Source organism: Balearica regulorum, chromosome 8, assembly GCF_011004875.1.
Source record: "Balearica regulorum gibbericeps isolate bBalReg1 chromosome 8, bBalReg1.pri, whole genome shotgun sequence".
NCBI lineage: Eukaryota > Metazoa > Chordata > Aves > Gruiformes > Gruidae > Balearica > Balearica regulorum.
Genome location: NC_046191.1, coordinates 27663057 through 27943259, shown reverse-complemented (window position 1 = coordinate 27943259; position 280203 = coordinate 27663057). Strand labels below are relative to the sequence as shown.

Here is a 280203-nt window from a genome sequence, read left to right as displayed (position 1 = left end):
AGAAAAACACAAATGAGGGTAAAGATGAGTCCCGATTTGAGAGATTAGTTTCAGCAAGCAAGGATTTATGAAGTACCCCAAACTATTTTTGCATCCAGATATGCCTTTGGACTGTAGAATGTAAACCTCATTGTTTCTCTTGGATGCATTGAGACTGAAATCAGACCTGCTCATTCAGAACTGATTGATGCTGTTGTACACTTTTGAGAAAGAGCTGTTTGTCTTAGAGAGGTGGCTTGCTGGGAACAGCCATGGTGAGGTTAATATTGTCTTGGTCTAATCACAACAAATTTAGTGTAACTTACATCTGCTGCCCATGCAAGTTCTGGAAAGACTCTGGATGCTGAACATTATATGTAAATGTCAGGTGGAAAGGAAAATTCTGGCACAAATAGGAGGTATTGTCAGTACAATAGAAAGTTGGTTAAGACAGCATACAGAAGCATCTGGCTGACCTTGAAACTGAAGAGATGGTATCTGAGTGTGGAGATGGGGCATAGGATTTCAGCCAAAAACGTGAAGTTTGAGCTTCATTTCCCTGAAATAAAAAATTACCATAATCTCCTCAAGCTGAGCAAACAGCCGCAGCAAGGCTAAGTCTAGAAGCTACATGGAATGCAAAGATAGCATGAATATCTAAAGAGCCCATGTCCCAGAGCCTCGTCATAGGTAAAATTTGAAATGAAACATGGAAAGGAAATAAGTAATGGAGGGAAAAAAATCCAGTTCCTAAACAGGAGGAGAACAGCTGTAGAGGAAGTAGAGATGCTATACTTGAAGGAAGTTGCATAGGTTGAAGTATGGCCCAAATACTGCATTAATGCCTTAACTCAGTTTTCAGTAAGGATGGTATTATAAGGTTAATATCAGAGTCTGTTGTAAAAATGTGAATATGGTAAGGGAAATTCAGCATCTGGGGTGGAAGGAAAATTTAGGCTAATCAGTATGAAAGTACTGTGGTCTCTGAGTAAGCTTTTTCCTTGGCTATTAAAAGAATTGGCGCATGAAATTGCAGATGGGTTTGTGGAGATTTTTTATTAATCAGTAAATTTGGGGACAGAGAAGTGGCAGATACAGTGCCTGTCTTCAAAAACGGGGGGAAAAAATCCCAGAAATCTATATGTTTCCTAATTTTCTGCCCAAAGTATCAAGTCTTGACATTGAAGAGGAGGGATGGCTGAGAGTGGAAGGGGATAAAGATAAAATCCTCACACACACAAACACCAAGGTCAAACTTTTCAGAAGTAATTTAATATATTTTGTTAGAAGATAACTAGCTTCTTTAAAAGGGTAATGCCATGGACATAATTGAGTCAAGTAAAACACTGATCTATAACCACATAAGGATCTTCTGTTTCATGTTGGAAATGATAATGGAAATTATAAGATGAACTAAGCAAAAGAGAGGCACCAGGAGCATTGAAGCTAGGACTGATCCTATTTAATGTATTCCTTGGTTATATAGATATTTGGCCATGAAGTTTGCGGATGACACAGCTGGGATTAATATCATTACTGTGGAGGACTGTTTTTTTTTTTTCTTACAGGAAAATAATTAGATGAGCTTTTGAACTGAGGATGGAAAGCAGTAGCATGAAGTGCATAGTTGCTTTTTAAGAGAAAAGGAGCAAGAACTTTTGCAATATCCTGGAAAGTTGTTCCTGAGAGAGGGTGGAGTAGGAGGGAGAAGGATGTCAATGTGACTCAGCTGTAAGAAAGCCTTGTAAGGCTGGAAGATGCATCAGACTTCAAATGCCTAGTGGAGACAAAGAGTGTAATTGTAGAAGCTGTTTTTAACACCCTATTTTGAGTATTGGGTGCAGTTTTGATTCTGGATGTTTAAAAGAAAATCAATAAACTGGAGAGGAGCAAAAGGATTCCTAGGTCAGCCTTCAGAGATTAATTCCCATGAAAAAAAAGAGTGGAGAGTTTGTTGTTTAGCATAGCAGACAGTAGATTTACAGAATATGCTCAGTTTCTCTGGGCATATTCTGTAAACATATATATATATATGTTTACATATATATATAAACATATAAAGGAGACTACTTTGGTTTATGGTTAATTCTGAGTCCAAAACTAATTCATTATGAATAGGTGAAGCTGAAAATTTCCAAAAGCCTTGTAACCATTCTGAACAGCTTTCTGGGTAACTTGTGGGATTGCTTCTATATGGAGTTAGAAGAGGAGATTATCTGAGAGTAATCTTAGAATAAGGGGTGGTAGATTTAATGGTACAAATCCTTGGATTGCCAGTAGTGTTAGTCATGGTAAGAAAGGGATGGATTTAACAGCTGTTAATCTTTGATAATATTAATATTCTTTTACTGTTCTGGGATTCTGCTTGTCATCTATTGAGGTCAGGAAGTTTTTGTTTTCTCCCTGGTGCAAGCTGAATTCTGCATCCGAGGTTTTTGCCTTTCTGTAAGTATCAGATCTGTGTGACAAGCAGAGAGAGAGAGGTGTGCTGGCTCTTTTGCTGGTATCAGATGCTCTGGTGCTCAGTGGTTTGCCTTACTCTTGCATTTCTGTCTTAGCAGATGGCCACATTTCTGAAGAGAAAGGAATTTTTTCTCTCAGACTGGCAGTGACTGCAGTGTGGAGCATAGCCTTCTTCCAGCCACCAGCGGGGTGTTTCACCTGATAAATTTCCTTCTATTGCCAAGCAAATAGAAAACATTTTTTTTGTTTCTAAACATCTCTTCCCTGGTGACTTACAACAAACTTCAAAGTAACACAGAGTATGAGGCCACTCTTTTGGCTGATAGTAGGAATGGCTGCTCTTTCTTAGAAACTCATTGTCTGGAAATGGTGGAAAACAGGAGGATGTCAGTCTGTTAAAGATGTAATGCATAAGAAGCACGTTCAGCTCCTGGCTTCATCACATGCAGTCTTTCCATTTGAAAGATTTCTTATTTTTTCCCTTTCTTACTGTCTGCTTTCTGATAAAGATAGAACATCAGTAGCAATGCTGAAATGTACTGTGCATTCCTACTTCATCATTGTTTTATCAGCCCCTGTGCAAATAACTTATTTTACACAGTTAAAAAGAAGAAATTAAATTATCACCTGAGGAACTTTGTCACTATTCTGGAGATTTTTAGTTTGTACCCAGAGTGCTTCCTCAAATGCAGCAACTTGCTAACCCATCGAATACAGACTTCAAGAGAAAAACAGCCCTTCAAGAAGGGCTCCTCAGCCTCACTTATTTAAGCAGATGCTTAAGAGTAGGATTAAATTAATGTCCTCATCTCTTATTCTACATACTTATGCAGTCTATTTCCATGTGCCTTTCTATGACTAATGGCCTTATTACAGTATGTGAAATAGTTGGCACAAATTAAAAATAATCATAACAAATTGCGCAGGACTGTTGTGCAATAATGCAGACAGACATGAACAGACACAGAAAATTCCACCCCTTCTCTAGGCGCCTAATGAGATGTTGCTAAAACTTTTAAATATATATTTCTTCATTGCCTCATCCCCATTGGATCTGACCTTTCCATACCCTTAAGTGTAAAAGAAGTCTCTCATAGATACAAAAAGGAAACCAAAAATGGAAAGAGCGTCATTTCCCTGTGATTTGAATTATCTTATTGTTCACACAACGGAAAATACTGCTGTTCTGATTAAGGATTTGTGTGCATTTTGCAGACTCCGGTGGGTTAACCTTGGCTGTCTGCCAGGTGCCCACCAGTCCGTGCTCTTGGTCCCCCTCCTCAGCAGGACAAGGGGAGAAAATAAGATGAAAGACTTCATGGGTCAAGATAAGGACAGGGAGATCACTCACCAATTACTGTCACATGCAAAACAGACTTGACCTGGGGAAGATTCATTTAATTAATTGCCAGTTAAATAACAGAGTAAGATAGTGAGAAATAAAACCAAAATTTAAAAAATGTTCCTCCCGCCCCCCTTTTTCCCAGGCTCAACTTCACTCATGATTCTTCTATGTTCTCCCCCCAAAGCACACAGTGGAATGGGGGTTGTGGTCAGTTCACAACACTTTTGTCTCTCCTCACACTGTTCCCTTCCCCCAGTGTGGGGTCTGTCCCATTGGCTGCACTGCTTCCTGTACTTCTCCAGTGTGGGTCCTTCCCGTGGGCTGCAGCTCTTCAAGAACTTCTCGAGCATGTGTCCTTTCCACAGGGTATAGTCCTTCGGGAAGAGACTGCTCCAGCGTGTCCCCCACAGGTCACTGTTCCTGCCAGCAAACCTGCTCCTGCGTGGGCTCCTTTCCACAGGCTGCAGGTCCAGCCAGAAGCTTGATCTGGCATAGGCTCTCCATGGGCTGCAGTTTCCTTTGGGGCACATCTACCTGCTCTGGCCTGGTGTCCTCCACAGGCTGCAGGCAGACAACCTGCTTCGCTATGAGCTTCCACCATGGGCTGCAGGGGAATCTCTCCTCGGGCACCTGGAGCACCTCCTCCCCTCTTTCACTGACCTTGGTGTCTTCAGGGCTCTTTCCCTCACATTTTTCTCATTCCTGTCTCTCTCAGCTGCTGCACAGCATTTTTTCCCTTTCTTAAATATGTTATCATGGAGACACCACTGGCATCACTGATGGGCTCAGCTTTGGCCAGTGTTGGGTCTGTTTTAGAGATGGCTGGAACTGGCTCTGTCCAACATGGTGACGGCTCCTGACCTAACAGAAGCCACCCCTGAAGCCCACCCTGCTACCATGAGGAGCCTCTAAGGCTTATGATAGTGCTTACACCAAGAAGACATTAAGTTTAGACTCTCTTAGGCAATGAAAAAGTACAAATGTGGGCTGCTCTTACAGTTTTGAACTACACAAATGTTTCTTGGATCTCTGGTATAGAATATGCTGCAGCTGTAAAAGACTACTAACCACTCTGAAAGACATGCACTTTTTTAAACTCTTATTTCTAAAGTCTGGCATACTAATGAGCTGAGTGTCCTTAGGAAGGTCCTTACAAAGCCTGTTGCAACTGCCCTAACTTTCCCTTCTCTAATGGGGGAGAAACAGTCTCTTCTCTGTTCCCATTCTGAGGATATACCCAAGCCTGGTACCTGGTCTCTCCTACAAGCTATTCCCGCTGCTCTCTTTTCCTGCATCTCTTCCTCCTGTCCTAGGGTACTCAGAATCACATGCAGAAATGCTTACTGGTTTCTGCTCCAGCATCAGATGCTCCTAATGAGCAAAGCAAGCTGGAAACCTCGGAGGACTCCAGCAATAAGGCAGGTGTGAGAGAGCTTGATGAACGTATGATGACAGTGAAAGAAATGAGTCTGGCTCCCAGGCACATTAGCTCTGCTGGATAGGTGACTGGCGGCATGCCTATGTGAGTGTCACACATTTGCTCCATGCAGATCTCCAGCTGACCAACACGCTGTGCTCTGCTTTGCAAGGAAGGCCAGGGGTGGTGCTGGGCTGGAAATGGGGCAGAAATACAAATGTCTGCAACCAAATGCAGAGACATAACCACTATATCCCTCAGCAACCTTCATCTGCAGGGGAGGACATTTCCCTACATTCCTCTGAAAGCTTTCTAAATGAAGCAGATCTCAGCCTGTATAAGTTATTGCAGCTCTGCTGAGGCTGTTGGGTGAGGACCTGGTCCTATGCATTAAAAGCATTGGGGTTTTTAAAATCTAAACCTTCTATCTTGAAAAGAGTTGTCTCACCAGCTATAAAGAGGACTTTTCACACCATCTAGCTGATGGTCCATACATAGTCAAGTATTCTCTCTGTGGTCAGCAGTACGGGAAAGAAAGCTTTGAGCCACATGCAGATGCACTAAACTTCTCCTGGGGCAAGTTTCCTTGCCGATTCAGAAACCGGCTTTTGGTCTGTGGGAATCTCATGTAGGGATGGATAAAACTATTATTGTGTCATCAGGATCTGCCACATTTCCTTGAGGATATTTTTGTTACTAGCCAAAATGACATTTTAGGATAACACATTGTCACTATTTCAAATATCTGATGCCTAAAACTAATTAAAATCTTATCTAAGTACATTTAAACTTTAACATTGGTAATTTGTATTTGATGGATTTGAACCATAAAAGGCAAGGAGAAACATTTGGTCATGTCTGCTTGATGTCGTTTCAGAACCACCAGCATTTTTAAAATAAACCAAAACCAAACAAATGCTCTGAATAGGCTTAAAAGTACAAGGTGATTTCCAATAAGCTTCAGTTTTGTTCACAGGTATTGGTTTTTTTTATTCTATCCCTTTTGTGTGCTGTCCTGCAATCATAGTCTTAGTCATTACATTACAGGGTGTGAAATATTTGAGACATTTTCACGTTGAATAAACCTAAGATCCGAGTTTTAAACATAGAAAGCTTTCTATGTTTGAAGTGCAGTATGTTTTTCTCTTTCAGTCCTGTTTGTGTGTCTCACTGTCACTCGTTACGCTGTTTTGATGCAGTTATCTATTTTGGTCATAGACTTTCATAAGCCAAAGGAGCTGGTTGTTTGTGAAGTTTTGGTGGTCACTGATTCTCATGTGTAGTTTCAGAGAAGCTATATGATAGTGAAAGGAGAAACGTAATGAATCCTATCTCAACAGGATCTGAAAGGGGATCCACACAGGGTATCTTGCTGAAGTTGCTCATTTTTTTCTGTGTGCTCTAAGCAGTAAATCTCTTCTCAGAACAGGAACTCAGATGTAAATGAAATGTAGCCAACCTGTGCTAACTTTCATGCAAATGGTAGGGGGCAAGCAAAGAGCCTCCCTGCAGGAGTAAGTCTTCCTGGCTTGCACACCCTTTCCACTCTAGATGAGAACCTGCAGAGATCAAAAATCCAGTCCCTGTTGGCATTGGCAGTCGTGCTCCAAAAGTTATCCCTTTTGGCACTGCGGTACTGTGTTAGTGGTTCATAGTCATTGTGTGTTTGAGTAGCGTAACCACACTTGGTTGTTTCAAATTGCTGTGGTCTTTGTTTGTTAAGGAAAAAGAACATTAAACCCTAGCTTGTTCTAGTGTAAGGAATTATCGGTGGATTTTTTTTCCCAAGTTTCTTCATCTGTGGCAGTGTTCTTTGAAATGATCCCTGTGGGGCTGGTCCAGGGAAGAAGGCAGGTGAAATTTGGACATCTGTCAAAGCAAATCATTTGAGGAGGAAGGATTCTGCTTGACCAGGGACTGGGGGTATTTTTGGATTAGAGGAAGCCTATGTCAAAAGGACAAACTCCATTTATTTAAACTACAAGTGAAACAGGCAGCTGCCACTTCAAATCCAGAAAAGTGTCATCAGCGAGCCTTTCAAACCAAAGAGCAGGGGAAAATCCCCAGGGAGCAAAGTGCACAAGTTTCAAGATGATGCAACCACTACCGATGAAGTCACAGAAGTTCTGTGTCCATGAGGAAAGGACAGAGGACGGCAACAGTCGAACGGGAAAAGGAAAAACAGATGGGACCAAAAAAGTTCTGTTTAAATCAGGCACTTAAAAGAAAATCAAAACAGTGGTGCAACCATTTCTAGGCTAGATGTGGTCATACTATGCATATCAGAAACTTGATGGACAAAAGATAGCCAGTGGTATTTCTGTTAACACCAGGACAAAAATTAGAGAGGAGAGATAGAGTGAGATCATCTGCTGAGGAAGAAGTGAGGTAGATATACATATATTATATAACAAAAAATACATACTTTATATTTCTTTTAAATACATATAGAAGTCAATTTAGAGTCAAATCAGGTGAATGAGCTAGCAATTTCAGCAGTACCACAGAATCCCATGGATTAAAATTCCAGGCCCAGATAGGAATAGTATAGTTTAGAGTCTGTGTCAAAAACATCTGAGGAACAATCATCTCCTTTTTAAATGTTTCTAGAGCCTGTCAGGTGGGTACGGGCTGCTCAGTACCAGAGAAGCACCCATAGGAGGTAATGTCACAGCAGAAAAGCTAAACAAATCATGTGGCTTTGCGTTTGATGCGGGAGGAAGAGGCACGTTTCCTCAGCTAGTGTGCGTCACAGCATCTGCATAGCAGAAAGGTGTAGGAAAGGTGATAGGATGAAGCTGAAGTAGCTGTTGTTGGTCACTGGTTGCTACGCAGAGCTTTTCTGTCCCAGTACTGGTCTGAGAGTCAGAAAAACATGTAGCACAACCACTTTGTAACCTTAGACAAATCATTTATGCCCTACTGGGCCTCCTTTGCTTCCTATAAAACTGGTATAACAGCTTTCTCTTAAAAGTCCTCGATCAGTTATGTGGGACGCCAGTACTGCAGCAGTCATGCTTGTGCAATGCACTGTATAGACAGGACTGGTTACTTGCTTGAGTAACTCCCTGTCCTTACCTTCACACCATCACCTGCTTGCAAAGAGAGCAATGCTGAATGAGGAACCTCCGTGAGCTAATATCTAAAGGTGATATCGAGGGCTCATGCATCTGTTTCTTTGAGTAGCTTATTTTTCTGAATATCTGAGATGCTTTGAGCCTGATTTCTCAGGGGTTGTGATCATACATGTCCATTTGATGCTGGGAAATCAGCTGAAAATTGAAGAGAAGCCAGGGCAGGGGTCAAGGTTTGGTTGGGGGGGAGGGGGGGGGGGCATTAGTGCATGTGGAGATTAAGCATTTTGACTTAAAATTTAGTCTAATTTTAGATGCCCAAATACCAGGAGTTTAGCAGGTAGGCTTTAGACTGGGTCTTTGCTTTGTATCTGAATGTGTGTATTTAAAGCTAAACAGGAAGAGCACCAGCATGGTTTTTTAGATAGAGACCTTCCTGAACACAGCTAATAGTACAGACCCCGTAGCTGGAAGCACTGGACAGCATGTGGGGCTACACAGGAACTGTGCTGGTGAAACGGCATTCCTTAGCAGACTTAGGGTAGCTCACAGCAGATAACAGATGTGTAGTCAAAGAGAAATATGCATAGAGGGGAGTTCTTGGACATGATAATTAAATTGTAACCTATTCATTTTCTCTGAAAAAGAAAATAGTCTTCCTTTTCAGTATGGGAGATAATCTGTTACTTGTTTCTTCTCGTTTATAAATGCTGAGTAAGCAGGTCTTTTGTGCACGCGAAGAGCCTTTGTAAAATATGCCATGTTAATATTAATACTAGGTATGCTGCAAAAGAAATTAAGGTTAGCAGTGGCCACTGTCCTTATATCAAAAGCAAAGATCTCTGTTAAATACCTCAGATTGCACCTGTGTAAAGACTGATAGGTTGAGCATTCACGAAGCAGCAAACACAGCCTTAGAGCTGCCTCTGCAGCTTTGGCTTGGTTCCCTGTGTACAGAAATCAGGGCAAGACTTTTTTCATGACCGTATTCTTGATCCATTTTTCCACGATCCAGGACCTTGCCTTCTTCAGGGCAAGGATCATGATGTTACTTAATTTTGGTTTTGGAGGTTTTGTTTTGGTTTGGTTTTTTGATTCTTTTGATCTAACCTGCAGCTGTGAATCCTTGTAGCTCTAAAAATCAGAGTCCAGCATCTCAAGTCAGAGAATGAGGAATACATGATTAGAAGCCACTCTTAAAAGTTTTGGGTTTTGTTATTTACTTAACATCACACAAATATGCTGTTGGCAAAAGGAGGAACAAAAGTAAAATGATTAAGTCATCCTTAAGTCATCTATCTGTGAGGCTGCTGTCTGTCAGCCTGCAGTCCTCCGTTGTGTGCCTCATGTACGTCCAAATTTCTGTAGCACATACAACAGAGCTTAGACAGGCTAGAGCTTCCTTTCTTATAGGATCAGACCCACCCCTAATGGATGTATTTGCTGTGCAGAAAATGAGACCTGGTGCTGTGAGAATGTGCCATGGCATATCTTGGTGCGCATGCACACAAATAGCTAGAATTATAATTAGCATTTGCAAAGTGGTTTACGTTCTGATATTTCCTAAACTTTGAATACTTAAGCTGGTGATATGAAAATATTGTCTTTAAAATAGGTTTTTTTGTGCCCGTCTGTTAACAGTGAAGGAAGAAAGGCAAAACAGGACTTGGGTCCTGAAGCGTTAATTAAATAGAAATAAGGTGTCAAAATCCCAGAATGAACCCCTGAAACTCTGTTTGTGCAGTCTCCTGCGGTGCCAGGAGGGAGAGTTTGCCTGAGCCAGTCTCCAGACTGGAGGTGCCCCAAGATCTGCTTGGGTTTGTGCCCAGGGTGTCCAGTCTGGACAGGACTCAGCACAAAACCGCATTGCTCCCTGGCAGCCCCAGGGCAGAGGAGGACCTGCCTTCTGGGTGCCAGTTTCTCCAGTGGGCTTCATCCAGTAAACATTTTCAGGATCTTAGCAGAAGAAAATTTTGGCCAAGTGAAGAGACAGCAGCTAACTCTCCCTGCGGTCAAAGACAGCAGTAGTCTTGTTTTGCTATCGCCTCCGCTTTGGGAAGGGCACGCAGTCACCACCATAGCCCATGGCAAAAGGTGTACAGGAAAGCCGCAAGAAGGCACATCTCCAGTTCGGTGCCTTTTCCTCCTCTGTGGGTGTTTTTGTTGCCACTGTGGAACAGCCACAGGCATTCAGAAGAAATGATTGTCTGCTTTAAATTATTTTCCTAGGAAAAGTATGAGGTAGACTTACAGAATGCCCTGTTTATATGCTTTGCTCCCTCCAGGCACATCAGGAACTGTCCCACCAGTGCCATAAGTAGCCAAGTGAGCAGGTAGACCTAACTGAATGAGACCTCAACTGCCTGCTTACCCACCAGGCAGAGCTAAGATGAAGTATGCAGGTGAATTCCAGTAATGGAATCACAGTTTTCTGAGCACTCTTTGAAGAAATGTCTCCTGGGTCTCAGTTCTGAGCTTATGCTAATAGCTCTGTCTGAGTTCATAGGAGCAGAGCCAGGACAGCTTTGTTGTCCTGTGTTTTGATGTATGGAGGGCTGCAGGGCTCCAATAGGATTCCAGGAAATAACATCAAAGTATCTAAACATCTAAACCATATTTTTATTGCTGGTCTAATTAACAGTACCAATTATTTAATAGTTAATAGTAAATAATTAGTCAAGCCTTTGTCCCTAGAGGAATACTTAAATCCCTGCTCATATTAAAGTTATCCAAATCAACTCTCAACACAAAGCTTAGGCTGATTATTGGTAAGGACAGGATAGTGTCCTCAGCCACCATGTATTAAAAGGCCAGATGATTAAGCAGGAGATGTTACTGTATTGGATTTATGTCCTCAGTCTCCCCCACTTACGGAAGAGTTACTATAAACCATTAAAGATAAACTGTTTATATGGATTTCCCCACTAGATAATATTAGTGTATAACTAGGGTTGTGTTTTTAAAGCCACGGCTGTTGTGCAACCATCTGAATTTCAGCACATAACAAAAAATAATATTTAAAAAGCATCCATACAAGCGTATTGACAGCCAGGAAAACATTTCCTCATATCTTTTCATCAACAGTGAAAACAAATTCTTTCAGTTATACTGAGGATAAGTGATTTTATAAGCAAGCCTACAGTATATGCATATACATGTTCTGATTCCTTGATATCCTCCCTTTTCTTCTCAGTAGCCCAGCTGTGTGTCAGGGTTGAGGTCTGCACCTGGCTAGGGTACCCCCCAGCAGGGTTTGGATGTCCTCCCTATGATTGGAGCCCCAAAGTCTTGAAAAAGCCTGTGGCACCTGGTAGCATTTTTGTTTACAAATAAACAAAATCCATAGTGATTTGGATCAAATCACTATGATGGTGATGAAGGGTCTAGAGAACAGGTCTTATGAGGAGCGCCTGAGGGAACTGGGTTTGTTTAGCCTGGAGAAAAGGAGGCGGAGGGGAGACCTTATCGCTCTCTACAACTACCTGAAAGGAGTTTGTAGCCAGGTGGGTGTCGGTCTCTTCTCCCAAGTAAAAAGTGATAGGACAAGAGGAAATGGCCTCAAGTTGCGCCAGGGGGAGGTTTAGATTGGATATTAGGAAAAAATCCTCCACTGAAAGGGTTATCAAGCACTGGAACAGGCTGCCCTGGGAAGTGGTTGAGTCACCGTCCCTGGACGTACTTAAAAGATGTGTAGATGTGGCACTGAGGGACGTGGTTGGACTCAATGACCTTAAAGGTCTTTTCCAACCAAAATAATTTTGTGAGTCTATGAAATTCTGCTAGGGTGGTCTTTTTTCAGTGCTTTGTCAAAATGGTTTTGCTGTCTCTGCTGATCTTATGCAGGTATTGGTCCATTTTGGAGGTAGAGGCTCTGTGCCCAAAGAGGAAAGGATTCAGCCATCTCTAGTTCCTCAGCATGCACTGTGAGATTTTCCATCTTTTTCTTGTAAAGAGTTGTGTCAAACAAGACTTACGGTTACAGATTCATCCCTGGTTTCTATCCCCACTAGTTTTCCCAGTCCTTTTTCAGTGCCTTTTACCTGAAAGGGTAAATACCTAAATTTCAGCTCTACTGTTTAGGCACATGCTTAAATGAACGGCTAGTTCATCAGGTGCTGTGAGCTGCGTTTCTGCTTACAGCCCTGATCTGGCTAACGAAGGAGGAAAGAAAAGCTGCAGAGAGACCTGCAGAAAGGCAGAGTTTGAAGAGCTGCCCTGCACCCACTCTGACACTTTCTTAGATTAAACACTCAAAGAAAGCTGCCTAGCTTTATAAACAGGGGCTGCAGAGGCCTGTGAGGGCTCACTGGTGTGTGGTTTGCTTTCTTGTCCATTCAAAGGCCTTTTCTTGACTTACAGCTCAGAGGCTGCTCAGGTGTTTGGTCTCCCTCATGTCAGAGAATACCTGTCCCTGCTTCACTTCACTTATCATGGGTGTAGACTTGATGTATGTGAAGGGAACATCTAGGAGGATTCCTCCCTTACCTATGGGAAGATATATTTGATACTCCTGATATTGGAGGGAAATTTTGCCTTTAAAGTTTACAATGACCCTTCAAGAGAAGGGCTTTACATACAATTAACTTGATCTGAAAACATTTTTAAAATTTGAACTTGATGGTCATCAAAAGCCAATGGTATTAATCATCCTGACTTTGAGCTGCAAGTTCAGAGCTTTAGTTGTGGAATTTGAAAGCTATTCCCAGTGTTCAGCTCCAGCTGTACAGTTTTGACTCACATTTGAAGGAATTTGAGACAAATGTCAGTCATGAAAAAGAAACAAGCCCTTCTCTTCATGAACTTATGATATGAGCACAAAAATGTCCAAAATTGGAACCTGCTGTCATATTTCTTCCCCCCAAGACATGCAACACTTCTTCCCTGCATCTCAGAAGTTTGTATAGGTTTTCCAACATTATCTCTAACATGGTCCACAGCATGTAACACTTAAGCTGTGGCTTATTGACAATGCCATAATGGTTTCCATACAAATCTGTTAATATTTTTAATATGGTTTACTCGATCTTCTATTATTGCTAGTCTCAAATATTGAAAAAATTTGACTGAGACCTCAAATATTGTGAAACCAGCTATAAAATCTGAAGATTAACAGAAGCAAAATGTTTCTGTTATCTTGTAACTTTTTGATACCTTTGGTTTCTTTTTATTTTTTTTTTTTCACTTTTCCTCCAAAACTTCTCAGAAGACCAAACCCTTTAACTGAAACTTGCATTTCTGGTATCTGGTGCTGTGGTAAAGCCACTGACAAGGCTTGTGATGAAAGTTTTGTGGCATCGTTTGAGGAGAGGTGGCAGCGAGCTGTCAGTATTGCAGGAGAGTTAAGATGAGGGAGTAAAAGAAGCACTTGGGAGCAAAAGCCTTGTACATAGAGGAGTTAGCATCAATTGGCCAGACCTTGTTTCAGGTTGGAAATGTTTGAAGGGCTTTAGATGACCCAAAGCCTTTCAGTAGGAAAGATAAGTGCCAGGGAACCTGCAAAGGTGGAGCTCGGTGAAGGTTTTGCTTGGGATAGTAAGAAGTGAGTTTGGGATTGCAGGATGAAACAGCACCCAGCTCTCACCTCTTACACTATCATGTAACAAAATATTTTGTGATTTTTGCATCAGGAGTGAGTCATACCCCTGTGACTTCCCTTCAGTGGCTCTTCTGTGAATTGTTTACTTTCAAAGACAGGACATGTTGCTTCCAAGTTCTTCCTACTTCTTCAGAGGTTTGCCGGAGGGGCAGGCGGGGTCCTGGCCTGTATCAACAAACGTCTTCTGCAGCAGCATGGCCATACCATGAGGCAATTTCTCCAGCATTTCTCACTGGCTGAGCCCTTATGCTGTTTATCAAAAGGTCCGAAAGCAAATGTGTTTTCTGCATTGTGCGTAAAGCCCATGCTAGCAGTATCCAGTGACTACTCTGTGGGCACTGGGAGCTGAGGTGCTATGGGATCTTTCTGTGTAGAGATGGCATGAAATCAGAATTTCTTTTCCACGGATTAATGATGTATGTCAAAAGAAAAAATGCTGCTGTGTTCTTTCATCTCAAATGAGATGAAAGGTGGGATTTGCCAAATTTATGCTGGGAAAGCCATTCAATACAAAATCCTGTTTCAAAAGACCTGAAGCATAAATAGGTTTCTGCTTCCCAGCTTGCCAAAGCCCGGGGATCCATAGCACAGGCAGGTGTCCGACGAGGCCAAAGGAAGTGGTGGGTGAGCACCATGCTGGCCAGCCTGCTAACACCACCAGACTCTGCACCACAGTCACATTTCTGGCATTTGGAAGCTTTTTTTGTTCACTTCTGGGATATTGTGAATGTATTGTGTTGTTTTCTTCAAAAGAGGAAAAAAATAATTGTTAATTGAATCCAGATGTGGCACTTTCTGGGTTTTTTTCCTGAATGTTCTTACCACTGCTTTTACTGTCCACAGTGAGGATGTTTAGTTAATGCCTTCCCCTGAGATCCATGATTAATTCTCATGTCTACTTGTCTGGACTTGTGGTGACCCTAAGGAAATCACATCATCTTGCTGTGCCTTTCTTCCCTATCTTCAAAATGATGATAATACTTTCTTCCCCTTTAAGATATATTTTGCTTATTAGGCTAAAATCTGTGATGACACGGGCTGTCTTTTGCTATATGTGAAAGTGAAGTGCTGTCATGGTTTAGTCCCAGTTGGCAGCTGAGCACCATGCGGCCGCTCGCTCATACCCCCCTCCCCTGGTGGGATGGGGAAGAGAATGGGAAAGGCAAAGCCTTATGGGTTGGGGTAAGGACAGTTTACTGGGACAGCAAAGAGAGAGGGAAGTAACAACAACAGTACTGACAATGGAATATACAAAACTGGTGATACACAATGCAGTTTCTCACCCAATGACCATACAACTCAGACCACGCACTCAGACCCGTCCCAAAGCAGGACCATCCCAGAGCCACACGCCCTTGAGCCACGCCACCCCTCTCCAACTAGCCGCCCTTTTATGCTGAGCATGACATCACATGGTATGGAATACTCCCTTTGCTAGTTTGGGTCACCTGTCCTGGTTGTGTCCCATCCCAGATTCTGGTGAAAATTAACTCTATCCTAGCCCAACCCAGGACCAGTGCCCAGCGCAGCGGACCCTGAAATCAGGAGGTACCAGAGCACACAGAAACATGGATGAGGATGGGGGGGTGATTCCTCCCAAAGCATCTGTTAGTGCCACCCCACATGGTGGGGCAGCCTTTGGTGTGCCTGGGAGGTGAAGAGGCTGGGTATGATGCAAACCCTTCTCTGACTTGGGAGAAGAGAGCAGGAAACCAGAGCACGGCACCTCAGCTGGGGTGTGTGACTTGTCACCAGAAGCCGGTGCCTAAGGCCTTTGGGTTGCACCATTATCTCTCCACCCACTTGAGAAACAAGAGGAATAAGACCACCACAAGACCCGGTCTCAGGTCACATGGGAAATATAACTGTAAAAGCAGTTGTCACTCTGCAAGGATAGTAATAAGAAAAATACTTCTCTGCTGTTGCTCTGGGCAGGCTGTTTTCAGCAGGTTTGAACTTCCCATGCACTTTTAGAGCTGAAATTGCCAGTGCAGGGTTTTTGTGCCAGGCTGAATTTTTTCCCTGGAAAATTTCCATTGTGACAGTTCATTTTTGCCCAGGAAGCATAGGTTATGTTGTCCAGAGGAAAGGCTTTTCAGAGCACCCTGCTTAGGTAGCCATCCTCCTGCCAGGACCAAAGCTTAGCTTCAATGTCATCATGGGACTGTTTTGCAGAAGTCTTGAGCGCTGGAATTTGCAACCAAAATTAATGATAGTTCTGCTTATACAATAGAAGGTACTCTGAAAAATCAGGTCTTTAGGTAGTTTGCTTCAAGCAACCCAAGTTAAAGATTGTCATTTACCTTTCCTCCATGATTGGGCTCCCTGTTTGTGAAGAGAGGACAGCATCATCCACTTATTTCACCGATCAGAAAGTTATCTTGTTTTTGAGACACATGCATATGTCCTATGCAGTGTGTACTTCATCTTCAGAACAGGGTTCTGCGTGACAGAAATGGGGACAGAAAAACTCTTGATGCACCGTACGTTTATTAACCAGTATGAGCAGAGAGCATGTGGGAGCTCTGCTGGGGCAGGGTTTCAGGCACTACTACTGCATGTTGTATTACCCGCCTGTCCTCAGAGAGCCGATGATGGCTCTGGACGCAGGATGCTCTCAGCACATCAGCAGCTTAGGTAGAAACCATCGCGTCTTTAGGCAGTTCAAAACTGGGACTGCTTTGCCCCAATGTCTGCTGGCTACTCCATCTTACTGGCCAGGCTCAGTAGTGACTTTCAGAGCAGCCTGAAAGTCTGCTGTAAGAAGAAGCCCCTGTAATGGTGGTGTTCTAAACAACGTGTGTCTGTGCCTACTTAGAGGAAAGGCCGTGCTGGTTTTGATGTGCTTTGTGGCACTTTTTGCCTGAAAGTCTGAATTAAATTTTCAGATCGTGCTAGTACAAAAAATAGGCAACTTCTATTGATTATGGAGAGCATAGTGTACCGAGGTGTGGTGATGATAGGTGGCATGTGGCTGTTTGAACAAAAAAAAAAATGCTGAATATGTTGTTGTTATGTGTATTCAAGTATTTATTTATTTTTTAAAATCTGATTATTCCTTTTATTGGACCACATTTTGGCTAATTTTTGAAGACACAGAACTCTGTACTTCAAGGGCTATTTGCATCTCTGATCCTGTGTAGGGCTGTGCAGTGTACCAAGCTTCTGGGAAAGCAGAAACTCCTCAAGTCCTGTAAAAAAAAGAAAAAAAAAATTTTCCTGGTTGAAGTCACATGACTAGCTATTTACACAGTCTCATGATGCATTCACTGTTCTTTAAATCATACTTCCTGTAGATTAGAAAGTACGTAAAATTAAATGGCATCATGGCACAGAGAAATATACTATTTTTTCGTAACCTCACGTCTCAGTGAAAATGCTCTCCAAGTGGCAAGTGATCAATTCAAAATATCAAAAAAAGTTTTTTATATAAATGACTTTTTGATACTGCATTGATTTGATAATTCTGCGTAACAATTTTCAGAGAGGCAGGATTTCCAACTTGAGGCATTTGGGGAACCTTGTCTTTTAGGTCTGCTGTGCATTCCCAGATGCTAGGGGCAAGGCAAGGAGGCACATTTAAATTTTCAAGGAATTTGAGCAGTTTGGTCACTGGCAGGTTTGGGAGGAAGGGCTGGAGTGCTCTATTACTTCCTGACATTCATGATGCTGGCCCCATTGAATGTGAGTACAATTGTGTGAGGAGCTTTATAAGCGTGTCATGGGCAAAGCCTGACTCAGAGAGAGAAACAGATTTCCCTATTTATTTCTGAAGTGCGGGGCAGGGATGGGAGGTCCAACAGCTTGCGTAGAGAAGCCATGGGAAGCACCGTTGTGACCATCTGTCATCTCTGCTCTGAGTGACCTTCTGATGGGCATGTTGAAAACATCCCACAGACCAAGGAGGCCTCCAAGCAGTTTCACTGTGGTGGCATTCACCTCTGTCTTCTGCTTTCATCCCTGCTTTGGGTGCCCAGGTCTTGGAACCGGATCTTCAGGCCGGGGTCTGCCCTGGGACTGTGCAGCTCGAACTAATCTTACTCCGTGCTGATACTGCCAGCCTCTCAGAGCAGAAGAGGCAGTTTAGTGAAAGTAGACGAAGGGTAGAGAAATGCATCAGTTATCTTCTCAGTCCGTATCAAAGAAGTGAGATACACTTGTGGTTTGTAAGATTTTTTTATTATTATTATTTTAAACTAAGAGAAATCAACAAAGTGAAGTAAGAACAAGAGTAACGTTTTAATCGGTAACAGCTTGTATGAAACAAAATAGGATACCATAGACGTCTCTGCAAAAAGTTGACTCTTGGTCCTTTAGAGTTACAATACATAGAATATAAAATTATAAGAGTAAATAGCACCCCTAACTGCCCCAACCCATGCCAAATCACTATTTATTTCCAGGCAGTTTCTCAGTTGCTTTGCTTTCCCATGAAAATCCATCCACAAGACTGTGACATGCTCTGAGGAGTTGTAGGGGAGTTTTCACATGTGCAAGTCCAGGTGGCAGGAAAGCAAAGCACTGAGCCCCTGGGAGAGCCTGCCCAGGCAAGGGAGAGGAACCATGCCATGGGGCAGCTGCGGGCTCTTGCACAGCCACAGCAGCCTGCTTTTCCAAGGGCACTTTGCTGAGGTCTTGAGACCTTCCTGTGATGTGCAGGTGATTTGATGCTCATCCCAGGAAGCGCTGCAGACAGCCAAGGCCTCGAAGCGAGCAGCGTCTCAGTACCTGTTGGTTCCCCAAGCAGGTGAAGGGTGTGCTGCTCCCCTGCTAGCTCATGTTTCCCACCTCCCTGTTGTGGTACTGGCACGGCTTGTGCTTTGTGGTGGATATTGAAGCTGTGCCTGTGGTGGGGAGGTGGTAGGGAGGGGTGCTCAGCCCTCCTCCATTTCATGTCGGGACTGTGCTCTGCTCTGCCCTGCTTGCAACACCTGCTACACAGCATGGTAAACAATGGTGGGAACAGTTCTCCAGCCCTCCATCCTCTGCTCTCCACTCCATGCTCACTCTCCTCAGGTACACCTTTCTATCATTATCTCTTCTCCACAATCTCTACTTACATACAGCAACTTTCATTGTGTTCCTGTGCTATTCAGCCAGCGGTGATACATCCTTTATGGCAGCTGGATGCAAAGCAGCTGCACTGGCTGGATCCGCAGGCTCACTGTGGTGTGCATACCTGGACCACAGCAGAGAGCTGACATGAATTCACAGAGGTGCAGCACTGCTTGTGCTTGACTGGAAAGGTCCTTGTGATCTGAACTACATGGTGTTTCCCTTGCTAGTGGCAAGGTGCAGGATGGGGCTGAGAAGCTTGCTTTCTATCACAGTTTCTGAATTATTTTGTCCCTCTGCTGTAGACGCGTTGCTTCACGGGCAGGTTGTACAGGAAGGATATAGAATACTTTAGCTTTACATAGCACCTTTTGTTAGAAGGGACCCATGTACCCAGCTCTGAAATGCAACCCGCTGCAGAGCTCAGCTCCTCCCCAGCTCAGAACAGACTAAATATAGCGGTTTGTTTTCCCAAAATCTTGGAGTCAACGCCATAATGCATCAAGAATTTTTCCTTCCAGAAGGGTCTTTCTCTCATAGTTTGTGACAATCAGGTGCCATCTGTTATTACCAAAGTTTGCTATTCACTTTGTTTTGTACCTTACTCTGTCACTGCAGGATACCAGCCTACTATGGCATGTACTCCAGCAAGTTGAATTTCATACAAAGAGAAATTGCAGGCTCTTCATCTGCAAATAAGAAAATAAGGGAGGAGCTGACTCAGAGCAGAATCCTGCTATATTTTATACAGGCCCCAATAAGTCTGATTCCCTGCCAGAAGAAAGCCAAGATCAAAATTTCCCTGACAGTACAGCTTATCTCCCTTCTGCAGGAAAAAAGGTCTCCCAAAATTTACTGTGCCCTTTTCATCTCCCATCTTTGGTCCCACAACCTTGTTGAGGAGGATGGCTGGCTCTTTGTACAGCACCAACGTGAAAGACTCTTCCATGTCTCTTTTGCGGTAGACCTGAGCGTAGATGAAGTAGTTGCCGCTCTGCTCAATTATGAGGTGCTTGTCACAGTCGTTCTGCACAAATCCATCACAGTGCTCTAAGTTCCACTCCCAGCTCATGATACTTTGGTCGTTTTGTGTGGAAGACTCTTTTACTGAGGAAAACACAGACAAAATGGGTATGGTGATGAATTATGTTTAAGGACAACCAGTACATGAGTATGTTTTGTTACTATTTTCCATTAGTACATCTCACTCCCTACTCCCTTCCTGACTTTATTATTGTTGTTGTTGTTGTTATTGATTGTTTTTAGTTTACTAACTCCTCAGAAGTGCTAGGAAGGGGTCCCAGTCTGCCAGGAGAGGCAGTGAAGGACCCCCATGGTCATGGGTGGCTTGGAGGGGCTCCCTGCCAGGACAGGTTAGGTGCCAAAAGCACCCTGGAGGCAGGGAACCTTCAAGGCTGAGGGTTGGGTCTGAGCTGGTCTCTTATAAGTAAAAATTTGTGGGCAGAACATCAGCCATCTCTGAGGATGATGAGGGTGGTAATCTGCTCACTGGCTGCTGTGGCTATAGTCCTTCACGAGAGCTGAGCCTACGGGATCTTCCCAGATTTCCCCCCCCTCTCTGCACTGGATGAACACACGCTGTCAGCGTTAAAGCTAACGATAGGTGGCAGCTGTCACACCCCTTGCTGCGTGGACCGACGACCTGGGTAAGAAGACAGCAGTACATGGCAATGTTAGACTGTGCATGCTGTCAGGGCATGTGTATCTGCGCGATGTAATGCGGCGTGGTCGCGATGCAGAATGGATCAAATACCACATAATGGGGACACCCAGCTCACGCCGCAGTGCTGGTTGGTACCTTCAGGCATTGCGTCTGCTGGGGGCACTCTTGGCTGGTTACGGTCTTGCACAGTTAACAATCATTAGCTGAAGTTTTATGCATGCAGATGTTTTTCATTGATTTATTTAAATCTCTCTGAGAGTCTGAGCTGGTATATGGGGTGTTACTTTTGGACTGCTCTAGGTTGAGCTTAGGGAACCGATGACTAACATTTAGCAGCAATAAATCTGACCCTTGTGACGCTGATTTTACTGGCAATTTTCAGAGAGGTGCACGTGGCTGATTCTGGCAGAAAGAGGCTGTTGCTGGCTGACAGCCCTGGGTGCAGAGCTGGGGAGCTCTATTTGTTGTGGCCACAGTATTTCTGCAGTCAGAACTTGCACCTGTCCTTGGAGCAGTTGTAACCAGCCATGAGAACTGTGAGATGGTCATCCTTGTCAGCACGAGTCTGACAAAACCAGAAAGCGGATCTAGCATCTCCATACTTACAAAATCCGTGTGCCCAGCATGTCCTCGGTACCTGGGGAAAGAAGCAGCTCTTGATCAGTGTTTTCTGCTGCAAATTTTTCTTCTATCAGTAAGCTCAACAGAGGAGCATTATCATTACAAAAGCATTCTCCCAGGAAGGGAAATAACCTCTTTATCCGTAATTATAAACACACACAAGCAATGATTTGTTATGAAAAAACAGTCGTTTTCCAACAAAGTTTGAAATGTTTAAAACAGATCAGCATTTTTCATATCCATTTTGGTGGTATTTTCACAAAATAAAAAAGACAACCATCAGCAGTGCCTAGAGAAGGTCTATGCTCCTCTCATGTGACAGGACTTTCATTTCATCCCCGGACTTGGCTCTCGCAGACTGTCACAAGTGACATCTCTGTGGAGAAGGACTCAACTTAAAGCCAGTGCATACACATGGGGAGCTGCGCGGTGTTGTGCTGATTTGCCCTCATTAAAACCATGAACCTTCCCTTCTGTGTATCACAGTTTGAAATCATTTAGCACTGATACGGCGTGCGGCAGAGCTGTGTGGTGGCTGTGCACTGCAACGCTCGCCCATGCCGCTTTTCTGTGGCACTTTGCGCTCTGAGAGCAGCAAAGGCATGCTGAGAGTGGTCGCTGCTGCTTTGGAGTCGCTCTCGGCCTTTGTAGCCTCAGTGCAAGGAGGAAGAAGGAAACATGGAGGGCTGAAGGGGTGCCCTCAAGCTCACACCTGATAAGCAGAACAGGGAGGACAGCTTCTGACTTTTAAGCTTACTTCTCTTTAACTGCTACACTGTGCTTAGCTCAGGGTGACAGACATCGTGCTTTCTAATCCACTAGTCAGAGCAGTTTCCAGTGCCCTTCCAGCCAAGGGAAGGAGGTGGCTCTCTGGGTGCCCAGGTGGTAAACTGTCGGTGGCAAGAAATTTCAGTGTATTCCTGTGACTTCTGGCTCGGTGTTTGCTTATGGAGGTCATACTTTTCCTACACAGTAGCTGTGTTCTCTCTCTGGCCAGAGCCCATAAAAAGCAGACTTGGGATCAACTTACAGACACAGGGACCCAATTCTGTCTCACCTTAATGGCTGTAAGCTCTGAAATACTTAAAATCCCTATTGAAGCACAAGCTCATCTGTTCCTTAGGAAGTTGCTGTCCTGAGTGCTGGGGAGGCTGTCAGCTCCCTTGCGGGGAAATGCTTTCATTACCCAGTCCCACTTTCGCTGTTTAATGTGAATCAACAGGAATAAAGGCAGTTCTTTCACTTACTAAAACAACTTCCTACAATATGAAAAGAAGAAGGAGAGGAGTGGAATATGTGTGAAATGCTGGTTATACCCATGTGCTCGTTGCCATCAGAGGAATGCAATTGTGACTGCAGGTCACAGAGCGGCTGCTTCACAGCTCCCAAATAGATGAGAAAGACTGTGGAAGCAGGGTTAAAAGTACCAAAGCAATTAAAAAAATTTTTTTTTTTTTTACATTATCTGTTAAATGATAGTGCTGTAAGGTGCAGAGCAGGCTCCTCATCTGTGGGAATTTAGCAGTTTTCACATTCTATAAAAACAATCAGTGCCTTGTAGGATCAGTCCTCAGAGGTGTTCCTGGTATCGTTACGCCACAAGAAGCTGGCAGACCACCAGTACAAGCCATCCTGCCTCTTAACAGAAGGCAGAATTTTTCCTTGTCCCCTTCTTCCCCAGAACTGGAACTGGAGGGAGCTACATCAGAGCGGGATATGTAAACTAGCATCCCAAGCTAGCACTTGGATCCTCCAGAAGACTGACTCACAGTTTGGAAACCAGAAAATAAAAACCTCATTTAGCAAATGAGTCACTTGGCTCGCCCCTGTACTACTTTCTGTTCATTACCATGCATACAGATAAATAAGAAAAGGTCCATTGAAATCAGCTAATGAAATGTAGAAGACAACTTGACTCAGTAACCGCTATTTGGGCTAGATTGTATTAGCACTTGGTAAAATCCAGAGTGAAAAGGCTTCATGCCTGGTGAAATACCAGGACTCCTCAGCCTCTCCTGTCCTTACAGAGCATCATCAGTTGATACCACATTAGGAGACCGTACATCATTGGTGCAGGAGAGGAAACAAGAGAGTAATAAATTTTTGAAACTTATGAAAATGAAAGCGAAATTCTGAAGATATTTATGCAAGGAATTGATGGAAATGTTATCAGCTGAAATCTTGGAAAGTAAAAGCATTAGCTGTCGCCAAAAGAGAAAGAATGACTAAGTTGCAGTTAGTTGATAGCATCAACACAGCGATGTTCATCTTTAGGAATAATACATGTGCTCCAGATTAGGAATTTTGTTTTGTCCTTACCTGGTTATGATGGAGGAGACAGAAGACTACAGAAATCAGGACTGAAATCATCAGAACAAATACTGAAGTATAAAAAAACACTTGACAACACGGTAATTTTCTTTCCTGTGGAATATTTCCATCCCCCAGCAAGTGTGGTGCTTCCATGATGGTTATCCTTGAGACAGCTTGAGGTGAGGATGCAAACAGCACCACTGTTGAGAAAGGCACTGTCAGAATTCCTGAGGTCCTTATTGCCACAGCGTAGCATGGACACGATTATATGCTAATAAAGCCAAGAGGAGGAGCCACGGTGTGTTTCATCACTAGCCTGGGCTAAGACGCAATGAGTTAGCATTTCCTCATGAAACTGAGGCAAAGAACTTTCATTTGGCTCCTGGCCCAGAATGACCGAAATGAAATGCCGGCAACGGGGTTGCAAAGGCTCTGAAAAGCACCTCAGGCTTTCACGCAAGGAATCAAGTTTACAAAGTCTCCAGCAAACACAAAGTGAAGAGATGAGTTTCCAAGCACAGGAACCTCCCAATGGCTGCGTGTGATCTGCTTCTATCTCTGGAGGTACCAGTGGTTTTTATAGTGGAGAAGTTGGCATCAGATTAAATCTGTTTCTCATTTTGACAGCACAGATCTGAGCACTGATGATGGAAGTGCATTTTTGCCGTTCCCTGAGGACATGATTCATGCAGTAAAAGTGAAACTACACACACTTAAAAAAATATGACTGCAAGCAGGCACTGCTGTAGAGCCACAAGTATAGCCATATCGGCAAATGGAAACAGTTGCATCAACCAGCAGTGATGACTTCCACACAGAGCCATACGAGTAGGAAAAGAATTGGGATTTTGTAAATGGCTTTCAGTTTGCAGTTTGAAATCAGCTGGCTGATTTTCAAAGTTGTCTTAAAATAATTTTTAGTTTTGCCTTTTTTACTTTTTCTTACCTACTTTTTGAATTCCTTATTGTGCGAACAAAATTGTGAGTTAGGAGTTGTGTGGAGGCAGCAAAAAAAAAAAAAAAGAAAAAGGAAAGAAAAAGCAGATAAGCGTGAGAAGTAAAAAACAAAGGAAAACTAAACAACACCTAAAGAAATATAACTTTAACTGTCAATCTTGAAAGTAGTTTTTATTTTTATATTCTGCACATTCTTTTGAATTTTCTTTCAATATCAAAAAGTGTTCTTTGTTGGTGTTTATTTAAAAAAAGAAATTCTGACACACAAAGATGTCATTTAGAGATCTCTGCCAGCTCTGCTGCACTCCCTTGCTGGGGATGTGATGCATGGAAAGTGTCCTTTATATGGTTTAGTCTTACTTCTGCTCTTCCCCCTTCTCTTTCCAGCTTGCGGAAGAAGTCTCAACTCTTCCAGCCGTACCGAACCAAAATTAAACATCTGTATGTTGCAGAGGAATGGAATGGAAACAGAAAGTTGGAAGGGGCACAAGAACAAAACTAAAAAACCTGAACTGCTGTGTTAATACTTCAGTTCGTCTTTCGAATTCTCACTTAGCGGTACAGCGGGTCCTTAGTATGCGTTTAATTCAGGGTGAGACAGAGGGAAACCTGCTTGTGCTACCTCCAGAAAACTGCTGAGCTGAGCTGCTGGGGAGCTCCTAGCTGTGCTGCTGCAGGTTCAGGAGGACACAGAATCACCAGCCCAAAGCCACCCACCACTCCTGGCTTTTTGCAGTGAAATCTGAAGCTTCTCAGAGGGAAGGTGAGAGGGAGTTACTCAGAGTCCAGCCAAATATGGGAGGGCAGTGATGGAGGCAGCAGCAAGCTGCCCGGTCAGGGCTGGCCCCTGGCAGGGTGGTTTGCCCCTCGGAGCATGCTTTGAGACAGGTTCAGTGCAGGCTGTGGTAAAGGAAAGCCCCGGACAGCCTCCATGCAACTTTCCTGTGCCCTACCCCCAGCCCACATAGGTTTTCTGCCTGCCTTAGTAGTGACTCCGCATGACTAATGTCAAGGAGATAGGGTACTTTCCACAAACTCCTTCCTAAAAAAAGCAATTAAGGCACTTGATCTGTGTGGGGAGACCTATTAACCTCTATGACATATGCCTTCCTCTGCGCCCTGTCCTGGAGCGACACCAGGGAAGAGCAAATGTCTGTCCCTGCACCAGCCCCCTTCCTCTCCCCTGAAATAATTGGTTCATTTCAGCCATGCGTGCAAGAGCCCTTGATGATCCAGCTGTTCCTTTGAGCTGAACCAAACCCTGAAGTCACCCTGAAATGCAGCGCCAGCGACAAAATGACGAACACATAGCGCCGGCTGCAAGCAGGGATTGTTTATAGTAGGACAGAGAGCCTGCTTTTTCCTGGGCGCTCCCACAGGCTGGTCTAAAAGCCCCGTTTTGACCCCAAACCAGCATTGGCCTGCAGCTCCAACGCCGCAGCCCCAGACGCAAAGCTTGCAACTTGTTAAACTCCTGGCTTTAACTACAAAAAAAGACCTAAGCAATCTTCTTTTTAAAGCATGCAAATGAGATTTCCTGTGACATCCCTTATAGCACAGAGGCAGAAAAGGGTCTAAAAAGTATATTAAAAATAAATCAAAACACAAACCAAAACAAGAAGATATTGCAAGAAGAAGATCTGTCAATAGCGATTTCAGCAACTTTTTTTTTAACCTGCAAAACAACCACTTTTTTTTAATTCCCAAACAACTACCGTTGCTCCCACCAATATAGTTCTGGGGCAGAAAACGTCAGTCCTGGTACCCAAAATTGCCAGTTACTTAGGTGAATACAAGGTTAAAATGGGAAGGGTCATACAGAAGAGGGATCATACAGGATCAATAAGAGGCTGCAGTTGAATACTTTTAGGCATCAAACAGGCATTTCACTTGGTGGAGGTGGAGTCCAGCTAGTATTTTATTTATTTTATATTAATTATATCATATTATGTTATGCACAAATACAGTAGCTTGTGTGACTCACTGTTAAGTGACAGCACTGGAGGACTGTTGCCAGGGTCTGTAAATCTGCCTTGCAGGAGTCGGCAAGCAGCATTTCTTTCTGCGGTTCCCACCAGCCTCAGCCAGGCTTGGGAGCAGCAAAAGCACTGTTTAAATTAAAATTTCTTTTTATTTGCAATCTTATCTGCATCTCAACTGTATTTTCCTTACAGACCCCAGTAGTTTTTGTTCAGCCAGTGTTTAACCACGTTTACCCCCCATTAAAAAACAGACTCAGACTAAGCCCAGCAGAACAGAGGATGCGATCACCACAGCGTTTGGGCTCATTTTCTTCCTCATTTCTCAGCACTTCTCAAAAGTAGCCTCAGCTCTCGGAATACGATTTTGCAACGAATGTGTTTATCGACAGGGCACCCACCATATGCTGGTCTTGTCCTTCCTTTTCTTTCCTTTCTCTCTCCTAACAGCCTGTTAGGAAGGGATGGAAACAAATCCAGTGTAGAAGCAGCCACACTCCCTACAAAGGAGCAGGATGTGATTCTTGCCTGCCTTTTCTCCCTCACTTCCGTTCCCTGGTTTCTTTAAAAGACAAGTGTTTGACAGGCTTCACACTAACAGTGTCACAGCTCGAAATATGCAAAGTTTATCTCTAGCCTTTGAATTCCTATTGTGTTAGAGTGCATGGGTGCAGGCATTTGACTCTGCCTTTTAAATATGAAATGTATGTTAAGATGGTTAAAGCAGAATGGGAAATTCATGTGCTCAACTGCTGTGCAGTTCTAACCTCGTTTCTTCTGCCTGGCCCTGGGGACTTGCAGTAATTTCACGGGTCAAGCACGCACTGGAACTCGCAGATTTACTACCTGCGTATTCAGACAGGAGGTTTCCGTTAGCCTGCTTTGACACTACATGACAACCTTTGTTAGTGTGTTTGGCCCAGGCCCTCTTGCTCAGGCACTGGACTGTGCTTTGTAGCCTGTCCCTGAGGAGCTGCTTTTCAAAGCCTCAGCAATCACAAAATCCCGTGTGGTTTTCATTGTCAAATACTGGCACCACCCAGTATAAGTATGAAGTTTGCTGTAACCCTGAGGTAAGTTTTCTGAGTCCTGACCAGCTTGTTTTCAGTGACAACAAAGGTTGCCCCATCTTTACTTTGTGGTGCCGCCTTTTTTTATACATGCTTGTGGGAAGGCTGGCATGTTGACAGTTGCCACAGCTTTCCAAGGATGTGAGAGAGGCTTAAGAAGTACAGAAAAGCTCTAGTGGAGTTTCAACCCCAGTCTGCAGGAGTGGAGAAAAAGAAAGATTGATTTGAGAGATGATCCTGAATTTCACATCTATCTGTTGCACTGAGCATGCAAGCATTACTGCTGTCCTTGTTGGGGGCAACAAAAGCAATGGGTAAAACTAGAAAAATTGGCTGCCTTTGGGAAAATGAACCTTGACAAGATGGCCTTGTCAGAGCAACCCATGGGCGCCGGGCAGTCCCATGCCTCGGGGCTGCAGACTCCAGGGTTGGCACAGAGTTGGAGCGGGGACCACGGCAGTGAGCCCCTCAGCAGGAGTCCCTGGCAACAGGCGCGAAGGAAACGATCAGTCCGCGCTGACACCCTGTCCTGGCAGCTGGTGCAGGCAGCTGCTGGTGCTGTTCCTGCTGAAGCAGGCTGAAATGCCTGTGTGGCTTTGGTGTGCATTGCCTTCTGGTACCTGCAACCACTACGTGCCAAAATGTGGGCAAGCTGCAGTGAAATCCCTAATGTTGGGTAGCTGCTGCAAACGTGCCTCTCTGAGTCAGGCTTCATTTGCTCTAAGGCCTAAACGTTGCTAGAGCTGTGTGACTCCATGCCTGATAGTGAAAATATCGTGTTTGATTAGGCTGCGCTGAGGGTGCACACCAGGACCCACAGAGGCTCCGTGGGAAGCTTACTGCTCCAGATATGTGCTTCAGACCCCGCCACGGGACCAACAGCCACTGGGTGGTCCGCCCAAGCTAGCGCTGAGTCGGGCTCTCAAACAGGGATGCAGAGCGGGGAGGTGGGGGTGATAGTCTGACAAGAAGCGCTTTTTGCACCAGTATTGGCCAAAGGCCCCAGCTGGTGTTAGGAAGACAGCAGTAGTTATCAGAAAAGCCCCGAGAGTTTCCTACTGCAGGATTTTTCTAAGATGCAGGTCTTTACCTGAGCACAACAGACAAATTCTCAGCTTAGTAAACTCTCCCTCCTTGAGCCCTGCAAGAAGGACCATCACATCTGAGCGGTGCAGCTGTGTATAGCATAGGGGGAGATTCCTCCAGGACCTTTGAGGGAGTCCAGGCACATGAGCTTCCCCCAGAGCACAGCTGTTGGAGGGATGCCTGTGCTTGAGCTGAGGGCTACAGGCTATGCCAAATTTATGACGTTCCTACCTATTTTTTTTTTCTCTTGGCAAAGCACTCTCAGCATTAAAGACTTTGTGGTCCTGTGCATTGTCTGCCTTCAGTTTCTATCCACTATATTTCATTTGGCCGCTGGCTGCCAGGTTAGTGAGTGGTATGATCTGAAGAGTGGCTGATTTTGGGTGTGGGTGAAGCAATGGCTGCACAATAAATAGGATCTTAGAGAGAAAGTTGTTCTCTGTGTAGTTGGTGTTGTGACCGGTGATTGGAGCCTTAATCCAGCAAAGCCAGCAGGTCCTGGAAGAAGGCTGGAGGCAGCTCCAGGCCATGAGGCAATGGCCAGCATGCCGTCTTCCTTGGACAGCTGTGCAAATGGGAGGGGTGGGAAAAGAGGCCAAGTCCAATTCTCACCTGACATCTACAGCAGGCTCTCACAACGCCAGGGGACCCACTGATACTGATGGATGTTTTGTGTTTGCAATGTTCCATTGCACAACAGATGCTTCTGGTTTGAGTTTTCCGAAAGCTGTGATTCCGTATTCCTGTTTAGAGCTTTTGATTTGAGATCAAAGAACATGTCTTCTGATGCACAATATCAGCACTGCTCCTACCTCTTCCCACAGAGCCGGGGCAGGTTTAGGACTGGAGGCACCTCCCCACCAGCAGCAGAGCTGGCCCAGGGGTTTTCCTGGCTCCTCAGCCACGCTGAGCTCATCTCCTTGTTGTGTTGCTAGGTGTGAGAAGGGCTAAGGCAGAGGCTGGCTGCCAGTTTAGGCTGTGTGTTGACTGCAAGATGCAAAGTCATCCTGTGTTTGTGGTAAGCTCCCGAGGATGCTGGAGAACAGGACTTTTTTCTGCCTTTTTGCATCAAGCGAAGTGTCTCCCTGCTGCAACATGAGTGAGGTGGGCACGCCCTGCCTGGCCCACCTTCCACCTGCTGGTACTTGAATCACAAAATTTGCAAGGTGCAGTATATGCGGATGGTAGAAAAGGGAGAGGGGAGAGCATTATGCTGGCCTTTGACAAACTGCGTTTATTTTTAACTGGGAACAAGCTGTTGCAGGTCTCCCAGCTTCACGCAGTTCACCCGTTCCCTGTGTTTTCTCTCTCCACATCATTTCTTTTTACTGGTGCCAGGTGTGAGTGTCAGGCGGGTCACCCCACAAAGCAGGGCTGCACTTCTGCTCCTGCACTCATCATCTCTCCCAGTAGCCTCCTTCGCTTTCCATCTCTGTACTGTTATCTCAGAGTTAATGTTCACTTCCTCTTGGTCTCCCTTAACCAGCAGCCATGTAGGATGGTGTTGTCATATGTAAACACCACAGATGACGTGTCCTCTACCCTCCTCTTCCTTTCCTTGTGCCAACTTTCCTCTACTTTCCCTCCCAAACATTTTTTCCATTTTCCATTTGTGAGCATTTTAGTGTCATAAAAGCCAGATCTGCTAATGGTGCTCCACTGAAGGTAACCACTCTTCTCTGATGCAGCTGATAGAGCTACCATGATGAACTCGTGTGACACATAGGTGGTCCCATACTACAGCAAGTGGTAGGAAATTCCATGTTCTCTATTACACATGCTGGTGCGGTGAGGTTCTCTCTGATGTGCACATAGGTGGTCCCATACTACAGCAAGTGGTAGGAAATTCCATGTTCTCTATTACACATGCTGGTGCGGTGAGGTTCTCTCTGATGTGCACCAGTGGTTTGTTTCTTTGGGAGGGTGTTTGTACTGGGTTGGTTTCTCCTGTTTCTCCCAAACTATTATGCAGCGTGCATTTTGCCAGGTTACACGCTCACCTTGGGCAGTGTGTCCAGGTTGCTGTGATTTCTAGGTAGAAGTGAAGGTGCAACAAAAGGCAAGAAGAAAGGTTTTCTGCAGTAATATGTTCAGGACAAGCAGCAGGGGGTGCAGGCTCTGCCTCCTCCATGCTGCTCTAGGCTTTACTCCTCTAAATAGTGGAGAGAAGCAAGCCTTGCTTGGTACCTGCTTCTAAGTCTGCACTGAGCATGTAGGATCCCTGAGATACAGTGGTGTCACCCAAAGCAAACTGCAAGAACCACAGCCCTGCATCTCCTCTCCATAGGAGACCAGATCATTACCACTTAATGCAATGACTGGTGTAAAGACTAGGTCTGTCCCTCCTGGGTCACCCCTCTCAGAGCCACTGGGCCAGGCTCTCTACAAAATCATCTCCATTCACTAGGGTTTCATTTTCTTCCCTGCAAGTCCAAAGATAAAAGAGAGAGATGCTTAAGAGGATCCTGTCTCATCTCAAGCATCCTCACCAGTTTTCCTCCAGGCTTAAACCAAGAAAGTGTCCTAGTGGGTCTCTGGGTGTCCTAATAGCTCCTTCAGTTTGCTCCCCTCGCAGCAATCATAAACGTGGCCTGAATGCTGGAAGCTGACTCTCCTCTTACACCATTTGAGAAGAGATTTCCGGAAGTGCTTCTTGTTGGTCCTTGTAGGTGCTGGCTGAGAGCTGAAGTGTGGTGTTAAACATGCTTGCTGGTCTGGAGCTGAAAAGCAGCAAGCTGTGCTTGGCTGCTCTGGAGCTGAACTATTTCAGGACTGAATAAGCCTTTTAGAACCCTGGGGCTTTTCACCAGAATTTATTCAGGAAAATTTTTCAAAAACTTCTGGACTCCTGTGGTATATGAATTACTCCAGAATCACATTGTACACAGTCAGTTGGATTTCTGTGCAAGAGGCTTCCTTGTATAGTTCTTGGCTGGTCTGTGCATGTTTTGGATAGTGTGATTAATAATTAGTGATTGCATCTTGGGAACTTATCTGAAAATTAGACTTCTTTATGATATCCTTGAAAAATCTGAAGAACACTAGAAAATCTTGGCTATAGCGTCTTCTCTATAATTGTTTTTTTCCCATGTGGGTTTAGAACCACATTTTTCCTGGTGTGTGATGAAATTAGGCATTGCGTGTTGTGACACGTTGGTTACCCTCCAGCTGTGATGCTTTTACCAGCAGCCTCTAGTCTGTAAAGCCTTCCTCCGGAGTGACAGCATTTTGCTGTCATCTTTCCTTCCCCTGACAGCTTTAGTCTGCTTCTCCCAGCTCTGCTTCCTGCTGAGCACAGCAGTCACAGCAGCTAAAATTGGAGCTTTTGGAGGGACTTAGTCATAGATCTGAGTATGAAGGGGCTTGGGTTAGTCTGTCTTAGGCTGAGCCCATGAAATGATGCTGGCTTTCCCCAAGAGCTGCCTCCTTCCCCCCCTACTTATTTCCCCCTCAACAGCCCATGTGAGAGGGGTATGCTAACTTGGAGCTGGGCAGTATCCACAATTACCCTCTAGCAGCAAGATAAAATACCTGTCTGAGGAAGAGGAGGACCCTGTAACTCTGACCAGTTTCCATTCAGTATGAAGAACGAAAAGCAATTGCCTTGTTTTATGCTCACTCTGTTCTCCTAGTTCTGTCCTGTGAAGATGTACCTGTCAGACACAATCTGATGGTGGAGTTATATTTAGCCACTTTCTTTTCCTTGTTCTCTGATTAACTCTTCTATTTCCTTCAGTAGTAATGCCTGTAAACACTAACTGTTAAAGTAGCCAATTTGCAAGCTATTAGAAACCATAACAGGAAGAAATCTCACCAAAGGAAACAGCACAAAGGCAGTGGCAGCACCATGTGGTTTGGATACTACTATATTGCGACAAGGCTTGAGTGTCTTCATCAGCCTAATGAAAAAGAGTGAAAAAACCACAGAGAAGCCATAGAGCAATATTAATTATCTTCAAATGTGTTCTCAGCGCGTGCCAGTGGTTAGAGGTTGCTCTTTGGGCCAGGGATGCAGGTCCAAGCTTGGTGATGTGCCTCATTAGGGAGACCTGCTCCAGGCCCTTGGAAGTGCTTGCTCAGAGCTAAAGGTGTCAGGGCCATCTGAGCTGTCAATGCTCTTTGAGGAGGGCTGCAGGGATAACAGTTTGAGTCTCAGTTTGCAAATGCTACTTTATGAAGGGATTGAGAGTCTCCATTACAGAGCCCACTCATTCCCCTTGCCCAAGTCCTGCATTCAAACCAAAACACGAACAGGGGACTCCAGATAGGGAGATACTTCTCTGTGTGAAACCCTGGAGTTAAATGGTGATTTGTCTAGTTGAAAAGGCTACAGAGGCCTTTCCGATTCCTCAGCCATTGTCATTTGGGTTGGACAAGGCAGTGGAACCTCACTCTGTTTCCTCTTGCTGCAGAAGCTGGGGAGCTGTAGCGTGAGACTGCAAGCATTAGCTGGAACAGGGTGAATGGAACAGGGTGAAAAAGTTCTAGTTATGGCACAAGGCCTTCTAAAGAGGACAAATAGAGAAGTGATTGGTCTCATGTTTGCACTCTTCTCACCCAGTGAATACCAGTGATCTTGGTTTAGCTAGAAAATCACAGTGGTTCTGTACCGGCTTTGGAAAGTCTGTTTGACTCAATTCTTCTGCAGACAGATGGGTGAGTTAGTTTTCAAAGTCTCAGTAAAGCTGTCCCAGACAGCTGGTGCTTGTTCTGTCCTTCAGCTGTAAGCATCAGACATCCCAGGGAGGTCCCCTGCCCCCTCACCTCATCCCATGGCAGGAGCATTGGTACTTGCAGGTACAAAAAGGAATTTGTCTAAACTGCTCTTAAAGATCCTAAAGAGGCCCTTTGTTCTGGGGCTCCACTCTCCTTAAAAATGTGGAGTTTCTCCTCAGTCTCCCATGGGCTCCCAGATTAAACCTGTGGCCTCTTTCTTACCCATCATGGGCACAGAGAACAGGTTTATTACTTTCTCCTTGCATCAGTCACAGACCTGAAATCTGTCCAGAAGACAAGACGACTCATAGGAGATGTTTTCTACACCTCCAAATATCTCAGTTTTCCTTTGGATTATGTGTGACTGATTCATGCCCTTTCTGAAAGGGAGATATTTGGAACTAGAGACAGCCCTCCCACACGTGTCTTCAAGCTTTCATGTACAGCGTGATGTCTGCCTTTTCCAGTGAGTGTCATCTTCAGCCTGGCCCCAGCACACTGTAGCCCCCAGATGCTTTTCTCCCAAACTGCTTGTTCCTTATTGCATTTCCATTGCAGATCATTCCTTCTTAGGCAGAGTATAAACTTGCATGTTCTTCTTTCCGAATTGTGTCTTATTTTTTCAGATCCTCTCTCCAGATGTCCGGATCACTTGAACTTCACCCTGCCTTTCCATAACACTCCTGGTTTTGTGTCTAGACTTGAAAGCCTATACTTGTTCTCCTATACCCAGACCCTCACATAGTAATCTGGATCAATTGTGGGGTCTTACTGCAGGAAAGTGTTCACCTTGGCTCCAGCAAGACTTAAGCTAGGCCCATGTGTACCTCATGAGGTTCAACAAGGCCAAGTGCAAGGTCCTGCACCTGGGTCGGGGCAACCCCTGGTATCAATACAGGCTCGGGGGGGGGGGGTATAGGGATTGAGAGCAACCCTGCACAGAAGGACTTGGGGGTACTGGTGGACAAAAAGCTGGAGATGACCTGGCAATGTGCACTTGCAGCCCAGAAAGCCAACTGTATCCTGGCCTGCATCAAAAGAAGCATGGCCAGCAGGTTGAGGGAGGGGATTCTCCCCCTTTGCTCTGGTGAGACGCCACCTGGACTACTGCATCCAGCTCTGCGGTCCTCAGTTCAGGAAGGACGTGGAGCTGTTGGAGTGGGTCTAGAGGAAGCTATGAAGATGATCAGGGGGATGGAGTACTTCTCCTGTGAAGACAGGCTGAGACAGTTGGGGTTGTTCAGCCTGGAGAAGAGAAGGCTCTGGGGAGACCTTATTGAAGCCTTTCAATATTTAAAGGAGGCTTCTAAGAAATATGGGGACAAACATTTTAGTAGGGCTTGTTGCGATAGGACAAAGGGTAATGGTTTTAGACTAAAAGGGGGCAGATTTAGACTAGATATAAGGAAAAAAATATTATGATGAAGGTGGTGAAACACTGGAATGGTTTACCCAGAGAGGTGGTAGATCCCTCATGCCGGGGAACATTCAAGGTCAGGCTGGACAGGGCTCTGAGCAACCTGGTCTATTTGAAGATGTCCTTGCTCATTGCAGGGTGGTTGGACTAGACGACCTTTAAAGGTCCCTTCCAAAGGTCCCAAACCATTCTATGATTCTGTGGTTCTACATTATCAGCTTAGCCCGTATTCATTACAGGAACCGTGCGGATTTCTGTTAGCCAAGTGGTCAGGTTTAGATGGATTTACTTCAGTTACAGACTTGAGCCATCTTTTTTTTTCTTCTCTTTTTTTTCCTTTTCTTTCACATGCTGTCTGTGTAACAGCAGAACTTGGCTCCTCTGTGCAAAATCCAGATGCTCCTGGCATGGAACAAGTATGGAGCAATGTCCCTTTTAGAGATGTGGGAGGTTGTGTAGAGAAGGATGAGATCTGGTTTTCATGTGAAATCACCGAGCCCTTGGATATGCCATGTAGTGTGTGGAGCAGTCCCTGAGCATACCGGTATACCCAGAGCATGTTGCAGCAAGTAGCCAAGAGAGAGGAGTGGAGGAAAAAGACCAGTTTTTATCTTATTCAGCTCTTTCACTTTCCTTCCAAATTGCTTTAAGAAAGTGAAGTGCTGTTTGTTTACTCATCCATCCTACTCCTCGTCTGGCAGAGATCCCAGCTTACTAAGATGTGAAAGAAGAAATCCTCCTGGAAGCTGTGAAACATCACATGTGGTTCTTCCCCAGCCCAGGGTTGGGAGGCTTGCGTCACCCACCCCCAGACACTGAAAATCTCCTTCTTCTAATCCTTTAGAAAGCCTTACAAATCAGTCTCTCATTGCATCAGCATCTGGCAGCCTGCCTCTCTGATGCTGCCCTCACTGGTAAAATGAAACTATGGCCCTGCTGTTGCATGTTGCCCAGCTTGGAGCAACATGTCTGTTCTGGGCCAGCCTGCCGAGACACCCAGCTCCAAAAACCTTGGCAGCACTGGACTGCCTGTTAGCTCAGAAACATCTGTGTGCTATGCAGCGTGAGCCATGCAGGGCGAATGGCCCTGTGAGAGAGGCTGCTCCTGCCTTTACCCCTGCAGCAGAGTCTAGCTGTGGCGTAAAGCCCCTCAGCCCCTGCATTGCCCACTCCTGCCCTGGTCTGTCCCTGCTCCCTGTGGCATTGCTCAAGGGTGGCTGTGCTAACTGTGTTCTCATAGCTTCATGCATGGATGTTTTTTTTTTAAAGTTTCCCCCTCCTGACTTCCTTCACATTGCATTGTCAGGCGCTAATTTTATTTCCTCCGTGCATTTGCCTTACTAGCAAAGCCAGCATTAGGAAACGATGGAGCCGGGGCTGTGCAGTAGCCTCTCCTGCCCTGCCTTGCACAACTCCCTGCCCTTGATCACATGTGCCTTCTAAGAGGGGATTTCCTCCTCTGGCAGGGCGGTGGGAGGTGTTGGTGCCGCCGCAGGGGCAGCAAGCCCTGGCATGCTGCAGCGAGCCTGCCTGCATGGGGTATGGAAGGGGAGGCAGCCTGGCCTGGCAGTGCTGTGGTTTGGGTACTCAGCTCTGGGGACCCGTTTTTCCGAATTATTGACCTTTCCATTCAACCTTGTACAACAGTGGACAAGCTGAGCAGGCTCAGAGGCCCATTCAGCGTGGTATCCTGCCTTTCACGTCGGGACTCTGGTGTATTCTGTTTCTTTGTGTTCGGTAGTTTGTGAGGGATTTCTTTTGTCTGAAACTGCCTAACCTACCTTTTAGCTTCCTCTCATGGCAATGACTTCCACAGGTTATTTACCTATTGCATGAAAAAACCCCTAGAAGTCCTTGTTCTCCATTTAAACCTCCTGGCTGTCCATTTAATGAGATGCTCACCTCTACCTGAGCTTGCTTTGTAGGGAACATCGGTCCCAGCTTGCCCTCCGGCTGCTCAAGGCTCTGAGGGTCCATGTGGGGCCCTGCAGCTGCAGGGCCCTCTTTGGTCTTCCCAGAGTGGTGCAGCTCATGGTGTCCCCTTTCTTCTCTGACCATCCGTGATCCCAGGACAGAGGCAAGGATGTGGTGGAGAAGAATCTTTGGAGAAAGGAGTTACCAAACCCCTATGCCACTTCCAAGGATATCCCAGCGCAGGGTGTTTAAATTTTAGAGTTCGTAGCATTGCATCACTCAGAAAAGCAAAAAGCATCTCTTGTGCAGTTTGTGGTGAGCAAGCCAAATTGTAAATGCCTGCTGCAACAGCAGCCACGCTGTGCTGCGACCCACACATCCACAAACACGCTCCAAGAAGACCACAGGCTCGAGCAGGCACGTGTGAGGCGCCCATCCTTGGACCTGCCTCTGCTCCCCAGGGTCAGGATGCACACACGCGTGGCCAGTGCCTGAGGCACCATGACCTGCCCCTGGCTGGCTCCGCTAACTGGCAGTTTGCGAACCCACTGTGCTGCTAGAAACCCCATGGCTCTGTGTCAAGCTGCTCTGCAGGAGTTTCCTTCCCATGTTTACTTAGCAGATAGTTTCTGTGCTCTGTCCAGAGGAAAGCAAGTAGGGTGGAAATGCCGTGAAGAAAAGCAGGCTGGGAATCCCCATCATGCACCTAAGACAGCCCCTGCTCTTTTCATGCTGGGCTTGCCAAGAAACCGAGGGAGCAACGGCCAAGTGCTGGCCACGGGCTCTGCCAGAGGCCGGTTCTGCCATCCAATACCCTGCAGCCTCTGCACTGAGCTGTGTTACTGCCTGCCATCTCCACTTGTTTGCTTTTTGCCTTTCCAGAGCTGAGCTGCTTTTACTGCTATCTCCAGCAAGGTTTAGGAAAACATGAGTCATCCTCAGCCAGGACCAGAATAGAGGACAAAATCCAGCCCTCCAACCCCTTTGTGCATTATCACTGCGAAGCTCCTCAGGCTTGTGTTTCCTTGCACAGACTTCCCAACACCTGGGATGTGTCCTGGACAGGCCTCGTAGCTTGTTTGAAAACACAGTGGAAGGTTCCCTGGAACTGTGTGAATATCTGGTTTATGAATTAACTGAAAATTTGTAAAGATCAAGAAGGAAAAACATCTTCCCCTGCTCCTCTTTGGAGACAAAAGTATCAGAAGTTCAGTCATCCCCATATGAAATGTTTTGTTTTGCTCTTACAGTCTTTATTTGTTTGGCTTTAAAACAACCGCTGTTAGTTTTGAAATGAAGCCTTATTTTGACGTGAAACATGGAAACATTTAATCTTGAAAGGGATTAACAGAAACTTACTGCCTATGGGAATGTGCCTGCTTTAATTTGAATCCAAATTATTTTAAAATGACTCAGTCCAACCTCTCAAGTGATTTTATTGAACTACTGAATTGCATTTGGAGGAAAGACATTGGTGGTTTTGGCAGAAATTAAGGGATTTTCACCCAAACCAAGTATGTTTGCTCAAATTAAGAACAGTCACAAACCTTTTCCTAAAACCTAACCAATGAGCGGACCTGTCAAAGGCATGATGTTTCAGAGACTGCATCAAGAGCCGCCCCTTTCTGTATGCTCCAACCCCAGCTCCCAGCCCAGCACACCAACCCTGTCCCTGCCACTGGGGTCATCTCCCTCCTCTTGCTGAGTCCCAGGCCCCTCTCCCCATCGCCTCTCTTGATCTGTCGCCGTATTCACCCTTATCGTCCCATCTGAGCTGCTCCTCAGCTCTGCAGCTCGGTTTGTCAGTACTGTAGTGGAGATTTAAACGTTTGAGTTGTGCTGGGAGCTGCCGTGCAGAACACAGCCATGTGAAGACTGTGGCATTTTGGCAGTGTTAGCGTTGCCGAGCTCCACCGTGAGTGGGCGGGAAGCAGCAGTAATAGCTTTCTCCTGAAGTTCACCCCCTGGAAAGGCACGCTGTACTTTCCCGCAGGCTTTTATTTGACAGGTTTTGGCTTGCAGCGTGTTGGTGGTGGGAGAGAAGGGCATAGAGATTATGTGTTGGGAGTGTCAAATGGATGATCACTTGAACTTTTGTTAATCATCTTTTTCCCCTATGACAGCAGTCACAGCAGCCTGTGCTCGGTTTCTGCATGCACCTACTGCGATACAGGCATGAGTGAGTTCATTTCAGTAGACAGCTGGGAAAACAAGGCAATTCCCCCAAGCGCAGCACATGAGGGAATACAGCCAGCAGTTGGAGTGCAGCTTACCTGATGTTTCACACCCCACTGGCGTGCAGAGGGTTGAAAGTGAAAGCTGACCCCTCTCTATTTACTCATCTGCCTTCTCTATTTACTTTCAGAACAGAAAAGCTGATTGAGACTTAGCCAGAAGAAAAATTTTACTTCAGTCAGCTTTGTAGCCGTAGTGAGGTTTTCTGCCCAGCCCAGACCTCCCTCAGGAGTCTCTGCCATCAATCTCCCCTGGCAAAAGGCAAAAACCTCTTTTCCTGCTCCTCTTGGCTAAGGGAGGTGTCATTTATGAGCTTGAAGAAGTGGGCAGGTTGCTGACAGATCCCAGCTGCCCACCTGACACCTGGCAGGATGATCTCATGTGGCAAGGAGAAGAGGAGTATGCAGGGAAGGTGCAGCCGGAAAGGGGGCATGTTTTTGTTTGCAAATGTTCTGACTTCAGGGCATCCCAGGAAAATGATGCGAGACAAGTCTTGTGATGACAGGGCGGCCTTGCAGGGCTGTGAGATGCCCCCTCACTCCTGCTGTAATGCAATCCCTTTGGGAGCTCCCACCTCCACATCCACGTAGGGCTTATTTTGCTTACGAAGATCCAGATGTTTCACACGCACATATGAGCTGCCACTCAACCACCTGCTAGCACATCAGGCAATATCTAGTCCTCATATATGTAGGGACATCACATGCATCTTTTTACTGCCCAAGCTCATTGGGATCTATTATAGTTAGGAACCTCGGTATTCAGCCTGAAGCTCCCCTGGGAAGCTAATTTTTTCATCCTGACATGACTCGGTGTGCCTGTTCTCATAAAATGCCTGTTTGTTCTTACCCTGCTCAAGTTCTGTTGCAATGCAGATGGAGGCAGGAAATCACTTAAACCTCCATCCCCAGGGAAGCTTGAAAAATCAGGTGAAGACTTCACCTGATTGAAGACAATTCAGCTAGTGACGTTGGCCTGCTTTTACGTGGTGTTTTACACCAATGTGGAAGACAAGCAGCAGGCATCATTCAGCCTGAGAGGAAACTTGCACCCTGAATGAGGCCTCTCTTATGGCTGTATGACAGCCAGCTGCAACTTTTCTGTTGAGCTTGTGTTACCATGCAAAAGTGATGGGACAGGGAGAAGAATAAGCCAGAGGGATTCCACCTCCAGCTGAAAGGCTGTGATGGGTGGGACATCCTTCATGAATTTTGCTTTAGGTCCTTTTTCGGATAAGCACCAAAATCAGGTCCAGGAACGGAGACTATATCTCCAGTCCTAACTTCTTACTCATACCTCTTGGCTTAGGGCCACAACAGCATACCAACTAGGCTTCATACAGAAAGGCTTCAACATGGCTTTGCCTGCGGTATCCCGTGGCCTGCTGCTTGGAGATGACTGGTCTCCAAATCACTAGGACCTGAACACAGGTCTCCAATGGTGTTGGCACGCAAAGGACAGGCACCCTGAAGCCCATGTGGCCAGTGGGGATCTTAGGGACTGTCTGGGGAGGGGAAGAAAAGATGATGGTTTCCTGCTGGTCCTCTCCAGCCTCCTAGAGGAGAAGGAGTTGTGGAAGCAAGGCAGCCTGGATTGCCCTCTGCAGGGCTTCGTAGGCACCTACCTCTCCATCACTAGCAGAGAGGGAGGTTGCCTTCTTGGGGCCAGGGGCCTGGTGTTTGGGGCAGAGAGTGCCCAAGGTGGGCACTGAGAAGAGCCTGGGCTCTGTGGCCACTGGCTCTGTTGGGAGAGCCCAAATTAGGCAGAAGTCCAACATATCCTGCCATGGTGGGTGGTTACATTAACAGCAGATGACTGATGACTTAGAGGAGGCATACCCTATTCTGCATACACAGCAAGGCAGTGGGTTGCATAGGAAGTAACTTTTTCAGGCAGAATCATGTTTTGGGGGGACATCTGTGCTGTCACAAAGCTCAGCCGCATGGGGCTGGCCAGGAGTGGGCTTGGCAGGGAGGGGACAAAAGCTGTCCTGAAACACAAGTGCCCCGTGGACCACCATGGCTCTCTCGACATGCTGCTCAGGAGCAGTGGTGCTAATATGGACTTTTAAAGCTCTAACTACCTGCCTCAAGCACTGCTCTGCCATTAACAGGTTAATCAGTGCTGGAGACCTGACTCCAACTGTGGGCACAGCTGGAGACTGTATTTACAAAGTGGCCGTGGTTGCACCGGCTGCTGTCTGTGCTGTACAGTTGATGGAGACCTGCTTTAACCGCCTGCCCGAGGGTGACTTCTGCTTTTTGTGTTACCTCTTCCTGCATTCATCACTTGGCTGGATGCAACCGGAGCAGAAGCAAGCGAAGCTCTCCACCAGTTGAACCATGTCAGAGTGTTTCCTGCAACCCCCCCAGTGGCCGGTCTGGTATTTCAGGCTGTTGAAAACCACCTGAAATGGCAATTCATGTACGTTTCAAACAAAACTGGGAGATTGGGCCTGAGGTTCATTTTTCCACCACATTCCTGAATTCATACACCCTGTCATTTGCTGAAGTCGGTATTAAAGGAGCTGTGAGGAACAAGTGATACTCCTGGCATATCTGCGCGTGTGTTTGAGGATGGAGCAGGGTGCGCAAGCATTGCAAAACAGACTTAGAAATAGCTAAGCTGAGATGGACAATCCTAAGTACCAAAAGTGCTTAAATATTTGAAACACACTATCTGTAACCACAGACCCTGCTTAATCTGTTTTAATTAGTTGTTGTAGTTTCCTGGGTTTGGAGAAAATACAAGTGTAAAAGTATTGTAAGAATGATACTGAATGTACATGCATTTGAAGTATTTTAATGTACTCATCAACATGTATTGGAAGTAATTTAACATACTCATGCTGTTGATGAACGTGGTCAGGAGGAGAAGAAAAAGTTTCAGACCCTGACTCACTGTGCTCTGACTGGGAGGGAGGGTGTGAAACAGGGCAAAGAAGAAAACTACATTGCGCTCACATGCCGCTGGAGCACCATCGACCAGAGAGTCCTGGTCTCTCGAGGAGAGAACTGGCATAGGCAAAGCCACTCATTCAGAGTTACACCACAGAATTATAAAGCCAGAAAATGTTTCCTTCAAACTGGGATTACAGGACAGCCTTAGGCCCAAGGAAAAGGTATGCAAGAAGCAGACACCTGATATGCATCACTGCTGAGCAAAGCATGTCAAACAATATGCTTATGCACATGACCCTCAACAGATTATTATCTGGGCATCTTTAATTACTTAAGAAAGAACTGTATTCTTTCCTTGTGACTTGTATGACTTATCACTATCCTCTGAGCGATCTAACTTGTTGGGGTTTTGTCAAAATAATTCTTATTTAAAACTATGTGATTGTACAGCCTCTTGATATGATATGTAGTAATTAGTAATACAGTCACTCCTGACACTGTACGAGTTAGCACCTGGCCTCAATGTATTGATAAGCCAAGATACTGTCCCAGCCCGCAGGACTCTGAGCACTCATGGGACGTTCATCCCCGAAGCCTTCCAAGGCAGAGTCCCCGAGATGCCTGTTGGCTCTTCACTCTCCTTCCAGCTCCATTTGTAGACCTCACAAGCTGGAAAGCTGTCTGCTGCTTCCTGCTGCATGCTTACCTTGTGAGCAACCAGTATCTCTAACAGCATTTTTTTTGAGGCTAGGAAGGTACGACCTGCTAATTACAATGCTCACTGGTCTTATTGCAGATGGTCTGTGTTTGTGGCTTTCCTGGCTTCCAAAACACACTGTCCTAGGGAGTTTGTGTGCAGGAGCAGTGGCCAGCCAGCAGTGAGCAGGCTGCTCCCAGCCACAAAGGGGAACGCTCATTCGCAGGACACACCCAGAGGAGCTGTTTGTCTCTCAGCAAAGCCATCTTCGCAAAACCCTTCAGACCTTTCCCCACTACGCACCCTTTGCCTGTATTACGGCTGGCGAGGTACCTCTTTGAGCTATTTGTGAATGATTTTAGCCAGAGGCAGCTGTCCTGCCTTCTGTCACTGTATGAATGCTTTGCCTCCCTCTGCACCTGACTGTGTCTGCAGAGATGGTTTTTGGTGATTTTGTCTCTCTCTGCTCTTTTGATCAGCTGTGTTTACAATGTGAAGCATGGCAGGTGTTAATTATGCAGAAGAGGTTGTTTCCACTAAGCTCAGGTTTTAGCTGATTTTACTGATTCAGCCTCGTCTCTGGTTCTGACACAGCTTTCTTTATGCAGCAGTGTTGTGACAACCTAAAATCTTGGGAGTATTTATGGCATGCTTCTCGGGACCAGTGACTCTGGTGTTCAGCTCAGACCATCCCCTCCTGTAGCGCAGTCCTTGCTGATGGCCACAGCTTGTATGGTCTGAACTGCATGCAGATACCTGGGAAAGTCTGAAAGTCAGTGGAGGGTTATGTCTTTCTGTCTGTTATTACTTTTTTTGCTATTATTCTTACAAACCCAGGCAAGAGGCCTGGGTCTGTGTGACTGTACCCACAACAGCAAGGAAGAAAATCCTGGCTGCTTTCTGGTACGGGGTAGCTGAGGTCTCTGGCTGCATCTGTGACAGCACAGTCAGCACAACCGTCAGGATTCAGTGCGTGGGCTGTGAAGCATTGGTATGGAAAGGCAGAGCCTGCGCCTGCTTCTAGAAAGGACACTTCTTGTAAAAAGAATTAAGCATAACTCAAGGCGTCCCTGGGAGATGAGTTGTGTTATTGCAGCCAACTGGGATGCAGTGAGATTTTTCTCATGCAAGCTGGAGCAAATCTTTTCTTGTAAAGTGTGGATACTGCTGAAGACAATGTATAAGCTGGTCTGGAGACTTTTCAGAGCTGGTGAGCAGCCACCAGAATTAGTCCTTCACATTGTCAAGAGTGGAACATATGAAACATTAAAGAAGTTTCTTGTTGGCAGGTGTATTAATGTACTCTGGGTCTTATGGGAAGTGATGGAGGGAGAAGATCAACTGATGTTTCAAAATGCTGCACATAACCCCCAAAAAAGTCTGAAACCAAATCTCATCTGTTTGTCCCCATTGAATGTATGCATCCTGCTAACTTTCTGTGCTGGTGACAGTAAGCCCAATAAACAAATATTGGCAGTAATAGAAACCTTAAATTAACAAAACGAGACAAAGGAAGGGTAGTCCTTTGAACTCCATGAGGTAACATCGGTGATATCTTCTCACAGGGATCTACTTGGTGATGAAATTATAGGGTTGCGGTATACTTTATGAGCCGGATCCTGTGCTGGGTTAAATGTTTGTTTATACTTGGACATGTGTTCAATACCAAATTTTCTTTATAAATAAACCAAACAGGTCCCTGGATTGCCAGTAAATAGGTGTGAATTTTTCCTTAAAGCAAACAATGAAAGCAATTATTAGGAAGGTACATTTGTGCCCACATCAAGTTTTGTCTTGCCCCAAACCTTGTCCTATTTACTCTCTGACCACTGATGGACTACCCAAGCACCTTGGCCAGAGGCCCAGCTCCACACCCTGGTACCTTGGCTGGCCACCAAAGAGCACCATGGGCTACTAACCCCAGCAAACCACAGAGGCAGGAGAAAGTGCAAGTGCAGAAATGGGAGCACATTTGTGCTTGTGAGCAGCTCTAGCTTGTGATCCCTTTGGGACAACCTTACCTTGTTAAGAGGTGAGCAATATTACAGAACAGTTGGTGCCAGCTGTCATATTTAAAAGGTAATTGTGCAAGGCTTTACATTAAGAGGAGGAAATGGGTGTTCGAGGAGGAAGCAGTTGTGTTTAGGTGCTTGCAGAGGTCTGGTTCACTGAGTGTGGGCTCACAGGAGAAACGCTCCTTTAGTCCCATCTTCTGTCTGTCCTGCCCTGTGGTCCCAAAGTCCATGGACCTGCTACCACTATCGCGTCTCTCCTGAGCAATCCTCCCCTGTGCTTGCCGGGGCTTTCTGCCCTGGGTCCTTGCCCGTGCTCAGCTCCCCTGGGACAGGTCAGCCAGCCCCACAAGCCTCTGCCTTGGCCTGCGGGTTTTCTAGTCCTCAGGCTACTGCTTGCTGGTGCGGTGAGCGCAGTGAGCCTCTGCCAGCACAGTACCTGGGGTGCTGCCAGGGTATGTTTTGCTCTGGGATGCTGAGCAGCTGCCAGCGAGTGAACTCACTGCTTGGCACTTTATTAATAGGGAGACATGCCTTTAGCCTCCAATCTGCGTGCCCAAGTTGCTAGCCCTTTACAGCCTTCCTTGTTGGCTTACAGAACTGAGCAAATAAACCCTCCAATCCTCCCTGGCCTTAGGGCGTACAAGGCTTCAAATGGCAAATGATAAATCCTTCTGCAACTCTCTTGCCACTGTCGCTTTCTGGCCTGGTACCAACTCCCCTTCTCCTAGTCCTCAGTGAGCATTACTCAATTTGCTTTACTTGGTGGACTACCACATAGCTGGAAGCAAACATCCCTGGGGCTGGTCCAGATCCCTTGGAAAACAATAACCATCATCTCAGAGAACAGCTCTACTGGCTGAAGTTATGGATGTTGCTGAGAAAAATCTAGTAAGTCAAACCTTCCCAACCAGTTACTGCAGGAGACTGCTGGATTTCATATTATACTTTCCCATTTTGATACTTGAATATGGAAACTAAATTCCTGTGCTTTCTGCTGTCTGAGCTGGACAGTGCTAGCTTTACAGCAGCAGGATGGATTGCACTTTGCCAAGCACACTCCAGCTTCCTTGTTCTCTCTCCCTAGCAAAGCGGACAGGCAATAGCTGTGACTCATGCCAGCTGATGAAATAAAAGTGATGTATAAAAACCACAGGTTCATTATCCACCATTACTGGTAACCCATTGTGGTAGAAAAGGAGATGACTTTTGAAGGGACGTGAATGGAATTTAAATGTTTCCCATCGTTTGTTCTTGTAGCTGTGAAAAGAGTAGGAGTCCCCATCCCATTCTGCTCTGCACTGCCTTCGGTAGTTTCTTCTCAGCTGGAAAGTGAAAGCCCCATGGCTCTGATGAGTGCAGTGAGGCCAGCTCCTTCCCCAGGGATGACCGTAGGTCTTGTATCAGCTTTGTCACCCTGTCTCTTGCTTTACATGAGTGGGGAGATAGGAAAGAGGAGAGAGAAGGGAAGGAAGCTTATGCAGTAGCATGTGTTAAACACAAGACACAGCAGTGGCAGAGAATGCTTTAAAATTGTGGAGGAGTCAGTAATCCCTGGCTGATGACTATATTCTGTGAAATGGGTCTCATGATAAACCCCATGAGGGACAGACCACATTTCAGCGGCGGTAAGCATGGGAAGGGGTATGTGCAGTCCCTCCAGAGCTAGGGATTGTCTCCAGAAACTGCTTAGTCCAGTTGCACTTCAAGACCTCCAGCTATAATGACCTTTGAGGGGTGACCTAAAACCTCAGTGCACTGATCTGGTTGAACAGGGCTGTAAGATGTACTTTAGCATCATCTACAAGCTCCTAGGAGGCCTTAACAACCCCAATAACAAAAATTAACGTTTCTCCTATCAAAGAGACTTTTAACCCTGTGAGGAAGGGGTCACCAGATAGAAGCTGATGGTATGGAAACTTACTGGTGAGGATAGTCAGTCCCTCAAGTAATAATTCGCAGGAATTGAATTGCTTCAACCTTTATTTCAAGACAAGTGCATGTACATGTATATACATAGGTCAGTATGTTCAGCCTGAAAGTGCAGAGGAATCAGTGTGTGAAATGCCCTCTCCTGCTCTAAACAAGAAGAAAGGGTGCACCCATCTGAGGTACAAATCCATTTGTGTTTAGGCTTAATCTTTCTTGCTGTCCTTTGCACCACTGACACAGCCTGCCTTGTCTGTGTTAGCCCTGCGTACCCTTGGGGAGAGCTGAAAGTGAAGCCAAGCGGTAAAAAAAAAAAAGTAAGTACGTGAAAATTTCATGTAGTTTTCATACCGGTGCAAATGTCTGCTCAGAGTGAATGTACAATTCACCAGCACCCCGTCCCCAAGGGACACTGCAAGGCCAAAGGTTAGAAAGGGAAGTTTTATTAGCTTTTAGGAAGGGAAATATGTTCTTACTTCAGCCAGGGAGCGTGACAAACCCCAGCTTGGGGGCAGGGCACAGCTGCCATCAGTCCCAGTGGTGGGCAGAGCAGCCAGAGGTAAGAGCCAAAAATGCCCCTTGCAGCCGGGGAGGAGCATCCTGCGGGTGCAAGACAACCCACAGCTTCTCAGTCCTGAGATGAGAAAAAGCTGCTTCTCGGCACTGCATGAATCACTGCTTCAGCCACAGAGGTTTCTCCTGGGGCTGTGGCCTGGCCCCAGATAACAAAGTTCATAAAACCTGCCAACAACAGCGTAAAGCATATGGAAGAGTTCACCAAGGCCTGGAAGATTTCCTTAGCTGCCTTTGGCACCTGAGCCCACAGGAGTGCCCAGCCAGGAGTGGGTCAGCTGGGGAGCGGAGGTGGGCAGCAGCACGGTGCCTGTGTAAGCAGGAACGCTCTGGGGCATCTGCAAAGAGGAGCTTAGTGCTGACAACCCAAAGTCAGAACCCTTCCCAGTGTTTCTAAGAAATCTGAAGTAATATTCTTATGCCTACAGTATAAATACATAAATACTTTTAACAAAAGACTTTGGAGTGTACAGCCAGCAGTGAGATGCTGAAATGGTGCTGGAGTTCATTGGAGTTGACTTGCCCTTGAAATCTGCCCCACTTCAACCAAAAATACAACAGTCGCTGCCTGTGCTCAGGTCATGTGCTGCCTGCAGTGCGGGCAGGGCAGGACTTGTCCTCAGCAGCCACAAGCTGTAATGAGAAGAGGGATGCATAGCCCGGGATCACCGAGAGCAGTCTGACTTCAGCAGGAGCCAGGCGGGGTGCGCGTGGGTGCACAGGTGCATCGCCGAGTGTGGCTGTGAATCTCTCTGTGGTACATACCTGTATGACAAGGTCTACTGCGAGGCTCACAGGAACCATCTGAATCCTCCCAGGGGAGAGGATGCGCAGACCTGCAGACTTTACTTGCTCCATTAGAAAGAACCCACCAAATCCAGAGTCTTCATATTTTTCCAAATTTTTATGTGCATTTTTGGGTCAAGCCAGTCTGTGTGTGTGTGTGTGTGCATGCTTGAAGGAGATTCTCCTTCAACTTAAGACCTCCAAGAGCTGGTGTTGAGATGTAAATGTCCCACCAGGTATTCACTCAGCTCAGGAGTAGTCTGCAGACAGCTGGAAAAAGCCAGTGGGCCTCCACTTTTGAAAGCTGCTCCTAAAACCCTCATAGTCATTGTAGGGCCTGCATTTCTGCTGTCCAGTGCAGTCCTGTTAGCTCACTTCAAAATACCACCTTTCTTTCATGGCCTTTACCTGTCAGAGAGCATGTGTCTGGATCACTGCAAAGGAAGTCCCTTGCTGTCTCTTCCCTGTCTCCTGCTTTGCCAGGCAGAGGGCTGTTGAGCAGATCTGTTCTCCTCCTTCTCCAAATGGCTTCAAGACACTTGAGGTATCTTCCTGATTTACGAGACTTTTATTTTAGCAAATATACAGCGCATTTGTACTATATACAGATACTGTCAAGTAAATAGAGAAACCCAGGGTTTCTCTGAGTATGAGCTAAGCTTGGATGACTTTCTTTGGCTTTCATTTCTGTTCTCCTCAAGGGCTCCATGCATCCCTTTCTCCAGTGGTAGAAAGATCCATCCTAGGTAGCAAAATAGCTGCGCAGAGCTCCAAAAAGATGAACACGGTATGCATTATATAAAGCCCACCTGCACTGTGATTTATCTGTGCTCCAGCTGAGGCTTTCCGTGGCCCCAAGGAGGGAGGCTAGAGTAGTCTGCCTGTACAAGTACAGCCTGTGAGAACGAGCCTCCCACAGGCAAATGGATTGGTAGGAAAGGCTGTACTTTACATCTTACATCTCATACCTCATTTTCTACAGCAAGCAAACGAAGGGACTTAGTAACACAAGGCTAAATGACAAATCCGCGACGGTGGCATTGCAGCTGGTCAACAGGGTGATGTTATCTTGACCAAATAAGTAGAGCACTGTGGTTAGATCTACCTTGTCGCTGTCCTGGACAGTTTGCTCGCACAGGGCCCTGCTGGTCATCTTGTCTGTCTTCCACAGCGTCAGCTTCAGCAAGTCCTCCTCTTCCAGGTCGGGGAAATGGATAACACCCTTTATGGACACTAGGTAGAGGCCATCACAGGTGATCATGATGGAACCATTTCTGATCTGAATAGAGCCTACTTCTGCTGTGAGATTCATGGCTACGCCTTCGATGGCTTTACCTGGAATGGAAGAAAGAAAAGACGATCCCATGATGATAAATGTCTTCTTGGAAGTGGGTTGTTTTATACAGACTGACTGCAGGAAAAGTGGAAAACTATAGGAAAGGAAGAGAGTGAACTAGAGAATAGGGCAGACCAGAGCTAGAATATCATCTACTCTAGACAGGCATCATCTACAGTGGAATTTCCAGGTTCCCACTTCTGAGCAAGCTGTGCCTTTTGGACTACAACTCCAGTTTATATGAATTATTCCGCCAAGTTTCTATTTATGCGCTATTTATTTTCTGTCTGTCTTAAAATACAGACATTTAAGTAAAGCATCTCTCCGAGTTTAGGCAGCACAGGTTCCTAAAAAGAACAGAAAATAAAGACAGTAAATAAGAAGAGGGAAAAGTGTTCAGAGCTGGAAGGAAGAGAAAAGGTGCTTTCTGTGGAGATGCTGGTAACAGAAGTCCTTGTCTTTGGGTTTTGGGTTAGGTTTTTCTTAACAGAAGACAGAATAAAAAAGCAGCGTAGAGACAGAAATGGAAAAAACCAAATGAATACGGAGCAGAGTCAGGAGAAATTAAACCAGAACTTAGCATGTGAAAGGTTTTCTCTCGGAAAAAGCAGTAACAGTTCCCAGGGCTATGCTGGAAATGTTTCCCTGCTGCGCTTCTGGGTTTTCAGCACACCAGCTGATGCCCCTGGGCCCAAGGGGGGACCCACAACGTCTCCTGGCAGGCAGCACAGCCCCTCTGGGCAGAGGCCAAGTTTCTCAAGCTTTTTCTCTAAGATCACAGGTTTCTATTAGGTTAGACTCATTGCTACCTTACAATATTAACTGAAAGTAAAACCCTCAATGATAATTTTTTGTACAATTTGAAAATTTTAGTATTTGCTTTTATCATTGAGGTACGTCATCGGTCAAAACGTCCTGTGTAGTTGGCACACAGAGCACTGCTATTTCTGCTACCGTGTGTATGCTCGCTCGCTCTTCCTCAGGAAATCATTTACATTTTTCATAAATCAGGAAATCATTGACTTGTTTCAGAAATACCCCAAGAGCATGCCATGTGTACTCAGGAAATTCTCAAAAATACTTTTCTTGTTCTTTCGCAGAGTGAAAGCTTGTTTTAGTAGGGAGGTAAGGATCCCGGCAGAAATCCACGCAGATTTTTTTTTCTTCCCCCCCCCCCTTCTCTTCCACTCCGGGAAAACCCTTTTGTTTGGTTTTGGCACCTTGCAGCACTGGATCAGATTTGTCCTCTCTACCCCTAGACAGCTCTCCTGGCACCTTCCTCCATCAGAAGAAATAGCCGTTGCTGTGACACGCAGAGCTTAAGAGCCTCTGGCATTTCAGGGGCCACCGGCTGCCACGGCGGTCCCCGGGGACCGCGGGTCGGTGCGAGGCAGAGCGGGGAGCCGGGAGCCCTCCCGTGTACCGACCGGGGAGCCCCCCACAGGAAACGCTCCGGAGAGCCGTCCGGGAACCGGGGCAGCGTTCCGGCGGAGCCGGGAGCCTTCCCACGGTGCCGGGGCAGCGCTGCGCCGTAGCGGCTGCTGTGCGGGGGCAGCGCGCCGGGGGTACTGGCGCTCGTCGAGGGGCCGGGGGCGCTCCCGGGATGCCCCCCCTGCCCCGACGCCCACCCACCTGTGTACCGGATGTGAGTCCACGGCACTTTGTTGTTCGGAGGCTGAAAAGAAAAAGAGAAATCCTTGTTAACACACTGGACAGGCCCCTCACTGCCGCCGCTGTCGCTTTCGTTTTCTTACCGGGACCGTGCCTCCAAAAGCGCCGCAGCCAGCCTCAGCTGGCACGGTTGTTGCTAGCCAGCTATGCTCTTTACTTGCTTGTATATTGTTACTATAAAATATTATTTTAGAGTGGTTCTTAGCCAGCCCGGTGCTGAGCCCTCCAGAGCACACCAGGTAGTGTTGGTCCTGTTTAAAAAAACATCCTGGCGAACGTAAACGAGTCAGACTAAACAGTAAGGAAGGACCTTGGGGTGCAGAGCATCTTCTGCATGACCCCCTCGAGTCTGACTTACAGCCGGGGGTGCCTGTGTGCGGAGCTGGGACCCAGCCGTACCCCCGCTGTCTCACCCTCCTGCAGGGCACTAACAGGTTGGTCTGGCTTCATGGCTCATTGCGCTTTGGGTCAGGCTGTTACTGGATGCACGTCTCTCAGTGGCTCTCTTAGAAGTGCATTCACACACATTTTAAATTGATTTGCATTTTATGAGCATAACAGAAAAAGTGAATGCAAGTACAGAAACGTGTATCTTACTGATCAGATACGCAAAACACCAAGCTTCTGTATTAGATTTTTAAATCTGAACTTTGCATCTCAAACCCATCTCTCATCTTAACCACAGGAGGCCCAAATCTGCAGTCTCTTCACAACCACAAGTGTTCAGCGTTTTGCCTGATTAAAGAGTGAAAGGTTAGGCTCGCCGCTCTGTGTTCTTTTTACTTATGCCATAGCTTTCCTAAGGGAGAAGGTGGGCTGATGAGATGTGTGTTGGGCTGACTTTCATGTATTTGGCCTCATGTGTTACAGTAACAGAGCAGCCCCTTCACTCTGAGCACAGGGAAAGTGTTGGAACAGAGTAAAGAGTCAGCACAGACATGCAAATCTGCAGGTTCAGTGCTGCACCCTGAAAAAGGCAAGCGGCAGGGGAAGGAGGTTGGAGCCGGGCTGCCCTGTGCGGTCTGTGCCGGAGGATGAAGAGGGTGCTGGTGGTGGGAAAGGTCTGCTCTGGCACCCTCTAGTGCTGCCACAGCTGATGCTCTGCCGCTTGCTCCACTGGCAAGGCCGAATTAAGTACCAAATACAAACTTTTATTGCACGCTGGCTCTGGTGGAACTATTGCTCCTGGCATTACTAATCCAATCCACTGCCTCAGCAGCTTAAGTCTTATGCTTACTCTTTTTCTAGGCACCTAAGTGCACGAGCATTTCACTCTTTGGCTCAGGCAGCTGGGATTTCCAGGTAGTTTCCCAGCAAGACAATAGCTAAGCCCAGGACCCTTGATCTTCTGAGGTCAAACAACATCTACTGCAATCTGTCCCATCTGGCTGCTGGTGGACAAGGTGTATTAAACACAGAAAGGTTGGTGGACAAACTTGTAGTGATTGTAAGAATATCAGCCCCGTTGTCACTAATGCACGTTACCTGTTTTACATAGCACTTTGCAATTATCTACTAGTAAATTCTGCTGAGGAGAGAACTTATCTGTAGGACTGGAAGGACGTCTGTGAGCTAGTAACAAAGTTAGTCACCCCTCTTTCTCTGTTCTGCAGGAAAGGATGCCAGGAGGGCTAAGGGCACAGAATTGCTCCTTACCGACTGCTTCATATTTCCCCATATCATTTACACACAGTTTCCACATCATTTTTGCCTGTTCTGGATGCCCAAACATGAGACTTCCTCCTATCATTGTGCCTAGAGCCGTGCCACGTGGCAGAAGTTTCAGGAATAGGTTTGTACTGCACAAAGCACAAATCTCAGGGGACTGTAGCAACACGCGCCGACTGCGAGGACCGTTGCAATCATGTGCCTGGCTCCCTGTGTCATACAGATTGCAGATAACTGTGCATGGGAAGTGGATTGTACCTTCTCCACACCAGGAGATACTAGGATTATGGCTATATCTTCCTTATCTACATTAAACCTCTGCACAATTACTCCTCCTGCACTTTTTCCTGCCCTGTTCAGGCAAAACCGTCCTGCAACAGATCATTAGAAGCCTTTGAATTCCTAACAGCTGCTCAAGGCTTTTAGTGCCCATGCATTTGCCATCGGGGAGTTTCACATCCCCTGGTCACACCTGGGAGTGGCTTGTCCATGGCCTGATACTAGCTGGTCTGGCAAGAGGAGGTAATTCCAGCAGAGATGGGAACTCACAAGCCTTGCAGATGTGAAAGCCGACTATCACTACCTTTTTCTTAAACTTGTTCATTTGGAAATCACAGCTGAGGCTTGCTCTCCAGGCAGCATCGTGGCAGAAACCAGATCACTGTCCCTTTTTGTTAAGCACGGTCTGGGCTGCCGATGCTGATTTTCCTGAGCATGTGCCATGAGCATTTGTGCTGTGTTTTCACAGAACAGTCCAGGGTTGTTTTTTTTAGTAGCTGTGAGGACAATGGACAGTAATCAAATATGGTCTTGCCATGAAAAAACACAGCTACTGTCTTGCTATTAAAGTAAGTTAGTGTGGCACTCTCCAGCCCTGGAGAGCAGAAGGAGACTCTTCCCAAGAACAGGGACAGCCTTTTGGTTGCTCCCACAGACCAGCGCTCCCAGCCTGCCACTCTGGTGCTGCTGTGCCCCTACTTCCATCAAGTCCATCTCCCTAAACTGCCCTGAGAGCCAAGTCAGATTAGTACTGCTGCCTGCTGCCTCTTCTCTAGACATTTATATGGTTGGTTCATGGTTGTGCCACTGAGCCCTGTAATTCCAGTGCAATGAAATCCCCGTGTACAGCCCGCAAGACCGCTTCCGTGCAGCATGATGCAGTGAAAATGGGACACAAAGGTTATCTGCTTAAAATAATAGAAACTGGTTCTGAGCCTGCAGTTAGCAAGTGTTTAAATCTGAAAAGGTTCTCTGGTGACTCCCAGGGCCTGGACTTTTCATCTGCTGCAGTCGCTGCTCCTCGTGCACTCTGTTTCAGTCGTTTCTGTTGAGGAAGGGAAACTCCAGGCATGTACTGTGTCCCCTCCTCAGCTGCTGCTCTTTTGGGTTTGTAAGGCTCGCAGGCACCAATGTCAGCCCCTGCCATCTTCCTCTGGAGGAGGAGGGTTTGAGTTAAGATTTTTACAGGAGAGAGAGATACTGAGACATGAGGAGTCACAGCCAGAGTGTGACCCAGGAGAGGTTTCTGCATCTTGAGCTGTGTAATAGCTTGCCCTTCTCCACTGGCTTCCACTGCAACTTCCCTCTCCCAAAGTAGTGGAAGAAGAGGACTGAACTGAATGAAAAGTGTTATCTTTCAGTGTTATCAGGGTCATCATTCTGTAGTTTAATAACCACCCTGAGACTCAGGTCAGTGAACCTTGTGCAGAGGACCCAGAGTACAAGGCCATCCCTCCCTTGCATGGTTACATGCCCGGCTTGCTTCTCTGCCAAGTGTAAGTGGGAGGAAAGAACGAACTCTGGTAAAATGAAGCACGACAAGCTTTAAAGTGGTACATAGCTCCTGGAGAAGATGTGGGAGGAGAAGTAGCTAGTGCATAAGCGGCACTGAAATAGCAGTGAAAGGTTGTTGACAATCCACCAGCCTGCAAACATATGAGAGAGGCAAATGTATTTGCTGCAATTTTTGCTATTCTGAGTTTCAGGCATCTCATTTATATTGTTTGCAGTGGTGTTACATGTACGCAAAACTCTCTCTGCCCACATCACTCTCTGTCTCTCATGTACACACACAGACAGGTGTCTGCAGATAGAGATGACTACTCCTAAGGCCACAGTGTATGTGCAGGCTGAGCGCGCTGAAATGTTTCAGGGATCCTCTAGAGTTGTCACAAGCTACCTTGCTTTCTCACATATCTGCATGCACATATAGTACATTTTAAAAGTTCAGGAGACGTTTATGAGGAACTTGGGATCTGATTCTTGCACTTGCTGAGAGCAAGCATCCACCCAGATGATCCCATTTAATTAACTGGAAATACACAAGTCACTGCAAGTAGGGGAGGGAGCAGGAGGGAGGCAGATCTCCCTCCCCCAGTGGCCAGTGCAAAGAGCATTCTTGGAACGATCCCCTTCCAGACCCCTGCACTGGGCAATACTGGATGTTGTTTTGAGGACAGGCAATGTAAAAAAAAAAGAATGACAGTCATTAAGGAAAGGATTAAAAACTTGTGGTTTGAACAGGGATAAACGTAACGGCTTTTTTTCTTTTCTTAAAAAAATAAAAATAAAGCCCATACAAAGCTTTACAGGCCAGCAGACAATGGGTTGAACATGAGTTCTTACCGTTGAAGGTTGCAGAGAATCTATACCAAGGTAAATCAAGCAGGCAAGCAGTAATATCCACTGAGCGGCCGCAGACACAAGGTGCAGCGTGTTCCTAACCTGTCCTCTTTGCCAGCTCTTCCACTCATCCTCTGCAGGTTCCCTTTCGCAATCCATCTGGTCTTGATTTCTTGGCTCTGTATCTGGCTGTCCTGCCATCTCACCCGAGCTGCAAGGAACTGCTGGGGAAGGGGCCAGGAGCACAGCAGGAGCCTGGAGGAGCAGGGGGCAGATGAGCTATAGGTGCTCCTGTCCCAGGAGCAGAGATGAAGTGAAGACAGTGCCTTCAGGAGACTGCTTTATGCACACAGAGAAGCAGGCGGGGGAACTTCTTTGTGACTAATCTGAATTTCCCCTTCCTTCCTTTCTTTCTTTCTTTCTTTTCTTTTTTTCTTTTTTTTTTTTGGTGTGAATGTGGGGGCTGATTTATTGCATCCCAGTTCAGTTTTGAGTAAGGGCCTTTGAAAGTAGATATGTTTATGTCTTTCATAGCTTCAGCTGTGGATGTCTTGATATGTGATGTTTCCAACAATAGCTAAGAGTTGGGTGGACAGTGCTTGTTGTCACTCAGTCTTTTGTCAGTAAAAGCTCTCATCTTTCTGTTCAGCCTCAGGTCGGGGGTTTACAGGGCTGCCTCCCTCCCTTGTTAGCAACATATAATGCTGCTGAAATCTCTTTTCTGTGATGAAGCAATGAATAGGAAGGCATATGGGACACGTGGACAGCATAAAGAATTGGAGAGAAAATACACACTTTCCATTTCTTTCCATTTCTTTGTCTTCTGGCTTTAAAGCCATGAAGCCTAAGAGGGAGAAGATGGAGAATGGCTCAGGGAATATCCCTTTTTGCACACACTGAAGCCTGCAGTCCAGGGAATGCACTCAGAGGGGCACCCTCGGACCATCCAGGCTTCCCTCCTGGAAGAGGACTGCCTGTCCCTTGGAACACCAGCGCCTCCCCTTCGCTTGGTCTCCTTGTGACATTTGCTTGTGATCTACAGGGCTGCTAAATGTCAGTTGTCTGGGACCATCTCCTGTGCTTATTTTGGGTGACAGGCTTTGCACCCTTTTTTGGGGGCAGTCCAGCACCACTCTTACCACCGGTCTTTTAGCCAGAATTTTTTATGTTGTAAATTAGCATGTCATGACTGAAGTCAGGCGCTGTCTCCTCCTGGTGAGAGTCGAGCCCATTGGGAGTGTTATCGTCGGTCTGTCTTTCAGGGATGAGTTGTCAGAAAGTTTCCCTTCCCCAAAATGTGCTCTCTCAACCTGTCACAAGGCACATGTCCTGACAAACATATAGTCTGCATGCAGAGGAAGCAAGAGTAATGTTCTTTCATGTGTTTTTCCATCTAGGCAAGGATATTTCCTATAAACATAAAACAAATGAAGGGGGGAGTACAGCAGCTGGGTAAGCAACCTGCCGTGAGGACACCTCACGTTTGCCACTCTTGTTCTTGAAAAATAACCTCAAGTTGCTGGTAGCTGGTGGATTGAGTCAGGAATACACGCTGGTATTTGTCTCGAGAGCAAACTCAGTAAGAGAAACATACTGAAGAAGGTTCAGCTTTCATATTTTCCATTGGCTCTAGAGCGCATGGAAATTCTCATCCCGCTTTCACCGGTGGCCACTCATCAGGGTGTGCTGGAGACCTTGGCTGAGCCCCAGCCTGATGAGAGGCCCTGGGAAGAACCCGAACCCTCCTTCCTCATTCAGAAATATGACTGGAGCCGCGGCGAGGACAGTTTGTGCTGCCTCTGAGCAGTTCCCTGTGATTTAGAGCCTGAGTTTGGAGGCAGGACTTTGACACCTAGCGGTCACACAGTGCCTGGGAGCCTGGGCGGCCCCGCACCCAGCTCACCATTGGCCGTGGCTGGGCTCGGGCTTGGCCAAGCCCTGCAGAGGAGTGAAGCGATACCTTGGGGTGCTGTGGAGGCCTGCTGAGGCTGGGGGGATGCGGACAAGGAGATTGCTCCCGTGGATCTGCGACATCCTGCCACATCTAGGTGCTCGCTTAAAAGGTCCCCAGTAATACATTCACCCTACTTGCAGCCCTGGTGTCCATCTATAAGTGGCTTGGTGGTGTGGGGGAACCCAGGGAGACTCTGGAGATGAGGAAATCTCAAATGTGGCTTCAGAGCCGCTTCCTGGTGGGGAACAAATCCAGCACTGGGTCCTTTCCCCATGGGCAGGGGTCTCTGCTGCCTGCAATGCAGATGGACGGCAGCAGTGGCTGGGAAGCCGGGACTCAGCTGTCCCAGTCCCACAGGAAAGGCAAAACAGGCTTGTGGGGGGGGCTGTCTGGGCTGTGCAACACCTGAGCAAGTGCCTCCTCAAGTCCGAAGGTACCTGCCGTGGGGATGTCTCAAGGGACTTGTCCCCAGACCCCTATAGCTTGCAGTCCTCATGGCTGAAGCTGCAGCCAAAGCAGGCAGGCACGGAGGAAGGCTGTGGGGCCAGGCTTGCTCTGTACCTGCATTCCTACCTATAGGAAGAGCCGCCAGCGAGTGACTGCAGAGGCAGCCAGCTGCGGGTCTTGCACAGCCTAACAACAAACTTGTCAGGGTTTCAGTGGGGAATCGCAGAACAAGAGTACATGATCATCACACCACGGCTGCCTTCCTGGAAGAGCAGGCATCGCTGTGTATCAAAGCAGCTCTGCTGAGCACAGACAGCCTGGGCTGTTATGCCCTGTGCACTCCCTCTCTGCTCCCTCCAGGAAGGGAAACTTGGTTTTGCCGTTTGCTGCTTAGTTTCTGCAAAAATGTCAGGATGCTGAGGTAAGATGTTCCAAACTCATGTGATCCCTTAATTCTCACATTTTCGGTACATGCCTTTGAACCAGACACGAGCTCTCACCCATCTCTGTCTCCTCCCTCCCCGACTCTGGATCTTGCACTGGTTTTGTTTCTAAAACCCTAAAAAAAAAAAAAGTGGGTGGAGGTTGTACATAAGTATTTCTGAAATTGCCTCGTCATTTCTGTACTCCCCCAGTGCAAGTGTCGCTCAGCCTGGGTTAACAACACTGGTAGCGCTGAGGAGCGAAAGCTACATTTCAAGTAATGTATCTGGCATTGTGTCCGAAACAGGAAAGAGGACAGCTCATTCAGAGGCATTATAAATACCTATGCACAGACTATCTTTCGCAGTTTTAATCGCCTTCAGCTTGTCCTCCTGCCTTGCAAATGAAAACCCAAGTGCATGCAAATTCAGTGGCTTTAGACACATGCTGTCAGATCCCTTGCTTTCCCTCCTAGAGGGAACTTTCCTGGTGTTTGGCACCCCGGCGCATTGCAGGCTTGCTGCACACACCCAGCAGATGCCAAAATTTGCTGCCTTGATAAAAATTATTTTGGTCCTTCTTCCACGGGGACCCTGAAGCTGGAGTCTCTTGGGGTTTTTCTCAACCCTTTCCAGTCATCGTGCCATTCTGGTGATGGGGCAAGCACGCAGGCTGAGGTGGCTTTGGGGCTCCGTGTGCCTGGCGGCACTCTGCAGTTACTTGGTCATGTCAGTAGTTTTCCAAAGAAATGCCTCTCAGTGGCACATGCAGCACTCTTATTCCAGCAAGGACTGAAGGAAACGGTAGTTAGTTGGCAGTATGGCTTGCTGAGGGTTTTTTTGACAACAATCCAATATCACTTACATTAGGCTGTCATTTCTGGGCATTCTGGGCTGAGTGTTTTAAAACCTTAGCTAAAGCATTTTGGCCACAGTTAAGGCTAAATCCTGCAGTGTCATTGCTGTACCAGGTCTCAGATGCAGCTCGGAGCCCCAGCCTGCCAGTGCTCTCGTGCCACGAGGCTGCTGCGTTCCAACCAGCGGGACAGAGCAAAGAACATCCTCACCGCAGACCACAGAGCACCCTTTGTGTGGACGTCACAGGGTAGGGGCCCTTGCCCAAGGCCTGGCAATCTTTGCTGGCACCATCCTTTAGTTCCCATTTCCTGAGAAAGTGCTCTCATCACCCCAAAAGGAGGAATTGGGGAATTATGTAGGAGAGTTTAGCTTTGCTTCTCAGAAAAACAGCAGAACAGCCAATTGAACTGTTTGTAAACATCTAGAAGGAAAAAAGAAATGAGTAGAAACCAGTGTGGGTTTCCAAGAACAAAACTTAATGTTGTCTCATGAGGCAAGGAAGAGGAGTAGCTGTAGGTATTCACTGTGCCTTCAATGATAGTTTTGACTCTCTTTTTCATAATATTCATGAAGCATGGTCTTTATGAAACTGCTGCTCAGCAGAAGCGGAGCTGGTTGAGTGATTATTGATGGTTTGTTATCAAAATGGAAGGACTTAACTTGTCCTCCTAGGACCTGCCCTTCTGCAATGTGCCCTTCGCCTTGGGGATCCTCTCAGTCCTCTGGCAAGCCAAGCAGGAAAATGGGGACAGGCTCATGGATGAGATCTGGCCTCTTGGCTCTTGCTGGTCATCTCTTCCTGTAATTTAAAGGTTTGGTCTCCACCTTGAATAAATTACTAGGAGAGTAGTGCTGTTGCTCTCATTGCCGCAGTCAAGTAATACAACTTCCACTTGGTGTTGAGCTGTCGTCTTGTACGTGGTTGCTTATTTTCCACCAAGGCTGTCTTTGCCTCGAGAATAACTGATTGCATGGTTTGCTTTAGTAAAACAGTGGGAAATAGCAAAGGAATCCTTGCAGTTATATAGGAGGGGGAAAAAAGCAAAGTGTTACAAAGGCAAGATTTTCATCCAGGTCCTGCTGCTCATCGTGTGCCTCAGCTATTGCCGTTTAATGTTTCTGTCCGCTCCAGAAATAAAGTATTTCATAACTAAGCCAGAATTATTTATCAAATTGAAGGATTTTTTCCTAGAAATTTTGTGGACTCCTACTCCAGTGTCTCTGAACCGCATGACCTATCTCTCACCCTTGATTTCACTTCCATGTGGCTTTTTCTTGCTCCTTGCTTATAGCCACTCTTTGGCTGATGTGTGTGTGTGTGTCGTGCTTTAACCCGGCAGGCAGCTAGAACAACCACGCCGCTGTTCGCTCACACTCCTCCCGCCCCCCCACCCCCCCCGCAGTGGGATGGGGGAGAGAACCAAAAAGAAAAAGGTAAAACGCATGGCTTGAGATAAAGACAGTTTAATAGGACAGAAAAGGATGCTGATGATAATAATAATAATAGAATATACAAAACAAGTGATGCACAGCACAATTGCACACCACTCAGAACCAATGCCCAATTAGTTCCTGAGCTGCGCTGCCTCCCAGCCCACCCCCCAGTTACATGCAGAGCATGACCTCGTATGGGATGGAATATCCCTTTGGCTGGTTTGGATCAGGTGCCCTGGCCACAGCCCCTTCCAGCTTCTTGGGCGTCCCTCTGTCTTCTCGTTGGCAGGACAATATGAGAAGCTGAAAAGTCCTTGACTGCTTGGCAATAACTACAAACATCAGTGTTGTTATCAACATTATTCTCATCCTAAATCCAACACAGCACTATACCAGCTGCTAGGAAGCCAATTAACTCTATCCCTGCCTGAACCAGGACCATGTGGTAAGGATTTCTGCCAGCAGGAGGGAGTCTGTGCTAGTCAGGCTACATTTGGCAGTGTAAAATAGAGAAGGAAATTGTGAAAATGCTGTGAAATCACAAGTAAGAGTTTTGAAATTTATATGGAGCCAGGATTTTGTGGGGAGATCCCAAAAGAGGAGCATCCACACCGAGGTCAATCCCTCATCCGAGAGCGCTGTGCTTTTTCCAAGCAAGCTGCTTTATGGGGGCAGCAGCAGATGCATTCCCCACAGTACACCTCCAGCAGCTGCTGGTTCCTCACTGCTGTATGCAAGTCATTTTCCCTAGCTGGCACAGTCCTCAGGCCACGAGAATGCTTTTTTCCAAGAGGACCTGATGCTGAGCTCCAGTTGTGCTGGTCACAGCAAAGTCAGGCAGGATTAGGACCTGCTCCTCTGACAGTGCTGGCAGCTTTTCTTGGTGCTTAGGGACTGTGGTGTGCCCGGCCCCCTGGGACAGGCTAGGTGACATCTATAAGCGGGTACAGTGACTGGAGAAGAGCTGAGTGTGTAATGGCAGATTTTAACGGCAGCATCATGGTGTTGAGCACAGCCCCTGATGGGCAGCAGCGCAGACCTCCGAGCAAGCCAACGTTGACATTTTCCCAGCTGGCAGCCACTGTGCTTCACACCAGAGCTGTTAGGTTTCTAAAGGTCAGCTGCTGTCCCCTTTTTGATGTGACGGGAAATTTTTCCATTGTTGGTGGTAATCTTTGCCCTGAGCATTATCTCTTTCCAGTGAGCCCCTGTGGATTGTGCTCTTCTGTTCCTCAGAGTGGACTTCATCTACCACAGTATCAGATGAGTGGGTAGGGGCTAAGTGTTCACTGTGGCACATTTAAAAGGTCAATGTGAACTTAGTCATATCAATCTCCCCTCTCATTCCTCAGTAGCTGCCTCAGTCAGAAATCCCATCGTACCATGATCATACCATAAGGTATCAGGAGAGAAAATCGAATACATCTTTTGCCGTTTTTCTGGTAAAGAGAAATGACAATCTATAAAAAAATGAAATAATTCTACAGCTGACATTCAGAAGTGCAGCTGGTCTTGCAGAGCTCCCTGGCTCAGCCATCTCCATTCCTGGTCATTCCTGCAGTGTTAGTAACTCCCAGGAGGGATGTGAAGCTGGTGATGCTCCAGACACAGCTCTGCTCTGGGTTAGGGAAGTGGTTTCTCTTGCCTATCTGGCACTATCATCATTGACCTGTCTGCTTCCCCTCATCACCCCCGTGGGAGTTTTTTAGCCAACAAAGGTGGTCCCAAAATCATCCCCCCTGAAAATGAGGGTTTATTGCAGCTCTTGATTCTTCTCGTGGGTCTCTAACCTGTTCACTTCTTCTAAACATGACGATAGGAATTGTGAGCGGGGTTTTGGGGAAGATTTGGAGGCAGAGGTACTACTTCTTATTAGCTCCCTTAAATAGCTGGAGTGAAGCATGAACAGATGGGTGGTGGGCAAACAGAACCGCAGTAAGGATTGGGGGGGGGGGGGGGGGGGGGAAGAGCTGGGGGTGACCTTTCTAGAACAGAGACAGGCTAGAGATTGCAACAGCTTTGTCTGCAAACCCCAGCTTCTTCCTCATGTCCCTCTATCTTGGGGTGAGTTGTGCTTTTTAATCAGTGGTGATGGCCTTACATTTATTTCAATCTGTTTTATTAAAGGGGTGGAGAAAGGTTAGACATTATTCCTGCCCCAGCCAAGCCCAGCAAGAAAGACCCACAGGCAGTACTATTTCCTACTTGATGTGTCACTTCATCCCTTTGCAGGTGTTTTATTGGGATGACATCCTCATCCTGTTCTAATCGGGATGCATGCAATACGGCTTCACCTGCCTCTCACCATCAGCTTTGTCAGCAAGGATTTATCCATTAGTTATGGAATTCTAGAGGATGAATCAAGATCTGGTGTCAACAACAGCATGTTGATCAGTACGATGCTTCGTAGCATCTCCCTCGTGGACAATATGAACTCTTTCCATTTCTTGTTTTCTGATATTGTTTTCTCATTTTTAACAACTGTGAGGTTAAACTTTTGGCTAAATTGGTTTCTTCACTGTTTCTTAAACACTTCTTAAAGAGCTCTAACTTGCCATTCACAGTCATTCAGTTATTCTTTTTTTTCCCACCTGACCAGTTTTGCTCATAATTTCCCCTAATTTCTACTGGCCCTTTTGAAACATCTAGTGGCTGTATTACTGGCTGGGGCTGCCCTCTGCTTGTACTGACTATCAGATCGTGGTCACTACTCCTTAAGCCCTGACTGCTTCTTCAACAATCAAATAATCTTTACTCACTGAAAAAAGCACCAAATATAGCACTTAAATACAGCTTTACAGTTTTATATTAGCAGCATCCATCTAAAACTTTTGGAAACTCTCTTGATGCTCACCCTGGTCACACATGAGTCTCAATAGAGATTGTCCCCACAGCATCACTGTTCACTTCTCCAGACCCCGCAGGAGGGAGGTTGCTGGGACCTGGTGCCATTCTGCTTTAATGTGGCAGGCAGAAACAACCAGTTCTCAGTTTTCTCTTTTTATTCTTTATTCCTTTTATTTGCAAAATACTGAATTGTCTAGATGCAGCTTGAATGAATGATTGAAAAGTTCTTATCACAACAGGGTTTCCATAGGTTTAAAATTTTGGGTGAGATAAGAAAAGGTCCGTATCTCCAAATAAAAAGTGGTCCTTGACCTCTTCTCCCAGGGCACCTCCAGCAGATAGTCCCCGAGGCTTTCAGGCACATCTAATGCAGATTGCACCATCTTCGTGACCTCAGCCTGTAACGCAGCAGGGGCAGGAAATGTTTCCCAGCTGCTGTATAATTCTCCTACAACTATAAATCAGGCAGCCAGGCCCCGTTTGCCTGGGGCTGCGTGTCGTATCGGGCCGCAAGCCACGTGCGCTTGCAGGAGCAGCCATGGGTGCTGTGGACGGGGTTGCCCACAGCCATGGTGTGGCCGTGTATTTCGGTATGCGCCCTGGCTCTACAGATGAGTGTGTCCAGCCCCTCCGCAGTACCAGTTCAGAGGGCTGCGAGGCAGTATTGAGAGCCTCAAATGACTAACCTTGGCCGGAGATTTTCTCTGTATTACACATAGCAGCACTTGTGCTCTGGCGGGCTTTAAAGTGGGGGACAACATGAAGGCTGTGGTCAGAGCCAGAGCCCCCAGAGACTCTGGCTCTCTTCGCTTCCCACGCAGCCATCACACTGCCAGCGCTGAGGGACACAGGCAGACATACAAGGGGTGCAGAAGTACAAAACCGAGGGCAGTGAGCAGTCAGCCCCTCACCACTGATACTTGCAGTTGAGCTGTGCTTGTTTGCTTCTTCACCTGCCACTTTCGCTAGTCCTTAAGTGAAATATAAACAGCCCTGCCCAGTTTCTCCCATAGAGACAGGAACACAGCCAGGCTTCAGGGGCATGTTTGGGGCTCCCTTGCAAGCACCCCCCACACCCCAGCCACCCTGGCGGGGCTTGAGAGGAGACATTTCTTTGCAGGCAGACAAGCAGGTATGGGTTCACACCCGTGTCTTGCTGGGGAAGCCTGCGCTGCGGTTCATTTGTGTTAGGGTTTGCCAAATCTGGCAACCTGGTAGAAGTAAGATCTGCCGCAGCTCCGACTCCCTGGGTCCAGCACACAAATATATATACACATATATACACACACACACAGAGCCAACCGTGCAGATCAGCACAGGCAGAAAGTGCACAGTCGTCAGACAAACAGCACCAGTGGCCATATCCTGTTCCCCTCTCTGGCTAAGCAGGATGAAAGCCCATTAGCAGAAAATATATACATATATACACACAATATAAGTTCCTTCATCTGCTGGTCATAGACATACAGCCTCTCCAATCTGTCCTCCTGACACCTGAGCCTTTTACCCTAATTCCAGCTGGCCTGGCTTGCTGTTTGCTAGCGATCACACACACCAACATACCCACCTGCACCCCAGTGGCTCCAGCTGCTGCCGTCCCGGCACACTGGCTGCTGTGTTCCACGGTGCCCCCCCCTCCAGTGGGGTGCCTCGCCCCATCACTGGCACTCTGACCTCCATACACAACCCTGCACACCAAGCAGAGACCCTCACCAGGAAAATAGCTAAAGAGAGTTTAATAAGCAGGCAGGACACACCACAGTGATCAGACACAGGGAACGGCCAGACAGGCATCTGAGCAGCTCCTTTTGTCCCCTTTTCCCTCTGTTTTCCCACACTGGTTCCTCCCCAAACCACCTCGATCCCTCCCTTTCCCTTGTTTGCTCCTTCCCCCAGACATCCCACAGGAAAGCCTGTACAGTCTCAAAAAGCTCTTCCCAGCATCCTGTACTGACCCCCACGTGCCTTTGGGCAATCACCTTCTTTGCTGGGCAGATGGGGAGAGTTCCCCAGTTCCTCACCAAGGCAGATGCAGTGTCCTCTCCCCCCAGTACCACCAGAGTTCACATGTTAAACAGATACTTGAAGCATTTGTTGCTTTTCATTTTCTTTCAGATAGCTACAACCCTCTGGACAGACTCCCACACTGACATTAACAGCTGTTAAATATTTTCACTGCAAGATTGCAAAAACAATATTATAGCTCAGGGATTTGGTGACATCTTTTTCTCATTAAAGCATCTCTTCCTCATCCAGTGTTTATGGATTCTTTGGGTTTTTAGTGTATGCAGTTTGTTTAGAACCTTAAAAGACTGTTTTTTCAGTTGCCTCTTCAGTACAGATAGGTCAGATAGATCTGAGCAAGGAAAAAGTTTATTCCCCCGAGACTGCTTTTTCCTGCCAACATGCTCAGCTCCCTCCAAGGCTGGGGATGAGGTAAAGAATTCAGATTACCTTGGGTTTTTTACAGCATTTCTTCTTTCACGGCATCTGGCCCAGGCAGGGCAGGAGCTGCAGTGGCTGGATCCACCAGCTCAGGTGGAAACCCAGGGCAACATCAGGGCACGGCTGCTGGGGTTCACCTGCATCCCATCCGCAGCACCTCGAGAGGTGAAGTAGAACCTCACTGTCCCAGCTCTGCTTCGGGCAAACCCCGGGCAGAGGGAGCCCTGGTCCCAGCCCCGCTCCCTTTATAGCTGGAGACGGCCTCAGCTGGCCCCGGGAATGCTCCCCTGATGTGTAACGAGCTGAGCCTGTCTCCTGCTGCTGCAGCCCTTCCCTGCAGGTCCAGTTCCTAATGCTCTTTCCCAGCCTACGACATTCCAAACCTGAGTCCAGCTCTCTGATGTGGGGAGATTTTTTTCTTTTTGATCTCCTTCCCTGCGAAAAAAGGGTTTTTTTAAAAAAAAAAAACCACAAACTTTTCAGGGAAGGAAAAAAAAAAAGCCTGCCTGTCTCTCTGTCCCAATTCTGAGCAACCTTTAATGCCAATAATAATAATAAATCTGTATTTTTTTCCCGGGAAAGGCTTTCTATGCCACAGCCCACCTGGGGATGCAGAGAAGGCCACGGGCTGGTGGCAGCACTGCCCACCTCCTGCTGCCCCGGGTTCGGCAGCCCCAGGAGGAGGGTCAAACATGTGTCCTGTCCCCATGGGGCTCCCTGGGATGGGTCCCATGGAAGGACACCAAGCAATAACTTGACACATGGATATATTTCCTTTGAAACTCGAGCAAGAAAAGCACTTGCAAGCAGTGAACACAGGTCTGAACATGCTTAATGTGTCTGAACGGGGGTTTAGCACCCAGCCAGTCCCCACAGGGGCTTACCCAGAGCCCAGCTGCTTTCCCCACCACCCAGCCTGTGCCTTCAGCTTGCGCCATCTCTCCCACGCATCGGCTGGGAGAGAGACACCAGTGACGTCCTTCGCTGTGGCCAGAGGAAGAGAAGTCAGCTTTTCCCTCTGGACTGCAGTACTGGGAACAGGGCCAGGCTGGCGTGATACTGGGTGTGAGTGAGAGCCGGCCCTTTCTACCAGCCCTGTATTGGGGTGCTCACCTCTTGCCCCTGCTCCCCCCACTACGAGAGGCGGGAATGACCCTCAGGAGAAGCACCTTTTTCTCCCCGGGGCAGCGTCAGTGCCAACCACAGCGCAGGATGTCTCTCGCTTGCTGTCTCCTCGTGACTCAACTAGGTCAACCGAAGACAGGCAGCAGCGAGCTAGGAGGCAGCCGTGGTGCAAGCGGGGGTTTCTCTTCTCTTAATGCTACAGGCTCTCATCAATTTGGGACGTTTTCCAGCCCTGGTTTGAGCAATGGGAAATCTGTCCACACTTAGGTTTGCTCTTGCACATACAGCAGCTCCCTGTGGGCACCAAAACCTGTGTGAGCCCCAACGGGAGTGAGCCCACTGGCTTGCCAGGTTGGGGTGCTCGGCCAGGCGGACTGGGACACAGGGGAAAGCGGGCCACTGCCTCCAAGCTGGTGCCCCATCCTGCTTTTACGGTGGAGTATGGAGGTACCCATAAGAGACCTTGCTGTGAGGTACCATCAAATCTCAAATAGTTCTGCTGTGCTTTGCCAGGTTTCATGCCTGCTTTCCCATCTTTTGGGCAAAGTTCCTCCCACTCATTTTTCTACTTCCTCTGCTAATTTCTCCGTGGTTCTGTTACTCCTGGCAGGCTTAGCACCATAATTGTCTAATGGATAAATAATATTTGTGGTTATGACTCATCAGTTGCACCATTACCGTCTACAAAATCAGTGTAGATCTGGGTAGAGGTGCTTTGTAGAGCTGGAAAATAAAGCCCCCGTGGCTCTATATGGCACCCACACTTGTCTCAAGGTTGTGACACACTAGACCTGCCTGGTGGGCCCCCCTCTCCCATGGTGACACTGGAGTGTAGGGGGGACTTTTTGAAGCTACTGTCCCCATGGTGTTTCATCAGGCCAGCATGAGCGTTTGAAGAGCTGCCTTTTGATCCACTTTCCAGCATTTGCTCGATATGGGTTTGTTGCAGTTTAACTGCAAAGAAATCGGCGTTTTTGCTGGAAAAAAGACTTCTGGTATTTGGTGGCTGAAGGAAGGAAAAAAAAAAAAAAATCCCAGAGAAGTTCAGCTGATAAGGTGGTGGAGTCATCTGCGTAGTGCTGGGAGCGGGCGCAGTCATGTCTCTCCCCCCAGCGATATCATCAATACTGCTATGACTTGTGCAGAATATAGGATGGAAAAAACGAACGTGCTCAAGTCAGCTGGAAATTTTCAGGTGGAGGCAGTGCCGCTGCCTGCCGGGAGCCCACCGTGACCGGCAGCCCCAGCTGTGCAATGTCCCCTGTCTGAGAGCCGCACTCGGATGCAAAAACTCCCCTGGCAGCCAGAGAGCCCCAGCCCTGGCACGGTGACCCCCAAATGGAGAGTGGAGGTGAAGGGGCCGCTCCAGCCTCTGAAATGGAGACAGCTGGTTCTCCTTCAGCAGCGTGTCCTGCTGAAACGGGAGCCAGGGGTTTGTGGGGCTGCCTGAGATGCAGGTGCAGGGCAGGAGCTTTCTCAGTCTCCAGTTAACTCCAGTTGTAGACAGCTAAATCAACACTCTTGTGCAGAGCTCCCCATACCTTCTTGCTGAAATTATTGACCCAGGCTGACTTAGACACATAGCAGGAGCCTGGGGAGCCCCTACGCCTGACATCCCAAGCCTGGGGCAGTGTTGCTCCCCTAAGGCAAACACCCCGGAGAGGGTGGGTGCCAACTGATCCCTGTCGTCTTGGCACGGGGTCCCTCAAGCTGAGCAGAGGTGTTTTTGATGCTGAGCGTTGTGGGCTGGTGGCATTTTTCCACCCCATGCAGAGCCTCGTGTAGGCTGTTAATAATATGGTATGCATGGAGTGGGGTAAAAATGCACTACTGAAGGGTGTGATTGTCCCAGGGTCAAAGCAATCCAACGCTTGCATCCCCAGGACTTTTGTAACTCTCATAGACATCTTTAGAGACAAAAAAACCCAAACCCCAGCTGTCAGAGGCTGACAGGCTCCTGGGGCAAAGGGTTTCTCAGTGCTGGAACCCAGGTCCTTGAGAGGAGCACTGCTTGTAGAGCAGGGACTCAGCCTTGTCCCCCGAGGTGCATCCTCCATCCTGCTCTAGCTGCAGCAGTTGCTTGAGGGCAGCTCCAAAGCCTGGCTAGAAACCCCAGCGCTGCCCTGAGGGCCCAGAAAGGAGCCAAGCAGCAGAGCGCTGCATGTCTGTGCCCAGCTGGAGCTGCCTCAGAAAGTCAGAGAGCCGAGAGTACCCAAGACACAGCTCTCTGGCACCACAGGCAGCTGGTATGCCCCAAACTGTGAATTGCCTGGGCAGGTCTTAATTTCAAGCAGTCTTTACCTTTACAGGGAATGCCAGTCCCTCTGTTTGAACGGATCTGGTTTCTTCCCCAGGCAGTTTTGCCATTCTGATAGGAAGCAAGGAGTAATTTCCCTGGACCCATAACCTGGCAATGCCCCAAAAGCAAAACAGAGATAGCTGTGGCAGGGGAAACCACTGGAGTGAGCCCTGCGACCTGCGTCCTATCCATCCCATCATGAGCTGGCAGCGTGACAGTGCTGAGCCCGCTACAACCATTGCCTGACTCCCTGTCCCTTCCCCACCAGTACAGATTTTCATGCTTCTTTTAGACCTTTTTTCAAGCTAACACCTTCTGGGCTCATAAAATCTCTTGGCAATCTGCTGGCCATCAGTTAATCCAGCAGATGATTGGTTTAAGCAAACTTAATCACTGCTAAATGCTGCAAAGCATCACCCGTCGTTGGGAAGCCTTGGCCAAGGGAGGGCGGGATGGCTTGCTGGGTTACCTGCCTGCCTGCATCTTTCCCCTGGCTCAAAATCAGCCCCGGTGCAAGCTGGTAAATACTAGGATCCCATTCTCAGCTTAACTTACTTTCTGGTGACTGCCTTGTTGGTGAGGTGTGATTTGCTCTGAGTGGGAGGAATGAAGTGTGATTTGGCCATGTGGGAGGAATGGAGGGAATAAAGTTATTAAGTTGGATTTCAGACTACTGGGAGCAGGAAAGCTAATGGATGAGAGCCACTGTTTGGAAAGCCAGGTCACTTATAGCAGATAATCTGTAGTAAGTAATGATTTGAGCCCCTAAAAGAACAACTTTTCACCACTCTGTCGTGCTCGTGTGCATCGTCACTTGGTGTTAGGCCACATGATCTGGTTGCCCTTGACTCCAAGAGAAATGAGTTTCCATTTCTCAGGTTTCCTGTGGGTTTCTGCAACATTAATTCCTTTGAGTTACTGGATATGAAGTTTGTCTGAGACTCATGCTCTCGTTTACAGCATGCAAGTTGTCCAAGAGAGGATAAACCACAGGAAATGAGTGCATGGAGAGGCGGCAGTGGGATGGCAACTGGACTGTCACACTGTCTGCCTGGTGAGGTCTGCTATGGACCATATTCATGGAGGTCAAGTCAGTGAAGGTATTCCAAAGCTGAATACCCTTTCCCACACACTCCCCATGTTCCTGGAAGCAGCATCATGTTCCCGTATCAGCAGTGACCAGTGGTACAACGCCCTAACCGGCAGCGAGGGGCTGGGCACCATGCTGTACTGTTGTGCTGAAATTGTGCCTCTCGTCAGCCTTTTACATGGGTTTCTTTGCTTTTGCTATTTGACGAGATCCTCCCTGCCATAAAGTTCATCTTGTCATTGCAGCTGCCTTTGGGAGTCAAGAAAATGATCCTTTAAGAGTCTTTATATGTTTTTTTTTTAAAAAAGGAAATTGTCTTCAACGACGTCAGCTGCAGCGCACAGCACGTGCCTCGCGGCAGGCAGTGAGCTCAGGCTGCGAGATGGGGACACGGGCTGGAGCTGGTCTTACCGTCGCCCCCCCTCCGCAGCAGTGTGCTGCGTGGAGCCGTGCCAGCCCAGGGCTACAGCCCCTCAGCTGGGTGCTCGAGAAGCTTTCTGCTGCCTGTAGCATCCCCTTTTCAGCCCATTTCCCCCCGGGTGTCCCTGCTGTCACTGCCAGCTCTCCGCCCACACACAGATGCAGCAAGGTCCTAGTGGGCTGCATGTAACCTTGTGGTCCAGAGGCGGGCTGCGAGAGTGGGGCAGGAGGAAGCCCCTGTGTCCCCCCCGTTCCCCCCCCCCGCCCCGTTATCTCGCTGGTATTTGCGTCATGGCTTCATCAGGCTTTGGAGGAGCATTTCCCACCACGTGTCGCTGCCCAGGGGCGTCACAGGCGCCTGTCGGGGGGCTGGCCGTGGCCTGGGCTGTGCTCGCTGGGGGCTGCAGTGATGGCTCTTCTCTGCTCTGCGGTTCTGACTCACCGAGTGAACCAAAGCGCTCACAAAAAACACCACAGGAAGAAGCATAAAAGATCGCGATCTCGTTTACCCAGACACCATGTCCTCCCTGTTTTTTCACGGACACATAATTCACTGGACCCAGCCCACAAGAAGGGGAAAAGCAGCATCCTCATGCCGAGTGACACCCCGGACCCCTCCCCAGGCAAGCCCTTAGCCAGGGGCTGGTGGGGACCAGGACACGCATCAGCCTTTGTGCTCAAAGACCGATGGGCTGGTGATCCCAGGAAAGAATTAGATGATGTGCTTTAAATAGAAAACTCACTTCTGAAGTGAGCAGAAAACCACAGATAAGGATGGCGCAAAGATGTGGCTAAACTGCCGAGGAATTCCCCCGACGGAGTGAGCTGTGGCAGCAGCCCCAGCCCTCCCCGATCTCCCCGCTGGCCCCCAGCCTTAGCCTCCGCCAGCCCCACACAGCCGCCACGGAATAGCTGAGGTGCCAGGGGATTTCTGAAAGAGCCAAAGCAGCACATGGAGACACGGAGCCTCCCACAGCAGCACACCACGGAGCTGATCCCTCACCTGGCCCACGGCACCATGGCCATTTGTTTGCGTAAAGCTGGCGATGGGCCTGCAGTGCCCACCTGGCAAGCCGTACACAATGGAGAGGGGACACTGACCCCAGCTCTCAGTCATATGCCGGCATCCATGGGGGCTGGGCAGAGACATAACATGGCATCAGCATCCAGATAGCTGCGCCTTGGCAGTCATGCTCAGCCTGCACAGCCCAGTATTGCCCCAGCTGTTAAATGAAGACAATGGGGTGGGTGGCTGCTGCGTGGTGCTCCTCTGCAGCCAGCCATGGTGTGCGGTCAGCTCGGGCTGGGCTCCCCACAGCTTCCCTGGCCCCTGTGGCTCTGGATTTGGCAGTGAGACAAAATGGAGCTGCTACGCCCTTCCCCAGGCTTTTTTGTGTCGCTGCAGCTGCAAAGCGCTGCCCAGCTGCCAGCAGCCCCTGGGACTGCAGCTGTGCGCAAGGGCAGCACTGGCCCTGCCGGGCCAGCAGCTCTGGTAACACATCCACGCCAGAGAGACAGCCTGAGCCCCATCTGCCAGCTGGGCAGCACAGCAAAAGGGGGCTTTTGGATCCTCCCATCTGAGCCACAGGAGGATGGCTGCTGCTCCCCAGCCCCCCAGCTCCCTGAGAGCCCCCCTGAGAGGCACAGAGACTGGCCACAGCCTTTTCCTGCGTGGCTCCTTGCTCACTCGGCCCCTTCCTGGCCATGCTGTTAGTGCTGGATTTCTCCGGAATTTAAACAAGCAGGGGAGCAGCATGCTCCTGCCCCACACTAGCTGGCAGCACAAGGCAGGCAGCCGACACTGTTACTCTGGCCCAAGGGAACAAATGTGCCTCAGACATAGCCCAGACGACATGCCTCCGTGCTCTGCTCTTTAAAAGAAATCCTTAGCGCTTCTCTCCCTCCCGTTTCGTTTTAAAAGCAGCTACAGCTCCTCTCGCCTGTGACACCAACAGGAAACACAGACCCGTGGCCAGGGCATGCTCGTGCCCCAGGCTCGCAGGCACAGGGCACGCTGTGCCCTCGCTGCCCAGCCATGGGGTGAGCCAGGTGCCATGGCACCGACATTGGCTCAGCAGAGAGGGGAGCACGAAGTTGAGGACATGTTTCCACAGGAACTGGAAATGTTGTTCTTATAAAGAACTGTGATGGCCAGCTCAGCCACTTCAGCTCAGCTGCTGGCTAGGGACTAATTTTTTTTTTCCTCTGTTGTTGCCATTTTCAGAAAATATTAATGAATACACTATCAAAAGCCCAGAAAGCAGAAGCCATGACTAATGGTCTTTGAGCTTCCTCCAAGTTTAATAGCAGAACAATAAACAATTACAGGAATAGAAATGAGATGAGGCAGAAAGTAAGCAGTCACCAAGCTGCTCCTCTGTCATCTGGATGACATAGTATTTGGGCAGTCGGTCCTATGCTTTTATCTTTTCCATATTCCCTTTTACTAGTAGCAAAAGCAATAGCCATGAAGTGCCTGGGGGAGCAGAAGTGTTAGAGGCATCAGGAGGGCACAGTGTGCAGTTACTGCAATGCCAGCAAAGACAAACACAGCCATGGGAGCCATGCTCTGCCTGCTCCTCTCCTGGGCTCCAGCGATGCCGCAGGACCATGGAGACCATGCTTCCATAGCACTGGGTCCATGCCTGGCCTGGCACCCCCTGCCCCAACAGTGAGGCCGAAGCCCTGGGGTAGACCACACGTGCCTCTGGGCTTACATGAGAAGCTTCAGAAAGGGGAATCGTCAGCTTACTCCCACAGCACACGCAGAAGCACAGCTGTGGTTAAGCACCAGCTCTGAGGTATTGCTCATTTGCATCGCGCACTTACCTCAGCCGCTTTGATGTCGCACGTGAGGTTATGGTGCCCGGGGTGCCTGGAGTTCCCGTTTACCCCAGGAGGACAGGTGTGCCCAGGCTATTCGCTGGTGAACATGACCACCACCATCCAGGCAGCCTGCTTGGCTGCAGGCTCGTCCCTGCTCCTTCCCTGTCCCCACGGCGGCCAGCCAAGCCAGCAGCAGCGTGGCACCCGGGGACCTGGCCCCACTCACCCATCACCACCTTCCCAGGTGCCAGCGAGGGCTTGGCAGGGGGAAAGGGGGGGGGGGCACGAGTCAGGAGGGTGCCTGCACCTCTTTAGGCACTGGGGAGGCTGCTCCTTCATCGGCTTACACCTTCGTGTTATTTCTGCAATATGTCCTGATGGCACACAGGGTGAAGCAGCAGCCAGCAGTCAAGGGGCTCCTCGGGTGACCACAGCACATGAGGGCAAGGCAGGCCCAAGCAGGGGTGATGCCAGTGATGCTGATACCTCTGTGGGGCGAGTGAGACAGACCTGACCGTGGTGGGCCCCAAACATCCCCAGATCAGGGTGTTGTCCCTCACGATGACTGCAGCTGCTGCTGGGTGGAAGCCAGCCCCACCAGCTACTTACTGGTATTTCAAGGTGTGATCTCCAGATGGCTGTGGCTGCTCTGTATTAACAATGTTCTTCAGTCTTTGTTAGCTTTATTTCTTTCTTTTTTGGCTGAAGATGCAGTGGTTTAGTTTTAATGGAATCAGCTTTGTACAGGGGCCAGCACCTCCCTTGAGCACTGGAGGAGACCAGTTTTGATGACCCAGGACAAGAACTTGGTCTCTACAGTGCCAAAGTTGCAAACACAGCCACAACTGGCACACCAAGTCCTTCAGCGCTGGAACTAGGTGACCAGGATGAGCTGTAACACCCACCATGCAGCAGGGACCAGCCAGGCTGAGCAACCGCTTGCAATACATGGTGCCCTCAGAGCAGCAGCTCCCAGCATGAGCACGGCAGCCATTCATCACCAGCAGTGGCTGGGCTGTGTTCAGGTGGGGTTTTTTTTTTGTGTGCATATGTGTATTACTGGATGTTTGTCTTTGCCTCTTTTTTTTTCCAGCCGTGGGCGTCCTGAAGACTCAAATAATGCAAATCACCCCCGTCACTGTCCGAGTGGGGCAAGGGAAGCTGGAGGCCACAAAACCGCAGGGAGCACGCGAGGCTGGAGGGTGCAACTGCCCTGCCAGGCACCAGCCAGTAGAGACTGCACCCACTGCATGAGGCTGGCCCAAAGGATCTCATCTGAAAAAAAAAACCCCACCAAAACCCAACCCTAAATCAAGCCCTGCATGTCATGTTTTACTGGGAGGCTCCAGGAAAAGGCAGAAGAACTGTTCTGGGGAGTGCGTGTGGGGAGGATGGAGTGGTGAAGCCTTGGCAGCGGCAATGGGCTTCCCGGCCATGTCCCCACCCTTTGCCAAGGTGGGGCGGGGGTCACTGTGCCAGGAAACCACAGGAGCTACTGCATAACCACACACTACTCCCTGCACCCAGCCAGGCTGAGCAAAGGCCATCCCCAAAAACTCTTAGGGGTCGGAGACCAGATTCTACCATTGCTTCCTGTCTGCTTTCCAAATTGGCTTTTTCAACACTAATTTAAAAAAAAAAAGGGGGGGGGCGGGCAGCAACATTCTTAATCTTCTGTTCTTTCCCCTTCTGCCACAGCTCTCTATCTCCCTGCATTCTTCCCTTGGGAACATGGATACTGAAGACTACAGGGTTGTTACCAGCTGTTTTGGAAACAGGATGCCTGTGCTCAGATACGACACGAGCTCTGCTTGACTGCGTCAGCACCGTTGGCTTTCGCAGCCGGCAGGAGTGAAACTGAGAAAGCTGAAGTGGAGGGATAATGCAGGCAGCGTAAGAACAGCCCCAGGACGTATGGCTTAGCTGCGCACGGAGGCGTGGGGACAAGCAACAGCACCCCCTCACCATTCAAATGTGGGTCAGCAAAGGGAGCCATACCCCAGCCAGGCAAGCGGTGGGGGGCCACAGAGCTGCCCTACACAGGGCCTTGTACCCCAACCACACTGGTGAGAGTCCACAGCCGCAGGCAGCTGGGGAGCAGCCGTCAGCACAGGTTCCCAGGGAACAGTGCCACACACAGCCTCTGCGGCCCTGCTGCCCTAGGGACAAGGGCATGGCTGCTTGACTCTCCTAACATGATTTATGACTCACTACATCAACATGTACAAGCTGGCTTGGAGCAGGAAAGTAAATACTTTATTTTTTTGCCCCAAGGGTCCCCCCCTTTTTTTCAGCACTACCACTATGGAGAGTTTTCTGAACTGTAGTTGCCCCCCCCCTCCCCGGGTTGTGCACAGTGCCTGTGACAGCTTCAGAAGGGACACCAAGCCAAACTCCACTGCATCCCTGGCTCTGGGACAGACACACACCTTGCCTCCCTTCCTCTCCTGATGGACAGCCCTGGCAGAACCAGCTCTCACACAGGCTCCAGGGAAAGCCAGTGAGTCCAGCTGAGACATTTTGCAGAGCATGAGGAATTCATAGAGATAACTTGCCAACACCTGAGAAAGGAGAACCTGCTACCACCCCTGAGCACTGACCCTCTGGTACAAACCAGCCACCAGCTGCAAAAGAGCAGGACTGCACCTCCACAGAGCACTCCCAGGGTCTAGGAGCAAAAACCAAGAGACCAGCGTGCTTTCGCTCCCCCTTTTCCTATCTTGAAGGAGCACAGCAGAGAGTGGATGAGCATTAGTCTGAAGCCATTTATTATGGAGTTATTGATGAACTTGATTTATTATAGAATTAAAAGCCAGATTTGACTAACTGGAATAATCTTCTGGTGAATATTTTGGAGAGGTTGTGGCAGAAGCAAAAAATAAAGCAGGCTGAGTTGCCTTGTGATTTCTTTCTGGTGGGAAAATAGCATTTTAGTGAGAAATGAAAGTTTCAGTGGAAAAACGTCTGAAATGTTTGCTTTTCCCTAGAGCAACAGAGTATCCGCTACCATCAGCATTTCATATAGTCTAATAACAAAGTATTAATAGCTGAAAATCAAGCCGACAGCTCGCAGCAGGGCTTTGTGCCAACCTCCTGCAGTACACAGACAAGCACCTACCGATTCTGCCAAACCATGCTTCCCAGATAAAAATAAAACTATCTGGGAGACTGTTCCCTGCAGGCACCCCAGCCTGCACTGAAACAGAAAGACCTAAAGTAGGCTTTTGCTGTAACTACGCATGGCAGGATGACAGCCTCAAGAACTGCCAGGGAAGCCAAACCACCTCCTGGGCTGCAAGAGCAAGCTGGCCAGCTGTGCACGTGGAAGGAGGAGTAGGGAAGGAAAAGGGAAATAGGCCTTTGCCCGCGTGCACCGCTGCTGGGACTTGTACAGAAGCGCTGCCTCCGCACTCCAAAACAAGGTCTAACAACCTTCAAAGGGTTTAATGAGGTTAGGGGCTGCTCCATGGCACAGCCAGCAGCCCTTCCTGTGAGACGAAAGCAACCCCAGCTCCTTCTCTTTCTTCTTATCAAAGTGGAGTTTCAGAAGTGGCTGTCATTGCACAGAAGCAGATATCTGATTGTGGGAGCTTTTAAATTTAACAAAGACATAACAAAACCCACCGACGGGAAACCGGTTTCAGAAATTCAAATGGAAACAATACTTTTTAATGATAACCAACAACACACCCCAGCGAGGCAGTCACTAAGCTGATGCCTGCCATCTTTCTGGGGGAGCTCTCTTCAGAGATGCTTCCTTTGGAGCTTACCCAGGCACCAGGTCCAGAAGGAGCAGAGCAAGCTGCCAAGCACCCTCCCAGCCAGGCATCCATCCTGCTCTCCAGCAGCTGGTCCCACACAGCAAGGGTAAGGGCTAGATCTGTGGCAAAGGGTCTGCTGACAGGCTGTGCAACAGGCATGGCTCCCTCAGGCACAACTGAACTGGTGAGGGAGCCACAGGCACTTACTGCAGTGGCAGCTCCAAGTTCTTTTCCACACACTGCATCCATTGCAAGGAGGTCAAGGCTCTGAGCAGAGCCCTGGCAGCAGCCTGCACTGCTCCCACGCAGGAACTTTTTTCCCCCCCTCACTTAAATAACCCTCAGGCAGAACAAGAGCCCAAGTCCAGGCCTCTCATACTCCACCTGAGCATCCTCAGACTGAGGATAGTCTGCAGTCTTAACATCCCCATCAGCCAGATGTTATCTGGAGACATAAACTCATTTCCTGGTAAGAAATTAATCAAAAATGCTACAAAAATACTTCACTTGGATGCATTTCTTGGTGAAAAGTTATTCTTACACAAGTTTTCTGTCTAGTTATAACTCGATGCTGCCTCTGCCTTTTGTCATCTAGAAAAAAAATGAAATTAATCATCTAGTCAGGACCTTAGACCATAATCAAACTCAATGCTAGAAGCAGGTTACAGCAGCAGCTGTGGTGCCCAACAGCCTTGTGCTTGACCCAGAAGAAGCCTGCCCTGTGTTCCTGTCATTGCTATGCAACCCCACCCAGAGCTGTGTCTGCATGGGGATGCCCAGGACACTTCACGGGACTCTTCCAAAGATGCAAAGTCTTGGAGGCAGCTGAGGTGCCCTGATCTCAGCACAAACTAAGGTCTCTGTACACCAAGGAAGGCAGACAGTAGTGTTTGTGGCCTGACTTTGCATGCTTTAACTCTGTTTGCTGCTGTGTAAAACAAGCCCAAGGGTGCCAAGCCCATGACGGTCCCTTCAGCCCGCAGTGTCTGGAGTGCACAGAGCCATTTGCCTCAAAGTTTGGTGAATACTGACCTCAGGGACGCTAAGGGTGCATGTGCCTGCCCCTGCCTGGCTTCCCAGCCTGCCCCAGGCCACAGCCACACAAAGTTTGTTTTCTGCAGTAACTTTGAGGCAGACTGGCGAGTTCTTCCTCTCCTCCTGCCAACTAGACCACACCAGTAACCACATTGGTAGAGAAAGGCAATGCCACAAGCAAACACTTCAGCTCCGAGAAATTATTTCCTTCTAGGAGTCCGTTGAAGTTATGCTGCCAAAACACTCCTCTAGCAGCATGAGCCTTGCCTCTTGCTGGGAGGGAGGAGAGCTTGCCGGCACCATGCTGCTGCTACACCACCACTGCAAACCCAAATCATTTTGGGCCACCAAGACACTTCCATCATCACCTACAAGTCCCTGACAGGGAACAGCCACCACCCCCCCTCTGCAGCTGCTTTCTCAGAACCAAGGAGGCAGCCCCTCTTCTGTGGAGACTTTCTTTGACAACATCCGACTGCAGCTATAGGTCACACACTGCCTTCCACCCCAGAAGCACAAAAGAAAGTGTCCTTTCTTGGTATTGTTTTCACTTGGCTGGACAGCAGAGCATTTCTGCAACCCCAATGCTCTTGGGCATTCACGGTTAAGGACACAAATGCACCATGTGTGGTTTCTTCTTAAATGCAAGTCTCATTTCCTCATTTTCCTCTTTGCCAGAAGTTTCCTAGAGGTCAAGTAGGAGGAAGGTGGTACAAAGTCACTAGTTTATTTTTTTCTCTATTGAGAAACCAGGATCTGCATTTTCAGGCACTGCTGGCACACAAGTTTCTGGCCCTCAGAGAAGCCACTTTCTGCATCAAGCCCAATCCCAGCTTTCTACAACAGGAGGGTTTTCTGCTAGGAGGGAAGAACTGGTGCTACAACAAAAAGAGTCCACCTCAGCTGCAGAAGAGAGTGGGAAGGCAGGGAGGGGATGTATGAGCAGTTAAGCTAAGAGAAAGGGAGCGCACTGTATGTTTGATAACAAGTGCTCTAGGTTTCTGCTGTGAACCAGCAATGACAAACATCTTTCCTGGTCACCAGTCTTGGGATCAAGAGTTTGGCTATTTGGCAGTGTTGAGGAGGACTACACTCACATCTCTGGGACGCTCCTTAGCACCCAGCTGGAAAGGCTTGGTCAGACTTAAGCTAGGTCTGGCAGCTGGAATTGCTTGAACAATAATAATATGAGATTTTCTTTCTGCGTCCTACACTCCTGGAACACTGACTACATCCTGAGATCAGATGGCCATCTTCACCCAAACTCGGGTCATGACATGAGCCCAGTGAAGCTCTCAAGCACTTTCCCCCTGCCACCCCCTTCATGTGGTAGCTAATGGTTTGCCACTGCAAATCTAAAAGTGGAAGCTAGAAGTACCAGAAACTGCCAAGTGGCAACTTCCAGTACACTGCACAATTCCTACTGGATTAAGAACATGGGATGCAAGTATTGCTTATTTGTGATGCGACAGATGAGATCTCATTCCTTCGCTTCCATCTTTCCATACAATACTCTGGGGTGAATAGAACAAGTTCTAGGCCTAACCTGCAGCAAGAGGTACAGGACTGGGAGAAGCCTTCAGTGGTGAAGGCCACTGAACAGCACAACAGGTTGCCCAAGATAACTCTGACAGCTTCCATTTTACATTTTTCAGTGAACATCTGTCAGCCACAGTTTTGGTCAAGCTCAGCTTGCCATAGACCTGGCAGGGTCTCAGTGGATCCTGGGACAGAAGACAGACCCTTCCAAACTAATTTCAGTGCTACTTAGAGCTGCTGCTTTGAAATTCAGCATTATTCATCTTGGAGGGCTGATTACTGTAGTGAAGACAGACATATGTCACATCACAGTGAAAGCCACTAGTCTAACAGCAATACATATCAGTACCATCTTAGGCTTTAATATCTCTGCTACTGACCTGGATGACAGGATGGAGCATATGGGCAGCAAGTCTGCAGATGACACCAAATTGGAAGGAGCAGTTCATGCACTGAAGGGCAAAGCTGCTATTCAGAAGGACCTAGACAGGTTGGAGAAATAGGCTGAGAGGAACCTCAGGAAGTTCAGTGGCAAATGTACAGCCTTGCCACTGGGATGGAGTAGGCTGGAGACAACAGGCAAGAAAGCAGCTTTGCAGGAAAGGACGTGGAAGAGTGGGCAGACAACCAGCCCAGGAGCCAGTAGCACATCTGTGCAAAGGCCAGCCACTAGCAGGAACAGAGGCAGCAGGGCAGGGGAGGGATCCTGCATCTCTGCTCGCTCATGGGACCGTCTAGAGCTGGGTCCAGTTTGGGCTCCCCAGCACACCAGAGACAGTTCAGTGGAGGCAATCAGGATGGTTTGGGAGCACACGTGTAAGGAGAAGCTGAGAGAGCTGGGTTTGTTCAGCCTAGAGAGAAGGCAAAAGGGAGATCTTACATTTTCTGCTACTCTCTGATGGGCAGCCACAGAGAAGCGCACAGGAAAAGCTGAAAGGCAACAGGCACAGGTACAACACAAAAAGTTTTGATGAGATGCAAGAAAAGCCTTCACTGTCAGCATGGTGACACACTGGAATAGGAAACGCCACCACCAATCTGGTCCCATCTCCAGAGGCAGCCAGCCTGCTCTTCCTTTGAATTCTTCTTTCCGCAGGGGGTGGACAAAGCGGCCTCCAGATGTCCCTTCCAGCTAAATTACCCCAGAAGTCTACGAAGCTCCACTTCTCACAAGGCCTCACACTTTGTGGGAAAGTGCATTGAGAACATGTGCCTTTCAGCGTTCCGATCTGTGAAATGGGGCTGACAGGATTTCCTTATTCAAGCCTTTGTTGTCTGGCAGGTGTCCTGAATAACCCACTTTTTTTCAGTGTGGAATAGATGACTCAGCTCTTCAGAACATGAGGCTCTGTCTGTGGAGCTTTCCCCGTAGCACATGCAAACAGGAGAGAGAGGCACTTCTTGGTGCCATACTTAGTATTTTGTTTCAGAACTCACTTGTGATGCTGCCAGAGGCTGCGTGCTTTCTTCAGATCTAAAATCCTCAGAGCTGCCCCAAAGTTTCTAGCAAACAAACTTAATGCTTTCATTTTACACCAGAAGCATAACAATTATCTGGGAAATCCCCCTCCCACACCCCAGAGTCCGTACTCTGGTGACTTGATGATCTTACAACATACAGCTCCTTAGGTTCAACCTTGCTTTTAAAAAAAACCTGTCACGTAAAAGCCACTGGGGTCAACTTTTAAGCTAAGGCTTACTCTGAACAGCTATGTATGCTTAAATACAGAAAAAATGGCAGTTGAGAGAAAGGAACCAAAAGAAATCTCACACCTCTTCTCTCCCACTCCCCTCTTAACCACACACTGCCATACCTTAAGAAATATGACCTACGAAGTGTACAACTGCCAGGCCCTGCTGCAGTTCTCTGCTGTTGCCTTTCCCAGCTTTCCTTCACAATCCTAAAGTATTCTCATGAAGGGAGCCAGTGGTATTCACACAGGCACTGCCTCTTGCTGTGCCTAAGTCCACAGCACATCTGCAAGGGGATGCGGGAAAGCCAGGAACACAGCGACGGCTGCACAGCCCCTTGCTACAACTCTGGCCAAACATGAACAGTGATGGGGGTCAAGAAAGGAGGTTATAAAAAAGATAACCAGCAAGAAACATCAGGACCTGCACCCTGGGGGCACAGTGGAGAAGGAAACCACACAACCAAGGGGAAAGGGGAAAGATCTCCTCTCCAAATGCTTCCCAGAGGAAAACCAGAATGGAGGGGAACCGTGAGCTTCCCCTTTCATATTCACCCTGAAGCAGCTGTTTCAATTTCCCTATCTGGAGGTACAATAAGCCAAGTCATCCTTCAGCAGGTACCTCCATCAGGTGTGGTTAAAAAACAGGTAATGTAGTAATTAAGACATTTTAATAGAATTCTCACAGTACAATAAGCCTGTTCCCTTCAGCATCTGAGGAGCACACAGCTGAGTCAGGAAGACAGAAGAGTACCTGAAACACAGCAGGTGGAATTTCCCCTCTTACACAGTGATCTGCACACTCCCCATGAAGTAATATGAGGCTGCATATGGTTTTTTTGTTGCTTTTGTTTTGGTTTGGGGTTTTTTTGGTTTTTTTTGTTTTTTTTTTTGTTTTTTTTTTACAATGAAGTAATACAAGACATCTTGTTCATGCTGCAAACCCAGGGAGTCTGCCCCACTAAGACAGTGAATTGGTATACGTATTCGGGAGCTGCTGTCCCACCTCAAGCTGCCTGCTGGAATGGCTAAATCCTTAGCTGTACTGACAGGCACAGAGGTTGCCTCCTGTCATAGGTCCAACAACTAGAACATCTGATCACAACTACTACAAGACAGGTGAGTCAAGGACTGACTAGGAAAATTACTCACAGTCCTGGTTTTATTGCATATTTTGGTAACTGGCAAGAAATTCCTATGACAGTGTGCACCTTTGTTTTGTGATGCAAACCAGTTCAAAAGGCAGAGTAGAAAGGACCTTCCCCTTTTTGCCTTGTTTTCTGAGTTTCTAATCAGAAGTTCCTCTGGTGGAAGAACAACAATGTCAGCTTACAGAATTGCTCATCTTCACTTCACAAGAGGTCACCTCTTTTCTAGTTAAATGAATGGAAAAGGATCCCACCAACTGCAACAGAAGTTGGACGAGGCCCCTAGAGACTGAGCTCAGAAGGGAAACTACCTGGGAAGGGAGGGCAAGCAGGCAGATTCCCTATGCTCACAAAAGAAAACACAAACACACCTTATTTAAAACCAACTCTTTCCACTCGCACATTTATTTAAAAAAAGCAAAACCAAAAACCCCTAAGTCTTTGCAAACAAATCCCCTGTTTCTCCTTTCCAATTCAGTGGGATTGCTGCATGCACTCCATAGCACATGACTCCAGGGAAGCAGAGAAAGTGTACTGCAACTCAGTCATATTTCCATAGGAAAAGTTTACTCATAACTTACATCATCCTTGAAATGCTGACGCAGGTTTGTAAGAAGCATCCGAACATCAAGTCCAAGGAACAGCACCGCAGCCCTCCAAGGCCTGCAATGGCTGCCTAGCTCTAGCAGAGCAGGAGGCCTTCCTTTGCCGCCAGGCGCTGGCGATGGATTTTATCCTGCTGTAGCTCCTCATGGTTTGGATGCCAGAGTTTCATGACAATTCTCTCAATGTTTAGAGCGTAGACAGTGTGTGCAGGAATAACTTCTTTGTGCACCTGGAGATACGTTAGAAAACACGTTTCATGCTTTCATACACATTTCCCCATATTGCCCACGCAAGAACCTCTCTTTACTACCAGCCGATCGGCCAGCCCTGCAGAGCAGGAACACAGGCTGTCACACATGAGGAGAGCTGCAGCTTGCCAGCACTGCCACGTTGCCAGCACAGAACAACCACCTGTTACACCATTTCGTAAGGGAGTAACAAGGTAAGGAAACGGTCATTTTGCTCTTGCAATGACAAACAACAATTTGTCATCAAAGTCTTACAAACAACATTTCTATCTGACTAAACATGCAAGACAAATGCTTAGTTACAGCTCTTACAAAAAATAGTCTGCCTCCATAGCCTTGAGACAAAATCCCAAGGTCTGTTCACAATAGCAGAGATCAAGGGGGACTTCCTCAGAGCTAATTTTAGACATTTTAAGTAGCCTGAATGTCCCCAGAGCTGCTGGAGAGGGAAGGAACCAGAGGCATGCATCTCCGCAGGAAGATTCATGCGGCCTACCTTAGACACCTCCCCAGGGTTGGGGTGAGCATAGCTAGCCCACTGCAGCAGCCCACATGCCAGGACCAAGTATTCATCTAAGTACCCAGGGTGGAACACGAGGAGTAAGAACAGACATGCCAGGCAAGTCATCTTGCTGCATCGCTGTCAAAATCTCAGTCTAGCTCAGTTCTGATCTAATCACTGCAGCCTTGCTACGGAGGAAGAGTTTACCCTTCTTACGTAGCTGTAAGAAGAGACAGGGATTTCCTCATCAACTCTGACCAAGGGGAGCAGAACAGGCATTAAACCATGAGCTATGTTAAACATTATCGAGTAGTGGGAACTAGTCAAAGCTAAAAAATTTAAGTTTGAGAGGGAAAGAAGGAAACAGACTGTAAGAGGAGAAATCAAATCCCCCTCCACGCACATAAACTAAATCCGAGACTGGTAGCTGGTACTCAGGACAGCGCTGCGACACAACAGTGTTACGTGAGCAGCTTACCTGTAATGCCTCAAAAAGGTCATACATGTTGACTGGCGGGAGGGATGCTGGTAAGGTGTCTCCAGAGCACGCCAGGAGCAGAGCCGCCTGCTGCTCAGCATCGTCGGGCAGGGGCTGGGGAGCTAAACTCTGACCAGCAGAAGGTGTTGCACACGTTGGAGGGCTGCAGAGAGAGCAGGCAGTAGAACCTTCCAGTCAAGAAAACAGCACCACCTCTGAGAGTCACACAGTAGGGGCTTGGCCCCAGGGTTTGCTTTTCTCTATCAGATGACATAGCCCTTACATACATAAAATTATTTCAGCTGTAATTAAAATATCTTTAAAATTCCAGTTTAATAAAAATAGTGCAAACCAATAATCAGTGTGCTTCAAACCTGCTTTGTAACTCATCTCAATTGGGCAACTTATTTACAGCCAACAGTTTCTACCCTGCTTAAAAATTAAGGCACCCACAATATTAAATTGAAAAGCATTAGCTGTTAGGCAGAGTTGGTTGGAGGGGATTGCATTTGTAGTGCTACAATCAAATCTTAAAAGACCCACGACCTCCTGTCAACTGCTAGAAGCAGTCACAGACAAACAGAACTGTCTTCTCATGCACACGTGCTGCCAGATGCACAGCACAAGCTGTTTGACATCAAGACTCTGGAAAACAAGATGACCTCGAAGCTCTGCTAACTGAAAAGGCCTGCCAAGGAACCATAACTACATTTGGATGCAGGAAGTGACAGGATGGCAGTGTCCCACAGGCCTTCACTGACATTTCATTCCTGTGGCGCAACCGCAGCGCCCCTGCGCAGGGCTCTGCTGCCCAGGGGCAGTTCAGCCAAGAGCAGGAAAGTTCCTGTGTCACTCACTACAGCTTCCAAAAAGCAATAATTACTAAGGACACTGAGGGCCAGGAGTCACCTTCATCAATTGATGGACAAAGGCAAGGGAGAGAGAGAATTAACACTGTCCTACACTCCACTGCTGAGAAATCCCCATATTCTCCCTCCCTGTTTAGCTGTACAGTCCTCCGTACTGATACCTTCTCAGTGAGTGAAAGCTAAACACCACTATTAACAGGTTCAAAAAAAAAAAAAAAGAAACCAAACCACAGAGTAACTGCAGGACTAGCAAACTGCATTTGAAATTAGGAGTGCACTGAGAGCTCCTTACCACTCAATTAAATTGTTATAAGCAACAACACTGTTCTTCAGGTATGGCTGAGGGTTAACGTTGCTTCCAAACGCATACTTGAAATGGCCATCTCTCAGACGATAGGCCTTCCGCCTGGATATCACAGATGTCAGAATATCCTTAAGATGGTTCTGCAGTGAAAAACAATCACATTACACAGGCCGATTTATTCGCCCTACCAAGCCATAGTTATGAGAAGTGCCTCACCAACTGGCAAGACAGAAGTAGTGCTGCTATGACCAGAAGGAACTAAAGGCATAAGGGAACTGAGATCTGGACAAGTTACAGTGCAATTTTGCCATCTGATACAGCTGGCTACAGAGAACATGGCACTGCGTGAGATTACCGTACGCGTTAGCCTGTGAACTGTACTTTAATATGTGATGTGCTGCTTCAAATGTCAAAGAGGTTTCTTAAATGCTAGGAAATTCCCAACCTCTGATCCCTTTGATAAAGTTGAGAGATTTCATAAATGGCAGTAGATGTTACACTTGTACTGAAATACTGCCCGTAAAACTACAGTGAGAAGCCACTCTCTTTCTCAGACTGTTCAGTTGCCTGGAAAGCACTGGAGAAGCAACTGTCTGAAAAAAGACAAGCTGACAACTGCTTCTTAATTTGGCCTCACTCCCAAATGGGGAATTCAGGTTGGCCTCCAGATCCTGACTCCAGAAAGCCATCCAAGCAATGGCCGTATCATCCCTGGGATATATCAGGTAATGCACCAGTGATGGCCAAAACCAACAACAGGCACTTCACCTGCAGGGATTACCCAATTCTGTCACTTTACTTCCATGCCAGATACTTGCACTTGTAATGGATTTATTATTTTTTTTTTAATAGAACTGTTTAAACTAGAGCTCCTGTTCTGTCACTGGTTTTAAGTGACCAGAACAGCATTCTCCAAAACAGCTAAACACACCTGGAGTTCTTTAATTACTTTAATAACAACTTGCATATAAAGTACTTTAGAGTACTTCGATTAACACTTGCAGGCAGAAATCCAAGACCTGACATCTATGATGCCACAAATCTGGAAGCCCTTTGATTCTTGTCTTACTCCTCCTGAGGCAAATGGGCAATTAGAGAAGTGGGTTTCCTCTCCCCACTGCAGGACACTACCCCATAGTGCACACAGAGCCTTTTGTTGCTGGTACAACGAGACCACCACCACTGCTCAGCCCAGTCTCACCTCCACAGCATACACAACGGCGGTGACTGCCTCCTCTGTGACATTGTCTAGCCCATGCTCATACGCTGTTACGATCATCCTTCCTTCTAACTGGCCACGTGTAGGAAGCATCATGGTATGAGAACACAGCTTCAAATCATCATCCTCCTGAGGATCCTTTGCCACAAATTGCTGGGCTCCAGACAGCGGATTCTGAGGCTGGAACCGGTGCTGGTATGAACACAACAGCAGAAGATAAATAACCAGCCCCTTTGGTTCATCTAGCCAAGCATCCCTTCTGCAGTTGGAAAGCAAACACCTATAAGAATATATATCACAGTAGGACAAGCAGAGTGATATTCCTCCCCAGGATACTCTCCCAATCCCCAACGATTTGTGTCTGAAGAAATTTGAGCCAGCGTTGTCAGCCTTTTATTAAACAGCCCATAAACTTGTCCAACAGCACTCTGAACCACCTAAACTTGGGTATCCACAGCTCCTGCAGCAAGAAATTCTACAGTGTAACACCACACCTCCTGTGGTTGGCTCTGTACTTCCCACCTGCTGGACTGATTTGATTCTCCTCTAAGTCTCAAATGTGGTCAGTCATTGTTCTTTTTATCTCTGTTCACACTACCCAGGTCAGTGACGATATTATGGACTTTCACATCTCAGTCATGTCCTTCTGCACTGAAGAGTTCTCATCTATTTAGTCATTCCTTGTACAGAAGGGTGTATTTTTACTAACTGTACAGTTTCCATCAAGATTAAAAACCATGATCCTAAGCTGATGCAATTCCCAAGTGATTTTTATGTTTCTTTAAAGCTTTAAATGCAACAACTTAGCCAAATTCCAGTTCTGAATTTCATACCCTAGCCTCCGCGTGCACTTTCAGTACTCTAAGCAGAGCTGTATTACTGAGCAGCCACTGATTCTGAGATGGATTATGGCTATTTTTCAGAACTGACTCAGTTATTTAGGAAAAAAACATCACAGAACAGGAATTCATACCAGAAAGTAGCAACTCCCATTTCCCAGGCCACATGTTTTCCAGCACAATACCCTTCCCTTGATGTGCTGGTGTCTCAAGCTCCGAGTGCTTGTGGTGGGTCCCTGGAAGTCTCAGTCCCAAGGAAAAGCAGACAGGAATGACTGATCCTTGGGCTCAGACGTGTGCTTGGCCCAGCCCCAACCCACAAGGGAAAAACATGGCCCTGGCTCATCAAGTACTCCCACAACTCCCATCCCTCAGCTCCCCAAGCCACAAATCTGGTGACTCTGGAATGAAGATTGCCACAAGGCTCTTACAGGGCATCAAGACAAACGCATAATTTAAATATAAACAGTGAATATACAGCAGAGTGGATTTCTCACATCTTAGTTTCAGGAGAGGAAGGGGGGCTGCTTTATTCAAAGGACAGTGTGGCATTTAACTCAGAGTGAAAAACCAGCCACCCACTAATGATGTGAAAGCAGGTTTCCCTCCTTGTAATTCTGAAGACTTATGCTTTCATTACAGGAAAGCTACATGCCTGTATGTCTGGAAAAAAAACCTTCAAGATGTAAGCAACTCTTAAGAGGAATGTGGTTTGGAAGAACAGAAGCCAGCTGGAATGAACCCGTGGTCATTCACAGCTGTTATTCCAACTAGTGAGGGAAACATCAGGAAATATCAAGGCACTTCAATTTCACACTACCCAGGAATTCTACAAGTAATAAACAAGCCCATTAATCATAACATAAAATTCATACAGTACTTACTACCAAGCATTCCAGGAACATGTGCACAAACACTCACTAGAAATGTGGTATAATATAGGGGCATCCGAGTAAGCCAAATTCCAAGACTTCTACTACATCGCAATTTGCTTCTCAAGCTCTCCTCTACTTGTTACTGAAAAGTTACAGTGAAGTTTTAAAACAAAAAGCTAACACAGACTGCCATGAGAATTCAGGTCACAGCTGTCAATGCAGCAAAATATTTCGGCAGTTTCTTAATACAATGAGCCTTCAGCCCGACTCCCACCCCTTTGAAGCACACACACAGCATCTAATTACAGTCCCTAGAAGTGCGGTATGCACTTCAGTGAGCCAAGCTAACTTCTCACAGCTTAAGAGCAGGAGGTTTCATAGGCCTGCCTTTCTCCCCTATCCACAGCCTTATCTTTCTTTGTGCTGGCATTGCACTCATCCAACCACAAGGAATGCTGATCCAGCTGAATAAACCAGCAAGAAAAACGTGGGGTTTGGGGTCTTTTTTGTTTGGTTAGTTTTCTGCCTTGCCAGAGAGCTGAACTGGATCACTATGATAAATCTGGCTCAGTAAGAGACAGACACTCTCCCTTTCAACAAACTGTTAATTCAAACTGCCTTATCAAACCTGTCGGTGGAAGACAGTGCCTCATCCCGATCCTCTTTCACCCCGGCCCCCCCCCGCCACTGGTCTGGCAGCACAGAAACAACTGCAGAACAGACGTGTGATGGTACCAGAGGGACGTACAGAGCCTTCGCTGCAAAGCGAACTGGATCTTGCATGTTTTCTCTGCCACCTACCAGAAGAGAGCATCTTTCCAAAGCATTTTCAATTCTGAAATAACTTGACCCTCTAAAAACATTCCACCCAAGGAACACCTAACACCTTGCACTGCAGAGTCCTGTGGAGGGGATCATACAATCATGGAATTCTGCCTGACTGCCTGAATAAAGAGGAAGTCACTTCTGCTTCAAGAATTTGGCAGTTGTGTGAAGTTGGTTCTTGGAATACAAGCTTTTGCAAATTTGACATTTGGGTGTACTTCCATGGATTCTCTGGTGTCTAACAAAGCCAGGTCACACTGCAGCCTTTCTCCCAAGAGGCTTCCACAAGAGAGGCAGCAGCTACTAACCCCCAGCTCCTGCTCCAAACCAGAACTCAAAACAAGTATACATCATTGCATGTGATGGACTTCAACCACGCTTGGTAGTAACACAATCTGCATGCTGCGCAGAGCTCTTCACCCCCAACAGAACATCAGAGAGCCACAACCATTTGACATGGAGACTTACATCAAACTTTTGTCGAACTGAAGAGATCTTTTTCTTTCCTTTAGGTTTTCCAGGTTTAGTTGCAGAGCCACCTGGCCATGGCAGAGATCCAGCACCTTCTACAAATTGAAAAGAAAAAAAGGCACACTTGATAGGTGTTGTGATTTAGGACCAGGATGAAACTGTTCACAAGGAAAACCCTTAATGTTTGGGGCCCAGCTAAGCCTTAAGCCAAAACCAAGAGCCACAGCCCAAAGGGCTTCTCAGGGGAAAATCCTTTTGGCAGCCTTTCCCTTCCCTTGTCAGTCCCCCTGCCAGCTTGACTCACTCGTGACCCTCTGCTTAAGTAGAAATTTCTGTCCGTACATCACAAACTCACAGCGGAAGGTGAGAGCGACGAGCACAACCTCAAAGAAAAGCCACAAGGAAAGAACAAGCCATTTGTTCCATCAGGAAGATGACAGGAGCTTGCCTGGAGGGGGATTCTCCTCCCACCAACTCTTAGATCAGGCCAGATGCTAACCTGACCTCCTACCAGCAGGATGGAGCAGTCTAACTCATTACATCTGCCTTTACAGTTCCCCATCAGCTTTAGCAAACTTTGTCTCAGATCCCTGTTAAACATCACAGCTGATTCTTGTTATACAGAGGGAAAAGAAGAGGGGGAAAGAACTGCAAAGGCTGCTGAGCCCAGGAGCAGGACACCACCAACATGAGCAGTGAGCTTGTGACTGACCAGAACTGGCAAGCAGCTGAAAGAGAGATTACTGTGTAGTACTAATAAATACATATACTCATGTCACCTTGAGCAGACTGCTCAAAAGCTGTTTGACACCTACAGTAGGTCAAATCACATCCTGATAGCCACACAACTCTTGGCAAGGACAGCCTAGTAGATTTCCTGCTGACAGGTTTACAAGATCTACACACAATTCCTTCAGGACTTAAGACAACATTGCATTGGATGCATATGCACTTGCTGACACTGAAGAAGTGCAACCTAAAGACTGGACAGCCCTCTTGTGGCTACAGAGGCAGTCTCTGCTTTGCATCACGGGTATCGTCCCTTGGTTTTGCACAGTGAACGAAAACCTTTTTTCCTCTGGAGCAGAGCATGCCACCCTGTGCTGGAGTCCCTGCCCTCCTCCAGGGAGCTCAGACAACTCTGTTCTGAAGGTACTGCAGTTGCCTCCAAAGTGCAGGCTGGAGCTCTGCTGCCAGGCAGTGCTGACAGCACAGCAACGTCTCGGAGGTTGCCTGGCCATGCCTGAGCCAGCATTTGCCATTTCCCACAGACAAGGAGTGACACCAGCCATCCTACAACTTGGCCAACCTCAGGCACATTCGCAACCTGTTCTGGTTCTCTCCTGTCACCGCAGGCTGCCGTGGCTCAACAGCAGTTTCACATCAACCTGTGTGTTTGCATCCAGCTCTCACAACCATGTTTGATTTGCTGCAATCAGGAATTCATAAATACAGTTACACTACAGCCCTGTTTATAAAAGATGAGGCTGGCTGGAAGTCCTTGGCTATGTGGAGCTTCCCACACTCATGGCTGAAGCACGAGCAGTGTCCTCTGCCATGAAAAATGTTCTAAAACATGACTTTAAGGATCAGGCTAAACCAGAGGATTCAGGTCAAGTTTTTAAACAGCTGCTAAGAAGGTGTTAAAAACAACCTACACACAGAGATCCCTATAAAAAAAGTAACTAAAAAGTTTAGCTACATCCTATTAGTAAGGTGAAAACCAATAGTCTACAACAAACCCTATCATCAAAATCCATTGGTCAATTATAGGAAATTAAAAGATAATAAATAAACCCTTTCCAAAAATCACAAAGCTGTCACTACTCATCACTACAACATTGCAGTAGAGGCCCTAACAAAGGGGTGTGGGAAACCACTGTGGACAATCATCTCAAGGACCACCCTTGCCTTTCATTGAGATGTCAGTACTTACATCTTTGGTTCTATCAAAATAACACTACTCCTCTCAAGATATTTTGCTCTTTACAGACAAGTCCTTTCTTCCTCCTCTCCTCCGTAGCAGGTCAGACCCCTCCTAGGCAGGGGGGATTAGGTGTGTTAAGGACAGACACAGAAGCTACCCGGCCCAATTCAAAGCTTTCAATAAAAGCACATCTCTCTAGCTCACAGCATCACCCCAGACCCTTCCTCCTTGTCAGGAGGAGTCTCATACAGCTCCTTCGCAGCCTCGCTTACAAAAGTATCCTTAGCTAGCTGTGTGAACAGGTGGCAGACACACAAAAAGTGGAACAGATGGAGACAGAAATAGCAAACACCCCCCTTTTATCTGACAATGTATTACAGATGAATAGGTTAGAGCAGAGTGTAAATTTTTAAAATGCCTTGTTTTAAAAAAGTGATATAGTAACTTTCAAACTAAATGGCAATTAAATTTTTAGGCTTTGTCAGTAGATCCGAAAGATGCAACTTAACTGAATCTCAGCATGCACATTTAACAAAAACTTAGCCAGATTTAGCTTAGAACAAGGGAAAGGCAAGATACCATCTCCTGTTCCCTATTATAATGAGCCCAAAGCCAATTTTTTGGGAGCTCTTTTTCCAGGTTTTCATATTACCAAGCCTGACTTGTACTAGATGAAGAAAGCAATATTTCCCTCTAGTATTCTAAGAAAATCAGTACTTGTCTTCCTGGCCACAAATGACAAGGCTGGGTTGGCTCAGGTGTGAAACTTCAGAGATATTAGCAGCTTTTATTTAATCTTGCTAGCAAGAGAGTTAGACATTAACAAGCCACAGCAGTGTCTGCTGATATGCCTTCAAAGATGAGCAACAAGTAGGAATGTTTTCTTAAGAGCTGCCACATCTCTGCAGTGATGGCTCCAGCCATGCCAGACAGAGCATGTCAGGTTTTCTTGACATGCTGCACCAATACCACACAGGAGGAAAGGACAAAGATACAGAGAAAGTCAGGACAGAAAAGCAGCCAGGCACAGGAAACATACATTTTCCCGCCCTCACTTATTTGATCTTCAGTTGGGTGGGTTTTTATTTTCTTGCAGGAACAAGGGTTTAGTCAAATATATCCTGATGACTGTCCTCTGTCAACAACTCACACTCATTTTCTTCCTTCTCCTCCCTTCCCAGCTCTCTGGGGAGAAGTGAAACACAAACAACCTGAGCCCATCTCACAGTTGGCAGCCCTTCAAGCAAAGCCTGTGGGAAACCCTGATATAATAAAATGCTCCCACTGTCCCAGCAAGTGCTCTAATTCACTGAACCATCTCTTAGTTGGCTCTAGATTATGTGTAACTAAATTAAATCCTAACATCACAAACTCAAGTGCTTGCAATTGTCTCAGTTTTTTTGTTAATATTTAGCTAAGGAGGGAGGTAACAGTTCAAGTGGGATGTGTTAACTCAAGAAACATTGCTAACTTGATGGCTTGCAATCATCCAATAAACAAGACAAGCTTAGCAAGCAAGTCCATGCACAGTTAAGAAAGGCTTTAAACTGGAGTTCCTCTTGATGGAATTTTTTTGGGAAGAAAATCCCCAGACAAAAAAAAAATCAGAAAAGCACTTCTGAAAATATTAGTAAAAAGAGAACGCCAAAGAAAAACTATTTCCTTGTAATGGGAAGTATACCACACTGCTCAGGCTGGTATAGCAAACCTAAAATCACTGCTAAGGCGCTCTCTAGTATTTTACACAGCACATTTCTGGGATATTCCTCTCTTCAGACACTTTCACAGCTTCCCAGCTTTGTTACAGCTGAGTGCCACTTGAGTATTTATGGGTGTCTTTTTACAAACATGGCTACCAGAGGGAACATCACCCATTTTTAAAAAGGGCAGAGAAGTCAGATTTAGGATTCTCAGGATCCTGCTGTGCTCTAAGTGGGAACTCAGCAGGAATTAAAGCAACCAGTCATTCTTCACATCAGAATAGGTATGAACTTCCCTCCCTCTCCACCACCAAGTCCTAAACACCAAAAGCCAAGTCCACACAGGCTGTTGAACTGGGATTTGAAGTTTGCCTGACTAACAGCCTAGGCAGATGAGGGAGAAATGGAAAGCATTCTCCCAAAGGGTCACATTCACCCAGCACTCCCCTATAAGCCCAGGTGAAACCAGTGCTACCAGAGCAGCAAAATCTGGATCAGGTGGGTTTGTTTGCATGGGTCAACATGTGTTATAATCACTCCTGAAAAATACCTTCCCTGAGGTTTCCTATTCCAAATGCCACAATATCAAGTACACTTTTAACACTAACCACACAATTTTTTTAATACAAAATAGCATTTTAAGATGGTTCTTTCCCCCTTGTCTCTCTCACACAAAGGTGGAAAGTCAGTAACACTCGCGATGGCATGCCAAGTGCATCAAGCACACTTCTTTAAAGTTACTTGTTTCCATGAATCATGAAGTAAACGCCTTCTACCCAAAAGACAGTGGCAGAGAGAAAAGTCTGTTAGCTTTCCATTCTTATACAGAGGTAAAAAAACCAAACAACAGAAAACTAGCAGGTGTGAAACTGGCATCTAGGGGGAGAAAAAGAAATCTAGACATACTGTCTAGTATTCTACTCATACTGCACTTCCCTGGGCTTGCACGTACAATTCACTATGCCGCACACAGCAGACTGGCAAGTAAAACATGCGATAGGTCTATCAGTCCAGAAGGAGGTATCTCAGTACAGGCTAGCTCCCAAATCCTCGGGAGACTCTGCACTGAGCTGAGCAGAGCAAAACAGAGACCCTAGAAGGGACCAGCAGAGCACTAAACCATGTCTGTAAGAGCAAGTACATCAATAAACTGATTTTTTCCAAGCTGGCTTACGCAGATCTGTGGACAAAGAGCCAACAAAAGCCTGCCTGAAAGCACTGGAGGTGACCAGCTGGTCAGCGCTTGGCAAGGTATCTGGTCAGCTAGCACTCCATTACACACTGTCACCAATCTGCTGAAGCACTACAAAGAAGGGTGCTTCAAGGGCTCTTAAAGAGAGTAAGCTTCAGTGAGACAAGAGGAAAAGTCCTTGCAAGGACTTGAAATTAAAAAGGTCAGTGAGGAAGTAATGAGCATACAGAAGGCACCTGTGGAGCACCACACTACTTTGTGCTGAGGCTCATACTTTGAGCACATTCCTAGACAGCCTTGAAAAGGGGTTCTGGGGAGCTGGTAGAATTTGCTGACAAATCTGAGCTATTCAAGCCAGGAAAGATGAAGCCTGACCAGAGGCTGCAGAAAAGCTGCACAAGACTAAGCGACTGGACAAAGAAACAAATGAAATTCAATACAGTTAAGCACAGAGCAGCACACACAGGAATAAACAACCCCAGCTTCAGTCAAACAGCAACAGGCTCTAACCTGCCTACTGCCACTCAGAAACAAGGTATTTGGGCTACAGCCTACTTCAATGCTCACATCAGCCCAGTGCTGAGCTCAGAGAATGCACACTCTCTCCTTCCTCCCTTCCTAATTTAGACTCAGCTACTTCAGGTAATACTCACAGGGGAACCACTGTTCTTGTACTTTCCTTTTATAGTCCAGCTGTAAGTACTCTAAGTCAAAAGCAAGGAGCAGCAAGATTTAGACATAAATCTTCTGAATTACGTGAGTGCAAACCACTAAGGAGGACCAGCCTGGGACTCGAAAGGTGCTTGTAAAGTTCAAGAGCAAACACAGCAAGTTTGGAGGTGGGGGAGGTTAGTATTTAATTAGCACAGCTGGTATAGTTAAGGACCAGCTACAACAAAAAAGCTGTGGGTATCCATAAAATTTGCATTTTTTCCTTCCTCCAGTTACATCAGGTACTCTAAAAACACAGGTATTCTCCCCTCTCAAAAAAAAAAAACTTGTCTCAGGGCTCAGCCCATCAGAGCTACAATAATTTTCTCTCCCTTACTACACAGCAGTTTCCTATCTTGAATTGCAGCTCAGTTGTCCTTCCTATCAGATCCCTGGATTGAGAATTCTTTTGAAGACCAAACAAAACCTATCTTGCAACCCTGACAACAGCCATTCTAACTGCTTACAAAGTTAAAAAGTTAGCTATCTGCAGGAGGTTGGATTAATTAGCCATAGCTCAATCAAGACTCACCGTAAGCATTCACAGTAAGCATTTTTCTATCAGATACCCACTTGATTTCAAGATCAGTCAGGAAAATCCAGCTCCCCAAAATGATATGCCCAGCAGAGAGAAGAACAAGGAGCATCATCAAGTTCAGAAGAGAGAGGCAGCAATAAGCAAAGCAGAACAAGACAAAGCAGCATCTCCCTTTATGCTTCAGCTCACAGCACAGACCCAATCCAGAAGTCAAACCAGCTTATCACACACAGCATTCCAGCATCAGCCTCTAATCAAGCACACACAGCTAATTTATAAAAGCATCTCTGCTGAATTCAGCTGGATCACTACTTTGCTATCCTTTGGCCTGTGTGGCAAAAAGAACGTGAATATTAAGGCTCAGAAAAATCAAGAGTGCCTTGTACAAAACCCAAACACACATGTGGCAAAGCATTACTACGTGATTGTTTTAAATGAGGCTTCTTAGGACTCACCTGGTGCAGAAACCAAGATCTGGCATCGGGTAAGAATAGCCAGGAGGAAATCGTTGTGAGAGTGAACTGTGTAAAGACAGACAGTTCATTAGCAACACAGCAGTGCACAGAGGCACCCCCTCAAAGCAATCCTGAAGTAGCTCACTATGCCTTTTCACAGCCATGTTTCCCCCACATGCTCAGCTACATAGGCACAGCTTTCAATTTAGGGTTTTTTGAGTTTTCTTCTGACTGAACCATGAATCTGCTACTACCACACTAACAAGAAGGATATTAACACATGGCATGGAAACAAGTTAACTCTCAGCATGCCACACACACGCAAATCTAGTCCTACAGCACACAACATGAAACATCTGGTGCAGCTAGCCAGTCAGAGGAGGATCAGCTATCCCTCCTGCCACGCAGACTTCTGGTAGCAGGGCTTTTGGCTTTGCTAGAGAAGGACAAAGTAAGAGCCAGCCCCAGGAAGATGACGTTAAATAAAACAGGTTCTAGACAAAAAGCAGCTTTCTTGCAGAAGGGTTACTGGAACACAGAGTGAGCAGTTACACATTAGAAAGAGCAAAGACAAACTTCATAAGCAGAGTCAGAAGGTTACAAGATCCTCTTTGGCCTTTGAGCCCAAGCACCCACAAACTCCCTGCCCTTCCCCACAGGGATCATGAATGTGGAAGTCAGGAGCCCCCACAGTGCTCTCAGCAACACCCACCAACATTTGTGGACCCACGCAGAGGTGAGGACAAAGGCACTCCTTCAGTGCTCCAACCTGCCACCCCTAAAGGCCAGGAAGGGGATCTGCCTGCTACAGAATCAGCTGGGTGAATTTAGGGGTTCCCTCCCCCCCTTCAGCCACACCATCAGTTCAGTCCCAACCAAAGGGAGAGTGCAGCATGGAAAGGACTGGGCCTCTACCGTGACATAAGAAAACATCTCCCTGGTTGCTGAGACAGCATATTGTACTGTTTTACCATATTTACACCAGACCAAATTGCCTGTCAGTGCTACGGCCACAAAGAGATTTCCCCTGCAGGCCAGGGCAGCTCCCACCTTTTTAATTCTGTTACCATCAGAGCTCTGGCCAGTCCCGTTTCCATCACAACAATTTCCCTGTTTGGGAAGCAACATGCAGCAGGGAGGAGCTCCCCCCAGACCTGGCAGGGGCAAGGCAGCATCAGAGACAGCAGGGAAGCAAACACAAGATGTCCATTTACCATTGTCTTGCGTGAGAAGCCTGCGTGCTTCCAAGTCAAACTCCTCCTTACTGATCTTTTGCTTGAACCAGAGCTTCAAGTTGGCCCAGTACCTAGAGAAGAGCAGGGAAGGCGTAGACACCAAACAAAACCCCCTGTTTTCCGCCAGCCGCGCGAAGGGGCCCGAGGCGGCGCTGAGGCCTCCGCACAGCCGCGCTACAAACGCGCAGCGCCCTGAAGGCCGAGAGAAGACGAACGGCCCGCGCCACCCTCACAGGCCAGGCCCGGCGGGACGCCCCCACCGCAGCTGGGGCTCGGCCCACCGCCCCAGACACCCCCGCCGTACTCACTGCTTCACGTTCTCGCCCAGCGCCTCGCTCAGGCTCTTCTTGGCCGCCTCCAGCTCGCTCACGTACGTCGCCATCACCGGCGAGAGCGGCAGCGGAACCCCTCGTCTCTCTCCCCCGCGCCGCAAAGTACCGCAAAGCGCGGCGGCAGCCGTAAAGCGTGACGGCCGCGCGTCACGTGACAGCCCACCAGTCCCCGCCGCCCGGTCGGGGGGGGTGGGGGGGGGGGGCGGTGTCCCCGCGCACGCGCAGAGGCGGCGGCAGCGCCGGTAGCGAGCGGGGCCGCAGCAGCAGCCGGAGCCGCAGCCATGCCGGGCCTGCTGCTGGGGGACGAGGCGCCCAACTTCGAGGCGGAGACCACGCAGGGCCGCATCCGCTTCCACGACTTCCTCGGAGACTCGTGAGCACCGGGGCGGGGGGGGGGGGCAGCGGGACCGGGGTGGGGGGGAAAGGGGGTGCAGCGGCAGCGCTCCCGGGTGCGCTCTGGGGGCGGGGAGGCCGCCGGGCCCGGGCAGCCGGACACGGCCGTTTCCCGGCGGAACGCGGCGGCGGGCGCGTAGAGGCTCCTTCGAGCGGGTGGGGCCGCCGCTCCCCGTCCTCCCTCATCCCCTCCCGCGGCCCGCACGGCAAGGGGACCGGGGAGAGGCGCTCTGAAAAGCGGCACAGCCCCGGGAAGGGCAACGCCAGGCTTGCCGGAGCCGCGCTTAGTCCAGGCCAGTAGCTCGTGTGTCACGTACGTCCCTTGTGAGTGAGCCCGGGCGTGCGGAGGTGTCAGCCAGCCGTGGCTAAGGGCTCCGGTCCCGTCTGAGCCCGACATGGAAAACCGCACGCCATCAGGCACCGCTTCCCGTAAAGCCTCTTGCTCCGGTGCTGGCACCGGGCGGGATGGTGCTGGCACCGGGCAGGATGGTGCTGGCACCGGGCGGGATGGTGCTGGCACCGGGCGGGAAGGTGCTGGCACCGGGCGGGAAGGTGCTGGCACGGGGCAGGATGGTGCTGGCACCGGGCGGGAAGGTGCTGGCACCGGGCGGGAAGGTGCTGGCACGGGGCGGGAAGGTGCTGGCACGGGGCGGGAAGGTGCTGGCACGGGGCGGGAAGGTGCTGGCACGGGGCGGGAAGGTGCTGGCACCGGGCGGGAAGGTGCTGGCACCGGGCGGGATGGTGCTGGCACCGGGCGGGATGGTGCTGGCACCGGGCGGGAAGGTGCTGGCACGGGGCGGGATGGTGCTGGCACTGGGCGGGAAGGTGCTGGCACTGGGCGGGAAGGTGCTGGCACGGGGCGGGAAGGTGCTGGCACGGGGCGGGATGGTGCTGGCACCGGGCGGGATGGTGCTGGCACCGGGCGGGATGGTGCTGGCACTGGGCGGGAAGGTGCTGGCACAGAGTGTCCGGGCCTCGCTCCCGGCAGCGCCTGGCAGGCTTGAATCAGCATTTGCATCCGCTTCTGTCAGCATTGTGACCTTCGGCAGACTGGGAAAAAGAAACCCTCTTAGCAAAAAAGAAGCTGCAGGGTTTCTTAAAACTGGCTGTTCCAGCCTCATCACCCGCATGGCAGCTTTCTTAGGCACCTTCTACTTGGCCTTTTTATTCAAGTAGTGTACTTACGGTATAAAGAGACGTGCAGCACCAGTGGCCAGGTAGCTGCCCCATAATTTCATGGCGACCCGTGGCAATCGCACAGCTGTGGCACAGCTGCGGGGTGCTCTCTTCATCCCTCCAGCTCCGTTCCCAAATCTCTAAGGCAGGACTTTCCCCAGATGCTGTGGCATGCAGCTGGATTATGCCGAGCGCTGGGGGCCAGGCAAAGAGTGGTGCCGTAAGCTCTGTGAACGTTGAGCTGAGAAATGGTGCGACAAGTCTGTGGCAGGGAATTTTAAATGCTGGGGGTGGCTTTGCATTAGTTTCTGGAAACTCCTGAGAGCTGGGAGCTGGTTTGCCATAAGCCCCTGTCTTGCTGCCGGGCTGCATTGCTGCCTTTCTCTGTGTGCCGGTCACCTTACCTGTAGAGTGGGGTGACTTGTATTTGCCTGCTCTAAAGACGTGTAAAATCCACTGATGGGAAGCGGTGGGCAAAAGTAAGGTGGTAGTATTGCTGTAACTGGAGTCATAATGTGCTGTTAACTTCTGGCTGCCCCCATTAGTTGATTAATTCTTATTTTTTCATTAAGTACACTTGGCAGCTCACAGCAGCGGTTAGGTTAAGGTTTGGTCCTATCACCTTCTTTTAAGTTGCATGATATACAATGGGTGTTTCTCCTCACGGTGGTTGTTGAGGAACACAGGATAGTGAATAGCCTTGTAAATCAGTAATGATGTCTGCAATAACATGGCTGGCAGGTTGGTATCTACATCCCCTTGTGCATGTGGTCTCTGGGGAACAGAGCATACACATGGCTCCCCCAAACTTCGTCGCGTGGCACGGTGTCCACCTCCGCGTCAAAAACCATAGGCTATTCCAGCATCCCCTGTGGGATCCTGGAGGGAGAGGGGGAGCAAGGCACAGGGAAATTCTCAGAGCATGATGAATGCTGCTTGTCTGCTGAAGGCTTCTAACGTTAGGGAAGCGTTCCCAGGACAGGATTTCCACTTAGCGGATAGATGAGCCATTACCATGCAAGTCTGTGTGCGGTGGAATCTGAACAGCTTGTTGTCTGCAGTACAAACCCTAACGCCATCTCCTACTCTCTTTTTTCAGATGGGGCATCCTGTTCTCCCACCCACGGGACTTCACACCCGTCTGCACCACAGAGCTTGGCCGGGCGGCGAAGCTGGCACCCGAGTTCAGCAAGCGCAACGTGAAGATGATCGCCCTCTCTATTGACAGCGTCCAAGACCACCTCTCCTGGAGCAAGGTACGGGGCGTGGGAGACGCAAGGGGAACTTGCACTGCTGCCTTGCTCTGCAGGCCAGAGGAGAAGCCCACACAGAACAGAGCACAGGCTTGGAACTATGTATCTCGAATCCCAAAGCATGTAGGATAGGAGGTGCTAAAATTCAGAGCAGGAACAGGAAGGTCTGCTCCATCCACAAAGTCCAGGGCACTCTATGCACTGACACTTTGAAACAAGAGGGAAGCAGTGTTACTGCTCTCCTACTGATACCTGAAAGGGTAGAATGTATGTGAAGGTGGTGCCAAAAGCTCAGAGGAAGGCAATCTATCCACAGACCGTCAAAAAGTTCTGTAATAAAACAGGAAAGGAAAGGAGGCATCAGAAGTGAACAGGCAATCTTCAAAGGGTGCAATTCGTGCCCAAGCAGGGAAAAGAAAACAGAGAACAAACAAGGGCATGTTAAACATAAAACCACAAATAGGAGAATGTTAAATATAAAAGCATCATGAGGGAGTATAAAAACAGATGGGAGTGAAATAGCTTGTTGAAGGAACATAAAGGGAACTAATGAAAAACCTTAAAACGCAGCCTCAGCAATGGTGTGCTGCCAGGGAGTATGACTCCAGGGCTCATAGGTGGTAGGGGTGTGAAATGAGCATTTCAGACAGACATGGCCAGAGTGTGAATTACCTGCCTCTTTCTTTGCTTTTAAAATTGGGAATGTTCTCACACATTTTCCAGGGGTGAGACATACATGCAATAAGAGGTAGTAAAGGTGAGAAATTTCCACACTCAAATATTATTTCAAGACTGACTGGCTTTAGAAATTACCTAATTGCCTTATTGCTTAAATTGGCCTTTGTACCTGAGTGGTGCATGACCGATGTCCTGCCAAGCCTCAGAAGGGCCTGGGAAAACCAACGTACAAATCCCGCACCAGTAAATGAGATTTCTGTGCTGGTCAAACTGACTGAAACCACCAGTCAAATTAGCAGATAACATCCTATTAAATACAACAGAAAGTTTGGGTTGTGCTTCCGTAAGGGATTCTCTTCTCCTGGGTGGCTAAAGCCGGTTGAATAACTATAGGGTGTTGCTGACTTTTACAAAGTCCTCACATTTCCAAGAAGCTTTTCAATGAAATCATTTTTGGGAAGGGCAGGCTCTGTTCTGCAGGGAGACAGGAGGAAGTGATAAGTTGTGTGAAGGGAGGGAAGCGGTTAGCTCCCTCGAGGGTCTGCAGGGACGTGTGAGATTCAGCACACTCAAGTGATCTGGAAAAGAGATGAACAACGAGCTGACTTTGCTGATGCTATGGAATTATTCACTGCAACCTCAGGTAAAACCAGCAGAAGCTGCAGAGCAGCCTCTTGACACTGACTGATGGGAGGCAGAGTAGCACGTTTGGAAAACCTTCCAGAACAAGCACGGAGAAAGGCAGAGGGCAGCGGCCCAAGCTGCGGTGAGCTTTCTGTCAGGCTGGGAGAGGCCTCAGAGACAGTGGTTTGGAAATGTCAGCTCAGCACCTGTCAAAAAGAAAACCGTGAAAGTCCTCCAGAGCAAAAGATCCAATTGGTGAGGACAAATCCGTAGCAGACTGGACTTCATGCAGCCTGTGTTTGAAATCGCCCATCTTAGAGACTACAGGGAAACAAGAAAAGGTGCAGAGGGTGAACAAAGCTGCCTGCAGATTTGGGCAGGTTTGCTTCAATACAGAACAACTGGGGCTCTTTAGCCTGGGAATGGGAGGACGTGTCGGGCTGCGACACCGTGAGTGGTGCGGGGAGCATGGAGAAGCAATGAACACGATGCATGCATGCATCGTGGAGAACATAGGAGAGGACAGGGATGTGATTGCTATGCTCTTAGACCTTGCCCATACATGTGATCCTTTTCCTTTGTCCTTGACAAAGCAGAGAACGTTAGATAACACAGAAAGGTCAAGAGCTGAACTAGGAAGGCAAGCGTTAGGGCCTGCCGCAAGTCTGAGACCAGGGGCAGTGCCCAAAGGTTCTCCTGCCCCGCCATGGGGGAAAAAAAAGAGCTTGACAGAGATACCAAGCCTTGGCAGAAACTGCTTGTCTGGACAAAAGCAGTCTTTATTAAATGCTAGATTGAGATCTAGAAACTGCAATTTCCTTTACTAGATCTTAACTTAGAGAGAAGTCCTAGAAGCGAGCAAAACTTTGGTCAGACCTCTCTGCACAACATTCCTCTACATACCAATGCCTTGGTCAAGAGTCAGGGGTGCATAATCACTCCAGTGATGTCTGGTTTCAGCTTGGACTCTGGAAATAAAAACAGTTCATAGGGAAGTGAGTGAGTTTTGGGTGTCATTGCAAAATAGGGTGGGGTTCATGAGGCTGTTTTGTACAGAGATTCCCAGGTCATGAAATTACGTGCATTTTGGAGCGAGTTACAGTCCACAGGATTCAGATATTGCGTTTCAGAAACTCTCTTCATCCTCCAGCCCCCGCTCTGAAGAGGGGGTGGTGTATGTGTCACTGTCTGACCTTCATCTACAGCCTCCTGCAACTCTGTGGGGCATTCAGAAGCATTTCGCCTGGGCTGGCCTCCCCAGCTCTGCTTTCCTTCCCTGCTCTGCTTTGACAAGGCAGGTTTGCAGGAGAACAGAACCGATTCCTTCCTTCCAAGGCAGGCCTGACCACAACCCAGCCAAGATAAACGGCCCCTTTTTGCAGTGCAGTGCTGACTCAGAAAGCCCTGGGGAGAAAACAAGCGAAGAGAAAAGCTGGAAAGGAAACATCTTGCCACGTGCGCACCACTTGACCTGCTTGCAGCATCCTGAGCAGCCGGGGCAGGGTTTCAGCCCCTTATGTCACCACCGTCAGCCTAGGAGGGCTGAGGAGTGGCGCAGGGCCTGCCTGCTTTTGCTGCCTCTGGCGTGCTCTGAGCAGCAGCAGCAGTGCCAAGGGGCAGCATTTCCAACCCTACCCTCCCCGAGTTCCCTCTGAGCAGGACCCAGCCTGTTCCCCCATGTTCAAAGCCCGGGGAAGGTGAAGAGACTTGTACATTCAGATTATCAGCTCAGCTGATAACGCACCACAGCGGTGCGTGGGAGGCTTGCATCAGCGCTGGGGCCAGTTTTGTCCCTTTGTAGCATAAAGAGGATGGAAGGAACAGGCAGCTCTGTTCTGGGGCAGAAACCTTGGATTAAACTTGCTTTAATGCTGGCAGCTGCTTTGCTTGTGCTGCCTTGAGCAGGCTTCTCCCAGCCCTGCTGTGGCTCAGTGTGACCCGTACGGGTGGTACCACAAACCACAAGGATAACTTGGAATGTTTTGGCCAAGTCCAGACCAGATTTGAAGACGCGCAAAATGCGATTTCCTTGCGAAGCAAGTCAAGTTTGGACTAGCACAGGGAGCAACCTCATAAACTGTGGTCACAAGGAAGAGCCTGCACAGCTGTGGAAGGGGATGGGTTTCTCTTCTGTCCCAGCTGTGGTTCAGAAAGGAGCATGCAGTATCCCGGTACCTGCGCTCAGACTTTCACTCTGTTTTCAAGAGCCTTTATTTAAGTAAGCTAGGAGTGACTTGCTGAACGGAGCTGGTCTCTCACACAAGACCTGTGAAGTCTTCAACACTTGACCTTTGTTAGCTGTAGAGTTGCTGGTTTGCTCTGCCACTAGAGAAACTGTTTCTTAAGAGCACAGACCAGTTCAGGTGTGACACCAACACATCCACGGGCAGTTCCAGAGGTGAGCGACAGGGCGCGAGCATAGGGAGCCTAACAACTAACCTCCAAGAACAAGGCAGAGTCTGGCCTGGCATGCAGGTTTCTGGTTTGTGACCTGGTTTCTGGAAGCAGAGAAACCTCCTGGAAGGCCACGAGCCCCTGGCCGTGCTTGGGGGCCAGGCAAGTCACAGCTCCTGTAGAGCAGCTGCTGAACTTGTTTCTGCATGGCCCCTCCACAGGAGCTTGCCGCACACATGTAAAGCCTGCATGAAGGTGTCCCTGCCTGGCCTCCATCTCCTGTGGTGGTACCCACGACAGGGAGCATGAGCATGCTGATGGTTTTGTCTCTGCAGGACATCAATGCATACAACGGGGAACAACCCGAGGAGAAACTTCCCTTCCCCATCATTGCTGATGCGAACCGGGAGCTCGCTGTCAAGCTGGGCATGCTGGACCCAGATGAGCGGGACAAGGATGGCATGCCCCTGACTGCTCGTGTGGTGAGTACCTGACCCTGGAGCACCGCTGCACAGCAGCCTTCTCAGCAGTAGGCATCGCCTGCCATCCTGCCCTGTGTCTGTGGGGCTGGGCTTTACAATGGAGGCAGCTTACCTGAACGGATGTGACCATTTTCAGGAGCTAGGTTGACTTCCTTGGGCTAGATCCATGGGTTGTGCTGCAGGAAGAGGCTGGTGCAGTTCTGGCCTGCTGGCAACAGCTCCATCTCACTGTTGCCACCAGCCCATCCTGGTTGTGCCTGTCCTAACACAGAGATGACAAAAGTGCTCGATCTGCTGGACTTTCCCTCTCCCCTCCCGTGCTTGCATTAGAATGGTACAGGTCAAGGGAAAGAAACATTTCAAGTAGCAGAACAAGCTGGCATTGGAAACAGGAGCTCTCAGAGCAAACACCGTGTTCCCTGTGCCTGAGCATCACTTGTTCCTCCAAGAGATTCCCACCATGGCATCTCCCCTGTCCCAACACCTTCGATTGAGTTGGTAACCTCCCAGGAAAGGGAGGAGCAGCAGGCCTGAGCAGATCCAGTTAGACAAACATCTTTGACCCAGCCCTGACACTGTCTCCCTGTGCTCAGGTATTCGTTTTTGGCCCAGATAAGAAGCTGAAACTCTCCATCCTGTATCCAGCCACCACTGGGAGAAACTTTGATGAGATCCTGAGAGTTGTGGACTCCCTGCAGCTGACAGCATACAAGAAGGTCGCTACCCCTGTGGACTGGAAGGTGAGGAGGGGGACCCATGGGGTGGGGAGACCTGCCGAGGTCCTGGGGTATGAGTTAGATCCCAGCCCAGGCCCCATGGCCGTTGCAGTCTGGAGTCAGCCACGGGAACCTCCCTTCCCTCCCCTCGGACCCCAGTGCCAGCAGATACCAGGCTTGGCCCTTCTGGCTATCACTACTTGAGCTTTGGGCCAAGGCAGGTCCTGCCCTTGTTGTCTGTGATAAGGAAGGGCATTATCACGTGTCAGCGTGCCAAAGTCCACTCAAAGCCAGCGAAGCGGCAAGCATGGGGCACCCTTCCCTGGGCTGGCTTGCTGTTCTGCTGCCTTTGAGCCAGGAAGGGCTGGTATGGGCATGGCCCCGCTTTGTCCAGCACGTACACAGCTGAGTCCTATCCTTGTGGAAAATTACTAGCTGAAGTTGCTTAGTTGTGGCCATCCCTGTTCAGTAGCATTATTTAAAACTCCCCAAAACAGTTTGGGCAGCCAAGATAAGCCAAGAACAAGCAGCACAGTCTGGCTGCTTTAGCTAGCCAGTGTTTCCTCAGCCCAGCAGAGATGTTCAGCTCCTGGATCTGTCCTGCCACTGGCTTTGATAGCTGTTACTGGGGAAGCCTGCCTGTCTGGAGCCAGAGGACACACTCCTGCTGTTACAGGGTGTCCTGGAGAAGTCCTCCTGTGTCATGAGGCAGGACCAGGCTCCCAGAGCATTGTCCCAAACACCCACTCCATCTGGGCAGGAAGGCCTGTAGGCACGAGCCTCAGAGGTCGAGTAACTCCGGACATCAGTGCGCTTCACTGTGCCTCTCCACTCCCCAACACCAGCATCCATGTGCTGAGCACACAAGAAACTCTGCCTTCACTTCCTGGGGCAAAGCAGAGCCTCTGAAGACCCCTGTCTCCTGCAGCATATGCCCCCAGCTCACCCACCCAGTCCTCCTCCCAGGGAAGTGCACCTTTCCCCGGGGTTTGGCATGCCAAGGGGGTGCCAGCACCACCTGTCCAGGGGTGCCTGAGCAATAGAAATGGATGAGCAGACTCAGGCAGGCTGCGCACCCTCCTGCATCGTAGAGATGCTCCAATTTCCCTCCCATTACTCCCCATTCCCATGGCAGTCCTGAGGGGAAGGGCTGGGCTGTGGGATCCCGTTGGCAGGGCTGGCAGGCAGCACAGCTCTCCCTTTCTACATTGCCCACACCTCCTGTTGCAGCTCCTACTCTGTCCTCGCTGCCGGCTCCAGGCAGAGCTGCAGGGGACGTGCCTGGGGCGCTGGGGCCGAGTGTTCACGGGGAGGCAGTGCCACCTGCCAGCAGGGAAGCGGCACCTGCATCCAAGCCTGCCAGCTCCTCTGCTGCTCTCACGGTTCCCGTTTTCTCCCCAGCCTGGTGACAGCGTCATGGTTGTGCCCACCTTACCTGACGAGGAAGCCAAGAAGCTCTTTCCCAAAGGAGTCTTCACGAAAGATCTCCCATCAGGCAAGAAGTACCTGCGTTACACCCCACAGCCAGAGTGAGTGGGCCTGCCCGTCCGCCCCGCCAGGCTGCAGGTCGTTTGGCGTCAGGAGCCTTCCCCGTGCCCGCTCCTGCCTCCCTGACACTGCACGATCAGCGGTCTCGTACTGTTACACTCACCGATGGTGCATCGCAATACTAAATCAGTCCTCCTCATCCCCCACATCCCCTCAAAACTAAACCCCTGGGTGTTTTCTTGCCTTGAATCAGCCCCGCAAGGAAGAGGTTAGCAGACTAATGGGGGGCTCCAGGGCTCATGCTCTGGAGTCTCTCCTGTTCAGCACCAGCCGAGCTTTTCCTGGAGGCGCAGTGAGAAGTGTGGTGTCAGCAGCCAGGCCCCAGAGGGGTGTCCTGCTGGTCTCACACACCTCCCATCGGGGAGCTTCGGGGGCTCCAAACTGCTGCGTGCCTTTTGGAGCAGCCGTCACTAATGCATTAACACCTTTGTCTGGTCCCGTGCGTTAGGGAGGAGCTGCAGAGCCAAATCTCTCACTTCCTACTGCTTTCTTATCTCTTGCTGGAAGTCAGTTGTTTTCAGGTTTTAGGGAAGATGGAATAGAGCAAATAAACTGATGTTCAGTACTACCTGCAGTATCCCTTGTCTGCCTCTGCCGACATCCCCGGCATCCCACACGATTTACTTTGTCCCCTAGGCCGTGCAGCTGGGATGCGTGCCCATGCGCATGGGTGGGTGGCAGCGGCACAGGTTGCCCTGGGGTTTGCTCTGTAAGGCACTTTGGAAACACGAGTTGTCTAAGGGCAAATCATGTTGGACAAGGCAGCGGGGCCCAAGGCAGCCATATTGCTCCTGCCAACATCTCTGTGCCCGGTGCAATCAGCAACACTCAAAATGAGCAGCTGCTAAAGAAATTTGCTGACTCAGGGCACAAACGTACCCCACAGCAAGTGGGGACTAGACAGGTCGATGCTCATGGCAAGCAACACGCTGGATGCACTGAGATACCCTCCAGCATCCCGTGGACCCTAATCCTGGGGCAGCACCCACACCCACCCGGGATGTGGCCCGTCAGTCCTTGGACAATGCCCAGATCTGCCGGCTCCTGCCACCCATCACTGTCCTCCTTCACCCCGGCGTGCAGGCCAGGCCACCCCGCTGAGGACATCCTTCCCTAAACATGGCTGCATTTCAAAGAACTCCCTCTTTCATTACCAAAAAAAAAGGGTTTATATTAATATATTAATATTACTGCCTGCTCCGCCATGGCCCCACAGATGCAAACCAGCAAGACGGACTCAAGCAAACACAGGGTTTGGTTCCAGTACAGCTCGAGTGGTTTTCTTTTAATCCCAGAGAAGTGAAATGCAACATTTGTTCGAGTTGGTAGTAACATCCAGAGACAGAAGTCCAAGCCCCCTACTCAGTAAAGTCATTTGTGTTTAAGGCACTCTGCAAAACCAGCTTTCCTCTTCTCCTCCTTCCGATTTTCCCCACGCGGCAGCAGAATACCTGGTTTGGTCTTTTCTCCATAGCAACACCCACACGTCCTGGCTTTTCTCACCATCTCCGGGAATTGGCAACAGCAAATCCAGCAGGAGCCGAACGGAGAAATGCCGGGAGACTCAGTCAATAAATACGGACGGGCACGGGAGGGAGCACAGCGCCTGGGGAGGGGGCACAGGGGCTTCGAGCTTCTGCAGGAAGGCAATGAGCATGGGGTGTCCTCCCTGCAGGCACCAATGTGATTCCCCTTCCTTTCTCCCCTGCCCGGCTCCGAAAGGGGATGGGAACGCGGGTGCCGTGAGCATCCCTCCCCAGTGATGCTCCCGAACACAGGGCAGCACCCCAAAACGCAGGGGGCTGGGCGGGGGGGGACCCAGCTGCCCCTGTCATGCAGCAGAAATGACCCCCCCGACTTCCAGCCATCAATAAATACCAATAAATAACTTAAATAAACCTTAAATAAATAATAATAAATAAATAAATAAGTGACCCAAGGATGGGGACAGAGGGGAAGGGGCACCCCGAGGCTCAGGGCACGGGGGAAGCACACAGGTGGGCAATTCTGTGACCCGCCCCTCCCTGAGATAACGGGATGCTAATACAAAAGGGGGGCATGAGGAAGGGCTCCCACTCAGGGTCCCCATCAATATGGCTGTGGGGCACGGGGACGTGAGCTGAACCTGGTCTCAACGTGGGAGCTCTCACGCACCGTCTGTCTCCCTCCCTCCCTTCCCTCGAGCATCGCGAGCCCTGCACCCGGGCTCCACTGGTCACTGCTACCAAACTCGGGGAGATGCTCATCCAGCACCTCCATCCGAGAGCGAACACACACCTTTTGCAAAATGCCTGCAAATTTTTGCAAACGTTGTTTGCAAGTTTTTTTTGCAAACAATTTTTGCAAACTTTTTTTTTTTTTTTTAAAAAGTGGGGAAACGCCCACAAAGAAAACCCATGCATCAAACTGAGTTAAGCGCATCAAATCCAGCCATCAGAGAAGGAGCGGGCACGGAAGCCTGGCAGCAGCCCAAAGGGGTGAACACAGGCACGGCCCTAGGGCTCAGCCGGAGCCTGCCTGCAGGCTGGGGCAGCCCTGGGAGCTCAGGCACACGGCTGCGGCCAGGCACCGAGCCCAACACCGGCACCAGGCAGCACCGAGCCAGAGAAGCTGCAGACACACACGCACAGAAATGGCGGCCACTGTTGTCTTGGCGGACGATGTGCTGAGGCTCTGGCTGGCCAGCACATCCCAAAAGATGGCAATGAATTCAACAGCATCCCCGCTCTCCCAGCCGGCTGGCACCTTGGCAGTGCCATAGCAGCTCCCCAGGCTGACAGCCAGCACGCAGTTCCCGAGCACATCCCCGGCCCTTCCCTGCAGGTTTTGGGGAGCTGGTTCACACAGCCCCTCTGGATGCAGCATCCTCTGCTGGCCAGGAGCCCACTACGGGGCAACCCGTTTTGTTGGGGAGCCCCTTCCTCTGGATTTTTAGCTCTAGTGCTGCCAGATACATTTCTGTCCCACTGGGTCAAAAATAGGCATCATCTGCCTTATTTCAAACCGAAAGGTACTTACCCCTCCTCCTTCCCCCAAATCTTAAGGAAAATTGTATTTAAAGTTTCTAACTCCCTTCCAAAGGCTTTTTGAACAATGAAACACCAGTGATGGCAAAAGCTGCCGTCGATCACGAACCAGGACAAAACCATGGGCAGAGTCTCACAAGAGTGGGACATCTTCCCGTGCCAGCAAGCTCCCAGTAAAAGCTTTGCTCCAGAAAACGCAGCAAACCAAAGCTCAGAGCCCCTTGTCCCTCCAAACCTTTCCCACAAGGCTGTAGCCCCCAGCAAAACCCAGACGTAGGCACTGAAAGCAGCAGGTTCCCAGCCTACCCGTGAGGCCGAGCGGGAGGAGCAGGACCGCCGGCCCCAACACGGGGAAGTGTGCGTCGAGGCATCAAAATGCAATGCTCCCAAAAGAAAAAAAATGAAATAAAGAATCGAATCAGCAGCAGACACTGCTGAGAATAATAAGTAGCATGGGGATTTCACAGGGATTTTTGGTCTAAGATGCCTGGGGAGCCCCTTTGCCACTGGGGATGGGGGTGCACATCCCGCCCTGGAAAAGCACAAGCCGTGGCAGAAGCTTTGCAGGAGCTCGGCCGCGCTGAGGAGCAATGTCACAGGGATGTGCCAGCACACTCAGGGGAGCAAAGCAGCGCTGGGCTGGTCGTCCCGATAGCCAGGCTAAGGGCAACACTGCCAATGCCACAGGAAAGGCTTTGCACCGAAGTGCCGAACACGACAGCTCCTCCCGGGATCTCCTGGCAGTGGGACAGAAGATGAGACCCTCCCAGCAGGAATCACCCACATTCCCAGGGCAACACAAAACTGCCGTGGCACGAAGGCAGGGGCCTGAGAGGGGGGAGCCACAGAGCTCACACTGGGGCAGAGGACAGAGCAGAGAAAGCAGCAAAAGCCGTAACGATCTGCCCAGGAGTGACGGGGCCCGGGGCGCTGGCAGCGCAGCCACGGCTTTCGCCTCTGCCGCAACGCCAGGGTGAAATGTTGGGAATCGCAGGTCACAGCACCAGCACCAACACCACCCCATGGACCAGACGATGCTAGTGATCCAGGCAGCCAAGAGAGCTTGGGGGCGAGGAGAGCCAAGGGCAAGGAGAAAGGCAAATGAAACCCCCTGTTATTACCCAAGCAGCACGCTCGCCTCCTCCTTCCCAGGCAAACCCATGCCTGCCCTGCGCAGCCTCTGCTCACATCCCTGCCTCCAACCCACGCAGAGGAGACCCCCATCCCTGCAAAGCCTGGGGAGTTATAACAAGGCACGCCATCCCCTCCCTGCCAGCACCCTCGCCTGTATCTACCCTGCTCCCTGGGTGGCTGAGGAGGAGGAGGGTCTCCACATAAGCCAGCATTCACGTGGAAAATGAGGAAGCACCCAACTTTTCACAAGGGACTTGGGTCTGCAGTGCGTGCGAGTCCCAGGGTACCTCCAGGCTGGTTTGGGTAACCCACGGTCAGCGAGGACCTGCTCACCCTGGGCTGGGTGAACAGGCTCTCGATTTCTCACTCGGCTCAGAATCGGTTTTGCTTCCATGAAGGAAGGGCCGGTGGGATTTTGGGGAGGGGAAGATTGAAGAACTGCAAAGATTTAGTGCACCTTAAAACAAAAGGACATCTAACCTGCCCTTAGATCTCACTCCAAGACGGAAAAGAGCTATGGCATCTCCTACACTCACAACTACTCCAAACACACCCAGATGCATGCAAAACATCCCGCTTCCCCTCGGCTGCGGAAAATCCCTCCCAGGCAGCGGTGACAGCCAGTGCTGGGCTCCGGATCAGCACCCCGGTGCTGCCAGCTCCCACTCCGCTCCCAGGCCCACCCGCCCAGTCCCAGCGGACAGGGCGAGGGGTCGATTATCAATCCAAAATGCATAGGTATAGACACTGCGGGGAGACCCGCATCCCGGCAGGAAGGGACACCGCAGGACCCTCCGCGTCCAGCAGGCACGGTCTCCGCTTCTACCTCCAGTTGGGTGGAAAGCAGCATTTGCCACAGGCACGGTTCAATCGCACTCACGCTCCTTGCATTGCCCTGCAAGGAAAGATGAGTCGTTTAGGTCAGACAGCCTCTTTGCCAGCCACAAGCCCCTAGAAATACTCGATTCCGCTTCCTGGGAAATCCTCCAGCTCAGTGATCCTTCTTCCGCGCCTCCGCGCCGGCCAGGCTCTCTTTCTGACTAAGGAGGAGCCACAATTCCAACCACGGCTACAAAGGCAGAAGAACCCAAGAGGTCTGCTTTGGCTCAGAAACCCCGTTCATTTGTCGCAGGTCGGCAGCACGCAGGTCCTCACACGCACGCCCCGGCGCTGCTCTACTTGGGAGGTATCACGACTATAGGCTGGCCTCGCTTGGGTCTCCACATGAGGACTTGGGCATCGTTGGCGTTGGGTTTCACTAGTGCGTTTGGTGGGATGGGCTCCATCCTGCTGAGGATCCGGGGCTGTTCCTGCTGAGTCCTTCCCACCAGCCGTGCCCGCTGCCCCAGCAGCTGCATGGGATCGACCTCAATGTCCACTCGCATCCTCCACTTTATAGTCTGCAAGATGATCTTTTCCTTGGTGGTGGTGTTCATGGCCACCAGCCACGTGGTAAAGCTCTGGTCCCTTTTAATCCTGGTCAGCAGCGGCACATTACTGTTGCTCACAGGGACAGCCCACGTCACGCTGGGGTAGAAATTGTCATTCATGCTCACTGAGAACCTGGAGATCTTGTTAGTGGGCCCGACCAGGGTCACGGTTTCTGTGGTGTTTCCGTACCAGGGGTAGCTCACGCCATCTGAATCGCTGATGGCTTTTACTCTTCCTTCTCGCAGGTCGGGTAGCTCCCAGCTTGACCTAGCAAACAGGAAGAGAAAGGCCAGGTTAGCAGGGAAACAACAGCGACAGCACCTAGCAAAGGACAGGGAAGGAGGGACAGGGCGGCAAGCAGCTCGGGGACCTCTCCACACCTGCAGCAAGCCCTCAAGAACAAATTCGGCTTCAGATTCTTTGCCAAGCCAGTCATGGCTAGCTGAAACCTTTGTTCTGCCAGCAAAGCACTCTTTTAACTAACCTGCAATCAAACCAACTGGGCCAAAACTCATTGGCGAGTCTCTCTGGGGTCACTCTCTCCTTAATCGGCTCCTGCTCTGGAGGAGAGCGGCCTTCCCCATCCGCCAGCTGCAGCACCGTGACCACGGCACTGGCCAAGCCCATCAGCAGCCCCCTCCTGTGATAAAACTCTCTGAATTTTATGCCACTAAATACGCGCATCTGCACAGAGATACGTACAGTAATTAAATACCACAATCATGCCTGCCGCTGGCACAATGAAATCCCTGCAATATGGTTGAGGGGGGGAGGGGGGAACTCCAGCCAAAATCTTGGCTGCCAACCATGTCAGCAACACCACGCGGCTACGGCAAGGGAGACGATTGCCACGTGGCAATTACGAGCGGGGAGCTTCGGTGAAACTTCCTGCTGAGTCCGAGCTCCGGCTTCAAACGCATTTGGGTTCTGAAGCTGCCTGCGAGCGGCTGGGGACACCCGGCTGCCATCTCCCCGATGAGTCATGACCTCTGCTCGCTCCAACATCCCCAAGCGCACCGGTGTCATGTGCAAACGAATGCGCCATGATTCAAGGACGCGGGCAGGCAGCACGAGGACCTGCTGCTCCCCCGGTGCCCACGCACACCATCCTGCTTGCTGCCCCGCACCAGCAGCCCACCGGCGGGCTGCAGAACAGACCCCTCCGGCCATCCCAGCCCCCTTTCACATCACCCCTTTCAAACGGCGGAAGATGCAGCGACAGAGCCAACAGCTTTGCCCCTCGGCGTCCTCCCGAGCCACCCGCACTCCCAGCCTTGGGAAAAGCTGGTTCCTAGCAGCCATTTCTGCCCAGCACGGCAACGCTTCTCCCTTTCGACACAAGCCAAGGGGGCAAATCCCCCAGCACCGCCCGCGCTCACGACCCAGCCCCAGAAGAAATGCCACTCGACGGGACGGCGGCCGCAGAGCCCTCAAACGAGCGAGCTTCAGGCCACCCGGCTGGCGCGGGAGGACGAGAGGCGCAGGCGCTGCCCGGGCAGGGGCGGCTGCGGGGTCAGGTCTGCAGGGAGCGGGGACGGTGCCAGGAGCGGGCGCTGGGGTGCGGGTGACACCCGGGCACAGCTGCAGGTGCAGACACGGGCGCAACGCCCGGTGCCGGGGTGCCCGTGCCGTGTACCCACCGCGGGGCCTCCGCGCCACGGTCCCCGCTCCCGCCCCAGCGCAGCCGGGGGGGTGCAGTGCCGGGTCCCGTGTGTCCCCCCCCGTCCCCACGCCGGGGTGCCGGTGCTCACACGCCGAGGTCGCTGTAGGTGTTGTAGAACTCCATGTGGTTGCAGGCCTGGATCCAGCCCACCACCCAGGTGTGCCGCCGGGCGATGGGCGGCATGAGGACGCGGGCCGAGGCGCGGAAGTAGGGCGTGCGGTACCGCAGCACCACTGGCGAGCTCTCCTCGATGGCGGTGGCCGCCGGCTCGATGGTGGCCGACACGTCCGACACCACGATCTGCTCCCGACGCACCCGCGCCTTGCAGGCCACGCTCTGCAGGCACCCCATCGCCGCCGCCGCCGCCGCCGAGCCGTCGTCACCCGCCGCCGCCGAGCCGCGGGGCCGGGGGGGGGGGCCCGTCCCCCCGCCGCCGTTCGCCCGCCGCGCATCGCCGCCCGCGCACCGGCGCCCGCACCGGCGCCGGCAGGGCGAAGGCGCCGCCGCCGCCGCGCCTCTTGCGGCCCTCGTCGGCTGCCGTACGCCGGCCGGGGCGGGCACGTGCGCGGGGAGGGCGGGGCGAGCCCGTGGATCGCCGCCCCCGGGGCGCGGCGGGAAGGAGGATGGGGACCTCCCCGCTGCTAGGGGGCGTCGCAGCCCCGCCCCGGGGTGTCCTGGCTCCATGGCAACCGGCTGCGTCACGGGAGGCGGCGGAAGAGGAAGCGGGGCCGCGCCGGGGCCGCTGGTACCGGGGGAGCCGGGGTGCGGGGGAGCGCGGGAGCGCCCTTGGGGGGGGAGTCCCGAGGACACACCGGGAAGGGGGACTTGGGACCCGGCGGTGCAGTAGCGGGAGGCGGGGGTGCCGGGCAGGGTGCGGGGACAAGGCAGCGGGGCCCGCGGCAGGTTGCGGTGCGGGGGGGGGGAGAAGCAGGGCAAGGGGTGACGGGGGCGCTCCTGGGCGGCTCGCCCGGGTCCCGGTGCCAGAGCAGGGCCGGCGAGCGGCCCCCACCTCTCCCAGGCCGGCTCCTCTCGCCATGCCGAGCCCCCGGAGCAGCCGCGAGCGACGCGCCGGCAGCAGCGGCCGCCCGGAGTTCCTGTCCCTCGTGAGCCAGCGCAGCCCCGGCCCCCCGGACAGCCCGTCACGCCGCAAGGAGTCGGGCAGCTCGGCGGCAGCCCCGCTGCCCGAGGAGGACTGCATGAAGCTGAACCCCTCCTTCCTGGGCATCGCCCTCAGCTCCCTGCTCGCCATCGACCTCTGGGCCTCCAAGCGCCTGGGCGTCTGCGCCGGAGAGGGCTCGGCCTGGGGCAGCGCACGTCCCCTCATGAAGGTCATCGAGGTTTCGGGGCACGGCATCCCCTGGCTGCTGGGCACCATCTACGGGCTCTACCAGAGCGACAGCTTAGCGGCCAGGGAGGTGCTGCTCAACCTGCTCTTCGGTGAGGCTGGGGGCTCACCGGAGGGCTCGGCAAGCAGGGGCTGGCTGGAGCCGAGAGGGGAGGATGGGACCTGAAGGACGGGGCAAAGCTGAGTAAATCTCTGCCTCCTATAGCCCCGAGGGAGCCAGGTGATTTTGAGTAACTGGTACAGGCTCATCTAGGGTGCCACGTATGAGAGAGAGAAGCCCTGCAGCTAGAGGATGTGGTGGCATGGGTATGGTTTATCTGTTGTGGCCGCAATCACACACTGCGAAACTCCTGACAGCTAAACTGCTCCTGCAGTTGCACAAAAACTTTCAGGGAACTGAACCATTTTTTAGATCTTCACCCTCTCAGAACAGCGCATTTCAGGTGCAGCTGCCTACTGTTGAGACACCAGCCCTTTTCCTGTAAAGCTATTCTGGGACACAGATGTCTGCTCCCTGCAGGCAGTAGCTGCACGGATTGATCCATATCAGCCAGTGAGGAAACTCGCTGTACGGCATGCATTGTAATTTAATGTGGTGTAATATTCCCCCCCTAGCATTCTGTTCTATTAGGTATATTTAGAGTCTTCATTTTTCCTCATTTAGAAACTGTAGTAGCTCCAGAGCAACAGACCTTTTCAGGTTTCTAGTTCTTACTCTGTTATTAAGTTGCAAATCACTGGTATCTCACACATCATTTGAATTGAAATTTGTTTGGTGGGAAGCATATAGTTTTGTACATCTTTTTCATCTAGCAGCACATGGTTAAATTAGTCTCACAGCAGAGCTGTGGAAAGGGACCAGGAGGCCTCCAGCCTGACCTCTGCTCCGAGGAGGTCTGTCCCAGCACCAGAGCTTTGTCCAGCCCTCATCGCTCTGGGCCAGAGCCACCCACCTCTCCGGGGCCCTATCGCAGGGTTGCAGCACCCTTGCGGGGAAGGACTGTTCCCTAGTGTCCAAGCTGAATCTCCCAAATGATATGGAAAAAGAGAAAAAGCAACTGAATTAGGTTTACCTGGGGCGGGGGGGGGGCAGGGGGGCGGAATATTTGTTCTTAAATGATTAACCAAAGGGAATGAACTGAAGTGACTAAAAGATTTGGTGTCCAGAAACAAGCCTTAAGACAAGCAGAAGTCAGGCTCTCACAAGACCTCCTTGGAAGAAGTAGCCCTGACTGGGAGCTCTGCACTACCTGAGTTAACAGGGAGAGAGAACCCTCTATGCTACATGAGAAGCTGCTCTTGCCAAATACTGGCTGAACGCTTCTCAGAGGCACTTTGCCTCTGATTTCTACCGCAACAGCCTGTAGCTCTCTGGGGCCAAACCACCATTATTTAAATCATCCTTTATTCAGCTCTTGAAAACCAAAGCGCAGTTAACTTTCTGGCATTAATCCCCCTGGCAGCCGGGAGAAACCAGACCACAGGAGCCCTGGCAGTGCCACACAAGCTCGGGGCCCCTCATCCTGAGCCGTGGTTGAAGAGGGTTGATTATTCACCCAGTTGGTTTGACCCGCAGCCACAAGGGTAGGCAAAGCAATGCTGAGTCAGCACGGGCTGTCAGGGAGTTGCGGGGAATATTAATCCATATATTCCCTTCAGATTAAAGGTCAGTTTGAGCCCTGAGTCATGGCAGGATCAGATTTTGCACAGAAAAAAAAAGCCCTTGGGTGTGAGCTGGGCTAAGTCCTATTGCTGGCTGTGGTGGGAGGAGGGTCTGACGCTGCACAAGGGCTGCACGCAGCAGGAGTGGAGATTGAAGATGTGCTCACGCTGGAGAAGGCCAGGCACTGCGCGAGTGCCATACTCTCCCCACCTGGGCATCATAGATGTGGGAAATACTGCCTTCTCTGAGCAGGTTTTGGTAGCCAAGCACTTTCTTCTTAGCTAATGGCTTTGCTTTGATTCTTGCCTTATTTTCCATGAAGAAAGAAAAAAACACTGAAAAAACCAAACCTTGCTCACTCACTGTTACTGTCTCCTAGCATTGCTGCTGGATCTCGTGCTGGTGGCAGTGGTGAAAGGGCTTGTCAGGCGGCGGCGGCCCACCCACAACAAGATGGACATGTTCGTCACCATCTCAGTGGACAAGTACTCCTTTCCATCTGGCCACGCCACCAGAGCCGCCTTGGTCTGCCGCTTCGTTCTGCACCACCTGGTGCTTGCTGTCCCGCTGCGAGTCCTCATAGTTCTCTGGGCTCTCATCGTCGGCGTTTCAAGGGTCATGCTGGGCAGGCACAACGTGACGGACGTGCTCTGCGGTTTGCTGCTGGGCTACGCGCTGTACAGCGTGGTGGAGTACTGCTGGCTGTCCCCACTCAGAACGCCTGCCCTCTTTGCGCTCTGGAGCCATTGATGGCTGAGTCTCTCCCAAAGGATGAGGCATGCACAGGGAGGGGATACCTGGATTTGAACTCACATCCTAGACCCCATCTATCCAGCCAGGACTTCAACACTAGTGGTGCTGCAGGCTCCTGGGCCCACACTTAGATGTTTGGTGCTGTCTTGCCCTCCTGACGGGCAGTCAGGCAGGGCATGCACCGGCCAAGCAGCTGCACTGACTGACCTCCCGTGAAAAACCAGTCCCTGCAGAGCCCCGGGAGGGCTCAGCACATTCATCTGGCAGCTCACTGCTGATACTGTGAATCAGTGTGCCCTTGCTGGGCGCCTGTCGCATTAGGCCATGGTGTATGTGGTAGCTGTGGCTTTGCAGAGATTTGTCTGCAATTGCCCATGTATCTGTATGCTGTAAATAAATACACTGATCATGTTGCTGTTGTGAGCCTGCCCTGCACAGCCTGCTCCATAATGTCTGCCTGGAGGGGGCTCGCTGGGGTCTGTCTTCACATTTATAAAGAGCTCTGCCTTCCTAAGCAGCGTGTCTCTTTCCTATTGGTCTTGATTTAAGCACTGCACTGAGGCCAGACCTCCACCCACAAGGACAAAAGCACTTCACTCCCAGTACCATGGGGAAAGGATGGTGCAACTCGGGGTTTGGGCCATTCATGCCATCTCCAAGAGCGTGCCTAACCGGAGAAGCAGCTCCCAGCAGCAGCCTGCTGCTGAAGCCCTTGTGCAGAGCCTCACAGCTCCTTTTCCCCCTCCACAGGGTTCAGTCTCCCGGGGGGAACAGTGCACTCACAGCAATTCCTGTTTGTCAGCACATTACCAGCGCTGCTGACAGCACGCTGCAGAGCGAGCCCCTTCGCCCCAGCCCTGGCTAGCAGTACACCTCAGCCAGGCTGCTGGGCAGCCCCACGAGCTGAGCCTTACCTGCACCACTTGCAGCAAGGTGCTCTGCCAAGCACCACCACAGCTCCCCGTGCTCTGGGCAGGCTGGCTCTCCTACCCTGGCACTCTTGGTCCTGGCAGCCTTTTTTCCTAGAGGACTGTGTGTTCTTGGCAAGAGGCAACTGTGGTGAGCCTCTGGAATGAGATGGGGCTGGGGCTGAGCAGAAAAGCACAAAGATCCACATCAAGAGGGACCACAGCCAGGCAGAAGGAGCTCTGGACTGAGCTTAAATGGTGCTCCTGGCACGTAGGTGGGGACAATTGGTTCCAGGTGAGGCTCCTCATGGCCATGAAGGTCTGTTAGTGTGCTCGCACCCTGGAAAGCACAGATGAAGTCATATTAAAACCAGGCAGTGTTTAAGTGTGCTGTTCCTCTGGGCGAAGTGTGCAGGAGCAGCCTGAGGGCTGCTGATACAAGCACCCCATCTCTGTCTGTCACCCACCGTCCCTGACGAGGTTCCCCCAGAACTGAGCCCTGACCCACCAGCATGGTGAGCCAGTTAAGCTGCCAGCTGTGGGTTTGCACTCCAGTGACCCAAAAAAAAATAATCCCCTGGGTTGCATTGCATGCCTGGCAGCCAGCTGGGCCAGTCCGGCATATGCACAGCAGCACCTGGCCACTCCAGCCAGCTCTTCTGCCCCAAGGCAAAGATGAGATCTGTGGTGACTGTGGGATCACAGGCAGGTGGCACATTCTGCTGTGGTCAGGGTTTGGGGCAATCAGGGCTTGTTGAGCAGTGCCAAAATATCTTAGCTCTACTTTCTCCCAAACACGGGATGCTTTTTGTCCAAGCGGTTCTTACAGCCATTGGGGTCTTCCTCTCCAGGCCACAGAGGAGCACGGCAGCAACTCTGTGCACCTGTGGCTTGTTCCCACACGCATGTGCTGCCAAAAGTTGCTCCCACCTCACTTGCAAGACCCTCCATGAGCTGCTTGGTGGCACCCGCCATCACCAGTGCATAGCCCTGCTGGGTCACAGGCTGCTCTGCCGCCCTCTCACCTCTGCTCTGCTTCTCCCCACCTCCACCAGTGAGACCTTTGGTCTCCTCTTGTGCTTGTGCTTATGCTTATCACCGCTCCTCTGAGCACGGGTGCCAGCCCGCTGATAGGAAGGAGGACATGGGTGCTTTCTGCTCAGCTTGTCCCACAGCACCTCTGCCTGCTGTGAAAGCCCAGAGCAGACGTGTCTGTCTGTATTGCCCACCATGCTGTCTGTCCTGGGTGCTCACTGGGCACAAAGGACCATGGCTTTCCCGCAGATACCGACAAGCCGATCCTGACAAAAATGCCATGGCTTGACCCTGGCTCACTCCCGCGGTCCCCTGTGACTGCCGGCACAGTTTGGCCAGGCCATGAGCCCAAGCACAGTGGGGGCAAAGTCCAGGGCTGTGCAATCTCTTGTAGCTGCCGAGGGAGAAGGGCGAATTTGAAGGCAACCTACAGTGAGGTTTCATAGCACAGCCGTGGGGTTGAGAGCTGGGAGAAGTTCACTGTACATGTCGCCCTTGAGCAGTCCCTGCAGAGTTTGCAAAAGAGCCAGAAGCCAGCTGAGAGAGTAGCAGGGAGGGTAGCACTGCCAGTGCTGCCTCCTTGCCATCCCCGCGCTGATCCCTCTGCCTGGTAAGAGATGCTTTTGATGCTTTCCAACAGGTAGGCACAAAGTGTGGGTTGGCAGCACGGCGCCTCTGCCCCAGGTGGAGATCAGCCCTTGCCAACAGCGAGGGACAGAAAGAGCTTTATTGGACTTATTGCAAACATACTGAGAATTTTAGAAGGTTAAAACCATTTCAGCTGCAAAGCCTGGCCCCTCTGCAGACCTGTGCCTCGCTCAGCTCCTGGTCGAAGCTCCCTGGACATAGGGGAGCAAATTTCCCCTGCAGCCCCCAGATTGTCCAAGTGTGCCGGGACCCAGCGGTGTCCTCCTGAGCCACCTGGTCTGTGCCTCCTGCTGCCAGGGACAGCCTTTTCCTAACCCGTCCCACCACCCCGGCACCAGCAATACCCCAGCAGCGCAGTGCTCCTCACACTGGGGTCCCGCTGACCCCGGGACTCCAATGGTCCAGGAGCAAGCCACAGCTATGGGGACACTGTGCCGACATGTCCAGCCCAGCGGCACAGAGGATGATCCGGATAACCGGGCGATGCCGGGTGCCACTGGAGCAGCCATGTGTGCTCCCAGGTACCAGCATAAACAGGGCTGGGCTGATCCGGATAACCTGAGCCGCAAACGGTCAGGGCAGTGTTTGTTTACCCAGAGTGCATGCCACAGCGACCGGCTGCGTCTCTGCCTCTCCTGCACCCCCATGTCCCCACACTGTCCCCACACGGGGGTTGCCTGGGACGGCTCCTTTCCCCACCATCCAAGGCTGCAGCGAGAGCTGTTGCCAGAAAAGCGGACCAGCGGGGAGGTGGCTTCCCCTTCCCAGCCCGTGGGAGGAGTGACAGAGGGGGGGAGGTCCCGCTCGCCGCCGCCATGCACCATAAAACCAGGCCTCCATCTGGTGTCATGGCTCAGGGCAACCCGGAGAGACTTCTGTGTGGCTCCCTGCCTGCAACCGGCCTTTCTCGGGCTGCCGCTTCCGCAGCTGCAGGTCGGTTGAGGGCGTCCGCGCCGGCTGTCGGCACACAGCAGACACCGGGGCGGCACGGCAGACATCTCCCGGGAGAAGGGAGAGGGTGAAGGGCAAAGGGCAGGCAGAGGGGCTGTTGCCCACTCGGGAGGGAGCCATCGGTAGCCGAGGCAGAGCACGGCACTCTGGCACGCCTCCATCGCCGGGACTCGGCGTGGGCAGGGAGATTTTGAGGCTGCCTGGCACTCGGTAGCATTTCTCCGCGTGGCATCCAGAGACAACACCATGGTGGTGCAAAACCCCAGCACCGGCCAGGTCCCTGCCGGAGAAGGAATAGCAGTTGCCTTGCAGCCCCAGACAAACTTTTGGGGAGTTGCCTCTCAGCTTGGGACTTCTTTGGTGCACAGGGCCAAAATTTTGCACCACTGCTGCCCTCACTGCTCATCCCTGCTCTCCAGCACTGTCCCCAGGCAGAGACACTGCGGTGGGCAGCATGGCAAAGAAGGTGGCCATCATCGGAGGGGGCAGCAGCGGGCTGTGCGCCATCAAAGCCTGCCTGCAAGAAGGGCTGGAGCCCGTCTGCTTCGAGAGGACCGGGGACATCGGAGGGCTCTGGAGGTTTGAGGTAATCCCTGCGAGCCACACATCCTGCTGGGGCACAGCACCGCAGCAGCCGGGGATCAGCGGTGGTGGCCAGCAGGGTGGCACGCAGCTGGCCACAGCGGGGTCCTGGGGAGGACGCTGAGGGCAGGGGCTCCACACAAAGGGCCACCACATCAGCCCCAGCAACTCCTCCCCATCGCTGCCACCTGTGCCAGCACCGAGCCATGCCCCACTCCCGCAGGAGCGCCCCGAGGAGGGCCGCGCCAGCATCTACCGCTCCGTCATCATCAACACCTCCAAGGAGATGATGTGCTTCAGCGACTTCCCCATCCCCGAGGACTTCCCCAACTACATGCACAACTCCAAGATCATGGAGTATTTCCGCATGTACGCCCGGCACTTTGACCTGCTCCGCCACATCCGCTTTAGGGTGAGAGCCGGGGGGGGCTGGGGGGCCGGGGGCAGCGGGGCCGGGGGGGGTGCTGGGAGCCTGACGCCCGCTGCCATCCTGCACCCAGACCAGCGTGTGCCGTGTGTCCAAGCGCCCTGATTTCGCCACCACGGGCCAGTGGGAGGTGGTGACGGAGAGCGAGGGGAAGCAGGAGGAGGCCGTCTTCGACGCTGTGCTGGTGTGCACCGGGCACCACACCGAAGCACACCTCCCGCTGAGCACCTTCCCAGGTACTGCCTCACACCCTAGTGCAAGGAGAGACCACAGAAAGCTCGGCCATGGGAGCCCCTGTTCTCCCTGCTGCTCTTCCTCCTGGCCTCAGTGTTTCCCTGCCTTGCTTTGACTCAGGGTCACGCTCCCCAGGAGGGGTCTGGTGGGCCAGGGAGGGTCCCCACTTCAGTTTTTTGGGAGGTGACCCTCCAGGCCAGCACCAGGAAGCCAAGCATCCCTCCTCCCCACCTGCAGGCATTGAGAAGTTCAAGGGCCACTACCTCCACAGCCGAGACTACAAGGATGCCCAGATTTTCACGGACAAGAGGGTTGTTGTCATTGGGATTGGGAATTCGGGGTCAGACCTGGCCGTGGAGATCAGCCAAACGGCCAAGCAGGTGAGCAGCAGGAGCAGGGTCCCGGTCAGCAGGGCAGCCCCCCGTGGGACACTGCCAGCTCCACGAGGACACCAGGACCAAGGCGCTGGTACGGCCGCCGCTCCGTCCTGGCACTCACTGCATTCGGCAGGGCCTGCACCCGGCAATCCCAGTTGCCAGGCAGCAGTGGCAGCCAAGACTCAATCCCATAAGTATACCCCGATTTCCATTCCCAAGCCCTGGGCTGGGGCTGCCTCTGTGGCTCTTCCCTACCTCTCCCTGCCAGGTGCCCACCCCTGGATCCCTCTGCCCTCTGGGTCTTCACCCAGCACCCAGGCACCGTGAAAAGGAGCAATCCCAGGGCAAGGACGTGCCCCCCCCTTGGGCAGCCTCCCAGCAACATCACAGCCTTCAGGACATGATGCTTCTTTCCTCACCCAGGTCTTCCTTAGCACCCGCCGGGGTGCGTGGATCCTCAACCGTGTTGGAAAAAAGGGCTATCCCATCGACACCATCTTCACCACGCGCATGAAGACGTTCCTGAAGAACCTGCTGAGCACATCCATGGTGAGCGACTTCGCAGAGAAGGAGCTGAACGCGAGGTTTGACCACTCGCACTATGGCCTGAAGCCAAACCACAGGTACCAGCAAAAGCTCCCCCCGCCCAGGAGAGGACCCCTCAGCTCCCTCCATGTCCAGCCCTGCTTGGCCATTCCCATACTCCCTGTGTCCAGGCTGGGGCTGAGGCACAAGCCCTGAAAACCCACTTAAAAGTTGTGGTGTGCCCAGGCAGTGCTTGAGGGAGCCACCACTGCCCCTTCTGGGGACCCCTGGTGACACCAGTGCAGTAGCAGCAGCTGAGCATGCCTGGGGGGCCAGCCCCAGTGGTGATGAGCATCCTCAGGGCTGAGCATCCCTGGGGACGAGCATCCTCAGAGCAGGGAGCAGTGGCTGGAGCAGGACACAGAGCAGAGACTCTACCCCAGCACCCTGACGGCTGCTTGTGCCTTCCAGGGTCATTGACCAGCACCCGACCGTCAACGACGACCTGCCCAACCGCATCATTTCAGGCAGGGTGCGGGTGAAGCCAAACGTCCAGGAGTTCACGGAGACATCTGCCATCTTTGAGGACGGCACCAAGGAAGATATTGACGCCGTGGTCTTTGCCACAGGATACAGCTTCTCCTTCCCCTTCCTCGAGGGCTGTGTGAAGGTGGTGGAGAACCAGATCTCCCTCTACCAATTCATGTTCCCCCCCACCATGGAGAAGCCGACGCTGGCTTTCATCGGCCTCATCCAGCCTCTTGGTGCCATCATGCCCATCTCTGAGCTCCAGTGTCGCTGGGCTACCCGTGTCTTCAAGGGTAAGCAAGGCAAACATCCCCTGTGGCAGCAGCCTGAGCCTGCACCCCTGGCATTGGGGCAGATGGTGCCCAGCCACTTTTGGGAGGCAGCAGTCAGCTGTGCCATCCTGGTCACGGGCAATGGCATGGCTGCCTTGCAGCCATCGTGGTGAGCAGCGCAGGGACTTCTGTACCCTGAGCCCCATGGGCTGCTCCTTTCCTATCCTGAGGAGCTTGGACACGCCTCAGATGCCAGACTGCCCGCCACGGTGGTGCTGGCACGGGCACAGCACCCAGGCAAGGGCAGCACCGCAGCCGCCACTGTTGCCGGTGGGGTGCAGCACCCCCATGCTGTGGCTCATCTTCCCTAGGGCTGAACAAGCTGCCCCCACGGCACGACATGGAGGCTGACATCAAGCAGAAGAAAGAAGCGATGGCGAAGCGGTAAGACGTCCCTGGGAACAGAGAAGGGGCTGGTTTGGGCATGGCTGCTCGTGGGCACCTGTCCGGTCCTGTGGCTGCATCTCAACACATTTGGCTGTGCCAACAGACAGCAGGGATGCACTTGACCATATTACCCCCACCCCACTGATCCGTCCCAATGGGGATCCATCCAATACCACCTCGCTGGTGCGCGGGGCACCTGCCAGCTTTGCCGCCAGCACCCACCTGCCCTCCCTGCCCGCAGGTACGTGAAGAGCCAGCGGCACACCATCCAGGTGGATTACATCCCCTACATGGACGAGCTCGCCTGCCAGGTGGGGGTCAAGCCCAACCTGCTCACCCTCTTCCTCACCGACCCCAAGCTGGCGCTGGAGGTGGTCTTCGGGCCCTGCACGCCGTACCAGTACCGCCTGCGGGGCCCGGGCGAGTGGGCGGGCGCCAGGGAGGCCATCCTCACCCAGCGGCAGCGCATCATCAAGCCCCTGCAGACGCGACACGTGGAGAAGCACGCCTCGGCCCCCGCCATGTCCCTTGTCTTCAAGCTGGTTGGGACCGTGGCCATCCTCGCCGTCATTTTTGCTTACTTGTAGCTTACTTGGTACCTGCTTTTGCTGGTTTGCCCAGAGGGAAAGGAGGCTTTGTGGTGTGCTGGTGCGGCTGGCCGGCCACCCCCTGCCCCACTGCAGTCACACTGCAAGCTCGGGGTGCGTTGAGCCTCCCCAGCTGCTGAAATAATGCCTCTGCGCCTGCTCTGCACATCCTCCTGGGGAGCTGCCGATGGGAACGGACAAGGAAACCTGCTCACATGCAGGGTAAAATCCAGTCCCTCTTGGCCAGTGCTTTTGACCCAGCAGGGATGCACCGGCTTTCCTGTCACCTATAACCCAGCTGAGCCACCACTGGCTGCACTCACACAAGAGCTAAGCAGCAAAGGCATTACAGACTTCCTAACTGGATAAAAGTGTGTTAAACAGAGCCAGGCGTCTGTCCCGTTACTGACACCACCCCATCCCCTGCGTCCCAGGGGACATGCATGGGTTTGAGGTCGGCCTCGTGCCAGCGGCACAGCTCTAGCTCCGTGGCAGCACAGGGCATGCATGCACATGTGTGTATCCACAGCAAAACAGCCTCGCCCAGGGTGTGCACCACCAGAGCGGATCACGACTCAGTGCCACCCTTGTCACCTGCGGGCAGCCCCTCCGGAGGATGGCTGGGTGGGTTGGGGACCCGGAGCAGTGGCAGGGGGTCCTAGGTCCTGGCCACTACATGCCGAGGCCAGCAGAGCCGCTGGCCACCAGTGCTCTGAGCATCTCCCCTATTTTGTTTTCCATGCCTCGACCTGCCAAAATCTGGAGCACGGCCACATCTCAGCCCCCGCACCCAGGAAGTCCCAGGGCAGTGTTGGAATTGTTAAGCACTTACAGAAGCTAATGAGCCCCTTGCGGAAGGCGGGTGCAGGCAGGAGGTGTGGCATGGCAGTGGGGTGAACCTGTAGATCATGTCTGGAATACAAAATCTTGTGACATCCCAGCTGACCTTGGTTGCTCATGGGAAGCACAGGGACAGCCATCCCCAACCAAGCGGCACTGCGCATTCCCCCGGTGTGACCCACCAATCTCCGCATCCTCCTGAGTGTGTTTCACCCCTGGCTGAAGCTTCCTCAGCATCCCTGCCTCCACCCCACTGCGGGACATGGCTGCCCAGAAAGTAGCCATCATCGGTGCCGGTGCCTCTGGCCTGTGTGCCCTGAAATGCTGCCTGGATGAGGGGCTGGTACCCATCTGCTTTGAGAGGAGCAGGGACATCGGGGGGCTCTGGCGCTTCGAGGTAAGCCCTGTGCCGTGCCAGCCTGCCCCACAGCAGCAGCACTGATGGGATTGGGATGGGTTGTTGGCAGCTAAGGAAGTGCCACACCTCTGCTTTGCATGCATGCAGCAGATGGGTTTCCAAGGAAAATCGCAGGAAAGAAAAACTGCTGCAGCAGTGGCAGGTCCCCATGGTGCCAGCTTGCGTGCCGGTCACATGGGACCCATCTTCTTCCCAGCAGCAGGATGGACCCTACCCAAAGACCCTACCCCAGAGCTCGTGTCCCCAGCTCAGCCTTCCCCCTCCCATCCCTCCCTTCCCGGTCTCATCCATCCCTTCCCCTGCCACATTGCTCCTGGTCCCCTCCAGCCCTTTCCTACCCATCCTGGTCCCACCTGATCCTGCCGGCTGTCCCAGTCCCTGTCCTGCCCAGCCCTTCCCTGGAAGTCCCAGTTGTTCCTCTCCCTGCTTCTGTGCTGCTCACCCACGCAGAGGCACCAAACGCTGTCTCCTTTGTGCTTTGCCTCTCCCTGCCCTGGAGGGAAGCCCCAGAGCTCATTTCTGCCCCCCACTTAATGAGCCTGCTGACTTTTCCCCTGGGGACCCACCGACAAGAAGACAAGCCTTCCCACCATGCCCTGATACGCAGGTGGGAGAGCCCGGAGGGGACACACCTCACCACGCCAGTGTGGGGTTTGGGGTGGCTCGGTTACAGTCTGCCACTTCTGCTCATGGCGGGTCAGAAAAGGGGTTGGTGGAGCCGAGCCAGGGCAGCCACGGCACGGACCCGGTGAGCAGGAACGACCGCTTGGCCGGAAGCGCCGGAGCTGGCTCAGCAACTGGCGAGACCCGATGGGGCAACTGGGGCAATGGCACCACGGGCAGCTGTAGGAATGCACCTCTTCATCACGGCCAGGGGTGGGAGCAGGGAAACTGAGGCACAAGACTCCGCTGTCACCACTGTACGGCCCTCACCAACCCAGAGCTTCCTCTTACCTGTTTTGTGGCGTGAGCAGTCGCACCTGTGGGAGGGTGCAGGGATGGGTGTACGACCACCCATGGCTTAATCCTGCACCCACGGGCATGGGGAGGCACCAGGCAGGCAGCCCTGGAGTCCCTGTGCCAGCACCGAGCCGTGCCCCACTCCCGCAGGAGCGCCCCGAGGAGGGCCGCGCCAGCATCTACCGCTCCGTCATCATCAACACCTCCAAGGAGATGATGTGCTTCAGCGACTTCCCCATCCCCGAGGACTTCCCCAACTACATGCACAACTCCAAGATCATGGAGTATTTCCGCATGTACGCCCGGCACTTTGACCTGCTCCGCCACATCCGCTTTAGGGTGAGAGCCGGGGGGGGCTGGGGGGCCGGCGGCAGCAGGGCCGGGGGGGTGCTGGGAGCCTGACGCCCGCTGCCATCCTGCACCCAGACCAGCGTGTGCCGCGTGTCCAAGCGCCCTGATTTCGCCACCACGGGCCAGTGGGAGGTGGTGACGGAGAGCGAGGGGAAGCAGGAGGAGGCCGTCTTCGACGCCGTGCTGGTGTGCACCGGGCACCACACCGAGGCACACCTCCCGCTGAGCACCTTCCCAGGTACCATCCCGCGGGCTGCTCCCCTGCTCCCTGACACCCCTGGGAGCACCCTCCTCTTCGGCTCAGCCCCCACCATGCTCTGGCTGCTGCCAAAAATGCCTCCACAGGTTAATGCACAGGCGGGATTGCATGAGCTTGCTGCTATCCCACCCATCTTGCTGGTATGTCCTTGGTTGCTCTTGCTGTGCCATCAGTGCCTGACCAGGTGCCACCGCTGCCAGCTCACCTCTCCCACCAGACAGGCTCCCTGAGCTGCTGGCCACGCACCCGCTGGGCTCTCCGGCTCCCCGGCAAGGCTTGAAAGCTCGGTGCTGGCGGTGGCCTTCTCTGGGTGCCAGGCAAAAATTCCTGGAGGACTTTCAGCTGTGGAGAACTTCTTACCTGGGGACCAGGCTGGAGCACACCGCCACCAGGGTCTGGCAGGATGGCACAGACCCCGGCTGCTCCTCTGCCCATGGCGCCTGGCACTGGGCAGGAACCGCAGGAGGATTTTGGGATGGGAGCATGGAGGTCTCCAGTCCAAGCTCTGCTCCAAGCCAGGCCAGCCTCAAGGCCAGAGGAGGATGCTCAGGGCTGCACTGAGCATCTCCCAGGCTGGAGATGCCACCACTTCTCTGGGCTCCAGCCTGTTCCCAAAACACACCACCAGTCTGAGCGGGGGGACAGCCACCCCCTGCCCCATGCCCCTGCCCGGCACGGCTTCTCTGTCTCTTCCAGGGCTGGAAAAGTTTGAGGGCTGGTACCTGCACAGCCGGGACTACAAGAGCCCGCAGTCCTTTTCAGGGAAGCGGGTGGTCGTGATCGGCACCGGGAACTCAGGCATCGACATCGCAGTGGAGCTGAGCCACACAGCCAAACAGGTGTGCTGGGAGAGCCCCCGGGGCTGGGGTGCTTATTATTCGGACCCCGAGAGGCACTGAGGAACCCCCTGCCATCGCGTGGGCTCCCCTCCCTCCAGCACCCAGCCACGAGCACCCTGTCCCCTCTCGATGGGGGTGGCTGCTGTGGTCCCAGCAGCTGTGCCGGCACCTCTGCCCGAGGAGCATGGTGGGGTCCCAGGCCAGTCCTGAGGATGCTGCTACACCACCACCTTGCCTCTCCTTCCTCCCAGGTCTTCCTCAGCACCAAGCGTGGGACCTGGGTGCTGCACCGGGTGGCAGATGGTGGCTTCCCTTCCGACTTCTCCTACATCAGCCGCTTCATACAGCTCCTCCGCAGCCTGCTGCCCCACAACGCCAGCAGCTTTCTTGTGGAGAGGAAGCTGAACGCCCGCTTCAACCACGCACTCTACGGCCTCCAGCCCCGGCACCGGTGAGCACCCCGGCAGCACCCCGGGGACCTGCCCCAGCACTGCCCATCCCCCTGCCCGTCCCACTGCCCGGGCCCCACACGAGGTCTGTCTTGTGCCTTCCAGGATCTTTGACCAGCACCCGACCGTCAACGACGACCTGCCCAACCGCATCATTTCAGGCAGGGTGCTGGTGAAGCCAAACGTCCAGGAGTTCACGGAGACATCTGCCATCTTTGAGGACGGCACCAAGGAAGATATTGACGCCGTGGTCTTTGCCACAGGATACAGCTTCTCCTTCCCCTTCCTCGAGGGCTGTGTGAAGGTGGTGGAGAACCAGATCTCCCTCTACAAATTCATGTTCCCTGTCGACCTGGAGAAGCCGACACTGGCTTTCATCGGCCTCATCCAGCCTCTTGGTGCCATCATGCCCATCTCTGAGCTCCAGTGTCGCTGGGCCACCCGTGTCTTCAAGGGTAAGCGAGGCATGGTGGGGGAACACAGCGAGGCTCCCTTGGCCGCGGCAAGGCTGAGTCGTTCAGCTGGCGGCGTCCTCTCACACACTGTCTCCCTCCACTCACCTTTGTTGTCCTCCTTTTGCTTATTCATAGGGACAAAACCCAGCATTGCATTTTGCAAGGAGCCTTGTGCTCATCCTCTCTTGCGGGGGCCACTAACAGACCCCGTTGCCTGCAAACCACCTTCTCCCTCTCCTTTCCTGCTGTTACTTTCTCCATCTGTGCCTCCTGCTTTGCTCCTGCCGTGGTGGCACATCCCCAAACCCCCAAAGGCTTTTGTATGCAAGCAGAGGCCAAGCTGGGCTGCAGACCCAGCCAGACCATGGCAGAAGCACAGCCCTCCCTCCAGCCATGGCCTCCTCTTCCCCAGAGCTGCAGGACCTGCCACCATCTGCCGACATGCTGGCTGATGTCATGCAAACCAAGGAGAAAATGGCTGAGCGGTAAGGACCCTGCGCCGGCATCGCTCCTACCACCATTACCCCTGTGCCCACATGCCAAGCCCACCTGCCCTCCCTGCCCGCAGGTACGTGAAGAGCCAGCGGCACACCATCCAGGTGGATTACATCCCCTACATGGACGAGCTCGCCTGCCAGGTGGGGGTCAAGCCCAACCTGCTCACCCTCTTCCTCACCGACCCCAAGCTGGCGCTGGAGGTGGTCTTCGGGCCCTGCACGCCGTACCAGTACCGCCTGCGGGGCCCGGGCGAGTGGGCGGGCGCCAGGGAGGCCATCCTCACACAGCGGCAGCGCGTGGTCAGGGCCCTGCAAACCAGAGCTGGGGACCGTCCTCCTGCCTCCAGCAGCGTGCCCCACATCTTCAAGGTCTTCTTCAGCATCGGTTTGATTGTGGCCACCCTTGTCTATGTCTCGCTCTCTCCTTAACCAAAAACGAAGGAGACAGCGGGTCTTGCTGGCAATCTTTTTCCTTTCCTTTGGGCTTGGGTGTTTCTATAGCCTTGTGCTAGGTCTGCTGCCACGTCAGGAGGCACGGAGGGAGTCGGTTCCTTGAAGACACGGTCTGGTCCATCTCACTGTCCTGCTGTGCCGGGGCTCCGCAGGCCCTACCCACGGGCTGTCCGCGCAGAGTGGTGGGGAAACCGGGAACTCGCCTGGCCAGGGCGCCTCAGGAAAAGGGCAATAAAGCTTGTCCCCACACTGAGGGGACGAGGGACCATGCTGCGTGGTCCAGCTCCGGTGTCTGTCCTGCCTACGCAGGGCCTGGCCAGCCCACGGGCAGCACCCTGGCCACTTGCATCCCACCGCCGGCCTCCCCACCCCACAGCCAGCCTACTCACCGCCTAGCCAGCCAGCTCGGCTCACAGCCCACCCCATAGCCAGCCTGCCCACCCCACAGCCAGCCTGCCCAGCCCCGCAGCCACCCCTGTCCCCTTCCCCGCCGGGCCCCAGCCGTCGCCCTGCCCTCAACCGGCATGGCCGCCCGCCGGCTGCGGTGTGGATGAAGCTGTACGGCCCACAGCCGGCACCTCCGCGTGCCAGGCCGGTCGCCCTTAACAACAATGGGCGAAGCCGCCCTCAAAAAATATGGCGGCTGCCCGGCAGTGGGGAAGCGGGTCCGCGGGGGCGGGGCGCGGCCATAGAGCGGCGGCGGGGGCGGGCCAGAGCGCCCCGCAGAGGCTGGCGGTGGCGGCGGGGGGGGTGTCGCCATTTTGGACGGAGGCGGAGAGCGGGGCGGCGGCGGCGGCGGCCAGGTGGGGCCGCGGTCGGGGCCGGGGGGTGTGGGTGTGTGACAGCGGGGTGTCACGGCTGGACAGGCCGCGGGTGGGCGGGTGGCAGCTGGCCGGGCGCTGCTGCGGGAGATGGTGGGCGAGGCTTGGCTGGGCGTCCCCACGGGTGACACCGCGGGGGGTAACGGTGGCCTGGACCCCTCGTTTGTGGCTGACCCCAGCCGTGCCCTACAGCCGGCTCAGGAGGGCCCTGTCCCTTGCTGGTGTGGCCCGCTTGTCCTCAGGGCCACGGCAGACGCCGCTTCACCGTGACCTGGTGGGGAAGGGGAGCGGGCGGCCGTGGGCCGAGTGTGCCGTGACAGCCCTGCCGCCGCCACCGCTTTGCCCAGCCCGGCCCTCGTTCCAGCCGTGCCGGCTTGGCGCGACTCCGGGGCAGGGAGCCTTTCATTGCCCGGCTGGTCCCCTTCCCCTTACGGCGCCCTCAGGGCTGAGCTCCGGTTCCCTTCACCGAACCAGGGAAGCGGGAGAGTCCAGGCGGATGGGGCGTCCCAGGGTGACTCCAGGACCAGGGGGTGTCAGCCGAGCACGCTGTGGGCTTGGGATGCTCTCCCAAATAACCCCCCTCAGGCTGGCTGCCTGTGTTTCCCAGTGCGGGTCGGGTGGGAGAGGCAGCACGAGTGGCACGTTTTGGGGGGCAACTGGCGCATTTCACGTGTCATTTTCAGAACCAAAGCGGGGAGGTGGGGCTGGGTGAAACTGAAGGGGCCTTGTGATCGCCCCGGCAGGCACCCATCTCACTGCAGACCGCACCTGGCAGCGGCTTGCTGCCAAACTGGGAGCGGATGCGCCCAGAGCCTGGAGAGGTTTGCTTGGGCTTTGGTACGGGCAGCATTTCCACTAGTGACTTGGAGGTACTTGTGTCATGAGTACCCAAGGGCTTGTCTGAACACAGGAGGGTTTGAGCTGTAGAAGTTAACTCAGTAAAGCCAAGAACCACAGGCTATGCTCAAAGAGCTCGCCGGCCCAGCGCAGGGTGCCTGTGTGTGTGATGCAGGAGGTGGGTGGTCTTGTCTGCCTGAGGTTTCAGATGCCACATGTTGGAAGGAGCCACCACTTGGGACAAACCTCAGGAGGCGTTTTGAGAGCATGACCTGTAAGGGACAACCAGGGGGACTGGATTCCTTTTAGAGAAGAGAAAGGGTGGCTTTCTGGTACATGTGGTAACAGCTGCATGGATCTCTCAGGTCTGTCTCGGTACAAGAGGACATTCAACTGTTCTTACTTTCCTCCCTGTAGATGAGAAGTAAGGGAGCCTTAGCAGAGATACTGGGGAAGAAGCTCCTCAGCAGCAGGGCTAGTGGCACAGGGGCAGGTTTTGTGAGGAGCTGGCTGAGCCTCCCCTAGGGCATAGGGGGAAGATGGCAGAGAAGATGGTGCAGCTCATCTGACTTGGATCTTCAGGTACACTTGATCCTCGCTGAGAGGGTTAGCTGCCCTCTCGAGCTGCCTTTTAGCCCTCAGGATTTAAGAAATACTTTAGTAATTGCTCTGTAACGTTCTAAAGCCTGGCTTTGGCTGGCAGCCTTGCCTGGCACCCTTCATATAACTTGATCGTCTAAACAAATCTCCAAATGTCACAACTAAGTGCATGAAGCAAGGCCAAGGCCAGCTGTCCTCTTGCCTTGCCCGGCAGAGCTCATGATTAGTGCGGTAAGCTGAAAGCTGTGAAATAAGCCTGGGAAGGGGGCAAGAACCCAAATCCATCTCAGCTGCTGGAAACCAAGTAAGGCCTGAAGAGTCTCATGTAGCTTGCAATGGCTTTGTTGTTTGTCCTGAGAGGTGTGTAGTTGTTCGTGGCTTGGTGCTGTACGGCCAGTTCTTCTGCTTTGCCTTCTCTGAGCTGGGTGAGATCGGCATGATGGCCCATCCCCAGCTACAGAGCGATGCTGAGGCGGCTGAGATTCCCCTTCCCTCATCCTGTGTCTCTGGATGGCCGGGCAGATGCCGGAGCACTCGGGGTGGTGCTGCTGGTTAGGGTCACAACAAGCGGACCTCCTCGCTGCGCTGTGCCGCAGCTGACATGATGGCTTGCCCGGTGAATCATAAGCGAATGCTGTCAAGAGCTGAGCTTTTTTCTGACACCACAGCATTAGCCCCACGTCTTGGCCAAGCTCCAGCTTGGGCGATTCCACTCGGACACTTTAAATGCTCCCTGTCGCCTTTGCCGGGCACAAGGCTCTGCTCTTCCTTCTGCAAGCTCTTAGAGACTTGCTGGGAACTGTTAAACAGCTGCTACTTTCACTCTCCGGCTGTTTTCTTGCTGGATGTAGGGGATTTGTCTGTAGAGCCTGACTGTGGGACTGTGAAAGAGTCTCTGTTAACGCCAAGCAATTGATTTGCCAATAAAGGCTGGCTTTATTTTTCCCATCAGCCCCTCTACTATACTGGCTGCTGAGGGCTTGTGTGGGACGCAGTGTAACTAGTATCGGATTTGGAGTATAACAATTACCAGCTTAACTAGAGTGATGGTTCATAAGGATATGGCTATAATGAGGTCAAGCTGTCTTGTTTGTTAAATTCCCGTTCGGCTCCCAAACTTGGCAGTGGGAATGAACTTTGGGCCTTTTTTAGGATTGCTGTCAGTCTGCCCTGGCAAAGAGCATTGGGAAAGAGCGCCTTTGCTCCTCTCCTCACTGCCGGAGCCCGTGGGCACAGGCACACTGCCATTCTCTCTCTCTCTCTCTCTCTCACAGGGGCTGCTGAGCTGTCATGGGGAATACCACCAGTGAGCGAGTGTCCGGGGAGCGCCATGGCTCCAAGTCCCACCGCTCAGATGGCTCCGGTGTCCCCCATCCCACCAAGGAGCACCCACACAAGATCATGGTGGGCAGCACCGACGACCCCAGTGTCTTCAGCTCCCACGACTCCAAGGTAGGTGCCGGCTGCTGCCTTCCCTGTCCTGCCCTCTGGGGCCCTGGCTGGGGCTTCAGCTTACTGTCTGGTTGAGGCTGTGCTCCCAACCATGTGAGGGGTCTGTGGAGAGCTGGGAGGCTGGAGGAGCTCTGCGATGCGTCTGTCTGGGATGTGCAGGTGGAGACCGGGGGGAAGCAAATGTGGTCCCAGTTGTCTCTGTGTCTCAGTCAGGCTCTGGTTTTCTTTGCTCAGATTCCTGGGGACAAGGAGTTTGTGTCGTGGCAGCCAGATCTGGAAGAGTCAGTCAAACCATCCCAACAGGCTCGTCCTACTGTCATCCGCTGGGCTGATGGAGGCAAAGAGGTCTTCATCTCTGGATCTTTCAACAACTGGAGCACCAAGATCCCACTCATCAAGAGGTAGCCAGTCCCTCAAGTCACCCTATGTTCCCTGCTCCATCACAGGGAATGTTTTCTTCTTTGCGCTGGTTGCTGTTCCCTTTGCTTACCTGGCTTTTCCCAGTTCACCCAAGTTGGAGGGTCTGAGCACACATACATAGTCAGGTTCTTCCCTGGGTGGTGCTGCTGTGGTGGTGGGAAGTTGTGAAACAGAGAGACAGGACAGGACAGGATGGGCCACTTTGCCCAGCTGGATGTCACGCAGCAGCTAGTCCTGGCAGCAGAGCCCTGCCCAGGTATGCAGCAGTCCCCTTGAAGCTGTCAGCTCTTCCCTTGGCTGTGGCCTTACTCCATGCCTAGTTGTGTTCTTGCCAGCAGGGGTTGTTTGTTTGTCTCTCACATGTCTTCTTGCCCTAATGATGTTCTCACTGTTCCACAATACATCTGTGATTTCTGTGAAAACACTGTGTAGGACTCTGGGCATAATCCCAGCAAATCATCTGGAATGGGTTTATGTCCATTTCAGGCTTCACAAACAAGGCTGTTACCCTCACTGTCCCCATCCTGCAGTGCCGCTGCAGGGTTAGATGCTTTGCCTGCGCATCCTCCCCAGCGTGTCTCACACAGGGTGTCTGTCACGCCGACTTTCCCTGGGCGTGCAGGGCAGGTCTGCAGGGTGGACTGCCAGCTGGGCTCCTTGCAGCTGGACTCCCAGGGGGGTGAGCCACACTGGTGCTCTGAACGCTCGCGCCTGTTGTGTCCGTGCCTCAGATCACTGATGATGAGCAAGCCTAACGCTGCATGAAGATGTTGGGGTAGAAGGGCTGGGAAGCACATGAAAAAGTGCTGTTTTCTGGGACCCATGGAAGAGCAGCATCCAGAGCATCAGCGGTAATGCTGTTGCACATCTGATCTCTCTGCACAGCCACAACGACTTTGTCGCTATCCTGGACCTCCCAGAAGGAGAGCACCAGTACAAATTTTTTGTGGACGGCCAATGGGTCCATGACCCGTCTGAGGTAATGCTCAAAGCTTTATCCCTGTAGGTCTTGTCCTCTTCAGGGGACTGTAACTGCAGCAGAGGGGGAACAGGAAGAGCAGAAGGTATCTGGCAAAACAAAAGGGGCGCCTCCATCCCGTGAGTCCTTTCAGAGCCTTAGACATGCTGTATGGGGGAGTGTCAGGGAGGTACTGAGGGTCAGGGAAACACCAGAAGGTGTTTAAGCCCCATTCAGAATTGGGTGTGTGGGAAGATGGGCCATGGGGTCAGCAATCACTTGCAGGTTCTCCTCCAAACTGAATCGTGGAGGAGCAGCATGGGAAGGAGAGGACACTTACTGTCAGCATGCAGCATGGTGGAGGATGAAAATAGGAGGTGATGTAGGAGCCTGGGAGCAAAGGGGAAGCCTCCCAGGATAAACAGCAGAGATTTGCAAGCGTAGAGCAGGGCTAAACAGTGGCCACCTGTGCAGCAAAGACAGCTTGGGCCAAGAGGATCTAGGAAGCATTGAGTGTGCTTCAGTTGGAGGTGAGCATGGGAAGACTCTTACCTCAGTTCTCTCCAGCCTGTGGTCACCAGCCAGATGGGGACGATTAACAACCTGATTCACGTCAAGAAGTCTGACTTTGAGGTGTTCGATGCCTTGAAGGTGGATTCCCTGGAGAGCTCAGAAACCTCAGGTCGGGGTGAGTTTTTATGGCATTATAGCTTTGCATGTGCTATTTTCCACCTCCTCTGCTCTGAGATTCCCTGCTCTGGGGGTAAACAGACCCCCTGAGCAGAGGTGTGCACCCGCACCTGGGAAGAGTAGCGTTTGGCAGCCTGTCCTCAGCAGCCCACAGCTAAGGCCTTGTTTCCATTGAGGGGCTGTGCTGGTGTAACTTGTTCTGTGCTAGCACCGTCCCAGAGCAGGGTCAGTGCCTGTGCATGGCTGAGGCAGCCATTTCAGACTGATGAATGCCATGAACATCACCCCTTTCTGTCTGCCTAACTGTGAGTAAGTCATCTGATCTGGGGTACAAGCTAGGCAAGAGTAGGATCCAGGTTATTTTCAGTAGCTCCTCTTGGTTTTCATGCCAAGGTAATTTGTACTAATGCTAGCGCATCGGAAACCTCCTACTCCACTTGTGTTACAGCAGCAGGTTAGGTTACCACACAGACACTGGCAGTGCTGGCTCGGTGGGTAATGCTGGCAAGTAGCTCAGTCATGTTTCGGTCCAGGATGCTCTGACCGCAGCCTGCTGTCCCTGGTACAAACCCCATCTCAGATATAGCCTCAGCTCCACGTCTTTGCCCAGCCTGGGCAGGAGATACTTCACTGGAAAGAAGCCAGCGAGCAGCAGAAGCTCCAGCGAGGTGGAGCCCTTCCAGGTGCTGGTTGTTCCAATATGATCAGGTCAGATGTGGCTTGGAGATATGGCCAGTCCAGCTTCCAGTGACAAGAAGCTCCCGTGGTCCCTCACACGGGCTGAGGAGCAGCTGCTCAGTCTGGACTTCCCCTTTGCCCTTTCCAGGACCTCCTTGTCAGGCAGTCCTGCAGCACCGAGAGCATGCAGGCCTGCTGCTTCCTGTGCCCGTGCCCCTGCTTCAAAGAGTACAGCTCTGGGGCAAACTGGCTGCTTGCTACAGGGAGAGGGACCCAACCATGCTAAGAGCCGTGTGGGGTGGATACCAGTGGGTGCTTGTGTGTGTCAGTGCATGTACCAGCTTACAGCCCTGCTTGGAAACGCCCAGGGCTCACCTGGCTGCTTATTCTGCTGTGAAAAGGCTGAGCTGTTGCTATAGGATATGTGGTCATGGCTCATGGAAGATGTTTGTGCCTGAAAGATCCTCCTGGGTCCTTCTCAGCATCTTGGGAGCTGCTCTGTGCTCACCAGTCTTGTTTTAGCCATTTCACGTCTCCTCCTGTCTCTTCTCTTTAGATTTATCAAGCTCACCACCTGGTCCTTATGGCCAAGAGATGTACGTATACCGGCCTGAGGAGCGCTTCAAATCCCCACCCATCCTCCCACCTCACCTCCTCCAGGTCATCCTCAACAAAGACACCAATATCTCGGTAGGTACCAACATACCATCTGCACCCAGAGCGCACACTGGGGTTGGTAGGGGAGTCCGGTCTGCAGGGAGCCTCATCTCCCCTTGGCTGGTGCCTGGCCCCTGCCATTTCCTGGGAAATGCATCACTTTTCCCATTAATCACACTGGTTTCTGTGCCTGGTGCTTACCTGAGCTCTGTTCCTGTTCAGAACAGAGTCGCCAGCAGCTCAGATTGCCTGAGATGGCAGCCCCTTGCTCCCTGTGATGGCTGGGGCTGGGGGGGTCAGGGCTCTGCTGTTCCCCTGTGACACTCCTCTTCTCCTAGTGTGACCCAGCACTGCTGCCCGAACCCAACCACGTCATGCTCAATCACCTCTACGCGCTCTCCATCAAGGTAAAGCGGGTCCTGCGAGGCTGCTGGGTGAGGGAAGGGGAGCTTCTGTGCCTCCCAGGAGCCTGCAGCACCTGCAGGGAGCAGAACTTGGACAGCCTGGGGGTGGAAATGCTGGTGCAGGGATGGGAGGATCCACACAAGGACAGCTTGGCTGCCCGGCAAAGCGTGGCACACGCAGGGACGTAGGTTGTGGTCTCCTTACAGCCCCCAGTTCCCTGTAGCTGCCTCCCCACAGCACGGTGGAGCCAGGCAGCCTGTTGCATACCAGACCCTTCCCCTGCTCTGCCTTGGCTCCCCGTTGTGAGTGTTGGACGCGTCTTGCTGGCCCTGAGGCTCAGGACAGCAGCGATGGGCTGGGGCTGCTCCTCGAGCCCACAGAGCCCTCTTCCCCACGGCTCCCTCGGGGTGCCCCACTCCTGGGTCGGCGCAGCCTGGCTCTCCCGCCTGCTCCCACTGACGCTGTGCCTCTCGCAGGACGGTGTGATGGTGCTAAGCGCCACGCACCGCTACAAGAAGAAGTACGTCACCACGCTGCTGTACAAGCCCATCTGAGCCGGGGCCTCGCCCGCCCCCCACGCAGGACACGAAAAGCCGCTTTGTCTGCACACACTGGGCCACGGGACCGTGTGAGAACTGGCCTCTGGCTCCAGCCTCGAACCTGGCAGGGACACAGGCCCCGGCGATGAGCCCAGGGCCGCTGGGGCCTGTGACACTGTCCCATCCTACTGGTGTGGTTTGATTTAACCCTTGGTTTCCACCCACGTACAGCTCCCCTTGGCTTCTGTGAGTCTCTGGGGCCACTTTGCTGCTCACCAGAACAGCCTTTCCTTGCGCCTGACACGGAAAGGGCTTCACCCTACCTGTCTTCTCCAGCCTGCAAGGGCCCTGAGGTGGTCCTGGCACTGCCCCAGCCCAGGCCCCCAGGAATGTGTCCTACCTGCTGAGGGTTGCAGTGCTGTCCTGGTGATGAGTCTCCAAGGTCACCTTGATCCCTAGGGGTTCTGGGACACCCCAGCCTGCCCCCTGCCCCACAGCCCTGAGCATGGGGCTGCCCCCCTTCCTGTGCCTCCCCAGCTTCGAGGAGGGCTCTCGGCTCTGGCTGCAGCCCCAGCCCTCTGCCAGGTTCAGCGTCGAGCTAGCGGGAGGGAGAGTACAGCCAGACACAGCCACGCTTACCTGCCGCCGGGACAGCACTGTCAAGGACTGAACACCTGCCCCATCCCCAACACGGAGAGCTTCTGTGGGGCAGGGCTGACCGTCACCGCCAGAGCAGCACCTGCGCACGCCCACGCTCAAGGGGGCCTGGGGAGAGCAGAGCAGGGCAGGTACCCCAGGACCCCGGCTACACCGCCTGCTGCCGGAGCAGTGCCATGTGACAGGGTTTTCTCTATTTATTACAGTATTTATTGTTCTCGGTGCTGCTGGCCTCGTGTTGGTGGGGGGCTCTGGAGGAGCGAGGGGAGGGAATGGAGCGCATGGTGGGGCACAGAGCTGCCCTTGGGGGTGCTGGGGTGGGACACAGAGCCCCCTGCTTGGGGCCAGCTGGTGCCTATGGCCACCCACGCTGTGTGTAGCTTGGGGAGGGGGGATCACGGCTGCGGAGACAGGCGTGCCAGAAACACCACAGCCCAAAGGAAACCTTTATTGGGGAGTCTCCAACCACTGAACAGAACATGGCATTTCTTACATCTTCCTCCTGCACTGGGGCCCTGACATGCCCAGGGAGCCCCGAAAATGCAGCTCCGATACCTCTATCTATATACATATACATACATCCACGAGCAGGGACAGGTACGCAGCAGGGTTACAAATGGGACCAAGTCCCGGGGCGAGAGGGTGCTCAGCGTGGGGAGACACTCCACTCTGAGCACAGTGGGTGGAAGGGGGTGAGCGCTGAAGCGTGGGGCAGGCAAAGCCCAAGCCAGCAGCTGCGATGCCAAGCAAAGGCAGGTGGAAGGCATGTGACCACCACAGCAGCCCAAACCCACAAACTGTGTAGCATCGGGCACCCCAGAGCCCTGTCCCCCCCCCGACTCCAGCCCTTGGAGTAGCAGGGACAGGGTCCGCTCCAGCCGTCTGATGTGGCACGGCTCGGCAGCCAGCGGGCTGTTCCACGGCCAGGGGCAACGCTCCTTGTCCTGCCTGGGGCTCACGCAACGGGCAGGGCCTGTTGTGCCTTCACCTGGCAAGAGAGCACGCATGGCAATAAGGGGAAGCACTGCAGGGCAGCTGTGTCAAGGAAAATGGGTCCCTGTGTGTCCCCGCACACACACAGCTGGTCCCTCAGCACCCCCCATCAGCCACCACTCTGCTAGCAGAGCATGGGGTGTCTGCCAGCTGTGCCCATCCCCAGGGAATCAGGGCTCACCAGGGCAGGGTCACCCACCCCTATCCCGTGCTGGCAGCAAGGGTGAACTCACCTCCAGGTTTGTCCTGGCCTTGCGCAGCACATTGTGGGTCCTGGTCACTGCAAGGGAGAGAGAGAGAGAGAGATGGGGTCGGTGAGGTCCCTGTGCTGTGGATCCACCCCAGGCACATGGGGGACCAGGCCAGCTTGGCCGTGCCACCCCGCAGCAGGACACCACCTGGGCCACGTACACTGGCTCACGATGAACTGCTCCATGCTGTCCTTGAGCTGGGCTGTGCTGCGCAGCCGCTCAGCCGTGCTCTGCAGAGCATCCTCCCTCTCTGAGAGCTGGGCCCGCAGTGCCGCGATCTCACCCTGTAGTGCCTGTTCCTGGGACGAGACGAGCACAATGAGCGGCGAGTGCCCAGCCCGGACCGCCCCACCAGCCCCCAGCCTGGTGCTTACCTTGCCCTGGTGCTGGGCAGGGCTGACAGGCAGCACGGTGCTCCAGAAGGCAGCGAGGAAAGATGCGCACTCCTCCAGGACGCAGTGCAGGGTGCTGGCGCTGCCCCAGAGGTGCCCTGCGCCCGCCCACCCCAGGGCCTGAGGGAGAAGGGTGCGGGAGCGGGGTGCTGCCAGGGCACCTGCATCCCGCTGCACCCGGGGACTCACCGTGCCCAGCCCAACACGGCAGGGCAGCAGCAGCAACAGCCCCCAGGCTGGAGGCTACCTGCCACTTGTCACCCCCTGCAAGCCTCGGGGCTGATGGTGGGCTCAGGAGCTGCCTTATGCATGGTCCACAGAGGGTCTGGCCCCCAGCCACCGCCAGCCCCATCCAACCCACACTTTACCTCCTTTCCCGGGAGCGGGCATTTGGGCAGCCCGAGCGCTGGGCGCGTGAGACACATCAACTCGCGAGCCAGTGCCTTCCCCTCCCGGATGTGCTGCTCCAGGGCCCGGTAGGTGTCCAAGCGGCCAATGACATGAGCCCCTGTGGGTTCCTCGCTCTTCCTCGCCGGTGGGTCTGCCCCACGTGGCTCTGTGGAACAAGCAGAGGTAGGTGAGGACCACTGCCTGCGCCCCCGTGGCCCTCCCTGTTCCATCCTGGGGGCTTGGCTCTGCCCTGGGCTCTCCATCCTTGCTCAGCAAGGGTGTTGCCATGAGCTTGCCAGGTCTCAGCAGCCCCTGAGGCACATGTGTGGACAGGCTCCGGTACCCACCATCCATCCGCCGAGCCACTGAAGTGTCAGAGGGCAGCGGGGAGAAGAGGGGAGCTGATGAATTTGTGCCAACATCCCGCACCGGAGGAGATGGGAAGCAGCCTGGAACAAGAAGCGTCTGAGCCCCTAAGGACGGCTGTGACTCTGTGCCTGGGGCTGCTGGGGTCCTGCCACCCCTCTCTGCCTGCCAGCAGGGCCACCACGTCCCTCCTGCTGCCACGACAGGAAAGGGGCCAGGCACCGCAAGACCAGGAGCTGGGCAGAGGGGCTGGGCGTGGGTCCCGTACCTGCACGGGTCTCTGCAGAGCGGCCAGGGATGCTCTCATAGACTTGCAGCTCTGTGCGCAGGGTCTGCAGGAGCAGGCGGTGCTCCTCACACTGCTGCTGCAGGAGTGTCACCGTGTGCTGCAGCCTGCAGAGGGGTGACACATGAGTCTGGTGCCAGCCATGCCACCCACAGCCCTGCTGGCCCTAAGGCCACAATGCCCCAAACCGTACCTGTTGTTATCCTCCTGCAGAGAGCGCCGCTCGTCCCGGAGCTGCTGGATGCTCTCTTGGCGCTCGGCGAGCTCCTCCGCCAGCCTTCGCTGCTCCCCACGCCTCTGGCCCAGCTCTGCTTCAGCCTCCTGTGCCCGAGAGCAGGCAGCCAGGAGCGCCTCCTGCACCCGCGCCAGCTCTGGGGACAGAGAGCATGGAGGTGTCACTGCCGCCCCACTCAGCCAGTGCCCTCTGGGACCCAGACCCGGGATGCTGGTGGCTGGCCTTACCTTGGGAGAGGTGGTCACGCTGGAGCCGCAGGGTGCGGTTGTCGTCACGCAGAGCCTGGTTCTCCCCACTCGGCTCCAGCCCTGGCTCCAGCCCCTGGGCATAGACATCGCTGGGCAATCCTGCAAAGGGGAAGCCGGTGCTGAGTCTCTCTCTCTCTCCCCAACACGCTGCCATGCCTGGGGAAGGGAGTGCTCCCCCTGTGCAATGGGGTGTGCAAAGCCTGCCCCTGCCCCCCCCCGGCAGCCCCAGTGCAGCACCGTACCACTGGCCTTGCCAGTAGAAGCCAGGCGGCGTTCGAGCTGCTCCCGGAGCCGGTCGTTGGTGCAGATGGACTCCTCGAGGCGCTGGCGCAGGCTGCGGATCTCCACCAAGTGTTCCTCCAGCAGGTCTGCCCCTGCCACAGCCGAGGAGGCGGCTCAGGGCAGGGATGGCTGTGCCACCTGCCTCATGCCATCCCCACTATCCTGCCCTGTACCAGAGCATCCAGGATGCCCCCATACTCTGCAACATGGACCTTACCTGTTAGCTTCTGGCTAGAGGGGTACCCTGACGGCAGGGCCCCGTAAAGCAGCTGGCCGGGAGGAGGTATGTCCCAAAGGGCGCGAGTCACAGTGGCCCCAGGGATCTCAGCCAGGTTCTGCAGCGCACTGTGTTGGCAGAGCAATGCTGGGGCTTTGCTGCCCTCTCCGAAGGGGCCCAGTGGGGCTGTGGACTTTGCTGGTGCCACGGGCAGTGTCACACCTACATGCACAGGGCAAGGCGTTGAGGGGGAGGATGGCAATAAGCAGGGAGGAAGAATGGGGGTAACAGACTCTCACCACGTGCTTTTTGCCCCCTTCTTGCCCTGTCCAACAGCGCAGGCCAATGTCTCCCCATGGTGATTGCCCATCATCGACCTCCTGCCCAGGTCAAACCCATTTCTCCCTGAAGAGCAGAGGCTTTCCCAGGGCTTCTTGATTACATGACACAAGTTGGAGGGTCTCAGCCTCGCTCCCACACAACAACTAACCAAACCAGCCCTTTCCCAGAGGCCCTAGAACGTGCAAGTGCCCGCACCAAGGGCTAGTGCTGCCTCAGGCCATGTCCATCCCACCTACCGGGTCCTCTCTCCATGAAAACCACATGTCCCCATTGCCTCCCAGCCAGAGTGATGGGACCCAACCTCAAAGCAGTAGCCCCACGAAGCAGGAGAAGGGCCAGGGCAGGACAGGCAGGTCAGAGAGAGTGGGGGGGCCATGCAACACAGCACGGCACAACACGGCACGGCAGGCAGGACCAAACCCATGCTGGAGGCAAGCGCTCACTTTCTCCCAGCTGCCTCTGGAGCACCTGCAGTTCCTGCTGCGCCTTGGCCAGGGAGCAGACGGGGGTCCCACAGCAGCCCAGGAGCGGGGGTGCTGCAGGAGGGGGGGGCCCAGCAGGCAGGAAGGGGGGCAGCCCAGGGGCCAGCACAGGCAGGGAGACACTACCAGGTTTGGACAAGGAGCCAAAGTGAAGGCCTAGAGGCAGGAGAGAGACGGAGAGATGTTAGCACAGCTCTGGCTCAGCCTAGCAGGGACCCCTCCTCCCCAGGGCACTGGGGACCCTGGCACGCCCTGAGCAGCCAAGTCCCCATGTCTGGAGGCACTGCAGGCTGAGATGGCCCACGCGAGGCCAGTCAGGTCCCAGCCTTGCAGGGCTGTGGTACCATGGCAGGGCTTCCCGAGACACTCCCCTGCATCCCCAGGTGCTGTGTGCTTCCCCCACTAGGCTGGTGTTTGGGCATGGTGCTCCACAGGCAGCCCCTGATGGGCACCTACTGCTGCAGGGACCCACAAGCCACAGAGGGGTTGCATGTCCCCAGCCCGCAGCTGTGGCCCCCCAGCACCCCACGGTACCTGCGGGTCGGGCGGGCTCCTCACAGCACTGGCTGCACTCGCTGGCCATGTCCCCATCAGAGCATGGCTCCAGCCCCTCGGACACGAAGGAGGCGCTGGTGGCAGAGCGGGACGACTCAGAGGGTGGGCGGCTGCTGCCTGGGGACTCGCAGCGCTCCTGCAGCTTTGCCTCCAGGTTCTCAATCACCTTCTCCTTCTCCTGAAGCTCACGGCTGAGCCTGAGGAAGTGGCCCATCACCATGGCTGGCAGGGCAGGGTGATCCCCATCCCACAGCCCTTCCCTGCTGTGCTGTGCATGCTCCAGCATGACACTCCGCATGTCACGTCCCACCCACTCTGCAAGGCTGCCCGGAGCGATAGGGTGCCCAGCCCAAACCTGGGGTTCCCCATCCCCAGAGCACAGGCAGCCCCAGGATGTCCACCTGGAGCAGAGACTCCAAGGGCACCCCAGACCCCCACCCCTAGAGCAGTGATAGTCCCTGGGGTGCCCACACAGAGCAGGTCCCTCCCTGGGAACAGGTACCTCAGTGCCAGGAGTTCATGGCTGGTTTTATCCTCCCCATCTTGTCGATCTCCTGAAAAACCAAGCCAGAGAGAAGCAGTCAGTGTCCCCGTGCCCCAGGCTGCCCATCCCCAAACAAAGCCGTAGCAGGACAGGACAACCCAGCTTGAAGTGGGTAGCCCACACAGTACAAGGTGTCCAAATGGCCCCAGCCCTTCACAGCATCCATCAAAGCACCTCTTCCTTGCCCACCATGCTCCATGATGTCCAGCCTCAGTACCCACCCCCCCCCCCCCAAAGTACTTACTGGTGCCCAGTTTGTCGCTGAGCCTCTCAGCCAGCTGCCTGCCCTGGGCCAGCTGCTCCCGGAAGCCCTGGCCCAGGTAGTAGTCGATGTCAGTGCCACGGAGGAGGTCCTCAAAGGACCGCAGGGCATCGCGCAGGTGCTGGGCCAGGCTGCGGCTCACCCCACGGCCCTCCCGCAGCGTCTGCCGCAGGTGGGAGAGCTCCCGAGCCTGTGCTTGGATCAGCGAGTCATACTTCCTAGGAGGGATCAGCAAGCAGGGGGTCCGCAGGGCTGCCAGACACCCGCCAGAGAGCACGGCAGGGACAGGGTACCACGGGGGGAGTCTGTGCACCCTCCACTGCTGGGGCTCTGCCCCACCGTGCAAACGCCCCAGAACTGCAGGGAAAGCATGCAACAAGGAGCCACCACCCTTGGGCAACCCCTGGGGACCCATGTAGCCCCCTGTCCGGTCCCGATCCCCACAGCCATACCCCGGCCAAGTGGCAGATTGCAGCTCCTTGGGCAAAACCCCTCCGGGCTTGGATGCGGGCAGCTGTGCTTCGAGGAGGGCGACGCGGTGCACCAGGTGCTGCAGGTCACGGTGTGCCCGCAGGGCGGGCGGGCAGAGGGTGCCGTGGCCATCCGACTGCCAGCCCTCGTCCTCATCCGTGAGGCTGTGGGCTGGGGACGCCAGGGTCGTGGGACCTGGTGGGGGTCGCTCAGCTCCTGACGTGTAGCCACTGGTGACAGAGATGGAGCGGGCACGGCGCTGCAGGCTCTGGATCACCTTGTTGGCATTGAGCAGCTGTGCCTTGAGGTCCTGAATGTGCTGGTGCAGGGCCCCCACGTCTGCTGGCACCATGGCTTTCCGGGCAGCCTTGCCTGCCCTGGGCATCCCTGGCCGGCACGGGGACCCCAGCTCCTCGCCCAGACTGGGCTCGCTGAATACATCAGGCTCCTCACACTCTGCAGAGGGGATGGGGCATGGCGTCACTTTTCCATGCTGGGTGGGCAAGGCAGAGGGATGCCTGGAGCTGCTGGCTCTCCTTACCAGGGCTGGTGGTCTCATCCCGGTCAGCCTCGGTCTCACTTCGCCCACATGTCTCGTAGCCCAGGTCCTGGAAGTCCACCTGCACTTGCTTGCTGAGCTGCTGGGCATGGGGTTCACCTGCCGGGCAGCCCCATCAGCTCAGGGTCCCCCTCCAGGCAGGAATCACAACCCCTGCCCCATATACAGCACAGGGCACACTGGGCTCGACACAGACACACCCCCCCCGCCCCCCCCCCAGGATTTTAACTCACGGAGCAGGACGTGGTACTTCTCCAGCTGCTCAGCTTGTGCCCGCACTGTGGCTTCCGAGGCGGCGAGCTTGTCCTGCAGCTCCTGGCACTGCCTTTGGCCCTGCACCACCTGGGAGTGCAGCTCTGTGCCCAGCCCTGGCCAGCCCCTGCCAGGGACCGTGCCCTCCACCTGCCAGAGGGGAGATGGGCTGTGAGCTCCTCATTTCCATCCCCATCTCTATCTCCATCCCCATCCCGGTCTCCTGTGCCCAGGGCACTTACGTGGCTCCCATTCCCTCTACCCAGGGTGCTAGGGCAGGGTCTCTTAGGCACGTCATCCTGGGATCGTGCTTCCAGTGCTGGGCGTTTGGCAGGCACAGCTCCCCTCTCTGCCAGGAGCCCCTGGCCATCCCCACTGCCACTGGCTGGGTGGTCCCCAAGGGTGCTGCGGCTCTTCCGCTGCAGCCTGCGGGGCTCAGGGGTCGAGGGGCTGCCCAGCCCAGCCTCCTCCTGCTCCCCACTCTCCAGCAGCGATGTGGCTTCACCCATCCGCTCCTTCAGCTCTGCATTCTCCAGGCACAGGCTCAGCATCGCCTTCCTGGGGGCACAAGGCACTGTGAAGGACAGGCAGTGGCTGGGATGCAGGGTACCCCCTCAAGCCACTGCCACCCGCTGGCTCCAGCACCCCAGGGCTCTTGCCTGATGTGGGAGACAGAAGAGAAACCAGCTTCCTCCAGCTGCGCCTTCAGCTCCCGCAGCTCCTCTTCTGCCCGTAGCTCCCGCTCTGGCATGGCGGGTGCTGTGGTCCCCATCAGGGTCCTTTCAGTACACCTGCTTTCCTTAGGGGCCCGAGGGCTGCTCTAAAGGGACAAAGACAGAGGGTGACAGGGATATTTCCAAAGGGGCTAGGACAGGACGCAGTCTGGCAGTAGCGCAGTGCCCAACTCTGCCACCCCGTTTCTGGTGCCGCGCTGCCCTGACTCACGTGCTGGGTTGCCACGCCGCGGGCCGCCTCCTCCTTAATGCCGTCAGCGAAGTTGGTGCTGGCATCATCAGCATCCATGCCTGTGGCCTGACCTAGGGGACAGCACAGCACGACAAGGTGCTCAAAGCAGTGGCAATGGTGGCACTGCCTCTGTCCCCTCCTCCCTGGTGATGCCTGTGGCCACTGTGGGCAGCCCTGGGGCAGGTGCCTGCTTTCATACATGCCTGCTGCTGGGGGACTCCCAGCAGGACTGAGGTCTCCCCACTATCCCTGTGCCCTGCCACCCCCTCTCTGCATGCTGGACCTCCAACCCAACACCCTGCGCTGCCCCTGCACCGAGGGAGGGGACACACCCCAGCAACGGCACCTGCCCCATCCACATCGCTGCCTTCACGCCACCTTGCTGCACCAACACACACGCACGCACACCATCCACCCTGCAGCCACTGCACAAGCTGCAGCCAGGAGCAGCACATGCTTGGTCAGGGAGCCTTGCTGGTGCTGTCCCAACCTGGCAGGGGTGTAGGGGTGCACCCCACACGATGGCCTACCCAGGCACAGGCAGCTCACGGAGGGCACCAACAGCCACCCTGCCCACACCATCCAAGCCCTGCTGCCATGCATGGCACTGGGGTCTTTGCAAGCCCTGCGCTGGCCCTGCAGAGCCAAAGGGACAATTGCATCCCATACCACACTGGGCAGGGGGCTTGGGCACACCCTGCCCCACAGAGCTGAGCTGGGGGCATGCCCTTCTGCTCGTACACAGCTCTGCTCCTGGCCCCTTGGCGCACGGCCCAGGGCGAGGGCTTGCACCCCTTGTCTGGGTAGCCTTCCCCCCACCCAGCTCCAGCGCCCTGCCTAGGCTCAGGCTGCCTGGGCTGGGACATGGATGTACCCCCAATGCTCCTTCGGCCCAGGCAGACAGCAGCTTGGACAGTCCCTGGGGCTATGCAAGGCCAGGTTTTGCAGCTGCCTGTGCCTCAAACCAGCACCATCAGCTCTGGAGCTCCCAGGCAAGGCTGACCATGGAACAGGGGAATGCAGAGATCCTGGCAGGAGAGAGTCTGGTGAAGGAGAAGCCAGCAGGGAAGCGTATGGCTCCTAGGAGGGAGAGCTGAGGACCAACCAGGAACATGCCTTGCAGCAGGACAGGCAGTTGCATAGCACCGTGATGGCAGCACACTCAGGAGACCCACTCGTGACAAGCAACTGTCAGGAGGTTGCAAAAATCACGAGCACCTCAGTGCTCAGCCTGGGCAGGTGTCACCCTGCACGCTGGAGCCTGTTCACCAAAACAGCCGTGCCCAGGGAGCGAGGGCAGCCATCATGGAGAAGCGCTGTTCCAGGAGCAAAACACTTAGAGGCAGGTGGAAGGGGCAGCAGCCCCCCAGTAAAGCAGCATCTCCCGTGGGTGGCATTCAGCACAGCCAAAGCACAGCCCTGTGAGCCCACAGGGACGCAACCTACAAGGTGACAAAGCACCTAGGGCTACATCTCGATGGCTGCAGGGCCCCAAAGGGCAAGGGAACGTAGACTCTCAGCTGCAGGCTTTTCTAGGGGGCTGAGGGGGACGAGCTGGGTGGCTCACAGCCAGCACAGCTGCTCTGGGGACACGGGAGAACCTCTTGTGCCAGGACACGGTACCCTACCTCTCACCATCACCCACAGCTCTGCATGGCTCCCAGCAGTCTAGGACTGGGGCAGAAAAAAGGGAGCACAAATCTCAAGGGGGGAAAAAAGGGGGGGGGGGGAGGGAAGAGGAAGGTGGTGCTGGGGGAGCAGAAGAGTGTGCACGTAGGGCAGCCTGTGCCCAGGCTGCTGTTCACCAAGTGCTTGAAGCCACCATTGCAACAGGAGCACACCAGGGTGCAAATTCAATGGGACCACGGCTGCTCAGCTCTCTCTGTATTACCAGCAAAGGAGACAAGAAGTACAACACAGCACTATTTTTCACAGACTCCTCTGTCTTTCCCACCTAGCCTGAAGGCAAAGAAAATTAGTCGCATGGTTTGAAAACTGCACACGGCCCACAGGCACAGGACACCCAGGTGCACTGGTTGTGCTGGAGGTCTTCACACTGCTGGGAACAAGGGAAGGGAAGCTAGGTCCCCAGGCTAATTGAGAGAGGAAGCAGAGACCTCCACAAAGAGCTACAAGACAGCACAAAGCACTGCACGGTTTGACAGAGGGTGCTCTCAGGTGTGGGATGCTCAGGCTGGTCCTCCTGTGGCGCAGAGGAGTGCACAGCCAGGGATATCAGGGATGAAAGGAAGCCCTAAAGAACAGAGCAGAACAGTTGGGACACTTTAGCCTAGGATAATGCTCCCCTATGGGGCACTTTACAGCAGGGATGCTAGCAGAGGCCAGGGACAGTTCTGCAGCAAAACACACAAGAAGAGATGGGAGCTGCTGGAACACCAGCCGAGACTTTCCTCACGCCATGCCAGTGGGTCTGTGCCGGGTCCTGGGCTCCATGGTACCCGAGGAACCAGCGAACCAGCCAGGCATCAGAGCCAGGATGGAGGAGGGAAGGTGGAAAGAGAAAGACAGGGACAAAAAGGCTCCTACAAAGTGAGAGGCAGAAGGAGAAAGAGAAGATGGTGCTACACAGAGAAGTGAGAGGAAGGGAATGAGATGAAACACAAGAGAGGAAAAGCTAACCAAGTACCAGAGCTGCCCAGCAGCCACCAGCCGTGTCCCTTCAGGCCACATGAGAACTGCTGAACTCACCACACAGCTAGGTACAGACCCAGAGGAGTAGTGCTGACCTGCTGCGTGTGAAGGGAGAGCTGTGCTGCCTCCGGTCCCTGTCTCAGGCAGGGAAGAGAAAACCTCAGGCGGTGCCACGTGAAACAGTCCCAAGGAGATGTGCAGCAGAGCAGCCACGGGTCCAGGTGGCGCAGCCCAGCAAGACGGAGCTCTTCCACTCCACTCGCTCCTAGCTCAGCTCCCCCAGCAAGCAGAAGCAGATTGCTCAGAGGAAAAAAATTTGCTCCTGACACCTTGGGAAGTGATTGAGTACCAGACAGCTGATCCATAGCCTGCCGTGCATGGGAAGCGCTGGTCATCAGAAAGCTGTTGCTATTGGTTTTCAGCTCTCATGCCAGCCCCAACACTCCCAGAGGGGGTGAAAGATGCCCTAGAAAAGGTATGCATGGGTGACAAGTGGGACTGTCCCCAGCAAAGTAGAAATAGGACCCTTCCCATTGCCCAAGGGGAATGTGGAGCCTTTGAGTGAGATCTGCACGTACGAGGGAGAGAGCAGACCCAGCCCAGACCCTGGGAGCAGGGACAGGTCTCAGTTACCTCAAGCCATCTGTCAAAAAAGAGGAGAATGCTCTCCCTTGAAGGCACTCACAAGCCAGGCTGAGACAACTTACAATTAGGAACAAAGAAAAAAAAAGTCAGTAAAAATCATCAATACTGGAGTAGGATTTGGTTTAAGGATAGAATGAATCATTGGTTCTACACTCAAGAGTTGTGCAAGAGCCCCAGGAAGTGCCACGTGGTCTTGTGGCCCTTCTCAGATTCTCTGGCTCTGGAACCCACTTTTCCATATACCCCTTCTCCTTTTGGGACAGCCACCATCAACCCAAGAGGGGGATGCCACTGGGTAAGAAAAACAGGGATAGGGAATACAAAAACTCACACTCATGCACTTGGGAGATGAGAGAGAACATTTGGTGTTTCCTTCAGAGAAAGGGAATCTTTATTTGGCCCATGGGGGTGAGAGCAGAAGGGAGATGAGGGAAATCAACTAAAATGGAATGATTTGAATGTGCAAATACATCAGTGGCCACCAGGGTGGGTCAGACAGGAACATACACAAGACACAGGTGGATTGCACTGATCGCCGTTTCCAAAGCAGCTCAAAAATTAAACAAAAAAAAAAGCCCTGCACCAGTTCTATCGTACCATTGCTAAGTACCAAAGCAACCCTCCCAGAGTCAGTGAGACAGGCTCGCTCAGTTAGTGAACCGTTTCCGTGGCAGGCGGGCGAGCGTCAGTGCTCAGAAGGCATGCTGGGGTAGGACTCTCACACGCTCCTGTTCCCCACCTCCTATGGCGCCCTGCGTCTCTAGCCTGCTCAAACGCTCCAAGCTTCTTCCAAGAGCTTCTTCCAGCTGTCCCCGGAGATCCTGGACCCCCTCCAGCTCCACCTGCAGAGTGTGGTCTCTCGCAGCGCTAAGCGGACACGCCGCACAAAAGGGAAGAGGGTTAGAAAGGCTGCAGCAAGCGCACACCAAATTGGCCCCTCCATCCGGGATTGCTGCTTATTCCAGGCAGGGGCCCTGCATGCTCCCCAGGCAGCGCTGCCACCTCCTGCCTCACCTCTAAACCTCCCCACAGCATAGACATCCCCTAAAAAGGCTCCAGCCCATGGCAGGGGACTCCTACTCCCAGCTGTTCTTCAGTACTTACCCAAGCACTCCACTTATGTGCTCTCTTGCTATCAGGTAGCTCCAATACCCTAGAGGCCGCAGCCCCATGAAGGGCAGGGGATTAGTGCAGAGGACAGGGAATGCAGGCCATGCTGCACTGGGGGAACAACTGCCTGGATAAGCACCTAGATAGATCCTTATCAACCCAACAGTTGGTTGGGAATTTGACAGAAGCCTCTGAAAGGTGGCCAAGTGTGGGTGGGAAGCTGAGCCAGGGAAGGGCTAAGCCAGGGAAAAAGAAATGGAGGTCCTAGAGCCTGAACAATAGGTGGCAACAGGGGGACTTTACACAGCGTGTAAAGCTGGCCACTGCAGCCTCTTCAAGGGAAAAAGGCAGCCTAAAACTTGGGACTCCCAAAGCCACATTCTTTGCCTAGACTCCCTCTTTCCCACTGAGGGTTCTCAGACTTGCAGAATGATCGCTGCCTCAGGGATTGCCCACTGGACCACCCACACTTGCCCCAGCAGCAGAGCAGGGCAGTACAGAGCCAAGGCAGTCTTGCTTACCTGTCTGGGTGCGTGTGAAATTTTACCAGGCTGCCATAGAGCTGCCTCTCTGCCTGGAGAGCCTCATTTAACCGATTCCTTTCAGCCACCAGCCCTTCCAGCATCAGTAACAACTGGTTGGAGAGAAGAGACAAGATATAACACTTAGAGACAGAAATCAAAGGAGGCATCTTGCTGCCCCAGAGAAACAGGGGCTTCTCCCTCATCTCTTGCTTGTGTCCAAGTGATCAAGTTGATCAGTGTCACCTCTGGACTCCCAAAAGACTCTGCCATGAGACAAATGCTAAAAGGGAATCAATCCTCTCCTTCCTTGTATTCCCCCTATTATACACAGCCAGCTTCCAACAACAGGCACATCTCAGCATATCCAAAGGCTGAAAAGAAAGCCTCATCACTGAGCACCAGCAGAAATATAAACACATCCAAGCTTGCCCCACATGGCACACTACCTGCTGCTTTCTGTTTCCAGTAGCCTCTTGTCCTCGTGACTCTGCTATGGCCACTTTCTCCCGAAGCATCAGCACTTCTTGTGTCAGCCTTTCCATGGCTGGAATTTCTTCAGGATCCACCAGCTGCATCTGCAGATCCTGAAAACCAACAGCAGGAGGGGTCAGTGAAAAAGGGATCAATAACAAGGACAGCTGGACCTTCGTAATCCTCCCTGGAACGTAACTGCCAAAAGTTTCCAGTGTTTGGGAAGACCCAGGTCTCCCAGGAAAGAAATGCCGAAACACCCAGAGTGTATTAGGCACAGACAACAGCCTGGAGCAAGAACTGAGAAGGGACACAACACACTCAGCCTGAAGGACTCAAAGAAGGTTGTTTGGAACACTAAGAGCAAAAAGCCAAATAAGGACACTCTGGGGGTTTGGGACCTTTGCTTTCTGACCAAAGTAACAGAGGGCTGTAGACAAACTAGCAGCCACACCATCCACGGACAGACAGCCACATTACTCTGAGGATATGGGGAAAGAAGAGACTCCTCTGCAGCTTTCTCAGGTGGAGCACAGCACGTTATCTCACCTTGATGAGGTCCTCTTTGATCTGGATGGTCCTGGTCAAGGACTCTATATCTGAGGCCTGCACTTGCAGCTCTTCCTCCTGCGTGGCCACAACAGACTGGAGAGCAGCGAGCTCCCGCTAGAGAGGGAAGAGAAGTCCGTGAAAGACTTCAGAAAGCCCAAACCCCACTGTGAGCTGCTGCCCCTTTTGTCTCACTGGGAGTACCCTCACAATAGAGGGGTCCAAAACCTCCAGTGAGCCCAATGATCTCCTGTAAGCAAGGGAGATCAGCACGGGCTCCATCACAAGCTCACCCTGCTTTCTCTTTCCTTCTTTGCCATTAGCTCCAGCTCCTCTTTGGCATTAACAAGATCCTTCTCCAGTTCTGCAGCTGATGTCATAACTGCAAAGACAGCTTGGTTACTGCAGGGTTACTGTGTCAGCTCTGACCCCAGGATCAGACAAAATCCCTCTTTGGCAAGATAGGTCTACGATGCTCGCACTTCCCACCAGACTGCCTCTTAATAAACACTCTTCACCACTTGATCCCTAAACAGCAGCCCAAGGTAACAGCAACACCCCAAGCCTGTTGTCCCACCCTGGCAAGGTTCAGGTGTCCTGGCCCCAAGACAGAACCCAAACCAGTTGCACTTGTCTCAGCCCAGCCTGAACCATAACATCAAAACCCCTTCACTGGACAGCATCAGCTCTTGAGTAGAAGCACCTCACCTCAAACCTGACACCAGTCTTTCTCTTTCCCACACTCCCATCCCCAGACATCCCTGAACCATCTCCCAAAGGGGAGGCACAGCTTTATTTCAAAATACTCACTCTTGCTCAGAGCTCTTTACTCTCTCTCAGTTTCATATAACCATGTTTCCCTCACAGCAAAAAGCCCTGGTCATGTTTGGGGACCTTGAAAGAAGCTGTCACCACACTCACCTCCCTCCATCCTGCAGCTGCTGTCCCCCTGTGGGGGTCCAGCAATGGCTGTAGCTCCACAAGCTCTTCGTAGTATTTCCTGAAAACACAAAAGCCTCCAGGTTTGCACCTTTACGGGGAACCTAGCACCAGTTTCCCCAGAGCTCCAGGACTGCAGCAAAGCTGCTGGCCGCTTTGTTGATGCTCTGAAAAGTGAGAAACCAATGAAGGGGATCTAGCCAGGCAGTGGGGACAAGGGAATTGCACCCAACCTAGAAGCTCTATGTGTGGGCAACAGGGCTCTGGCCTTGTTTTATTTGGCACTAAGAGGTTGCTGGCAGTGAGTATCTTCATAGTAAGGATTAAACAGGTTTCACTCAGCAGCAGCAAACCCATCTTTCAACTGAGATTCTACAGACACCTACATCTTCATCCAAAGATGTGGCCTAGAGGGATCATGCAGGAAGGAAAACAGAGTTTGGCCCATATACACATCCCTGGAAGTCTCTAGAGCTCACTTTGATCCTGGGAATAGAAATGAGCAACCTGTTTACAGCTGCTGAAAAACATTTGACATGTCGGCTCACCAATAAACCATTAACAGCTGCTCAAGTAGAAGCATGGCATATGTAGCCTCAGAGTTGTGTTTGGCCTCAAAGGGGTTTTTAGCAAAGCTGCTTTAAAAATACCAACTCCAATTGTGGAAGAGACAGCAAACAGCCAGCAGGCTCTGCCAAGAATTAGTGGGACCTAAAATTAGCTCTCTTGTCCCCTCCAGAATGTGACAATGTCAGGGAGGGGATTACACTACTGTGAGGCAGCCCAGCCCAAGGAAGGACTGGGTCAATGCTGGAAGGTCAGAGGGTGGATTTCTTTCATACTCTCACGTGCCCTAAGGACTCAAATACTGCCTGATCAAAACGAAAGGAGACATTGAGTGACAAAGGCTGGTGGAATCAAGATCAGAACATCCAGGCAACATTTCTGCTCTTCAGTTTCTTCTTCTCCTCCTATAGAAAGTCTCTCCCCTAATCCCACTTCCATTTCTATCATTCTCTGTGGTGCCCCCCTCTCTCCCATTTCCTCCTGTGGCAATCAGTTCTCCATGGAGGCCTGAGGCCACAAACAGAGAAACAGTGAACGATTCTTACTTGTATGGGCTGTTTGTCCTGCTTCAGCAGCCTGGCACCAGCCAACTGGGTCCCAACAGGCTCCTTCCCCAACACATACTGACGTAGGAGTTGTAACTCACAGCTCCTCTCAGCCAAAGCACACGCCATCTTCTCAGCAGCTGTCTGATTGAGCAGGAAAAACAGGGGAAGACAGGGCTGTGATCAGGGGTGGGATCCCTGTCCCTCACATTCCTTAGGGACTAAGGAAAACCATCTCAATATTTATCTGTCACTTGAGACTAGAAGTGCTCTGCAAACCAGCCTGGGAGCTACTGCTCCTGGCCACTCAGAGTGACTCTGCTGCAGCCATCCCATCTCTACTTGCCAAACAGATGCAGCAAGACTCGGCCTCTTGACCTATAGAGCTAAGGAGCAGAGCTTCCTCAGACTTCTGCGCTACACAAGAAACGGCTCAGTGTCTTCTTTTTTGGTCTGGAAACAGCCATGTGAAGCAGCAGCCCTCCCACAGCCCCTCTGCTACCCCAAGCCCAGCAGCACAGATATCTAAGAGGATGTGCACCTCCTTCCCCACCACACACACAAACCCTGCCCAGTCCACTTAATGACAGGAACCTGACACCCAAACATTGCTACAAGAGCTGCTGCTTCCCAACTGCTCCCATGTGACGGGTTGAGACCAACCTAGAAACAGCTGATGGCATCTCAGATGATTCTTCAACACTCAGCAGCTCCACCAGGCTACACCAACAGCAGCCAGAGAGCAGTTCACCTTTGCTTAACGCAAGACAGAGCCATCCACCCCAGTCTCCCCACTGCGGCACCACAGACAACTCACTCTGCTCTGTTGCTCCTTGGTGCTCAACGCCTGCAGCAGCTCCCGGATTTCAGCATCATGCTCCATAGTCTGACGGTTCCTGTCACTGAGGAGATCCTGCAGCATTTTCTCCTTGTGCTGGAGACGCAAGCAAAGCTCCTCTGCTACCTCACTCTGTCCTGGGCCCAGCTTGCACAGCAGAGTTGCTGTAAGCTCCTGAACAACAGGGAGGAAAGGAGAGATGGAAAGGCATTGCTACCATCAAACTGCAAGCTGTTGAAGGATGAACAGCTCTTCAGCCTGGGCATAGCTGAGAGAGCAGCATCTCAGCAAGCACAGCCATTTACAGGTCCCAAGCTTTCAAAGCACTGGGTACAGGTTCAAGTGCCCTCCTCGGAGGCAGGCAGCCAGGAGGCTCTTGTTTGGGACCACTCTCTCTGCAGACAAACTGGCTGAAGGCTCAGGAAGCCAAGCTAAGCCTTTACCTCCACTTCTTTGTTCCTGTCATGCAGGCAGGTCTGCAGCTGCTGGATGATCCCCTCCTGCTCCTTCTGCCTGCTGCAGGATTTGGCCTCGATCTCCTCCTTGAGCCAGCGGAGGTTTTGGCAGGTTGCTGAGACCTGCTCTAGTTCCAGGGTTTTGGCTTTCAGGAGGCTCTCCAGGCTCTGGGGACAACAACAGCAGCAGCTCAACCAGGGACAGAGACTTTAACCTGAATTAAGCAGAACTAGAAATACCAGTCTCTCCTGCTAGTGGAGTCACATAGATTCACCCCTGTCCCCTCCAGACACCACACTCACCCTCTACACCCAGCCCAGAAACACGAGTGACCCTGGAACTCGCCCCGCACACAGGGCCAGGGGAAGGCCAACACCCTGCAGCCGCTCTCCCCAGCGACGGCCAGAGCATTCACAGGAAGGTTTGTCTAGCGCCATGCCACAGCCAGGCTGGACTCCGCGCACCCAGGTGCAAGCACTCACGTGAATGGTGGCCTCATTGCTGGACAGGACATTGCGCAGTCTCTCCAGGTCACTTCCACGCTCCCTTATTGAGAGATGTAGCTGTTGCAACTCTTGCTCCTTCTTCTCCAGGGCACAGAACTTCTCATCTACTGCTCGCTAGGGTAAGAGGGGGTGATGGCTCAGAATAGGGTAGTAGGGCTCTGCAGCCCACCACTCACAGTGTGGGGCACCCCAGCTCTCCCTTTCAGAGGGCTCCTCTGGAAGGCTGAGCCATGAAGAGCACGTAGAAGACATGGCCAGCCCTGGGGTCAGCCTGGGGCTGCACTGCTGATGGCAGCCCAAAGGCTGAGCCTCAGGGAAAACTGAGGCATCACCAACAGACTGTGCTCACCTCCAGAGCAGCATCCCTATCGCTGACTCGCTGCTGCAGTTTCTCCAACATGGCATTCATGGCTGCAGGGCTCTTGTCCAAGTTCTGCTGGCATTGCAGAAGCTCTCTCGATTCCTAGAGGTCACACATACACACACCCCTAGTACAACTGTCAGTCCAGAAACCCCCCAGAGAGCAGCACAGGAGAATCAGGACTACCTACCTCCACCCTACACTTGCTCTACCCGCCCCGCGTTACAGGGTGACAGAGTCCCAGCACCCGGGGCTGGTTGACTAGCACCTGCCAGGGCTCACCAGGCATTGCTGTGGGCTGAGGTACTCAGACACCTGGGCCTTCTTCCTCATCTTGGCAACACAGAAGCATCTCTTTCCTTCCCCTCTTCAAAGGGCATGTGTGAAAGCTACAGACTGACTTTTGCATCGCCAAGTACCAAAGGAGAAGCAGGGGCCCTGGCTAGTTATGCTCAACTTGAATCTTTCTGCATCTCACCTGCAGAAGCTGTTCCTTGCGAGCCAGATGCTGACTCAAACGCTGAACTCTCTGCTCCTGGGCCTGCAGCTCACGGCATTTCTCCCACTCCACAGTCTGGAGCTGCTGAGCCTTGTCCTGCAGCTCTGCCTGCAGCTGCTGTACCACAGCACGCAGCTCCTGTGAGGGAAAAAGCACATACCTTGGCAGTCAGTCGTCAACAGCCAAAATCGCTCTGCAATACTACATCTTTCACATCTCAAAACACATTTCCATGGTGATGAAGTTTGCATTTATTTCATTTCCCAGGGTATCCATCCATGTAAACCCCTTGCTTGGCCACAGGCAAAGCTTTACAGTCAATCACAACTAACCTGCGCAGCAGTGGACATTAACTTTGTAACACAGCAAAAAGAGATGGGACGTTTGCACCAGCTGAAGACATACAAGTGACAACATACCCACTATCAAGTGTCTTTGCTGATTCTAAATCCTCAGATACAAGGCTAAGGAGGCTGGAGAATTCTCCCTGCCACATGTGACAAGGGGTCAGCCAAGTGTGCCCAGACTGGTGTAGGCAGAAATGATGAATGAGAGCAGAGTACTGACTACATGAGTGCTTCTTAAGTCACGTAAACCCAGAGACTTCCAGGCTAAGTGCTTGTCGTACCTGGTTGTGTTTCCAGGTTGCCTCTTTCTGCTGCTCTTCCTCGTGCACCATTGTCTCTAGGAGCTGGGTTGCTCTCCTGGCTTCAGCCAGTTGATGCTCTTTCTGGCGCTGAGCTCTCTTCAGTTTCCGCACCTCCAGCTTGGTGCAGAAAAGTGTGTTCTGAAGATCCAGCAGTGACATTTGCTGCTCTTGATGAGATGAGAGCGTGCTCTCTGACATCTAACAAGAGTGGAAAGCAGAGAAACTCAAAGATTCATTTCACAAGAGGGATTTAAAAATCAAGATCCCTGCAGAATGAAACCTGATGTATTTGAGGCTTTCCAAGGACATACCTGCAACTGTCCCAGATGGCTTCTGTGTAACATGTCCCGCAGCTTGGCCATTGTCTCATTCTGCCCTTCAATGATATGGTATAGCTCTTCTGTCTATGAGTCAAAGGATAGGAAGCCCTGTCATTGGCAAAGCAAGCACAAACCCTCCCGTCCCAAGCCTCCAGTGTGGATTACGACACATCAGCATCACATGGAAGTACGAGCTTTGCAAGAAATAATTTAATGAGATCCATGATGCCTAGCAATGGCTTAAGCATTGCTTTTTCAGTCACAGCCTACAGGGCTAGCACACTTTCCTCTTTTGGTGAGCACCACCCTGTCCACCCAAAACTATTACCTTACTCTCTTTGCTCTTCAGGGCCTCATTCAGACTCTGGATTGTACGATCTTGCCTCTGTGATGTTTCTTGGACAGATTTTAATTCAAAATTCAATTCGGTCAGCTTTTCCTGTAACAACTGAAGACAGAAATATGTTGGGTTTTTTAATCCTGCCTAATGCTCTACATAAACACCCTTAAGGCTCCCTCCACTCCTTACTCAAGTCCACACAGCCCAGGTGTTCACCAGACCAAGATCAACGCGGCTCCCTCTAGAGTCTGTAAACACTGTTTGAGCTGGGTGGAGAGCAGTAAATAAACACAAAGCTTTCAGTCCCTCCAATGCCAGCCCCCATGTGCATGGCCAAGGTTCCAGGCTTGGCTTCATGTATCATACTGCCTCCCACAAACTGCAGGAGAGTCTTGCTTGGACTGCCCAGCAGCCTTCTCAGTTTCTACTGTTTGGTTTTGTTCCCTTAAGAGGGAAGGGCAGCTTCATCCCAAAAACCTCCCAAGAGATCTGGAAAAAAAAAAAAATCAACATGGAGAAGCTACACATTCTAAACCCCATTCCCTTTACTTTTGAGGTCCTCCAGAGCATTGCAGCTGCCCCTTTACAGTCTCCCAGCTCCTCTTACTGCCTCCTTCAACCACCCAGGCACTCTTGCAGCAACTGCTGGTCTTGGTAATTTTACATTTAATCAGATCAGCAACTTATTTAGCCTCAAGCTCTGGCTGCAGAACAACAAAGCCTAGCCAGTGCCAGCATGCCAATAGTAAGGCCGCAAAGCAAAGGGGAATGCCTTACTAGTCTCCGTGGCTGGTTTACAACCTGAGAAACTTTTGCCTTTGACATTTTCACCCTAAAGAGACTACCATCTCAAACAGTTTTAGGACAATTCTCTATTTTCACCATAATGTTCATGACACAGCACACGTTGTGCACTTAAGCAACTGTTTGTTAGCATTTCTAAACATGCTGCCTGTTGGCATTCTTAGCCTTGGATGATACGTATCTTCTTCAGAACTTACTCAGACCTCAATTTCTTAAGGAGTTGGTGCTGCCACATGATTTTCTCTTATTGCTCATTAGTTTACACACCTGTCATGCTATCTATTCTCTAAGAGACACTCCCCCTAAACTGTTTAAACACTTCCAACTGTATTTACTGGGCCTTGGGCCTCTTGATTTCCCTGTCAAACTTTGTGGTCCAGGCAGCTCCAAGAATTACAGATGTCCCCAGATTTAAATAAAGATCCCATCCTGTAGGTTTTTTTTCCCCATTTAATCCCTCTATTTTCCCAGCACGTATAATTTACCTTAGAGTTCAAGAGCAAAACTAAGAACATCAACCACTTAAAACATGTGTTAAATTTGATCTATTTCCAGACAACTCAGCTGCATGTTTCTTTCCTAAGAAAGTGTTTCAATCAAAATGAAAACAGGAGCCCCTCTACGCTGATATCCCTTACTGTTTGCAAAAAGGAAGGCAGGTGCCCTTCTCTCCTGCACCAGATGCAGCCCATGCAAATCCAAGAGACAAGGAAATAGCCCTGTGCATATCTCCTTCACCAGCTCCCAGAATGTTCACCAGGCAGGTGGGAAGTTCTTCCAAAATAATGGTTTGCAAAAAAGAATACAGAAAATTTACACACTACAGCTGCAGAAAAAAGTAAATGCCTTTAACTCAAGCTGGTAGACAACAACAGCGCTGAGAACCACGCTCCAGCACACACCCCTGCTGGAACAGATGCAGACGCCTGTCTCTGGCCAGGCTAGGAGGCACCCTCCAATACTAACTACATCAGGCTCACTAGGTACTGATTTTGCTGTTCATGAAGAAGTACCTTGTTGGCAGCTTCAAATTGCTGGATTTTGCCCTGCAGCTCTGCAGCACACAGATCAGACATGTGCTCCCCCACTGCAGGGTCACCTGGAGCCAGCTGCTGACGTTCATCCTGCAAATTCTGGAAGGAGGGAAAAAAAAAAAAAAAAGATAAATGGCTCAAGTTTTGCACTGGCTGCTTCTATTCAGCTGTCAGCCCTCAGAGACCTTGCAGCATGAGCTTAAACATGCTCCACCAGGCTTTTCTAACTGCCTCTGAAACATCACACTGCCCCTCTCTCCCATCACCTGTGTGGCAGGCTGGCACCTAGCTGCTCTCTGCCTGACCTGCCAGAAGTTCCCTGCTGCCCTGAGGCTCTGGTTGAGCTCCCTGTCTCTCCTCACTCCTGTACTGTGAGCCCAGCAGCTTGTCTGACTCTAACCACTGTCTGCAGGCTGATGACAACGGATCTGCTCCCCACACCCTAGCTACATCACTGAGACCTCACTCCTTCCCATGTGCCCTGCTGGCAGCTTCAAAACAAAGCCAGCACAAAACCAGTCGTCTTCTTCCCATGTTCTGCCAAGCTTCTCCTTCTTAATCAAGCCCACAACCTTCAAACCTTCCCACCAACTGTCCTCCTGCCATGACCTGGCAGTCACCCTCCACTCTGAACCTCTCCACTTGATTCTTTGGGCTCTCCTTCACAGGTCCCCGTGCTCCAGCACCCACACTGCGTGCAATTCCCTGCAGCTCCACAAGCAGTAGCAAATTCAATGCCACAGCTGAGATTTTCTTCATGACACATATCCATGTATTGAGGATGGAAACAGCCTACTTTCTGACATGTGGCCTGCCAGATCCTGCTGGCTGAGCACACGCTAATCTCTTGTCATCCCTTCTTACTCTTGTGCTACGTCCTGCCTAGGGAATTGTTAACTCCTGAGAGCAGAATTCAAACCCAGCCACCCACCCCAGCCCTCACAGGACTCATTAAGTATTCCTGAGTATCATCAGTGATACGAGATGAATTGTACCAGTGTCTGTTTCAAGCGGAAGCCCTGGTGAGCGCAGGGTTGCAGTGCGGAGCCTGTGAGAGTATGGCAGAGCTTTTCAGAGCACCAGCTCCAGGCAGTGCAGGGACAACAACAACAGACTCTGATTAGCCCTGTCAGACCGAATCCTTGCCTTCAACAGCCACAGAAACGCTGTCTCTGGGAACAGCAGGCAGTGCAGGGGAGCTCCCGAGGCCTGTGCATTGCCTCTCACATACAGAAGCTTCCATACAGAAGCAATCCTTTCTTTTACCCTGTTTTGTTAAGATTTTACTGAAACCTTAAACAGTTACAAGTAATTTCAGATCTGCCTATTTTGAAATAAGGTTGATGAAAAGAAGAGAGGAAAGAGAAAAAAAAAATAAAGGAAAATGCACCTTTCCTCACAATTCACACATTCCAAAGAAAAATAAGAAGAAAGCCTGCAAAGAGCTAAGAGCAGGGAGGGGAAAGGCAGAGCCAGCTCCAGAGTCCAAAGTCCCAAAGCTCAAGTTGCCTCCCTGCAGCCATGTCAGGAGCACAGTTCACCAGCGGTTTCTCCTACATCAGCATTCCACTGACAATCTCTCCTCAGTACAGCTCCAGCAATGTCAGCACACACCAACCTAGACAGAGCATTTCTTTAAAAAAATAAGAATAATAATCACGGCATTATCTAAGCCTGCCTAGCTTGCATCTGTCCAGAAGAGTGGGTAAAAGACTGGCTGTCAGCATGGCACTGCTGGCAGCTGCAAGAGCATGTTCAGCGAAGGCTGGGTTTGGTGGCATTTTCCTGGGGCTGTGGTGATGAAGAGGAAGAACTGTTGGCTCAAGAAAACGCCCAAGATGACAGTACCTATGACATGCCCCCACACCAGATATCTCAGTCATCATAGCTTACAGTGGTAAATTTAAAGAACTGCAGTTTCCCAAAAGCAATAAGGGAACTATGGTCCTACATGTCCTACATATTCCTTTCACGTTACCAGAAAGGCAGTTATGCATATGAGTCGCTGGACAGCAGTATCTAACAAAGCGTTACTCGTACAAAGAGAAAGAAAAATCATTTATACAAGAACCATTTAAGTTTACTAGCTGCATCCGACTTCCCATTTTTGCTGTTAAAGCCATCCAAAGGATTAAGTGCTTTCCCTCCTCTGCCAGACCCCACACTGAAGCCTGCAACTGCTGCTGCCACCATGGCAAAAAGCGGGCAGTAAAAAAATCCCACAGGATGAATTCCTGACAGGGATGGTTGGATGGCAGAGGCTGGAGGTTGGAGAAACTCCTTTAAAGCAGTTCCAAGAGGAGGATGGCAATGCGCGACACAAAGCCAAGCCGTAAACGCGCCACGTTGATTGTGCCACGTTCTGTTAAGAGAAAGCCTATTTTTATGCTGTAAATATATCCCTAGCAGTGAAAATTAGTAGCAAGTGACGCAGACTACACACGCCCTGCTTCACGTCTTCAGTTGCTGGCTGCCAGTGCAATGCCTTTGTGCACCAGATGAAAATTAGTTTTTTCTACAGCATTCTCTATAGCATCATCTCTCAAGCAGGCTTTTATGGGAAAAGCACACAGCTCTGGGAAACACCCAAGCAGATGGGACTGCAAGCAGGGCTGGCCGAATAGGAAGTGTAATTCAGCACAGCCACTGTTGCCATAGTAAGAAACAAGCATTCTTCTAATCCCCCAGGCTACCTAGAGCATTAGACAGCACTAAGGCTGCTAATGGGAATGCAATTAGGCTGACATGGATATTCCAGAATTGAAGCTGACTGAGGCCTTCTATTCATTAAGGAAAGTGGTAAAGGAGTTACAAGTTCAGCTTTTTGACTGCATACTAATGAAGATTTCATTAAAGCCAGCAAAACAGAGGCAACCCGGAGCCACGCAAGGACTACCATGGAGGCAGATAACAGCACCAGGAAGTCCCGCGAAAGGAGAAGCTTTTATCACCCCTCAGCAACACCTGCCTTTAATTGATGAATCTTTTCAAAGGATCAGAAAATAAACCAATTATCTAGAATAACAACCCTAAAGTCATCCTCTGGCGCAAATCCACCTGCAAGGAAAACACCTTTTCCTCAGGGCATGCGCCACAGATCCCTGCGCCGATCTGCGCGTTAGGCAGGTTGGAGGCCTGATCTGCAGAGGCAGGGGCTGAAACATTACCCAGGCACAAAGAAAACACATTTGCTGGAAAACACATGCCCAGAAGCTTAAAACACTCCCTTGGGTTGTGGGTAAAAGTCACACAGACTTCCTGAAGAGAAAGCTGAAGTGAAACTGGTGTTTTGTCAGCAGAAAAATGACAAAGCATGCAGAGAGCTTAGACCCGCCTAGCAGGCTGCACTGACAGGGAGAGCTGATGGAAGGAAGGGAGGTTAATTTCCCAGAACACAAGGAAGAAACAGACAACAGGAAGATAACAGAGGACAGCGGCAGCACACCTAAAAAGGACCGAGCTGCCTATTCTTAGCCCCGGGCTCAGTGACACGTGGCTATCTGTATTATCTCAGCACAGAGGAATCCCTAGTGGGCTCAGCGTCTGGTGGCAGAGACGCTGCTCAATTGAACAGCAGCACAATGACCTCTACCTGTACCCGCAGCGGCATATAATCCTCACAGAGGTCGTCCCACAGCTCCTGCAGTTCAGAAATCTCCAGGGCAAGACCCAAAGGAGCTCTGGAAAAGGATTTTCTGTCTGCGTTCAGGAAGGCAGAACCGGCACACACTAAGCCAGCAGAAGCACTGCCATCTGCCAAGTCACGGCTGAGCTTGGGAGGGGGCAAGCTGGACTTCACAGGAATAGGGAGCCTGCTGCCTCGGGGGCTCTGAAGGGGTTTGTAGTCCAAAGCCTTGATCAAGCTGAGGGCCAGCTCCAGCCTGTTCCCACTCAGTGAAGAGTTTGGGGTCATGCGGTCATCTGAGAAATCGTCACATTTCCCATTCCCTTTCACCCCCTTATCTGCATCTTCGTCCTTCTGCTGCGGAGCGCTCGCCTCCACAGTCGTGTCCAGGGACTCAACAGAGGACGCAGGTGTGCCTTCCTCCATGCTTTCCCGATCCGCAGGCCCTCTGGCGCTGGCAGACTCCGCCACGTCGCACACAGATGACTCCTCATTGCCCATGCTGGCTGACCACCGGCTGGAAAGCCCGCAAGAGATGCTCCTGGCCACCTTTCGCGGCACTTTGCAAATCGCTTCATAGTCGGCATCGGCCACCCGCAGCGCGGCACAGCCACGGCAGCGCCGCGGACGGTTACTCGCTCCCTCTGAAGCATGGCAGCTGTGCGGCTCCAAGCTGTGCTCTTCTTGATCCATCCAATATTCATACCCAGAATAAGCAAAGTCCTCCTGAAGGAGGGCAGCGTACCGTACATCAGGCAGATTAGAAAGGTCCACAGTCCCTTCCCCAGCTCTGTCGTCTACGCTAGAGTCTTCGTTGTTCCTGCGGTACATGCTTGCGATGCAGAACTTGAGGCGGTCTTTCTCCAGCAGCAGTTTCTGCAGGCGCTCGATGGAGAGGGCTTCGATGCGCGCGATGACGGTGTCGAACCTGTAGATGCGGTCCAGCATGAAGGCACACTTGCTGCAAGCGAACTCGGATTTGCCATCCCGGCACAGCTCCCTGCCCAGGACGTGGGAAAGCAGCACCTGGAGGTTCAGCTTGGCCGCTGTGTGGAAGATCCATCGCCGCTGGTTGCCACACAGCTCCCTGGCGCAGATCCGGCAGGTTTCCTTCATCCTCTCTCCCTCCCTCAAGCCCTGAGCCCACCAGCACTTCTCACCCCATCAATCCCCCCCTTTTTGAGGGGATGACACGCCGGGACTCCTGGTGCTACAGAAACATCCCACCCTACAACATCACCTTCACATCTCAGCCCAGCCACACCAGGGCTGCCCCCCTGTCCTGACTGCCCCCCTCTCCTCACAGCAACCCGCCCCCCCCCTCGCCCCGAAGCTGCCCCCTCTCCTCACTGCCCCCCTTCCCCGGGGCTGCCCCTCACCGCGGGCTGCCCCCCTGCCCCCCAGGCCCCGCCGCTCCGCCTCCCCCCGCTGCCACCGAGGATGCTCCTGCCACGGCGGCGCCCGGCTTGTGGCTCAGATTTCAAGATGGCGGCACACAGCAGCCCCCCACGCCTGCGCGGCGGCCGCGGCGCCTGATGGGATTTGTAGTCACACCACCCGGGAGTCGCGCATGCGCAGTGGCTGCCCGCGGTCCTCCCCGGCACACGCGGGACCGGCACAGCGCAGTGCCGGGGCGGCGACAGTGACCGTGGCCGTGACCGTGACCGCGACAGTTCAGGGCCAGTGCCGGGGGCCCAGCCCCAATGCCAGTGCCCAGCCCCAGTGTCGGCGCCCCCCCCCAGTGCTTGTTGCCGGTGCCACGTCCCAGTCCCGACGCCAGTGCCCATGGCCGTTCCCAGTGCCCAGCCCCAGCGTGCAGCGCCAGGGCATGACGTGCCCACAGCACAAGGCCACCAGCACCCGTGCACCATGCACAGCATCCCATGCCACCCAGTGGGCACACACCGGTGTCCCCTGGCAGGACCACCGCACGGGCAGTTCACACTCTGATGGCCCGTGGCTGCTGGGGACAGCATGGCCAGAGCTGTGCGGCTGCCAGGAACACGCTGCTCTGATCCCTCACAGCCCCAAAATCCCGCCTGGCACTGTGCCAGGCTGCCAGGGGTATTTTAAGAGCTGGGATTTAAACAGCAGCCGGGCACAAGCGGTGCCGACACCAGCAAAAAGACCATGGAGGCTGGTGGCCTGTGTCCTGACACCGCGCACCAGGTCCTCCTGGCCCTCCTGCCGCTCCCAGCACTGCGGCACAGCCATGCAAACACCCGACACTGCTGGGCTGGACGTGGCACAGCCCTGGCCACAGCCCCAGGAAGGGATGGGGACAGCAACCACTGGCCAAGCCCTGGGTGGGCATTCTCCTCCCTGGGGTACCGGACTGGTGTCCCCTCCGCGCTTGCCCACCCACCTGCCCCTCCACAGATGGGGGCTCCTCCAGGCGCTGCTGCAGGTCACGCTTCTCAGCTGACAGCATTTCCACAAGCCGGTTGCTGGCAGCCAGCTCTCGGGTCAGCTCTTCGATCCTCCTGAGAGGGAGGGAAGCATAGGGGACACTCAGCACAGTCCTCTCCCCTTTCCCACAGCTTGGCTCCCCTAGATGCCCACAGTCCCCAGGCCCTGCACAGCACCAGCCCCTTGTTGGTTCCCAAGACGGGCACGGGCCATGGGCTGGCAGCACAAGAGTCCTGGGCACCCACCTCTGGGCCATGGCGCTGCAGCCGTCATCGCTCCTGCCCTCCTCCTTCATCCTCGCAGCCTCTTTCAGCTTCCCCACCAGCTCCTGGCACCGCTCCGCCTCAGCTCTGGCCAGTGCCGTGGCCTGTTCGGCCTCGCTCCGCGCCAGCCTGGCCTCCTGTGTGGCAGCAGGATGAGCCCCCAGGCACTGGCTCCCGGCCCCTCGCTGGTCCTCACCGCCCCCCCGCTCACCTCCTGCAGGAGCTGGATCTTGTTCTCCAGCAGCTCATAGACGTGCTCCGACTCCCGCTGCCGCTCCTCATACTGCTGCCGGAGTGCTGCCTGGCTGCGAGTCGTCTGGTTCTCCGCAGCCACCCTGCCAGGCACGGCATGGCATGGCGCGGCATGACATGACACAGTACGGTGCGGTATGAACGGCACAGCACAGTATGGCATGGCACAACATGCTATGGTATGGCACAGCACAGTATGGCACAGCATGGCATGGCATGGCATGGCACTTCACAACATGACAAGGCATGGCGCTGCACGGTATGGCACAGCACACTATGGTATGGCACGGCACACTATGGTATGGCATGGCACAACGTGGCACAGCACAGCGTGGCATGGCTTGGCACGGCTCAGTGTGCATGGCAGGACACAGCGTGGCATAGAGTGGCCTCCTCTTGCAGGAGCCCCCACCCCAAACTGGCTGGGCTGGGCGAGCTGTGCCACGCCAGGTGCCCCCAGCCCAGCTCGCCCCATGCTGTGGGTGCTGCAGGACGCCTGAGCAGGGTGCACTATAACCTCCCGGCACCGCTGCCCTGGGGACACGGCTCCTCCGGTGGCACCAGATCACACTTGGGGCTCCCAACCACCGAAGCCATCCACGCACACTCTCAAAACCAAGAGCTCCCCGTCTGCCGTGCCCCCGGACCCCTGCCTGGGACACCCCGCGCTGCAGCCCCCGGGCACGGCGCTGCCCTCCCCTGCCAAACAGGTGCTGCCCTTTATTTTTGGCTGGCGCCGGGGCTGTAAGAGGAGCCCCGCGGGTGCCCGGCTCCATTGCAAACCCCTCCAGCCCTATTGCAAACCTCTCTGCTGCCTGCTGTGGGCAGGGTGCAGGCAGCTACCCCCTGTCCCCCATGCCCACGCAAGCACCGCAGACGGCGCGTGGGTACCGTGTCCGTCCCGGGGCTCTGCTGGCCCCACTCACCATGTGTTGTCCAGGGCTTGTTGCTTCTCCTGCAGTTCCCGCTTCAGGCTCTCCACCTCCACCTTCAGCTCAATGTTCTGCAGGGTGGGAGGGAGGCAGGTAGGATGGTCCCCAGCCACCCCTCTGTGGGGCCGGAGAACCCCCCAAGCCTGCCCAGACCCCCCCCAGCACCACTGCCCATGGGAATGCATTGGAGGTGGCATGGGGGTCCCCTGCCCCATGGCAGGGCTCTGGGTGCTCCTGGCACCGAGTAGCACGGGTGGTATTTTAACCCACAGGTGCTGGGATGGGGTGTACCCCCTCCGGCTGTCCTTCTGCACCCAAACTGGCACTGCCGCCCACCCTGGGTACCCCACCGGGCTGAGGACACCCTCCCCGTCCTCCCTGCTCCTGTCAAAGGCAGCAAGGGGCAAACTCCGCGCAGCAGCTCCCCCAGCCCCGGTGCCGTGCCCAATGCCCTCCCTGGCATCCCCACCGACTGCACTCCCCTGACCCCAATCTCCTCCTGGCAAAGAGGGGGCACTGGGAGGGAAACCCCCTGTTGGGCACCCATCCCTGTCCCCCACGGCGCTCACCCGCCGGTAGACATCGTCCCGGCTGTCCTCGCCCTTCTGTTGGACGCGCTCCTCCAGAAAGTAGATGCGCAGCTTAAGGCTGAAATTCTCTTTCTTGAGGTCGTTGAGGTGCTGCGAGATCGTGCGGTACCCGTTAGCCATGGCCGGCGCTCCATGGGGGGGGCATCCCGGCACCCCTCACATGGCGCCGCCGGGGACACGGCCCAGGGTCCCTGCCCGCCTGCAGCTCCCGTCGCCGTCCCCGCCGCGGCCCCTCTCCTTTTTTTTTTTTCCCCTCCCGGAGCTATTTGAGGAATCGCCGGAGCGGGACGGCGGGAACAGGCGGGTGGTGAAACCTGAGCCCCGGCGGCCCCCACGCGCCTCAGCCAGGAGGGCGGCGAGGGGGAGCGCGGCACCGGGGTGGGCGCTGAGACCCCTCTCCCCATCCCACCGCCACCTGCCCCACGTCCCCCTCCTGCCCTCAGCACCCCACTGGTGCACCCAGGGGATCCGGCATGTATCCTGCAAGCAGCCGGCGGCGCTGGGGGTGTCCCAGCGGTGCCATGGCGGGGTTCCGGCACCCCGTGGTCTCACCTGCTCGAAGTCCCGCAGGGTCTGCGTCTGGGCGAGGGGACCCATCTCCAGGTCCCGGAGGAGACACGTTTGCACCAAGGGGCCAGGTTGGGGCTGAGCACTCGGGGGGCCGTGGGACCCTCCCAGCTCAGCCGGCGCAGGGTCCTCATCGCCCTCACCCCACGGCCCATCTTGGGAAGCTGGGAGAGAGCAAGGACGAGCGGCAGTCAGACGAGCAACACGGCTGCTCCGCATGCCACCTGCCCACAAGATGCCACCGGGACGGACACCGGGATGCCTTGGGGCCCAGCAAGCCCCGGGCCGTCCCCTGGGGCGATGTGCACTGCCGGGGCACTCAGCACCATCACATCACCCTCGGCCGGGCACGGGGCCGGTGCATGCAGGGTATGGGGGGGGGTCTCGGGGTGTCTTACCCGCCATGCAGCTGGCTCCGGGGAGCACGGCCGGCCCGTCGCCGCTGCAGGGGTCCCTGCGGAGAGGAGCACATGGCCGTGTCACGCGAGGCATCGGGGGTCCAGCCCCCAGGGCCCCGGTGCACCACCCAGCTGCTGCGCCAGGGGGGTCAGGGGGTCGGTGGGGGGGTGGCACCAAAGCCTCTGCACGGCGGCTGCTGCCTCTCTCCCACCCCAGGGGGGCCGTGGGCGGCTGTCACGGCACTGGGAGGGCGGCAGGGCGAGCTCCTGACATCAAACCATCACGCAAAAGCCTGCCCGGGGTGTAGGGGGGTGAACTCCAGGCAAGGAAAAACCCCTGTACATCCATGGAGGTGCATGGGGGGGGGTTGTGCACCTTCGTGCGTGCACGCACAAGCGCACATGGGAGTCTGTGAACACGCAAGGGTGCCCGTGCGTGTTCCGGCAGCCGGGAAGCATCTGCTCTAAGTGCAAAGACACGAGGCCCCGGGGGCCACGCAGATGGCGGTGCCCCCTTAGAGGCACTTTAGCCCCATTAGCAGCCCTGGCAGGGCCACCTGAGCCCCCGCAGCAGCCCCCCGTGGGCCTGGGGAGGGGGTCTGGGTGCTGGCAGCGAGCAGGGGCTGCCTATGGCAGGGCTGGCCCCGGCCGCTCTCCAAGGGGCCCCCAGCCTCCGTGCTATCACAGCTCACCACCGCAGCTGCAATCAGGTTTATTTTCAGCAGAGAAGAGTGAGTCATTTCATGATTTAAAAGAAAGAGAAAAAAAAAAACAACTCACAGATAAAAAAAAAAAAAATCCGGATTTTTTTCCTTAAAAAAACCAAAACAGAGTATTTCTTTTCTAATCCTAGTGTGGCAGCTTTATGGCGGGGTCCCACGAGCAGGGTGGTGGGGACTGGCCCCCAGCACCGCGATGGGCACAGTGCCCTGCCCACGTGCGTGATCCTGAGCCTCAGTGGCCGGGCAGGGCCAGCAGGTCCCTACAGCACAGGCCATGGCGGGGGCCGTGGGACCGTGCCCCCAAGCTGGGGACATCACACGGGCACCTCATGGGCAGGGGACACAGCACTGCCAGCCTGGGAGGAAGCAGGGGGAGGCAGCCGCGGGGTGTCACAGCCCCTGCACCAACAACCTGCTACAAGGGGAAGCTGAGGCACGATGGCTTCAAACACACCAGCACTGGCCAGGCATGGCCCTGCGCCCTGCCAGGCACCATAACCAGCACGATACCCGGAGGCACGGTACCCAGAGGCATGATACCCAGAGGCATGGTACCTGGAGGCACGACATCCAAGGAAGCACAACACCCAGAAGTACAATACAATCCCCAAAGGCATGACATCCAAAGAGACCCGATACCCAGAGGCACAATATCCAAGAAGCATGATCTCTGGAAGCATGATGCTGCAGGAGGACGGATACCCAGGAGGCATGACACCCAGATGTGTGATACCAAAAGGCCAAACATCCGAGGAGCCATGATACCCAGACTCAAGATGCACAAGGATGCACATTACTCAAGGAAGCACAGTACCCAGCAGCATGATATCCCAAGGCATGATATCCCAGGAGGCAAAACATCCAAAGAGGCACAATACCCAGTGACACAACAACCAAGGAGGCATGACATCCAGAAGCATAATACCCAGAGGCACAACAACCAAGGAGGCATGGCAGCCAAACACCTGCTATGGAAGAGGCATGATACCCAGAGGCACAATACCCACGGAGACGCAGTACAATAGCCAAGGGCGTGTGATACCTGGGGGTGCAATACCAGAGGAAGCACAGCACCCGAGGAGATGCAATGCTCGGAGGGGTGATACCCAGACAGGAGGGTGGCCAGCCCCTGTGGCTCCAGTGCTGTGGGGGCTCCTCAGGGCCACCCAGAAGCAGGGTCAGCCTGGGGCGGCTGGCCGGGGGCTCTGGATTGAGCAAGCAGAGCACCCGCTTTCCTGCAGGCTGGCTGCTCAGCCAGCACCCCCAACCCCAAGACTGGAAGCCCCATGCTGGGCCACAGGGACGCTGGGCCGGCAGGAGTCCCGGGCTCTGCCACGGCCATGGCCAGCTGGGCTGAACGGGGGCTCCCCCCTCCCTGTCCGTGTGTCCAACACTGGGAATTTGTTTGCTGCGAAGGGAAGGCTGCCGCGGTGCTGCTGGGGCTGCAGGAGGACAAGAGCCCTTTCATGCCGGGGCGTGGAGCAGAGCCGCCGGCACAGCACGGAGCCGGAGCGGGGCACAGCCCCAGAGCCCCCCACCCACCGGGCAGCACTTCCCACCCCTGACGTACCTTCAAGCCCTGGCACGAGGGGTGCAACGCAGCCCTGACTCAGAGCACCCGCTGACTCACAGCATCTCCATGGCATCACACCAGGGCCACCGTGGCTGCTTGCCGGCACCAGTACTACAGGGTGCCACCAGGGAGAGGGGAGAGCGCAGGGGTGGCTCCCATGGCCACGGGACAGCATCCCCAAAATGCCCGGCACGGCTCAGCGCACCGACCGCAACTCACCTCCTCCTGCTGCCGGATCACCTCCCGCGAACAGACAGATGGACAGAGGGATGGACGGAGGGATGGACGGCAGCCCCCAGCCCTGTGTTCAGCCACAGCCACTCCAGGCGCCAGCGACTGTCTCCGGACTGGCAGAGCGGCCGTGGCAAGGGCCGGGCAAGGCCAGGGCGAGTGTGGCGGCTCAGTGCCGGGGCCAGGATGACGAGCGTGGCACAGCCCAGCTCCCCGCTGACTCGTCGGCACAAATGGTTCAGCAGGGGCTGAGTGCTGCCACGGGGGAGGTGGAGCCGGGGACAGCCAGCCACGACCACGGGCGGCCGCCTGTGCGCCTGGGCGTGTGTGCGCGGCACACGGCACACAGCACAGCTGCCCACCGACAGCCCGCACACAGAGCACGGCAACAAGGTCTCCATTGAGCACAGCAGGATGGAGGGAGCTGGGGACCAGCGTTACCCACACTCCTGGCGAGAACACCTCCCAGCGCTGCACCGCACGCGTGGCAGCCGGCACAGCTCCCAGGGCCCGGCAGCCCTGGCTGGGTGCCGGGCCAAATGGTCTGGCCGGTAGCTCAGGCTGGAATTGGGGATGGGCAGGGCCAAGGGAAGAGCAGGGAGGATGCAAACGGGGCTGGGGAGATGGGGCAAGCCAAGCTCCCTGCGCTGGCACCGGCACCCTGAACCACAGCCCTTCTCGCAGGGCCACCCTTGGCTCAGCACCTCCCAGCAAACCCCACCTGCCCAGTGCTGCGAGGAGAGCCCAGTGCTGGTGCCAGCGCCAGGCCATCCTCTCAGGACCTTACAGCCCCTGCTCTCCTGCTTGGCACGGCGGGTGCTGCCCCAGCACCCTCAGGTCCTCACGGCACAGGGCAGCGAACACCCGTGTGCTCCCAATGCTGGACGAGGGGTCCCTGTTCCCTTCCTGCACACTGGCAGCTCCCCCAAACCCCTTGCCTGGGTGCCCAGCAGGGCTCCTGGACTTGCCCCGCACAGGGCCCAGAGAGCCACAGCCCGGCTGGAAGTGGGGTGTCCCACAGCCCCACCGGCAGCACCGACCCGTGGGACCCCAGCGGCAGGCAGGGGACACCCATGGCCCAAGGGGAACGGGGTTTGGGACAGGCAGTGCCTGGCCCCGCACAGCCCTGAGGGAGCACACCTGCATCCCAGTGACACCGATGCTGGTTGGTACCTGGGCCTCAACCCGCCGCGGCATCACCACAGCCCAGCGTGGGCACACGCAGCCCCCACGGGCGTCCCGAGCACACGCAGCCCCTACGGGTGCCCAAGGCACACGGACATCCCGACCCGCATCACCCACGGACACATGCACCCACGGATGACACACGCGCGCACGGACACGCTCCTCACCTCCGCCGCGGGGCTCGCATCCTGCCCCGCCGGGCACCGCCGCGCCGCACCGCGCCGGGCGGCACCGGGCCGGGCACCGGCGGCACCGGGCCGAGCCGGCGGGGCTCCGCAGGCGCTGCCGGGCCGCCCCAGCGTGCGCCGGGGAGGCGGCTCTGCGGCACCGACCGGCTCCGCCCGCCGCTGCGTCCCCTCCTCCTCCTCCTCCCTGCCTCCCTCCATCCTTCACCCATCCCTGCCTCCCTCCATCCTTCCTTCCCTCCCTCCATCCCTCCCTCTGACCCTGCATCCCTCCTTCCTCGCTCCATCGCTCCCTCCATCCCCTCCCTGCTCGCTCCCTCTGCCCCCCGTCACTCCCTCTCTCCGCCCCCCTTACTGTCCCCAGTGCAGCCAGCCCCCGCTGACACAGCCACCCCCCGCCCCAACCCTCCACTCTCCCAAGGCCTTCTGGGCTGAGCCCAAATCCTTCCCCACCCTTCAGTCCCCCAAGAACAATCGCTGATCCCTCCCTGCCCCCCCCCCCCCAATGCTTCCCACAACCTCCCAATCACCCCAAAAGGCTCCCAATTAGCCAAGACCCTCCATGGCATGCCCAACCATCCATCCTGACAGCCCAGTTACCCCCAGTCCTTGTCATCCCCTTCCACCCTGGTCTTCCTTGGATGCCTCCATCCCAACCTGACACGCCCGATCCCCCTTGTCACCCCCAGAGCCCCATGAGGCCCCCAGGTACCCTTCCAGCCCCACAACACCCTCACTTGCTCTCTAATCTTCCATGATTTCCCAGTCCTTCACTGGGACACCCCTGTCACCCTCAATCCCCCTTGATCCCACCATCACCCCAACCCTCCTTTAACACCCCCCCAGCCCAACTTAATACCCTCAGCTCCCTCACCCTTGCCTCTCCTTTGCCACCTACTATCCTGACCCTAATAACCTCAGTCCCCTTTGACCCCCCCTAATTCCTTTCCCTGCTTGACACCCCAACCCCAGCGCTGTCCCTGCCCTCTCCCACGATCCCAACCCCTCTGCAGGGACCACCTCCCCCAACACTCTCCTCCATCCTGCCCCCACGGCCCCTTGGCCAGCTGTCCCCCGTGGCCCCTACACCTGCCCGCAAGCAGAGCCCATCCAGGACCCCACTCAGCAGCAGGTTGCCACATCCCCATAACCCCCAGACTCCATCCTGGTGGTTCATCTGCCACCACAGCCCATGTCCTCCCAGGCACCCATCCCCCTGGCCCTGCCAGCTTTGAGCTCCCCACGAGGGACAGGGTGCCAGGGTGCCGGGGCAGGGGGGGGGGCTGTGCCTCCAGTGCTGCTCCCCAGGAGAGGGCACCAGCCGGCCGGGAAAAGCCAGTAAATATGAGGCGGCGGTGGTGGCTTGGCCACACGTGGCCTCCGCACAAGCGGGCCACAGGCGCTGCGTGGGAGAGGGGCCACGGAGACATATGGAGGCGCTGGGCAAAGGCAGGCAGCGCTGGCACGGGGAGCAGGGCGCTGAGAAGCCAGGTCAGCAGGCACCTCGGGCAAGGTCTTAATGGTTAACAGAGGCCAGGGCTGGCAGTGGGGCTATGCCAAAGGCCGACAGGGCTGTGGGGCTGTGTCCCAGCCACAGCATGTCCTGCAGCGTGGGTGTCCCCAGCCCATGCCACGCGAGTCTGTGGAGAGGGAGCCCTGTCATCTGTCCCTGGGTCACACAGCCCCACCAAGGGGCCATTTCGGGACCCTGCTGCAGATTTCTCCAGCTGCTGCCCTTGACCCCATCTTTTGCCATGTGTTGGCTGCCCTGGACTTTCCTCCCCTCTGGCGTCACGGTTGTTCCCTGGCTGTAGCTGCGGTGTACGTAGCACTGGGGTATAGGTAGTGCCAAGGTGTACATAGCACTGGGGTGTACGCAGTGCCAGGATGTACGTAGCGCTGGGCTCTCACACCTCAGCGGTGCTGGTCCATCACCTGGGCCCTGCTGGGTTTAAGAGCTTCTGGGGCCACCCTAGTTCCAGCCGTGCTGCTGGAAAACAGTAGGCAAGGAAGGGCCAGATCCTGGCCCCCCCTGGGCAGGACCCGGGGTCTGTCTGGTCCAGCTGCACTGTGAGGTTTTGGCCCCATAAGAAAGCGGACATCCTCCGTACCTTGCCATCCACCACGCTGGGCCATGCCCAGTCCCGTGGGGTCCCCACGCTGCCCCTTCTCAAGGGCCAGCACTTTCCCCCACGAGGTCACTGGACATGGACATGGGGCTCTTGCCCCACGGAGGGCGTTTGCTGGGCGGCTCCCATGCAGCCCACGTCATTGGAAGCTGGTGGCCAGGGCTGGCCCAGTGCCCCTGGCCCCTTATTGGGGCCATTGCTCAACGGTGGGTGCAATGCCGGGGGCAGGCAGGGGCCATGTTACTGCCTCACCTCCAGGCTACAGGGCCTGGGGAACCCCCATTCCTGGGTGAGCCGGGGGGACGTGGCCGGGCTTGCCGTAGGCTGGGAGCTAGGCTACTCTCCTGTCGGCAGCACCCCCAGCTTTGCGGGGAGCCACCCACACCACCGTGGCTGCCACCACCGTTCCCCTCCTGCCTCGCTGTGCTGTGATGTGCGGGGCAGGGAAACTGAGGCACGGCCGCTGTTCGCGGGCGCGGGGACACGCCGCCCCCCGTTCCCCTCGGCTTCGTGGCTCCCCGGCCTGGGGGCAGCGGGCTCCTGCCGGGGCACCCCTTGCTCTGGGGCTGCTGGGGGGGGGCACGGCCCCGGCCCCGCTCCCCTCCGCCTCCTCCCTCCCTCCCGGGGCGGGGGGGGACCCGGGCGGGCTGGGGCGGGGAGGGGAAGGGAAGGAGGTGGGATTATGGAGACGGGACCCAATGAGCCCGAAAAACGTGCCCCGCTCGCAGCCCTTTTAGCTCGGCGGGCGGGCGGCAGCAGCCTCCCGGTGGCGTGCGGAGAGAGCCGGCACCCCGGTCCCGTCCCGTCCCGTCGCCCGCCATGGCCCTGGGGAAGCTGCAGAAAGTGCTGATCAGCGACAGCCTGGACCCCTGCTGCCGGGAGATCCTGCAGGCCGGCGGCCTCCGGGTGCAGGAGAAGCCCGGCCTGAGCAAGGAGGAGCTGCTGCGGGAGATCCGGGTGGGCGCGGTGCGGCCGGGCTGCGCTCACGGGTGGGTGGGTGGGTGGGTGCGTGGGTGCGTGCAACTGGGGACCGGCTGTCCCGGGTGGCAGCGGACCCCCCTCGGCCAGCGGGGCCGGTCCCCGCCTCCCGTCTGATGCAAGAGCCCGGCCGGTTTCGCACGGTGCATCCCAGCCCCCGGCAGCGGCTGTCCGCCAACCTGCCCCCCTACCCCCCGCCTTCCTTCCCCCCGGGACCACCCCGGGATCGCCAGCCCCGACCCTGGTCCCGGCCCCGGTCTCACCCGCGGTGTGCGTATCCCCCAGGACTGCGACGGGCTCATCGTCCGCTCGGCCACCAAAGTCACGGCCGACGTGCTGGAGGCAGCGGAGAGGCTGCAGGTGGTGGGCAGAGCGGGCACCGGCGTGGACAATGTGGACGTGGAGGCGGCCACCAGGAAGGGTGTCCTGGTCATGAAGTAAGAGCAGGAGCACGGGCGCATCCTTGCCTGCACTCCTGGGGGACAGGGGAGGCTTCCACAGGGTGCCCTCCCCACCCACGGCACCCCATGGCACCACGCTGAGGTTCTCCATCCTCACGGGGTGCAGACCCCCATCAGCCTGGGGGTGACACACCAGTGACACCACTCTCCATCCCCAGCACGCCCACTGGGAACAGCCTCAGCGCCGCCGAGCTCACCTGTGGGATGATCCTGTGCTTGGCCAGGTGAGTGCGGAGCAGGATGGGGAGGGAATGGATGTCTGCCCCACAGCCCCCTGATCCCACGCTGACCGCAGCCTCCCCTTTCAGGCAGATCCCGCAGGCAGCTGCCTCCATGAAGGAGGGCAAGTGGGACCGTAAGAAGGTAGGAGGTGGGCACAGCACCCTGAGCAGGATGGGGTGGTGGGTGGGGTGCACTCGCTAACTCTCCACTTTGCACCCTAGTACATGGGCATGGAGCTGAACGGGAAGACACTGGGTGTGCTGGGGCTGGGGCGCATCGGCAGGGAGGTGGCCACCCGCATGCAGGCTTTTGGCATGAAGGTAAGGAGCCGGGGCAGGGAGGAGCAATGGGGAGCATGGACCCCCCTGGCCCGGCCATGAGCACCATGCCAGGCTGCAGGAGCAAGCACCCGCTCTGCCTCAGACCATAGGCTATGACCCCATCATCACCCCTGAAGCCTCGGCCGCCTTCGGCGTGGAGCAGCTGCCGCTGGAGCAGATCTGGCCCCGCTGCGACTTCATCACGGTGCACACACCACTGCTGCCCTCCACCACGGGTACGGGGCAGGCACTAGTGCAAGGGGGATTGGGGGGAGCCAGGGCAGTCCCCCACCGCCCACAGTGCTCCCTCTCTCTGCAGGACTCCTGAACGACAGCACCTTCGCCAAGTGCCGCCGTGGCGTGCAGGTGGTGAACTGCGCCCGCGGCGGCATCGTGGATGAAGGTGCGCTGCTGCGGGCACTGCAGTCAGGGCAGTGTGGCGGGGCTGCCCTCGATGTCTTCACACAGGTGAGCGGGGCCACGGGGACCCCCTGAGCTTGGCTTTAGCTCAGCATCACCTTAACTTTGCTCAAGCCAGGCCAGAGCAGCCCGACAAACCCCACAGAGCCGGGGATAGCCCTCCCCAGCTCCCCTCCTTGCAAGAGAAGAGGGTGTAAATGTCCCCACACCTGGGCTCCCAGGCGGGTGCTGGGGGCTGACAGTGGGACGGGGCTGTGTCGGCAGGAGCCACCGAAGGACCGCGACCTGGTGAACCACCCCAATGTCATCTGCTGCCCGCATCTGGGTGCCAGCACGCAGGAAGCGCAGAGCCGCTGCGGCAAGGAGATCGCCATGCAGATCGTGGATATGGCCATGGGGAAGGGGCTGGCTGGAATAGTGAGTCCCCACACTGGGCACCTGACCTCCGTGCCTCAGTTTCCCTGTCTGTAAAACATGGGTGCATTGGGAGCAGCCCTGGTGCTCGCTGGTGGATTCCTGTCGCTCACCCCACTCTTCTTCACAGGTCAACGGGCAGGCTCTCAGCAAGGCTTTTGCACCCCAGACCAAGCCCTGGATCGCCCTGGCCAGGGCCCTGGGCACGGTGTTGCACACTGTGGGCAAGCAAGCACAGGGCAGCGTGCAGGTCTGCACCCTAGGTGAGCCGGCCAGGCTGCACCCCATGCCTGGGCGCAGGGACCCCGATGGGTGGGCAGCACAGCGGGGTGCACGGGGACCCACTGGGCTGGGCAGATGGGAGGAGGGATAGGAGGATGGGTGGGCAGGTGACCAGGAAAAGGGATGGACGAGGAGGGTGGTGGGATGGTGAGAGGATGGTGGGAGGATAGGGGTGGGGGGGGTACAGATGGGTGGGAAGATGGGAGTAGGGATGGGTGTATGAATGAGTGGGTGGAAGGACCAACCCCTGGCTGGCTGCTCCAGCGTGGGGTTGGCCTCTCTGCTGCCGGCCCATCCACCTCCTCCCTGCACCCCAGGGACGCCCTTGCAGGAGGCTGGGAGCTACCTGACGCCTGCCGTGGCTGCGGGCATGCTGGCTGGAGGGGCGCAGAAGGAGGTGACCCTGGTGAATGCCCTGCTGCTGGCCCAGGAGGCTGGGCTGAAGGTGCGTGAACACCTGGGGCTCCATACGTCAGCCTGGCGCACCCAGACCCTGTCCTTCCCTGCCAAGCAGCGTGAGCCTGGGTTTGCCCCGCGGGGCTGCTAACGCACCTCTCAGGCTGGGGGGGGCATCCCCTGGGCTGGCCTCTGAGGACATCCCTTCCCCACGCCCTGCCACGAGCAGGACCTGGATGCTGAGAGGCCACGTCTCTCCGGCAGGTCACAACCACCCACGGTGACGTGATCCCCGAGTCTGACGGCAGCACCGGCTTGCTGCAGGTGACCCTGCAGGGCACCCCGCACCGGGCAGCGGGGACGGTGCAGGGCAGCACCCCAGTGCTGCGGGAGATCAATGGGGCCACCTTCAAGCAGCCGGCCCCGCTGGCCGGCCCAATCCTCATCTACAGAGCCAAAGCCTCCGAGCCCAGCGTGCTGCCCGTGCTTGCCGGTGAGCTCCCCGCGTCGCCCTCGAGCAGCGGGGGCAGCCTGGGGGGGACCCTACATCTGCCCCAGAGCTGAGCCCCTGCTGCAGCGGGGAGGGGGCAGATGTTGCATGGGGGGGTTTGGGGAATGGGGAGAAAAGGACTTGGAAGAAACAACATTGTGGACCATTGAGGGGTGTTGGGGTGGGCAGAGCTCTGTTACCCGCTGGGCACTGGGGCAGCTTGCAGCCCCTAACCCCTCTCCTCTGCTCCAGGGCTGCTGGGGAAGGCGGGGATCCAGCTCCAGTCCTACCACAGCTCCGGCACAGTGGCTGGGGAGCAGTGGAGCGTCGTGGGGCTCTCAGCCCCCCTGTCCAACCTTGGTGAGCTGAAACCACATGTCACGGAGGTCTTCCAGCTCCACCTGTAAGCCCTAACTGCCGGCAAGGAGTCTCCCCACAGCTGCAGCACCTGGACTCACCCCCCCCAGCTGAGGAGGCATTGCACCTGGCCACCCCCGGCTCCCACGCTGGGCTTGAGGTGGCCCCGTGCTCAATAAAGGGTCCAGGAGGAGAGAACGTGTGATGCCTTGTCTGTGTGGCCCCTTGTACCCAACCCCAAAGCTCCTGCAGGTTCTGTCCCTCCTGCCCCCCCAGCCCTGCTGCTGTTTGCTCAAGGGCACAAAGGTCTGTGCGGCTGCTGCGGCCCCGCCAAGGTCCCGTCCGGCCACAGTCCCGTGCCGGGGCACGGCCCAGGGAGCAGGCAGTGCTCCAAGGGGGGCTGAGTTCTCCCGTGAGCCCCTGTGTCACCTGCCCCCACCCCCCCCCCCCCCCCCCCCCGGAATTGCCACACTCAGTCTTCCCATGGGAATGTTTCACTTTGCCCACATCGTGGGGGAAATGGCATCTTATCACCCCCAAACTGGAAACCGAGACTGGGGAGCTGAGATTTGCTCGGCTCCCCCAAAACATTGAGGCATGCTCCCATCCCAGGGAAACAGGGGCACTGAGAAAAGTGTCCAGCGGAGCAGGTGGCCACGCTGGGTGCCCACAGGATAAATCCCGCAAGGGGTCACGATCCAGCTGCAATCCAGCCCCGCGGTGGTTGAGAGAAGGGCTCTGGGGCAGAAGGGGACCGGTCGTGACCAGGAGCCAGAGCCAGGCTGCCGCCCCTCTCATCCGCACCTTTATTCCCCCGCACCGCCCCGGTATTTGCAGACTGCAGCGCTGTGCCCACCAGCTCCGGGGCCCAAGGTGCTGCCAGCTGCTTCCCGGCCGTCCAGGGTGAGATTTCCCACAGAGGCCAGTCCCAGATTTGGGGGTTAGCAGGGATGCCAGCAGGGAGAAGAGCATCCCCCTCCCCGGGGCTCACCGCTCTGGTCCCTCCTAGACGGGCTTCCTGGCATATTCCCGGCGGTACTTGGCATCCACCCGCGTCAGGTACCAGGTGCCGGGGAAGAGATCCGCCTGGGAGCCGTGGGGAGCGTGGTCGGCTGCGGGGAGAGGGCAGTGATGCTCAGGGGGAGCTGTGGGGTCCCGGTGGGGGGTGTCGCATCCCCTCACCTCCACTCACCCAAGTGATGGGTCTCCTCCCGCCGCTTCATGATCTCGGCGAAGTCCTGCGGAGCCACGCGCTTGCGGGCATCCAGGCGAGCCGGAAGGTCGGCCAGGCTGGAGATGAGCTTGTCCAGAGGCGAGCCTGGCAGCGGGGACCCCCCAAATGAGCTGGCACCGCCAGTGGCCCCGGCCCCGTGGCCCCACGCCGCCCTCCCCTCCCGGCCCCCCTCTCCCGCCGGGCTCACCCGGGGCTGCATCCTGCGAGACGCGGAGGGAGAACATGCTGGCGGCCAGCCCCGAGCCGTAGGAGAAGGCGCCGATCCGGGAGCCGGACAGGTCCCGTGCCGAGGACCTGTGGTGAGGGGTTCGGGGGATTAGAGGGGATTGGGGGCTGGGGGAGCTGAGGGGCTGTGGGGGTGGCATAGGGGGGCTGCCTCCTGCCTCCTTCGCAGGCAGGGGGGTCCTGGGACTCGGGGCCGCATTGCCGAGGGTGCGTAGCCCTGGAGTGCGGTGGTGTCAGGGAGCCCCAGGAGGAGGCTTTCGTCCCCGTTCCCCCCCGCCCCGGTGCCTGGCCGTTCCCACAGCTCCTTCGCCGCAGGGTCAGCCATTCTGCGGGGCACAACAAGGGGGTTTTCATCCTCCCGGTGCTGACAGAAGGGCTTTATCCCAGTGAGCTGGGATGAAAAGGCTGGCAAGGAGACGGCACGGAGCAGGACACATCTGTGCCAAGGGTTACGTGCAACAAAAGTGTCAGGTCTCTGCTGGGGGGTGTGTGTGAGTGCAGGCGCCTGCCTCTCCAGCCAGGCCAGGGACTGCCCTCCCCAAAACAACCTCCCCTGCACCCTGAGCCAGCTTTTTGGGGGACTCACTGCGCCAGGAGGGAGGCCAGGCAGCCATACATGGACGGTGTGTACATATTGCCGTTGCGGGAGGAGAGGAGCAGGGATGGCTTCGTCTTCTGGTTGAAGATCTCCTGGCTGGCTGTCTGGAACGCCTTCTCCACCTCCTTGCTGGTGTAGGTGTCCTCCAGCTTCACACCACTGCCCGGAGAGAGGCCGGCTCAAACCCTGCACCGACACGTCCCTGGCCAGGCTGGGGGACGGGGGACACGGTGCGGAGACCCACCGAAAGGGCTGCAGCCCCTTGTAGAGGCCGGTGGCTGTGTCGGGATTGGGGGCTGCCAAGAAGTCGTTCAGCAGCAGCCGCCCCACCGACTTCTGCACCAGCTTGCAGAAGGGCGTGTGGAAGATGATGTACTTGAAGTCGTCCAGGGTGAAAGGCCGCTGGATGCCAGCTGGAAGGCAATACGGGGGTCATCAGCATCGGGTGGGAGGGTGCGGGTACCCCAGGGGTGCCGCCGCTTACCCTGCTGCCACTGGCTCTCCGCCTTCCGTCGGTACACGGCATAGCAGCGGTCCAGCGCCCGCAGGTAGCACTGGATGGAGAGCTGCCCGTCCACCACCGGGTACTCGGAGGACAGGTCTGGCTTGTAGAAGTCGTAGGCGTGCTCCATGTGGGTTCCCCGCAGGCCTAGGGGCACAGGGAGAGCTGGCTGTTGGGGAGTGCCAGGGGGGTCCCAGGTGGATGGCAAGCACCCACAGGTGCTGCCTGCCGTGCCAGCCCCGGCATCCACCAGCCTCCCTGGGTCACTCTGAGGTGCCGCAGGGATGCGGCCGGCCAGGATCCAGAGCCGGTTCTGCCAGAGCTGAGCAGCTCTGTCCGGGGGAACCCCCAGGGATGGCACCCATCAGTCTGGGGTCTCGTGGCACTGACCTCTCTCCAGCACCAGCGGGGCGTTGGGTCCCACCAGCATGGCGATGGCACCGGCACCTCCCGTGGGCCGCGCGTTCCCCGTGGCGTAGACGGCAATGTCCCCACACACCACCACGGCGTAGCGACCTGGGGGAGGATGGGGGCCCGGTGGGGCCGTCAGCAGGTGAGAACCTCTGTCCCGCAGCCCTCACACATCCCCATCCCCATGCTGCTGGGCGTGACGGCCAAGGCAAACGAGAAACGGGGTGATGGAGAGTCTGAAGGGGCAGCAGCTCCCTTTGAGGCTTGCCGGAGCACCTTTGGGTTTCAGACCACCTCCTGCCTCCTTCCCCCATCCCACAGCACCCACCCACATCCAGCCCCCCCATCCCCACGGCACGGTCCCTGCCTGCACCCACCGTCCCAGGCACTGGACTCCACCCAGGCGGCCGCATTGAAGAGCGAGGCCGTGCCCCCATAGCAGGCGTTGGTGGTGTCGATGCCCTCCACATCGGTGTTGCCCGAGTCATGGAAGAGCTGCATGAGGACGGTCTTGACAGCCTTGGACTTGTCAATGACGGTCTCTGTGCCCACCTCCAGGCGGCCGATGGCATCCCAGGACAGGCGCCCGCGCTCCACCAGCCGCTGCACCACCGTCAGGCACAGGGAGTTGATGTCCTCATGGGCGGCGCAGAAGCCCATCTGCTGCTGGCCCAAGCCCTTTGTATACTTGCCGGCTTCCACACCGTCGTACCGCTCCAGCTCCTCCTGCTCCACGTACTGGGCGGGGAAGTACACCTCCAGCGCCAAGATGCCCACGTCCTTGGGCCAGGTACCCGTCCCAGCAGCGCTGGAGAGGCTGCGGGGCAGAGGGAGCGACGACGGTCCCGCGGCAGCCCCGAGCCTCGGGGACAGGTGGTGGCCCCGTGGAGATACCACCACCAAACACCCCAGGCCATGAGCACCCCAAATCCCTGCTTGTTCCCTGCTGCAGGGAGGAGGGAGAACGTTCCCTTCCCCAGCAAGGTTTAAGAGCACTGCCAGCTCCCTGACCCCCCCCCAGGTAATGCCTCCACCCCACCCAATCCGCGTGGGTGCTCACCATGCCCTCTGCATGGCCATGGGGTGCTGGGCCCCCCAGGGTGCCCGCTCCAGCCCTGGCAGCGCCCTCCTTGTCCCCCAGCAGCACGCAGCACGGCCGACCAAACGCAGCATCTTTGCCCCGGCTGCTGCGCAGAGGGACGGACGGTGGGACGGACAGACAGCGGGATGGGCCTCGCACGGTGCTTTTATAAACTGCGCGGGCAGCACGGCACAGCCCTCCCGGCCCTTATCAGCATGCTGGACCCCAGCGCTCAAAGGTCACCAAACGCCAGCCAACGCGACAGGGACAGCGGAGCAAGCGCTGGCTTTGGAGGGGGACACCTGCAAGACGTCTCTGCCTTGTGCCCCAAAACCTGGGGACGAGCTCGGCTGGAGCCATGGCCCAGCAGCAGGACGGGCTCTCCCGCAGCCCCGGCTCCCTGGGGTGGTGGCGGCTCTGGTGCCCGCGGCTTGCCGGCACGGCTGTGGTCACCGCGCGGCGTGCGAGGTGCTGTGTGGCCTCCCCGACTGCCCCCGCGGTCCCGGGGAGGGAGCAGAGGGGTGGCTTGGTGCCGGCACCGTCTGTGCCGCCCAGGACGCGGTCCACCTCTGTCACATGCTGCCGCTCTGGGAGGGGGGGAAAAACCCGTGAGCTGGGTGGGGGCAGAGCCATCTTCAAAACAGCAGAGCAAACAGGCACGTGATGCCTGTAGCAACACTGCGGTGACACAAGAAGGGACCTTTGGTCCCGGTGCTGCTGTCAACACAGCCATGAGGCAGCATCGCAGCTCCGGGACCCCTGTGGAGCCATCTGCACCTGGGTGGGCACCCGTCCCCACGCCCGCACACCCACAACAGCTCCCATCCCCACCCACATCTGTGCCCCAGCTCTCCTCCATGCCTGCATCCTGGGGACACTCCTGTCCCCCCACCTGCACCCCAGGGACATCCTGTCCCCCCACCCCTCCCATGTAACACCAGAGGGCTGGGGATGAGCAAGCACAAGCACCCAGCCGGTAGAGCAGCTGGCCCCTCGGCTCCCGGGGACTCACCCCCAAACGGCTCCGCCGGCAGCACCGAAGCCCCTGGCAGCTGGGAAGCTCGGGCAGCTGCGGCAGCGCCTGCTGCTCCCTCACCCAGACGTCTGCGGGTGGACCGTACCAGCGCTCTGCACCAGCACCAAACTCACACAGCACTTGCATGCTTGAATTTTTATAGATGTATATTTAGGAGTTGGGGAGAGAGGAGCAGAGGTAGCAAGGCAGGAGCATCTCTGGCATGGGGTCCTCCATGGAGTCCCCTGGGGGCCGCGCTCAGTGTGAAGGGGTGAACTTGCAGATGTAGTGATGCCGCTGGGCGCAGTCGGCGCTGGACCACAGGGTGAAGCCTGCCGGAGAGACGGGCCGGGGGGTCGGTGGTGGCCAGAGCCAGGACAGGGGCACCAGCTCTGCCCAACGCAGCTGCCCGGGGGGGGGGGACCAGCCCCGGAGGAGGAGGAGCCGCCGGCCGAGACCAAGTCCTGGAGGCGGACACGGGGTCTGTACACTCACCGCTGAGGTGGGTCAGCACACCGCAGGTCCCCCCGTGGGCACCGTTCCCGTCCAGCCCACTGGAGACGCTGTACGTGTCCCCACTCACCCACTGCCAGGCCCGGCTCTGTGCAGGGAGAAGAGGTCAGAGGCATGGCTCTGCTGCTCCCCGGCCCCCCGCCACCCCCTGCAGCCCCCCGCTTCACCTCATGCCCGTAGCGGAGGCCGAGCCAGACGGGCTGGACGCGCTGGTAGTAAGAGATGACCTTCCGCAGGGTGGCCGCCTCCCGGGGCTCCTCCACCCAGGCCAGGTGGGCACTGGCATGGCTGGCCTGGCACTGCCTCTGCAGGGAGAGCCATCAGTGCCGGGGCACCCCGGGGAGACGGGGGGGTCCCCGGCCTTGTGCGTACCCCAACAGGCTTACCTCAGCCTCGTCCCAGCTGCGGGGCTGATGGAAGTACTTGAAGCAGCTGAGTTTGTAGTAGGACCAGCCCTCGGGGCAGTAGTCTATGTACCGGGCGCCTGCAGAGGGACAGCCGCGGGGAGGGATGGGGGACAGCCGGCGTTGCTGGCCGGAGAGGAGCGTGGCTCCCCCCCAGCCCCGCCGCAAAAGCGGCTGCCTCCCGAGTTGTGGGACTCACCGGCTGGCCACAGGAGCCCTGTGAAGCCCAGCAGCAGGAGGGCAAGTCTGGCTGCTGCCACCATCCTCCTCGCTCCTGGATGTGTCTCCTGCAAGAGCTCGGGAGGGTCACACCAGGTCCCTTGGGGACAGGGGATGCCGCCTGCACCTGGAGGGCGCAAACCCACCCTGCTATGGACTGAACCCGGCCCTGGGGTCTGCACTGGGGTCTGCGCCTCCCTGTCCCCTCCCTGTCCCAGGTCACTGCCCCGTGCCCGCACCCCGTCCCCCAGGCACGACTCGGGGTCCCCAGCCCCACAGGTCCCAGCCTCGGCAGGAGGCGTCTGGGTGAGCCAAGCTGCTCTGCGGGGACACGGGGAGAGCGCTGCCACGCACATGTGTGGGGAGACCCCAGCCCTGCCCTGGCATCAGGCAGCAGCAGCAATGGCACAGGCAGGGCTGGGGCTGGTAGGGCCGCAGGGACTGCCTGCCCAGCATCGTTTTCATCCCCCTGAGCTCGTAGCACTGCTACATCCAGGCCAGGGAGGCAAATCAGCTACATCAGCGCAGTTCCCCTTTATCTGGGCTAATCCCCGGGCACGGAGGCAGATTTGCAGACTCAGCTCATCTTCCCCTCAAAGAAGCAGCAACAAAAGTCAATGAGGGGCTGAAAATTGCATCGCTGCAGCCAGCCCCATCCAGCAAGGGCAGCGCTCAGCTCCCCTGGGAGCTGCCGGGGCTGGGACCTGCTCCTGCTCGCCCACAAGCCACCCCAGAGCATCTCGAAGCTGCAGCCACTCCAGGAGGGTCCCCTTCCTCACCTGCTGTCTGGAGATCAGGAGGAATAAGGGCTTCTCACAGGGCTGGGAGAGGAGCTGCCCTTTATAGCCAGGTGCTCACCAGCATCACTGTTTGCCCAACTCAGGTGATTCCTACCATAAAGATCTTACTGCCGACTCCCCTCTATCCCCCCCCACTTCGCTGGAAAGCTGCTCAGATCTCCACTCTGTTTACATTCAAAGTTTCTCCAGAAAAAAAAAACAGGAAGGACCTCTCCTAGTTAGTCAATAAACCCCCTGCAATTAGCGTTAATTACCAACGCAAACACAGAGATAACCTTGTGGCAGAGAGCAGCCTGGCACAGGGCAGGGATGCCCGCCGGCCCAGGGGCTGCTGGGGACAAGTCCCGGGGGAGGCTGCGCTGATCCCGGCTGGAGCATCCCTGCAGTGACCAGCCGGGCCGTGGGTACCACCCGCTGGCATCGCCCGCGTCCCCAGCAGAGCGATGGCACCCAGCCGGTCCCCGTGTCCTGCCCAGCTCCACCATGCGTCACACACACACACCGCCCTTGTTTGAACTGCCTGGGGATGTATGTCAGCAGGATGCAGGACGCGGGGACTGGAAACAGCCTGCGGCCAGGGGCTGACGGGCACCATCAGATAGCGGCAGGGGTGCCTGGCCCCCACGCCCGGCGGTGACGCAGGGCTTCGTCAGTTTGCGTCCCTCCAGGAGGAAGGGGCGGGTCCTGCAGCAGCAGCCCCCCACTGCCCCTGCCCCGCGTGGGGAGCCCGCAGCCCCGGGGAGCCGGAGGCCTTTGGCACAGTTGGACGTGGCCTTCTCCGTCACAGTCCTTGCTCCTCGCCCCGGGGTGTCCTCTTGTACTGATGGGAGGTGGCCGAAGCTCGCCTACCCTACTGCTTTGACCGCGCTGCGCTGGAGCATCGCTTTGTTGGCTCCTAATGTACCAAAGCGGCTTTGAAAGCTCTTCCCACTGCCTGTCCTGTGGCCTCCTGCAGAGCTGCCAGCTCCTGCCCAATGCCCTGCTGCTGCCAGCTACGGCCAGTGCCCGGCTCTCCTCCCCCAGTCCTCTCGAAGACCCTTGGAGGCCACCGAGAGCTACCCGGGAGGCAGCTACCCGCAGAGGGTCCAGCCCCCAGAGCCAAGCCCCTCAGCATGGAGAGCTCGTAGCTGGCTGAAGCTGTTACTTCTGGCTGGCAGACTCGAGCTGTGTCCTCCCGCCCCCGGGGATCTCCCACGGCTCCTTTGTGGCAGCATTTGCCAAAACACGCAGGGAGCGCTGCTACACCCACAGGGAGCAGCTCCTCGCCAGCGTGCAGAGGCAGGTCTGGCTTTCACCCCGGGATCAGACCTGTCTCCTTCACCCACACAGCCAGGATACAGCTACTCCTGCTCCCTGAGACCCCTCAAGGCTCAGACAGCTTGCCAGGCACCCTCCGGGATCAAAGGGGTAAAGCCTTCTGGTGTCCAAGCACAGCTGCTGCCTGCTATCGTTTCTCCTGAAAGAAACAACCTTACACAGGAGATCAGCTGCTCTGACTAATGGGGAAACTCTTCAAACACAGCAGTTCCCCCCAGAAGACAGGGCTCCACCCTTGTTTTATGAAAAGCCAGGAAAATGTTCCCCAAAGGAGCCTGAGGCTACTCCATTACTCCTTGGTTAGATAAGGGATAGACACCCCAAGCTCCCTGCCTGGCTGCTTCAATTAGGCTCATTTGGATGCAACACAAGTTTCCACAAGCCCCTCGTCACCCCGGGCAGGGGAAGAGACATGCGCCATCCCTGAGGAGGAGACGCAGTTTCAAGTCTCAGCCTGAGCACCGGCAAACTCAACGCAGCTGTGCCAGACAGCCGAGCTCGCTAAACTTTGGCACAGATGTGCAAACTGCGGGAGCACGTGGATGAAAGCCTCCCCGAGGTTTGTACTTGCCAAGCTGGCTCTACTAGAAGATAAAGGAGCTGCGCTGTTTGAATATTAAACCTTTAAAATGCCTTCAAGCAGCTTTATGCCTGCGAGGCGTTGTAATTCAGCTACCGGCTCCATCTGAGTCCACAGTGAGAGCTGGAAACCGGCCAGGTGAGTGCTGGCGGAGCCCAAGGCTTCAGTGGCACCTCCCCTGCTCAAAACACAGGAACGCCATGGCCCTCATCGATTGTTCAAGTCCAACTTTCCAAGTCTGAAAACACGGCGTGGAGGAGCCCTGACTCCCTGTTTCAGAGAGGCTGAAACACAGAAGTGTTTCATCTCATCTTCATGATGCCAGGGCAAAGCCAGGGAGGCATCCTCGGCTCCAGGGACGAGGGTCCTCGTCCCAGCTGCAGGAACAGCGACAGCCCAGGGAAGCAAGCAGGACCTGAAAAGGTGAGCGAAGCCACGTCTGCACTAACCGCTGCCTGATCCGTGCTTGCCCATGACCTCTCTAAAAGCCACACAAAAGCCCTGGCTCACAGAGTCCCAGGCGAGTGAGAGCTCTTATTCAAAGCATCTCAAAAAGGCCCCATATCCCAGTCCCTCCCCATCCTTCCCAGTATGCCCAGCTGCTCGGCCGCTGCTCCCTTCTCAGCTAACCAAGAGACGCAGAATCCTCCTGCTACGCCCGAGCTAGGTTGCTTTCAGCTCCCAGGAACCGCTCCCGTGGATGGAGCCAAGCGGTGGGGTTCATGCGCTGCTGAGCCCCAGCACAGAGCACCCTCCGTGCCCAAAAGCTCTCCCCTGACGTGGATTGCGGAGGTCCTGACGAGTTGTCCCTCACCAGGGGTCTGAAAAGCTATCCAGCACCGGTGATCCGTTTAGAATATAGCTGGGAAGACAAACAAAACCAGCAGCACACAGACGCTGGGCACATACTCTTTATTCTGGGGATAAAAATTGCTTATACATTTTGCAGCAACTATTTTCATAAAAGACTTTTATAAAAAATGTAAAAATAAGCAAATATTTTCCATCATTAATATAGGAAAATGCTGCTGTGTGAATGGTTACTCTACAACTTATGAGATAAAATACCACCTTAAGGAGATATTATCTTTACAAGTAGTTAAAGAAGAAGAAAGGCAGAGGGCCATCGTATTAACACGCCAGGCACGAAAACTGGCTTCATTCCACAGAAAGCACTCATCTTGTAAAAGGTAGCCACATACATAAAAAGGCACTTAATTATTTGGGGCTAAAGAGGAAAAGCCCTTTGTTTCTTTAGCACTGATGTAGCAACACTTCATTATTTGCAGTGAAACATGTACCTGGACAGACCTCCAGGAGCTTGCGGGCTCCTGCCTGGAGATCCGGGTCGGTTGCAGCTAAACTTCACAGGACACACTGCGGCGAGCGTGCCGGGAACGCTGCGTGCATTGTAAAAAAAGCAGTAACTTCAGAATTAAAAACTTCAGCCCAAAACAACGGCCCCGGGAACCAGCTCCTCCTGAGGCCCTGCCTTCATGTACCATTGAGTTGAATCGAAAGAAAAAGCTTTTACTCTTGATTAGAATGGAAAGAAACATCAGAGAAAATACTGTACATGGTAGGGTGCCGAGTGGCCGCTGCTCGGAGGGGAGCGGCTTTCTCTGTCCTTTGGCGGCAGCCGACAGCCCCGATCTCTTTGGAACTCGAGTCTGCAGGGTTCCCCCGAAGAGGTAGGAGCAAACCATTCCCAGAAATGTTCATTTCAGCTGCTGACCGGTTCAGAGCCCTTCAGGGAAGCATTACTCTTGTGGACAAAGCAGACAGAATGGCTGTTTGTCTAAGGTCAGCAACAGCTGGCTTCCGTAACTCCAAAAGTATCGGGGGAGCTGCAGAACAAATGGCACTACCGTCCCACAGAGCACGTGGGGCACCTCAGCTGGGAAATCTCGACAGAGGCCGAAGCTGAGAGCAGAGGACAGCCCCAAACCTGTTAACCAAACCGCATTAGGCAATGGTTTCCGAGCTATTTGGTCTGCCGCTTAAGCCCAGCTCCTGACTGCGAGCACGCTGCTGCGGCTGGAAGCCTGCTTGGGAATCAGCGCTGCAGCCTCCTTGTTGGGAGGGGAAGACGAGGCAGCCCTGCCCCGGGGCTGGAGCCAAAGGGGCACTTTCAAAGGGCTGGACGCTACTCCTGACGCAGCAGGACACACACTGCAAACACGTAACGACACCCTCGACACTTCTTGATAATACCAGAAAGAGGCAGCATATGGTATCTGGAGGACAGGACACACAGCCACCCTCGGATGGAGGGGAGGGGACTACTGTGCAAGAACGCCGGGAGCATGTGTTACCAGGTTTTGAAACACTCACGCTCATCCCCAGAGGTTCCCAAAAGGCCTGTATCAGTTGCAGGGCATCTCCTCCAGCACGGGAGCCCACGAAGGCGGTCATGGACACACCTGGCAGGACGGGGGCACGGGGAGGGTAGTGTGTCAGAACGGTCAGGTGAGTCTCAGGGAAGACATACAACACGGGAGAGATGTGCCTACAGGCCACCATGGGGGAAAGACTGGGTCAGACCAGCATTTTTCGGGGGGGGGGGGACGACAAACAAACAAAAAAAACCCTAAGAGAAGACTATATGTATATATAATCTCATAATACCTGGGGGGGCAGGCAGTGAGACGCTATGGGGTGTTAGTGGGTCTGTACAAGACAAAGACTCTTGAAGAGGAAAGGGCGAAGCTGCATGACAGAAGGCGTCACTTGACCTGCAGGTGTTTTTGGGAAGTCTGGCTCGCTTGCTGAGCAAGAGTGGCCAAGGAAAGGAGGGGTCCAGGAATGTGGGTGCAGCTCTGAGCTGTGTCAAGACAAGGCAACTTGAACTCGAGGAGAACTAGTAGAAGGTGCTTCAGAGATAGGTTATGTGGGTAACAAAAGGAGTAACAAAATAAGGATACGCAGCTGGTTTTGGCTAAATTTCTGGAGAAATGACCATGAGATGCACTAAGCTGAAGAGCTGTCTCCCCAAAGAAATGGTGGAACATAGTTAAAAGCCAACTGGAGAATCCAGTGCAGACAGCAATCACATCCAAGGTGCACGGGAGTTGGTTAGAAGTGACCCAACTGGTCTTCTCCATCACCAGCTTCTACAGTTCTCTGTTTAGCATAAAAGCATACAAGCCTACAGCGACCACAGTCCCTCCAAGGAAAGAACAGCCTGGGCTCATTAAGACTCTTGGATACTAAAATGGTTCTTCATTTCCATCCTGGAAGACCTTCATGAGTTCTGGAGTCCGCTTTCATCGGGCTTCACCTTGGCCAGCCTTCAGGCATACACCTGCATGTTGTTCCGCTGCTGCTCCGTCATGTGAGCGCCCGCCGGCCCGCGCTGGTTGTTACTGGGACTGGTTGCCACATCAGACCAGTCAGAGGCAGAGTGTGGGGAGGAGCTCGACCACTGGTCTGGAGATTCGGGCGACGGAGTCAGGTATGGGTGCTCCCCTTGTAAGTGCCGGTTGTGGCTAGGAGTCCGTTCTGTGGCTGAGGAGTAGCAGCTGTGCTGTGACGGAGGCGTGGGGTACTTCCCCATCGAGCTCTGGAACTGGTGGTACGCCGGGAGGACCGTCTGAGCCACTTGCCCATCCTGCTGAGGGATGGCAGCCATGGAGAACGAGGCGCTGGGCAGCTGAGCTAAATCCGGTATCTGGTACATGGCGCTAAGAGGACCAGCCATGTTCTGGGCGCAGTTTGACTGAGCCTGCTGTGGCAGTGCCTGCTGGTTTATGCCACCCTTGGGAACCAGCTGGAAAGTCATGATAGGGGGCAGAGGCTCCCGGGACACTCCCATGTGCTTTGTATCTGCTTGAACCAAACCGCTCTGCTGAGAAACGCCGGGGTGCGAATGCATCACCTGCGGCACCATGCCAAACATCTCGTTGTACTGGGACTCGTTCGCCTCCATACGGTTCATCCACTCGGTGGAAACGTTGGCTGGCCGGAGCCTGCCAAGCCCGCTGTTAGGAGGGGTGGTTCTGTGCTGCGAGAGCAGCTGGCTGACAGACGGGAGCACGGTGCTGGATCCACGGCCTAAGGGCTGCATCTCGTGGAGGTTGGAGAAGGACATCGTATGCGCAGCCTGCACTGATGGAGCGGTCAGCAGTGAGCTGGGTGACGAGTGTAACACCCCCGGCGATGGCATCACTGGAGACGAAGTTGGTTCAGATGCAAAAGCGTGGGGCGATTCTAGGGAATCAACTGGTGACAGGGTCACTGAGCTCTCTGAAAACTGCCCTTTGCTCTCACTGAGGGACTTCTTCCTTCTCCTCTTCGCATCTTTGGTGAGGTTCGTGGGCATGATGCCTTTGGCATTCGGTTTTCGTGACTTCTTGCTTAACGAAGCATGCTTCAGATTGAGGAAGGACCTATTCGGACCGCAGATGACCGGGGAGAGGGCAGAGTTCAGCATGGCACCGGGGTGCCCAGCGGGGCTGTGTGCCACGTTGTACTCGTTGAGAAGCTGCACTATGTCGTGGTGCATCCGGTCCTGGGCCACATCTCGGGGCAGGCGGTCCATGTGGTCCGTGATGTCTCGATTGGCAAAATGGTCCAGCAAGATTTTTGCTGCTTCGAAACTGCCTTCCCGAGCGGCAAGGAAGAGCGGCGTCTCTTCCTGAAAACACGGAGAATAAATATTTTAGCGGCTTCACTGGGGGGGGGCTGACTTACAGCTAACACTCCCTTAATGACGCGGCAACACCTGGAAGCGCTGTTTAATGCAGTGTCGCATTAACTGTCTCCAAGAACAACCCACCCTGAGAGGTGCCCATTGAAAAAGGGAGATTACAGGACATGAGTTCATACACGGCAGTGGAGCACACAGGCTAAACTATCCCACCAGAAATACACTATTCTGTCAGGGCTCCTTGGAGGAACTGTGAAAGCACCTGGCGCCTTTCTCCCATTGTCGCCTATGAAGGAAAGGTACAAAGGACTAAAACAGCCCAGTAAAGAACTGCAGCTTGTTGGTAGCTCTAACATCCACTGAGCAATACATAATAATCCAAAAAAGAAACCACAGGCAGAGGAAAGAATTCAAGGACTAAGACACAGCAAAAACTAACAGTGAAGCTACAGGAGGTCTGCACAGTGCAGACTGTCTCTCAGACAGAGGGGCTTCTCCCCCATATCCACCCTCCACTGAGATCCCTGGAAATGTGACAGGATGTAACTGCTGCTGTGCTGCCAGACCTGGCTCTCTGCTAACCAGAATCCAGCTGCACTTCACCCTAGTGCTCTCACACATCATTGACTGCGTATTGCATTCCTTTTCTGAAAGCAAAGCAGGACAGCACTGAAGCCCAGGACTTGGCCAAACACAGAAGAGAACTACTCTCCTGTATAAGAAATCCTACAGGACGTCAGCACTGGGGAGAATTCCAGTCACGGTCTGGGTTTGGAAGACCTGCCCTGAGCACCCGGTTTAGAAAATCAGAAAATCTGAACTTAGCTCACTACCAACAGCAGAGAGAAGCTTTGAGTTAGGAAGCACAACCATGCTGAGCACACCCAAACTGTACCTTGTTATCCTGCATGTCTCTGTTGGCTCCATTTTTCAGTAGCACTAGTGTTGCTTCCACGTTGTTGACAGCAGCAGCCCAGTGAAGAGCAGATTTACCTGCAGGGAAACCCAACCACTTCAGTACCAAACCGAGGAGCTATTTTTTAAAGCACCAAGATGGACAGAGTACACTGAGGGAAGAAAGCAACTGTGGTGCAGCTCACAGCACGTGAATGTGTCCTGAAGTTGCGTTTACACTTTGGTAATCACCACACTGTGACATACCCCTATGTTACCAAGATGCAACGGGACTTTCAGCACTTGCTCTGGGATTTTTTAATTTCTATTTTTAAAATAATCTATCCATAGAGTCACGTCTGCAGTCCAAAAAATCCCAGCATACCCAACCCCACATTTCTTCTGCTTCTCTTCCAGGACTGTCTAAACCAAGCCACTGTGCAGCAGCCCACAGTCTATTACTGCCAGGAGGACTTCCGCAGGAGAGCCTAGTGTCCGATTCAGCTACACAATTTACGAGCAGCCCACACTCCAGGAGAGAGAAGCCCACCCCTCCTTGCTCACACCGTGACAAATATTTCCCCAGCCCAGCACATCGTGTTCACATTACCGTGGTCATCTACGGCATTCACATCTGCCTGGCAATTAATTAGCTCGGCCACCATTCCTTCCACAGCCAGCCGCGCAGCCAGAATTAACGGGGTCGTTCCATCGTTCATCCGAGCATCCAAGTCCGTCACTCTGTTACGGATCAGGATCTGGACAACAGGGGAAGACAGAATTTTTGTTTCAATACCACTACAGACCAAAACTGAGGATTTGACAGAAGCTCAAGAGAAACTTTATAATGAGAAAGCAGCCTGAGCACTGAAATGCAAGGACCCAGATACCAGGTGACAGAGGCAAACAGACCAAATAAATACATGCTAGATGATTCATGCATGCCTAGTTCTTCAAGCTATGAATACCTGAGGAAACTGGATGTAAAATACAGTTTTGCCTGGCCGTCACGCTGTGGAAGGCATGGGAGCAAGGCTGTGAGTGAACAGAACGCAGCTTGGGCAGGCTCGTGTAACTACAGAGCACAGCTACTGTAAAAGGTTCTTCAGTTGCCGTACCTGGAAGACACCCTGGGCATCAGCAGCTACAGCTGCGTGCAGGGGAGTCCGTCCCATGTTGTCCCGCGCGTTAGCATCCGCACCAGCATCCAGCAAACGTTTCGCAGCATCTGCTCTTGAATAACGGGCTGCTAAGTGCAATGCCATCTCCCCAGTGCGGTCTGTTTGGGCCTGCAGGTTGGCGCCTTGATAGATCAAATCTGTTATTATATTTGCTGAGGAATCTTCTGCATCCTCATCATCCTCGCTAATATCAGAGCTGCCCACACGCAGAGATGCCAGCATAAGCGGAGTACATCCATCTGCGACAGAAGAGATGATATCACAGTAAGCTGACGGTGACAGCAAAGAAAAGGAAACCCTCAGACAATCCTCTCCCCTTGAGCACCTACAGCTAGAGACAATCCTGCCAGTCACTTTAACGCAAACATCATCTCTTATCTTAAAGCTCAACAGAGTTAGCAAGTTGTTTTCCTTCCAAGCAGGACTTTAATATTTACTACAACCTGAACAGAAACTAGATACTTCTCAAATAAGAAAGATTATTATTAAACAAAAAATGTTTGCTGCTGAAGTGGAAAACTTCCTCAAAATGTAAAGGCTAGCTAAGTTCCTAGAGAGAGGCAAGAGCTATAAAATCCAAAGACTTCAGATGACTAAGTATAACTATTCACATCGATGTTTTAATCACATATCTGGGAAAAAGAAACAACTGACAGAGAAAAATTACTGGACAATAAGCCACTGATTATTAGTGGCATTTTGCAGACAGTAACCTGAAAAGAAATGCAGACAAAAGCCTTCATATCTATTACACACCAACGTCTTCATTATAAGGACTGTGAAGTTGTGACAGTCAAGCACTCAAAGCTGAAGAACGCCCCAGGATGACTGCCTGAACCAACCTCCTCTTGCTTGTAGTAACATCCATGACCAGAGCCCTAAACAAACTGATCAGGCACAGGCTGTACTTTCACAGAAGTACACCACGTAGGGAGGGACCATAGAACAGGATCTAATCCAGTATTCTTCACTGGTGTGCCAGTAGCATCACACGTGCAATGCTTTGTTCCCCATGCGCCCCTCCATCGCAACACGGACTGCCCACAGCTACACATTCCTGAAAGTCTCCCCACAGTTTGAGTGCTTTGGAAAATACCGGGCTCCTGTCTCTCCACAAGCCTCCAGTGATGGGCTGACACTGATGGGACATCCACAAAGGCTAAATTGAGGCTAGGATCATTCGTCCAACAGGGATCCTTCCATTGACACTGGACGGAGAAAGGCTCCTCCAGACCTCTAATTTAACTTAGCTCCCTTGGATGAACTTCCCTATCTGCTGATCAGAGAGGGTGGTACAGGAAGACTAGCTCACGCTGCTGATTTTTCACCCTTGTTAATGAAACATCTCCACATATTTTCAGCAACCTATCCAATGCCTAGTGTTTCAGTTTCAGCACACTCTGAACTTTGCAGAGTATTCATTATGTAAACCCAAATACTCCAACTGCAGATGCTAATGCTTGCTTACTGATTTTACTGCTTTATCCACACACGTCATAGGCACTTGGAAAGCAAAAGGGACTAACACGGCAGCTGGAGTGAAGCACTCTGTGCTAAGCGCCCCACTGGAGTTCTGCAAAAGTGAATACAAATTTTGGTTCTCCAACATGACTCACTAGCAGAAGTTGAAGACAATCTTTCAGCAACTGCCTGATTAATATCATGGACAAGCAAGGGGTCTTCCTGGACCCTACAGACAACAGCTTCCTTGCTTGTACAACTTTTAATCTACAGCACACTATCTGCACTAAATGAAGTGCGTGAGCCCTGCAGAAAACCATATGGTGTGATGGCAGAATTAGGATTCTGCACAGGTGATGATCTCTTATTGCAAGCAAAATACAGTGTTCTAATGCCCTGACCCATTTCCCAAATTCTGATCCCCAGGCTTTTCTCTTTTTTTAGAGCACTTCCAAAACTTCCATAAAATTCTAGAAATCTATGGCTCTACCACGGGGCACAGTGTCGAGCACTGGCAGAGCTCAGGACCGTGGCCTCCAGGTCTGCTCCCCAGCCAGGCTGGCAGCAGCGGCATGCACGCTCCTCCTAGTGGCTCACAACCACAGGACACACCGGCTTTCCCCGAGCTACTTTCTCAGGTTTTCTTGGATGGCAGCACAGTGTTGACGTACGGGCCTGGGTTCAGTTCCAAGATCCAGTCTCGTCTATAGACCCTCTTGCCTGTCGTCCAAGGCTATACCTCCTTTTGTGCTTCTCCCTCCCACTGCTGGCTCTGCTCCCTTGTCCCAAATGAATACTTCTCAGTATTCAAGTCAGGCCGTGGTCTCCTCCGTACTGCTCCGACACAAAGAGCAGAGAGACGGAGCACAGAAAGCTTTCCTTTTCTCCAGTACCACAGCCCTGGGAAAACCACTCGCAGGAAGGTCTTGCTTGCTTAATCACTGCAGTAGTCCTGGATGGATCATGCCTATATGCTCTATAAGGACCCAGCTATAACATGCATTAAATCTTTGGAAAAATTAGCTGCCACCCTCCAAAAAGTCTATCAGGTATGTGCAGCTCTTTTCAGAGCTTTGGAAGTTGGACACACACGGGTAGTTTTATGAGGCTAGCAAAAAGCGCATTCAGCTGGACCATCACAATTAAGTCCTTGATGGACTACTAGAAAAAAAAGCCGAGGACACAATGTCTTTTTTCCTCCTTCCAGCTTGTTCTCTGAAATAGCTGGAAAAGAACCCAAAAGGATCCAGCTGGAGGCAGACACACACCATGGAAAATTCCAGTCTGAACCACTGAAGTTTTAGTAACTGAGAAAGAGGGGCATATAATAGGGACAGCTAATCAGTTTTAATTATAGGTGGTGTTACCAGTTATGCCTATAATTGCATTACCCTGGTTACACACTCACAATAACCCCAGTGAAAAGAATGTCCTCACCACTCTGGGGGACACAGAGAAAGAACACATGGGGAAACAAAGGTGACAGCAGCATTTTATAAAAACTCTTCTGTTTGCTGTCCTTCAAGAAGACAGCCTCTGAGTAAACGTGAAACTCGGAGCGAGATGGTAAAGCCAGAAGTTCAACAGATAGGTACAACTGAAGGACTCTTCCACAGAAACAATATACTGAAAGCTGGGATGTATAGAACCCTCTGGCAAAGTCTCAAGGCCATACTTCTGTAGGAGACTGGACCTCTTAGATCCCCCGAAACTCGAGAGACTGCAGAAGGTGCTGGATTAAGAGAGGGAACAATCCTTTGGTATGCCAAGGAATTTCGACTTGCCTCTCCTCTCTCTAGAAAAGATTTCTATTGTTCTACCTGCCACCTGGACCTGTGGCTCACCCAGCTTCAGGTGGCTCCAGCCCACACACCTGCACCCAAGTCAGTCAGCCCCAACACCCTTTGTAATTAGGGGCAATGAGGCATTACCGGCGCATTAGCCATCCAGTCTGCAAGAGACTTCTGCTTGAGACAGAGATGAACTAACTCTCAGAAGTGCCTATTTCTTCCCTCTGCCTGCAAAGGAAGAGGAAGGTGTCCAGGGCAGATGAAGAGCTACATAAACTGTGAGGAATCCTACCCTTCTTACTACTCCGTTACTCCAACACTTCTCAGACTTTTAAAATGATTTCTTCCCCTGACAGTAACTCAGCTGCTTGCTTCTGATGCTGCGGAGTGGGATAGCTTACAGCAGCTTGCTGCAGGCTTCACAGTCGCATCTGTATGGCAGGAAAGCAACTCACAGGTCACTATTATTCTATTGCTATTGTTGGACAAAGCTGTGAGTGAACATGAAAATAAGCAGTCTGAAGTCTTAAGAACGTTATTGCCTGCACTTGGAAAGCTTTTACCCTGCCACACAACTAGAAGCTTTAATAGGGGAAATAAAGAAAAGCTTAAATTTGGCAGAAACTGATGGTTTATGTTCTCACACTCGTCACACAGAAATCCCTCCTTCCCTGTGCTTTGCATTTAGGAGAGCTAACGGGTCAATGAGCAGAAAAGACAATAGAAGGGAAGTGAGAGAATGGGTCCAGTCATCATTAAATCGCATGGAAATATTCCCACTAAATCAAATAAAAAGCAATTGCAGCAGTATGATTGGAACCACCTCTCCGCATATGAACAAGAGCCACGCTTGCAGCTCTTCCAACCAGGATACAGTTCTTGGTCAATTCTCTCCTCTCAGAACACAGGAATCTGTTATTACCAGATGACGCACCCAGTCCCTTACCAGGTTACACAGCCGTAGTGCTACACTTAGAAAAAGCAACAGAGCATTCTTACTGCATCTAGTCATTTGAGATTGAAAGAGAACAAGCCTGTGTACGCATGTGCGTGTTAAAGAAGTCTCCTTCGAAGTTCACAGTTGTGTTATGAATTCAATGAGGATATAAATCAGTAAATTAAAAAAAAAAAAATCACTAACAAGCTGGCTGCATTCCTGCTTTGTTCCAGCACAGATGTCTCACACTGCTAAACAGGGTATACTGTCTGCCAGAAGTCATCTTAGACAGGAAAAAGCCATCCTTGCTTCCACCCCAGATAACAGACACCTCAGGTATCAACCCTCCTAAGGTGGTCCTTAGCAAGGTCTGGCATAAATCTCTGTGGTGATCCAGCTGGAGAAGCTGGGGGTTATTTCCAGCTCAACTATGGATTCCAAATTTCTGCTGCAATGGCATTCTGACAATATCTTTTGGGCACGCGTTGCTGTAAAGAGATTCTATAGCTGTAGTTCCTACAGGTGTTTGCTAAGTGAACTCTTTTTCTCCTGGTTACATGACATTCCATGTGCTACAGACCATGATCCAATCTCTCCAGCTTTCTTTTCTGGAGTGCACATGAGCTATCCTTGAGTACCATAAAATTTCTGCCGTGTTCCTATATACTCCATATAATTTTTAAACATTAGCAGTCCCAACCATCGGAGACAGGGGAGGTCGGTGGCTGGCTGGCAGAACTCATGGACGCTCAGAGTACTGACCTGGTCCTCTGACATTGACATCCAGAACATCCACTTCTTGATCTGCCTGAGGTGGTGTAAGGGCTAGCGACGTGCTCCCACAGACGTCTGCTGCCTCCAAGTGCTGCTGTGTCCACTGACGCTGGTCTATCTGCTCATCACCTTCCGGCAGCAAGGCTTGATCCTCAGCCTGCGCACAGGAAAATAAGCGGTTACTTCAAAATGCTCATCAAGTGGCCAAAGACACCGAAAGTTCTTGGGGGTTTTCTTAGTTTTGTTGGTTTGGTGGGTTTTTTTTGTTTTGGGGTGGGTTTTTTGGTTGGTGTTTTTGGTTGTTTGTTTTAAGCTAATGACAGTCTCCATTTGCCTCTGCTTGGCAATCTCAGGTTTCACACTCCCACCATACGTTATCAGGCCTGAACTGCAAGACATTACACTACCGTTAACCTTCTCTTCCCTTTGGATGCAGCAGGGCCTGGGCAGGGAGGGGACACTGGAACAGAAGTTACCTGGCATCTCTGCTGGCCTGTGGTGGCAGCGTTAACCTGACGATTTGCTCCTCAGATATCATTAGTTATATATTACAAACCCCTAAGCAAAGGGAGGTTTTGAGCAACGGGGATACTCTGGAAGTTAATGCAGCTGTTTTCCTCACTAGAATTTTCATTTTCAGGCGATATTCAAGTCTTGGAGCTCCTTACCTTTGCTCTCTTTGGCTGAGGTCCACCATCACCTGCCCAGTGTTCAGTTGGTCCAGAATCTGCCAGGTTACCCTCTGGTATCTGGACTGACATATTTCTAACAAACAAGGAGAACACATCACTTTGCAAACTGAGCAGGTGCTACTACTGCTACTTACACTAGCCTGCAGAGATCAAGGGTGGGATGCTTGCCAGTTTGGTAGCTTGCAAACAGAGGGACCAAGAAATTGGAAATCTCAGGCAGCTAGCAGTGGCATTAAATGCCTTTACAACTGCAAACTTGGTTAATTCAGTGGAAAGCCAAAACTGCATAAATGGGATTCTTCTTTTGAAACTTTCCATTATTTCTGAGTTATGTCTTTAATGCATTGAGCTAGATGTATTAAAAGTTCGTTGTTATCTATCAACCTAAAAAAAGTCTCACCTATTCCAGGAGGAAATCATGCAAACAGTACTCAATTGCTGAACTAAACAGTGTCAGAAAATCAAACATAACCAAGAGTTCAGATTCCTTATTAAAATTTTGTAATTACAGTTAATGAAAGTTCTTCTGTCCAAAACAGATATATTACAATTTAGAGAAATAGCTTAAGAAGTTCTAGCTTAAAAGGCAGCTTTCTCTATGGAGTTAAGTGCCTTTACTGAAACATTTATACACCACGTTCTCAAAATCCACTAACACACTAATAAAGACCCTGTCAGTGGCCTAAATGCAAACTTACTTGAGTCCAACAGCATCTTCCCCAACTGGCTCTCTGCGCTTATGATTGCTAGGATCCCTGCGCAGAATAAAGCCCTCTGGGAGCCACAGCGAGCCATGTTTGCGCTTACGCTTTGCCATCATCACGCCCAAGAGAAGGATTAAAAGGATGATCAAAGCTGCCACAGCAAGTAGGTAAAGCAACTGGGTCTTTGGTGGTAACAAGGGTTCACCTAAAAAATCCAGTTAAAATACAACAAGATTAACAAAGTGGAGACAACGATCTTCAACCTACATACTTTTCTCACTCAGTCTCCCCCACAGACAGCATATTGTTTCTACACTGTGATGCATTTAGAGCAAAAGCTCAAGGAAGTTTAGGCTCTGCTGCAACTGCTGTAAGAATACATCCTGTCTTTCTGGCTTCCCTTGAGCTCGTTTTTCAAGGTATTTTTTAGAGTATATGACTGCTAAACTGAAGATCTTGCTCCTTCCTCAAGAGTCCTGCTGGCTGAAGACAGCCACCCTGAATCAGTGTAGAGAGCTGATGTACATAAAGATACGAGCATGAGCCAACTAGAATTAGTGATATTACCAATCTAGTACAAGGTTGCAGCTGAGCCTCAGACTGAAGCAGAGGGGAGCAGAAATCAAAGGGATTATGTATTGCCAGAGGAGAAAATGTTTCCCAGACTGAGGAATGCCCTCCTTCCTCCCTCTCTAATGGCACCTTTTTCATTGAATTCATGGCTTAGAGCATGAATGGTTTTTAGTGCAGACAAGATCACTGCAGTGTGTGACACATTGCTGCAGTACATGAGAGATTACTGTTTCTACAGGTATTAAAATGACTAGGCTCCAAACTTAAACGCCCTGCCTTACTAACCAGATGTTCTCTCAGAGAAGAATATGTATATTGCACATGCATACTTCTATAACTGGGGACAAATCAATTAGCTCCCAGAAACCATACTGAACAGTGAGACACACGATCAATAATCTCAGCGTGAATTTTGCAAATCCAAGTTTACTGACTGCCTTCCCCCACAAGCCATTTTCCCTCTACAACTACTTACTTTGGACAGACACAAAAGGATAAGGCAACATGCCCTTGATGGCCTGAGCAGCTAAGAGAGCTGCAGCAGCTTCTGTGTTCTGAAAGCATTGCTCCGAATCCTCCGCGCACTGACGGTTGTCAATCTCCAGGAACACCCTGGTGCTGCAGAAACACAGTAAAAGGGCACAGAAGTCAGCAACAGAAACTTTTGCCAAAGCACTAAGTTAAACTGCGGCCTTTTCAGTTAATCTTTCCACCCCAGCACTGAATTTCGCTGTTGCAATAGCTTTACATCTCCCCATAAAAACCTATAGATGGGCTACAGCCCCAGAAGGTCCAGAATGCCCCAGAGAGCTACCAGCATAACCAGACCAGAGGAACACAAAGGCAGCCACTCACCCAATGACCTCTTGCTCTAGTTCTCTGTGCTTGCGAATGACCACAAGCGATCGCCGACTCCGTGCTGCTGATTTCTCCCCATAGTACGGGAATACCATGGGGTTTCCCTGGGAGTCCAGCTTGATTCTCAGATTGGTGTGTAGGAGAGTTCCCAAAGTGCGCAAGAAGCTGCGGACATCGCCCAGCAGCTCGTCAGGGGGCATCAAGACCACAATGATCAAGGTCCCTTCTGCCAGCTTCTCGGCTTTGTCACCAGCACAGTCCAGACCGTCCCAGCCACACTCCTCACTGTTACAGCCCTGGTCACAGCGGCCATCTGCGTAGTGATCTGCACAATACTTGTCATACCTAGAACAGTGAAAGGGTTACAGGCAGCATATAGGACGCATGCATTCTGTACAGTATACCTGCAATCTAGGGGCCAAAGCCTTAGACTCCTCATAATCATTTGAGGTAAAATAACACTCATATTCAGGCTATAAGGAGAAAAAATATAACCCCAGCATAAGCTTGCAATCTGGCAGGGTGGAAGCAGGAAGCACAGAACACCCCAAGAACACGTAGTTCAGTCCTGGTACCAGCGGGAGAGAACCGCTTATTCTGTTTACTAAGATAAAGCTATAATACCTCCTGCCTCACCAAGGGAGAATCGTCACAGCAAAGCTGTAGCATTTATTACAAATAACTGAAGAAAAAGAAGTGCCACGACAAACAAGCTGGAAAACGCATGCAGAGGTAGCAAATACAGCTGGGATAAAAATACAGGTATTGCTGGTAGGGAGTGAAATTTGGGATAGGAGGCAGTACTAGTAAAATCTAGTACAAGGTGAAATGCCTCCTATTTACATTTCCGCAGAAGCGGGGCACATCCATCAAACAGGTTAACACATTACCATTGCTCAGGCTATCAACTTAGTTCATGGCATGCAAATTTCAGAAGTTATTTCCAAAAATAGACAAAAAGTACACAAAGCAGCAGAAACTCCTTGATACCAAACTTTCAGCAAGAGTAAGGAGCAGCAACAGAAACAGGGGAAGAGATGGGAGCAGCAGGCATGAAGTGTACCAACTACTGAAAGCGCTAGCAGGAGATATATTAGCGACACAGAGAAACCATTCTCAGGATCAAGACTTACTTGCACGTTTTGCTGTTTTGCTGACATTCAAAGTTGTCAAACAGGCACTCGGGTGTGTTGCAGAACTCATCACACTGTCCATTGAAAAGCATCCAGCAGCGCAATGAAGAAGAGCAATTGGCCCAAGGATCTTCCATTGTCAGTGAGCAGTCGCCTCCGTCCCACTGGCAGGCATGAGTGTTACAGTCTTCATCACAATAGCCATCTTTGGCTTTTTCCGCACACTGGGAATCCAAACATCCTCGGGGCTCTGGGCTGAAAGTTACGGGCTGTTCACACTGGCTGCCTTGGGTGTGAACAGGGCACTGACAATAATAGTAAGGAGGCTGAGAATGAGGGTGGCAGCTCCCACCATTCTGGCAGGGGGCACTGGCACAACCGGTGTTTGCCTGGCATTCCTCTCCCACAGACAGCCTGGGGCAATAGCACCGTGGACCAGAAGATGTCTGGATGCACTGCTCTCCCTTTTTGCATTTCACTTGTCCACAAGTACTGTGGCTGCTGAACTCACATTTTGCTCCAGAATAACCCTACAGGGGGAAAAAAAAAAAAAAGCAAAACAAGCAGGCTCACAAACTTATTCTTCAACGCTCTGATGGCTGGAGGCAAGGCGTCACATGCAAATCCCTTCTCCCCTGTAATTCCTCTAGCCTTATTGCAGGAGCCATGATTTTTCTGGATCTAGTTTCAGGGATAAACTAGGAACTTACAAGGCTCAGTTACATTTTGAAATGGACTCAGAAGAGCCATGAACAAGGGGAATCTTGCAGTGAGCACAGAGAACACAGGATAGCAAAGTAATTGTCAAAATTTAATGCTAGGTTTAAGACAGAAAAGCCAGCTGTCTTGCCTCAACAGCAGAATTGTTTGGGGTAACAACTGGCAGCATCACTCTCCTAGAGTACCTGGAAGCCCTGGGTTTCCCAGCTAAGTAGATAAACTGAGGGATGTGGATAGAGTGTTCAAGGATACAGCTTTGCAAGTAGTACAGAAAAGATAACCTTCACCTAGAGTGGACCAGTGAAACAAATGAGACTGTGGCCAGAGAACTCTACAGCTGAGGCAGGCAATCCAGTTTCAGGACACGGTGCTTACCGGAGGACACTGGCAGATGAACCCATCCGGCATATTGCTGGCAACAGCACAGGTGCCTCCGTTCTGACAAGGCTTCCGAGGACACACATCTATTACACTCTCACAGTGACGACCTGAGATGCAGACACACAGGGAGGAGAGAGCAGAACAATGCGTGTGTGCGCACATCAAAAAGCCATCACAAACCGAAACACTCCAATGAATAGCCAACGAGCCAAACGCTCCAGTGAGACCTTTCCCTCAGAACAGGTAGGGAACATCTCTTCAGGTAACACATGTTCTCTAAGTAGCTGCCTAAGTAGTGGCAGAGGAAGGCACAACCTCAGAATTCACAAGGTGTATTTGGAGACAGTCCATCTTGTCTGCCTCCTCAAGAATGCATGCAACCCAGCACAAAGACAGAATCTGCTGCTGCTGTCACCCCCAAATCAGCCAGGCGCTGAAGGTGTTGGACCACAACAATTTGGGGTTTCCTAAGACTTCTTTACTTTTTGGGAGACGCTCAGTGAATCCAAAGGCAAATCACACTCTAACCATGAATGAACAACCCTCAGGGTCAAACGCAACGTGAGTAAATAGGACAAGCAAGCGAACTCTCCTCATACTGATCAGCTGGACAGAGAGGTCTCGCTGCACTGACTAGCATTTGCAGCAGCTCCCAGAGTCAAACTCTGACACCAGACTTTAAAAAGATGAGGATGACCTACGCATGACTTGGACCCCCTAGGAAAACATTAATAGCAATCTCCACACATGTGCAGCCAAGACTGACTGCTTGCAGACAGGAGCAGACAGGGCAGGATGGCCCACGGAGTCCTGGCATCCTATCAGTCACAAACCACAGCAAAGCCACCCCATCCCTTCCCAGGCAGAAGAGTCAATGTGGAATGCGCAGAAGACGAACAGCTAGAGGAAGAAGCGTGCTTTCCCTCTGAGCCTAACATTTCCAGACAGATTTCATGTCTGGGACGCAGCAGCTCTCCCTGCTCCTCCTAGCGTGCTACAGGTCTGCACTCCCCATGTCGCAAGTTCCAGCAACCCTTCCATGAGAGCCAGAAGCAACATGAGGCCTAATTCATACAAGCAAGCTTAACAGACAGGCTTAATTATAAATCTATCTGATGACCTGCACCAGTGTTCCACTAGCTAGCGTGGCTCCGCTTCCCTCATATGTTGCTCTTCTAGGAACTTCTTTTGTCAGTCCAGGTAATGCATTCAAAAACTATGACATGAATTCTTCAAATGTATGGCCCTGTGATTTCTTTGCATCTGAATCACAAATTTAGTGGAAAATTACAGCATCTTTAAATTTTAAGGAAAAGACCAGAGTAAAAACTACTGAGAAAGCATGCAGAGAAGGTCACTGGTAAGCAGGGAAAGTGAAGGGTTTTAACAGAGGAAAATTGAATACATAAGAAGTTAAACTGACATAGAATCTGGAAAGCTGAAAGTTAAGACACATCTGGAGACTATTAGCCCAAACTTACGCCCAGTGGGAGGCAGAAGGCAGAATAGCAGCAATACTAACAAAGAAGAGATCTAGAGAGAGAGAGACATAAGTTTGCGCAGTGTGACATTCTTGCGAAGTTGTGATTCAAAGCTGGATTGTGGAAGGATCACATCACTAAGCTAGGAATGTACAGTCTGTCTATGCACAGAGTATTCCATCCTGACCACATCACCAGCGTAAGGAAGAAAGGGAGCAAGGGGTAGAAAAGGAGGCCAAAAACTAATTATGGATATCATGACACTGATTTATAGAGAAAATTCATATGCTGCTTTGCAAAAGGCAAAGCCATGGAGGAGCTGACACGTGAACAGTAACACTTCCAATATTAGAAATGTGAAATTATGAAGGAGAGAAAAGTACCACAGAAAAAAAATAATCCTGGTAGCTAAGTGTCTCAGGAGATTCCTTTGTCTGGGACAACTCTGGAAGTCAAATTTCTTAGAAGGTTTAAAAGAAAGATTGGTTTAAAAACTGAGACATGGTGTAGGGAAACAATCAGATATTTCAAAGGGAAGTGACTAGATAACATAACTGCCAAAAAGGGAAAGAATGACCATTTTTCAAGATATCATTCTGAAACTGGAAGCATGTTTACGACTACTCACCAGTAAAAGCACTACGACAGACGCATGTATAATCATTTATCAGCTGAACACAGTCCAGACTTCCACGAGGGTTACAAGGATTAGAGAGGCATTCGTTGATATCTCCCTCGCATCGCTCTCCTGCATAGCCTGGGATACAAATACAGCTGTAGCCCCCAATCTGGTCAATGCACTGCCCTCCGTTAAAGCAGCGGGGTACCCCTGAGTCTGAAACACAGTCATCGACGTTCTCCTCACAGAAACGGCCTGTCAAGACAGTAAAAAGTAATAATTTGAGGATACGGTGTCATGGCCTCATTTCCTACATTGCTCATCAAGTTTTAAGACTACTTCACACACAGTCCCAAATACAAAGAGGTAAAGATCCCAGCTTAATGCTTTAAAGATCCCATGTACCCAGCCAGCCTCAGATCAGACCTAGGGAGCATGTGGTTTAGATCCAGCCTGTTTTCAATGGTAGGTCATACTGGTATTTAGCAGCTTTCATGCTTGACTTAAATTAAGGACATAATTAAAAACATAAACCCAAAACCAAACCAAAAAAGATGCACTCAATTTAGCCCTGTGACTGAACACAGCCAGAGAGCCCTGTGCTGTCCCCTTGCAAGGCTGCGAGCTTCCCACCATTCATTTTACTTGGTGGTAATCCTGAAACATGGCAAAGAGCATTGGTAGCAACAGCATTTAAACAGGCAACAACTAACCGACAGAAAAGCAACTCTGATAAAACATAGATTCCAGGCCAGCATGCCATTGCTGCAGTTTGACTCCTGGGGACCTAGAGTAAACACTCAACACCAGCTAGGGATGGTAGTTTCTCCCTCTCCCGATGGGGTTCCCTTTCAAGAGACGATGTCTGGAACTGGCTCTGCCTTTCCCACACAGTACAGCAGATAAAAGGGGACAGCGAGGGTAAAGCTGAGCAAGGAGTTTTGTCTGTTAATACAGTTAATTCATCCGGAGAAAGTAAAGTCATTCACCTAAACATGGAGGATGTTTACACTTGCATCAGTAAAGTACTCATTTCAAACTGGGCAAGGGGCAAAAGCTAAGTCTTAATATCATAAGTAATTGTATCAATCTTCTCTAATTCCTTTCATTTACCAAAAAAAAGTCACACTCAAAAGGTAATTCATCTCAACAAATAAAAGACTGAAGAATTAAAAGCAGTACATTCAGAACCTCTGAGAAGAGGGTGGGTGCTTTAGTACAACACAGAAATTCTGGCAAGGCAGAAACTGCTACATAAATACACACTTTGATATAGAGACATAAGAAGCAACTTCTTTTTTTTTCAAACTGGAGGACCAAATCAATAACAATACAGGAAGAATTGCTAATGCAATGATTTACAATGAAATAAACACTTATTCAGACTGGGGAGATGTACTGACAACCACACTGCAGTGAAAGAACTGGTAATATGCATGGGCAGAAGGCAAATATATTAGATTATTTTATAATTTAACTTAAATTTACTTTATGAACCAAGAATTTAGTTCTAGCTGACACACATCTGGAGATTTTGCCTATATTGAGATGACACACTTTAGAAAGAAAAAGTAAGTTCAGAAGAATGTAAAATCTTTAACTGACTTGAGAAATAAACTTTAAAAAAAAAAGTCAAGTGAGAAAGCATTCACCGATGGGTGAAAATGTGTAATCCTGAATATTTTCAAAGGTAGAAGTCAGGGCTGTCAGGTCAGACGTAAAAGGGAAATGGAAGGTTAGGTTTCAAGAAACATGACATTAGCAGGCTGTGGAATCATACTTACTGAAAACCACTGTTATGTAAATGTGGCCTTTTTAAAAAAAAGAAGAGCTTTTATTAAAAAGAGCTCAAATCTGCTGAAATAGTTTAAGCTAGCCTAGAGGCATTGAACTGCTTTTCCACAAAAGACTGCGGGACAGAGGACAATGCAGGGCCAAAATTTAAACCAGTAAAGGACACTGGAAATCACACAAGCCAAATCATCTTAGCCAAAAAGAAACCTTGGATTTACTATATCAAAACAGATAGGGTTGGGAGAGACCTTAACAGTAATCTAGTCCATCCCCACTGCCAAAGACAGGTCATACATTCCCAAAGGACACTGTCATGACCTATTCCTTTAAAAGAAAAAAGAAAAAAAGGGGAAAAAAAAAGCAGCATTTGTTTTTAAAGAGAAAATACGCATCTCAAGGGATTCAGTACACTTTGGGAACATTCTTCAAAGAAAATAATGCATTCCCTTTAGACTCTGCATCATGAAACCAGTAGTCAGAAAGGAAAATTCACTCTTGTAACATTCACTTAATCGCTGAGCTTCATACCCCGAGTTCCTGGTGGACAGGAGCACTTGAAATGATTGACGAGGTCTATGCATGTTCCTCCATTCTGGCAGGGCTGAAACTGGCACTCATCCACTTCGTACTCGCAGTTGACACCCTGGTATCCAGGCACACACTGCCAGTATAAAAATAAGTGTAAATAATCTTCTCCTAACAGATACAGTAGTAGACATCTGAGAAAGGCTAACGCAGACAAAATGAACCCTCGGTGGCACAGATTATGACTGCCAGCCTTTCTAGCTATACAACTGCAAGTGATTTCAAGGGCTGCACAGCCAGCCAGCTTAAGCACACAACATGACCGTGTGACTACTCAACAGCACATTGCATGTTTGAATTTGAGTGACTTTATTCCTGCAAAATATAGTGATCAAATACTGTCACCCTTTAGCACTACGACTGGCTTAGTAGTTTTGACTTAAGGTTTACATAAAACTCATCTTCGCCTTCTGGGCATGAGCTTCCAAGGTGTTCTACCATTCTGAAAAGCTCAGGAAGGTTGATATACCACAATCTCATGGTCTACACTGCTCTCTGCATCAGATGTAGGAAAGAGAAAGCAGCGGAAGGCATCTCCCACCCTGAGAGGCAAGGGATACTTTGCCCATCCAATAGGGAGAATACAACATTCCTTTAATGCGTTCTACATATATTTTAATATAAACCACATCTCGGGCAAAAAAATCTTTCGAGATAAGAACTCCATCTCCAAAGAGGCACGGAGTTCAAACGCCCATCAACCACACCTCCTTCTTTCCAATCACACCTCTGATTCAGTCTTAAAAGCCTCTCAGGAGCGCTGCTGCTGCCACAGCTAAATTACAAATTCTTTCCAGTTGCAGGTTGCTTTTATCCCCTCTTCGCAGCTATTGTACCACTTGCACGTGTTTCTGGTTTCTTTTGATTCCTTTGCATTACAATGCTGTAAATATTTAGACCTCTTCCTACTAAACCACCGTGCATTACCTCGCACTGGTATCCACCCAGGTGATCCCGGCAGGTAGCACCGTTCTGGCAGGGGCTGGAGTCACACTCATCCAGCTGCACCTCGCAGTAACTGCCAGTGTAACCCACCTGGCACTGACAGTGGTGTGTGTTTCCAACATTGAGGCAATGACCAGAGTGCTGGCACAACTGGTCCACAGCGACTCCTGAAACAAAGTGAAATAAAGTGAGCAAGCACATAAACCACACTTGCTGCCAGCGTCAGTAGCTCAGCCAGGAATGGAAATGGCTACACTCAACAAATTGAAAAGTTTGAAACTCAAAATTGAAGAGTTACTCTTTAAATTACAGTGGGTGAGAACCACAACTGGCTTCCAAATGAAGTCACTGTTCTGTGCCCTTTGGATCATCAGCATCAACATGGGCATGAAGTATTTGTATTGCTGTATTGTTTCACCACTGGCTGGTGAATGCACATCTGAAGTACTACTGCTGCAGTACAAAGGCTTACTGTTTGTATCTAGAACGTCTGCAAAAGGTATAGGAGCTTGACACCCTTCTCCTCTGACACTGAATCTGCTTGTTTGGATTTCCAGAACTGAAAATGGCATGACGCTGTCCATCAGCCTGCACTACAAGCCACCTTCCAGGAAGAAATTAACTTAAAACCAAATCTTTTACATGTACATCATCTGAAACAGGAAATCACTACTTTGGGGTGCCGTGGTATTACCTGTATAGCTAAATAGCTCACTTAAGAGCCAGTATTCTCTGCGAAAATACTTACAAAGATCACGAGTTACAAGATGCCTTTCTTGTACAAGGACAACGTGGGATTTAGCAGAAAGGCATAAATAACTGAGGTATTTTCCAAGAAGGCAGTTCACGTAAAACAGTATTACTGAAACTCAGAGTTCATAAAATATTTAATTCTTCTTTTCTAATATTTTTTATGGTAGAAGCTAGCTTCTTATGTCAGGGAGAATCAAGAAAGCCTTGACTCCCAAAAACAACTTTGCAGAGAGTTTTTTAGCTTAGAAGTGATCACGGTCAACCATCTAGAGGCAAAGCTCCTTGGGGTTTTCCAATGCACACTGCGTTCACAGGCGTATGGGGAAAGGAGGCGCAGATTCACGATGCATGCGAAAATATTTTCAGTTAAAGCACAGAGGATGCTTATTTACCCCTTTGCGAAGCTGCCACTTGACACGACACATTGGGCACATCGCAGTAAGCACCAGTCCAGCCAGATGGACAGACGCATTGAGTCTGGGCTCCAATCTGGACACACGTGCCTTTATTCTTACAGGGAGACTTGCTGCACAGATCCATAAGTGCCTGGAGAGAAAAAACCAACACAACATTACATACGGCAAGCGCAGCAGGAAACACTACTCAGAGTACAAGTTCAAGAAGCAGAGAAAGGAAGCTGTGCAAAACTGGTTCCACGTGGCACTGGAAAGAAAGTGACAGTACTTCCCAAGTCCAAGCCAGGTGCTTCACTGACAGTCTCCAGAGCTCATGTGCCCAGGAAAGCACAAATATACAGAGAAGTAAACCCCAGATGGCAGCACCATTTCAAGAGTAAACTGATCCTCACACCTTGCTATACAGAGGGATCTCTGGCTGGTTGGGTTTGAGAAGATTCGGTTTTACCTCAGACGAGGCTTCTAGTTCCACATCAGTCGGAGGTTTCCAGGTCTCAACGGTAATAGATGCCCCTTCTTCTCCCAAACTCCCCCCATCTTCACTGCTTTTTAGGAATGACAGAAGTCTCCACATTTTGATCTTTGCTTTTCCTTTTTGTCATTAGCTCTCCACAACTGCTTTTGGCCCCATTTGCTCTAGTATGGTCTCTCTGACTTCTCCTGTCTTCTGAGATTCAATTGAAACCCCACAACTGTTTTATGGACTGAAGATGGACTAAAGTATGCTGCTTTTCTTGATTTTTTTTAATATTAAAAAACAGTTTCCAAACAAAGAGACTAAAATTCAGTAAGTCATATGAAAGGAGTGAGGACCCAGAATAACTCTGTCTGACCTAATATAAACCAGCCACTAATCATCATTTCCTTTTTGAGCACTTAAGTCTTCAAAGTAATACAGCTATTTGATTGATTTCAAGCTGACTTGAAGGAAGGATGAGGTTTTTAAAGCAAGTAGTACTCAATTTTGGCTGTAAATGCAATTTCAACTGCAGAAAGTTCTGCTTTTCAGATGCAAACTGTCTCCTTACAACGATTAAGTAGAAAAATCTGTGCTTTCACAGGCAACCAAAAAGAAACTTGGAATTAAGTTTTATCACATGTACTTGAGCGTGAAGAAGAAAAACACCGAGCCTCTTGCTTCTGCATTTGTAATGAGTAGCCGACTGTTTTACATGCAAATTCTATAACTTATGAATCATTGTCTGATTTTCTGCTGCTTATTTAGCTTTGCTAATTAGGTCAAGCCAGTTTACCACTAAGACAAGAACTACAGTGTAGCTGTAATCTATAAATCTCTTCAATACAGCTTTGAATAGTATTTATAAATTTAGAAGCTCTGATTCCTTGTATAAATGAGTAATACATTATGGTCATGCTTCTCTGAACAGAAAGCAGACTTTCTGAGAATCCACAACATTTAATTTGGGGACAGGAACATTAATCCTTTTCTCAAGTGAAAACAAAGCAAACATAACAGAAGAGGAACTACTGAACTTCACAGCACTTTACGATCACTCTCAATGCTAATTCTCCCAATGAGGTTTAAGTAGTGTGCCCAGAATGCGTAATTAGGGTAGCAGAGGGGTTGCTTTTTTCTATCACTTCATTACTTTGCATTCACTTCCTCCATTAGCAATACCTAGAAGCAGACCTGACAATTTAATGTCTAGCAACATACTTCTGGAAAAGCACCTCCCCCACTGCCACTAAAATGCTTCTTCTAACACCCACTGCTTTACAGAGACACATTGGCACGAAAGACAGTTGCAAAATCCTTACAAAACTGTGTTTTCCAGTAGGTTAAGAAATTCACAGATTTTTTTTTTTTAAATGTCAGCACTCACGCTGCTTATGAAGGAAAGCAATATAGTGTTTACTGTTCCAAAGCTAGAAACAGTCTCAAATTATTCTTGCTCTTTTGATGAGCACAGAATAAAAAGAAAAAGCTCTTGATTTGAAAAATTAAATCAGCATTAGTTTCCACTGTGATATGCCAAGTTTAAAGATTTTAATAGGTACTAGTCAGTCATGTGCAGTATGGGTTTGCAGCTTCTACACTCAACTGTGGAAAAATGTAAATTGCCTGAATTTAAGTCTGCAAGTAAGGCTAGAGCTTTTTACTGAGGTTGTTAACAGGACAATCACATCAGTTACTGCCCAAAAACGTTTTCTGGCTTCTTCTGGGGAAAAAAAAAACAACCCTACAATCAACCAGAATAACTATACCTCCCTGTATAAATAGAACAGTTCAATCAAGGTCCTCCTAATCAGACTGTTATTCTGCCATTTCAAGTGGTGGGGTTTAGTCCTGGGTTTGTGTGTTTGGTGGGTTTTTTAATACAGGACTCTGCCTTCAATCAGGACAATTTTATGCTTCAAATGAAATGCAGCCTTTTTCAAAGCTAACAGCTGTTTTTCATTTAAGAAAACTGATCAAGAAAGTTCCAGTGACACCTGCCCTCATAAACAACCAAGTGTTTTTCTCCTCCTTGCAAATAGACACTTTTGATTTCCAGAGTTTTGAACAGGGGCACCTGCTCTGTTAGACAGAGGTGCTGGACGTATTTTTCCCGGGGCTAATGGTCCAGCCACCTCGTACCAGAACTGAAGGAACAAGAGCTGTGCCACCTTTGGTACCTCACATCTAACCTAGTCACTTCTGCTGTTGGACAGTTCAAACAACAGTCGCCGTGTTCAAAATGGGCAAGAAAACGTCACCCACCTGGCAGTTCTTCCCAGTATAACCCAAAGGACATATACATCGGTATGTGCCTGGGCTGTCCACGCAAGAGCCTTTGTTCAAGCAAGGATGTGAATCGCACTCATTAATTTCCATGAGGCAGAAGGGTCCAGTAAACCCCACCGGACACTGGCACGTAAAAGAATTGATCCCATCCACACAAGTACCTCCATTGAAACAAGAGCTGCAAGAGAGTGAGAACAAAGATCAGCTGAGACAAAATGCAATTAACTCACAGCCAAAACAGCACATGAACGTTACTGAAATGAGAGAGAAAAAGAGATTACGGGATCTTCTGACCACTGGTAAGTTCCTGCTAAAGAAGCCTAAGCCAGATAGCAGCAATTCAAGGGGACTCCAGCTCACCGTCTTTTACCTTGGCAGGCAAAGAAAGTAAAACAGGGTTTCAATGAGTCATTAGTGATGGAGGTAGCTTATTTAATGAAATCTCCCAGCTCAATGTGACCACAAACAGTATTGTACCAGGTAGGCGTGTGGCTTGCTCAAACTGATAAATTTTATACAAATGTTATTACAAATTACAATTGTATTACAAATTATGAAAAACAAAACAATTTGCCTTTTTTTTTTAAAGCTTCAAAGGAGTCACAGGTCTGTTTTCTCAAGGAAAAAGTTCATATAACATGCAAAACAAGCATGTTCTTCATTGAAATTATGTGAAAGTACTGGTATTGCTAAATCCCTTCCTCCTCTTCTCATGAGAACCTTAAGTACTTGATTTGTAAAATCACTCATACATGCCCTGGCAGAATTCAGATCAGAGGAGTTATTGCCGACCCCCAATCTCCTGATCACAAGAAATTCTGGCAGGTTAGATGTCCTATGGAGAAGCGACTGGGAAAGTTAGGAGAAGTGATGCCCCACGCAAAATTGACTCCTTTTTCCTTCTAAAGAAATGCCTGCCAGGAAACTTCTGCTCCTCTGAAAATAACCCTAGATCAGACTCAAGATAATCAGTTTGAAAAAGTACACAAACGACTGTTCTTGTGCACTGTCAAAGGGTAAGTCCATGAGAGAAGCCACCAACACCTCCTTGAACTTCCAGTGCAACTTTTAAGTATCTAAATTCTGACTCAATTATGGCAGAGATGTCAACATTAACGTATTTATCAGAGATGTTCCTCAGCCTTGTGGGCTGAAGTCTGTTTTTTACAGTTTTTTACAAAAACTGCCGTTGACATTCATGGCAAAGCAAGGAAGACAGAGGAACTGTCAATCACTTGCGTGTTTCACTGAAATCAGGTACCCATCTCAAAAGAAGATGGCACTCTCTCATAGGCAGCTTCTCACACAAGACATGGAAGAATTATTTGAACCAAATTCAAATTAGCCAACCACCGTGGCGCTCTTAAGTATAGCTCAGTAAATTTTAGTTGAGAAGGTGTGACTGGTTTAGCTTGGCAAAGCATTGAAAATTGCTACATCCTTCATTCATTCCTGCAAGACTGGTTTCTGTCCTGACTGATAACGAAAACAAAAAACAGGATGAACCTCAAAAACACCCAACATACTTCACTTGATTAAACAACTGTTGTGCAAATTAAACACACCCTCATCAGTGACAGAATCCTGTTCTTAAGCAAAGATGTTAAATCCTTCCTCCCCCACAAATCCGATTTTATAAAAGATAAGATATTTTCTTTGTGTGCAGAAAACACATGAGAATAGCAAGAGCTCTGCATTTAGGTACTGTATTTGTTTCTGGTAACTAGACTAGACTATTTTGAAAATTTTTTTAACCATTTCAAGCTTTATTAGCAATTGTTTCCATGAGAATCTGAAGTTACATCAATCCTCACAAAGCTTAAAATAAATATGCAGGCAGATGATGGATACACAGGGTTAACTCTCAAAAGAGCTTTTAAAACCAAGTGAGCCACTTATATAAGGACCAGCTATTGAGCATTTTAACTCAGTTCCACACCTCCCCCTTAGAATGACCTCAGGTTTTATCTCAACACTGCTAAACCACATCCAATTTGTGAGCATTAAAAGATCTCTGATGATGAAACCTTTCCAGTACAGAATTTGTGGATTTAGTGTTCCTCCTTGTTGCTTCTTCATATTATTTGCAGTCAATAACTCAACTCGGGGCTAATTTAGTTTTCCTGCCTTTCCGAGACTTGGCCATTGCTTCTTTTTTTGCAGATTTTTTATTTCTCAACACAGTAACTGTTCATAACAATCAATTATTTCCCTTCCCTATATGATAATGGTCTTATAAAATATAAACTATTTATGTTTTAATAAGCTAGCATCTGCTATTGTCTCAATGTTTGTTAAACATTGTCATATTCCTCCTGTTCTGGAGCTAAGCTTCTAACTCATCATGTAAACTGAAGACCAACTTTGATAGGTGACTATCTATCAGCTGGTATTCTGCACGAGGTAAGCAGGTTTTCGTTTGCACAAACCACAAGTATGTCTCGGTGACAAAAGGCAGGGAAACAGATCCTCATCCTTAAAAACTGCTTCTGAGTAGGACCAACGTCAAGCCTCGAGCACACGCTGTGTGGCTCCTTAGCGCAGCAGCACAGGGAAGTTATCTCACCTCTCAGTGCATTCATTGATGTTGTTCTCACAGTTGGTTCCCTCAAAGCCAGGCTGACACTTGCACGTGTAGCTGTTGACATAGTGGGTGCACGTGCCTCCATTCCTGCAGGGTTCACTCAGGCATTCGTTGGTATCTGTTTGACATTTATCTCCATGAAAACCAGGTAGGCAGATGCAAGAGAAAGAGTTTATCCCATCTACGCATGAAGCTCCGTTTTGGCAGGGATCTAAGATAAAACCATTACAGTAAGAGTTAAAATGGGTAACAGTCCAAGGCCAGGCCTAGAGTAGTAGCTTTCTGGAAAAAGAAGTATCACAGAGCCCAGAGCATGAGAGACTAGCGTGACAAGTTTTTCTGAGCCACTGTACAGAAGAAATAATTGCAAAGCATTATCAATAACAAATTCACAGGAAAGTGTGGATCAAGAGCAAGCTTCAGGACCTAAAGGTTTCTTCTGCTGGGGTTTGTTCAGCCAAAATGAACAAAACCAGACCCAAAGTCTTTTGGTTTAAAATTCAAACTCTGCTTTTTTGATAAATGCCTCCGAGAAAGACGATACAAACAGTACAGCAACTGCTGCTTCCTCCTTATCATGTCTTATTCATAAGACAACTCAGACCGTTCTCTCTTTTCCAGACACTGCTCAACACACGAAAGAACTTGTGTGCTTCATTTTAAGCATGAAAGTCAAATCACATGTGTATGTGCAAATTAGTATATATATGAATACTTCTGCATTACTGAGCACTTATCATTCTTCCCAGTATCAAAGGCTGACTGGAGAAAGGCTGGCAGAAAAGCTCACAAATTCATACGCAACCTTGGATTCTCCTCACCTCTGCATTTCTTGACATATTCTTTATCCCTACCATGATCTTGCTACTTGTGTATAATTTTTTGATCTAAGCCCCCCCCCCACTGTATTCTCTCTTATTTCCACAAGTACTGATCGGCCTGAAGAGCTCTGCCATTCAGTAGTTTCTTCCTGCTTTGCTCCTTCCACTTTTGGATTTAAGACCCGCATTCCTCGGTCAGATACTGCCTCTGAAGCCAGTTTCCCTTTCTACTCTGCATTCCCTAGAGCAAAAGCCTATGTATATGAAGGCAGGGACGGAAACTGGGAGGAGGGAGGAAAAGGGGAGACATGGAAGGGAGATGAAAAATGGTTACGGTGCAGATTTTCTTGGATTTGTGACTATCTTTAAGTCCTACTAAGATACAAACTTTAAAATGCAAATAGACTCCACCAAAAATTTGCAGTTCAACATAAGTACAAGATCATTGTGTTCACTGGTAAATGAAGAACACAGATGTGAAAGGTAATTAAAGCTCATTTATTGACTGAGAAATATGCTCACATGATAAAAATTGTGTTATAAGAGACACACCTGCATCTATTTAAAGGTCATCTGACTACTGCAGAGAAAAAGCGCATTCACAGTGAGACCCCTGGCAGCTATAAAATGTTGCGTCTATGGCAGCCAGCCATTTATGACTGCAGCCAAAAGCTGTGCATTAATTTTCTGTGCCGCACATTTACTGACAGAAAAAGGAGACTTGAGTATCAACTTTTCAATAAGTTCTTGTTGTTGGAGGGTTTGTTTGCTTCATAGATTAAAGACATTTGGCTGAAGCCATGGAAGGTTTTTGTTATGCTAAATGAAATCAGCTGTAGCAGTAATTTCAAATTCTTCTTCAACCTCATGGGTGTGCTGCCTTACAGACAACATGGGATGAATCTCAAGCTCTCAGAACTCTTAGGAATAGAGAGAGTAGATTTCCCAGCTGTTCAAGAGAGAAAGATGAACACTTGGAAAACACTTTCATCTTGAGACACCCATGTAAAAACTAACAGGACAAGCAATAATTTGGTTGGCTTCGGTAAGCAAAGCTCTGGGCCAACGCACCAACGTGACTTTTTTTTGTACTGTACCTGTTTGCTCAGAAAGAGGCACTCAAAAGCTCAGGCTGAGCCAGATGTCTTAGAAGTTCTTTCAGCAGTGCTGCTTTGGGGTCTCCCATGGTAAACTTTTGCTAATAGACTTGTTTGGATCTTTCTCTACAGCAGTCACCAAATTTAAATTTTTTTCAATGCAAAACACAACTCTCTAAATTCATACCTAAAGTCTTTAAGATTTTCGTTTAAGTTATTCTAATAAAAAACCAGAGGTTTGGGGATTTTTGGTGGGGTTTTTTGTGTTGGTTTTTTTTTTTTTTTTTTTTAAAGACAATCCAGCCAATTAAAAAATTACAACATTGTGAACTCCTCCAAGGTTTGATAAAGCACTTTTCAAATAGTAATAGATGAGCTTTTAAAACACATGGACACTTCTGAGGAGACTCTGATTTTATCTGATCATGATACAGAATATGCCCATTGAGAAAAAGAAGTTACTATATATTTGATTTCCCTTGTAACAGCATTGTCAAGGGCAGGAACTTAACATTTGCTTTCTTTTAATTTAAACAATTTCAGTACTCATCAGTGTACCAGCTATCCTCCTGCAACTGATACTTATTCTGGAACAGAGTGCCTTCCTGCTGCTTAATTTGCTTTCAAATATGGATTAAACTGGAACAGCAACAGGACCCACTCTTTCCAGAATATTAATGTCAGACAGAGACATTTCAGGAAAGACTGCTATACCCAGATTCCCACCACACCCTCAACCAAGCTTAACGTTGAAATACAGGTAAGCCCTGCAGTGTTACTTTAAGTTGGTGTATTAAAATTTCAGGCAAATATACTTCTTCATTTAACAGTGTTCCTTATTAAAGTATGTAAAATCTAAAGACCTTTTCAAGTTAATCTGGGAACAACTCTTGCTATCAGAACACTGTAGTCCATTTCTAGCAGCTGAACGTGATGGATTTTGATTGCCTCAAACATGCAAGTCTTACAAAGCTGAGGTCTGGGGATTTTTTCTCTTTGGTAAGAGATTATAAAAGAGCTTTCAGGATCTGTCAAATAGCAGTCATCAATAGTACAGCAAAATTATTTCTAGGGAAAAATGGAAAACACAGAGAAATCTACTGATACTCACTTGAAAGGCAGTCATCAATGTTACTGTCACAGTCTCCTCCAGTGAAGCCTGGCCGACATTCACACAGGTAACTGCCTTGAATATTATGGCACAGAGCATGATTTTTGCAGGGCTTTGAGAGACATTCATCAATATCCACTGTACATCTCTCCCCTGAAACAAGGAGATTCCAGAAGTAAGACCCCTTGTAAGCAACGATTCAAAAGGCTCAATAACAATACTGCTCAGTACTGAAAGTACGGTATGTTCTCCACCACATTACCTTCCCAGCCAGGGGCACAATTGGCAGGTATAGCCTTCAGAGTCAGGAGATTCTTGGCAAATTCCCGAGTTCTCACAAGGATCAGGGGAACAAGGAGCAACCACTACCTGGCAGTTCACACCTGGAGAGCAGAAGGGGGAAAAACCAGGAGAGTATGCTGCTAAGAGCTTGGTGCTTCTTGGAAGAATGAATAAAGATAATAAAGTTATATAAAAATAATAAAGATAATCACTTGCGTGATTATCCTACACAGCAGTGGACACCATTTCCGTATCTGAAAAATCTCAGCAGAAGGAAGAGGCGATCAGAACACTCCTCATGGGCTCAGTGGGTACAAGCTGACAGCAGCCATGGTAATTCCGAGTTTAACGTCCCTTCAATTCCCAGTGCATTTATATATCTCGGTCTGACTTTCTTACAAAGAAAATTAAGCTGAGCTGCCACCAGGACATTTCTTAATGACTCCAAACAAGGCTTAGATACAGTCTAAGTATTCTACTACTGTATGATGTCTACATGAACTGACTGTAATTTAACTTCATACAACCATGGCATTTCCCCTCTTGATTCCTATTTCGATGAAGTTTTAATGAAAAGATTAAAATGGCACTAAGGGTGCAATGAAGTAGAAAGGAAAAGAGATCAGAAACTTCTCTCTGAATTTTCACCTTTGAATCCCTTCTTACAGGTACATCTATATCCATTCAACAGATCCTCACAAGTTCCTCCGTTCTGGCATGGGTTTGATTTACATTCGTTCCCTTCTGTTGAACAGTAATCTCCTATCCAGCCTGGGTCACAGACACACTTGTACCTTTAAAGGCAAAAAACAGCAGTAATTTTTAGAGCATTCTGAAATAAGTCCTCTACCAGTTTCCCCTGCAGATTAGTTTATGAGAGAACAACCGGAAAACTTTTTTTGTAGGAGAACCCTAAGTTACATTTAGATTGCTTACTCCAGCTGTATAGTTTGAAAATACTGAAAATAAACCCTCCCTTAAAACCACAACTTCCCTCCATTAGAGTTTTCACAAAGCGCTCAGTCAACCAGCAATGTTTCTGCTTTGATAAGACCATCTCAACACATTTAAACAAAGACAGAAAAAAAAAAAAAGATTTTAAAAAATGTAGAGGAGAACAATAGGTTCCAAAGATAACTAGACTGATCTAGTACAAAGTAGTGGTTACAAATGAAAACAGTTGGCTGGGAGCAGGGGCAATCTTCTCCATCATGTTTCAAAACCTGATGTAGAGCAGCACTCCACCCATATGACATAGAACCAAGGACTTGGTGAATCACCCTGGACTCAGGCCACACAGCACAGACACTGGCCTCCCTCCCCGTCATGCAAACAAGACTTCTTTTACCTGGCACCAAGCATAAGGTGTACATGAGCATAAATAAGATGCAGGTGACAGATGATAGACAAGATGACACCAAAACATTTGTTTTCAAGCTTACACGGAGGCTGAATCAGCAATAAAGACAGCCTTCCTGTCAGCTCCAGTAGAAGTGCTGAATCCTGCCCTACGAGCTACCCGCAGTGGTAAGTCAGCGCTTGGGCAAGGCAGTGATTACACTTTCCCAGATGCAGCACACATCTGGGAGGCACTGCTATTCAACCTACAGTTGGGAAACACAAGTCCTACCTCCCCAAACCTGTTGACTCCACAGGCCCTGCTCTCCCAGACATCATTACCAAAAAGATCTGATTCAGGGCTCCTGAAATCAGCATTTGGTCTTCCTGGATGGGAAGATTCAGAAGCAACTACTGCCATCAAAATAGCCAGAGAGCACTTTCCCTTTTTTCTCTCAGGCGTGCAACAGTGTGACTAAAGCTGATGAAATCTCAGCCTTGGATGAACTGTTCTAAGCCAAATACCTGTCTCCTAGTGTCAAAAGTTGTCTGCCTGTTCCTTAACACAGAGTGTTTGAGTAGCAAGAACAGCACTAGCCAACAAAGATAGTCTCCACACTCTGTGTTTTAGAGTTTGACGGAATAGGTAGCTGCTGCTCCCCAAACATTCAATTTGGAACCATTTCTTTATTTTTATTGCGTTCACTCTACTCACTTGAATTGCCAAACCCTCCCTTTAGACCACCCTGTACTACATGCCCATGCAAAGACAGCCAAGAACACAATGCAGGACAGAAAAACCTATGTTGAAACAGCTCAGACCAAGCCGGTGAGTAAAAGGTCTACACCTTACTGTGATTATGTCATAGGCAGCAGATAAGTCTGGATCCTAATCTGAGAAATTAGAGAAAAATCAGAAATTTCAAGTCAAGATGGAATTTCGAGCAAAGCAAAAAAAAAAGTATAGAAGACAGCAGATAAGTTTAATGCGACAATAAGTACTGACCCGCTAGTAATATGTGTGCAGTTGCCATGTACACAGGGATTACTAAGACAGCCATCTGCCTGTGACTGACAGTGAGGATGATGGTAACCTTCAGGACATACACACCGAAAAGCCATTGACCTCATTTATACATGTTCCACCATTGTGACATGGGTTGGATGTGCATTCATCAATGTCCACATTACAACGCGGGCCTAGGAAAAAACACAATACTTATTAAGTAGTATTTCTTATAAGAATATTTTCTTTGCATGTCTGCAAGAACACACATTGAGACACAACTCAGTAAAGCCAATGCAGCGGGACAGCTCTTGCATGCTTCCGTGCTTTAACTGAAGAGAAGCATTTTTGAAAGATGCAGCACTTTTCTGCGTCTGGAAAACAGCACTCACACTCAACAAGTGTTTACAAAACACTCAAGAATCTCAACAGAATTCCACTAAAAATCACCGGTTAATATTCTTTAGGAAGACAAAAATCACTCAGTTGTATCATGCTTGGAACAAACCTCTTGAGCTCCACTTGTCATAGCCCTGCTCTTCTGCTTTGAAAGTACCTACCCTTTGAACAACCAATACTGCCACACTGTCTGCAGTAAATATAGTTCTTGTGGTTTATTGCGCAAAAGGGACTCTAAAAAACCACCGTTTCCTGTTTTGCCTGCCTCTGATTATGACTGCAAGATCCTTGAAGTAGTGACCATAAGATCTCGTGAGGCTGGAAAGCTAAACAAAGTGAATGTTGCAGTAAGCTGAAAGCATTTTTAACATAAGGAAAGGATAAAGTAATGAGATCCCATGCAAGCCAGCTCTTTAAATACCGGAATATGCCAATTCATCATATTACTGAATTATTTTAAACAGCATAACAGTAGGAAGTCTAGTAGGATAACAAATACTGTATGCCAGCAACAAAGACAACCAAAAGGCAAGAGTGATCAAGATGATGCCTCCTTCCTGTCCTGGGGACTAAAGAGTACAACCATGCAGAGCCAAAGGAAGGAAGGAGCATCAGAACTTCAGAAAGATGCCAAGAGGAAAGCACAAGACACATGAAATCTCTTAGTGCTACTTCTAATGCATTTCAGATCAATTCTAATTAGAATCATTCAGTAAAATCAGTAACAAACGTGATGAGAAAACACTTATAAACAGTACCAACTGCCTTACAACAATTATTTTATAAGTGCATTACCCTACATGGCTCAAAACATATTAAGTCCATTATAATCCATGTTGAGATGTGCTTTAGTCATCAGAAATAGTCCTGATGTAGACCTACAGTTCTAAGCATGGATCCAGAAGTGCCTAAAAGCTTCTTTTTTCAGCCCTACTTTTACTGTATTAGATAAGTCTTTGTAATTTAAAAAGGAAACAGAACAGACCACACTATGAAAGAGAAGTCCTGAAAAAAGCAGGTTATTCAGTTGGAGACTTCAGAGTGGGGAGCAGCTCATTAGAACACTGAGTTAATCTTTCCTGTACAGAAAGAGAAATACTAGTTCATGGCCAAAGCCCATGGCACTGTCTAATCAAACACCTCTCTATATTGTCCACAATCTCTGTCCCTGGAAAGAAGCTGTAAATAATAAACTGAAGTCACATGGGTTTATTTGTTACAAACCCGGGAACCATGAATTGGACGTAATTACCTAACAAGAATGGCATTTCACAGCACAGATTAGGCCATTTTTCTGCTTAGTAGAACTTGCTGTAATGTAAGATGCTGAGATTCAAAGATTAGAAGGATTTACCGAGATACTAAATCCCTTGCACTCAGTACGCAAAGAACAGCTTCCTTAGCTAACTGGATAACTATCTTCAAAACAACACAAAGCTATCAGGTAGCTGACTTTACCTGTAAATCCAGGTTTGCAAGCACAATTGTAGCGATTAATGCCATCAATACAGTCCCCGTGAATGCATGGGTTACTTGCACAGTCATCAAAGTTATTTTCACAGTTCACTCCTGAAAAAAAAAGTTGGAGGAATAAGGAGGCCAAATCTTACAAGGAAGACAACAAAACCATTTCCCAGCAATAGCCAAATTAAGAATCCCACCCTGCTTCAAAGTTACATGTGCATTGGTGCAACTTCAACAGGTGATGATGCAGAAGCACTGACACACCAAGAAACGCCACCTGGATGCTGACTGATTATGACCCTGAAACTTGTGCTAAATGTTTAAACAAAGAATAAACTACTTTGAATGCCATGCCTATTTTTTAATGCATGCTTGAATTTTGGGAGTAAAGAGGAGATAATTCTTCCAAGACCAGTTGCAGTACCAGTAAGGTTTAGCAATCCTCACACACACAGCAAAAGTCAGCAAGGAAAAGTAACGTGAAAATGATACTCTGATACCATAAGCTCATCTCCGTCTGCAAATTTAGCACACACAAGAAATAATTAAATGCCTGAATTCTGTTAGAATCCAATCTTTCCACATGTGCTTTATGTACCTGAGTGCCCAGCAAACAGTTGCACTGGTAGCCATTCACTAAGTCAATGCAGCGCCCTTGATGGAGGCAAGGATTGCTGTGGCATTCATCTATCTGCTCGCTGCATATGGCACCCATGTAGCCAGGATTGCAGATACAGGTGTAGGAATCGATTCCATCTTGACATTCCCATGGTGGCAAGGATCAGGATCACAGTTGTTGATATTCTCCTCACACAGAAGGCCAGTAAACCTAAGGAAAAATGATGAACAGGAGTAAATAAGACGTTAACTGGTATGACGCTGCAGTGAATATAATGCAAACACAGAGAAAGATCGTATTAAGAATCAGCAAAGTGGCAGAGAGCACAAAGGGTGACTGGGCATCTCAACCGCTGCCCATTTTCCAGCCCTGGAAAACAACACTCGTCCACTGCTCACAGCATTACAGAACAACATCTCGCATGGAGAATCCTGTCATTGGAAGTGGTTGCCTTCAGTTTATTCAGAACAGCAGCAATGAGAGGAAACACGTAAATCTCCATGAGAAATATTTACTCACGTTAGTATACACTATCTGAAGGCACTCTCCTGTCATATTTCCTCTACACAATACCAGGGGGTTAGACTTTTTTAGTATGAGAAATTACTGCAAAGATGCTGCAGAAACTTTCCCAAGGGAACTCCCTTGCCCTCATGTCAAAGCTTCTGCAGCTCTGCTTATTAAAAAGTTTCTTGCCTCTCGTATTGGGAAACCTTTCAGTAACTCCAGTTAAGCACCAACTGCAAATTTATGAAAGACTGCATGCAACCTCTTCAGTTAGGACCAATGAAACAAGCAGCAATTTGGCCTGTTTCATTCTGCTTCAGCTGGGAAACATCCTGAGCAACAGAGAAAGACAGAATCTATTCACCAGAAGAACTAAAGCAATGGTTCGGGAAGCTCAGAGTAGCAAACAGCTCCCTCAAGAGCCCCATTTTCCATGATGGAGCAGAGCTATATGAAACAGGGCCACTTCAGAATAAATGGTTTTCAGAGATGAGGTTTTGGAGCAACTGCTCACGCTGCCTTCCAGCAGCTGGAGATTAGGAAGGTAGAACTTCAAATTTCAAACACCAACTGGAGGCTGATACAAACCAAGCTGCAGGGAATTTCAACAGCTGAAGAGTGATTCTCACCTGAGTATTATAAGTGGATAACAGGCTCCCCATTTTTCATACAGGTTTGTGGTTATTTCTCTGGTCAAACATACCAGGTGACGGCTAACATTTCCAAGTTCTGCGAACGTATGCATGGATGAATGGGTGTGGAAGTAGGTGGGGAGAGGGAAGGGAAGGGAAGCTAGTTAGAGAGATGGATATAAAAAGATGTTAGGGAAGGAAGAAAAACAAACTGATAAAAGGATGAACAGTGGCAAAAAAAAAAAAAAACCAAACCAAAGACAAAAAGAAAGACCTAAGACAACTCAAGAAAAGAAAAGCCATGATCTACCACTGGGAAGGAGAAGTGGAATAATGCCAGAAGGGAAAGAAAAGACAAAAAGCAAGCAGTAAATAGAGCTATCTGTACAGCATTTGGCCAAACATTTTGCAGTTTTCAATCACTTTGGCAGCTGGTGATTACCATTCAGGGAACACACATCACTCATGAGATTAATAGAGCAAGAACATACTCAAACATTATTTTCCAGTAACTGACCTGCCCCAATGATGAATTCCACATTTCAGTCTTACAGAAGGCTGTCAATATTAAATATATTACTTAGCATACATTTGTTCAAAAAATTATTACCTCATCTCCTATTGTAGCTCAACTGAACCACTTAAAGATCAGATACTTGTCTCAATCTTTTAACTGAACATACCCTACTGAGATATGATTTCCCCCTTTGCAGACAAGAGTTAGACTAGAAAAGAAACACTTGAATACAGAACATAAGAATCCCTCAGACAGGATGGAAAAAAGCCCTAGTACGGAGTCCTCCTTCCATTTTCAGCCAAAGTACTAACCAAGGACTTTACTAAGAGCTGCTCCTTCAGTAACATACATTTGGTTGCTTTCAGCCTGTTCCTTGAAAATGCTCCATAGATCATGTGCCTTCATGGAAGCAACAATCTTCCCACCTCATCTGGGAAACCTAGGATCTCTGTACTCAGGTGGTTCCAGCAGTTTAGCGCCCAAATTCAGAACACGCTTTTCAAGGCACAGCTCTCCGCATTGTCCTCCACTACACAACCCCAAACCCTCCTAGGTCTGATAAGCTCTGCACTCTTGGTGAATGAAAGCAACCAGACCACACACCAGCTTGAGAAAGACTTTCTAGGATAGTTTCCAAGTTCGGAGAAGATTTGAGCTTTTTCTTCTTTTTTTTGCAAGTGTCAGCTTATTCTGTCACATGCAGTAATCAAAAGGAGAATTCTGACAACAATAATTCTTCCTCTCCTGGTTAGAACTATTGCATTCCCCTCCTTCCAACAAATTCATTGTTTCTTCAGGCAGTCTGGGGAAGGGGAAGAGGGGGGGTGTGAAAAGACCAGGGAGGAATTTTTAGGCTAATCTCTACAATATGCTGTATAGTGCAGAATAAATTAGTGAATTCTAATTGTCCTTAACAATTAGATTGCTGGGAATGATTCAAAGTGAGAAAAATTGCACATAAGTCTAGCCAACATATCAGCACATTTCTGGCACAAAGGTAGCTCCAGGAATTGTTCAGCCTCTTCCCTAATGGAAGAGCTAAAGCCAAGGCATTCCACACCTGAACATGCATCATGAGCAATGCATCCGGCACCATTAACCAAAAGCGACCAAAAGTCGTTTCTTACTGAGAATTGGAGTGTAACAGCTCTGAACTGCCCATACCTTCTTATTTGGCCAGATGTAAAAATTAAGATAAAATATATCTACATCACTCCTAGAGGGCTGAAGATAAGAAAATCCCATAATTAAACTTGACGCTTCTAAATGTGTAATTAACCAAGCAGTAAAGGAATTTAGTGCATTAAAAAAACCCACTTCAGTTCCATCCACAGCTCTGTCAAAACTTCTGCATAATGCTTGACAAATCATTTTAACTACATTCTGGCAGGCAGCTGCTCTGTGGTATTTCTTCCAGTGGACACAATTTTTACTGCATTTCAATCTTCCCCTTTTGACGTTAAATAGCCTAACACAACAGAAATCAGAATACACAGAATACACTGCTCTGTCCATCTCTTGTTCTTCAACTGTATACTATATAATCCGACTTGGAATAAAGAAAGGTAAGCCACAGACTAAAGGCTTCACACTGCTGTTTCCCACTCGTGGATTCCATAGTCAATACAGAAGAAGCTGTCACCTTCTGGGAAGCAAGAGATGGGGCTGAAAGCGGTAGGCCAGAACTCCCCCCAGTTGTAAACTTCAATCACTGTCACAAGTGAAAGGCCTTCTGTACTTAAATACCATTCTCTGCCACAAAGGAGCAGACGAAACTTCGCAACAAACAAGCAGCATTTCAGGGAAAGAAAGAAAGAACGTTGGCGCTTCTCTGACCACCCCTTAATGTATTTAGGTTACACACGATCTCCAGCCCAGGGGCTCTGAACACAAGACTAACCTGTGGCGCACTGGCACTCATAGCCATTGGGATGGTCGATACATTTGGCTCCATTGAGACATGGCGTGCTGGAGCAGTCATCTATATCAATCTGACACACGGCACCGCTGAATCCTGAAAGGCAAAAAAAGAGATGAAAATCCAGAAGTAATTTGAAGTAGTGAATCTGAACAGCTGCACTATCAGGAATTATTTATTAGCAAATCCTTAAAACCACCCAAATATAAGCTCACTAAACTTAAACTCAATTGCATCATTAAGCATACACACCACACCCTGGGTGGATTGATTCCTCGTCCAAACCACCAGCCAAAACACAGTTTCTATCCTCCAGGTCAAAAGAGCCTCAGCTTGAAAACTGAGATGGACAAGTCAAACAGAAATAAAGCAGATGGAGGAAATAAAGCAAGTTGTGTCCGCCACTGGGCAGTATGCCTGTCTATACAACTGAGAGGCCACCAATAAAAACTTTCAAGTAATCAAAGCAAGCAACTTAAAATGAAACAATAATGCATACATCACTAGAGCCTTCAGACTAGAATTACTACAGCAGTGTGGAATGTAGTACAATACAGCATTGCAGCTTTCAATACACTTCTTGAAATAGTTAATGAACTATCAACAGGTTATGGCAGATGATGCAGATCCTTAGGCACGTCAAAGAAAAAAGCCAAAACTCCAGGAATATTTCTTGGAGGAAAGAACCAAAGGAGGAGCCAGAACATTATTAGTCAATAAGAAGGGATGCAGAGCAGGCTTTTGTAAAGTATATTCTGAACTCAAAAATTTTTGTAAGCCATCAGGAAAACAAGTGACGTTTACCCTATAGCTAACGTTGATCCCTCAGCTCAGCATTTATCCTTCTCTTTTAAAGTGGAGACCCGAACCACCTCCCTCCTTATGCAAGCAACAAACCAATCCAAAAAAGGTTTCTGCCTAAAAACTTCAGGAAAAGACAAAAAGCATGCAGAAGCGCTGATTTTTCAAATGTATTTAGAATTACTCATCTATATCTCACTATGATATCCACAACAACAGAAGTTCACACTGCCAACTACCCTTTAAGGTGAGACGTCCAACTGTAAGTTTCTCTACACATATACAGTTACAGGCAATCCTACTGCAACCGATACACATCTATTCTTATTTACCAGTGATTGTAACTCACTCATTCATACAGGTGCTGCACTAAGACAACAGAAACTCATAAGAAACGCACCACCTACAATCTCTCACTGGTTATCTATGCAGTTCTTGGTGAAGGTGAAGCAGGAAAAGCTTTCAGAAATAAGTACTGACCAGGAGGACAGACACAGAGGAAGCGGTTGACTTTATCAAGGCACTCTCCGTTGTTCACACAGGGATTACTTAGACATTCATCAATATCTTCTTCACAGTGAACACCTTTAAAACCTGTTTAAAAAAAAAAAAAAAAAAAAAAAGAAGAGGTGACTGAGGGCCTTAGAAAGTATCCTTGAAAGTGTAACTGCCTCTTACACCAGCGCTGAAAGTCTAACCTTAAATTTCATTGCAAGTTTGCAGTTTGGACAGAACCTAAGAGGTACGAATATATACCAGAGGTTAAAAAGGGATGTTGAATGTGTATTTTTCACTGTTGCTGAACATGCTCAATCAGCTGTTACAGAAGTTTGTGCTGAATTCACATCTAATGTTTTCTTCCACTTGATGAGAAGGGGTTATGTTTTAACACTTGGGAAAATATCGATGTATTTGGGTATGCACCAATACAAGGTAAAAGGTAAAGAAACGAACGCAGCAGATAATTTTAGCTCAAGGCTTTTTAGCTAATGACAGAGTAAAAGAAAAACATTAAGAAGGGTGAAATACTTGGGACTAGAGTTCCACCCTTCAAAACAGATTAGCTATTAATTAAAACTCATTCTGGTTTTCATGGTATCGGCCGATCACCTGCAGGGGTCACAATTCTTTCATTATATTTTATAAGACGCCCTTTTCTTTTTTTACCACTTTCTATCATAGCTGACTACATAGCTCATTGGTATGCTGGACATGTATATTTTACATGATTTCAATCAAGTAACTTTTTTTGCAGTTATTTCCTCAGGTCAATGGGAGCTTGCATCATTTGGGGTATTTTAAGCAGAGAAAAAACCAAACGCTATTATCTCCAGACTCATCATATACATATCTCAAAACTCGGTCACTCTTTTCAAGTTTGCATCTGCTTTGCTTTCACAAATGTTAAGTTTCTGCACATGCACTTTACCAGGTATAGTAACAACTGTGTTCCAGCCCAGAACGCTAACCTCCTTTGCTGATGTACAGATTGGTTTCTCAGTCCTCTAATTGCTTTCTCCCTCCCCCACACAAATGCCAAGTCCTCCTGGCTGGTGGCCGCCACAGCAAGCGCTCTCTCACCGTTTCATTTAGCCTCACCCCTTTGCAATTGTGTGTTCCACCTCAGCAGAGCTGGCAACTCTCCCTTTGCTCTGCCTTCCGAATTTTAATTTGGCTGGAAACCCTGTCTTTGTCAGAAACTTCCCTCACCTGGCATACAGAGACACGTGAATCCTCCAATTTTATCCAGGCAGGTGGCATCGTTTTGGCATGGGTTTGAATGGCATTCGTTGATGTCCATTTCGCAGCGAGGTCCTGTGTAGCCCTTCAAACACTCACAGTGGAAAGAGCCTTCTGTATTTACGCATTTCCCAGCATGTTCACATGGATTGCTGTTTGCTGCAAGAAAAATACATACATGTGTGTGTCAAAACCTCTCCTTGTAGCAGGAAAGCCACAGCATTCTTTATTAGTCATGGTCTTTTCCAGTTGTCATTCCTTTCTGGCAAGTAATATAGGGGAAAGACTGTTCATCCTTCTGGGGAAAGCCTACTGTGATTCGAGAAAACATATGGCAGAGGCAAAAAAAGATTGCTGTCATTACCGATGGACCACAGGAGCAAGTCTGGTCTGTATTATTAATGACAGTTCTTAAGAGGAGAATGTAAAGTCTCAGGGATCAGAGAATTAATCATGTTTTCAAGACCCTATCTCTAGATCACCTTTTACATTTACTTCATTCCTGAGGCTGACAAGATGCCACCCCAGCCACAAAACAAGCAAACTAGTCCTTTGTGTGTTTTCAAAAAGGAATGGCACTCTTGTCCAAGGCAGACTGAAGAATGAAATTCAAAGAACTGTTTGTTTCCAATACTCCCGTGAGTGCTGGTTAGGTATTACCTTCATGCATCACGCTCTAGAAGCATGAACTAGCACTCACAAAACTATAAGCAAGCCTGTGAGAGTTAAGCTAATCCCCAAAACAACACAACAGCATGGTATCAGAGAACTACAGCTTTAAAAGCCCAAAGGCTCTTTGCCCCAAGTCTCACACAAGATTTAAAACTCATCTAAAGACACTGACACAGAAGGGGGAGAGCAGGAAAGGAGTCACACTTACGCTGAGAAGCTACAACAAAATACATATTCTCACCCCTCTGTTAGTTCATAAAGCAAACGACCCAACTCCCTGCTCGTGTGCTTGCAAATAGAAACTCACCCATCGCACATTCGTCCACATCCTCAGTGCAGTCTGCTCCCTTATGGCCTTGAGGGCAGGTGCAGATATAGTGTCCATTCACAGGATTGGTATCACACAGAGCACCCTTCTGGCATGGATTGCTAACGCATGCATCATCCAAGTGGCACAGAAGACCTAGAGAAGCATCCGAGAGTTTATTCAAAGCAGTGAGAGATAGCAGTCAGACTGTATATTATAGAACCAAATCCTCTGTCCTGGTATTTCAACCAGAGACTCCCACAGCCAGAAACTTGAGCAATATTTTATAGGCTTCAACCCATGAAATCCCTGTGGTAGTCTATTACATGCTTATAAAACATTATATGTAAATATAGATTCTGTGACTTCAGAGGTGTCTCCAGGACTTCCGGAGTGGTACAAGGGCTTACCGTTACCAAAATCTCCTCCTTGGAGCAGTTAACTAGCTCTTCTCTCTAACCAGCATGATTATTCTTCTGACAGATGAAAACACAGGTGCACATGAAGCTCACTTTCTTAATTCAGTTATGCTGATCACTTGTATTTCCGGGTAGCAGTTAAGAGACCTTCACATTTTTACCTACCCTACAACAGCAATTTTTCCACTGTGCCAGTAAGGGCATCCTCACTCATGCAAAAATATCTACGTTTGCTTTCCAGATTTCTAAGTACAATTACTGTAAGTGGCAGAGAGCAAGCCACCCTTGTATATAACTTCTCAGGCAAATACAGATCCTGCTAAGCGCTAGAAAAAGATCTGCTTTCCTTGCAATCTAAACTGTAATAAGTTTGTCTTCCAACCTAATACAAATACTTCTTTGTCTCAAGCTACAGAGGTTTAAAAGGTCTTTGCTTGCGGACAGTGCATGTTTCCTTTTGTTCTTCCTGGTCTGGTTACAAAGTGTGTAAAATAAACATACTGCTTCAGGAAGTATCTTCTACTAAGTGCCAGACCTATGCAAGTTTTCTGTCCTTACCTGCCTTTCCTTCTGGACAAATGCATGAAAAAGAAGCCACTCGATCGATGCAAGTAGATCCATTAGCACAGGAGGCAGTGAAGCAATCATCAATGTTCTTACTGCAGTCGTCCCCACTCCAACCATTGACACAGACACAGGCGTAGCCGCCGTTGTGGTTGGTGCAGGTACCTCCATTCTGACAAGCGTTGGGCTGGAGCTGACATTCATCAACGTCTTCAGTGCAAAACTGGCCTGGTGTGCAGAAAGAAACAAGTTTAATACAAGTTCAGACACTCAGACACAAGAAGATTCTTGCACAGGCAACATAACCAAGGGAAAGACAGTAGTCCAACATGATCGCCACTTCTTATTTCTAGGATGTTCAAGCCCAAGAACTTCCAACAACACAGTTGTCAAATTAGGCAAAGACAACTAGCATCCCTAAATGACCCCAAAGTAGGGGCTGAACTGCAAAATAACTTTAAAAAGGCACTGTGTGAGAGCCAGCAGGCAGCCTGCAGTATACAGAGACACATCTGTGAGGACATGAGCAGCAGAAAGAATAAGGTCTGCCTGCAAAGCAGCCATAGGGACTAAGAAGAGAGATGGCCTCACAAAAAAATCTTGGCTAAAACAGCATCAACAGGCCAACAGCAAAGTAACTCTTGTCAGGAGAACTTAATTCCTTCCTATATAATTATGCAATGAATATTACTTGATGAGGAAGAATAAAATTCTTGAGACTCTTCTACCTAAAATACTCATTTTCCTTCCCCCAGGTATTTCCACAGACAACCACAAATAGTTGGGGTTTTCTTGGTTGTTTTTTGGTTGGGTTTTTGTCTGGTTTTGGGGTTTTTTTTAAGAGACAAAATAAATATTCTAATAAAATGCTTTAATGACTGGAGATAGTGGAGGGATGAAAATAAATATACACTGTTTCAGGAAGTTTTAAGGAAAAGGACTGCTGGACCACTAAGTATGAAATCAAGTTTCAAAGGATACTGAATTTCAGAGTCACTCCTATAGGAAGCTCTGCAAGTCACATTTACTAAAGTATTTATTTATCTAAGTCCATCTTGCTTTGACATCAAGATCCAGAGAACTTGCATCACTATTTTCTTTCAACACTGACTCATCTTCCCTGATTAAAGTTGCATGGTTTACTTTTAAGCTGAAATTGTTTATCTTGTGTTCCAAGTAATTCATTCTTATTTTGAGTTTCTTGAACAGATAAAACCTAATGGCTAAGCACCAGCTAATTTCTTTCCAGGCTGGCATACAAGCGCACGCGCGCAACCACAGAGTACTGGTACACTCCACAATCTTTTTGATAGATTATTTCTCCCCTTTCTGTTAGTTTAAGAACTCTTTAGCACAGAAAGCTTGCCTTCTTTTTTTTTTTTTTTTTTTACACTTCCTTATAACTTGCTTTTACCACCCTTCCTAAAATGTTGATATGATGTACATTCACCAAAAGACTGCCCTTTATCAGAAAATAAGATCAGATTCATTTGATGTGACCTCCCTCCCTAGCTTCCAGCAGCTTTCCGTTATTTGGGTCAAGACTCTTAAGTGACTGCGGTGCTACCACCAAGATCCTCCCATTTGTCATTCCCAGCTACTGTATCAGCTCTACACTTAATTTGCCTGGAATTCCCCCCATATTCCAAGAATAAGAAATTCAAGAGCAGGCCACAGATCTTCCCTGCCAATTCGCCTGGGCCTCAGTTTATTCAGGTTTGCCAATTTCAAAATACTTATCAGATGTTGCTTAACAGTCTCCTTGTTTATTAATGGCCCAGAAATTATGATGCAAGTGCACACACACACACCTTCCTCCAATACACAAAACCGAAACATTTATTGTTGGCAGGAATATATAAGTGTTCAGTCTTAACCATCTCCATCTACTATACCCAAGCCACGATTCCTTTTGTTTTGTAAGTACTTAAATCTTAGCCTTTGGTCCTCTAAGATCTGGATTTTTTTTCCCTTAGTGGCAAAAAAATAAAATTATTAAATTAAAAAAAAAAAAAAAAAAAAGAAGTTGCACAACTGACTTTGTTCTCTGCCTGTGTTCCTTCCTCCAGCAGGACTATTTCAAAATAAAGATTTTATCACTTGAAAAAAATATAATTTTAGCAGCAATAATAATTACAATAGAATTTTCAGAATTAATCCTCAGTTCCCAGTTTACTTAGTAAAACAGTTGGGGGGAAATCTAACCCTTCATATTGTTATCTGCAAAACACAGCTCTCTACATTACAAAAAAACAAACTCATGCATTTGTCATAACAGAAGTTGTTTGTTCATTAGCTTTCGATATTAGCTTATCAGTAACCAAACTGAAGAGAGTCAGTTATCTCAGACTTGTTCCTAGTAGTCGTGTGTATCTCACAACTCAACACAACTGACTTCCTTTAAAAAAAAATAATCAAGACATTATTTGCTTATTATAAAAGTGATTTTCCTTCTTTTCTTGGAGGGGGCCCAACCCAGTTCAAAGACCATACTCTCTGACGAACACTCATCTGGAGCGTAATCGTTTTGCAGAAGCGTTCGTGCAGCATTTACATCCTCCTTTTGACTGCAGCCAATTTAAACTCAATGTCACTAAAGCGTGAACAGCTTTCAGCACTGAAGTTGCCATACCACTCCGGATTGTTACACCTCTCTCAAAGTCACTTGCCTTGCGACTGGCTGAACAGAACTCTTGAAATACAATGTTTTGTGAGGTTTTTTTTGTATGCACGCATTTTGCTGCTTGTTGGTGGGGTTTTTTTAAGTAAAGATGGGCAAACTACTCCCTCATATAACTCCGAGTTTGTTTTAACTTCCTATTTCAAGCATCACTAGTAATATCAACACTTCAGATTTTTTTTAACTTTTTTTTCCTAGCACTTATCCCCCTCTTCTAGAAAGGGCAGTACTAAGTGATATCACTGATGTGCTTGCACTATCCCTATGTCCTAGACTATTCTGCATTTCCACAGCCCCAAACTAAAACAAACTTTTAAAAGGTGTATCACCGTCTCCTCAAGAGGAGGGGGAAAAAAAAAAGCAGAGCTTAAACTTCTTTGAGCAATCCAACTGTATTTCAAGAACATACCACATTTGAGCTCCTTAAATTTGATCTTAGCTTCTCAGATTTCTAAATCTCCTTTTGTAGCTACCAGCTCACACTTGTATTTGTGTTTAATTACGAGTATGAATCAAACAGAGCTCCATCTTAATGTAGTCTGTTTTTAAAACAAAGGAAATTGGACTCAATATGAGGGGCATAAAAGACCAATTAACTATTACATTTTACTATTAAGCATTTTAATGAAAAAAACTTGTTCTTCAATGAAGTTATAACTGAAATCCAGACTCAACTTCTGGGCAAAAATATACAAATCAAAAGCAACATAAGGCAAGCAGAGCATATCAATCTAACTACATTAGTAAGTACTCAGTCTTATCACCATCAGGCAATGTAAGTATAACAGGTTTGGAAAGATTTTAGAACTGTGTTTTAAAATACTACAAATCCCAGACTAAAGTCCAAGGCACTCGCATTTCTTAACTGGAGCTGGTGAATTGGCAAGAATGCAAAGCAATTTCAAGTTCACTGTAAATGCTTGAGCCCTTATTGCTGAAGTGGGACTTGAGTGGCTTGGAAATGCATTATATAGCCCAAAGTCTTCAAAAGAAAGAAATAAAGGGGTTTTAGGTGGGGTGGTTTGGTGGGGTTTGTGGTTTTTTTAGACACCTGAAGATTCAAAAAACACTGTGTAAGCAACTATAGAGTGTTAACAACATGGGATTAATGATCAACATTGTAATTCTTCAACACAGGTTTTTGGAAGGGGTTTTTTGTTTGGGGTTGTTTTGCATGTTTGGTTTTATGTTGTTTGTTTTGTTGGGTTTTTCCCCCAGAAACTAGCACACACATTTGCAAATGGCTTTCAAGACTGCCCTCCCTCAAAGCAGCAGCATCACTTAACTCTTAGTAGGACTGCAGCATAGCTACAACCTCTCACTCTCCTAAAAGGGCTGATTTGCCCTTGTAGAAACTTCAACTCCTTGTGCAAATGAGAGAATAGATTAATATTTTGGTCAGGTGCTGCAAAGGAAATATTTGACATTTCTGTTATTTGAAGACCTAGGTCTTCAATGTAGTGTCTGTCCCGGGAGCTTCCTGAATGCCTTTTTCACAGCAGAGAGAGAAGTCTCTTTCTGTGTCTGACATAAACCAGGATTTAATTCTAAAACTTCTCAATCAGTATTCTGCACAAGACTTTTCTGTACCAGGTTAGTTAGGTACATTTAAATCAAATGAGACAAAAGATCTCTGAAACAGTTTACTTAAGGGATGCTGCTTTGACTTAATTGTAACTGAACCAAAAATATTTATTTGTAGCTATGTACACAGTAAATCTGTTTTCTACTTATTAAGAGTTTTGGGAAGAATCAAGTCTTCCATTCACAGAACTGAAATTCAACTTCCAAGTGCAAACTCTGTTATGAATTGTACAGTGTAATGCACTTCTTTATAACCCTAGTGTTTCTGAATGCCACAACCACTTCAGCTGAACATTAATTCATTTAGCTGGAAGTTTCCATACGTGTTTCTTTTCTTGTGCTGGTGGTAGTTTCAATTACATTTCTAAAAGAAACATAGTAAATACAGGGTGAACTAGCAAAAGCAAGTGCAAATACACTAACTGTACAATATTTTAATGGAAATGTAGAAACATACATATAAAAGACAACAAGAAAGGAAATACAAATTACTCCAAGCAGCTAATAAAAGCCTAACCTGACCTTGATATTTGTAGAGCCTGGGAAATCAGCAAAATGCCAACTCAGGTTTTAAGTGACCTTGTACAAAGTAAACAGCTAGTCCATGTGGTATTTCAAAATTGAAAACTAGAAGTAGAAAAAGGGAACAGCCTTCAACTCTTAGCGCTTTTTTGCCCACTATGAAACTAAGTTACTTCCTGCATATTTCCCCTCAGAAAAGCCATATGGAGTAAGAGAGACATGTTTGCTGCTTTGATTGCTCCCATTTTCAGACCAGCAGGAACTGGGCAGGAACTCCGGGAGCTTCTCTTTAGGCAGACACAGGATGCAGTGGTTCAAGGACCCTCAAGTAGTTGTACCAGATTTCATCGATGAAAAACAGCCAGCCCCTTCTCCTAGAAGTCTTTACGTTAAAAAGAAAATAAAGCCTGATTTATAAAGATAGGGCAGATAGCAAATAAAATTAGTACAATCCTACACTGAAGAAGTAGAGCATTAGCTTGAGAAAAATAAGAAACCAAACCAGTCACCCTGGGAAGCAGCAACAGACACCTCCAAAAGCTGATTGTACCAAACCACACAGGCTTCGCATAAACCTCAATTCCAACTGCACTGATCCTGCAGCTGAATGCAGGACCTTCAGTCGGTTCAATCAGAGGTCTTTGTCTTTGGCAGAGCAGACTTTCCATAAAGGAAAAAGTTTTCTTGGCCTCTTAACAGCTCTCCAGCAGAAAAGGCTGCTGATGCACAGCTGGAGTACCAGAGGCCAAAGCTCCCGAGAGGAGATCTCACATGCAATTAATGCACTAAAAACATTTAGTAGGACAAAGGATGCAAACACCTTCTTGTGCCTTGAAAAAAAAAGTCCGTTCCTTGAAAACTGAGCTGGGAGAAGACAGCAACGTCCACTTCTCTCAAAATCACAACCAGGACAGTGCTGGACTCAGGCTGAACTGGAAGTCAGAATATCTTAACAGTTTAGTGATACTGGAAGGAAAAGAATCGCAGTGACAATTGCAAACTGGTCCTCAAGGTCTTAAGAGACTCGCTGGAAGAGGAGCATCAGGTTTCAAGCTCTTACGTCTCCATCCTCTCAGTACCTCACCAGAAGTTTGTCACTTAGCCTAGTACTCCAGTACACAGGGAAGAACTCACTAGCTCTCCTGAAAGGGCTATCTGGGAAGCCATAAATCAGATATAGACAGAAACTCTGAAAGAGTAATTTAATTCACAAAGTATTCCAAAGATTATTGTATGGTTTTTGAGTATGATCAGCGTAGCTAAAGAAAGCATGGCTCATTAGAACTGTTTACATTTTTTTCTCCAAGTTTCAAAGGACTATTAAGTGAGAAGGTGAACAGCATCTTATCAAGACTCAAGAACAGGCTAAGAGATAAGAAAGAGTATTTGTATAAGTGACCGAATCTCATTGTGGCAGGTTACCAGCGCCACACTGCAGGGGACCATGCGGTTTCTTCTTCTAACCACACGTGTATATATTCAGGATACCAGGCTGGCAGATCACATCTGGCTGGGGAAGGACATTTCTGTCCAGTTCGTTCTTGTAACATAAAGAAAACGTCTGTGTTGCCAGCGTAACCCAACACATGTTCATCAGTCCGGTCAGAGCTCAGTTTCCTCAATTTGCTGTGTGTCTCCTCAGCAAATGGAAAACTAAAGCAAAAATTGCATGGAAACATCAGGCCTTGTAGTAAAATGGTGTTTATGAAAAATACTTTGGCTCCCATGTTTTTGAATTGTCTATTTGTGAAAACATCCAATTAATCTTTAACCTATGGAATTATCCATATTAATTGTAACTTAGGTTTTTTTCAAGAATGAATACATACAGGCACTGGAGCATTCAATTAATGACCTGGAAGGAGATGCACAGTAGGCAGTGATATCTTTAACAAAAACAATATTTACATTATTCAGAGGAAGCCAGGAATTTCAGGTTCAACCAAGCAAGGTTGCTGGGCAGTGCAACAGCAGACAAGGCTTGATGCATGAATGCCAAGTAAAATACAAAAGGCAAACAGACTTGTTGGAGAAGGTTTCGGTTAGGCACTCCCTGAGGAAAGACTTCAGCTTCCCTGGAAGAGTTCAGAGGGGACCTCTGCTCAATCACAGCTTTAATCAACAAAATAAACCATACTGACAAGACATTTGACTACAAGGAAGAACTAACTAATGCAAACAGTTGTTGTGTAATAGCCATAATATTGCCTCAGTCTGGAATACATTTGCATACAGAAGCCACCACTCTGAATAAAGACACCGAAAACACGATAGAGTTCAGAGTCCAACAGACCGATGGGGAGAAGAATTTTGTAAGAGATTTACAAAGCACTGTTACCCACAACGGGAGAACGATGATAAAACACTACAGCAGTTATTGCAGGGAAGATACAGCACATGGCAAAGAAAATATTTTATCATTTTATATAATTGCTTACTGACACAAGATATCTCAAAGCAAAGAGCTTCACACTTCTCTGAAAGAGCTGACACCTTTATAGAGAGAAGAACATCCAAAGCAATGAACAGGTAATACTGAAAGGGATCTCAGGTGTGATGTCCAGATCACAGCCAGATTCCAGACCCTCTGACAAAGCCATCCCAACAGCTCCCTGCAGGCAGACCAATCAATACAACTGCTGCCTTCAGCTCCAAGAACGGCTTCAGACACACACAGAAATTCAAAAGGACTACTCTGTTCAGATCTGCAAAAAGTGCCCCCAGTGGCATGTGTGTTTACTAAAGGTCTCCTCTGCTTAAGTACTACAGCAGTTTCCCTGCAAAAAAAGGACTGAAGCCAAATATTTTTCCCTTACAGTTTTTAAAGCTGTGAGGCATCACAGTGCTCAGAAAAATGGTCCTTCCCCAGGATCTGACATCATCTTTCTCCCATTTGAAATACAGCACTACAGAGCCATTCCCAAACCTCAGGTGTTGCATTTTTGGTTTTGTTTTTAATAGATTCACTGTATCTTGGGCAATGTCAAATGCCATCCAAGATACCATAAAATTTAAGAGCTTAATATAGAATTTGAACAATTGGAGATTAATCTGCAATTGTAGCTAGCAGAGTAAACATCTGTGTTTATTTTAGGCTAATATGGTGGAGAAAAGAGTTTAATTTCATAACCACACTGGGAAGCATGTAGTGGAACTAATGGGCTTTTACAAGGGATTTTACAACCCCCAAGTACAAAACTCCGGGCTTTAAGAGACTTATGCACGCCCTGATCCATTAAATACTGCCCTAAATCACTCCCCGCAGACTACTGGGTAGAGAGGGCAGTCCTGACAGAGCTCTTCAGAGGCAGTAATACAAATGAACAGAACAAAATTCATTAAAAATTACTAGTGATGCACTAACAACAGACCGGTTTAATGTGGCAGGTGAAGTGACTGAGGACAGCAGCACGATAGAGAAATAATCACAAGAAAACCACACATCACCAAGCTACTCTCCATTTTGCCCTTCTCTGGAAAATCCGGTGAACCAGGGCAACACCTAACAAGCAAAAGATCTGCAAGGCAAAAAACTAACAGCTGGAGCCAAACCTGACAATAAAAGCTTCGTATTCTCAAGCTAATCTCAGCAATGCATCATTAGTAATTATCCAAAGACAAATCCCTCGATCTAAGACAAGGGAAGTGGCAAAAACTGCCAGAAACAAGTCAGCTGCAGATAAAACAACTGTAACCTATTAGCCTGGTCTCACAGCACACATCCACCAACCCAGCCTCACCAGAGTGGTCTAGCCTATTTTGTTTTGGTGCCAAACACATGCAAGACGTACTGAAAACTTAAAAGACAGCTCCACAAGAGATTATTTGGCACGTTTGATTGCAAAGAGTATTTCCCAGCCTGGAAAGTCACCAAAGGTGCAAGGGAAGAGGCAGCAAGCATGGTCTAAATTGGATGCTGTCATTCTGTCATCGGATCAGTTGAGCTGTTAACACCTCAGGTGTTTTATTACAGCTACCTCCTAAACCAAGGCTTGCTGTCAGGAAACGGGAAAGCAGCATGAAACAAACAGGAGTTGTGGTAGGTGTTCCAGAATCCATACTGGATAAGGTGCTATATGGTGTAACTTTTAATACCTCTGAAAATCAATCTGCTCTGCACAACACTGGAATCAAGTACCACAAGAAAAAACAACAACATCCAGGATAAAGTTTGTTTATGTCTGGTGCTTCAATCATTTGTACACTCAAACTTGGAGCTGCCAGCTCCGGAGGCTGCCACGTGCTCCCTGCTCCCTTTGTATCTGCCAGTTTAAACATGAGGGAAGAAAAAGAATCATAATCCTCTTGGCCTCTTCCAGAGAGCTGTCTCTTGGAGATACTACTGTAGTGACAGCAAATCACAACCCACTTGCCAAGTTTGGCGCAGACGGGTCTCAGCCAGTACCAAAGGGCCTACTAGGCTTTTTAATAAAGTTTGGAAAGGCACCAGAAAAGTCTGCCTTTGCTACACCACTGGGAAAGGTTGACTGCACTTCTCACAGGAGTCTGACCCAGCCTCCTGCGTTAATGCAAAGGTAAGGATTGCTTCCTGGCACGTTATGCATGTGCGTGCCAACCAGAACCAGAAAAGAGCGCAACCCTGACGGCGCTCTCTGGCAGGTAATAATTGGTCCTCTATAGAGGGTAGCAAGGATGTATAAGACGTCATTTAGGAGACTGGCATGTTCAAGATTTTATGATCCGTGTCATCGTAGTGTCAGAGGTAGTTCCTCTACATTTCAAGCCTCTAAGTATTCCAGCACGGCAGTATTGTTTTTGAACACTAAGTTAGCATGACTTGTTACTGTATACTTTGTGATACAGAAGCTGAGGAAAGTGGTATTTGGTAAAGAAAGGTTTAAAAAAACAAAATAGCAGAGCATACGATCTTCATAAAAGCGTTAAACATTAGCCTTTTGATGTTTATCCTCCCTTCTTAACAAAGAAAAGTCACGTCTGCTTAGAGTTTAAGGCTGGGATTTTCAAAGACGACCAAGGTGGGGAGCAAATATTACTCTAATTAAATAGGAATCAAACCCTTAACTCCCCCTCTTTGAAAATTCCTGCCTAAAGCTCTGCAGAAAAAGTAACCCTTGTGCTAGTGTTTAAGAGCATATGACCAAGCTAACAGCTATTTTAATTAAAAAGCACAGCCCTGCTGCCTGAAGAGCTTTTCTACTCAAGACAAACATTTGCTTCTTAAGCTAGCTCCCAATGCTGGAGTTATTTGGTGGAGTCAGCTGTTAGCACACTGTGCTTCCCTCGAGACAAAGGTCTCCTAGATTTTAAAATATACAGTTCACTGGAGCCCCCTTTTCAGGGGAAAACAAAGCCTGAATAATACAACTGCCATGGGAGTCTCACCTCTCCAGCCACAGGGGTAGAAATAACGAAGGGAGGCAAGCCAGCCAAACCGGCCAACTGAAGCAATATTACATAGGTCTTCCAAAACCCACTTCAGCGTGGGCATAGCGTGTCCCCAACCCAGAGACTCTTCCCACAAGTCCTGATGCAGCACTTCAGGAAGCAAACTATGCAAAGGACTCAACTCAGTGGAGGATACAAATCAATCTCTGCTGTGCACCATTCCTGAAAAGTGATTCGGGCCAAACGCAGATTCACGATGATCCTCGTAAATGCTGCAAACTTTCCACAGTGAAGTAGGAGTTCTTCTCAGCCAAGAAAAACAAAAGCATTTACAGCATTTTATATTGTTAATCACTTTAGTGCCCCAGTTCTCAAGTCATCTTTCTTGACACAAACTGTCTAGGTTAGATCAACAGAGTAAACAAGGGCATTTCAAACAAAGCCTAGTTTCTTCATACAAATTGTAGTCTGGAACATCTGACCAGCCTTTAAATTCTCAGATGGTTTCACTGTGTCCTGTGGAAGGACATCCTAACCTTCCACACAACTTTACAGCCCTGCACTGCCATCCCTTCCTCTGCATCAGCTCACCCGTGAGACCACTCTCTGAATTTTAATTCCTGATCCTGGATGGGGTGGGGGGGGTGGGGGGGAAGGCAGCTGAACAGGATTTTTTACTAGATTAGTGAGTTAAAGTGACACACTCCAACACATACCAGAGCCAGCTGAGGGGAAGGGTGGCTGGGAGCAGAGACAGAAGGCAAAGACACCTTCTTCCTCAGACTGCAGTCAGCCCATCAGGCTGGTTTAACTGCTGCAGAACAGCAGCATAAAGCAGAGTCTTCACATGGCACAGACATCGGCCAGGATTGTTGGCTATTTCGAATCAATCACACTTAAAACTACCAGGCACAGAAGAATGGACTTCAGTCTTTCACAAAAGCATCCTGATCTATTTCCAAGAAAAGGTGAGCTTCATTACACATCTACAACAGAGTGCCTTGAAAGGACCCAACAAACACTGGTTGTGACAAAGGATTTTACCTTGTCCCAGGCTAAGTCATCCTTAAACAAACAAACAAAATCAGTTAACATTCAGCAACAGGAAAGATCTGGGGCAGTTTCACCAAAACACATCCAAGATTGTGTTGCCAGTTACAAATTTATGAGGTTGACATTCACTATAACTGCATGAAATACGAGAACTTTGAAGGTGACAAAAACATTAGTGACAGCAGGAATTTCTCATCATTGTTTCTGAAAGGCAAGATTTTATCTTTCCGGAAAAAGCAGCAAAATGAGAAAGAGAAGGCACGCACTTCAGCAAAAAAGAGCAGCAAGCTCTGTTTGAGAAGTAGGAAATTAGACTGAAAGCAGTCTCTCAAAAGCTAGATTCTAGTACCATGCAGAAAAAATATTTTTAAAATGCATGGTTATGTAGTCCAGCCTAACACCTGTCAGGGAATTACAAGAGGCAAATGGTTACCAAAATTAATTACGACAGATTCTGTTTCAGTAAAGGATGCTTCACTATTACTTTACACAAACCTATCTTTTGTCAGGTGCAGCACAGCTTCTTGATTTTTCTAGCAAGGAATGGGACTAGTTTCTCCATGCCAGGAAGCACAAGTTATATTAACAAACACGCTAGATCGTCATCCATGGCACAAGGACTTAAAGACTAAAACTGCAAATAGACCAATTTAAACTTCTCCAAGATTACCTGACAAGTAAGTATTAGAAAGAAGAGACAGCAGAAGAACTGTTATGAAGACATCATATTTACACTGTTAAAGTACTTTTAGAAAATTGAACATCTTTTGGCTGACATTTACTCAAACGTGGTTTTGGGGCTTTTTTTTTTAGGTTGCACGCAGTATCCTCTAACCTCAAGGTCTCACTGGAAGCTTTTGATTTCCTGAAGTGTTCGCTCTCTCAGTTCCTCACTGTTGGGATATAAGTATTTATCAGGACAAAATCTGTAAGAGTTGTTTGCTCAGCTCTCCTCTCTTCACTTACCTTAGAGATGATTTACAATGTTATAAACCACGTTTGTGCAAAGGACAGACCTGCACTTATATACCATTTCCTTATTGCTGAGCAACTAATTTTTTATTGTAGTTTACTCCTGTCAGCATCAGCTGCAGTTTAATCTTGAAAAAAGTCACCTCTCCAAACTGTTCCAGCAGTCCTCCATCTACCTTCCCTATTTTGGGAAGGTGTCACCCCTCATGGCTCCAAGCTGGATGTGTACCATTATCCTGCACCTTCTTGGTCTATAATTGAAGATGCAGGAAAGGGACTGAAGGCCATGCAGAGAAACAAGCTTCTTTTAAGAAAACGCTGCTGAGATGACAGAGCAGGGTCACTGCTGGGCTGAGCTGCGGGACCACATGAGAACTAGAGGCATTCAGGTGATTTGCAAGACAGTTTGTCCACTTGCACCACACGGCTGCATTCACTGTGGAGCTGGACAGGATTTCAGGGTGTCACGGGACATGGCTTGCACGTATTTATTGGGCAAAAGGAATATTACAGATACAATAAATGAATTCTTAAAGGCGACCTGGCCAAGACCTTTTCATTGCACAGGTTTTCAAGCAAAGCGACACAGAGAAGACCCCAGACAGAGCCCTCCATTGCCATGGCGAGCCTTCAGTCTCCAGAAGCACCCAGACCAGCACTTACATTGCAGAGGAATGGCTATCGCTAAGGCATCTTGCGGATGCACAGAGCTACTGCCCTACATGTGTCAAACATATGCCAATATGAACATGCATAGCTAATTCTGAAGTTACTCATGTTTTAGTTTGAACACCAAAACCAGCATGGTTCATTTTAAACAAGACAGTTCAGTTCCCCAAAGGCTCTAATGTTCATCATTCCAACAGCCCAGCTGCTGTTTCCTAAATGGTGAGACCAGTTTTAGTTCCAAACTGACCTGAATCTTCAAGTCTAGAAAGTCAATGGTTTTGAGAAGCCACCACCTAAAACTACTGCTGTGCCAACAACCTTAACTTCACCAGAAACGAAATTCTCAGCAAGCCCGTTCCATTAAATTGCTTTAGAAAGCCATGGGAACATAAGGCTTGGGGAGTTCCTATCTCTTTACAGGGTCTCACCGAAGGGAACCATCCATCATAAACACAAGGGTTTCTGGGGAGACTGTGCACACAGAAGAAAGATGACAACACTAGGCCACAACACAGGTCTAATTATTTTTCCCAATGCTAGTCAGTCAGAGCCCATAAGAGGTTCAGAAAGGGAACCACCACAACTGTATTGCAAAGAACTTCAGTGGTTAATCAGAGAGACAATCTACCACAAAACCAAACAAGATCACAGCCTACTACCACCAAGGTCTCTTCCAGGTGAGTTGCAGAAGTCATCCCTAGTTGACAGCAGCCATCCACCCAAATCCTGTAAGCCAAGCTAAGTTTACGATGCCTCTGCAAAGCAAAATAATCCCTTGCAGATTATAAACTCATGCTGTACACACTCATGATCCATTATATCCTCTATGCTTCAGGAATAAGCCTGAGATTAATTTACTACTGACAGATGCTAGAAGCCATAATAAGGTTTATAATTTCTGCAGCATGGAGCAAGATTTTAGGGGTCATTGAAGGGTTCTTGACTCCACACTCAAGCTCTCCATGTTTTCTTTTGCATGTTTCCCTGTCTGCAGGCTATAAGGACATATAGACAGAGAAGCAGTATAATGAGCAAGTACCCTTGCTTCTAAGAGGAGGACTCATTTTCTCCTATTTACACCTAGATTCAAAGAGCTATGCAAGCAGTGGTGCATTTCACTCTCTTATGTGGTTTTAACTTCATTTAAAAATATATAATTTGTTAAAGTTAATACAGGTTCTTAACTGGCAGCTACCTTTGCACTTAATGACAACCAGTTTTTAATGAGAATGATGCTCTCTGAAGAAAAATGCTAGAACAACATGAAACCTCCGGTCTCTAGTAGTCAAACTCCTCACAGTGTGTTTGTCTGAACTACCAATCACTGCAGATGTTCTGGTTTCAAGCATAGCATTTTCTAGATACAGAGAAAAACGTGCTAAAGGTTCTTCAGAACCTGAGGAGCTAGTTCAAGCTCAGTTCCAAAACAAGTATCCCAACCTACTTTATGAAAGTAAAAATGCAAACTGAGTCCATACTTTAAGTCTTCCAGTTTTAGGGTTGGTTTTTTTACCTATGCTTTTGAAAGAACAGCAAAATTATACTCAACTGAAAAAGTGTGCCAGCTAAGAATTACTAGTATGACTAAAATAAAAAACCCCAAACCAGAGGTGTTTGTTTATTTTTGAGGTATGGAAACATTTTGTGACTAAAGATGACACTGAATTTCCTGTAAGCTGCTTCCTTACTTCATGCATAACACTTCCTTGAATTCATACCTTTTCCCCCCTACAGACTGAGTAAAGCAGACTCATTTATGAAGCAAAAGTAGCTTTGCTAGTCAGAGAACTCCAGATAAAAATCAGTCACAGCAGGAAAATAATCACAGCAAAACCATAAGCTTCTCATACATACACTTCTTCTTTCCTCCCTTTCTCCCACCTACACCTTCTCTCAGATTTGCCCTGTTCTTCAGCAGCATTGCTATTATCTACGTGGGGATCGTTATCCCAGGTTAAAAATCCCCCCAAGATGTATCAGCAAAGCACTGCTAAAACACACACACCTATAACAGCAAAGCCACACTTCGTACTTTTGTAAAGCACATATCCTCTTACAAAGTAGCCCATACAAGAGGAAGCACAGCTCCGATAGTCGCACTCCATCGCGGTACCTGCCTGCCAAACCCACATGCACATAAGGCTGTGACACTGCCTGGTGCAATGGGAAACTGCCCTGCACTGTGGTGGCTTTGATGCAAACAATCTTCTTCCAAGAGCTCCACTGACATCTGCCCCCCAGACTGCAGAACAAGGCACAGATGTGAGCTGCGTTCAGCCATACGCAACTTGAGTCGTACATGGGTGAAGGCCAGAAGTCCTGCATTTCATCCCCGTAAAGCGTGCCCAGCCGATACAGGAATGTTTTCCATAGTACGTACCTGTCCATTGTGGTGGGCAGCGGCAATTGTATGTGTTCACACCATCCACGCATACACCCCCATTTTGGCAGTTGTGATTTGGGCAGTCGTCAACGTTGTGCCCACAGACGCTTCCCTCGAAACCTGGACAACAAAGCAGAAACAACAGATTGAAATGGGCTTCCAGCCTCTTTTGAAGAGAATTCACCCTTCATGCAGCTTCCTCTTTTTTTTTTTTTCTTAATGACTTGCCCTGTTAACCTAACCCTGATGAACCTCAATGTAGCATGCTGACCAGAGACTTTGTGAATGCCTTTGCTGATAGCATGCAGGTCAGATTACACAGTTAGAACGCTACTAATGTGGGTAGATGGCCAAACCCATTTTCACCACCAAAAAGAGAAGGGTATTTTTAAAGTGACTAATGGGCACTGTCATTCAAAGCAAACAAAGTGAAGACCGAGAGATTTAGTTTAGTATGAGGTAAGCTCGTCATTGCCCACCAAGCAGCAGTAAGAGCACCACCCAGGACGAGTTCTTCCCATGGCAAAAAAAGCACCTGGCATTCACCTCATGAATACCTCAACATAGTTCTATACCTTGGCCACATCAAAGAAAAATCTTCTATGCTTTGAAAATGAGCTTGCAAATTCCTGATTTGGCCCTCTTCAGTGTTAGACAAGTCAGTCAATCAACAAATCGGCCACCACCCAAGCGATGCTTTATACACTAAGCCCTGACTGAAAAGCAGAAGAAACCAGGCACCCTTCCCCAATGAAAATCAAGGCTCCTAATGAACACAGCCACACTGGCAAAATAGCCTTTCAAATAAGGAGAAGCAGGGACATTAGGGAAGGGAGGCATCAATAATCCATCTTCCCCTCAACTTCCCCTGCCGATTTACTTCATGCTTCATTAAATAAACCTGCCATTTCTGCTGGATGAGAAAGCTATTTATCAAAGCACAAGTGGATGCATGCTAATGGGGATGAATTAAATGATTCCAGAACACACGCATTAATTTAAAACATCAACTCTGCCTCTTCACTGCTTTGGAATGTAATATTAACATAACACAGTCCTCTCATGCAAAATTATGCTTTAACCCCTCTACTTTTGATGCCCTGTTCCAGACACTTCCAGAACATCTGTGACAAGTCACACAGACCCTCTAAGCAACATCTGGTCCAATGCGGATCATGCTGTGTGGCAGATGAGACCGAGACTGCCACTAAAGCTCTGAAGCAGCTTTCCAGACTACCGCTGCTCTCAAGAGACTTAAGATGATACGTATGCATTCCCACCTCTTCAACTTCTTCAATACTACATGTAAGAGTCAGAAGCACAGTGCTGTAGTCAAGCTGTATTGAGTACATTTGCATCCACAAGCATGGGAAAACAGACTCAACATAGAAAAAAAAAAAAAAAGATGTGCATTATTACCCTCTCCCTTTAAAGTCCTTCTTACCTTCACCCAAGATCCTGCAAATTTCATAGCAATAGGGAAGGTTAAACTGAAGAGGAAATATACCATGAACAGGGTTAGTCTGAATCCTAATCATCATAGCAACGCCTTCCTGGCAAAAGGAGCTGAGGAACACAATTCGTATCCGATCACTATATTTAAAACTGTATAAAGCTGCCATGCTCAGCTGTAAAACACAGGGGTGTCCTATCAGCTTGCTTTTCAGCTTGAAGAGAATCAGCCCACTGACCGCACACTGCACTCATGCCAGCAACGTGATCAGCATGGAAATGCACCCAGAACCACAAACCCAAAAGGTTTAAGATCCTATCCTTTCAGCTCAGACAACATGAAGACCTATCCTACTTTCTAGTAAAAAAATTCCTGACAGTAAGCATTGTATTTTTTTAAAACTATCTCACTGGACTCACAAATTTAAAGCAGCCAAATGATTTTGAGTAATAATAAAGCATGGAAGTCACCCCAACACCGAAACCTCATCAAGCCATTGTACATTTTCATATTTTAACCAGCTATATTACTACCTAAGAGCTGGTCCTCAAGCATCTCATGCAAATGTAGAAAACCATTAATCCCACACTAAAAGCTGGAGGATACCACTAGTGACAGTAGAATAGAAACAAAAAAAAGACATTACTAAAAAAAAGCAATGTAGTAAAAGGTTCAAGAGAAATGACACACAGCCAAGTGTGCTCAGAAGACATCTCCAAGGGAGAGGGAATTAGGAATGGTTGAAATGGTGAAGATGACACTATTTTGAGTGCACAGCTGAAAAAAATACAAGTTTCCTTTTTGGTAACTTCCCAACTCCCAAATTCCCTTTAAATTTGTCTTACTCTGAAGAACAACTTTGGCTTAGTTTCAGAACATCTAAAAGCTGTAAAGGCATGATTTTTGTGTCCTCTTCAAATTGAACTTATACCGCAATATTGCAATCTGCTTAATTTGTAAATAAAACTGTCCTAGTAAAGTTTAGTTTTCATTTGTAAAACTGGTCCTTTAGAGTCATGGTTGAGCCAACTGTGCTGGTTTTGGCTGGGATAGAGTTAATTTTCTTTATAGTAGCTGGTATGGGGCTATGTTTTGTGCCGAGAACAGTGTTGATAACACAGGGATGTTTTCGTTACTGCTGAGCAGTGCTTACACAGAGCCAAGGCCTTTTCTACTCCTCACACCACCCCACCAGCGAGTGGGCTGGGGGTGCACAAGGAGTTGGGAGGGGACACAGCCAGGACAGCTGACCCCAACTGACCAAAGGGATATTCCATACCACACGATGTCATGCTCAGCTTATAGAGAGCTGGGGCAAGAAGAGGGAGGATGTTGGGAGTGATAGCATTTGTCTTCCCAAGTCACCGTTAGGCACAATGGAGCTTTCCTGGGTATGGCTGAACACCTGATGCCCATGGGAAGTAGGGAGTGAATTCCTTGTTTTGCTTTGCTTTTGTGTGTGGCTTTTGCTTTACCTGTTAAACTGCCTTTATCTCAATCCACGAGTTCTCTCACTTTCACCTGGCTGGGGTTAAACCATGACACCAAACACACCCACATTTGAGCATGAAGTTGCTCTGAGACACATGAGCTTTTCTTAAGCTGAGTGCCAGGATCTGATTTTGCAGTTACATAACCTGACTTTTTTCCAGAAAGCCAAGCAGTTCCCTGTTTTGATGTATTTGGACACCTGACACTCTTCCCTGTTCCCCCCTGTGCTGGGACTAACATGTTGTCCTTAGCTTTCTCCCTGCAAGAGAACAGTTTGCAATACATATCCTGACTTTTGCTCCCTATCTCCAAGCACAGCAAACTAAGGAATGAGAACCTCAAGGGGAAAAGTGTTCCCACTGCTAACAGCATGTTGTTCCTTCTCTAGTACGCAAACACAAGCAGATGACTTTACTCCTATGTCATCTGAAATCTCCACCCCATTCCAGAGCTTTATATCCAATTCCCTCCAAATATTAATCCTTAGTCTTATTTCAATCTATCAATTACACCTCAGACATTATGCAGGACCAATTAGTTATGGGGACAGGAAATTATACCTGAACGAAAGCGTCAAGCTATTGCCAGATTTAGGGCCTGCTGCCAAGAGATTAGGGATCTCGACAGAGTGCTAAAACTGACCTGCATCATTTTAACACAGAAGTAAGGGTCTGCATATGAGGTGCCCAACAGCAGTTGCCTGCATGCAGCTCCCACAGTTCAGCTTCTTGAAATACTCAAGAGACAGGCTACTCCACATTAAGAGAGCCAGCTCACCCAAAGCAGACATGCGCAGTGCCTGGTACCCCAAAACTGCTGCTGTGCAGAACTTCACAGCCCACCAGAAGCAGCTCATCTCTAAATCCCAGCAAGCAGGGTCTTCCCCACCGCGGGCCATTCAGTACATCTGCTAGACACCATCCACGATGCTCACTGCGCAGGGCAGCGTGACACTCTGCTACAAACCGGCATGAGGTTACTTCCTCTTCCCAGGAAGTGTTCCAGCTCGCATAAACAGCCTGCTCCAGCCTGACAGATCGTTTCCTGAACAAGCCCTTGGAATTCCCTAGGGTCCTTATCTTAGTTAATGGGTAATTATTTTGATGGATAACAATGAATAATCACTTTCCCAGCTAAGAACTTCCTCTATTGACTTGTTTAACATTCCATTTAAGGTTAGTTGCCAAATGAACTCCTTTTTTTGTCAAATATAACTTCGAGCTTATTCTTATATTTAAATGAGTTGCTAATGCTTCAGGTTAAGTCTCTTTCACAGAAGTATTTTTTTTACTACAATCTCTGTTATGATTGACCTAACATGCTCACTTGTCTACAATCTTGTTTTTACCTAAATCAAAAAAGCACCGAGGAAAAATGATTACGCTAGATGGATAGAAAATAAGAAGTTACCTTTCATACAGATGTAATACTGATCGTATATATAACTCTTCACCTACACTTGCCACCAAATGCTGACTTTAACACACATGACTTCATGAATTACCTAATGCAAGATTTGTTTGTGTAAATCCACAAGTGAAATGGGAACCTGAGAATTTAAAACAGCAGCTTGACTACACTGTACATAAACAGTACTTGCGCTACTGGTGAAAAAGCTGCCGTGACGTGTAACTCCAGGTTGTAGGGTTTTTTCCACATTTTCAAGCTCTCATTCTCACGTATCTGTATTTACAAAAAATGAAATTCACTCAAAAACCAAGAAGAAAAATTCTACAGGAAACAAGAACCCATTTCAGGGCAAGTCCAGAAGCAACCTAATTATGCCTAAATGGTCACTTGGGCACAATCAGTTTCTTCAAAGCAGTTTCACAGGTCACAAGATGCAAAATCTTATCAAAAACCACTCCAGCAGATCAAGATGTAACTGCCTCCTGCCTCTACAGCCATAACACTGAGCAATGGTAACGTCTTAAGGCAGTCTAGAAGAAAGGGCTAGAGCAATTCCATTTATAGTCACAGTATCATCGGCGTTGCTCCAATTCAGAGAGGGAGCCTAAAGAGGAATTTCTAGTCCAGTCCATAATCTTGGCACTCTCTTGCAGATGAGCAGGCCTTGTTCACATCTTCCCTGGGAGTGAAAAAATCACCATTTTTCTTCTCTTTCTGTTGACCTTTCCTTCCTTCCCAGACAGAACCTTTTCCAACACTTCAGAAATTTTGCTCTGCAGGCTTCACTAAGGAAGAAGAAATGGCTGGGTGCCTTGCCTTTATCAGTGAGTTTAATGTAAGCATTTTGGCCTCTCCAACCTCTCCCTTTTTTTGCTGTTTTTGAAATGACTAGTTTTAAAAAATCAAGCTAGCAAAAAAAAACCCACCATGGCCAACTTAAACAAATACAGGAAATACAGAAGTGAAGGCTCTCAAAGCCGCATTAACTCACCCCCACTATACACGTTGTGCAACAAGTCCAAAAAAGCATCTAATAATCCAAAACGTGTGTGGAGCAGTGTGGGTGTGTAACTGTTACTATAGTAATCTCATTTTCATTTCCTGACCATAGTTTAGCCAGCCCACATGCTTGTCTAAGGGAAAATGTGCTCCTACCCAGTCTCGTGCCCCTGTAAGAGAATCACGAAAGCAAACTATCTTATCAGCTTTACAGGATCAAGTCCTTAAAACTTCATCTTCCGCTCCTCTTCCCCCACCATACTGCTTCTGCATGAGATCTTAAACAACTTGAACTGACTAAACAGATCCGACTAAGCAAATTCTGAATTTCTGATCAAGCCTGTTAATCCAGACACACTTAGCTTACAATTTCATCTTAAAAAGATGCAAAACAGAAAAGCAATAAATTCCCTGAGAGCAACTGTTAGTTTAAATACAGGATTTTTCAAACACCCCGTATGTTCAAGCACTGTTTCTTCAAGCGTAGTTAGAAATGGTTGTTTTCACACAAAAATAAAGATGATACATCCTTCTATTTTAAGATAGACTTTCCTAAATTCTTCAGAGTCACATGCTTGCTCAGACGACCCAGAAAATTTTTGTGCAGGCACTAGCTAAGGTTGGCAATGTACATTTAAGGTCATTTGAGCCAAGCTTCAAGACAAAGGTCTCCCAAAATAGAGTATTTTTCACAAGTTCTAAATGCTCTTTCCACACATACCTGTGACTCCAGATGATCCTCATGAGAATGTAGTCACTCTACATTCATCCTAAACAGTACATGGCAGCTACATCTTTCACATAAATAACAGAGAAATGCTTAAGGGAGGAGAGTTTACTTTTCTAGATTACCACACACCAAGTGTTCATGTGCCAGACGGCAATACGCTTAAGTAGGAAGTCTAGTCAAAAGCATTTCCAAACAATCAGTTTCCCATGGAGTGAATTACTCAGTAAAAAAATATCAGCCTAAAAAAGAGCCCTGTTATGCAAAGATGACTAGTACTAGGGGTCAGTATGACAAGTGGATGGGGAGGAGCAGGACAGGATGAGACCACCAGGGTCCGTGTGGTCATTTGTAGAGATGGGTGCCTTGGTGATTGGAGCCCAGCTTGACATACAAACCCAATACAGCCCATGATCCCGAGTAAGCACATCACTGTGCTGTGGACAAACTCAGGGCAGCTAACAGCATCAGAAAACAAGCAAGCATAATTTATTTGAAGGTATTACAGGACAAGAATGGTGCGGTGATTTGGAACTGATACGTTGTAAGATTTGGAGAAGAAAAAGGAAGGGAACAGAACCTCATACATTCTAGAGGTAAAGACTGAGAAGGAGACACACACATGTCCATCTTCATTCAAGCACTGTAGTCAACCGGGGCCTTTACTGACACAAAACTATGTATTTGTACAGGTTTATGTTCATGGAATTTCGAATTCCAAGTGGGCATTAGGAGATACTGCCCTAGTCTCCTTGAACCTACCCCATAGTTCTTACCTATTTGATTCTCTGCTTCTAACTGAGTTCCAAAGAAATCTGTCATTTCTAGCCTTCTTCCCTTTTCTTCACTTCCATATTATGAAATTCTGACACTGAGAAATTAACATCCTAGTAGAGCTCCCTGCCTTGCTGAGATTTCTCCCTTCAACCTTACACAAGTATCACACAGAACCTGCAAGAGAAGTTTTCAGGAGAACACAAACAGGAATGCAGTGCCAAGACCAAATACTTTGAAGAAGCATCATTTACCTGGCAGACAGTTGCACTCAAAGGTGAAATCACTTGTTTGATGACAAGTTCCTCCATTCATACAGGGCGATGGGGAACACGGCACATATATGCTCTCACAGCGATGCCCTGTATAGCCTGGCTTGCACTGGCATCGGTATGAACCGGGCAAATTGACACAAGTCCCACCATGTTGACAAAGGCCTGGTGTGGCACATTCATTCACATCTATCTCACACTTCTGGCCAGTGTAGCCAGACAGACAGATGCAGGAGAACTTATTTCCAGATACAGTACACGTACTCCCATTGGCACAAGGTTGAGATGTACAGGCATCAATCCACTGGCAATCCTTTCCTGTAGGATCAAGATAGAGCACTCCATGAATAAAAAGTTATTTCTATGGAAAATAGTATTTCCTTCATGCTACCTCAAAATGAGTAGTGTACTAAATCTTAAAATTATTACAGGAAAATTTATGTCTGCATTTTACAGTATTATATTTGAAACAAAACAAAAAAAAAATTGTGGTTGCAGTACAAAGTTATTTTATTTACAGCATAGCAGCAAGATATAGAATGTTGTGACTTGTAAAAATAACCCATGACCTGAAATCATACTACACACTGAACAGCTGCTGCTCTTTCGCATCTCCTTCAAGAATGAAAGGAGTGAGTTTCCACGCTTCCCCCTCAGGCATCCAATTATATTTTTCCCATAGAAAGATTTTGCTGGCCAAATTTACTTCATTTTTTCTAGAAGGTAGACTGTGAATTCAAAGACTAACAGCCACTCCAGAGTAGTTTCTGCACTCAGTTTTCTGACATGGACAACCCCACAAGATCTAAATGTCTTTCTGCTTACGTATAAAGGGTACGGAGTTTGATTCCCTACCCCCCCTTTGCTTTTTTTGGTCATGAAGTCATTTAGACTTCTTCTCATTTCCTGTGCTGGAGCTAGTAAGCTTGAGAGGGTATTACGACTGCCCCAGAACATTCCAGTACAAAGTAGTTCACAAAGGAGAGAGGCTGGAGGTACAAAGGCAGAACCCCACCTGTGTAACCTGGAGGACAGACACACTCGTACGTTTCCTGGCTGTGGGGATGGCAAGTTCCTCCGTTCAGACAGGGCTGGGACACGTAGCAGAGGTGCGATTCAGAGTATTGACAATCCTCTCCCGTGAACCCTGGAGCACATTTGCAGGTAGCCTTTCCTATCAGGGACGTAGTTTCACAAGTTCCCCCATTCTTACAGGTATTGCTTTCACAGGGGTTTCTGTATTGACAGTAGTCTCCAAGAAAGCCTTCTCGACACCTGCAACAGAGAAGAAATTACTTGCAGCACATTCACCTGAAGCCTTGCTGTCCTGGGAAGATACCACGAATGAAGTCCCACTATCACCAAAAGCCTTGGAATTTGCCGTAATTAATGGTAACACTAACAGACTTAAATGCTAACGTCATAGATGTAACAGCCTTCCTCTGGGATTGTCCTGAATGTGAACACTGAAAACTTAAGTTCAAGTTGTGAAATCGCTTATTACAAAATAAATAAGTACTGCATACAATCAGAGTTACATCAAATGCAGGAACTTATTCTTGCACTTCAGAACTTCAGTAAAAGCCTACGTGTTGAAGAACTGCTGAATAACAATTCATTGCACCTACTCCCATTCTAAAAAGCTTTTTTTTTTTTTTTTTTTTTAGGTATTAACACCAGGTCTTATCCCTCTTCCAAAATATTTATAAACCTTGCACAAATGCAGTGTCTGAGGTGCTGCAGATCTGTAGCAGATCGTTCTCCACAACACTCCCATGAGACAGGAATATACTGTTATCCCCACGGTGATAAGTGCATCTGGGACGGCGACATGCCGAAGCCTGCACTCAGCTAGCAGCGCAAAGCCCTGAAGTCGGGTCTCCCACGCCCCTGGCTAGCACCCTAACGACAAGGTCATTGTTCCTCTGTCTCCCACAGAAAAACAAGTACACACACTATCTACAACTAGGGTAATATTTTATACGAAGATCTGCAATTGCAGAATAATTGCAGTTATTTCTCTCTAACCTAAACTTATGTCAATACAGTCTGACTACACTTGTCAGCTGCAATCCATCTTTTAACTGGCCTTTGTACTACAAATTTTCCATTTAACTTCCAGCGATACAGGACCCAGGCAAGCAAGCCTGCAAACTCCACCTGTGTGTCACCCACAGTTCCATTTGCTTCTTTTAGGTAGCAGAAAGATTCAAGAGTATATGCTGGACAAAAATAACACCTAACATACAGAACAGGACTGTCTGCTCGCAGTTTTTTCTACAGTGCACAGCTGCATGCTTTAACTAGTAAGTAACCCAATATACACGCAGCCTGAGAGAACGTGTATTTTACTGCAAAAAAATCAGCGGTGAACATTAGATATGCTTTGTTCTAGAACAGGATGGATGCAATTATTAAATCAATGAGTTACTCAAATCCAAAAGGGAGGAGGTTCCAACTGCAAGAAATACACAGAGTCTCTAGTTAGCCCCCAGACAAGAATGTAACAGTAAAGAGACTGCCTCTTCCTTATGCCCTTAAAGTGTATGGTGGATTGAAAAAAAAAAACCCCAAAAAACACACAAAACAAAACAACAAACCCCACACCTAATTGCGTAGGCCTTAAAAAAAATTATCAAAGAACAATCACGAATCTGTGTTTTAAACAGAATACTACAGGGATCTGCCTTTGTTCTTATGTTATTCAACACTTCTATCAATGAATAACAACCAAAAACATCAATGCTGGTCAAACACGTAGGTAAGAGAGAGAAAAGTTTTTGATAGAGAGTAGTAACATGAACTGCTTGACAAGGCCAAGTGCACGCCAAGTGGACTTAGCACTGCGAAGCCATACATCTAGAAACAAAACATACACAGCATCCTCCCCAAAACAGGAGCCTGATCTGGGAAAGGCAGACTTGCTCTCGGTGTTCTTAACAGTCAGCTGAATGTGAATTCCTAGCGTGACAGTTTGGCCAAGAATAGTTTAGATGTACAAACAGCAAATATCAAGTAGGAATAAATGAGATGATGCTACACCTGATACTTGCATGGCACAACCATTACCCGAGCATTACATCAGTTCTGGTGTCTGCTCTTTAAGAAGGAAGAGCTGAAATGAATTCAAAGAAGCCAACAGCAATAATGAATAGAAAACTCTAGACACAATGAAGAGCTCAGGTGGCTCAGTCTATTTATCAAAGGGAAAAGGGAAGGAGACAGTTAATCAAAAACTCAAAGTACCCACAAAGAAACTCAGATTTAACAGTAATTCCCAATCTAGAAGGTACAAGGATAACAGAACTGAGCAGTTAAAAGTTCAAGATAGATAAATTCAAATTAGAAACAGGGTAATATCTTTATCTTTAGACTTATACACAGGCTCTCAGCAGTGGAGAGAAACAACTGGAACAATGCATTTAAGGCTGCAGTGGAATTTCTCCACCACTCATGCTTGTTTAAAAGAACACCAGGATTGGCTGTTTCGGAAAGAGTATGCACGCTAGTTCAAACACAGCTATTCAGAGAGGTTATTATCCTAGTTACGCAAGGGGTCATTACTAGATGACCACAACTGCTTTTTCTCATGTTAAAATTTATTAACTAGCTTTAGCCATATGTCTAAAGCAGGAAAGTCATATAATAGATGTGCATAACCGTAATTTACCATTCCCCACACTCAAATTAGGCTCCTTTCACCATACCTTAATGCTTTCAACTTCATACCCAAGAACAGACATGAAAGAAGAGTTTTTGCAGGGCAATGCAGGATTAATAAAGTTACAGAAAGGCAATCCTGAGACAATACCATTTGCAGAACATCCTCTACCTCTTGTGCCATCCTCAGTATAACAGCTGAAGGCTATCAGTCAGTGTGAGCTGCCACATCACACGAGAGGCAATCTTCAGCTATTCTGGGCCTAAACCACTGCAGTTCTACAGGTTTCCTTTAACATCCCAAATCCTTCCTCGATATGGGTTAGAAATCAGTCCAAACGCCAGCGGGCTACAGCACGGCTTTGTAGGAGCTCGATCACACAGAAATCTGGCACCCAGCAAAGACGGCTGTGCCAGAAGCTGGAGGACTGCTCGACTCCCACGGCATTCAAGCCTGCACACGGTGCACTGGCTAGCTCTGCGCAGAGACCGTCTGGATAACCACAGTTAAATCATGTTTCTGGACATCTACATGCAGCTGATGAATGTGTAAAGTCAAGTTGAACTTCAGTCCCAGAAGGCTTACAAGATTTCGTTATAGGGATTTCTCCTGGTTTCACCACCGCCAGCGATGGGGGTTTGGGCAGCTCAGTATCAGCAGCACACCAAGCTCCTCACACTAACAGAAGCAGGCACCGACCATGCTCTTGTAGCTGTCTATCATGAAAGAAACAGCAACAAACGTGAACTTCACAGAACCCCACTTAGGGCATCTCATCAGGCAAACAAGAGGTCCTCCAACACCACCCACCACTCCAACAAATACAAAATAAGCCAAAACACACGTAAAAGATAAATCCTAAAGTGCTTTTTCATTAAAAGGCTGGAAGACAACCTAAAAAGTCTAGAGGAACATCTCATGTTTTGTCCACAAGCAAATAAACCACGAAAACACCTTCTCTCCCACCCCCCCAGCACTCGGGGATACTGGAAGGTGCATTTAACTATTACCCCTAGGTAACAGGGAGGAGGGAGCCTAAACACTGATTAAGAGTATTGCTGGTATGATTTAAAAGGAAAGCAGAGACCCATGTTCTAAGACGACACTCACAACCATCACCCACAAACAGCCCAGCATTCTGTACGCAAATGTTCTGGTACAAAGTTGAAGAGCGCTCCAAGACTGGGCTTGTTCCAGTATCTTCTGAGGCTAATCAGAAAAACATGAGAGCGCACTGCAGCAGGGAATAGCAAAAGCTCTTTTAACTTTAACTCTTTATATTTGGAAGGACAAAGCCTTACAGAATATGCAAGAACATGCCTGCCTCTAGAAAGATGGTCAGGTATACACAGCCCTTGTACCCACCATTTTGTTCTCCTCTTGGAGAAGTGCTTGGTCACACTTACGCAATTTTCCCCTCCAGCAATTCAGTGCAATCATTTTTTAATGTTAAAGAACAAAAAACCTACAGTCCAGATTTTCAACCATGTCTCTCATCATCAACATTTCTAGGCACAAATACTAGTAATTAAGTTCTAAATATTGGTGTAGACAAAGCTGCAAATATTTGCCCCTGATTCATGTTGGGCACCACGTTGTTTCTCTAAAAATAGAGGCAAACACTGAAAAAGCAGAGTCTAAGTCCAGACTTCTTTAAAGGATATGATTATCCTCAACAGCAACTCCAGCTTCTCACCACCCTTGCTCCGCTCTCATCCCAACCTACTCTTTCAAGTTCTCTTTAGGAGAACAAAAAGAGAAAAAAAGCCACTTGTCTACAGAGCAGCTTAAAATTGTAGCAGCTTGTGCCTGCTCCAAATGACATGCTCAGAACAGGAAACCAAATCTTTTCCAAATAAAAACCACTGTTTCTCCTCAGTTTTCCATCTAACACTCAGAAACAGAAACAGGAAGATGAAGTTTGTTCTGGCACTTTCTGGAAGGACATGAGGTCTCTCAACCTACTTCAACAGGAATTTAATCTTTTAAGAACAAATTTCACATACAACTTAATTCAAATCATGATTTCTGAAAGCTAGAGTTTGAAATGAGAAAATGTCCTGTGGGCTGCATCAGCTATGCAGCTGCTTCTAATTAAAGCTTCTCCTTTACTCTCTCTGGGCTTCTTTCCAGCACAAATACTTTAGTCAGAGCTCAGCCCATTTTTTTTTTCTTCTCCTTTTCAGCTCCAGCCTGCATTTGCCATAGCTCAGGCTCTCATGGAGCTAAACAAGAGACAGAAAAACAAAATGAAGGTATTTATCCAAATCTGAAGTATCCACTGAGCTGCATTCACTCTAACAACCTAACGCTACAAAGCGGAAGACACACAGAAGCTGCATTTTTGGCTCTTCTGCCACAAAACTACATTGAAGTTACCTCCCAATACTTAGCTCTCTCTTGCTTTCAAAAGACTTCTGGAAAATATGTCTGGCCTATTGGAAAAACCTCCTCATCTGCTGTACTATATTTGCTTGGGCACATTCATAGGACAGTCTCTTCAAATGCACCTTATAGACTGTTTTTTAACCAGTCTCCCAGATGTTCCATTTTCATGGGAGTTTCCTATTCAGGCCCAGTGATATCATCTGGGGATGCACAGAAGGAAGCAGATGGTTTTAATTTAAAACGTGAAGGGAAGAATTTCCTAGTAGTCTTGCTTCTCCCACCCTCAACCCAACACTCTCTTAGCTTTGATTGGAAAATGCTTCAACAGAGAAGGGGGGGAAAAAATAAAACCCCGCCGTCTGATGACTAACATGAGAAGGGTCTCAGCTATTTTGCTACAGATTTTAACCAGACTTCCCTCTGGCTCCTGGGTTCTGACTCCCACACCTACACCTCCTCTCAGGAGGGAGAACAGGATTCTCTGGTTAGCTTTTACACATGCTCCTTCCTTCCCATGTCTCAAGGCTCTCATTTATGCGTCATACTTCGAATGCAAGCTATGGGATAGGACAGCCTCCCTGTTCTGCGTTTAAAGCAGTACACAGCTATTGTTTCTAGTCCCCAGAAAGCGCTTCTATGCTGTACCACTCCGCAGTATGCCAAGGAGTAACAGCAACTAAAGTCTGGGTGAAGTTTAGTTCAGTTTTTTCTGACCAGAGCTCTGAACAGCTTTTGGTCTGCACAGGTAAATCACAACAGAAAATTTTGACCGAGTGACTCAAGTCACCACTTTGTTCCCAGATTTGAAGCCAAAAGCGTGTACACTCTCCCCTTTTTCCTCTGCCCTGGTCTCAAGGGTGTCCTTTAACTTCTGAAAGGAGACAGAAAGAAACAGGAAAGGGCAGCCCATTCTCAGAAAGGGCCAACTTTTCAACTTTTGTATTTATCCTCTTCTGGAAAACTCTCAGACCTCATCTTGCTACAAGGTCCCCTATGGGTATTCCCCATTCACTGGTCTAGGAGTGATTATCCTCTCGAGACAGAGCCTAAGAAGATAGCTGCTGCAGTCTCGGAAGCAGTTCTACAGTCTAGGATCTTGCCTTCAGCACCAGAAGTCCTCTTAAATCCAAGTTAAAATTCATTTATGAAGATCCAGCTGGAAAGAAAGGTAGGTCAAAAACCTGGCAAAGGGGCTGAGTTACCAGGGGTTAGAATTAGGATAGAAGCCCCTTACTGCCATGCTGTTGCTGCTTTGAGTTTAGCATGCTCTGATGTCCTCCTGTTGCCACCCTGCAGATAAGAGGTGAAAACTGCATCATGCAATACAAAAGTGTGCACGAACTTCTGCATACAATGAGAAAAACACTGCTCACTGAAGAAGCACAGAAGTACACAATGCTGCACAGATCCTGACAGCTTTGGGCATGAAAGGATGTGCTGAAGGAGACTGTCCTTTTGGAATCAGCCAACTACAGCAGTCTCCACTTTTGACTAAGCACAGCAAACAAAACACAGTTGTCACTGTACTTCCCCCCCCCACCTTTTACACCATCAGATCCAACAAAAGACACTACAGTTAAAGCAGTACTTTGCTTCATATAGAGGTACCAATATCCCTTCTGGACACACAACATGCAACAGTCCTAAGGTCAAAAAAACCCAATCTTAAAAAAAAATCTACAAAGCACGAGAAGTTACAAGGCCCAGTTTCCTCCCTAAACCTTGGAGCACCCCTAGCCCAACTCCCTCCCTTCTCACTTCTGCTTCTCTCCCTGGCACGGTCTTGCTTCTGCTCCCTGTCACTGGGGCACAGGGGAGGGAAGTTGGGACAGGCCACAGCTGCCAAACATGGGGAAACCAGTTAAGATCCTCTGTGCTTCAGAGCCCTGCCCCACTCCAGGCACAGAGGGACTGCCCGATCCACCTGCAGCAGAGCGGACTCTCGTGCTCAGAAAACAGCGGGCAGCGTTGCCAAAATCTCTGCTCTGCTTGTCCTTGAAGCAGCTCCCTGTACCCACAGCTTCTCAGCCTGCCTGCAACTGCAGGAACACCACAAGCAAGCAGTACTATCTCCCAGACTCTTCCTACTACTACCTTCCCAGTCATCCAGCAGCAAGATGAGTAAGGGTTTCCCTGTGATGCTCACAGCTTTAAGCAACAAGCAACCGTTCTCCTGCTTCTCTGCTGGAGTATGCAAGAAGGCTCCTTCACGCTTAACACCTCAACATGCAAAAGGCTGCCTGGAGATGCTTCAAGAGAAAAAAAGAACCCCCCATCAACAAAAAAACCCACCACAGTGCAACGCAAAGCCAAACGACAAACTGAAATTGCCTTTTGTCAAAGCAGGACCCGTGAAGCTGGGAATGACAGGTCCCCTTCATACTGCTACTGCAGATACAGCCATATTCCTTGGAATAAGGTCTGCGTCCTCACCATGCTGGTCACTGAATGGGTGTAGAAAGATCTCTCAAACAAAAATTCTGACCTTGGAAGATGCAAACACAGGAATGTGTAATTTTCTAAATATAAAAATCAAGGTCAAAGGTCAGTAATTCTATCAAACAGTGCCACAAACTGACAGCCATGGGCCAGCAGCGTCACCAGGGGAACGCAGCTACTTAAAGGGCGCTCACAAGAGCAATCTGATAAAGATCCAACTCAGATTTCCTTACAAGGATCACAATCACTGTTCCCATAACAGAAGCCAGATGCACCAGAATAAAGGTTCTTAGCAGAAAACTAGCTTTCTCTTTTAATGGAGTAGATGCTACAGGATTTTCTGGAAAAGCAAGCTGTTTCAGCACTAAGCTATCTCTTGCTGCTTTGCCACATTTCCAGACTAGATGTTTTTCTTACCAGTGCTTACGTTACTCACGTCTCATTCATCACATATGATTATCTCTGATGCAGGTTCTCCCTCAGCCATTCACTTGTTTCTTACAGACAGCAGGATTAACTAGATGGACTGACCACACACTAGAACAAACAACTTGGCCGAGAGGAGGTACAGAAAGAGGAAGAGCGCCTATTATAACAACTTATTGCCCAGAGGAAGTACTGCAGAAAACTTGAAAAAAGTGGAAGGGGTGGAGATTTAGCTAATCAGTGAGTGATCCTGCAGAGCTAGAAGCCAAGCCACTTGCTTTAGTTATAAGTTCAGTTTCCTGAACAAAACATTTCTACTCTTACAGCCATTAAAAATTCAGAAAGTCACTTAGGTTACTACACCAGATTGAATAGGGGAACTTTCTGAGTTCCTCATAGTGCAGGAAAGAAAAAAAGTTAAAACCAAAACAGGATGCTAAGAATCAGCCTGCTAAAGGCAAAGTCTCCACAACGGAGAGGTTTTTTTGCTATTTTTTTGTCCTCTCTTTCTGCAAAAAAGAGTTCTTGAGCCAGAACTAGAAGAGAGACACATACTAATCTCTGTATACAGGCCTCTATTACCCTTTCCAATTACTCTGGGACCTGCAAAGGGACTGAGCTGTTACTTAAAGGAGGGGTTTGCTTAAGACCTGCAAGAATACTTTGCACAAAAAGGAAGAAGGCAACATTAGAATTATAAATAACTCTGTGCGCTAAAAAAAAAGTAAGAGTGGTCAAAGCTGCCACTGTGATAAGGGAAATGTGTCAAGATCTGGACTGCACTGCAAAAAGTGAATAGAAGTTAATCAGATGAACCAACTAGACTGAAAAAGTTTAAGAGGAACATGTAAGTTGGAGAAAATGTCCTTAGGAAGGTACAAGCAGCACCAACATCAATACCAGCCTTGTTTATTACCTTTGTGACCCACATTCTTTGGCTCCAGATTAACATGCTTAAGTACACGTCCGAAAGATGTCACACAATTTCTTCTTTCAGTGTTAAAACACAGGTGAAAAAGCAAGAAAAGTTCCAGCTTTCTTTTCAGAAAGGCAGCTCATTTCTGTTGACAGCAATATAAAGCCATGGAAAGGAAAAGACTAGAAAGCAGTAATAGTTAAAAACTGGGGGAAAAAACCCAAGAGGGATTAACAAGTTACACATTTGCCCTTCTATGGACTTTCTGCACACCAGGTATTGATTTGAAACCGAGAAGAACCTCAAATTAGATTATGATTTCCCCTTTGTGTGCCACAGGTGCAATTTCAGTATATTGAGTTTTATGTACCACATTAACAGAAAGAACTAAAGGTTGTGGCTAGGGAAGATGGATGTGTAGAAAAGGGTGAAGAGCGAAGCTGTGTGTTAGCCAAGCTAAATCAACAGACAAAATTCACTCATATTTAAAAGAATGTTAGCATTAAGAAAAATAGGGATTTAGCATGCTAGAAAAATGGCACAACTTGCACTGACGAAGAAAACAAGGTTTAGAAAATAATCCGTTTACTGCAGGCATAGTAAATTAACCCGGCCAAACAAGGAGGATTTGTCTTTTTGCAAAATATCACTTCATTAAAAAAAAAAATCTAAATAATGCAGTTTGAAAGGTGAACTGCATTTAAATAGGTATGACATCATTCTCCAGACACTCTGCCAAAGCTCCTGCTGATCAGCTTTCCATGCAGCAAAGTGGAGGCACCATTGAAGACAGGTGTCAATATTTACCAAAATCAATTACATTATATATACAAACATGGGTGGGTGTTTGGTTGGGTTTTTTTGTTAGCTTGTTTTTGCAACTCCCACATATTACTTGCTCCACAGCATGTGGAAGGGAACCGGCACACTTTAGAGTGCAGAGTAGTTCTGAAAAACCTCAAAAATATTCAAATTGGGGCTGAAGTTCTATAAAGTAAGGCAAACTATAAGATGAAGAGCAAGTTCCAACTTAACTTGTGAGTCTGGAAGCAAGGTACAGAGTTTACAATTGCTTTGGCCTCGCTTCCTAACCTAATGCAAAGAAATCAAACTGACAAGATCCAAACCCAAAAATCTGAACAAGAACTCCAGATTTCTTACATTACAAAAAGCTAGCACAGAAGAACTAATGCATTATCAAGAAACACCAGCTGTACTAAAACTGTTACACTGAATGTGCCCGATAAGAAAATCTTACCAATTCACATTTCCTTTCTGGTTAGGACCCTGAATCAAAGATGACTGGTAATTAAATTGATTAGAAATGAAACCAACTTACTTGCAATATCCTGTACCATTTTGATATGGAATGCACTTTCCCTCATTAACACACGGCTTGGAATCATCCATACATTGTAAAGCTGAAAGAAAAGAAAATGACAGTCAAATCAGTAACCATGACATGTCAAGTCAAAGCTTCATTAGCATATTTTGGGGAATAAAAAATCTTAAGAGTATAAAATTTTATATGACTGGTACAAAACCAGAGACACTATCACATAGTGTAAATTAATCTCTGGCAGCATCAAAAGAGCCAGACTGAAAGAAGAATCAAATACAGATTTGTTCATCAGGCAACTAAATGTTTCCAGAAATTCTTTTAGGTAATTTTCAAAGCAAAGCATACAGCAGTTTCAGCAAGCTACGAAGACATTTGTGTCGGCACTTAACGTATTTTGGGTTAAGCGTCACCAATGACTACTTTCTGATCAAAATTCTGCACTGAAATTCTCTGAAATAAGAGGCAACTACTCCTAAACCTTCTTTCACAATATTTTGTCTCAAATTCTTTCCTTCTTTTCTACTATCTCTAGGGTCACTTGGCACTGAGATAGAGGCATCTGTCCCTCGTAAGCTCACCTGCTGTACGTTTCTAGCAGTGCAGAACTCGCTGCAATGTCATTGCTGTTGTGGCACTCTGACTTCAGTCAGGATTGTGTTTGGGAGTAAAGCAAAAACATCAGAGATGTTAAAGACTTCCAGCAAAGAATTTGGTATTTCTAAGGAGGAGATACTCTGCAGCTCAAACATGACATTTTCAGTATTGTTTTAAAAGAAGGCATTAGCCATGACACAGTTCAGGGCTGGTCAATTTTTATTCAAGTCTATTGAAAGCTCTAGGAGGCCTGTTCTGATGGAAGCCATACAACATCTCCAGCGCTCATCTCTTCCCGGAGACCTGAAGCAGCACACCATGGCTGTTTCTGAAGTAACCAGAAGGGTGAGAACTGGGGAAAACTCTGCAGGAGCAGAGGGCACTCTAGAACCACAAAAATTTAGCCAGTCCACCTAGACTACAGCCTGCTATTTGAATAGCACCAAACTAGCTGATAAAGCTCTCAGAACCAGAAGATCTGGATCCTATCCTAAACTTACCCCCATACAGAGAAGTCACAACTCTTCCAGCCTCCCGTTCCATCTCCCGGCCCCCAGACACACACACTTCTGTGCCCCTACGTACCGGATTTCAACAACCTTACTGCGTTTGGGAAAGCATTTAACCAGTCCTAGTCAAAGGCACCTAGAGGCATCAATAACATCCAACCACCTAAACTGCCCACTTGTGTACCAGCTGCTGTATGACAGATTGCCTTTTTTTTTTTTTTAAAGCATGGTTTTCCTTTCCTCAAGAGGTATTACATTTTCAACACAGATTCAGCAAGGGGCATCAGGGAAAACAGATCCAAACCACCACCAAGTTGTATATATGCTGGTGACTACGGAACGGGGCTCAGAAGAGTTAATGCATCAGTCTCACCAAGCTCTCTCTGCAACCAGCCCAAATTCAGCCCAGCAATTAGTTGGAACAGACTCCAGTTACTGCTATCCAGAGCTTGAAGTGTTATTTGTCAATAACTCTAGAGCACGTAAACAGGTCACATGCACTACAAGGTACTATAGGAGCATTTCACACTTGTGATCCCTATAGAATACAGTTAAACTAAATTCAGTTGCCCAGGAGTATTATCAATATTTCCCACAACAGAAGTATGCCTATTTCTGTTAACTTGGTTTCTGAAAAAAGGGCACTTGGCTGGCGCTGCGTCTGCAGAGCTCTCAGGAAATGAACAAAATTCCACTTGGAGCCCCTTTCAGATAACCCCTGAGGTCAGGGTTACTAAGCGACAGCAATATTAACATGGATTTTGCATGGCATTCCCCCCCACAGCGGTCAAACACACACTGATTTGCACCTGTCTGACAATTTTTATGCCATTTAACAGCAACATCCATGAGGCTTTGGCTCCAAGCTTCATCTGCTTCTGTCTGATACTAGAGCAGCTTGTTTTCACAGCAGAGATCAGCTCCAGTTAGCATAGTCCAGTTACGCTATGTTCAAGAGAAACTGCCAAAGGACCTGCAATGATTCGAATCTCACCTATGCCACTCCAGGGAAATGGAGGAAGGTTAAAGCGAGCCTCATCCCATTTCAGAGAACCGGGAAGGGAAGCAGACTTGGCATTCTCACCTCACTACCTTGAATTTTCATTCTTTTCACACCAATCAAGCCAGTGAAGCAAATACTCAGAGGATTATTTCTTTTGTGCCCATGCTTTCAAACACAATTTTGTAATCTCTTCGAGTACCCGCGTCCCCAGTGAGAACTGAGCAGCCAGTTGATTTTGTAACCCATATAGTAAAAGCTTAACTAGCACTTGGCCAAAATCACCTCCCAGCACAAGAGCACGGAGGGGAACAAGAGGGTGACGGCTTTCGGGGTCGCAGTAAGGATCCGAATCAGCGGATTCCAGTTTAGCTTGCTAGGCCAACTACAGACACAGCAGAGAGGCTTTAGCAAAGTAATGATTAATTTTCTCCTGTTTTTTGACAAATTATTCCTGCCTTGAACTGCTGTTTACCAGGTCATTAAACTACTAGTAGTCCTTAGAATTCCTTAACAGAGACACATAGTGAATGGGGCAATGCAGGCAGCTAAATATGTATTTTGTATGTAGTAACTGAGAAGTGAAAGAAGCTAAGAAAACAAAAGAAAAAAAAGACTCTTTTGTACTTTTTCAGCTCAAGACTAAAATAGACTGAATAGAAATCCACTGAAATGCAACTAAAGCTGAAGCAAATATAAATGTAATCATATTCTATATTAAAATGAGTACTAAAAAGTAACATGACCACTTGTCTTTAAAAAAAGAAATCACAAGGGAAATTGAAGACTACAGTTCTCACAGTAAAATTAGCATTTCTGTGCACAAAGCACTGCCTTCCTGTATTTCACGATATCTTTAACAATTTCACAATGCACGCAAAACCAAGGCATTTCGACATGACTTACTTCAAAAGGTACTTTTCTGCTACTCTACCAGGTTGTGCTCAAGAGTTAACAGTATCAGAAACTTTACCTTCTACGTCAGCCAGCATAAAAAGTACGTTTCGCTACAGCCATTATGTTAACTGGAAATACTTTGTTGTGTACAGCATGAGAGAAGACAGTCTTGTCTTGAAAAGATAAAGCTACTTTTTCTACAAGCCGTATATAGATAGCATCAGCATGCTGTCAAGGCTTTGAGTATAACAGGCTGCTTTTGACAGTAGTTTTCTGCTGTGTATAAAAAAACCCCCACCAACAATCAGCAATGGTGAGTTACTTGTTGGTTTTAGCTTGCCAAAACCACCAAGACTATCAGAAGATGGGTTAGCCCAGACCAAGTGCAAGCAGTGGTGTTTCAAATCCTGGTGCTCTCGTGCAGTGGAGGGCTCGCTCTGGTACACCAGCAGGTCTTCATGGGGAAATCCCATGGGTTTTTAATGTACTGAACCACCTCACGATTTTTACCAGTCCTTTTGAGCATATGATGGGAATATTGGGAAGACATCCCACAGACTGGTTTTTATGAAGTGGGCAGGCCACAACTTTGTGAAAGTGGTACCCAATTTCTAGCAGGCATCGTAGCGAAGTTTGAAAGATTTCTCGGACAAGGGTTCTAAGTGCATGTGAGACGAATGTTATTAGCTATAGTACCCAGCCTAGAGTCCGTACAAACCCTTGCACATGTGTCCATTTAGACACAGATTCTAAGCTGACATTTAACTAGCCTACCAGGACTATTTTCCAAGGCCAAAGGGAAAAAACAGGTAGCCGATGCTGTAAAACGAGCACAAGCAGAAAGTGCTACTCGCAGAAACACCATAGGAAGTGCTGCAATTCTCAACGCCCAAATCCAACAAAGCTCACACTTAACTGGAGTACAGTTTCACCCAGGTTTAATCTTTCTGGCTAAAGAGACAGTTAAAGCAAATCCAGGAGGAAAAGAAAAGTTGTGTTTCTGCCTCATTGTTCTTTAGGATGCCAACGTGATCTGGAAGTTGTGATTTGGTTTCTACACTTCATCTGCCCACGATAAATTCAGATACTAAGCTAGAAAGTGTAGGATTAGGATCAGAAGCTTCAACTGTCAGGAGTTCAGCTTTTAAGAGAAAAAGCTGCTACGGGGAAACAGAGCCATAACCAGAGAAATTCTGAAAGGGCTTTGTTGTGAATACTAGAAGGAAAGCAATGCCAATAAACTCCTCACCCACAAGTTCAGAAAAAGTCAAGCAGAAATAAAAATGCAAAATACCAAAACAATTAATGCTGTGAGGAAGAGATGTTATAAAGCTGGTTTCCTGTAGCTCTGTGGTTGATTATCCTGCATCTAAGAAGGTGCGGGCTCTGGCCAAAGGTTTTACTGAGAATAAGAGGAGAGTAATATTCTGGCAGAGAACACAGCTGAAAGCTGGTACAGCTTTCTCGTTGGGAGGACATTATATGCACGTGTCTCTCCTCTTTCTGTCCATAAACTTTTGATTAAGTTCATAGAAACTCAGTATCTTTTAAGAACCTAGACCTCTGTCATATTTGGCTGAAACTTATCCATAGGTTCAAAAGCTCTCGAGGGAGAGGCTGGAAAACAACCTACTTTAACAGAAGAAAAGTCAGACTAAAAATACATTAAAGACTAGAAAGAAAACTAAAGGATGAAATAGGTTTCAGTAACCTTTATATAGTCAGTGGACTTACTGCCATTCACAAGAAATAGCCTGTCATGCCAACAGTGCTACCCACTATATACAAAAATAAAGGAGAAAAAAAGGATTCAAAGCCAAACAGCAGCAACGCAGGACACATGGAGAATCCTTACGCAATCCTTACAGTGTACCAGCTGTGAAGAGGACAACCATCACCATTGTCAGAAACATCAGCTACGCTACAAATCAAGGTCTCAAATTCCAAGGAAGCAAAAACCAGCTTCAGATGCCCTTCAGGAAAAACAGAATGTGAAAAAAAGAAACTAAGAGAAAATGCTGAAACACGAGGTGCAATTCTGGAGGAAGAACAGCAGGTCCTCACTGCGCAGAAAGGGACAAAAACACTCCCGCGGCGGCATCTCGCACTGCACAAACAGCTGTTGGAAGAGCTGGTAAGGAGTAAGAAGCACTGAGCAAATGGAAAGAATACCCAAAGATAGCAAAATTTTGGAGGAAAACCACAAAGGAGTGATAACTAATTACACTATTCACTAACCTCAACAGATTACAGTTCCAGTGAGGTTATGTACCAGGGAAGAACCCACTAGTAAATAAGTACTAGCTGAAAATATGAATAGCTTTTTTTTTTCTTAAAAACAGATCGCCCCATGGCAGCCACACTGAGGGAGGATGGGGGACAACAAACTAGGAAGAATTCTTACTGTGAAAAAGTGATAGAGCCTTATATTCATCTCAGATGAAATGTTAATATTTGGGGGATTTAAACAAGCTGAGCAGTTTGCACATCACAGACAGAAGGTAGTAGTTAAGGATAAAGCTTGTCTATAAGGCATAGAAATCTTCTGTAAAGTAAAAATGCTTTAATTGGATTATTAAGAGATCTCCACTGTTTTTTTTTTTTTTTTTTTTACACACAAAAGCCTGAAATCAATTGAATAACGTGAGGCTCATCAACTGAGAAGCTGAGCAGAGCTCAGAGGAGTGTGAAGGCACTCAGCCAACATCCAGCACCTTTTGGGAGAAAAAAAAAAAACCCCAATGTCTAAACTACTTTTCTTCACTAGCTTTTGTAAGATAAGCATAAAAAAAAACTGGGGGAAAAGAAGTGAATTTTAGAAGAACAAGCCTATAAGAAGTTTTGCTTTAGCAATTAATCAGGGTTTGTTGGTTGGTTTGTGGTTTGTTGTTTTTTTTTTTTTAACTCGACAGTGCAAACAGCAAGTCTGACACACAAAACTGCATCCCCTACCATCATCTGTTTCAAATCTCTCCTCCAAATATCTCAGAAATTAAAAAACCTACTGACTGTCCCTCCGAAGAACAGAGCTAGGAACTGGTGTGCCACTTCACAGGTAGATTTGAAGTCTTTCTGTCCTTGGGGTCTTATGCTTAGGAACCCGCAGGAGGACTGTTATTTCTAGCAGATGCAGCTACACTTTGTGTGACACTGAAGACCTACAAGTTATAACGCTTAGTGAATTCAGGATGAACTCGTAATACAGTTCAAAAGTCTGTCAATCACCATATTCTCTATTTCCTTGCACAGCTACTGTTCCCTGCCTTCCCCTATTTTCAGTTTTCCAAACAAAGCCAAAACATATAAAATCTAGAAAGGCAACTTAAAGCATTTAGTTTAAAAAAAAAAGTTTTCAACGAAAGAATGTAGGGAAGGCAATTAAAGGAGTTGAAGAGGTATTGGTGTTTCCATGGCAATCTTGCAGAGGGGAGCCACGCTCGCGCCTTCTCCAAAGTCTTCCGTCATTCTCCAGCACTAAATCTTTATTAATTTGAACGTTAAACATGTTTGCCTGTGCAGAAATGCTAGCCCACTACTCATGCTGAGCGGCGCTTCCACAGCCGTCCAGGGTGATGTCAGAGAAACAAGATGAAGACTTGCTGCATGAAACAAACAGCAGACGCCCATGCCATTTTGAGATAAAAAGCTCTTTTTTCATCCTCGTAGCAGTCTAAAAAAAGGACATGTGCCCTAGGAACAGACTATTTTCTAAACAGAACAAACCATTATTTCTGCAGCTCTCAGACGACCGTGTTTAGTATGATATAAGCACTGTTTCTTCTAGATGGGCACTGACAGGCCTTGACTTCTGTTGGCAAGATGATTTCAGAGTGAATTCACAGAAACTAAGAATATAACTACAAAAGGACTTTTTAACACAGATGCTTAGGGAAGCTCTTTCCCCCCCCCCCCCAACATGGATGACATTTCCCTAATGTGTCCTAAAGGAGGGGTGAAAATTAATAATCACTGTATCATTCTTCAGCTTTGCCTTCATTAGCCAAGAGCACAAACCTAAAGGAAACTACATTACATCTGAAATTACAAGTTGTGGCTCCACAATTTTTGGGTTTTGCTGTTAAGTGAGATTCCCAAGCCCAGAGGAAACCAGCTGCCAGAGTCCCGTTGCTCCTCTTTTACCTGCTCCTTGTCCTGGGTTCAAACCCCAGCCGCCACCACCACCACCCCCCCCCCCCCCCCCGCCATGACACAGATACTAGTTTTGAAAAATGGGAGAAGCCAAAGAGGACCAGAGCACATTGAAGAGAAATACCCGCTTACCGCAGCAGCGGCAAGACACCTGGAATAAGGGAGGGAGGGAAATTGCTGTGGAAGCTGACAAAAACCCGACCCACCCATCACAAGAGATTCGAATGCCAAATGCCACCAGAGGCGTTAAGTCCTCTTTTCCCAAGGATTCAAGCCCTGAGAACGTCAGCAAGAGGATCTTCACGTATTTCTCATCTGACTAAGCGACACCCTGAAGGAAGTGATGTGAGTTAGTCAGATTCTCATCACGCTCCCTTTTGAAAGTCTAAATCAGCATCTTCGACAAGAACAAATTTGATAGACAGCAACACCTTCAGAAGATCAAGTAAAACTTGCTCTTCCATAAGCAAATCCATATGAAGCAGACTGGCATCGTCAGCATTATCTAAAGTCCTCAAAAGTTTCACTGTTGGAATACCAAAGATCTTAAAACTGCAGTGCACACCAATGTACTACCTCTGCGCAGCTCCAGATTAAGAACTTGTTAGAAATACGGGCTGACAGTCAACAGCAACCTGGTGAAACTGGGCATAGCAAACTCCAAGTGTTAATAACAACGGTGGGTAATTAGGGTGGGCTTTACTAGCCAGGATTCCCATTTCACCCATTGCTGCCTGATAGAAGAGCAGCAAATCGTTCACAGCAATTATCAGGACAGTATCCTCACCAAAAGCACAGGTGTTGCTGCCCCACCCCAGCTTACTGCAACTTCAACTGCAGCCTTTTGCAAAACTAAACGACGGCTCAACTGGAAAAGCAAGTTGCTACACCATTGGGCTTGCATGATGAGGCAGAGTTGAGTAGTCCAAACCATAGCGCTTAGCGCATCCAGGAGCCTCCTCTTTATTGACCAAGAGGGCTGACACCAGATACCTGCCCTCTCTTGCACAAGAGCATCAAGACAGTTGAATATGCACCTGAAAATACCCTTTCGGTGACTTCATCTTTCCCTTTCTCATTAATTCGAGCCACAGCTCCCACTCCCAAGAACCAGATGCAGGTCAGTATCTCATGAACAACAGGACTCGCTTTCTGTCTAGATTTATCATCTCTGACAACCAGCTTTTGTTTAGGACTGAGACAAGATTTCACCCACAACACTAAAAACTTCTGCAGCACGGGAGGACCTCGACCTGCCCGGTAGATACCCAAACCCAGTCCAGTGACTACAAGCAAGACCACAGCTACTTCTTGTCTCAGCCCCTGTCAGAGAAGGAACTTGTAGGGCTGGCAATAAGCTGGTAAGTTGCTGGTATGAAGTCAGAGCTTAACTATGTGGCTATGACATTTAGACTTTGCAAAAAATAGTATTTTTGCTGTCTTACTGGACTGTGTAAGCCATTTCCAGAAATAACAGTCCTACTACGCACCACACCTCTACCCTACCAAGAAAACACACTCCTGAATTTATAAGACACGTACCCTTGAAAGACCCTTTATTTTTCCAGCCCCTTTTGGGCAAAGCTGGCCAAAACACACTCAGCAAACAGCTTTTTCTTTTTTTACCCCTCCAACCATCTTCTTGCAATATATTAATAAAACTAAGCAAGTCAGATTTCAGAGGGGGTTACTGGACAAAAAAGCATCTCTCCCAGGAGACAAATAATGACCATTTCAAAGTCAAAACAAACAGATCGATTAACATCACTACTCTGTATCCAAGATAGCACTAGTGGTCAAAACTCTGCAGACACCAGCTTCCACGCCTAACCATACCAAAGAATAAAACTGCTGAAATTATCAGTATCTCGCTCAATCATGCGCTGAACAACTTCCACTACCACTTTCTCCCATGGCTACCCTCTTCACAACTCATCTGAAAAGCAATCCGGCCTCTCAGGAGCAAAAAGGAAGAAAGAATGAGAAGTCACACAAGTAATCAATGACTGCTGGTCATGGCAAGGCTGCACATGCTTTACTCCAGGAGCAGGGCTGCTGCTGCTGCTGGGAGAGGCATGAAATCCATCCGAACCCAACAGCTAAGGCTGTGGACCACGTTCTCCAGCCCGGCTGTAAGACACATTGCAAATGCTGACATGTAACAGGGAACGGTGACGAAAAGCAGCAGTTTCTTCAGATGTGCACATATGGCTTCATCACGCCTGAACTGATTAACAATTAAAGGAGGAAGAAACACAGAAATTCTTTCTGGATGTGTAGATATTTCCTCAACAAAGAGGCTAGAATGAACACGATGCATAGGTATTTCAAGCGATGGGAAGCAGTAAACCGTTTTCTCCCATATTTTGAAATCAAAAAACCTCAAGCACTCAAACCATTTACTTTTTTTGCAATAGCACATCTATCACTGCCACCGCACTGCCAGTAAAGGACGACTTCCATTTCAGTCTTCCGTTACACACAGGCCCCCACGGGAGAGCAGCCCCCACGGGAGAGCAGCCCTCCCGCGGTCCGCACCCCGCAGAGCCCCGGCTTGGCGGCCGGGACCGGCTCGGCTCGCAGGTGAGCCCGGCTGGGGCGGGGTGTGGGGGAACCCCCCCGCTCCGCACAGCGAGGAGCGGCCCCCGCGGGACCACCCCCACACGCGATGACATCCCACGCGCGGCCGCGGCGGCCCCGCCGCCCCCCGCCACAGACCCGCGTCCCCCTCCCCGGCCGGCCCCAGGGAGGAAGGTGACAACGACGCCGGCCCGGCCGCGTTTGAAGCGGCGCCGGGAGAGGGGCCAGCGCCTCACCGCGACGCTGGGCCGGGCGAGGGGCGGCTCCGGGCAGCCCCTCAGCCTCCCGAGGGGCGAGGAGCCGCCCGCGCGCCGCCTCAGCCCCGCAGGCCCCCGCCGCTCCCCCCACCCCCCCCGGTCACTTACCGGCCGCGGACTCGGCGCGGCTGAGCACGGCCAGCACCAGGCCGAGGAGGGCGGCGAGCGCTGGCTCCGCTCCGCGGGCCATGGCCACGGCCGCTCCCGCCGCCAGTGGCACGGCGCGACGCGGAGGGATCTATCCGGCCGCCGATGGCGCCTGCGATCACCCCGCGCGGAAGAACACGGTCGAAACGCACCGCCCCCGCTTCCTCCGCCGCACCGCCCGCTACGCCCCGCCCTGCCCGGACCGACCGCCGCCAGGGGGCGCTCGCCGGGTGGACCGCGGGGCGGGGCGTGGGGCCGTGAGGGGGCTGCGGCCGTGAGGGGGCTGCGGCGGGGCCGTGGGGCCGTGAGGGGACTGCGGCCGTGAGGGGGCTGCGGCGGGGCCGTGGGGCCCTGAGGGGGCTGCGGCCGTGAGGGGGCTGCGGCGGGGCGTGGGGCCGTGAGGGGACTGCGGCCGTGAGGGGGCTGCGGTGGGGCCGGGGCCGTGAGGGGACTGCGGCCGTGAGGGGGCTGCGGTGGGGCCGGGGCCGTGGGGCCGTGGGACCGGGGCAGATGGCGGTGGGGATGGAGGGCAGCAGGCAGCAGGACGCAGCCGCCACGCCCCTGAGGGGTGGTGGCAGCGGTGGCGGGTGCCCACGGAGGAATCCACCCGACACTCTGTGCGAGGCGCTGCCCTGCCCTTTGCTTAGACGCGGTGTGCCGGCAGCGGCCGGGCAGGGGTGATGGAGCGTTGCCCACGGGCGGGCACGGGTGGGAAGGGAAACCAGCAAACAGCATCGGCTGACGGAGATTCGCCCCGGTAAGGGGGAGCCCGGAGCGGGTGTGCGAGCTGCTCACCCCACAGCTCAGCCCCACGGCTGCCCCTGCTGCAAAAGCCCGGGGTCCCACGGAAGAGGTCTCGGGAGGGCAGCGGGGCTGTAAAGTGCCCGTCGTTCGCTGTAGCGCCTGAATTCAACCTCAAGGTCCCTCCCAGTCCTCAGCCGTCACTTAAAGCGTTAAAAATCCTTCTGCCCTGGCTCCAGCTCCCCGCGGACTGAGAGCCCTTTGTGCCGACACGGCAGCCTGACCCTCGAAGGCAGGATTGTACCGGGTTCGGGGGAGAGAGAGGGGGCAATGAATAAACCTCACTGTTTTCCCGCTGTAATTCGCCAGATCCCGAAGCTGCTCCCAAGCGTGGAGCTGGGCGGTCAGTGCCCCACCACCACCGTGATTTTTCCAGGTATGGTGATGCAACCCGGGTGACGAATCCCCCACGGTCCCGCACAGCTGCCAGAGCTTCCCATCGCCGCTCCAACGGCCGTCCCGCGGCGTTGCTCCTGGCACGCCTCCCTCCCCGCAGCTCCGCACCCGCTGAGGTGGAGGCCAGACCCCCAGCATACCAAAGACTTTCCACGTATGAAATTATGAGTGGCGGCAACCAATGCTTAAGTAAAAACGATCACAAAGCCAAGCTGGGAGTTGAGGAGAGACAGACAGGAATGTGACCGGAATGAGGAGGGCTTGCTCTCCCTAATGCAGCTAATTCAGGAGGAATTCTGGTGTTTCACTGAAAGCTGCCATTTCCAGCTCCTCCCATGCACTGACCATCACTTATTATCCCTGACCTTGAAGTGGCCAGTCCTCCGTCGTCTGTGTTTTGCTTGGCCTAAGCACAAGGTATTTATCCCCAGCGCAAAGACAGC

At 50.2% G+C, this 280203-nt stretch overlaps 13 protein-coding genes across 25 annotated transcripts; 6 read left to right on the top strand and 7 right to left on the bottom strand.

Moving 5' to 3' along the window:
* Positions 1–46900: 46900 nt before the first annotated feature.
* On the bottom strand, positions 46901–55316 carry TNFSF4 (TNF superfamily member 4). 2 transcript variants are annotated; one of them, XM_075759077.1, is made up of 4 exons: positions 55119–55316; positions 50787–50829; positions 48818–49153; positions 46901–48786 (listed from the first exon to the last, which is right to left on the bottom strand). In XM_075759077.1, exons 1-4 carry the CDS (start codon positions 55314–55316, stop codon positions 48767–48769), a joined length of 597 nt encoding a protein of 198 aa, XP_075615192.1. In that variant the 3' UTR covers positions 46901–48766. The 2 variants fall into 2 exon arrangements, with proteins under 2 accessions (XP_075615192.1, XP_075615191.1); XM_075759076.1 differs by having other exon boundaries at positions 46901–49153.
* A 27685-nt stretch (positions 55317–83001) lies between these two features.
* On the bottom strand, positions 83002–97904 carry TADA1 (transcriptional adaptor 1). 2 transcript variants are annotated; one of them, XM_075760257.1, is made up of 8 exons: positions 97759–97904; positions 97430–97521; positions 96216–96281; positions 89690–89787; positions 86665–86874; positions 85452–85603; positions 84291–84453; positions 83002–83291 (listed from the first exon to the last, which is right to left on the bottom strand). In XM_075760257.1, the coding sequence occupies exons 1-8, from the start codon at positions 97830–97832 to the stop codon at positions 83139–83141; spliced, it is 1008 nt and encodes a 335-aa protein (XP_075616372.1). In that variant the 5' UTR covers positions 97833–97904; the 3' UTR covers positions 83002–83138. The 2 variants fall into 2 exon arrangements, with proteins under 2 accessions (XP_075616372.1, XP_075616374.1); XM_075760259.1 differs by lacking the exon at positions 96216–96281.
* Positions 97905–97908: 4 nt separating this feature from the next.
* On the top strand, positions 97909–107614 carry PRDX6 (peroxiredoxin 6). The gene is made up of 5 exons (XM_075760260.1): positions 97909–98155; positions 100451–100607; positions 104636–104782; positions 105376–105522; positions 106900–107614. Exons 1-5 carry the CDS (start codon positions 98064–98066, stop codon positions 107029–107031), a joined length of 675 nt encoding a protein of 224 aa, XP_075616375.1. The 5' UTR covers positions 97909–98063; the 3' UTR covers positions 107032–107614.
* Positions 107615–111197: 3583 nt separating this feature from the next.
* Positions 111198–114824, bottom strand: FAM78B (family with sequence similarity 78 member B). Its single transcript, XM_075760253.1, has 2 exons — positions 114389–114824; positions 111198–112904 (listed from the first exon to the last, which is right to left on the bottom strand). The coding sequence occupies exons 1-2, from the start codon at positions 114649–114651 to the stop codon at positions 112382–112384; spliced, it is 786 nt and encodes a 261-aa protein (XP_075616368.1). The 5' UTR covers positions 114652–114824; the 3' UTR covers positions 111198–112381.
* A 194-nt stretch (positions 114825–115018) lies between these two features.
* PLPP6 (phospholipid phosphatase 6) lies at positions 115019–118092 on the top strand. 2 transcript variants are annotated; one of them, XM_075760254.1, is made up of 3 exons: positions 115019–115045; positions 115319–115737; positions 117688–118092. In XM_075760254.1, the coding sequence occupies exons 2-3, from the start codon at positions 115335–115337 to the stop codon at positions 118056–118058; spliced, it is 774 nt and encodes a 257-aa protein (XP_075616369.1). In that variant the 5' UTR covers positions 115019–115045; positions 115319–115334; the 3' UTR covers positions 118059–118092. The 2 variants fall into 2 exon arrangements, with proteins under 2 accessions (XP_075616369.1, XP_010296757.2); XM_010298455.2 differs by lacking the exon at positions 115019–115045 and having other exon boundaries at positions 115172–115737.
* A 2266-nt stretch (positions 118093–120358) lies between these two features.
* Positions 120359–125967, top strand: LOC104629982 (flavin-containing monooxygenase 5). Of its 4 annotated transcripts, none has more exons than XM_075760251.1 (9): positions 120359–120614; positions 122023–122189; positions 122409–122597; positions 122686–122848; positions 123084–123226; positions 123647–123846; positions 124220–124569; positions 124920–124992; positions 125237–125967. In XM_075760251.1, the coding sequence occupies exons 2-9, from the start codon at positions 122058–122060 to the stop codon at positions 125580–125582; spliced, it is 1596 nt and encodes a 531-aa protein (XP_075616366.1). In that variant the 5' UTR covers positions 120359–120614; positions 122023–122057; the 3' UTR covers positions 125583–125967. The 4 variants fall into 4 exon arrangements, with proteins under 4 accessions (XP_075616366.1, XP_075616367.1, XP_075616364.1 ...); XM_075760252.1 differs by having other exon boundaries at positions 120389–120614; positions 121972–122189; XM_075760249.1 differs by lacking the exon at positions 120359–120614 and adding an exon at positions 121143–121585 and having other exon boundaries at positions 121972–122189.
* Positions 125968–126479: 512 nt separating this feature from the next.
* LOC104635030 (flavin-containing monooxygenase 5-like) lies at positions 126480–131324 on the top strand. Its single transcript, XM_075760248.1, has 8 exons — positions 126480–126819; positions 127951–128139; positions 128227–128389; positions 129107–129249; positions 129501–129700; positions 129804–130153; positions 130566–130638; positions 130722–131324. Exons 1-8 carry the CDS (start codon positions 126685–126687, stop codon positions 131077–131079), a joined length of 1611 nt encoding a protein of 536 aa, XP_075616363.1. The 5' UTR covers positions 126480–126684; the 3' UTR covers positions 131080–131324.
* A 536-nt stretch (positions 131325–131860) lies between these two features.
* Positions 131861–140037, top strand: PRKAB2 (protein kinase AMP-activated non-catalytic subunit beta 2). Of its 4 annotated transcripts, none has more exons than XM_075760245.1 (8): positions 131861–131906; positions 134636–134813; positions 135048–135214; positions 136119–136212; positions 136759–136879; positions 138116–138249; positions 138555–138623; positions 139098–140037. In XM_075760245.1, the coding sequence occupies exons 2-8, from the start codon at positions 134652–134654 to the stop codon at positions 139173–139175; spliced, it is 825 nt and encodes a 274-aa protein (XP_075616360.1). In that variant the 5' UTR covers positions 131861–131906; positions 134636–134651; the 3' UTR covers positions 139176–140037. The 4 variants fall into 4 exon arrangements, with proteins under 4 accessions (XP_075616360.1, XP_075616361.1, XP_075616359.1 ...); XM_075760246.1 differs by having other exon boundaries at positions 131862–131906; positions 136759–136873; XM_075760244.1 differs by lacking the exon at positions 131861–131906 and adding an exon at positions 133549–133665.
* A 196-nt stretch (positions 140038–140233) lies between these two features.
* On the bottom strand, positions 140234–174783 carry PDE4DIP (phosphodiesterase 4D interacting protein). 3 transcript variants are annotated; one of them, XM_075760243.1, is made up of 45 exons: positions 174634–174783; positions 170756–170811; positions 170343–170521; positions 169770–169880; positions 169195–169271; positions 168228–168351; positions 167999–168153; positions 167710–167827; positions 161699–161818; positions 159870–159989; positions 159533–159625; positions 159201–159419; positions 158552–158710; positions 158062–158175; positions 157689–157826; positions 157194–157373; positions 156730–156924; positions 155913–156056; positions 154783–154861; positions 154155–154243; positions 153862–153978; positions 153288–153425; positions 152839–152951; positions 151947–152074; positions 147890–147981; positions 147604–147764; positions 147187–147502; positions 146926–147094; positions 146675–146791; positions 146115–146589; positions 145645–145880; positions 145359–145410; positions 144836–145053; positions 144263–144457; positions 143478–143699; positions 143221–143352; positions 142958–143077; positions 142689–142866; positions 142478–142602; positions 142191–142292; positions 141822–142009; positions 141436–141573; positions 141222–141360; positions 141044–141090; positions 140234–140805 (listed from the first exon to the last, which is right to left on the bottom strand). In XM_075760243.1, exons 1-45 carry the CDS (start codon positions 174651–174653, stop codon positions 140773–140775), a joined length of 6441 nt encoding a protein of 2146 aa, XP_075616358.1. In that variant the 5' UTR covers positions 174654–174783; the 3' UTR covers positions 140234–140772. The 3 variants fall into 3 exon arrangements, with proteins under 3 accessions (XP_075616358.1, XP_075616356.1, XP_075616357.1); XM_075760241.1 differs by lacking the exons at positions 167710–167827; positions 167999–168153; positions 168228–168351; ... (3 more) ...; positions 170756–170811; positions 174634–174783 and adding an exon at positions 165312–166468; XM_075760242.1 differs by lacking the exons at positions 144263–144457; positions 167710–167827; positions 167999–168153; ... (4 more) ...; positions 170756–170811; positions 174634–174783 and adding an exon at positions 165312–166468.
* Positions 174784–177450: 2667 nt separating this feature from the next.
* PHGDH (phosphoglycerate dehydrogenase) lies at positions 177451–181318 on the top strand. The gene is made up of 12 exons (XM_075760238.1): positions 177451–177737; positions 178044–178195; positions 178378–178443; positions 178528–178582; positions 178663–178761; positions 178865–178997; positions 179081–179229; positions 179446–179598; positions 179726–179858; positions 180195–180322; positions 180538–180766; positions 181016–181318. Exons 1-12 carry the CDS (start codon positions 177600–177602, stop codon positions 181168–181170), a joined length of 1590 nt encoding a protein of 529 aa, XP_075616353.1. The 5' UTR covers positions 177451–177599; the 3' UTR covers positions 181171–181318.
* Positions 181319–181903: 585 nt separating this feature from the next.
* On the bottom strand, positions 181904–185324 carry HMGCS2 (3-hydroxy-3-methylglutaryl-CoA synthase 2). 2 transcript variants are annotated; one of them, XM_075760239.1, is made up of 9 exons: positions 185151–185324; positions 184468–184952; positions 184070–184195; positions 183662–183826; positions 183422–183590; positions 183166–183336; positions 182542–182648; positions 182313–182438; positions 181904–182232 (listed from the first exon to the last, which is right to left on the bottom strand). In XM_075760239.1, the coding sequence occupies exons 1-9, from the start codon at positions 185261–185263 to the stop codon at positions 182126–182128; spliced, it is 1569 nt and encodes a 522-aa protein (XP_075616354.1). In that variant the 5' UTR covers positions 185264–185324; the 3' UTR covers positions 181904–182125. The 2 variants fall into 2 exon arrangements, with proteins under 2 accessions (XP_075616354.1, XP_075616355.1); XM_075760240.1 differs by having other exon boundaries at positions 184468–184907.
* A 1011-nt stretch (positions 185325–186335) lies between these two features.
* REG4 (regenerating family member 4) lies at positions 186336–188264 on the bottom strand. The gene is made up of 6 exons (XM_075759074.1): positions 188102–188264; positions 187303–187390; positions 187086–187183; positions 186867–187004; positions 186682–186787; positions 186336–186518 (listed from the first exon to the last, which is right to left on the bottom strand). Exons 2-6 carry the CDS (start codon positions 187364–187366, stop codon positions 186445–186447), a joined length of 480 nt encoding a protein of 159 aa, XP_075615189.1. The 5' UTR covers positions 187367–187390; positions 188102–188264; the 3' UTR covers positions 186336–186444.
* Positions 188265–190916: 2652 nt separating this feature from the next.
* On the bottom strand, positions 190917–278695 carry NOTCH2 (notch receptor 2). The gene is given in 36 exon segments (XM_075760237.1): positions 190917–194655; positions 195563–195660; positions 196172–196319; positions 196680–196981; positions 201693–201861; positions 202373–202469; positions 203095–203305; positions 204149–204291; positions 204529–204876; positions 205665–206194; positions 206760–206872; positions 208875–209120; positions 211188–211320; positions 212172–212356; positions 213335–213488; positions 216081–216282; positions 218671–218899; positions 221718–221870; positions 221980–221998; positions 222000–222100; positions 222648–222793; positions 224344–224453; positions 224455–224537; positions 226201–226316; positions 226809–226971; positions 226974–227034; positions 230380–230495; positions 231681–231794; positions 232911–233099; positions 233920–234075; positions 234897–235130; positions 250130–250252; positions 257241–257576; positions 258274–258533; positions 268428–268509; positions 278525–278695. Coding segments are annotated over 36 exon segments (7296 nt in total). The 5' UTR covers positions 278607–278695; the 3' UTR covers positions 190917–193311.
* Positions 278696–280203: the final 1508 nt, after the last annotated feature.

Coding starts and splice junctions, on each gene's coding strand:
- FAM78B (XM_075760253.1), bottom strand. CDS start 114,651: ATGGGGTGCCTGCAGAGCGTGGCCTGCAAGGCGCGGGTGCGTCGGGAG. Junction 112,905..114,388: donor ACCTACAGCGACCTCGGCGT/GTGAGCACCGGC, acceptor CCTGTTTGCTAG/GTCAAGCTGGGAGCTACCCG.
- PRDX6 (XM_075760260.1), top strand. CDS start 98,064: ATGCCGGGCCTGCTGCTGGGGGACGAGGCGCCCAACTTCGAGGCGGAG. Junction 98,156..100,450: donor CACGACTTCCTCGGAGACTC/GTGAGCACCGGG, acceptor CTCTTTTTTCAG/ATGGGGCATCCTGTTCTCCC. Junction 104,783..105,375: donor TGCCCCTGACTGCTCGTGTG/GTGAGTACCTGA, acceptor CCCTGTGCTCAG/GTATTCGTTTTTGGCCCAGA.
- LOC104629982 (XM_075760249.1), top strand. CDS start 121,255: ATGCCACAGCGACCGGCTGCGTCTCTGCCTCTCCTGCACCCCCATGTC. Junction 122,598..122,685: donor TCCGCCACATCCGCTTTAGG/GTGAGAGCCGGG, acceptor TCCTGCACCCAG/ACCAGCGTGTGCCGTGTGTC. Junction 123,847..124,219: donor GGCCTGAAGCCAAACCACAG/GTACCAGCAAAA, acceptor TGTGCCTTCCAG/GGTCATTGACCAGCACCCGA.
- PHGDH (XM_075760238.1), top strand. CDS start 177,600: ATGGCCCTGGGGAAGCTGCAGAAAGTGCTGATCAGCGACAGCCTGGAC. Junction 177,738..178,043: donor AGCTGCTGCGGGAGATCCGG/GTGGGCGCGGTG, acceptor CGTATCCCCCAG/GACTGCGACGGGCTCATCGT. Junction 178,196..178,377: donor AAGGGTGTCCTGGTCATGAA/GTAAGAGCAGGA, acceptor CTCCATCCCCAG/CACGCCCACTGGGAACAGCC.
- REG4 (XM_075759074.1), bottom strand. CDS start 187,366: ATGGTGGCAGCAGCCAGACTTGCCCTCCTGCTGCTGGGCTTCACAGGG. Junction 187,184..187,302: donor AGGGCTCCTGTGGCCAGCCG/GTGAGTCCCACA, acceptor GTCCCTCTGCAG/GCGCCCGGTACATAGACTAC. Junction 186,519..186,681: donor TGTGCTGACCCACCTCAGCG/GTGAGTGTACAG, acceptor TCTCTCCGGCAG/GCTTCACCCTGTGGTCCAGC.
- PDE4DIP (XM_075760241.1), bottom strand. CDS start 166,460: ATGAAGGAAACCTGCCGGATCTGCGCCAGGGAGCTGTGTGGCAACCAG. Junction 147,765..147,889: donor GCGGCGTGGCAACCCAGCAC/GTGAGTCAGGGC, acceptor TTGTCCCTTTAG/AGCAGCCCTCGGGCCCCTAA. Junction 142,293..142,477: donor CTCTGCAGAGACCCGTGCAG/GTACGGGACCCA, acceptor TTCTTGTTCCAG/GCTGCTTCCCATCTCCTCCG.
- LOC104635030 (XM_075760248.1), top strand. CDS start 126,685: ATGGCTGCCCAGAAAGTAGCCATCATCGGTGCCGGTGCCTCTGGCCTG. Junction 128,140..128,226: donor TCCGCCACATCCGCTTTAGG/GTGAGAGCCGGG, acceptor TCCTGCACCCAG/ACCAGCGTGTGCCGCGTGTC. Junction 129,250..129,500: donor TGAGCCACACAGCCAAACAG/GTGTGCTGGGAG, acceptor CCTTCCTCCCAG/GTCTTCCTCAGCACCAAGCG.
- TNFSF4 (XM_075759076.1), bottom strand. CDS start 55,316: ATGGCAGGACAGCCAGATACAGAGCCAAGAAATCAAGACCAGATGGAT. Junction 50,830..55,118: donor ATTCTCTGCAACCTTCAACG/GTAAGAACTCAT, acceptor TTTTCTTTTCAG/CCTCCGAACAACAAAGTGCC. Junction 49,154..50,786: donor GACTCACATCCGGTACACAG/GTGGGTGGGCGT, acceptor CTTCCATTCCAG/GTAAAGCCATCGAAGGCGTA.
- TADA1 (XM_075760257.1), bottom strand. CDS start 97,832: ATGGCGACGTACGTGAGCGAGCTGGAGGCGGCCAAGAAGAGCCTGAGC. Junction 96,282..97,429: donor GCTTCTCACGCAAGACAATG/GTAAATGGACAT, acceptor GTCTTTACACAG/TTCACTCTCACAACGATTTC. Junction 89,788..96,215: donor GATCTTGGTTTCTGCACCAG/GTGAGTCCTAAG, acceptor TTCAATTTGTAG/AAGGTGCTGGATCTCTGCCA.
- PRKAB2 (XM_075760245.1), top strand. CDS start 134,652: ATGGGGAATACCACCAGTGAGCGAGTGTCCGGGGAGCGCCATGGCTCC. Junction 134,814..135,047: donor TCAGCTCCCACGACTCCAAG/GTAGGTGCCGGC, acceptor TTCTTTGCTCAG/ATTCCTGGGGACAAGGAGTT. Junction 135,215..136,118: donor AAGATCCCACTCATCAAGAG/GTAGCCAGTCCC, acceptor CTCTCTGCACAG/CCACAACGACTTTGTCGCTA.
- HMGCS2 (XM_075760239.1), bottom strand. CDS start 185,263: ATGCTGCGTTTGGTCGGCCGTGCTGCGTGCTGCTGGGGGACAAGGAGG. Junction 183,591..183,661: donor GGAGAGCCAGTGGCAGCAGG/GTAAGCGGCGGC, acceptor ATTGCCTTCCAG/CTGGCATCCAGCGGCCTTTC. Junction 182,233..182,312: donor GGAGGAGACCCATCACTTGG/GTGAGTGGAGGT, acceptor CTCTCCCCGCAG/CCGACCACGCTCCCCACGGC.
- PLPP6 (XM_075760254.1), top strand. CDS start 115,335: ATGCCGAGCCCCCGGAGCAGCCGCGAGCGACGCGCCGGCAGCAGCGGC. Junction 115,738..117,687: donor GCTGCTCAACCTGCTCTTCG/GTGAGGCTGGGG, acceptor ACTGTCTCCTAG/CATTGCTGCTGGATCTCGTG.